Below are 284,433 nucleotides of genomic sequence, written 5' to 3'. Positions count from 1 at the left end.
GAGTGCCACAGGTACTGCAGGATTTTGTTTCAACAAGGCACCACACCTGACCAACAGCTAATCGATCAGTTCAATGATTGCCTAAATTTAACACACCTGGTCTTCCAGGTCGGTTAAATAAAAAACATGAAGTGCCTGCGGCACTCCAGGACCAGGGTTGCCTACTCCTGCTATAGACGTACCCTCTCTTCCTCACTCATGCCCTGCACTGCCCTGCCCTGCCTCGCCCTGCCCTGCCCTGGGTGATACAACGTACCAGATGTTGCTAACCATGATCTCTAACCCTCTAGGGAACAGACCTATAGTGTCTTTTCAATTCTCTAATAAGTTACTGATAAGCAGAGGTCTCCGAAGTGAATGATATTGCCTTTGGGCTCCCCAACCACCTGGTGTCCTTTCTTTAAGCATAATGTCCACAGGAACAAAAGCATGGTGCAACGGGCCAACTATAATAGTCCCATTAAGTAGTACGTAGCTGACGGCTAATCTGTTACAAATCATTATTTCCACGGTGTGGCTGGCCTGAAAGACATGCATAGCTGTCACTGTTAATGTTCTTCATGGTTAGAGCATTGTGCAAGTCTAGTTGTTTTGAATGAATAAGGAGTGTTAGTGTTGCACTGTTTGTCTCTCAGGGGGAGATGAAAAGATTGACAAAACATGCACCTCTTCTGCTCATCTTATGTTTTCATAAAAAATGCAATAATAACTATGTGGACAGGGACTAGAATCACAATGGACAAAAGAGAATACAGCCACTTGGCCACTATTCAATACAGCATGTCAGAAAAATACTGATCTTTAGCTTCATTCAGGATGAGGATACATTCTACATGTTTATACTGTTTGGCATGGTTCCCTTACAATGCTCAAATAATAGATCATAATTATTTAGATTTATACCTGTTAAAGTACAGAACAAATGCCAGATGCCACATATAAACAATCTTTGACATTGTTATTTTCCCTCCCCCCTGCCTATCTGTCTGTCTGGTGGATGTATCTCAACAAATTCTCTCACAATCCCTCTCAAATTCTAGAATTCACCACCAGAATTCATCACAAGACTAGAAAATATTCACATTGACTTACTGCCAAGGAAAACCATCCATCTAGCAGACTAACGCGCAGCAATCGGTCCAGTCCTGGAAATACCACGTAGCTGTGTGTGTGTGTGTGTGTCTGAATGAACCAGTCATGCAGTGAACACATCACCACTATCACCAGCCAAGAGGGTATCATTCTGAGGGGGTGGGTCTTCCTTTACTCTATTCAGAGGCTTTGCATAACTGACATGTAAATTCAGCTAGGAGGGAGCTGGGACCTTGGAAGCCCCCCAGGGGATGGGGTGTACAACATGTACTCCTTTTACACCGGCACACGCCACTCAAGTGATTAACTCCTTTCCTCACAATGGATTCTTTACACCTCCAAACTCCCTCTGCCCCTTTTCTCCATCAACTGACTGTGTAACTGACGAGTGGCGCAGCGGTCTAAGGCACTGCATCTTAGTGCTTGAGGCGTCACTACAGACCCCCTGTTTCGATTCCGGCTGTATCACAACCGGCCGTGATTGGGAGTCCCATAGGGCAGCGCACAATTGGCCCAGCGCCGTCTGGGTTTGGCCAGTGTAGGCTGTCATTGTAAATAAGAATTTGTTCTTAACTGACTTGCCTAGTTAAATAAAGGTTAAATAAATAAAATAAATAAAAAGAACCTCCCCTCCCCTCTCTGTTCCTCCCCTCTCTGTTCCTCCCACACTGCCCTGCACCCACTCTGAACAAACACCTCTCTGGCTGAAGAGAAAGAACCCCTCTTTCTCTTTGTCTCCTGAAGTGTGCCAGTCTTTGTGTGGACTCTTGTCTGGTAGTTGATGTATGCCTCTTAAACAGCAAACACCATATTTGAGTGTTAAACAAATGGCTACTCTTTAGAATAAGGGGTAAATGGTGCAGTGGTAGTCAGTGGTGGAAAAAGTACCCAATAGTCATACTTGAGTAAAATTAAAGATACCTTAATAGAAAATGACAAAAATGAAAGTCACCCAGTAAAATACTACTTGAGTAAAAGTATAAAAGTATTTGTTTTGAAATATAATTAAGTATCAAAAGTAAATATTATTGCTCAAATATATTTACGTTTTAAAAGTAAAAGTATAAATCATTTCAAATTCCTTATATTAAGCAGACCAGACAGCACCGTTTTCTTGTTTTTTAAATTGAATGACAGCCAGGGGCTATCTCCAACACTCTGACATGATTTATAAATGAAGCATGTGTGTTTAGTGAGTCCACCAGATCAGAGACAGTAGGGATGACCAGGGATGGTCTATTGATAAGTGCGTGAATTGGAGCATTTTTCTGTCCTGCTAAGTACTTTTGGGTGTCAGGGAAAATGTGAAGTAAAAGTTGTCAAAAATATAAATAGTAAAGTACAGATACCCCCAAAAACGAATTAAGTAGTACTTGAATGTATTTTTACTTAAGTACTTTACACCACTGGTAGTAGTGATTTACTGCTGAGGGCTTTGAGCAGCTTTGAGTTACACTCAGTGCTGCTATCTCAGTTTCAGCTCGGCCACGTTCTCAGCCTCGGTAGAAGTAAGCCCTTGTTGCAGCCTAAATGTTTCCACCTTTTAACATAAAAACCTTAATTGATAAACTTTTCCATGATAGGATGTTGATCAAAGGAATATTTTTCACAATGTTCACAGATGGACCATTATGGATTTTAAGGATATCCATTCCAAGTGCTCTGCAAATAAATCAATTTGTTGAGAGTCAACTCCTGAGGAACAAAAAGCCACAACTGCATTAGCAGTAAATCAAATCAAATGTATTTTTCACATACACATGGTTAGCAGATGTTATTGCGAGTGTAGCGAAATGCTTGTGCTTCTAGTTCCGACAGTGAAGTAATATCTAGCAAGTAATATCTGACAGCTCCACAACAAAAACCTAATACACACAAATCTAAGTAAAGGAATGGAATAAGAATATATGGATGAGAAATGTCATTATCAGAGTGGCATCAGCTGAGATGCAATAGATTGTATAGAATACAGTATATACATATGAGATGGATAATGCAAGATATGTAAACATTATTAAAGTGGCATTATTAAAGTGACTAGTGTTCCATTTATTAAAGTGGCCAGTGATTTTCAAGTCTGTATGTAGGCAGCAGCCTCTCTGTGCTAGTGATGGCTGTTTAACAGTCTGATGGCCTTGAGATAGAAGCTGTTTTTCAGTCTCTCGGTCCCAGCTTTGATGCACCTGTACTGACCTCGCCTTCTGGATGATAGCGGGGTGAACAGGTAGTGGCTCGGGTGGTAGTTGTCCTTGATTATCTTTTGGCCTTCCTGTGCATTCGGGTGCTGTAGGTGTCCTGAAGGGCAGGTAGTTTGCCCCCGGTGATGCGTTGTGCAGACCGCACCACCCTCTGGATAGCCCTGCGGTTGTGGGCAGTGCAGTTGCCGTACCAGGCGGTGATACAGCCCGACAGGATACTCTCAATTGTGCATCTGTAAAAGTTTGTGAGGGTTTTAGGGGACAAGCCAAATTTCTTCAGCCTCCTGAGGTTGAAGAGACGCTGTTGCGCCTTCTTCACCACACTGTCTGTGTGGGTGGACCATTTCAGTTTGTCAGTGATATGTACGCCGAGGAACTTAAAACGTTCCACCTTCTCCACTGCTGTCTCATTGAAGTGGATAGGGGGGTACTGTCACGTTCGCTGAAGGAGGAGGACCAAGGCGCAGCGTGGAAGGTGAACATACGTATTTATTAAATGATTACACGAACAAAACAACAAATCGATACGTGACATCCAAAGGTACAAACCTACACAGGAACCAGATCCCACAAACACTGTGGGAAAACAGCCTGTCTAAATATGGTTCCCAATCAGAGACAACCAGCAACAGCTGACACTCGTTGCCTCTGATTGAGAACCACTCTGGCCAACATAGATATACATGAACTAGAATAAACAAAGAACACTCACACCCTGGCTCAACATACAAGCGTCCCCAGAGCCAGGGCGTGACAGGTACTCCCTCTGCTGTTTCCTGAAGTCCACGATCAGTAGGGCAATATTTCCTGAAATCTGTGGATTATTGCACTCATTTTACATTGACTATCATAGATATTTAAGATAATGTATGTGAACTGTCTCCACTAAACCCATCAAAGGCTCTTCTTGTATTTAGGAAAATTTAGTAATTTCATCAAGGCCTACATCATTGAAATTTATATATATTATACAATTTTACATATTAGTCATTTAGCAGACGCTCTTATCCAGAGCGACTTACAGTTAGTGAGTGCAGACATTATTATTTTTTCATACTATAAGAATCCATCTGACCCGCAGGCCTTCTAGGATCACCATGATTTAAGGTTTTCAGTCACTGGAGATGGATTGGGGTGGGTGGGGGTTTTGTGGCGACACGGAGAGTGGGGTTTGAAGGGAGTGATCTCTTTGCGTGAGTGTGTGTAGTGGGGGAGGAGTGTTGCTGCACGTGCCCCCAAGCCCCAGCTGACCTGCTTGACACAATGGCCTGCCACACAGCGGACCAGCTGACACTCAGACACCCACAGTGACACACATAGCCAATCCATTACCTCATAGAGGCTAGAGCAGGGCCATAAAGGACAGGATTTATACCTGTCTCACAATGAACACGCTGCTCTGCTCTACTGTACCTCAATAGTCACAGGGCCAGATGGCACCTCTTAGATGTACTGTCTCGATATGGTCATTATTCACAGAGTTACGTGTGTTTTCTATTGGGGCCACAATGTGCATATGCATATGTTAAGGCCTATCTGGTTAAAGAGATGTGAGATGTCTAGATACAACATCAAGATGTTTTAGAATGAATTTATATTTTGGTTATTAATAATGAATAGAATGCATTGAAAACACCAGTCTGACTTGCTGTCCTCTCATGGTACATACACTGTGAATACGGAGAGGAGACAAGATGATAAAGCATTATTAGCCTTAGGTCCTCCCAGTCATGACACAGCCATTATGCCAAGCTCGCATAAAGGGTGTGTGTGTGTTTGTGTGTTTGTGTCTGTGTCTGTGTGTGTGTGTGTGAGTAAGTGTGAGCCATCGAAAAGGGCAGTACATGGCAGCAAACGCATTTCCAGTGTGTGATGAGGTGAATAATTGAACATGAAGGACCTGTCTCTCTCATTGTGTAGCCTGTCAAGGATCCCCTGACATCGCTTGACATCGTATCTTATTCATTGTGTACAAAGTATGAGTAATCTTCTTTCAAATTAGACTGTACTGAGAATGATGTGGGAGGTAGAGATAAGCATCTATCTGTCACTGTCCCTCATATTCCCCTGCTATCCATCCATCAAGGCTCTGCATGCACTAGTGTGATGTCTCCTCCTTAGAGCATACAATGGGAGATAATTGGATGATCCACTTAGTACATTACTGAGGAGGCTGTGAGTAAATGACCCCTTAGCGCTGAAGAGTGAATCGCACACACGTATTACTACTGCCACTGAGGGAAGAGTGTGTGTGTGTGTCTCTTTGTGATTTTGTGAGTGAGTGAGAGAGTACGTGAATTAATGTGTGAGTGTGAGTGTGTGTGTCTGTGTGTGATATCAATCAAAATGTCAACTTTATGTTTGAATATGAGGTTGCATGATTTAGCTGCTGGTGGGTATTTTGTAGGCTACCCTGAGTGTCTTTCAATCAATCATTTTATGTGGTAGAGGAAAGTGTGGATGGGGGGCAAGGTTAAATGAGTGGTTGTGGTGAAGTGACCACGCACTATACTCATTAATACAACACTATTGCTTTTCATTGAGATAAGAACAGCCATGCCCGTTTTAATGGAGACTTATCTCTGAAATGAGAATGCTTGCCTGAAGCGATTCGACCCTTTAAAATTAGACATTAGGCTGACAAACAATCAACTTTTAGAGAGGAGGATGTCCATTCTGATCCTTGTATTTCTGGGCTGCCTGCTATTTACATTGTGAAAGGCATTTGCATAAGCCTAGCAGCTGTGCTCCGAGCAAGGAGAAACGTGTCTTTAATTGAGTCCAAATGGTACCCTTTACCCTTTAATGACCATGCTGCAAAAAGATAAGTGCTAAAGGCTAAATTATTTTTTATATATATTTCCTTATTGAGCCACGTTATCCACATTCTACATCGATGATTGTTCTCTGATGGCAGAACACTTAATGTTACTGAGCATTGAAGTGCCTGGAATCTATCCAAAAACAGTTTTAAAGAGTTGTGTAAGTCTTCCATTAGATGCTACAGATCAGTAGCCCCTCCGTAATCATGAAATATTTACTTCTTAAGCTTTTATCTCTGAGTCAGACTAAAAATGAAATGACAGTGAAAATGTATGGCAGCAAATAGTATTATTTTTAGGATTGGCATCATGCCCATGGTCCATGGCCAATTTGATCTTCAATCTTGTTTTTGATTTGTTTTTCCGACTAACCTGTATTTAACACGGAAACTGCAGAGACCCATACCACTTGCAACAGAAAACAAAAAAGGTAGTATGATTTTATAGTAAGTAAAAGTATCTCTAGGCCTATCCTCTTTCAATAATGTAGGACCACAGACTGAAAGCTTGTGGACCCCAAAAAAGCTGAGGCCCTTTTTAAGGCAAGAAGTGACAGGAGTGTCTCCTGAGATGCATTAGAGGAGGAGTACATTTTGCTCCAAACTTTGAAGAGCATTGGCCACGCTAGGTAGAAAGTGAAATATTGTTGCGGATGGTATTACACTGGCTTCAACTCAAAGCCTTGAATCAGGGGGCTGAATACCCTGTGACAGAGCTGTTAGGTTTGAAGTAGAGCCAGGCCTCTTATCTGGACCAGCCACACCTTGCGTTAACAGGTGGTTGTCCTCATCCGATTAAGATGATCCGATCATTATCTGATCGGGATTTGTTGCATCTACACATTACCTAAAATGTGTCTCTTATCAGTCCACTGCGTCCGCATTGTGACCAAATTCCCTGGTCCCTCCCTGTATGCAAATTATTCCAACCTGCCTTGGACCTCTCGGTATGACACAAGCTGTATAAATCAACAGAAAACAGCACACTTTTATAGTCAATAGTTTTATACCCTTATCATTACAGCCTACTTTTGTTATCCAACTATTTAAGACTGGGCGTATACTGTCCCGATAACCTCGACCTGTCCACAGCCACACAAATAAATATTCAGAGAATCTCTCCCATCCCTAGAAAAAGTAACCACAAAAATGATCTGAGTATCTGGATGTGTTAACAAAATACAATTATTAGACAGTATAAATAAAAATATGCCCTAATGCACACAGTAAAAACAGAAACAGGTTAAGTTACAGAGTAGGCTACAAAGTGCATCTTCAAATGGCGCAATGCATTATCCAAACAGGTCTGGACAGGGTTGTTCTTTATGCATGAATGTTTACATACATTATCTTTATATTATTGTAATCTTGTATTATAAATAAGCTTTAGTATACTGTAGGCCTAAACGGAACCTCAATATGATAACCACTGGCGTAGCATGCAGCCCCCGCAAGGCGGGGGCCCCCAAACCTCCCCCCAGAGGTTGCCCCCCCCCAGATAGCATATGAAGATGTCATAAGCCATGATTTTATAATTTTTTATTACAGGAAATTATCTTAAAAACTGCAAACTTTTCTCTCAGCCTCAAGGCAAAATGTGTAGAACAGCCGAAAATGTGCTCAGGGATTTTTGAAAGTCGGGACATTCCTTGTCCGGAAGGGACTCTTCATATTTATAGTTGAAAAAATGAATTTTGTAGCATTATTTTAGCTTAAAATTAGCATTTAGGGAAATGCCCTTGTCCGGAAAACAAAGGATCCCAGAAGAGTGTAAAAAAAAAAGATCAACTGGCAATAATGGATATTAACTGAAAAAGGATGTTATGTAGTTTCTTGCAATAGCCCTCTGTGACTTTAAATAATATTTCTCTCAAAACTGTGATTCCTAAAGATGTGTCTGGAGATTTGGTCAACTCCGTCAGATTTGTCTAAAATCCTAAATTAATCAGGGACCCCTTGATAATCTATAGCAAGACGTGTGGTCAAATTACAGTGAGGGAAAAAAGTATTTGATCCCCTGCTGATTTTGTATGTTTGCCCACTGACAAAGACATGATCAGTCTATACTTTTAATGGTAGGTTTATTTGAACAGTGAGAGACAGAATAACAACAACAAAATCCAGAAAAACGCATGTCAAAAATGATATAAATTGATTTGCATTTTAATGAGGGAAATAAGTATTTGACCCCTCTGCAAAACATGACTAATACTTGGTGGCAAAACCCTTGTTGGCAATCACAGAGGTCAGACGTTTCTTGTAGTTGGCCACCAGGTTTGCACACATCTCAGGAGGGATTTTGTCCCACTCCTCTTTGCTGATCTTCTCCAAGTGAGCCATCGAAAAGGGCAGTACATGGCAGCAAACGCATTTCCAGTGTGTGATGAGGTGAATAATTGAACATGAAGGACCCGTCTCTCTCATTGTGTAGCCTGTCAAGGATCCATAGAGCTCCGAGACAGGATTGTGTCAAGGCACAGATCTGGGGAAGGGTACCAAAACAATTCTGCAGCATTGAAGGTCTCCAAGAACACAGTGGCCTCCATTCTTAAATGGAAGAAGTTTGGAACCACCAAGACTCTTCCTAGAGCTGGCCGCCCGGACAAACTGAGCAATCGGGGGAGAAGGGCCTTGGTCAGGGAGGTGACCAAGAACCCAATGGTAACTCTGACAGACCTCCAGAGTTCCTCTGTGGAGATGGGAGAACCTTCCAGAAGGACAACCATCTCTGCAGCACTCCACCAATCAGGCCTTTATGGTAGAGTGGCCAGACGGAAGCCACTCCTCAGTAAAAGGCACATGACAGCCCGCTTGGAGTTTGCCAAAAGGCACCTAAAGACTCTCAGACCATAAGAAACAAGATTTTCTGGTCTGATGAAACCAAGATTGAACTCTTTGGCCTGAATGCCAAGTGTCAGGTCTGGAGGAAACCTGGCACCATCGCTACAGTGATGCATGGTGGTGGCAGCATCATGCTGTGGGGATGTTTTTCAGTAGCTGGGACTGGGAGACTAGTCAGGATCGAGGGAAAGATGAACGGAGCAAAGTACAGAGAGATCCTTGATGAAAACCTGCTCCAGAGCACTCAGAACCTCAGACTGGGGCGAAGGTTCATCTTCCAACAAGCACACAGCCAAGACAACGCAGGAGTGGCTTCGGGACAAGTCTCTGAATGTTCTTGATTGGCCAAGCCAGAGCCCGGACTTGAACCTGATTGAACATCTCTGGAGAGACCTGAAAATAACTGTGCAGCGACGCTCCCCATCCAACCTGACAGAGCTTGAAAGGATCTGCAGAGTAGAATGGGAGAAACTCCCCAAATACAGGTGTGCCAAGCTTGTCAAAGGTGCTTCAACAAAGTACCGAGTAAAGGGTCTGTATACTTATGTAAATGTGATATTTCAGTTTTTATTTTTAATACATTTGCAAAAATTGCTAAAACCTGTTTTTGCTTTGTCATTATGGGGTATTGTGTGTAGATTGATGAGGGGAAAAAAAACAATTTAATCGATTTTAGAATAAGGCTGTAACGTAGCAAAATGTGGAAAAAGTCAATAGGTCAGAATACTCCAAAATGCTCTGTATGGCAAGCAAATTGTTTTATAACGGAATAATGTGTAAATCTTAAAGTAGCCTAAAGAGTCCTTCGTATTGAAGCCTACATTATATTGGACAGTGGCCTCGCTCATGCTTACAGAAAGCTGTGCACCTTTACGCATCAGTTTTGACATCTTCTGCACTTTATTGATAGCTGGGTATTGCTAAATGATTCACAGAATATAATAAAATGAAAAAGGATTGCATTATAATACCAATGTATTATTTTCATATCTGATATACTTTAGCAACTGAAATAGACTATTCACCATCTGCCCACTGTTCATTCTGGCTTTAAAGGACAAGTACATTTTTTTAACCTTATTTTGGATGTAAAAGACATGTTATAGAAGTGTCCAGACACTTTTTTTGCGATTTCACTTGGTTTTGAGAAACTTACCCCACCAGCAATAGACTTCCTCATGCTCGTTCTGCAGTTGCAGGGGCAAAGGTTCCAAAAACACCGAAATATGTCCTTTTAGAAACAGCAATGGGTCTTTAGATGTTGTACACATGAAATTGTGTAATTCCGAACTTTATCCACAACGCTATAGTAAAAATGTTTTGACTCGAGCGATACTTCTCCGTGTAGCCTGTGCATGCACACACGGAAAAGTATTGCTCAATTCCAACAAAATGGAATATAAAATTGCAGATAAAGTTTGGAATGACACAATTTCATCTATACAAAATCTAAAGACTTTCTAAAAAAGTGTCTGGACACTTCTATAACATTCCATTTACATCCACAATACATATTTGCTTAAAAAAGTGAACTTATCCTTTAAAGGTCCAATGCAGCCATTTTTATCTCAATATCAAATCATTTCTGGGTAACAATTAAGTACCTTACTGTGATTGTTTTAAATTAAAATGGCTTCTTTCAACAAATATAGCTTCTTAGCAAATAGCAATTTCTCAAGCAAGAATTTTGTTAGGACTGTGGGGAGGGGGAAACAAAAAAAAAAATGGAAACTGAAAACTAGGTGTTATTGGCAGAGTGGTTTGAAACTCCCTTTCTTATTGGCCAAAACTCCATCCCACCAAAACAGGCTGAAATGTAAGGTGGTCTTTTCAGACAGCTCTTACACTAAAAGGGAATTATCATTATTTTCACAATTTCACAGTATGGAAACATATATAAAATACAGGACAATCACGTTTTTGACTGCACTGGGCCTTTAAGACTCATTCTGAAGCTAATAACTAGTGTGTAAGGTTAACATTAGCCATTGATTGTGCAGACGATATTTGAGGACTTAATGTACTTTGTTCTGATTTTTAAAGGAGATCAATTTATGCATATTTGGGTGTGGGGAATCAATTTTGTGTTTTCATTCACTGTGCTAAAACTATAGCAATAGCATCCCTACATTAGCATCGCTGAACCAAGCCTCATATACAGATGCTGTATTTGGGTATCTGGGCCAGTTATTTTGAGAGCTTCTTTAGCAAGTCATGACAGTTTTAATGGTTAGTCTGAAGAGACTGCAGATGGAATATAAGAAAAGCCAGTTATGTGCTGCTCTCCAAAGCCTGTCATCTCCAGTTTCTCTACACCCACATGTCTTCCTGTATCCATTTTTATTCCCATGATAAAGCTGCACTACAATGCATGGCTGATCATGTCTGTGCAGGTGCCCTGTTTATCCATTATCTCATCTTGTCACCAGACCCTGTATTTAAACCTAGCTGCAGGTTTCAACACATAATGTTCACAGATGTCACAATGTTTTGACATTATGGCAGCGTACACTAATCTCCTTGTTTAATGTACACTGGGGAGGTAGGTTGTCTGTTAGAGAGTAAGGATCTGTTTCTGTCATGAATTATGTCTAATGAATACATTATTAGATTTATTCTTATTATATTGTCTTGCATCTTTCATATAGAAATACAGTTGATAAATATAGTACAGCAACACAGATGGCCCCCTGCTGTAAACTCTGTAATTTGCTTTTTCTCCTATTCACTATCAAAAGCTGTAGTGTGCAACATTTTATTGCTACATATTATATTGATAGTTGTAGTTTCAACAACAGAACTTGCTAGTAGAAAGCTGACACCTCAGTCGGGACCAAGGTGCATTTACTCCAGAGAGTTGTTCTTTAGAAAACAAGCTAAACACCTGCACAAAAGGATAAACTTTTCCACTCTTCAATTGTTAAAATACAAATTATTCTTCAACCATAGACTGCAAAACATCTCCTCTGCTTACAGTAAAGAATCACCGAATCAGAACACATCCACATGCTCGACTTCTTTCCATTGCCTTTCCATTACTTCCTAGCATGTTTGCCCTGGGCTAGTCCATATGAACTACTTGTAGCCCATCACATCCACTTTAGCAGCCATAACATTTTGAGCCTGAGCCCTGAGGGGACCTACCTCCATTACTGACTGCTGTGCTGCTTTCCTGGGTCAGACTCTGCCATGTGGAGGATGGCTAGTGCTGGTGTAGTGGGACACGCAGGCGCAATGTCTCCTTTGATGTTTATGTTTCTTTGTCCTCTGAGCCCGCTTTCGTCTCTCCGTACTGTGTGTTCACTTCATCCAATTGACCAGGAAGTGAACATCTTCCTACAGAAACACAGTCTTTTACGCTCTCCCTCTTTTTTCGCTCTCCTTTACCTTGCTTTCTCCCTCTTTAACTCCCTCCCACTCTCTCTCTACCACTCACTCCCCCTTCTTTCTTGCTCCCTCCTCCTTTCTTTTCCTCTCTCTCTCCCTTCATCCTATCTCTGGAGCGGTATTTCTCCCACTCTGCTTTCTTTACCCCTCCCTTTTCTTCCTCTCTCTCTCTCTCTCTCTCTCTCTCTCTCTCTCTCTCTCTCTCTCTCTCTCTCTCTCTCGCGCTCTCTCTCGCGCTCTCTCTCTCTCGCTCTCTCTCTCTCTCGCTCTCTCTCTCTCTCTCTCTCTCTCTCTCTCTCATTGGCACTTAGAACGACTCAGCCTTAGGTTCTGTTATTCTATACCCACATACCATCAGCCCACTGTTCTTATTGGATGAGCCCACTGTTCTTATTGGATGATCCCACTGTTCTTATTGGATGCCTCCACACTCTTCTAAAGCTATTCTTAGGCACAGTGTGCATGTAATTCTACCCATAGTGCCTTCAGAATGTCCAATCTCTGTTGTATTACTTTACATTTATAATACACAGGAGCAGGCGAATCAATCATGAATCAATAACAACTTAGTATGTAACAGCCTACACAATGTCTCTATTCATTTTACAGTTTGTGAGTACTAGGCAGACTTGTGTGATGAAAACGGGGTTGGTTTTATATGAAAGATACATTTTGACAATGCTCTGGAGCTGATGCTATGACTCATCCTCTGTGTCTCCCTGGTTTTAGTGCTCAGTGTTCAGCTCCTGGGAATTAAACCTGCTTCACTGTGTCTCCCTGGTTTTAGTGCTCAGTGTTCAGCTCCTGGGGATTAAACCTGCTTCACTGTGTCTCCCTGGTTTTAGTGCTCAGTGTTCAGCTCCTGGGGATTAAACCTGCTTCACTGTGTCTCCCTGGTTTTAGTGCTCAGTGTTCAACTCCTGGGGATTAAACCTTCCTCACTGTGTCTCCCTGGTTTTAGTGCTCAGTGTTCAGCTCCTGGGGATTAAACCTGCTTCACTGGTTTCTCCAGCCCTCTTCAATAATTCACACAGAGATATTGTGAGAGAGCTGGCAGATGCTCTAACACTTAAAGGGCTTTGAAAACAGACTGAGAAGTTAACTGTGTAAAACAAGTAAAACGGTACAAAACTGATGGCTAAAACTGTGGCTCACCTTACACACACAAGGATCTCTCAAATTATGACACACCTGCTGTTCCTTCAATTATTAGGTCAACTAACCAAACGGGATACAGAACCAATTATAGACAGGCTACAGGGAGAGGTGAGGGCTCTGGGAGTGTGGTGCCAGGAAAATAACCTCTCACTCAATGTCAACAAAACAAAGGAGATGATCGTGGACTTCAGGAAATAGCAGAGGGTGCACCCCCCTATCCACATCGGCAGGACCGCAGTGGAGAAGATGGAAAGCTTCAAGTTCCTTGGCGTACACATCACCGACAAACTGAAATGGTCCACTCATACAGACAGTGTGGTGAAGAAGGCCTCAGGAGGCTGAAGAAATGTGTCTTGGCACCTAAAACCCTCACAAACCTTTACAGATGCACAATTGAGAGCATCCTGTCGGGCTGTATAACCGCCTGGTACGGCAACTGCACCGCCCATAACTGCAGGGCTCTCCAGAGGGTGGTGTGGTCTGCCCAACGCATTACCGGGGGCAAGCTACCCGCCCTCCAGGACACCTACAGCACCCAATGTCACAGGAAGGCCAAAAAGATCATCAAGGACATCAACCACCCGAGCCACTGCCTGTTCACCCCGCTATCATCCAGAAGGCGAGGTCAGTCCAGGTGCATCAAAGCTGGGACCAGGAGACTGAAAAACAGCTTCTATCTCAAGGCCATTAGACTGTTAAATAGCCATCACTAGCACAAAAGAGGCTGCTGCCTATAGACATAGACTAGAAATCACTGGCCACTTTAATAAATGGAACACTAGTCACTTTAATCATGTTTACATATCTTGCATTACTCATCTCATATGTATATACTGTATTCTATACTATTAAACTGTATCTTAGTCAATGCCGCTCTTTCATTGCTCGTCCATATATGTATATATTCTCAATTCCATTCCTTACTTAGATTTGTGTGTATTGGGTATATGTTGTGAAATTGTTAGATATTACTTGTTAGATATTACTGCACTGTCGAGCTAGAAGCACAAGCATTTTGCTACACCCGCAATAACATCTGCTAAACATGTGTATGTGACGTTCTTTGTTGTTGATTTGATTTGATTTGATTAACAGGGAAGAGGTGCAATTGACATTGTAGCTATCGTATTGCATGGAATGAAGAATGGTTCAAATGAAAGGGAGTCTGAATATAACTTGTTTAATCCAATAAATAAGCAATAAACACATTCCTTAAAACAATGTCCTTCACAGATATACTCAGTTTATTAGGTACACCCATCTAGTACCGGGTTGGACCCCCCTTTGCCTCCAGAACATCCTGAATTCTTCGAGACATTCTACGAGGTGTCGGAAATGTTCCACAGGGATGTTGGTCCATGCTGATGCGTGGGCATCACGCAGTTGCTGCAGATTGGACGGCGGTATATTCATGCTGCGAACAGCCTGTTCCATCTCATCCCAAAGATGCTCTATTGGGTTGAGGTCTGGGGACTGCGCAGGCCACTCAAGTAAACTGAACTTACTGTCATGTTCCAGGTGAGGTTTTCCCACTCCTCAATTGTCCAGTGTTGGTGATCGCGTGCCCACTGGTGCCGCTTCTTCTTGTTGTTGTTTTTATCAACGAGTTGTGCGTTCCGAGACACAGTTCTGCACACCACTGTTGTACTGAGCCGTTATTTGTCTGTTTGTGGCCTGTTACGGCCAAGATCCTTTTAACATGTAAATTCGGATAGTCACGCTTGCTTCGCCCTGGTCAATAGCAACGTGTTGTCGGAGAGTATTTGTATAAAGTTCCGTTTTACCCAACTTTGGTCCTGTCCTGTTCACGTCCCTCGCCCATGCTCTCATCGGCCAACGATCCCCCGCCCACTTTGCTTCCTTCATTGAAAATGAATGGACTTCCCTTTTTTCATCGCCCCCAATGTGCTATGTGGATCTATTATGTTATCTTGCATGATTCTTGCCATTCTCCTTTGACCTCTCTCATCAATGAGCTTTTTCGCCCACAGGACTGCCGCTGACTGGATGTTTTTTGTTTGTCGCACCATTCTCGGTAAACCCTAGACAATGTCGTGCGTGAAAAGACCAGGTGGGTGGCTGTTTCTGAGCTACTGGATCTGGCGCACCAATGATCATACCACGCTCAAAGTCGCTTAGGTCACTTGTTTTGCCCATTCTAACATTCAATCGAACAGTAACTGAATGCCTCGATGCTTGTCTGCCTGCTTTATATAGCAAGCCAAGGCCACGTGACTCACTGTCTGTAAGAGCGATCAATTTTTGTACCTAATAAACTGTCTGGTGAGTGTATATTCTTGTTCATAACAGTTATGTAAAAGTTGAGTTAATGATCCGCGGGATGCAGGTTAGAACTCCCACTGTGGTGTTGGTTGGTTGGTGGAAGACACATTCCAAACCTCTTATAATAGCGCTAACAAGATGTGCTGCAATAAAAGTGACTACTCTGTAACAATTGATGTTCGAGTATAGTTTGCAAGTGCTTTCTCAGTTAAAAAAACATTTTGTCTGTCTGGGCACGTTTGAAAATGACTGTTCCAGACTCCAATACCCCTAGTGTGCCAATTTGTCTTCAATGAATGATATTCTGCCTTTTCTTCTTTCTCATAATTATCTGTAATTAAAATCCAGGAAAAAAGCCAATAACACTATCTCATGCTCAGTGGTGTAAAAGTAAATCTGTCTCCTGTCCACACCAGATGTAGGGCAGCTCTCCATTCTTTCTGCCGAGACCAATGTGAGGTGATGATGTCATTATGTGGTTCGCTGTGGAGGGTGAGTGATAATGATTGGGGGAATAGCTTCTTGTTTACTCAATGTCATTGTAGTTAGTAATGTAGTAATAACCCACAATCCTGGCATTGAAAGAACCATTCTCTACCAATTGAGCCATACAAGACCATGAGAGCTGAGAGCTGTGAATTCAAATTCATCACACTGTTTTAGAAATCTTCTGACAAAGCAATGGTGTTAAGAAATAATTAACAGATGTTAGTTTTTCCTCAATATGCCAGATTGTTAAATTTGACATTTTTTTATTAGCATGATTTTGATCATTGTCCTGCAATAGCACACTGCTGATGAGTGTTATGTTGTCCTGTCAGTATTGAAAGGAGGCATACTAGGCAGCATAGAATGGGTAAAAGTCACTGACATACTAGCAAATCAGTTGTAGCCTTGTGTCTATTGTGGCCTTATGGTTCAATAGTATTTCCCCCAGAAGTTTATGACCACATTAAACACACACACACACACACACACACACACACACACACACACACACACACACACACACACACACACACACACACACACACACACACACACACACACACACACACACACACACACACACACACACACACACACACACACACACACACACACATACACACACACCAATAATCTTTGTGATGTGCAGAGAAAAACCTGGCATAATGTGCTTTACCCTGCTGGCAGAAGAGCCCTCTGGTGGGGTTTTTGTGGGGGTTGTAGTCTAGGCCTGGCCAGTCACAGATTTTATATCTGGATGCCTGTAAAGCCCCGCAATCCAAAATCTAAAGTCATATATAGGGCTGTTATCTGTTTGAACATATGCCTTTTGGCAGACTGGAGGCAAGGAGCAGCAGAAGCTTCCATCTGCAAACCCAAGACAAAGCAGTAACAGACAGCGACATCACATCAGTTCCCTCCATCAATATAGAATGATGTGTTTGCTCATAACAATTCCCCTAATGAAATAGAGATTATAAACTGGGTGGTTCGAGCCCAGAATGCTGATTGGCTGAAAGCCGTGGTATATCAGACCATGTACTTCGGGTACGACAAAACATTTATTTGAACTGCTCTAATTATGTTGGTAACTAGTTTATAATAGCAATAAGGCACCTCTGGGATTTGTGATGTATGGCCAACATACCACGGTTAAGGGCTGTGTCCAGGCACTCTGCGTTGCGTCGCGCTTAAGAACAACCCTTAGCCGTGGTACATTGGCTTGCGAAAGTATTCCCCCCCCTTGGCATTTTTCCTATTTTGTTGCCTTACAACTTTTGGGAGGTTTGTATCATTTGATTTACACAACATGCCTACCACTTTGAAGATGCAAAATATATTTTATTGTGAAACAAACAAGAAATAATACAAAAAAAGAGAACTTGAGCGTGCATAACTATTCACCTAGTCAATACTTTGTAGAGCCACATTTTGCAGCAATTACAGCTGAAAGTCTCTTGGGGTATGTCTCTATAAGCTTGGCACATCTAGGATTTTTGCCCATTCTTCAAGGCAAAACTGCTCCAGTTCCATCAAGTTGGATGGGTTCCGCTGGTGTACAGCAATCTTAAAGTCATACCACAGATTCTCAATTGAATTGAGGTCTGGGCCATTCCAAGACATTTCAATGTTTCCCCTTAAACCACTCAAGTGTTGCTTTAGCAGTATGCTTAGGGTCATTGTCCTGCTGCAAGGTGAACCTCCGTCCCAGTCTCAAATCTCTGGAAGACTGAAACAGGTTTCCCTCAAGAATTTCCCTGTATTTAGCGCCATCCATCATTCCTTCAATTCTGACCAGTTTCCCAGTCCCTGTCGATGAAAAACATCCCCACAGCATGATGCTGCCACCACCATGCTTCACTGTGGGGATGGTGTTCTCGGGGTGATGAGAGGTGTTGGGTTTGCGCCAGACAGCATTTTCCTTGATGGCCAAAAAGCTCAATTTTAGTTTCACCTGACCAGAGTACCTTCTTCCATATGTTTGGGGAGTCTCCCACATGCCTTTTGGCGAACACCAAACGTGTTTGCTTATTTTTTTCTATAAGCAATGGCTTTTTTCTGGCCACTCTTCCGTAAAGCCCAGCTCTGTGGAGTGTACGGCTTAAAGTGGTCCTATGGACAGATACTCCAATCTCCGCTGTGGAGCTTTGAAGCTCCTTCAGGGTTATCTTTGGTCTCTTTGTTGCCGCTCTGATTAATGCCCTCCTTGCCTGGTCCGTGAGTTTTGGTGGGCGGCCCTCTCTTGGCAGGTTTGTTGTGGTGCCATATTCTTTCAATTTTTAAATAATCGATTGAATGACGCTCCATGGGATGTTCAAAGTTTCTGATTTTTTTAAATAACCCAACCCTGATCTGTACTTCTCCACAACTTTGTCACTGACCTGTTTGGAGAGCTCCTTGGTCTTCATGGTGCCGCTTGTTTGGTGGAGCCCCTTGCTTAGTGGTGTTGCAGACTCTGGGGCCTTTCAGAACAGGTGTATATATACTGAGATCATGTGACAGATCATGTGACACTTAGATTGCACACACTTTATTTAACAAATTATGTGACTTCTGAAGGTAATTGGATGCACCAGATCTTATTCAGGGGCTTCATAGCAAAGGGGGTGAATACATATGCACGCACCACTTTTCCGTTATTTATTTTTTAGCATTTTTTGAAACAAGTGATTTTTTTCATTTCACTTCACCAATTTGGAATATTTTGTGTATGTCCATTACATGAAATCCAAATAAAAATCAATTTAAATTACAGGTTGTAATGCAACAAAATAGGAAAAACGCCAAGGGGGATTAATATTTTTGCAAGGCACTGTATATTGGCCATATACCACACCCCCTTGGGCCTTATTGCTTAATTGAACAAGTGTTTCCATAACATAATCACGTTATGGGATAACTTCATATTGATATGTTCTTGATTTAATGTGCAATTACATTATTGTAATGAATGCAGGAGTACTCTGTGCTTCACAGGAAATGGCTTCCGTGTTGGGCGGTAGACAGCTACGATGACAATGAAAACCTGGTTTAATTACAGTGAACTGCTCCCTGGCGTTCCCTCTATCTTTACCAGAGTCATTTACATGGAGACTAAAGGGGTTTGTGTGTAGTACCCAAAGGCTCTATATCAGCGCCGGAAGAAGATGGCTGCCGTTTTACAGCCCTCTAACCAATTGTACTATTATGTGTGTTTTTCCGCGTTATTTGTAATTTATTTTGTACATAATGTTTCTGCCATTGTCTCTTATAACCAAAGAGAGCTTCTGGATATCAGGACAGCGATTACTCACCTCGCGTTGGACGAACACTTTTCTTCAACGAGGCGTTCGCGAAGGATATTCTACAGACTCCCGACAAGGCCCAGATCCCCGTCATTTGCGTGAGGAAGAGACGGAGATATCGTGGACGTAGGTCGGGGTGCCTTGTAAGGATCCGACGGCGAACGAGTAAACTGCCTCTCCCATCAATCCTATTAGCCAACGTTCAAGCTTTGGAGAATAAAATGGACGATTTAAGATTACGGTTATCCTACCAACGGGACATTAAAAACTGTAATATCTTATGTTTCACGGAGTCGTGGCTGAAACGACGACAATGATAACATTCAGCTAGCAGGCTATACGCTACATCGGCAGGACAGAACGGCAGACTCGGGTAAGACGAGGGGTGGCGGTCTCTGTATATTTGTAAACAACAGCTGGTGCACCAAATCAAATACTAAGGAAGTCTCAAGGTTTTGCTCGCCTGAGGTAGAGTATCTTATGATAAGCTGCAGACCACACTATTTACCAAGAGAGTTTTCATCTATATTTTTCATAGCTGTCTATTTACCACCACAAACCAATGCTGGCATTAAGATTGCACTGAATGAGTTGTACAAGGCCATTAATCAACAGGAAAACGCTCATCCAGATGCAGCGCTCCTAGTAGCAGGGGACTTTAATGCAGGGAAACTTAAATCCGTTCTACCTAATTTCTACCAGCATGTTAAATGTGCAACCAGAGGGGAAAAAACTCTAGACCACCTTTACTCCACACACAGAGACGCATACAAAGCTCTCCCTCGCCCTCCATTTGGCAAATCTGACCATAACTCTATCCTCCTGATTCCTGCTTATAAGCAAAAACTGAAGCAGGAAGCACCAGTGATTCGAGCTAATAAAAAAGTGGTCAGATGACGCAGATGCTAAGCTACAGGACTGTTTTGCTAGCACAGACTGGAACATGTTCCGGGATTCTTCAGACAGCATTGAGGAGTACACCACATCAGTCACTGGCTTCATCAATAAGTGCATCGATGATGTCGTCCCCACAGTGACCGTACGTACATACCCCAACCAGAAGCCATGGATTACAGGAAACATCCGCACTGAGCTAAAGGGTAGAGCTGCCGCTTTCAAGGAACGGGACTCTAACCCGACGCTTATAAGAAATCCCGCTATGACCTCCGACGAACCATCAAACAGGCAAAGAGTCAATACAGGTCTAAGATTGAATCATACTACACTGGCTCTGACGCTCGTCGGATGTGGCAGGGCTTGAAAACTATTACAGACTACAAAGGGAAGCACAGCCGCGAGCTGCCCAGTGACACAAGCCTACCAGACGAGCTAAACCACTTCTATGCTCGCTTCGAGGCAAGCAACACTGAAGCATGCATGAGAGCACCAGCTGTTCCGGACGACTATGTGATCACGCTCTCCGTAGCCGATGTGAGTAAGACTTTTAAGCAGGTCAACATTCACAAGGCCGCAGGGCCAGACGGATTACCAGGACGTGTACTCCGAGCATGTGCTGACCAACTGGCAAGTGTCTTCACTGACATTTTCAACATGTCCCTGACTGAGTCTGTAATACCAACATGTTTCAAGCAGACCACCATAGTCCCCGTGCCCAAGAACTCTAAGATAACCTGCCTAAATGACTACCGACCCGTGGCACTGACGTCTGTAGCCATGAAGTGCTTTGAAAGACTGGTCATGGCTCACATCAACAGCATAATCCCAGAAACCCTAGACCCACTCCAATTTGCATACCGCCCCAACAGATCCACAGATGATGCAATCTCTATCGCACTCCACACTGCCCTTTCCCACCTGGACAAGAGGAACACCTACGTGAGAATGCTATTCATTGACTACAGCTCAGCATTCAACACCATAGTGCCCTCAAAGCTCATCACTAAGCTAAGGATCCTGGGACTAAACACCTCCCTCTGCAACTGGATCCTGGACTTCCTGACGGGCCGCCCCCAGGTGGTAAGGGTAGGTAACAACACATCTGCCACACTGATCCTCAACACGGGGGCCCCCTCAGGGGTGCGTGCTCAGTCCCCTCCTGTACTCTCTGTTCACCCATGACTGCATGGCCAGGCACGACTCCAACACCATCATTAAGTTTGCCGACGACACAACAGTGGTAGGCCTGATCACCGACAACGATGAGACAGCCTATAGGGAGGAGGTCAGAGATCTGGCCGTGTGGTGCCAGGACAACAACCTCTCCCTCAACGTGACCAAGACAAAGGAGATGATTGTGGACTACAGGAAAAAAAGAGGACTGAGCACGCCCCCATTCTCATCGACGGGGCTGTAGTGGAACAGGTTGAGAGCTTCAAGTTCCTTGGTGTCCACATCACCAACGAACTATCATGGTCCAAACACACCAAGACAGTCGTGAAGAGGGCACGACAAAGCCTATTCCCCCTCAGGAGACTAAAAAGATTTGGCATGGGTCCTCAGATCCTCAAAAAATTCTACAGCTGCACCATCGAGAGCATCCTGACTGGTTGCATCACCGCCTGGTATGGCAACTGCTTGGCCTCTGACCGCAAGGCACTACAGAGGGTAGTGCGTACGGCCCAGTACATCACAGGGGCAAAGCTCCCTGCCATCCAGGACCTCTATACCAGGCGGTGTCAGAGGAAGGCCCTCAAAATTGTCAAAGACTCCAGTCACCCTAGTCATAGACTGTTCTCTCTGCTACCGCACGGCAAGCGGTACCGGAGTGCCAAGTCTAGGTCCAAAAGACTTCTCAACAGCTTCTACCCCCAAGCCATAAGACTCCTGAACAGCTAATCATGGCTACCCGGACTATTTGCACTGCCCCCCCCACCCCATACTTTTTACGCTGCTGCTACTCTGTTAAGTATTTATGCATAGTCACTTTAACTCTACCCACATGTACATATTACCTCAACTACCTCAACTAGCCGGTGCCCCCGCACATTGACTATGCAACGGTACCCCCTGTATATATAGCCTCCCTACTGTCACTTTATTCTATTGTATATATAGCCTCCCTACTGTCACTTTATTTTTACTTCTGCTCTTTTTTTCTCAACACTTTTTTGTTGTTGTTTTATTCCTACTTTTTTTGTTTAAAATAAATGCACTGTTGGTTAAGGGCTGTAAGTAAGCATTTCACTGTAATGTCTGCACCTGTTGTATTCGGCGCATGTGACCAATAAAATTTGATTTGATTTGATTTGATGTAAACGGTCTCTTTGGAAAGAATCCTCTCATACAGTGCTAGGCTAGAATATCCAGACAGACATCTGATGTAGATTCTATGATGTGCGGCTGCACTAACAAGCTAAAGGACCTCCAATAGCCAGGGTCTTAATGAACTATTCTCTTTTCTGCAACTGAATCCTCCTCTGTGTGTAACAGCTTGTACACCTGGGGCAGCAGGAAGGGTTAGAAGAGATAATATTGACAGAAGTTGTCTTTAGACATACAGTTGAAGTCGGAAGTTTACATACACCTTAGCCAAATACATTTAACCTCAGTTTTTCACAATTCCTGACATTTAATCCTAGGAAAAATTCCTTGTCTTAGGTCAGTTAGGATTACCACTTTATTTTAAGAATGTGAAATGTCAGAATAATAGTAGAGAGAATGATTTATTTAAGCTTTTATTTCTTTCATCACATTCCCAGTGGGTCAGAAGTTTACATACACCCATTTAGTATTTTGTAGCATTGCCTTTAAATTGTTTAACTTGGGTCAAACGTTTTGTGTAGCCTTCCACAAGCTTCCCACAATAAGTTGGGGGCATTTTGGCCCATTCCTCCTGACAGAGCTGGTGTAACTGAGTCAGGTTTGTAGGCCTCCTTGCTCGCACACGCTTTTTCAGTTCTGCCCACAAATGTTCTATAGGATTGAGGTCAGGGCTTTGTGATGGCCACTCCAATACCTTTACTTTGTTGTCCTTAAGCCATTTTGCCACAACTTTGGAAGTATGCTTGGGGTCATTGTCCATTTGGAGGACCCATTTGCGACCAAGCTTTAACTTCCTGACTGATGTCTTGAGATGTTGCTTCAATATATCCACATCATTTTCCTTCCTCATGATGCCATCTATTTTGTGAAGTGCACCAGTCCCTCCTGCAGCAAAGCACCCCCACAGCATGATGCTGCCACCCCCGTGCCTCACGGTTGGGATGGTGTTCTTCGGCTTGCAAGCTTTCCCCTTTTTCCTCCAAACAGAGTGATGGTCATTATGGCCAAACAATTCTATTTTTGTTTCATCAGACCAGAGGACATTTCTCCAAAAAGTATGATCTTTGTCCCCATGTGCAGTTGCAAACCGTAGTCTGGCTTTTCTATGGCGGTTTTGGAGCAGTGGCTTCTTCCTTGCTGAGTGGCCTTTCAGGTTATGTCGATGTAGGACTCGTTTTACTGTGGATATAGATACTTTTGTACCTGTATCCTCCAGCATCTTCACAAGGTCCTTTGCTGTTCTGGGATTGATTTGCACTTTTCGCACCAAAGTACGTTCATCTCTAGGAGACAGAACGCGTCTCCTTCCTGAGCGGTATGATGGCTGCGTGGTCCCATGGTGTTTATACTTGCATACTATTGTTTGTACAGATGAACGTGGTACCTTCAGGCGTTTGGAAATTGCTCCCAAGGATGAACCAGACTTGTGGAGGTCTACAATTTTATTTCTGAGGTCTTGGCTGATTTATTTTGATTTTCCCATGATGTCAAGCAAAGAGGAACTGAGTTTGAAGGTAGGCCTTGAAATACATCCACAGGTACACCTCCAATTGACTCAAATTATGTCAATTAGCCTATCAGAAGCTTCAAAGCCATGACATCATTTTCTGGAATTTTCCAAGCTGTTTAAAGGCACCGTCAACTTAGTGTATGTAAACTTCTGACCCACTGGAATTGTGATACAGTGAAATAATCAGTCTGTAAACACTTGTTGGAAAAATTACTTGTGTCATGCACAAAGTAAATGTCCTAACCGACTTGCCAAAACTATAGTTTGTTAACAAGAAATTTGTGGAGTGGTTGAAAAACTTCAACTGTAGATAAATGATACCGCTGGAGAAAGAGATCACTGGAAGAACAAGAAGGAAGAAAGAACTCTGAGGTTAGCAGTGTTTGTAGAAGTAGGACTTGGGCCCAGGCTTTATTGATTCAAATGGCTTTGTCTCTCTGGGCCCAGGCTTTATTGATTCAAATGGCTTTGTCTCTCTGGGCACAGAGGACACAGCTGTAGGATGATGTATGGATGCTCTATTTTTTCAACCGCTACAGGAAAGGGAAAAAAGTCGAGTTCAGAGACCCCTACACCCTACTACACCATGACCCTGGAGGGGAGAACAGAGACATGCCAGGATCACCCCCTACTACACCATGACCCTAGAGAAGAGAGCAGGGACATGCCGGGATCACCCCCCTACTACACCATGACCCTAGAGAAGAGAGCAGGGACATGCCAGGATCACCCCCTACTACACCCTGACCCTAGAGAAGAGAGCAGGGACATGCCAGGATCACCCCCCTACTACACCATGACCCTAGAGAAGAGAGCAGGGAAATGCCAGGATCACCCCCCTACTACACCATGACCCTAGTGAAGAGAGCAGGGACATGCCAGGATCACCCCCCTACTACACCATGACCCTAGAGAAGAGAGCAGGGACATGCCAGGATCACCCCCTACTACACCATGACCCTGGAGGGGAGAGCAGGGACATGCCAGGATCACCCCCATACTACACCATGACCCTAGAGAAGAGAGCAGGGACATGCCAGGATCACCCCCCTTCTACACCATGACCCTATTGAAGAGAGCAGGGACATGCCAGGATCACCCCCCTACTACACCATGACCCTAGTGAAGAGAGCAGGGACATGCCAGGATCACCCCCATACTACACCATGACCCTAGAGAAGAGAGCAGGGACATGCCAGGATCACCCCCCTACTACACCATGACCCTAGTGAAGAGAGCAGGGACATGCCAGGATCACCCCCCTACTACACCATGACCCTAGTGAAGAGAGCAGGGATATGCCAGGATCACCCCCCTACTACACCATGACCCTAGTGAAGAGAGCAGGGACATGCCAGGATCACCCCCATTCTACACCATGACCCTAGAGAAGAGAGCAGGGACATTCCAGGATCACCCCCATACTACACCATGACCCTAGAGAAGAGAGCAGGGACATGCCAGGATCACCCCCCTACTACACCATGACCCTAGAGAAGAGAACAGAGACATGCCAGGATTACCCCCCTACTACACCATGACCCTGGAGGGGGGGGGGAGATGGGACATGCCAGGATCACCCCCATACTACACCATGACCCCAGAGAAGAGAGCAGGGACATGCCAGGATCACCCCCCTACTACACCATGACCCTAGTGAAGAGAGCAGGGACATGCAAGGATCACCCCCCTTCTACACCATGACCCTATTGAAGAGAGCAGGGACATGCCAGGATCACCCCCCTACTACACCATGACCCTAGAGAAGAGAGCAGGGACATGCCAGGATCACCCCCCTACTACACCATGACCCTGGAGGGGAGAGCAGGGACATGCCAGGATCACCCCCATACTACACCATGACCCTAGAGAAGAGAACAGAGACATGCCAGGATCACCCCCCTACTACACCATGACCCTAGAGAAGAGAGCAGGGACATGCCAGGATCACCCCCCTACTACACCATGACCCTAGAGAAGAGAGCAGGGACATGCCAGGATCACCCCCTACTACACCCTGACCCTAGAGAAGAGAGCAGGGACATGCCAGGATCACCCCCCTACTACACCATGACCCTAGAGAAGAGAGCAGGGACATGCCAGGATCACCCCCCTACTACACCATGACCCTAGAGAAGAGAGCAGGGACATGCCAGGATCACCCCCCTACTACACCCTGACCCTAGAGAAGAGAGCAGGGACATGCCAGGATCACCCCCCTACTACACCATGACCCTAGAGAAGAGAGCAGGGACATGCCAGGATCACCCCCTACTACACCATGACCCTAGTGAAGAGAGCAGGGACATGCCAGGATCACCCCCTACTACACCCTGACCCTAGAGAAGAGAGCAGGGACATGCCAGGATCACCCCCTACTACACCATGACCCTAGTGAAGAGAGCAGGGACATGCCAGGATCACCCCCTACTACACCATGACCCTAGTGAAGAGAGCAGGGATATGCCAGGATCACCCCCTACTACACCATGACCCTAGTGAAGAGAGCAGGGACATGCCAGGATCACCCCCATTCTACACCATGACCCTAGTGAAGAGAGAGCAGGGACATTCCAGGATCACCCCCATACTACACCATGACCCTAGAGAAGAGAGCAGGGACATGCCAGGATCACCCCCCTACTACACCATGACCCTAGAGAAGAGAACAGAGACATGCCAGGATTACCCCCCTACTACACCCTGACCCTAGAGAAGAGAGCAGGGACATGCCAGGATCACCCCCCTACTACACCATGACCCTGGAGGGGAGAGCAGGGACATGCCAGGATCACCCCCATACTACACCATGACCCTAGAGAAGAGAACAGAGACATGCCAGGATCACCCACCTACTACACCATGACCCTAGAGAAGAGAACAGAGACATGCCAGGATCACCCACCTACTACACCATGACCCTAGAGAAGAGAGCAGGGACATGCCAGGATCACCCACCTACTACACCATGACCCTAGAGAAGAGAGCAGGGACATGCCAGGATCACCCCCCTACTACACCATGACCCTAGAGAAGAGAACAGAGACATGCCAGGATCACCCCCCTACTACACCATGACCCTAGAGAAGAGAGCAGGGACATGCCAGGATCACCCCCTACTACACCATGACCCTAGAGAAGAGAGCAGGGACATGCCAGGATCACCCCCCTACTACACCATGACCCTAGAGAAGAGAGCAGGGACATTCCAGGATCACCCCCATACTACACCATGACCCTAGAGAAGAGAGCAGGGACATGCCAGGATCACCCCCTACTACACCATGACCCTAGAGAAGAGAGCAGGGACATGCCAGGATCACCCCCTACTACACCATGACCCTGGAAGGGAGAGCAGGGACATGCCAGGATCACCCCCATACTACACCATGACCCTAGAGACGAGAGCAGGGACATGCCAGGATCACCTCCTACTACACCATGACCCTAGTGAAGAGAGCAGGGACATGCCAGGATCACCCCCTACTACACCATGACCCCAGAGAAGAGAGCAGAGGCATGCCAGGACCACCCCCCTATTACACCATGACCCCGGAGAAGAGAACATGCCAGGATTTGTTTTCATGTTATAAAATTAGATCTAAAAAAGGGCAAAGATGACACAGACAGCTACACTCTGTGGTGACAAATTGACAAATCCCCTTACTTCCAGACAAGGACAACAGAAGAAAATAGAGTCTGCCGCCTGGATTTAGTCATGTTGTGCTAGATGCCAAGAGTGAGTGTATATACTGACGCATCAAAGCAGTGTGACTGCCGGCCTCTCTCTGTGTAAAGAGGCAATTTGCTCTCCCCTAGAACTCCTTCCTCTAGCAGCATATAAATAAGGCTAGCACCAACAATCCCGTGCAGAAAGGAACTGCCTGGGTTGGTTGAGGACAATTGAGTTGTTTCCTTTCTTCTACACAACTGAGATGGAGTGATGGGGAGACGGTCACAGTCAACCCTCTGAACTGCACCGTGGGAGGTAGCACCATGTGCTCTGTCAATCTCAATGTCTGATCTCTGCATAGGGCCAGGAGTTTGCCTGGTGACGTCACAGGGTAGTCAGGGAAACAACTCCTTGCCCTATACATCACTCAAGCCAATGTTAGTCTTATCTTAGTCGACCGCCCCCAGCCTCTGGAATGCCCTCCCGGACCACCTGAAAGCACCGCAGACTCTGGGCTCCTTTAAAACAGCCTAAAGACCTTTCTCTTTAGGAAGGCTTTGTGTTGATAGCTGTGCTCCTTGGTGTCCCTTGTAGCATCAGCTGGGTTCTTTGTGTCAGTTGCCCTGTCTAGCTGTGTCTATTATTTTTATTCTTAATATTTATTTATTTTCTATTTGGTTTATAAAAAAGTTATGCACTTTGAGATTATTCTGTATAATGAAAAGCGTTTCACAAATGTAACAAATTATTATTATTATTATTATTATTATTATTATTATTATTATTATTATTATTATTATTATTATTATTATTTCCTCTCTGGCACCAGAAATGTCTGTGAGAGAGGTTGATGATTGATAGGGTATAATAACTGGCCTGGGCTCAGAGGCCTCATCTCCTCTGTCTATGTTGCACAGCCCATCGACCAAGATGCTTTAGTCTGATGATGATTCATTCATGGGGTGAACCATAGTAAAATCATAGTAGACACACCCCACTCAACCCCAATAAGATCTCTTTATTCGTTTGGCACACCTTTAATGGAGGAACTCCTCTCAAGTATGGATGCTCTCTCTGTCATTGTGCCATTGTCAGAGGAGGGCACTACTATACTTGAACACAAGCATGAGCATTTATGCAGTTATAGAGACTATGGGCTGGTTTCCCGGACACAGAAGAATCCTAGTCCTGGACTAAAAAGCATGTTAAATGGAGAATCTTGGATAAATGGAGAAAGTGCTTTTTAGTTCAGGTCTCAGCTTAATGAGGGTCTGGGAAATTGGCCCAAAGAGTCTCTATAACTATAAATGCTCATGCTTGTGCTGGAGTGCATAACCCTCCTCAGACAATGTATGGCTCTGGGTATTTGTCTGACACTGTGGGTGATGACTGGTTCTGTTTCTTTGTTTTGAACCCTGCTGTTCCATACCAACATGGGAGCTCTGAGAAATACAGCTCTTGAGAGAGGTACTTTGGCTCCTGTGACTTTCACAACTAAAGCAATTTCTCATTTCTCACTGTTAATACTTAAATAGCAAATGACAGTTAATTATGTGAAGGAGACTTAAGCAGTTGTTAATGACTAGTAGATATAGTTATAGAGTGAAATGGAGCTAAAAAGGCAAGGCCTGAATGTTAATTTTGCGTGAAAGGAATACAGCCATGGCAAAGGTAGGCAGCATTAGAACTGGCTTCAGGATTTAGCTGTTAACTAGATGAGGAGCCGCTTTAGTCCACAGGGGGGCACTGTTGTCCTTTGCTCCTCACGCAGAAATCTTTTGCTACATTTTCATTATTTTCCCCCAGATAATATTGGACACAAAATGACAATATGTTTATTCCTATTCCTTGGTTGAATTTAGCACCATGGTATGGGGGATAGTTTATTGTCTCTGTGTGTGTTTTAGCGCATAAGGATCTCTGTTAATTTCATAGCTTCGTGGTAAGGAATTAATTATCTGAGAATGGGCATCTACAATGGATAATTATCCAGGGAAGGATTTCAAACAGAGGAGAAAATACTGCTATTGGCAGGGGCAAAATGCACCAAAACACAAAACAGCAGTTAGACTGCTATTACATGTTCTGTCATCTTTCCAAAACAGCAGTGGTGATTTGGTTCCCCCCAAAAAACAGTTCAAATTCAACTTGATTGTTTTTTGGGGTTTGCCATACTGGTTTAAAATGAAATTGCTGAACAGAGCAATAAAATAGAAAATCCTTCATGAGGCTCATACTGGGCTGAATGGAATGAGAATGTCTGACTGCAGTCAGAGTGAGATGGCTGGTACTCACAATTCATTATTGTTCGTAATTACTACTTTGGTTTCAAAGCAGCTTATGGCAAAGTAGTCTGTAGTGAAGATATAGTCATCTGCAACATCAAAGGAAGAAAGTAAGGGAATTTCAGTGCAGGAAATGTGACATTTTGACTAATGATGAGGAATATACAGTGCATTCGGAAAGACCCCTTCCCCTTTTTCACATTTTGTAACGTCACAGCCTTATTCTAAAATGGATTAAATAAATACAAATCCTCATCAGTCTACACCCAATACCCCATAATGACAAAGCGAAAACAGGTTTTTAGAAATGTTTAAAAACAGAAATACCTATTTACATAAGTATTCAGACCCTTTCCTGTGAGACTCAAAATTGAGATCAGGTGCATCCTGTTTCCATTGATCATCCTTGAGATGTTTATACAACTTGATTGGAGTCCATCTGCGGTAAATTCAATTGATTGGACATGATTTGGAAAGGCACACACCTGTGTATATAAGGTCCCACAGTTGACAGTGCATGTCAGAGCAAAAACCAAGTCATGAGGTCGAAATAATTGTCCGTAGAGCTCCGAGAAAGGATTGTGTCATGGCACAGATCTGGGGAAGGGTACCAAAAAATGTCTGCAGCATTGAAGGTCCCCAAGAACACAGTTGCCTCCATCATTCTTAAATGGAAGAAGTTTGGAACCACCAAGACTCTTCCTAGAGCTGGCCGCCAGGCCAAACTGAGCAATCGGGAGGGAAGGGCCTTGGTCAGAGAGGTGACCAAGAACCCGATGGTCACTCTGACAGAGCTCCAGAGTTCCTCAGGGGAGATGGGAGAACCTTCCAGAAGGACAACCATCTCTGCAGCACTCCACCAATCAGGCCTTTATGGTAGAGTGGCCAGACGGAAGCCACTCCTCAGTAAAAGGCACATGACAGCCTGCTTGGAGTTTGCCAAAAGGCACCTAAAGGACTCTCAGACCATGAGAAACAAGATTCACTTGTCTGATGAAACCAAGATTGAACTATTTGGCCTGAATGCCAAGCGTCACGTCTGCAGAGAAGAATGGGAGAAACTCCCCAAGTACAGGTGTGCCAAGCTTGTAGCGTCATACCCAAGAAGACTTGAGGCTGTAATCGCTGCCAAAGGTGTTTCAACAAAGTACTGAGTAAAGGGTCTGACTACTTATGTAAATGTCATATTTCAGTTTTTTATTTTGATTACATTTGCAAAAATGTCAAAAAAACTGTTTTTTCTTTGTCATTATGGGGTATTGTGTGTAGATTGATGAGGGGGAAAAAACTATTTAATCAATTTTAGAATAATAAAATGTGGAAAAAGTCAAGGGGTCTGAATACTTTCCGAATGCACTGTAAGGTTATTAAGATTGTCTTCCGCTGCCAATCTTTGACTCATAGTACCACAGAGAGACTCACTGTGACTTAAATGTGTCAACCTCTCTCTGTGAGGCTTAGAAGGCTCATATCCCTCTGCCCTTCCATCAAAAGTGGCCCTCTACTCCAGCATGACCCAGGTCTAAGGCAGCGACCTGACTGCATGGTGCTGCAGAGAGCTAGACCATTGGAGTATGAACTGGTGGCAATGTGGCGCTGGTGTAACCATATAATTGGCTATACGGTCTGGAAATGTAGATGATTTAAAGATAAGTAGATTTGCCTGGTGCCTGGTCCATGCTAATGCCTATGAACTCATGTCAGCAATTGGCCTCCCCTTTGCCTGAACTCATTAGACCTGAGTGGAGAGGAGTGCAGCAGTACCACACGTCACAGTCTCTCAAAGCTGCTCCTCAGGAACTGCTTATAATGCTAAACGCAATCCTCCTGTAGTGAAGCCTCTCAACTATCCAAGACTATCCAGTCCCCTCCGAAAACCTCCCCCTCCATCCCCCCCTCCCCAAAACCCCACCCCCCATCTCCACCCCCTCCGAGCCCAACCAATCAACTACCCACCCGATGTGCCAACAACCAATAAAAAAGAAAAAACTGCGAAAAAGAGACAAGAACAAAGGAAAACAACAACAAACAAAACAACAATGTAAAACAAAAGACATCAAGGATAATAAGAAACAGCATCTTGGGTTACCAATGCGAAATCATTCAGTTGAAAATGGCATGACATTTGCAATTTGATTTACTGACTGCATAGTATGTGAACAGCACTTTTCATAAAATGGGACATAGAATGGTTCAACTTTATCTCGATACAATCAGCAATCAGCAAACCCCTGGCCGAGTTTGAAAAGGGGGCGGTTGGTTTGACTTTGACGTGACATTTTGTTTGTCGGACATGTCCACATCTGTGCTGGAGACCTCTGGGGTTGAAGTTGTTGGTAGTGGAGCTGTGCTCTCCTGCCAGTACTCTGTCTTTGAATACAAACCTGCCCCCCACTCGGCCACTATATGCCTGAGTGCATACATGGGCTGAGGGGAGAGCGAGTGCCCAGGGCAAGACCTAAAATACAAGCTACTCACTCACAACAACATCACACAGAGATTCTCTTCCTACATGTGATGCCACTTCCTACATGTGCAGCTAGTGCCGTCTGATACTCGCCTCATGAGGCTGGCCTTTTTCTGCACATAAGCTTATTTTTTGTGTGTGTATTCCAGTATCGGCATAAAGTAATTGTTTATAAAAATCAAGACAGTTATATAGCTTAACTCACTTTGAGTTATTAAAACAGTATATCACCTGCTGATATCATTAAATTGTCACGGTTTCGGCCGAGACTGCTCCTCCTCCTGGTTCGGGCAGGCTTCGGCGTTCGCCGTCCCCGGAGTACTAGCTGCCACCGTTGTATGTTTCGTGGTGTGATTGCTTTAGTCTGTCTTGTACACCTGTGTCTGTTTGTGTTCTGATTACGTGTCCTATAAGTTCCCTGTTTTGTATTAGTTAGATTGTGTGTTGTTGTTTGCCTGTCGTGCGGAGCTGCGTGTTTGCGCTCTGTTAGTTTTGTTTATTGTTTTACGCATGTTGCGTAATTTCCCTCGCCTCCGTTTGTTTTCGAGGTCGTGTATTGTTTTGTTGCACTTTGGACTAGTAAAGTATTTTTGGATGAATCCTCTGTGTCCTGCACCTGACTCCTCCACCACATCCACATCGGTTCTTTTGACATAAATATAATTTTCATTTTGATAATGCATTATCAATATGTCTGTCATCTCTCAGAACAGCATAGCTCACCTACTCTTCTGAGTCAGTAGTCAATGTCTGTCAGTCAGTCAATGTCAGTCAGTCAGTCAGTCAGTAATCAATGTCAGTCAGTCAGTCAGTCAGTAGTCAATGTCAGTCAGTCAGTCAGTCAGTAGTCAATGTCAGTCAGTCAGTCAGTCAGTAATCAATGTCAGTCAGTCAGTCAGTCAGTAATCAATGTCAGTCAGTCAGTCAGTCAGTCAATGTCAGTCAATGTCAGTCAGTCAGTCAGTAGTCAATGTCAGTCAGTCAGTCAGTCCTTTAGTCAATGTCAGTCAATGTCAGTTAGTAGTCAATGTCAGTCAGTCAGTAGTCAATGTCAGTCAATATCTGTCAATCTGTCAGTCAGCCAGTCAGTCAGTCAATGTCAGTCAATGTCAGTCAGTCAGTCAGTCATTCAGTCAATGTCAGTCAGTCAGTCAGTCATTCAGTCAGTGTCAGTCAGTCAGTCATTCAGTCAGTATCAGTCAATGTCAGTCAGTCATTCAGTCAATGTCAGTCAGTCAGTCAGTATCAGTCAATGTCAGTCAGTCAGTCAGTTAGTGGTCATGTCAATTCTGGATGACATATGTTTTTCCTGTTTTTTGGTTTTGCAGACCACTTTAATATTATATTTTCTCATAATTCATTAATATTATTTGCAGCCATGGTTATGATCTGACTGTTAACAGCAGGACATAAATAATGACCCCCGCCAGTGCAGGTTTGCTGGAGCAGCAAAATACTCAATTTTACAGTAATTGATGAAGCACCATTGTACAGTATTTCATATCCTGGGTAATTTTCTAATTGGTCGAGAGGTCGGCTATTCAAGTTACGGCCTGAAGCATGTTCAGAAGGAAACTCTTACTCATTAGTGCGTTGGTCTTAGTTTGATTTAAAAACATATGTAGTTGTGTGAATCCAAAGGCTACTTACTGTTTTTCATGGAAAGGTTTTTCATTGCTTTTTAAAAGATTTGATGAACTACTTGTTTGCATGAGGCTTTGAATTAGTGATGCAGTTTATTGAGGTTGGCCTTCAAAGGCTTCTCAGTCATTACCCCAATGCTGCAGTCCTTAGATATTTCTGAAGCGTCTCTGACGCAGGAGGTTTTGTACAGTATGTATATATCCACAGAGAGAATGCAGAGACCACTCTGTTACTTTATAACCCCCCCAGTAAAACCCATAGGCCTGTTCATCCAAAACAAATGCTTGCAGCGTTGCTAAAGGATGTGAATTTAAGAAATCTTAGCCCATACTCATACTTTCTTATTGGGACCTTTTTTTCAGATTCCAAAGCATAACCGTACTGTAGCATGGATGTGATAAGCAAGATTGGCAAGATATTATCACAGGCAAATAGGTGATAGTAATTATGATGGTAACATTATCATGAATAAATAAACAAACGTCAACATAAAAATATATATTTGAGTTTCACTATGAAGAGGGCTTGAATGTTCATGCGGTAATATCTTTTTTTACAATCCCTATAACCCAAATCCCACTGTAGATATCATCAATGGCAGTTGGCATAATTAATGTTTAACTATGTTTACACCATGAGCAGTCCAAGTGCTGGGCAAGGAGCTTAATAATGAGTGTCCACACATTCTGTCACCATCTGAACGATTAGAGTGGATCTTTGCCTGGTCTCTCAAAGTAAGTTAGGAGGATTATAGCATGCGGTCCTCAATTGATCAATAAATAGCAAATGTGTCATTCTTGCAAACGCGTGGCAAGCATTTGCATTCAAGATAACTAGACCTGTCATGTGGATTTTCTCCACTGTGTCCTTGTGTGCACCCGCTTCCCTCTTTCTCTCTCCAATAGAGATTAAAGCTATTCTCATGGCTATGGCACATATAATTCCTATCTGTATTGTGTTCAGAATTCCAATTTCTTGAATGGAATTTTCTTTACATGTATTTAACATTTTACACCTACTTATTAAAATAAACTTTGAGTGAGCTGGTTTAGATTCTCTATCCCCTTTAGTCATTACTAAATACTAAATAAACTGTCCTCTTGATGTATTCTATCTCTATGCTTCATTGCTCCAAGGGCGGACTGGCCATCTGGCATTTCGGGCAAATGCCAGATGGGCTGGTCCTTTTTTAGCCCAGTGGGCCTGTCTCACTTGTTTTTGCGCAAAATGATCATTATTTGGCTATTAATGTTGAAAAGAATAGTGTAGAAAAGATGGTGCCGACGGAGAAGAAAGTTCATACTATTATCACATACGACCGCCAAGCACTTCTGGACATCAGTTCGACAGTTACTAATCTCGATTTCAACTTAAAATCCGACTTCAACTCTGACTCAGCTATTCCTTTGTTCATACCGAACCCCATTCCTTTGTTTCATGGGGTACCAAAACGCTGCAGACGAGCCAGCATCCTGGTGAGACTGAGACGAAGAGAAAATCGACCAGCTCTCCCCTCCGTTCTATTAGCAAATGTCCAGTCACTTGGGAATAAGATGGATGAGCTTCATTCGAGAGTCTCCTATCAGAGAGACTTGAAAAGCTGCAATATTATATGTCTTGCAGAGATGTGGCTGGATGACTCTATGTACATAGAACTCAGTGGTTTCTCTATGCAGCAGCACAATCAGACGAAGGCGGCCTCGGGCAAGTCCAAAGGGGGAGGGGTGTGCCTCTTCATAAACAACAACTTGTGCACAAGGCAACACCACTTTGGCACTCAACGAACTGTATGGGGCCATAAACAAACAAGAAACAGTTCACCCCGAGGCAGCGTTTCTGGTGGGAGGAGACTTTAAAGCTGGGAGACTTAAAACCGTTCTACCTTAATTTTACCAACACGTCTCCTGTGCCACTAGGGGCACTAAAACTCTAGACTACTTTTATTCTACCCACAGAAACGGGTACAAGGCCTTCCCTCGTCCTCCCTTCGGCAAATCTAAACCACGACTATATTCTCCTGCTTCCTGTTTACAAACAAAAGCTCAAACAGGAAGTACCAGTTATGCGCTCAATGTGGAAGTGCTCCAATGAAGCAGACGCAAGGCTACAAGACTGTTTGCTTGTACAGGCTGGAATATGTTTCGCTTACATAGAACGGGACACGGACATAGTGTAAGTAAGCCCATTATGACCTCTGACGAGACATGCAAAAGAACAATATAGGAGGAAGGTGGAATCCTATTACACCGGCTCCGATGCTCATCGTATGTGGCATGGCTTGCAGACGATAATGGATTACAAAGGGAAACCCAGCCTTGAGATGCCCAGTGACACAGAACTCCCAAAAGAGCTAAATGCCTTTTATGCTTGCGTCGAGGAATACAAAACTGAGTCTTGCGTGAAAGCCCCTGTTGTTCCGGATGACTGTGTGATCTTGCTCTCTGTGGCCGATGTGAGTAAAACTTTTAAACAGGTTAAAACAAGCAAGGCTGCCAAGCCGAATCAAATACCTGCAGCTGGCAAGTGTCTTCACTGACATTTTTAATCTCTCCTTGTCCCAGTATGTAATCGCAACATGTTTCAAGCTGACCACCATTGTCCCTGTTCCCAAGAACTCCAAGGTAACCTGCCTAAATGACTATCACCCTGTAGCACTCTCATCTGTAATTATGAATTGCTTTGAAAAGCTGGTCATGGCACACATCAACACCATCATCCCAAACAACCTGGACCCACACCAATTCACATACCGCCCCAAAAGATCCACTTAATTGCACTTCACACTGCCCTCTCCCTCCTGGACAAGAGGGGAAATAACTATGTGAGAATGCTGTTCATAGACTACAGCTCAGCATTCAACACCATAGTCCCCTCCAAGCTCATCATCAAGCTGGGGACCCTGGGACTGAAAGACCTCCCTCAGCAACTGGATCCTGGACTTCCTGACGGGCCAGCCCCAGGTGGTAAGGGTAGGCAACAACACCTACGCCACGCTGATCCTCAACCGACGGCGATGAGACAGCCTACAGGGGGAGGTCAGAGACTTAGCAGTGTGGTGCCAGGACAACAACCTCTCCCTCAACATCAATAAGACCAAGGAGCTGATCGTGGACTACAGGAGAAAGAGGTTAGACCACATCCCCATCTATATTGAAGGGGCTGTAGTGGAGCAGGTCGAGAGCTTCAAGTTGCATGGCGCCCACATCACTAAGGACTTAACATGGTCCACACACACCCGCACAGTCCTGAAGAGGGCACGGCAGCTCCTCTTCCCCCTCAGGAGGCTGAAAATATTTGGCATGGACCCTCGTATGCTCAAAACGTTCTACAGCTGCACCATCAAGAGCATCTTGACTGGGTGCATCACCGCTTGGTATGGCAAATGCACCGCCCTCGACAGCGAAGCGCTACAGAGGGTGATGCAGACAGCCCAGTACATCATTGGGGCAGAGCTCCCTGCCATCCAGGACCTCTATATCAGGCGGTGTCAGAGGAAGGCCCGAAAAATTGCCAAAGACTCCAGCCACCCAAGCCATAGACTGTTGACTCTGCTACAGTCCAACAAACAGTACCGGAACATCGGCTCTCGGACCAACAGGCTCCGAGATAACGTCTACCCCCAAGCCATAACAATGCTAATTAGCCATAAGACTGCTACAGTAAATAATTAATTAATTGGTTACCCCTTACCCGGACTATCTGCACTTACCCTATCTTGCACTGACTCTATGCACACAAGAATATATGTATATATATACATACTATATACACACTCACTAACTCACTCACTCATTCCCTCACTCACTCCCTCACTCACTCACTCACTCACTCACCACTCACTCACTCACTCACTCACCACTCACTCACTCACTCATTCACTCACTCACTCACTCACTCACTCACTCACTCACTCACTCACTCACTCACTCACTCACTCACTCACTCACTCACACAAACTACACTGACACTGACACTCTCACAGAAAACCCCCACACATTCACATGCACACACACAAATAACACACACACAAATTTCGACACAACACAAATACACTCCCCGAGCCGACTAGGTGAAAAATCTGTCGATGTTCCCTTGAGCAAGGCACTTAAGTCGCTCTGGATAAGAGCGAGCGTCTGCTAAATTACAAAAATAAAATAAAATAAAAAACATACACACATACATACATAATATGCTGCTGCTTCTTAATTGTATTCTTATTATTATCTATCCTGATGCCTAGTCACTTTACCCTGCTTTCATGTACATATCTACCTCAAATACCTTGTACCCCTGCACATTGATCTGGTACTGGTACTCCCTGTACATAGCTAAATATTTGTGTATTTTATTACAAAATTTTAATTTTAATTATAATGTCTTTACTCTGCATCGTTGGGAAGGGCTCGTAAGCAAGCATTTCACTGTAAATTCTACACCCGTTGTATTCGGCGCATGTGACAAATAACATTTTATTTGATTTAGATTTTGTTAACTCAATGTGTTAGAAATGCCAGGGACTATTTTTGGTCCAAGTCCGCCCCTGCAGAGTTGCCATTAGCCTCACCCACAGAGTAGAAGTCAGGCTACCTGTATTTTTTGGAGCTAGTCCTAGCCTAACTAACAGCTACCCTTCCATATGCCCAGTCCTTGTCTCTGTCGCCCTGACTTGATCTTTGGGAAGTTTATAACCAGGTTGTTCTTCAATACAGGTCCTCTGGTCCTCTGGTCCTCTGGTCCTCTGTAGCTCAGCTGGTAGAGCACGGCGCTTGTAACGCCAGGGTAGTGGGTTCGATCCCCGGGACCACCCATACACAAAAATGTATGCACGCATGACTGTAAGTCGCTTTGGATAAAAGCGTCTGCTAAATGGCATATTATTATTATTATTATATTATTAATACTTTGTGTCAATTGAGTTTGTAAAGAGCACCGTACAAATACAATTTGGTTTGATTTGATTCAATTGGAAATGTTCTCTGGAAAAACCGTATCAAATATTAGGAAACACTGTGTGTACAAATGAGACGTCATAAGATTTCCTAGCAGCCAGCACTTTAGTGGAAGCCTTCCACTGGTTACAGAGATAAAACCACAACAGCTGTGCGAGACCAAGATCCCATCACCAAAAGAGTAGAATTTAGTTACAGATGTTCAGCTTTGGAGATGATGGCTCCGTCAATAATCATCCCAGATGTGAAAGACAGGGAGTGGCGATGACGCAGTCAAACTCACACAGTGTCACGAGTTACAAAGCCAGAACCCAGAAGCAGACCAGGACAAGGTAAGTTGAAACGAAGGTGAGTGTTTATTTACAAATTCAAGAGTGATGCTGAATAATCCAGGGAACAGAGCGGGCGGCGTTGATTAGTTGTTGGGGGTGCAGTGGTTGATCCAATCATGGCTCGGCAGCCGCCGACCACCAGGCAGAGGTTGGATGAAGGTTCCGGACGAGTGACTGCAGATGGAACAAAACGGAGGTAAGTAAACAACAAACCAACAAGGTGCAAAACAACAAAACTAACGCTAGACGCTCTAAGACTGATACTCTGATAAACCTACTGTTCATGGCTAACGATCCGGCAGGGAATGGATGTTAGGCCAGAGCCTAAGAAGGGTGATGATCAGGACCAGGTGTGCAGATTGCTGATGGGATGCAGGTGCGGAAATCAAGAGAGCTCCCCGGAGCGTTCCAGAACCCCTCGGGAAACTGGAGATCCCGAGCAGAAAAACTAGTCCACAGACAGGACCCGACTCAGACTGCCGGGATCGTTACAGTACCCCCTCCGACGAACGCCACCGGGCGGACTCCCGGAGCGCCAGGATGGAGGCGGTAGAAGTCACGGATGAGGTCAGCATCTAGGATCTGTCGCCGCGGAATCCAACTCCTCTCTTCAGGACCATACCCCTCCCAGTCCACGAGATACTGGAAACCCCGGCCCCGCCGTCTGGAATCCATGATGCGTCGCACCGTGTAGGCAGGACCACCTCCGATCATCCGAGGAGGAGGAGGAGGAGGCGGAGGAGGCAACAGAGGACTGAGGAGAACAGGCTTGAGGCAGGAGACATGAAAGGTGGGATGGACTCTGAGCGTCCTCGGGAGTTTGAGTCGAACTGCCACCGGATTGATCACCTTCTCCACCACAAACGGACCAATGAACTTCGGTAACAACTTCCTAGACTCAGTCCGTAAGGAAGATCCCGTGTGGCCAACCAGACCCTATCTCCGATGGTGTAGGTGGGAGCGGGGATCCGGCGACGATTCGCCTGGAGCTGATACCGGTCCGAAACTCTAAGGGAGTGCCTTTCTGGCCCGATGCCAGGTCCGGTGGCAACGACGAATATGGGCCTGAACAGAAGGCACTGAGAGCTCCTTCTCCTGAGAAGGGAACAAGGGAGGTTGGTAGCCATACAGGCACTGGAAGGGAGACATCCCAGTGGCAGATGTAGGGAGAGTATTGTGGGCATACTCAACCCAAGGCAACTGAGAGACCCAGGAGGTGGGGTTGGAAGAGGCCAGGCAGCGTAGCGTGGATTCCATCTTCTGGTTGGCTCTCTCCGCCTGACCATTAGATTGGGGGTGAAAACCAGATGTGAGACTGACTGTAGCTCCAATGGCCAAACAGAAGGACTTCCAGACAGCAGAGGTAAACTGAGGGCCACGGTCGGAAACGATATCACTGGGCAACCCGTGGACCCTGAAAACCTCCCCTAACCAGGATCTCGGACGTCTCCGAGGCAGAGGGAAGCTTGGCAATAGGCACAAAGTGGGCGAACTTGCTGAATCTGTCCACGATAGTCAGAACGCCCGTGTTCCCCTCAGAAGCGGGCAACCCAGTGACAAAGTCCAGGGCCAGATGCGACCATGGTCGCCGGGGAATAGGAAGGGGTGAAGTAGTCCAGAGCTGGGCCGATTGGTACTCTTATTCTGCGCACACACTGGACAGGCAGCAACATAACCCCGAGTATCCTCGGCCATGGCAGGCCACCAAAAACGTCTGCGAAGAAACGCCATCGTCCGAGCCACGCCAGGGTGACAAGCCATCTTGCTGGCGTGGGACCATTTGAGGACCGCAGGACGAACCGACTCAGGCACAAACAACCGACCGGGTGGACCGTTACCGGGACCGGGCTGCGTCCGAAGAGCCGCCATCACCTCCTCCTCAATCTTCCACCTAACAGCTCCCACGACGCAGTTCCGGGGGAGAATTGTCTCGGTCTTGGACCCACTCTCCTCCGTCTTGGAGAACATCCGAGACAAGGCGTCCGCCTTGCCGTTCTTAGATCCAGGTCGGAACGTCAGGGAAAAAATTGAATCGTCCAAAAACAACGACCACCTGGCCTGACGGGGAGTTGAGACGCTCTAGCCGATTGCACGTAAGCAAGATTCTTGTGGTCAGTCCAGACAATAAACGGCTGCTCCGCTCTCCAACCAGTGGCGCCACTCCTCCAAGGCAAGTTTCACCGCGAGAAGCTCCCGGTTACCCACATCGTAATTCCTCTCCGCAGGCGAAAGGCGACGAGAGTAGTAGGCGCAGGGATGGAGTTTACTGTCCGTGGAGCATCGCTGCGACAGGATGGCGCCAACTCCCACATCAGACGCGGCCCACTTCAACGACGAACTGACGGGCCGTGTCCGGTTGAGAGAGAATCGGTGCGTTGGTGAATCGCCTCTTCAAATCCAGAAACGCTCGATCCGCCTCCGGATTCCACTTGAAGCTCCTGATACTGGAAGTCAAGGCCGTTAACGGAGCGGCCACACGGCTGTAATCCCGGATGAATCTGCGGTAGAAATTGCAAACCCCAAAAATCTCTGGAGCTGCAATCTCGTACCGGGCTGGGCCCATTCCAGAACCGCTCTAACCTTCTCCTGGTCCATCCTAATCTCTCCCCTGGAGATGATGTACCCGAGAAAGGATGTCGTGTGGGCGTGAAACTCGCACTTCTCGGCCTTCACGAACAGGCGATTCTCCAACAACCGCTGCAGAACCTGCCGGACATGCTGGACGTGGTCGGAAGGTTCCTTCGAGACGATCAGAATGTCATCCAGGTAAACAAACACAAAGAGACCGATCATATCTCTCAGGACGTCGTTTCACCATACTCTGGAATACCGCTGGAGCATTGGTCAGTCCAAACGGCATCACCTGATACTCAAGTGACCCATCGGGTGTATTGAAACCCGTCAACCACTCGTCTCCCTCTCTGATCCGGACCATGTGATACGCATTGCGTAGGTCTAGCTTGGTGAACACCGTAGCACCCTGTAAGGAGTCGAAGGCAGAACTCATCAAGGGCAGGGGATACTTGTTCTTGACCGTGATGTCATTCAACCCCCGATAATCAATACACGGTCGAAGAGAGCCATCCTTCTTACCCACAAAGAAGAATCCTGCCCCCAGGGGTGATGACGAGGACGAACGAGACCAGCAGCTAGGGACTCCTTGATGTAGGTCTCCAAAGCCTCACGTTCAGGGCGGGAGATACTGTATAACCTTCCCTTGGGGTAGACAGCTCCAGGGAACAGGTTGATGGCACAATCATATGGTCGGTGGGGAGGGAGTGACAGAGCCTTCTGCTTACTGAACACTTCCCCCAAATCGTGATATGTCTCGGGAACCAGGGACAAATCTGGGGGTTTAGCCTCAATCACCTGGCTGGGAACCGAATGGGGACAGGCAGTCCTGAGACAGTTAGCATGACAATCAAGGCTCCAACTCGTTACCTTGCCCGTCACCCAATCGAACGTGGGATTGTGTTCCTTCAGCCAGGGGTATCCAAGGACCAGAGGAACATGGGAAGACGGCAGAATGAAGAATGAAATCATCTCCGAATGATTCCCCGACAACAGCATCTTAACCGGTTCAGTCCTCATCGTGATACGTGCCAGACTACTGCCGTTCAGAGTGGTCGCCTAATGGCTTCCGGCAATTGCTCCTTGGAAAGCCCCAGCTGTTCCACCAACTCGGCATCAAGAAAGCTTCCATCGGCACCTGAATCGATAAAAGCGTTAATCGCTAAGCTCTGATTCCTGTTCACAAGGGTAGCCGGGAAACGGGGTCTGACAGAGGTACTGAGAGGTTGAAACTGGCTCGCTAAAAGTCCTCCCAACTTTAGCGAGCCGGGCAGTTTGACGACCGCCGGGAACAAGTGGAGATGTAATGTCCCGAGCTACCACAGTAGAGGCAGCAGTTGGTCTTACGTCTATGTTGACGCTCCTCCTTGGTTAACCCGTGCCGCCCCACTTGCATGGGTTCAGAATCGGGAGAGAGGACCTCTCCACTAATCCTTTGTGGTGGAGAATGATCGACGTGTTCTGGTCCACCACCCGACCCGACTGGGAACTGAGAAGCTGATCGATTGGACGGACCCCATTGCTTCTCCCTCCTTCGCTCTCGGACTCGATTATCCACCCGAATAGACAAGGCTACCAAGCTGTCCAGGTCACTAGGCTCCGGATAGGAGATCAACTCATCCTTGAGCTGCTCCGACAGACCCTGGTAAAAGGCTGCTTGCAGAGACTCCTCATTCCACCCACTCTCCACAGCCAACGTCTTGAACTCGATCACGAAGTCGGCCACGCTGCGAGTTCCTTGGTGAAGCGAAAACAGGCGCCTAGCTGCGTCCCTTCCTCGGACGGAATGGTCGAAGAGCTTCCTCATCTCGGCCGTGAACCCCTGGTATGAAGCCATGCAGGGGTCTTGTCGTTCCCAAACGGCTGAAGCCCACTCCAGCGCTCGACCACGCAGCAACTCAATCACAAAGGCTATCCTAGCCTTGTCTGTGGCATAAGAGTAGGGCTGTAGATCAAACACTAACCCACACTGCATAAGGAAAGAACGGCATCTTCCCAGCTCCCCCTCATATTTATCCGGCGTCGGAACCTTGGGCTCACGGAAGGACACAGCTTCAGACGCGGCAGGCGAGATGGGTGAAACCGGTAGTGGATCCTCCACCGGAAACTTGCGCTGGTTTTGGACCTCCGTCAGACCGGTAGAAAGGTTCCGAACTGACAACGCTATCTCCTGTAGTGCCGTGCTATGTTGTCCCAACATCTTCTCCTGATGGGAAATGGCATGGCGAACAGAGTCCAGGTCCGCTGGGTTCATTACTGGCCGGATCGTTCTGTCACGAGTTACAAAGCCAGAACCCAGAAGCAGACCAGGACAAGGTAAGTTGAAACGAAGGTGAGTGTTTATTTACAAATTCAAGAGTGATGCTGAATAATCCAGGGAACAGAGCGGGCGGCGTTGATTAGTTGTTGGGGGTGCAGTGGTTGATCCAATCATGGCTCGGCAGCCGCCACCACCAGGCAGAGGTTGGATGAAGGTTCCGGACGAGTGACTGCAGATGGAACAAAACGGAGGTAAGTAAACAACAAACCAACAAGGTGCAAAACAACAAAACTAACGCTAGACGCTCTAAGACTGATACTCTGATAAACCTACTGTTCATGGCTAACGATCCGGCAGGGAATGGATGTTAGGCCAGAGCCTAAGAAGGGTGATGATCAGGACCAGGTGTGCAGATTGCTGATGGGATGCAGGTGCGGAAATCAAGAGAGCTCCCCGGAGCGTTCCAGAACCCTCGGGAAACTGGAGATCCCGAGCAGAAAAACTAGTCCACAGACAGGACCCGACTCAGACTGCCGGGATCGTTACACACAGCATAGCAGAATCTATATGATTGCTTTAGAGCTTCTCCTCTTTCCAATAGTAATATCCAGACTTTCTTCAACGGAGCAGGGAATTACATCTCAAGTAGGGTGGTTCAATAGCTCTGTCCACTCCCTTGACAACACAGTTGCTTGCTTAAAGGGATAGTTCATGCAAAATCTATATTTGGGTCAAACTACCTTTACTTTGAGTTGTGTCTAAAGGCCCAGCTGTTTCCATTAATGAAATCTGACAATGCAGGCTGTAGCCAGGAGTAAATAATGCATTATTGTGGATTCTGTCACCGTGGGCCTTCAGACACAACTCAAGGTAAAGGTAATTTGACAAAAACATAGATTTTGCATGAACTATCCCTTTAAGAAAAGGCTCAGAGGGTTTTTGATTTTAAAATATAATTTTTTCTTACCCAACTATGCTCAATTTACAAATGTAACCCTTTGCAAAAAAGCCAGACTGTTCTTGACTTATGAAGCAACCAGTTAAAAATGAAATTAAAGAAAGATCAAGGGTAAAATTACAAAAATTAATGCGCATGCAGCCTAAGTGCTCAATATGTGTGGAATATAGAGTATCAACAGTACCTTTGGAAAAACGTGCTTCATTTCCTCCTTTCCAATAACCTGCCTTGCATTTCCACAACAGCTCTCCAAGAGCCATATACTGTATATAGAGTTGGGCCAATGCAGTTTTTCAGCATTATGATGCATTTACATGATACTTCAACATTCTATGGCAGCCATGTTAGCTCTTCATTAGCATTACATGGGGAATATTTATGTTGGCCTAACTCTCTCTATATATGGCTCTGGCCTCTCCTATTCTTGCAAGGAAACTGTAGACTCCCCATACAGTACACTCTTAGAAAAAAGGGTTCCAAAGGGGTTATTCGGCTGTCCCCATAGGAGAACCCTTTTTGGTTCCAGGTAGAACCCTTTTTGGTTTCAAGTAGAACCCTTCTGGCTTCCATGTAGAACCCTCTGTGGAAAGGGTTCTACATGGAACCCAAAAGGGTTTTACCTGGAACCCAAAAGGGCTCTTCAAAGGGTTATCCTATGGGGACAGCCAAATAACCCTTTTAGGTTCTAGATAGCACCTTTTTTTCTAAGAGTGTATGTAACCAAATTGTGAGCCCAGCAATAGAATGTGCCTATTACACAGGCTGTCGTTCTACTCTGTATTTAAGTAACACGGACTGAGATTCCAGCCAGTGTAAACATAAATAAACGCTCCAGTTACTCCAGCTTATCAAGTGTATCATAAACTGAAACCCCCAACTGTACGCTAGGCTACACTATAATTCGCTAACTGAACCATGAAGTACAGATGTAGGATCTTCATTTGATCACCCTGTTGCAGGAGAACATTTCTGCAATGCAGGACATGTAATACGTGTAGTGTATTTCAGGTTTAAAAAGGCTTCTGAAGTTTGTAATTTCCACTTTAAAATTTCAGACTTGATTTTCCCTTATGGAAAATATATCAACCCCTACAAAAATGTCCATTAATTATAATACTGATAATAATTAACATTTATTTTTTCTGCAGGATTATTTTCCTCCTGTAGCAAACTGGCTCAAATTAAGATCCTATGTCTGTATGATGTTCAGTGTTTCACAGTGGTTGGTGTAAAACAAATCACACCAAAGAGAAAAGAGTCACACAGGCAGGTGTCACTGAAACAAGTGGAATTATGGGAAGGAAGTGGAGCTGTCTCTGATTGGAGGATCCATAGTCTGGTAAACCTTACTGCTCTCACCAACATGTGCAGAGTGTTGATAAGAAACATCATCCCACTGGCTCATTAATCAAGTGTGAACGCACAGAAACCTGCTGCTTTCTTATTCTCATGCCCCCAAATCCCACCACACAAACCCCCTGGACTCCAGCAGCATCTTTATAAAACTGCACCTCTAGCACATTCCTGCTTTGAGATCTCTCACACACAAACATGCACACAAACACACATGCACACACACACGCACACACAAGCACAATTTTCCCTCTCACATAATTTTCCTTCTCACTCTTTCAATCACTTACACACTCATACACACAGGTAACCATGACATCCCATCTTTGAGTACTCTCTGCCTCTCGCCTTATATAAGCTGCCACACGTGATGTATTTATTGTCAGGAACTACTTTGTGGGCAGTCTTTGTTTTCAGTGTTTTCAGTCTTGACTTCCATTGAGTGGTCACGTTTGCAGTAATAATTTTCAAAATTGTTCAGTTTTGTATTAATCAATCAGCATAAATGTAACTTAACTGTGTGAGAAATGCTGAAACCCCAAATACCCTTATGCCTGGACCTATACTGTGTGAGGGGTGAATTGTGATCAGTTTATTTATTTACATTACTACATGTCAAAACTCTTAATTTACCTCTTGCATTTGATTGGCTTTATAGGAGGCCAGAGCCAATATTGTAATCAATTATAGACCGTACGTCATGATGTCATTTGCAAGACTCAGCTACAAACTGACCAATCAAAAAAAAAGATTAATTGGGAAAAAACTCAACACAGCAGAATGTGCGGCAGCTATAAACTGTGAGTATTTATAGACACCTCTGTTGGAACAGTCCAATGGAAACAGAAGGGTTCAATCCCAGGCATTTATGTAGTCAAATATTGATCTGATGGCTTGTGTTGTTTCGACACAAATCCATTTGAATGATTCATTTGGTAAAGCGTTACTATGTGTTGCAATGTCCCATGAGCTGGAGAATGTGGTACGAGCAATAGGTAAGGCCACGTGTATTTGCACTGTACAAAGCACACTATAATACACACAGGTAATGACTTTCCAAGCAAATGGAGCTAATTTAATTTCATCCCTCTATACATTCTTATTTGACTATGATCTGAACCTGTATAGACAAAATTGAATACAAATTATGAAGGCATACAACCAGTATCATTGGCAACTTTTTTCTTCATAAACAGTGCCAACTTTGCCCTCAGAATTTGTTCTCTGTACTCAACAATACAGTTCCGTCATATCGCCTTGACCATAAGGTAATACCAATAGGTAATATTGGTTAATTGTAAGAAAATTGTTTTTTATATATTGGTTCATTGAAAGAAAACAGTTTATTTTTATACTGGCTCATTTAAAGAAAACAGTTTGTTTTATATTGGTTGATTGAAAGAAAACAGTTTGTTATATACACAGACGGTGGATATTTACTCTAACTCATTATCAACAATAACATCTCAAATAAGAATCAGTTAACATTGTATTTCATTTTTTTGTCTGTTGAAAAAATATAGCACTGAAATAAAAGGGCTGTACTAAAGATAATGTTCACCGTTACTATACCAACACGGATACACTGAGTTGAGTTTCGATTTAGGGCCGATTCAATCAGATCCGCTTTAGCCGACATCCGCATGGCTGATGTTTTGACAGTGTCAGAGGTGGAGCTGCGTTAGAGCGGACATTGCCATTGGCTGCACAGAGTCGCATTAATATAAATCCCATGCAGCCTTGTTTATACATTTCAACACTGGAATGTGAGATGTAATCTACACCTGGATTAGACTGATAGAAACCCTCATTATTTCATTTCATGATTTTTCAATTTGAGAGTAGTTCTTTCTATATAGCCTACACTTTCTCATTATGAACTTGAGTGGGACGGGTGTGACTTCGTGACAATGATCACAAGAGCAGCTGCTCAGTGCTCACCGTTTTGACAGCTCCAACGCAGTTCCACCTCTGACACGGCCAAAACCACAGCTATGCTATCGCTGGTTAATGCTTCATCTGATTGAATCTAGGCCTTACACTTTTGAAAAGACACAAATGTCATAATTCTTCTGGAAACAAAGTTTGAGGTTTGTCCCTTTAAAGAAGTCGAGCACTGTTTCAAGACGAAATCAAGTGACAGACAGCAGAGCGCTCTCTCCTCTCTCTCTCCATTTCCATCTCTCACACTCTCTCTCTCCTCTCTCGCTCTCCATTTCCATCTCCTACACTCTCTCTCTCCTCTCTCTCTCTCCATTTCCATCTCTCACATTCTCTCTCCACTCTCTCTCTCCATTTCCATCTCTCACACTCTCTCTCTCCTCTCTCTCTCTCCATTTCCATCTATCACACTCTCTCTCTCCAGTTCCATCTTTCACACTCTCTCTCTTTCACTCTCTCACTCTGTCTTTCTTGCTCTCCTCTTTGACATTATACTTTGGGTCTTTGTCAGTGTTACTGATGGGAAGACAGCCAACGGCCACTGAGACTTCACCATGATAAGGGTCCATAAGCCATTTTCTTGATCATAGTGGTCCTCAAAACCCAAAATGTTACATCAAATAAAGAATATTTCAGTTTATCTCAGATTGTGTTCTCTCTGCCTCTCCTTTTTGAAATAGCATGACAATGCCTTAAAAAAAAAAACATCCTCGAACAAGCCTCTGCGTTGGGGATCAGCTTGTTGGTCGACAACAACCCACAGGGAGGTTTATAGGGCATGGTTGGCCACGGCGGAGGTCAGGCTGAGCAGCAGCGCCCAGACACTGGCACAGACACAGGGTGACCCGTCTTCAGGAGGGCCCTCCGGTCTGGTCAGGTCATCGTAACCACTGCTGGGCTCCAGTAGAGGCTGGGTGGAAAGGTTAGGAATGACTCAGTGAGTCCAAGTGTTGTGTTTTACATAGAAAGGGTCAAATACTGATCCACAGCCACTCCATGTGAATAAAAACATGAACACATTTGAGGCACATATGAAATATGTTGAAAGCGACTGCTGTTGAAGTCTTTTGGGTGTACTCTCTGCTTTTACATGTATTGGCATAGTGCAGAGCTCAGGCTTCATTCTCAATCCCCTTTAGGTAATGCCAGCTTAAACGTTTTAAGTATTACTTCCAAGGAAAGCACAAGCTATAGTACAGGCATAGCACATATTAATCTATTAATCTGCTTCCTAGCTATTTGGATAGGTTTTATTTCTGTACAATATCAGTCACTTCTCCACATGAAGACATAGAAAATTCAGTCATTTCACCATGGACAACATCAGGCAATGTGAAAGGCAACTACAGTATGTTGTACAGTACATTAGAAGAAAGTATAGAATGGACATGCTCTTCTAGATATTGTACACCCAAGAGAGTTACTCAGTAATACCCATTCTACTATGGCCTTATTATGTGTATTTCCATAACATTGTAGGCATTTTGAATGTGTTTTCAATTTGCCTTCAAGTACAGTGCCATCAGAAAGTATTAATACCCCTTGAATTATTTCACATTTAGTTGTGTTACAGCCTGAATTCAAAATGGATTCAGTATTTTTTTTCACCCATCTACACACAATACCCCATAATGACAAAGTGAAAACATGTTTTTAGAAATTTAGGCAAATTTATAGAAAGTCAAATACAGAAATACAGTATCTAATTTACACTTAAGTATTCAATATTTTGTAGAAGCACCTTTGGCAGCAATTACAGATGTGAGTCTATCTGGGTAAATCTCTAAGAGATTTACACACCTGGATTGTGCTAAATTTGGCCATTTATTATTTACAAAATTCTTCAAGCTCTGTCAAATTGGTTGTTGATCATTACTAGACAACCATTTTCAGGTCTTGCCATAGATTTTCAAGTAGATTTAAGTGAAAACTGTAACTTTGCCACTTTAGTGCAACTTTAGTGCCTTGTTGCAAACAGGATGCATGTTTTGGAATATTTTTATTCTGTACAGGCTTCCTTGTTTTCACTCTGTCAATTATTTTATTTTGTATTTATTTTGTATTTAACCAGGTAGGCCAGTTGAGAACAAGTTCTCATTTACAACTGCGACCTGGCCAAGATAAAGCAAAGCAGTGCGATAAAAACAACAACAACACAGAGTTACACATGGGATAAACAAAACATATAGTCAATAACACAATAGAAAATCTATATACAGCGTGTGCAATTGTAGTAAGTTATGGAGGTAAGGCAATACATAGGCCATAGTGCAAAATAATTACAAATTAGTATTATAATAATATAATAATAATATGCCATTTAGCAGACGCTTTTATCCAAAGCGACTTACAGTCGTGCGTGCATACATTTTTGTGTATGGGTGGTCCCGGGGATCGAACCCACTACCTTGGCGTTACAAGCGCCGTACTCTACCAGCTGAGCTACAGAGGACCACAGAGTATTAACACTGCAGTGATAGATGTGCAGAAGATGATGTGCAAATAGAGATACTGGGGTGCAAATTAGCAAAATAAATAACAATATGGGGGTGAGGTAGTTGGGTGGGCTAATTACAGATGGGCGGTGTACAGGTGCAGTGATTGGTAAGCTGCTCTGACAACTGATGCTTAAAGTTAGTGAGGGAGATAAGAGTCTCCAGCTTCAGAGATTTTTGCAGTTCGTTCCAGTCATTAGCAGCAGAGGACTGGAAGGAATGGCGGCCAAAGGAGGTGTTGGCTTTGGGGATTAGGTTAGTATTGTGAAGTAACTACAATGTTGTTGATCCATCCTCAGTTTTCTCCTATCACAGCTATTAAACTCTGTAACTGTTTTAAAGTCACCATTGGCCTCATGGTGAAATCCCTGAGCGGTTTCCTTCCTCTCCGGTAACTGAGTTAGGAATGACGCCTATATCTTTGTAGTGATTGGTGTATTGATACACCATCCAAAGTGTAATTAATAACTTCACCATGCTCAAAGGCATATTCAATGTCTGCTTTTTTATTTTCTTTTTTTTATTTACCTCCCTGGTCTTTTTGGTTGAATCTGTGTTTGAAATTCATTGCTCGACTGAGGGACCCTACAGATAATTGTATGTATGGTGTACAGAGATGAGGTAGTCTTTCAAAAACCATGTTAAACACTATTATTGCACACAGAGTAAATCAATGCAACTTATTATCTGACTTGTTAAGCATATTTTTACTCCTGAAGTTATTTAGGCTTGCCATAACAAAGGGGTTGAATACTTATTGACTAGAGACATTTCAGCTTTTCATTTCTAATTCATTTGTAAACATTTTTAAAAACATAATTCCACTTTGACATTATGGGGTATTGTGTGTAGACCAGTGACAAAAAAACTCTATTTAATCCATTACAATTCAGGCTGTAACACAGCAACATGTGGAATAAGTCAAGGGGTGTGAATATTTTCTGAAGGCACTGTAACTGCAGCTTTCTCGATTTATGGAGGCACCATTTCCCCCTGCAAAGCTATAGCACATCAACAGAAACATGTACTATTCCCTCCTCCCTTCCTTACCTCATCTCCACCAATGTAGCCTTTTGAGAGATTCCACTTTGGTTCATTTCCCTGTACACAGAGAAAAACATAGTCAGATATTATCTTCCGGTTTCTCATGTTCTAATAGCAGTGTCTCCAACACAAGCCAACTCAACATGGCCAAACTGTTTTAGAAAAATACAATCATGAAAAAAATTGTAAATGGTAAAGTCATATAAGCACTGAGAGATGTTTTTTTAATGGGTTTTAGGTGAAAGGAAAGGCTGTATTTATTATGGAAGAGCTTGGTTTCAAATGTGTGACTGTACAGAGAAATGGTTAAATGACAGTTGCCAAAAAAGCAATCGTTGCTTGACAATGCAGCAAACACATCCGCAACTAAAAGCCAATTAATTAGCAGGTGCAGTGATGTGTAGCAGCAGCCTGTTGACATCGGTCCAGATCTTTGTCTGTAGCCAATATTTTTACACACACAGAGACACACATAGACATGCACACACACACACACAGATACTCACGCACCCACACACAACATGTTGTTGGGGATAACAAGATATTATTAATTTAGTTTTGTGAAGGTAGTACGTTTTAGAATTGATCAGAGCTTCGTCGAACAGTAATGTTCAGCTGCGTTTTCCAGGGCTGGTTATTGAGTAACCCAGGGTTGGTCCACAATCAATTATATTCAATTGAGCTGAAAATCAACACAATGTACTGTACAGTCAGGGGCACAAAAGCAAAAAATTGACTCTGAAGCGAGGGCTAATTCTCACTTATACAATGGTCCACTTACATAATGCATGACTCTCCAAAAATACTAGAAAAAGGCATTATTTTCCTGATAAAAAATTTTGTTAAGATGTGCCATTTAAATTCCAATCAGGTTTCTGAAGGAACGTACACACAGAAAAACAGTATGTGGAACTCCCATACAGTGAGTGATACAAAGACATCCTAGTGAGTTTGTCATTTTCTGAGTCACTTGTAGATAAGCAGACAATTACAATGGGACATTTAAAACACTTCTTGATCCCCATTTACAAACAGCTGAAATGACAGTGACATTATGGGCTCTATTCTACACACAGCACAGCCAGGCAGTGAGCAATGACTAGGCCAACGACAGAGTTGGTATTTTCAGGTCATGTTAAAGTGCTTGCACATATCTATGCAAAGGCTGCACCAACGTAACGTCTACAACTATTGCACCACACATTTATCCCAATGGTTATGGCACAATGGATTCTTAAGTGGATCTGAACGCACCGAAACACTTACAAAACTCTTGTGGAGAACATTAATAGAATCAATATAATAATATAATAATTCATTTAATATACAATGGGAAATGTTTTGCTTGCTTATCCTACTTCCTCTGTAGGCTAAATTGCATTATTTTAATAAACTAAATTAAGTTTCATTCAGTGAAATGCTTCTTCCAGAACCTCTCCGTTAATAAATGTTAGCATCACTATTAAGGCCTGTCCACTGAATTAATTGAAATCCTGATTGGTAAGGAAAATGACATCTTATCCACATTATTCATATCCCTATACATTCAACAGCCCTCAACAGTTTCACTTCCTAAACTTGTGAACAGCGATAAGACAAAGTGAAATGTCACCTAGATATTTCCTCTCTTTCGATCTCTTGAGAACACATCTTGAGAACATAGTTACTGACTGAATAAGGTAGAATTTCCTGGACATAAGGCCATAGCTAACAGTATTAAAGGAAGAATAAAGCTTTACAAGTAAACAAACTCACATAGCACAATTGACCTGTTGGTGATACCGAATACAGGGAAATTGACTTGAGAGGGAATTAAGCTTGAGCAGCACAGCCCAATCGGGTGTAATTCTCCACGGGCCTCATTTATCAAACAAAACTTCAGATTACTTATCGAGTGTCTGGGGGAGCCTGTCCAGCCATCAAACACACAGCAGACTATGTCATTTCCTTTAGCGTAACAATTCCACTAACTGGACACCAGCATGCATGTGGTCCTGAGCACTCATGAGATTTATGAGGCTAGACAGCCAGTCTTTTGCCAAGAGAAGTCATATCAGTATTCCCCCAATTAATCTACGATGGAAGTTTGACAAGTTTTAATTGCCAAGCATAGTTGCTGCAGAATGAAGGGCCACCCAAAATGTCCCCACCGGCTCCCTCTCTAATTATAAACTTCCTGCTTGAGTAATCACACGTCTTATTGTTTCCTAATTACCATTTTTACAATAAATTAAGCATTGCACTGCAGCGAGAGAGGCACAGAGTGGTGCATCAACACTGACATACATACAGAACCTTTGGAGAAAGCAATTCCACCGCTCCCCTCTACCTCCTACTGTTAATGTTATCAGTGTGGCTTATTCATTAGTTCTCTCCCTCACACCATTTTTAAGATATTAATTTGCTGTCTTTATCACAATGTGGGTTGTGTACAGAACAGTATAAGAGATGACCATTTAATGGATGTGAAAGCCTGAAATTGCTCAGCATTCAACATCTTTATAGGAGTCTTTCCAAACATAATAATGATGCCAAAACGGTGTTGTTTCTCAGCCATGCATGAAACATGGAATTATAAATATCCCTATATTACTCATGTAATAAAAACAATGACTTTTTTTGTTTAATGCCGTACCAAGGTCCCAATTCAGTATTCGGTCAAACACAGTAACTGGGTCTGTGGGATAGGTCAAAAACATCTTCATACGCACATTTGGATTTATATACTCAACAGAAAATAGGACTGACATGATTCTGTTTCATGTAGAATAGCAATTATTGCCAGCTCTATGCATTATATGCAACGTTCTAAATGTTTCACCCCAGTGAATATACCCATGTTTACCAGTTTTCATTTAATCTAGCGCCAGGTGATAAATGGGTCATGTTCATTAGGCACCTAAAGGAAAAATATGGACTGAAACAGGGAGAGACTTCCTGGTATTGTCCAATTCGTTTTCAGCTACAAAACACTTTAAAACGTTTTCCATTGCGTGCCCTAATAATGAACACGACCCTGGTAATTGGAATGTGGCAGCAGGTGCTATAGTAGCTGGTGATTTCCCTGCCTACCTTCCCGTTGGCCTCATCCTCAGGCTGGACATCATTGGGGTTATCTAGAGGCTCTGAGGTGCTGACCGAGGTCTCTAATCCAGGCTTCATGGAGGGGGTCGATGGGACAGACTCAGCTTTGTGGAAGAGACTGTCTGTTCCATAACCAAATGCTTGAATGGCATTTCCTGTGGGGACAAAGAGATAAAGTAATTTGTCTTGACTGTCTTCCCAGTGTTGCGGCAGCTAACAGTCAGCTCTAAGTCAACTTTTTGGTCCTCTGCCCAATTTTGGGTGTGGGCATTTTCACTCTGCTTGTCCATTTTAACAGAACACGTGTTTATTTTAAATATATATATATATATATTTTTTTTTCTCCCTTTCAGAGAGAACAAATGAGAGAGCAATGACACACATGCAAAGAAAGTATGCACACACTGCAAGCACACACACCCCAATACATACACCTCCACACGCACCCTCACACACATGCATATATACTGTAAACACAGCATGTTGTAAAGACATATTGACTTCAGAAGTCATTCCATGGGGTGCTCGGATATCTCGGCCTTGGGTTGGTTACAATACAAATCTAGGAGGAATGGCAAAGCTATGAAGAACATAATGCTTGTGATTTCTGAAAGCCTTGTAAAGTATCTTAAGGTTTGCAATAAGATGCTGGTCAAGTCAAGACAAGAGTGTTGTTTTCATGCATCTGTTTGCTGGGGTGGTAAGATCACCCAGAGGGGTGCTAGGGGAATAAAAAAATAAATCACCAAAGTTGGCTAGAGGGCTCCTTCAGCGGATGCTTTACTGCACCCAAATGTTCCACCGAGTGATTAAGTTCACTGCCGACAGCAATTCCATATTTTTATGACTTCAGATACGTTGTTTTAACCCTATTGCTATTACCTGCAGGGAGGAGGCTGAATACGATTAGCCTATTATCTAATTGTACATAATACGTACCGTCTCTGTGGACTGTTATGTCCCCCCACTTAATGTATAAGAGCAAAGCTTAATCTATTTCACTTTATCTTCTCCAGTTCCTTTACACTGCAAAGAGGAGATGCTGCATGTTGTATTCTTTTTCAAGACGCCTCCTCGGCTACAAGCCTCATCCCTCATCTTGCAGATTCAGCTAAAAGTGTGCCATGGCAATCTATTAAAAAAAGTCTGAAAGCATTACGCACACAATGGAACATGTTAAAAGCAATGGTATCTTGTAATTCTGATGACATTGCAAGGTACATCACAATGGTGAGGCGGTACCCCTGACATTTGACTACTAAATTGTGACGTTAAGATGCTTTTCCTAACCTTAGATTATATTTTTCTCCTAGACTGATAAACACTGTAATATCTAAGGTAAAATGTGGAAATGACATGCAAATAATTGCTTTATCCCATAATCTGTAGAACAAGTATTTTCCAAATGTTAGGGTATTGAGGTGTAATGAGTTGATAAGAAACGGCTCTAAATGTATCTTGTTATTTCAAACCAAACACAATAAGTGGCCAAAGAGGTTTGGTTGGTTTGTTATCAGACTTAGAGGTTGATTCCAACAATGAGCTGTGGAAAGAAAGGAACATTGATCTAATGTGAATTAAATAACTGCTACAATACCAGCCAGTCAATATTACCCATACACCACACACCTCACAGAGTGCCGCGAGACATCGCCTTAAAAACAAAAAAACACAGACCCAAAATCTAACTCAGAACAACTAAAATACATCAGATGTGCCGGTTCACTTTCAGTTTCGAGGGAAACACACTACAGATTTGAATGGTGGTTATTTTCAAATCATATCAGTGGTGGTCTTGTATGTTACAAAACAGATTTGAAATGCAAGCGTGACTCACTCAAGCACATGTTCTCTGTGAAGTCCCTGAGAAAGCTCTCGCACTCCTCTTCCTGGTTCCCACTTCCTTTACAGGTGCACCATGGGGAGACAGTCCAGTTGGTGTAACTGCTGTCCATGTAATTGGGAGTCATATCTGTCCCTATAGAGGTGAGAATAACGCTACAGTTACAGATCATTCACAGGCCACTAATGGATAATAATGGACTACATTTACTATAAAGAGTAACGCTACCTACACAGGCTTACAGTATGTTACTAATGGCGACGGGGACTATTGTACCACGGAGGCAGAGGGAAAGGAAGCCACCTAACAGTAGTATGCTGATTGATTCTTGTTTTAGATGTGGAGTGTCCATCCGGAGAGAGCTAGTCATATTAGTTTAGAAAGATGTAACCAAAAACAGCAATTCTGTTTGATAATGCTTTCAGGAGAGGAGATCTTTATTTGTGGAAAAACATCTCATACTGTGTAGTCCAGAAGCACTAGCAAGGGTAATAGAATGTCAGTTTACTCTAGAGATACAGTATGTTTGACACATTTATAGCAACTATCAACAATTAAATTACAGACAGGTGGTAGTGGGAACGTTATTACTATGCCATCTCCAAAGGGTATTGTAGGTTCACTCAAAGTAGTCAAAACATAACTCCTTTTGTCTACCTCCTTGATCGTACTGAATAGTGCCAACTCATTACGAAGGTGCTCTCAAATGTCTACTGGTATGGAAGAATGTCTTTGCTGCGCCAATTTTCCTTGTTCTATTTGAAGAACATTTACTATATGAGTCATTAAATGTTTTAATGAAGTAAACGCTCTCTTACATTGCCACCTCCACTCAGCCACTGATGTGCAATGTGTTTGGGGGGAGAATAAGAGGAGGTGTATGGGTATCACTTTACCTAAAGTATGCAGGTATAGTGCATTATAATGTGGTTATAATTAATTATTAGTCATAAGCATGTTTTAACACCCTAAAATGTCTTATTATCATCTCCAATGATCCTGACAAAATAACAGCCATATTGCGTCAGTTATAAAAAACGTCCTACACAGCGAAGTATGACATTCTATAAGCTTTAAAATAATCCATTATACAAGCTCATACATGCTTATAACAACTAATAAAGCATTATGCCTCCAGGCTTGTCAAGTTTTACCGGGATACGTATAGCCAAAAAGTCCCATGCACTTACCAATGAGGCCGGCGTAGGAGGCCAGACAGGCCTGGTAGTTGTCCTCATTTGGGCAGCTGCTGACCGTATGCTGAGTCACCATACAGTTCATGTGGAAATCAGCCAGTCTAGACCTGCACACAAACAAACACAGATGGCTACACCAGCAACACACACCCTGGAAGTGTGATATTTCCTATCAACCGATTCACTCATGGTTCAACAGCAGCCCACTATGTGTAAGTTTGAGCATATACGCTGAATAAATGTCTAATTAGCTAAATAAACGTCGAATAAATGTTGTCACGTTTTCACTCACCGCCGCACGAGGGTGCATCATTCACATTGTTGGCACACAACATCAGACCTGGGTTCAAATACTATTTGGGGTATTTCAATTACTTTCAAAGACATTTGGAAGTAAGTATTTTGATATTTCGTATTTGAAAACACAAGTAGTTGAATATTGGAATGTATTTGGAAATACACTTGGAAAGAGTTGGCAAGTATTTGGAAATACTTAAACACACTCTATTTTTAAATACAAATAAATACTCCAATACATTTGAACCCAGGTCTGTTTGATATTTAAAATAATTTATTTGGAATTAAGTATTAGAAAATATTTTCATAGGAATTTATTTGAAAATACTTTTAAATACTTCCAATAGAAGTAGCTGATTCGGGCCACATTATTTGCAAATACTCAAATACACAGAAAATACAGTGCCTTCAGAAAGTATTCACACCCCTTTACTTTTTCCACATTTTATTTATGTTAAAGTCTGCATTTAAAATTGATTACATTTAGATGTTGTGTCACTGATCTACACACAATGCCCTACAATGTCCAAGTGGAATTTTGTTTTAAGAATGTATTTCAAATTCAATAAAAATGAAAATCTGAAATGTCTTCAGTCATTCAACCCCTTTGTTATGGCAAGCCTAAACAAGTTCAGGAGTAAAAATGTGCTTAACAAATCACATAATAAGTTGCATGGACTCATTCTGTGTTCAATAATAGTGGTTAAAATAAAAAATGTATGACTACCTCACCTCTGTACCCCACACATACAATTATCCATAAGGTCCCTCAATCAAGTAGTGAATTTCAAGCACAGATTTAACCACAAAAACCAGGGAGGTTTTTCAATGCCTCACAAAGAAGGGCACTGATTGGTAGATGTGTATTTTTTATAATTTTGTTATGAGAAAGAAAAAAAAGACACAGAATATCCCTTTGAGCGTGGTGAAGTTATTCATTAGAGACAGCAGGGGGTCAAACTGTAGAACCCAGTTCCTAGATTTGAATATACAATTTGATTTTATCAAACAAAACTATGCTACATTTTATCTCTGGGACCCTCAGGATGACAAATCAGAGCAAGATTACTGAACGTAAGTACATTATTTACCTTCAGAGGTGAATGTATCAAACCAGTTGCTGTGACAAAAGTGTTTTGTTTTTGTGCACTGTCCTCAAACAATAACATGGTATTTTTTTAGCTGTAATAGCTACTGTAAATTGGACACTGCAGTAAGATTAACAAGAATTTAAGCTTTCTGCCCATATAAGACATGTCTATGTCCCGGAAAGTTGGCTGATATTTACAACGCCATTCTAGTCACATATCACATATTGAGCAGCAACCGTCCCGGTATAGGGACGCCGATCCTGTAGATGTTTTAAATCGGTTTACAAAGTGCTTAGAGACTTACCCAAAAAGACTGACAGCTGTAATTGCTGCCAAATGTGTTTCTAACATGTATTGACTCAGGGGGGTGAATACTTATCTAATTACATTAATTTGTAATAAATGTTAGCATTTTTCTAACACTGCCATTAGAGAGTATTTTGTGTCGATCGTTGATGAAAAATGACAATTAAATCCATTTTAATCCCACTTTGTAACACAACAAAATGTGGAATAAGTCAAGGGGTGTGAATACTTTCTGAAGGCACTGTAAGTATATAAATAACAAATAGTCAAATACTCATGTATTTTAACCTGTGATTCAATCTGATTGCATATTGTCGACAATGCAGCTTTTAAAGGTAATTTCCAATTGAGACGATATATGCAGTGCTTACCATGAATACAATCTCCGCAAACGTGGAGAATATTGGTGAGATTTTGGGGAGTAGGTGTCATGCATCATAATAACAATTGAAATAGATATTGGCTGTGCTGTCAAGATATGTTACTTTTCTGCCAGCTACGTGCTTATAATGGCCATCTCAAGTGTTACCCAACTTGATTCTTAAATGATAAAAATAGTGTGATTTTGTTTATGTGTGTTTATGATAAAAGCTTAAATGTATTCATGCCTGGAAGGTGGCATCACTAATCCAGTTAAGTAGGTTTATTGGAGTAGCATGTGCACTGTTGTCCTGTGTTTCCAAATTACTGATGCCCACTAAGATGGAGTAATGCCCTCATGCCCTCCCTATCCAAACTGGACTTATTCATGTTAACCTGCCCCAATCCTTCTCTGCTTGAAGGCCAAAGGTAATGCTTCTGACTATGTAGCCCTAAGTGAGCATGCCTTGCTCCTCACAAGATAAGGATAATAATTTCAGAATACTGTTTACTGTCGACTGGTAGATGTGGAATCTTAAGCAGAAGTTGAGATTTTGGGGGGAATTGAGATGGTTGAGGTGTGTTGGAATCCATCTCATATCCCTGTTAATGAATAACCAAAGAATACAGGACAACAACAGTCCTATGTTTATTATCCTCTGTCCTCCACATCTCAATGAGAAGTGCAGAGGCTGAGGATTTGTCTGGAGAAAATGATGAGGTAACACTCTCTGCAGCCTGGATGCACAGAATAGGCCGCGAGCAAACCCACTCTTCCTCACTTCATTACTCTGGCTCCATCTCCTTCCGCTCCCTATCAAATCACCCAGAGTGGCTCTCAATGTGACATGTTGCGAACATCACATCTCAGCCTTGTTTCAGGGACAAGGGCTTCATGCACCTCTCTCCCCCTCTCCTCTATAGAAACCCTCTCATCTTCTTCCTCTCTGACTGGAACAAATTGCTTATTCCATAAAACATCCCATCACAGGATTTGATAGAGAGAAACCGAAGTGTGTGGAGACTGAGAGACTTCCCAGTCTAGCCATAACGCATCCTCTCTGTTCTACATCTGTAAAAACGAACAGTCATCACTAACACCTTCCATGTGGGTGTTTCCATGGACAACCTGTTCATTGCTCACAAACACTTTGGACAATAATATGTGTCTGCACTAGGTGTAGAGTCTGTGGAAAGGTACTGCATGTTTTTACTTTAAATGCAGTAATTTAAAGTTTAGAAAGGTGTCCGGAGTGTTTGGACAATAGTGTTCCAACATCGAGATGCAGCACATTTCATGGCTGCCACAGCTTTTCCATTATACCTTGGCGGACTGCTCACTACTGAAATTACAGGCTGTCTGCCTCTCAGAGTTTTATGGCCATTTCAGACACTCAGCCCTGGGAAGTGGCAAAGGGAGCCCCCGTAGAGATAGACTCCTTTGAAAAACATTTGACGCTTTAAACACAGTAATTCAGTCAGTGTCGAGTGCCTATCCATCTTGCTCAACCGTAATAGAAAACTAATGGCTTTTAACATGGAATCGTATTCCTTATCGTCACCAATGACAAACATTGAGTCAAATCAGATGAATGTCTAAAAACCATTTCCTCATGAAGGAAGGGAAAATGTATCACAATTATCAATTGCTAAGACATGGTGGCTATGATAGCCTCTCAACAGCGAATATCTTGGGGAAATTATATATTTGGGAAACATCCTCTCTACATTTACTGACATTATTAGTCATAGAAACAGGGTGATAAACTTGCTCTGTGCCTCTGTGCAAACTCACAGTTAGGAAATTTGGTCATTGGTCTTTTGTCACATCAGTGTTAAATGCTGATTGAAACAATAATAGCTGCCATTAGATGGGTTGTCTCCATTCCATTTAGTCTTTATCTGATGTAGTGCATATGGACTACTCAACCTACAAAAGGATGAAGCATGTACATCCACAATGATGGAAAAGTTAAAAATAAAGCAATTAAACCATATCATAATCGTCCATTTTCTTCTCAGTAAAATAAGCATCTTCACAAATGTATGTAATTCTCTCAAAAGTCCTGTGTTACAGGCCATTCTAGCATTGCCTTTTAGCTGGTTGCTGTTGTCCTTGGCCTCTATTTAATCAGTGTCAGAAGACAGTTTCACAGCAGCTTCGGGCAATTGTCCTTTGATGGAACATCAAGAGGGCCCATGTATTTGGAAACATGAGGCTATTTGACTATACATTCATTTGGACACGTTCTCAAGACTAAAAGGGCATTTAGGCATGTGGCTTTCAGTCAAAGACACTGCTGTGCTGCTGCAGTTCACTTAAGTTGCCTGTGCACTTTAAGTACTGCGCACAGAGAAATCAAAGTAATGAGGCTAACCATTTGATTCGACTGTATTTAATTAATCCTTTTTAACTTCTTCACGTCTGATTAAACATTTATTTGTTTGGTGACCAGGAAATCACAGGCAATTCAACCTTTGTTTTCCTTCTCCCTCTATTTGTTACTGACATCATGCAACCCTTATTTATTGTGATGTCATGAATGAATGCTAAATGAACTGTCACACAACGCAGCAACGGCTATTTGGTGAGGGTAAGGTTATTGGCACTCCCTAATACTCTCCAAACAAGGTAAACAAAACACTTAAACTTGGATAAACAAATCTATAAATATATGAACTGTCCCTGAAATACAAAAGGGAGCTACACAGAATAATGATTATGACTAAATAAATAACTATCCGTCACTTTAACAACATTCCTCAGTTAGGGCCCGATTCCGACCCGAGTTAAGCACGAGAAAATGGAACGTAATTCCCTTTTATGCACTTCTCTCTATGCGTATTCTGACCTTGAACTTAAGCATGAGAATATCATGCTATTCACCTGCTATTCGTTTTGGGTGGAGATCGAATAAATGAAGGTGTGGCGGATGTGTGTTTACAGATACCCCGTATTCTGACCTTTACTTAATTCCCTAATAATTCCACCACCTTTACGCGCGAGGAAACCATGAATAAGGTCTAGCGAACCTACAGGTTCCAAGTGGAAAATGCATCTACTTTCTTTTTTTCTGATAGAAATAACACTATTCTCCATGTACTGTAATTTACAACTTGATAACAGCTATCGATAAGAGCTAGGTAAATGAGTAATCCGTTTGGATAAAGGAAACTGTAAATGACAATTTTTAAAGATATATTTTGCCTTATAATTGCTGGAGACAAATGTGAAACCAGTCATATAGCAGCAAACTGAAGCATATCAACATGTCAACTTTCCCACAGTAAAGTTTATGAAAAGCTGTGCCATTATGCAGAATTTAAATTGTTTGGCCTTTTAATTTGCAGGGATGGGTACTCTCAAATGTCTTAATTATAGGCTGCCCTGACTTTCTCTGTTTCCTATTTCTATCATGTTAAATATTAGCCACTATCAGTATCGACCGTCAGTAGGCCTAAAAACAACACATTCAACTGTCAATTCACTGTTAGTTCCCTTCAGTTGGTATAGACTACATTATCATTCCATTTAATTACGTTGTTTTGTTTACCTTCATTTGCTTCCTTTGTTTCAAAAATTAGCAGCCGAAATTGTCGCAACCCCTATTACTAGCCTGTTCAACCTCTCTTTCGTAACGTCTGAGATCCCCAGAGATTGGAAAGCTGCCGCGGTCATCCCCCTCTTCAAAGGGGGTGACACTCTAAATCCAAACTGTTACAGACCTATATCCATCCTGCCCTGCCTTTCGAAAATGTTTGAAAGTTAACAAACAGATCACCGACCATTTCGAATCCCACCGTACCTTCTCCGCTATGCAATCCGGTTTCCGAGCTGGTCATGGGTGCACCTCAGCCACGCTCAAGGTCCTAAACGATATTATAACCGCGATTGATAATAGACAGTACTGTGCAGCCGTCTTCATCGACCTGGCCAAGGCTTTCAACTCATTCAACCACCGCATTCATATTGGCAGACTAAATAGCCTTGGTTTCTCAAATGATTGCCTCGCCTGGTTCACGAACTACTTCTCAGATAGAGTTCAATGTGTCAAATCGGAGGGCCTGTTGTCTGGACCTATGGTAGTCTCTATGGGGGTGCCACAGGGTTAAATTCTCGGGCCGACTCTTTTCTGTGTATATCAATGATGTCGCTCTTGCTGCTGGTGACTCTCAGATCCACCTCTACGCAGACGACACCATTTTGTATACATCTGGCCCTTCATTGGACACTGTGTTAACATACCTCCAAACGAGCTTCAATGCCATACAACACTCCTTCCGTAGCCTCCAACTGCCCTTAAACACTAGTAAAACTAAATGCATGCTCTTCAATCGAACACTGCTGGCACCCGCCCACCCGACTAGAATCACTACTCTCGGCGGGTCTGACCTAGAGCATGTGGACAACTACAAATACCTACGTGTCTGGTTAGACTGTAAACTATCCTTCCAGACTCACATTAAGCATCTCCAATCCAAAGTAAAATCTAGAATCGGCTTCCTATTTCGCAACAAAGCCTCCTTCACTCATGCTGCCAAACATGCCCTCGTTAAACTGACTATCCTACCGATCCTTGACTTCGGCGATGTCATTTACAAAATAGCCTCCAACGCTCTACTCAGCAAATTGGATGTAGACTATCACAGTGCCATCCGTTTTGTCACCAAAGCCCCATATACTACCCACCACTGTGACCTGTACGCTCTTTTTGGCTGGTCCTCACTACATATTCGTCGCCAAACCCACTGGCTCCAGGTCATCTATAAATCACTGCTAGGCAAATCCCTGCCTTATCTTAGCTCATTGGTCACCATAGCAATACCCACCCGTAGTATGCGCTCCAGCAGGTATATCTCACTGGTCATCCCCAAAGCCAACACCTCCTTTGGCCGCCATTCCTTCCAGTTCTCTGCTGCCAATGACTGGAACGAACTGAAAAAATCTCTGAAGCTGGAGACTCTTATCTCCCTCACTAACTTTAAGCATCAGTTGTCAGAGCACCTTACCGATCACTGCACCTGTACACAGCCCATCTGAAATTAGCCCACCCAACTACCTCATCCCCATATTGTTATTTATTTTGCTCATTTGCACCCCAGTATCTCTATTTGCACATCATCTCTTGCACATCTATCATTCCAGTGTTATTTACCAAATTGTAATTATTTTGTACTATGGCCTATTTATTGCCTTACCTCCATAACTTGCTACATTTGCACACACTGTATATATATTTTCTGTTGTATTTTTGTCTTTATGTTTTGTTTACCCCATATGTAACTCTGTGTTGTTGTTTTTTATCACACTGCTTTGCTTTATCTTGGCCAGGTCGCAGTTGTTAATGAGAACTTGTTCTCAACTGGCTTACCTGGTTAAATAAGGTGAAATAAATAAATAAATAAAATAAACGCCATCACTGCCGTGTGGTTGTTGCTGAGGATCATTAGTAACAGTTGATAATATAGAAAAAAAGACATGTAGCGTAATTACATCGTTCTGTTCCATGGTAGTGCAGGCAACAGACAAGGGTATAGCCTACTATTGTACACTATTCTTCCTAATCTTCCAACATTACCATGGGTTAAAAAACTGAATGTAGCAATTTTCAGAATTAATCAAACCACCGTTTTCTTTCTTTCATGCGTAAAGGTTTTAAACCCCATAATCTACAAGATCAGAATATTTATTAACCTACCAATTGGTGCTAAAACGGAGACAAATATGCATATATTTCGATGGATTTCTTTAATTGATCTCTAATATTCTAAACCCGTTCTCTCCATATATTCTAGTGAGTCTGTCGACAAACTTTAAACTAAAAGGTTCACCGTATTTAAAGGGATGGTTTAAGATAAATATACTGAAAACACTATTGAATGAAAACGGCATGAGAAAATCTGTCAGCAAGTGGGAGGGTTTTCAGCGGTTTAATTACATTTATTCAGCGCACGCAAGGGAACCAAGCCTGCAAAGCCCGTTACACACCTGCATAAGGTACGTCATAATACCAACTATTGAGAAGTGCGTAGGAAAGTCATTTGTAAGAAAGGTATAATTTCGGAATTCGGAATTGGGCCCTTATAGAATAATGGAAGGTACTATGATATGCCTTCCATTTGAGATTCCTGAGGTACTTTGAGTCGGGCTTAAACACCTTTTTCACCACGTGTACTATTCATATGATACGTTTTGGAAGCATTAATTCTATATAACATTTCTACCATGACGATGAGACTGTGGGGGTGGCTAGGCTTGGCCTGTAATGATTGTAGCTTCCTCTATCCGTTCCCTCAGAGATTACAGTACGCTAACTGGGAATACGGTAATCCATGTACTGAAATGATCTGCACAGCTCTCTCCTGCCCTCTCTCTAATTCCTGCTCTTATGTGCAGCCAACAAGCAGAGCACGTCCTACCTTTTGCAGAGATCTGATTAAAGCGGTGTGCTGCTTTATATGAGTCATTCGTTTGGCGTGCTTGTGCAAGCCAACATTTACAGTATTACAAGTAGGTGTACTTTGATTGCTTTCATCGCTTGTCTCGTTTTAGGTAAAACAGAGATAGAGATGTGTCCAAGCAATACCCAAAGAAACAGGCTTTTAAGGCTAGTGGAGAACTGAGAAAAATGCTGCCTGTGTCTTGAACAGTCTTCTGAAATGCCATTTGGGCCAATCACCTTCCTGGTTTTGATTCCCCCTCAGTGGAAACTTCATTTGTCCTATAAAGCAGAGCTGGCCTTTTTAGTTGGATGTTGAGGTGGGGTGGGGTCCTGCTATATTGTAAGCAAAGTCCCGAGATGTACAGTATCTGGGTCAGGCTACCTGTTCAGTGATTGATAGTCTCTCAGCTCTCTGCTTTGAAACTTAGTGGCCAAATGACTCAATCAAAGAGCACACAGTAAAGCAAGAGGAACAGAGGAAATAAATCAAAGATAGAAGTGTTGCATTGATTCTTCGGCCAATCAATAGTGTACATGCGAGACTTATTGAGCTGTGCAGGGCCTACTGTTCTGGACCTAATGTACACAGTGCACGTCCAAATATAACTCTGTCGTCACTCAGCAGTCCCTACAGAGTAAACACTGTATCCATCAGCAAGGCCGAGGCAACACAGGAGGAATGCTCTGTTTGTGCAGGCTGATGAAAAAACATCCGCAACGGAACTTAAGCCAGGTGTGAGAGCAGGAAACAGCCAATGCCTAGTGCTTGTTCACAGCTCTTCAGCTCTACGTAGCTCCCCCTCTGATCCGACTCTGCTGGTAATGGATGTCTGTTCACCTTTGAAGACAGGTTATAAAATTATCGCATCTGAGCTCCTAAAGCGTGCGGCTCTCCTAAACAGGTGTGCGTTTCTTTCGCCTCCACTTCAGATTGGCCTCTGAAGATATGCCTGGAGATCTATACAACTGTGGCCAAACCACTGGCGTCTCCTGCAGTAGCTACAGTGGGATTGATTCTCTATCCCCACCCGTCAACTTTCAGATGAAATGGAGCTGCTCGTGTATCGTGCTGTTTGGAGTCAGGCAGCACTCTTGGAAGCCTGTAGTTCAATGATACACTCCTTCCGTCCAGTATCCACCCATCCTTTGTAAGAGGAGGTGAAGAGGGCCTGAGATATTCAATTATGGAAAGAGGCTAGGACGAGTGGGAAGGCAGGGCTGCTTTACAATTGTCTTTACTTGCAGATTAACGCATATTATCTAGTATTTCGTATTTTATTAGGATCCCCATTAGCTACTGCTAAATTACCAGCTACTCTTCCTGGGGTCCACACAAAACATAAAACATGACATAATACAGAACATTAATAGACCATAACATCTCAAAGGACAGAACTACATACATTTAAAATAAGAATACACACTTTCATACATTTATACCTTAACGTTCCATGCATCATAGACTCATAATCATCAACAATGTTAACGGCAATACTACAGCCATTCATTTCCCCCATGCTTTATCTACTGCTACAACTGCTTTCTCTAAGCTGGCCCTGATCTCACAGCTCCTGGATTCTGTAAACACCAGAGAGAATCTCACAACATCACACAATAAAATAACAGCAACAATCCTTGTCCTTGGTCCTTGTACCTTCAGCAGTCTGACGCCAATACTAGCAACAGATATGAAAGCTGATTCGAACATTTGAGTCTAAGATCCTAAACTTAGCACAAACAGGTAATGTGCAAATGAGATGGATCCAAACACTGGCATAGTATAGATGTGGGTAGAGATATTGAGGTGGCAGGTGACAGATCTGCCACTACCACAATGCCTTACTGTATGGCTAATTAGTCTGGACACCTCAGGTTGAAATAAGCAATGCAAATATTCAGTAAGACTGACTAATTGAATTAGCATCTTAGTGACATGCTCTTGCATACCAGACATGTTTTTCTTAGTAGGGGCATTGCACCCTTCTCTTGTTTCCACACATTGCACTATTGACCTCCACAGGGCGTTCAACAAGGGAAGATAATAACCTCTAACTGACTACGTCTCAATAAGGAAGTGCACAGCAGACACATTGGGGGTGAAAAGGTCACCCAGAGCAACTTCACCTGACCATAGATTACACAAAGCTGACGAAAAGCAATTATGAAGACAATCATAAATCGGAGGAGAGACGATAGACTTTCCACACACTAATAACACACTGCATGGATTTACTGTAAGAAAAGGGATTGGGAGTTTTTATTCTATTACGACTGAGCCTGGGAGGCCAGGAACCTCTATTCAAGTAGAATTAATGTAAAGTGCCATTCCAAAATTGGACACTACAGGAATAGTTTGAAACAGTAGTCTCAAGCTAAACACAGAGGCATCATGCGAACGAACACTAAGGAGTAAAACAGCATGCCAAACTATGTATCTAACGCACAGTTCAGACGCCAAATTTAATGGCGAGTCGAACTGAATCGAAATGAAGAGAGCAGGCTGGCACGGTTAAGAGCTTTGCTTGACATACTGTACCAATTGATTTCATACATCCGCTCTCAATAGCAGACATCCTCGTTGGTTTTGGATAGAATTCAGGCATAACAGCGACATTTCACAGAAGTCCTTCACTTGCGAATCTGAGGCCATGATTGTGCTTCTGTTGTGCGTGTGGTAGAGAAGCAACCTATATTTCCATGCAATTAACATACACTACCGGTCAAAAGTTTTAGAACACCTACACATTCAATGGTTTTTCTTTATTTTTACTATTTTCTACAGTGTAGAATAATAGTGAAGACATCAAAACTATGAAATAACAAATATGGAATCATGTAGTAACCCAAAACGTGTTAAACCAATCAAAATATATTTTATATTTGAGATTCTTCAAATAGCCACCCTTTGGCGCACTGCATTAAAACAGAGGCGTGCTTCACCCGCACCGCGCCGAAAGAGCGGCAGAGGCTGCCGAATTATCGTCAAAAGTCAGAGGCGCACTCTATTGTTTAAGAGCCACTCCACGCTCTTCCAAAAAGAAAGTTATCTATTTTTGAGTTCGGTGCGGCGATAGAGCGCGGTTTGAACTAGGGCTAAGTCTCAATCAAGTCCTTTGTTTATTTAAAGAGGCTATATAGAACTTTTGCCTCTGGTGCACTTGAGCAAAAAGGGGTCCCAAATATTGTCAATGATTACCCAAATTGGACATAAAGGAGCACGTCTTCCCACACCAATAAGCAAAAACATATATTGTCAAGGATTGTGTGGTTTCATGTATTAAGTCCCGGGAAAAGGTATTTGCCCCCTTTCTAATGTTCTCTATCTTTGCATATTTTTTATACTGAATGTTATCAGATCTTCAACCAAAACCTAATATTAGATAAAGGGAACCTGAGTGAACCAATAACACAACAATTACATACTTTAATTTATTTCATAAACAAAGTTATGCAACACCCAATGCTCCTGTGTGAAAAAGTAATTGCCACCTTTAGCTGCAATGACTCAAACCAAACGCTTCCTGTAGTTGTTGATCAGTCTCTCACGTCGCCGTGGAGGAATTTTGGTCCACTCTTCCATGCAGAACTGCTGTAACTCAGCAACATTTGTGGGTTTTCAAGCATGAACTGATCGTTTCAAGTCCTGCCACAACATCTCAATTGGGATTAGGTCTGGAGATCCAAAACTTCAAATGTGTTGCTTTTTAGCCATTTTCATGTAGACTTGATTGTGTGTTTTGGATCATTGTCTTGCTGCATGACCCAGCTGCGCTTCAGCTTCAGCTCACAGACGGATGGCCTGACATTCTCCTGTAGAATTCTCTGATACAGAGCAGAATTCATGGTTCCTTCTATTAAGGCAAGTCGTCCAGGTCCTGAGGCAGCAAAGCATCCCCAAACCATCACACTACCACCACCATGCTTGACCGATGCGCAATTAAACTCTCAAAAATAAATGTTTTTGTTTTCTTCCAGACCCCCCAAAAAAAGGTATTCTGATGTGATTTAACCATTGACATGGACTCAGAACATCCAATTTCATTGTTTATCTTTGAACAATTGTAATTTTGAGAGTGAAAACCTAAAAAAAAACTACAACCAGGAAAAATAAAACTGAGAACATAATTTGGGAAAATATAAAACAGAAACCATGGTGCACTCTTGTACACTAAGGACCCAGGGAAGAGTTGGAGGGGAGTTGGAGGGGAGAGGAGCTCTGTCAAGTTGGTTGTTGATCATTGCTAGAAAGCCATGTTCATGTCTTGCCATTGATTTTCTAGCCGATTTAAGTCAAAACTGTAACTCTGCCGCTCAGGAACATTCAATGTCGTCTTGGTAAGCAACTCCAGTGTATATTTGGCCCTGTGTTTTAGGTTATTGTCCTGCTGAAAGGTTAACTTGTATCCCAGTGTCTGTTGGAAAGCAGACTGAACCAGGTTTTCCTCTAGGATTTTGCCTGTGCTTAGCTTTATTTATTCAGTTTATTTTTATCCTAAAAAACTCCCTACTCCTTTCCAATGACAAGCATATGCATAACATGGTGCAGCCACCACCATGCTTGAAAATATGAAGAGTGTTGGATTTGTCTCAAACATAAAACTTTGTATCCAGGACAATGTTTTTGCAGTTTTACTTTAGTGCCTTATGCAAACAGGATGCATGTTTTGGATTATTCTTATTATGTACAGGCTTTCTTCTTTTCACTCTGTCAATTAGGTTAGTATTGTGGAGTAACTACAATGTTGTTGATCCATCCTCAGTTTTCTCCTATCACAGCCATTAAACTCTGTAACTGTTTTAAAGTTACCATTGGCCTCATGGTGAAATCCCTGAGTCTTTGTGGTTGAATCTGTGTTTGAAATTCACTGCTCAACTGAGGGACCTTACAGATAATTGTATGTGTCGGGTACAGAGATGAGGTAGTCATTCAAAAATCATGTTAAACACTATTATTGCACACAGAGTGAGTCCATGCAACTTATTATGGGACTTCTTAAGCACATTTGTACTCCTAAACACATTTTGGTTTGCCATAACAAAGGGGTTGAATACATTTCAGCTTTTCATTTTTTATTAATTTATCAAAATGTCTAAAAACATAATTCCACTTTGACATTGTGGGGTATTCTGTGTAGGCCAATGACACAACATCTCAAATTAATCAATTTTAAATTGAGTCTGTAACACAACAAAATGTGAAAAAAGTCAAGGGGTGTGAATACTTTCCAAAGGCACTATACATTCTAGTCTTTGGTCTAACTCCATTGAGCTTATTGTTCTGGACTTAAATTGAATTCAATCCATCATTTTTTATGTTGTTGGTGTACAGAATGTATATTTCCATTTATTTTGGACAACCTTTTGATTCACAAAATGGTCTCTTACTCCTTGGCTCTATGGCAAGGAAGCCAGTCATGGCTGGGCAGGTGAGAATTGAATATTGAATCCAATAAAAACACAGTCAAAGTGATCCACTAATGTTTTGTTCAGCCGAATTTAACGCTGTCCCTTCAATTTAGCCTGATGTCTTCATCCTGCCTCTAATAGCAAGGCTTCCCTGAATGGCCATAATTACTTTCCTGGCAAAGTTACAACACTGAAATCTAAACTTTAGGATGTCACAGGAGAAGGAAATTGCAGTCCAACATTCTCTATCTGATCTTATTTTCCTATTTACCATATACAGTGGGGAGAACAAGTATTTGATACACTGCCGATTTTGCAGGTTTTCCTACTTACAAAGCATGTCGAGGTCTGTAATTTTTATCATAGGTACACTTCAACTGTGAGAGACAGAATGTAAAACAAAAATCCAGAAAATCACATTGTATGATTTTTAAGTAATTAATTTGCATTTTATTGCATGACATAAGTATTTGATCACCTACCAACCAGTAAGAATTCCGGGTCTCACAGACCTGTTAGTTTTTCTTTAAGAAGCCCTCCTGTTCTCCACTCATTACCTGTATTAACTGCACCTGTTTGAACTTGTTACCTGTATAAAAGACACCTGTCCACACACTCAATCAAACAGACTCCAACCTCTCCACAATGGCCAAGACCAGAGAGCTGTGTAAGGACATCAGGGATAAAATTGTAGACCTGCACAAGGCTGGGATGGGCTACAGGACAATAGGCAAGCAGCTTGGTGAGAAGGCAACAACTGTTGGCGCAATTATTAGAAAATGGAAGAAGTTCAAGATGACGGTCAATCACCCTCGGTCTGGGGCTCCATGCAAGATCTCACCTTGTGGGGCATCAATGATCATGAGGAAGGTGAGGGATCAGCCCAGAACTACACGGCAGGACCTGGTCAATGACCTGAAGAGAGCTGGGACCACAGTCTCAAAGAAAACCATTAGTAACACACTACGCCGTCATGGATTAAAATCCTGCAGTGCACGCAAGGTCCCCCTGCTCAAGCCAGCGCATGTCCAGGCCCGTCTGAAGTTTGCCAATGACCATCTGGATGATCCAGAGGAGGAATGGGAGAAGGTCATGTGGTCTGATGAGAAATAGAGCTTTTTGGTCTAAACTCCACTTGCCGTGTTTGGAGGAAGAAGAAGGATGAGTACAACCCCAAGAACACCATCCCAACCGTGAAGCATGGAGGTGGAAACATCATTCTTTGGAGATGCTTTTCTGCAAAGGGGACAGGACGACTGCACCGTATTGAGGGGAGGATGGATGGGGCCATGTATCGCGAGATCTTGGCCAACAACCTCCTTCCCTCAGTAAGAGCATTGAAGATGGGTCGTGGCTGGGTCTTCCAGCATGACAACGACCCGAAACACACAGCCAGGGCAACTAAGGAGTGGCTCCGTAAGTAGCATCTCAAGGTCCTGGAGTGGCCTAGCCAGTCTCCAGACCTGAACCCAATAGAAAATCTTTGGATGGAGCTGAAAGTCCGTATTGCCCAGTGACAGCCCCGAAACTTGAAGGATCTGGAGAAGGTCTGTATGGAGGAGTGGGACAAAATCCCTGCTGCAGTGTGTGCAAACCTGGTCAAGACCTACAGGAAACGTATGATCTCTGTAATTGCAAACAAAGGTTTCTGTACCAAATATTAAGTTCTGCTTTTCTGATGTATCAAATACTTATGTCATGCAATAAAATGCAAATTAATTACTTAAAAATCATACAATGTGATTTTCTGGATTTTTGTTTTAAATTCCGTCTTTCACAGTTGAAATGTACCTATGATAAAAATTACAGACCTCTACATGCTTTGTAAGTAGGAAAACCTGCAAAATCGGCAGTGTATCAAATACTTGTTCTCCCCACTGTATAAGGGTATATAAGCGAATGATCATTCATTTCAGCAATACCTGCAGTTGGTCTACAACTCCCTGATGCACTCATCCACGTACGCACATATGCACACAGGGCGGCAGGTAGCCTAGCGGTTAAAGCGTTGGGCTTGTAACCGAAAGGTCACTAATTCGAATACCTAAGTCGACAAAGTGAAAAGCCTGTCGATGTGTCCGTAAGGAAGGCACTTAACCCTCATTTGCTCCAGGGGTGCCGTACTACTATGGCTATCAACACATTTCACTGCACCTATCTGGAATTTCGCTAAACATATGTATGTGACAGACTTGATTTTTTGGTGTATGTGACAATAAAAACATATTTTTTTGACAAGTGGATTTTGCACCCCGCAAACACATTAAATAGATGGCTGAAAAAGACAGATCCTCAGGTGGGTGGGGCATGTGCGTTGCTAGTTTATACTATTGTAGAGCGGGCCAGAAACCAGAGGGTTGCCCGTTCAAGTACCTAAGCTGACGGCTGCACTCTTGAGCAAGTCACTTAACCCCTAACCTGCTCCAGGGGTGCTGCTCTTCAGCTGCCCCTGTGCTTCTTTCAGCCTTGTGTGTGTGTGTGTGTGTCATGTCGTGTCATGTCGTGTCATGTCGTGTCTGGACAGTTGGGAATTAAATAAACATTTCTGTTTTTATGGACAATACATTTGTACCAGTATGTTAAAATATGTTGATGTTAAACGTTAAGATACAGTGCCTTGCAAAAGTATTCATCCCCCTTGGCATTTTTCCTATTTTGTTGCATTACAACCTGTAATTTAAATGGATTTGTATTTGTATTTCATGTAATGGACGTACTCAAAATAGTCCAAATTGGTGAAGTGAAATGAAAAAAATAACTTGTTTCAAAAAATTCTAAAAAATAAATAACGGAAAAGTGGTGTGTGCATATGTATTCACCCACTTTGCTATGAGGCCCCTAAATAAGATCTGGTGCAACCAATTACCTTCAGAAGTCACATAACTAGTTAAATAAAGTCCACTTGTGTGCAATCTAAGTGTCACATGATCTGTCACATGATCTCAATATATATACACCTGTTCTGAAACGCCCCAGAGTCTGCCACACTACTAAGCAAGGGGCTCCACCAAGCAAGCGGCACCATGAAGACCAAGGAGCTCTCCAAACAGGTCAGGGACAAAGTTGTGGAGAAGTACAGATCAGGGTTGGGTTATAAAAAAATATTCGAAACTTTGAACACCCCATGAGCACCATTATATCTGTTATTAAAAAATGGAAAGAATATGGCACCATAACAAGAGAGGGCTGCCCACCAAAACTCATGGACCAGGCAAGGAGGGCATTAATCAGAGAGGCAACAAAGATAACCCTGAAGGAGCTGCAAAGCGCCACAGCGGAGATTGGAGTATCTGTCCATAGGACCACTTTAAGCCATACACTCCACAGAGCTGGGCTTTACGGAAGAGTGGCCAGAAAAAAGCCATTGCTTAAAGAAAGAAATAAGCAAACACGTTTGGTGTTCGCCAAAAGGCATGTGGGAGACTCCCCAAACATATGGAAGAATGTACTCTGGTCAGATGAGACTAAAACTGAGCTTTTTGGCCATCAAGGAAAACGCTATGTCTGGCGCAAACCCAACACCTCTCATCACCCCGAGAACACCAGCCCCACAGTGAAGCATGGTGGTGGCAGCATCATGCTGTGGGGATGTTTTTCATTGGCAGGGACTGGGAAACTGGTCAGAATTGAAGGAATGATGGATGGCGCTAAATACAGGGAAATTCTTGAGGGAAACCTGTTTCAGTCTTCCAGAGATTTGAGACTGGGACGGATGTTCACCTTCCAGCAGGACAATGACCCTAAGCATACTGCAAAAGCAACACTCAAATGGTTTAAGGGGAAACATTTAAATGTCTTGGAATGGCCTAGTCAAAGCACAGACCTCAATCCAATTGAGAATCTGTGGTATGACATTAAGATTGCTGTACACCAGCGGAACCCATCCAACTTGAGGGAGCTGGAGCAGTTTTGCCTTGAAGAATGGGCAAAAATCCCAGTAGCTAGATGTGCCATTCTTATAGAGACATATCCCAAGAGAGTTGCAGCTGTAATTGCTGCAAAAAGTTATGCAAGCTCAAGTTTTCAGTTTGTTTCACAATAAAAAATATTTTGCATCTTTAAATTGGTAGGCATATTGTGTAAATCAAATTATACAAACCCCCTAAAAATCCATTTTAATTCCAGGTTGTAAGGCAACAAAACAGGAAAAATGCCAAAGGGGGTGAATACTTTCGCAAGCTACTGTATTCACACCCCTTTTTTGTCAACGATCTACACAAAATACTCTGTAATGTTAAAGTGGAAGAAAAATTCTAACATTTGTAAAATAAATATATATATGAAAAATAAAACACTAATATACAGTCCCAGTCAAAAGTTTGGACACATCTACTCATTCCAGGGTTTTTCTTTATTTTTATTATATTCTACATTGTAGAATAATAGTGAAGACATCAAAATTATGAAATAACACATATGGAATCATGTAGTAACCAAAAAAGTGTTAAACAAATCTAAATATATTTTATATTTTATATTCTTCAAAGTAGCCACCCTTTGCCTTGATGACAGCTTTGCACACTCTTGTCGTTCTCTCAACTAGCTTCATGAGGTAGTCACCTGGAATGCATTTCAATTGACAGGTGTGCCTTGTTAAAAGTTAATTTGTGGAATTTATTTCCTTCTTAATGTGTTTGAGCCAATCAGTTGTGTTGTGACAAGGTAGGGGTGGTATACAGAAGACAGCCACATTTGGTAAAAGACCAAGTCCATATTATGGCAAGAAAAGCTCAAATAAGCAATGAGAAACGACAGTCAGTCACTACTTTAAGACATGAAGGTCAGTCAATACGGATTATTTCAAGAACTTTGAATGTTTCTTCAAGGGCAGCCACAAAAACCATCAAGCACTCTAATGAAACTGGCTCTCATGAGGACCCCACAGGAAAGGAAGACCCAAAGTTACCTCTGCTGCAGAGGATAACTTCATTAGAGTTAACTGCACCTCAGAAATTGCAGCCCAAATAAATGCTTCACAGAGTTCAAGTAACAGACACATCTCAACATCAACTGTTCAGAGGAGACTGCGTGAATCAGGCCTTCATGGTCGAATTGCTGCAAAGAAACCACTACTAAAGGACGCCAATAAGAAGAAGAGCAATGGACATTAGACCGGTGGAAATCTGTCCTTTGGTCTGATGAGCCCAAATTTGAGATTTTTGGTTCCAACTGCCGTGTCTTTGTGAGACGCAGAGTAGGTGAACGGATGATCTCCGCATGTGTGGTTCCCACCGTGAAGCATGGAGGAGGAGGTGTTAATGGGTTGAGGTGCTTTGCTGGTGACTCTGTCTGTGATTTATTTAGAATTCAAGGCACACTTAACCATCATGGCTACCACAGCATTCTGCAGTGATACGCCATCCCATCTGGTTTGCGCTTAGTGGGACTATCATTTCTTTTTCAACAGGACAATGACCCAAAACACACCTCCAGGCTGTGTAAGGGCTATTTGACCAAGAAGGAGAGTGATGGAGTGCTGCATCAGATGACCTGGCCTCCACAATCCCCCGACCTCAATCCAATTGAGATGGTTTGGGATGAGTCGGACCGCAGAGTGAAGGAAAAGCAGCCAACAAGTGCTCAGTATATGTAGGAACTCCTTCAAGACTGTTGGAAAAGCATTCCAGGTGAAGCTGGTTGAGAGAATGCCAAAAGTGTGCAAAGCTGTCATCAAGGCAAAGGATGTCTCCTTTGAAGAATCGAAAATCGAAAATATATTTTGATTTGTTTAACACTTTTTTGGTTACTACATGATTCCATATGTGTTATTTCATAGTTTTGATGTCGTCACTATTATTCTACCATGTAGAAAATAGTAAAAAATACTGAACAAATTAGTAGGTATGTCCAAACTTTTGACTGGTACTGTATCTTGATTACATAAGTATTCAACCCTCTGAGTCAATACTTTTTTTTATGGAAGTATGGACACACACACACACACACACACACACACAGACAATTCCCCACTCGTAAATCTCTTACCTGCAGAGGGGGTCTTGGCGGCAGTTCTTCCTTAGCTCCAGGCAGTAGGGTTTGACTTTGTCCTCGAAGGAGCAGAAGGGCACGATGGTCTGCCTCCTCCGTTCAGCACAGCCCCGGTCCTGGCAGGGGCAGAACAGCAGCTGGTGGCTGTAGTCGGTGGGCACGCGGTCCAGGAACTGCCTAAGGGCCTTGTGGCAGCGCTTACGGTTACACGGTTCCCCTTTATTGCAAGTGACAATGTAGGTGGAGCGCTGTTTCTTACAGGTGTTGTCTAGGTTGCAGGCCTTGGCTGCATCCAGGCACTGGTTACAAGTCTTGCCGGGGTCAGAGCAGGTGTTGGCTTTAGGGGCGACAGTGTGCATCCCTGCAGAGAAGGGGAAAGGGAGCATTGAAAAAGAATATGCACTTAACTGTCTATTGCAAAGCTGTGTTGTTATTATGGGTCTGACCTATCGCATTTGTTAACTGGCTCATGACAAAATGCTTTGACACCATCATGATGACACATAGTACAAGTTAAGTTGATGTGCTCCGACTACTACATGGTTGCAAGTGTTGAAAGTGGGCTTCATGATGATGGTGAGTCTTAGTGCTCTCCCTATGCTGGGGTTATTCAATATCATATATTTTTTCCAAGCCAACACCAAGCCACCTGAGACTTGGATAGCTCACCCATATCCATTCTTACTGAATAATTGATTTGGAGAGGCCTTGAGTGAAATGTGAATGAATAAAGTTGATTCTGCTCCTCTGATTGCTTCATGTCTCCCTGGATTCTTTCCACCACTAAGAAAGAACATGATGTACCACTGTAACTAAATACCATGACACAGACCTTGATACCGTTTACAACATGTGAATTAGATGTATTTTTGCTTATTGACGTGTGCAATTGGTTCGTGAGAATGGATATTAAACCCTGGAGCTCAAGGTAATGGGAAAGGCTCACTGTGCTGCATTATTGGACAGTTTAAGGGGCAGATGAACCATTTCCTTTTCCTATTCTTACTGTGATCACACACTGTCACCTAGATACTGTAGAAAACAGATGAAGTCAATAAATGTGCATAATCTGAGAGCAGTTTGGATTGGTTGTGGTGGTACATGCCCACCTGCTTTTGAGATATCACTAATAAAACAGAATCACACTCACTCACATTCCACTTCCCTTGTATTCAGGCTGTATTAGAGAAGTTAACCTCCCTCCCCTGTAGATGATGGTATTTCAGAGGGTGCGTTGGCTCGGTGACATCCAGGGAGATTCATCTCTTATTCAACAGAACCAATCTCACTCTGTGTCTATCATGTAGCATTGAGGAAAAGCCTTTCCGATGGACTGCATGAGCAGCTGTATTGTCTGTAAGTGGTGCATCACAGATGATCAATCCTAGAAATGCCATACACAGAATGGACATCACACACGCATGGAGCATTTCCATCCAGGATTTAGCCCAGTGTTTTACCCAAAAGGATTTTCTGTTTCCTTCTACGCAGGCCGGCACCCGTGTCTCACTGGACCTGCTCTCACATGGGGCCAACGCAAGGCCACTGGTACTTTTCAGCTGGAATTTACATAACAATGGCTAACTGTGACCTTTAACACCTTCTCACAAAGCAATTGTTTTGATTATGCAGAGGTTGTTGTCAACCCTAGCTATGGAAACACAATTTCCCTAGTATAACATCAGGGTGTATATGCACTAGTGTAACAGGTGTTACAGTCGAATAGCAGCAACAGAGCCCAAAAAAGCTAATGATTTCTCTTTTTCAACCACTTGGACACATAGAGGCAACTTCCTGTCGATAGGGGGAAAATGAAAAGGTGGATTCTATTTTGTAAAAATTGGAAAACATTTTTGCTTTGTTAACTTTGTCTTTATCCCTCCATCACCAAGGCTACCCCGAGGAGGAGAACACGCCAGGTCAGGGGCTGTGGGATGATCTGTGATGTTCTTTATGTACGCCGATGAATCAACATTATACACGTCAGCTACCACAGAAAGTGAAATCACTGCAACCCTTAACAAAGAGCTACTGTCAGTTTTAGAATGGCTTACTAGTCATAAGTGAGTCCTACATATATAAAATACTAAAAGCATTGTATTCGGGAAAAATCATTAGTTAAACCCTAAACCTCATCTAAATCTAGTAAAGAATAATGTTCAGAATGAGCAAGTTGAGGAGACTAATCTGCTTGGTGTAACTCTCGATTGTAAGCTGACATGGTCAAAACATATTGATTCAACGGTTGCTCAAATATGGAGAGGTCTGTCCATGATAATGCACTGCTCTGCTTTCTTGACATCACAATCAAGCAAACAAGTCCTACAGGCCCTAGTTTTAATCACACCTGGACTACTGCCCACTTATATTGTCAAGTGCTACAAAGAAGGACATAGGCAAATTACAGTTGGACCAGAACAGAGCACAGAGGGCTAATTTCAACAACATGCATATCAATCTCTCCTGGCTCAAACTAGAGGAGAGATTGACTGCATCACTGCTGGTCTTTGGGAGAGGTATTGATGTACCGAACTGCCTGTTCAATCGGTTAAGACGCAGCTCAGACACTCATACATACCCCACAAGACTTGCCACCAGAGGTCTCTTCACAGTCCCCAAGTCCAGAACAGAGGCTAGGAAGCACACTGTAATATAGAGCCATGACTATATGTAACTCTCTTCCACCTCAGGTGACTCAAGCTAGCAGTAAAATCAGATTTAAAAAACCAGATAAAACAACACCTCACGGCACAACGTGGACTGTGAAGAGACACACACTCTAACACACACTCTCTAAAACACCCACTCTACACACACCCACACATTATTCTTAGTAATGTAACATAGTTTTGTAATGTAATAATGGAGCAATGTACATTTGTAAATTATAATGCACAATGTCCCCTGTAGCTCAGTTGGTAGAGCATGGCGCTTGCAATGCCAGGGTTGTGGGTTCGTTTCCCACGGGGGGCCAGTATGAAAATGTATGCACTCACTAACTGTAAGTTGCTCTGGATAAGAGCATCTGCTAAATTACTAAAATGTAAATGTTTTGTATGATGTTTTATCTCTATTTGGACCCCAGGAAGAGTAGCTGCTGCCTTGGCAACAGCTAATAGGATCCTAATAAAATACTAATACTAAATACTAGATTGGACTCCAAAGGAAAGCTGATATTAGCAGCAGGGAATGAGGCCAAACTGGGCCAAACCTGGCCAAAGCAGTCCAGAACCAGGCCAGTCCAGCTGGAGGGGTGGTTTGCGGCGCTGTCCGAAGGCACTACACATAACAGTGATGGATTGCAGCTCCTAAATCTCCTCTGGCCATTTGCAGCCTGTAATGTGGGGCACAGGGGGTCCAGGATGAAAACTAAATAAGAGAAGGAAGAGGTAGAAAGATGTATTTATTTATCTGACCAAGCAGTGCAGTGGTGTGAGGTTTTACTATTTCTGATTGGGGAGAAGAGATTGAATTCGGTACTCAAAGCAGAGAGATATCCTGACACAAAGGCCCTCTTGGTGTACATATAATCAGGACGAGAGTAGCTGGATGGAAAATATATTGTGTTACAGGAAAATAATAGATTTTTTAAAGTGCATTATGAAAGGTTTTGCCTATAAACATTTCAGTAATGCAAGAAGGGTGAGGCAACTCTCAAAAATGGAAGGCTTGTTGATTCCAGCAGGTCATCACTGACAAAGGGAACAATGTGCCGTCTCCTGCCAAGAGATCGGACCACCACTTATGTATACCTGCTCAAGTGTTTACAATAAACCCGGCCAATCATCATCACGATCAGCCCTTCACATGGGCTCTAATGAACACACAATCCTGATTTCTCTTTCGGTGCAGTCCCATTGCTGCCACACCAGATACAGCCAGTCTTGGGAAACCTCTTGGAATGGCATCACTGTCACAATACCCTGAGCCTTCTGCTATATTAAGACATCCTGGAAATAGAGGGCTGTGTCCTGATTATTCCAGTTTATCTAAGATGTTCACTGTGGGACAACAACTGTATAACTGCATGTTGCTGCATAGAAAATACACATTTGTTATCGGTGAATGTTACAATGTGGCTCTGTTGATGCATCTTTGCATGCAAGTCAGAGTCATGTTTCTCATGTGCACACTATGTAGCAACGTGTGATTTTAATTGGGTTTTGGCACGCACAAAAATACACTGAATTTATTTTATGATAACCCTGCTGTTTGACTGAACTATAAACAGGGTTTTAATAGGGGGTTCGTCCACAGCGCTCATAAATTAAAACTATGTGATGGCCATCTCCTGAAAAGCACAGTGCAGTCAAGGGATCTGGATCTAGGCATTTTCCAGAGTAAGGGATCTTCCTTCCACAGTAATTGCTCTCTCTCTTCCTTATTTGAAACTTGCATTTCATATATCATCCTGGACTCCAGGGAGCAGGAGTTCAGTCCAGGTTAGAGTGGGGCTCTTGGCTTCGGGTATGCTCACTGTAATTAGGATGGGTGCCAAAGTTTGGATTTAATATGACCCTTGGTGAGTGTGCAGGAGCTTGCTAGAAGGTCTTTAGTCCATACCCCTGGGAGCATGTCAAGCATTTCCATGTCAAAGGATTAATCAGTCATTAGCTCAGGCTTCTGTCACAGCAGGGTTTCCAGTGGCCAGGGAATGCCATGGCTACACGCTACCACATTTCCCTACAGAAAGCCTGACTGCGCATGTTTGGGATCTGTTATGGTATCAGTAGGAAAGGTGTTTTATAAGCTGTATTATGTGCTCTAATAAGATAATGGCTGCTTTACCAGTTCAGAAATGTTTTCCAAATATGAGATTGCTAAACTAGCACTTCAGTTCTATGATCTAATATACAGTGTGAACGTGAGGGCAGCCAATGATTTGAGGGGGGTATTGTTAAAACATGTCACATCTACAGTATGTAAACATATTTCTAAATCCTTGAGTTGTTTGTGAACAGCAGCTGCCACTGGGTTTCAAAACACTTCCTGCTATGATGCAGTATCTCTATACATTTAGTATTCAGATTGCAATTGATAATTTCAGTATAATTCTTTCAACAGTCAATCATGTTTGACAATCATGCATATCAAACCTGAGACAAATATCATTGCAGCAGAAATGTGCAAGTGAGTCGATTCAAATGTCACGGTCGTCGACTGAATTCACGGACCAAGGCGCAGCGTGATAAGCGTACATTCTTTATTTAGTGTACACACACGAACCAAAACAATAAACCAAACGATACGTGAAGTCCTAGGTTATACACAAAACCTTACGGAACAAGATCCCACAAATAAACTGGTGCCAACAGGCTACCTAAGTATGGTCCCCAATCAGAGACAACGAGCTACAGCTGTCTCTGATTGGGAACCACCCTGGCCAACATAGATCAACACGATCTAGAAACAAAAACATAGAAAACAAAACATTGAAAATCCACACCCTGGCTCAACATATAAGAGTCCCCAGAGCCAGGGCGTGACATCAAATCTCTATCAAGATGCTGGTACTGCTTCACGTATTCCCCAAACATTAGTATAGAATGTCTAATTGTACCAACAAAACCAACTAATGAGTGTTGCCAGTCCCATGTTTGGAGGATTATTCAGTATTCTATTTAATACCACCTTGTTAGAATAACGCTGACTGCACAAACAACTAATACGTTACTCTTAGACCCCCAACACTCATTAAGTGTCCATGGAGAAAACGAAGAGGCAACTGCAAGCTAATTGTAAATGTAAACGGATTATAAGTACATATAGTACAGCAGCTGAACAACGACAGTACACTAGCACACAGCAGGGCAACATTGTCTTTGACAATGAAACAGTAATTGTTGTGAGGGTAAGGTGAGGATGTCTAGCATTGGGCTGCATGCTGAGCACAACTGTTGCCCTGGTCCTTTTTCCCCAGCCGTAGAAATAGGTTTCGCCATTTAATTAGATGGTGGGCATGTGGAACAGAGAGGTGAGAGGATTATTAGCCAGTGTAAGAAGGTCTAACTACGGGGTGTCAAACTCAACTCCTGGAGGGCCCGTGTGGGCTGCTTTTTTTAAATCCTGGCCTCTGAATAGCTAATAAGTGAATTAACTCAACATTGGGCCACAAGGACAGAATAATTTGTGTAAAATAAAATAGAAATTACAGTCAAGTATATCTTTGTATGCTATGGGATATTTCGTAATATGACAATCATTTTCATCTGGGCTTTGATGAGGGGCCAACCAGCTGAGGTGGAATAATGATACGAGTGCTATCCAATATCCCTATGGTCTTGTACACATTGAAGTAAGAAAATGACTTGGTTGACTTGGCAAAGCAGCCTGTCATTCTCCTCTCTGTCAGTTGCTTTGTTACCCCGGCCCTGTGTTCATTTGGAGATACAGTGGAGTAGTTTTTTCCCCCATCAATGTTTTATTCCCCTTATCTCTCTCACTATAAACTCTTGAAGTTATGGAGATTATTTTTAAATTTTCCAACCTTCCTCCTAGAGAGTGTATTTCACCATCCTCATCAACACAGCAAGATATCACATTCCCTGAGCTTCGGTACAGTTTACCGTTTTAAAAGTGATTAAGCACACTTTTGTGCAGTTGAAATCAAAGGGAAAAGTATTTCAGAGAACAACTGTGTAATTACGTATCTGTTTGCCTGTGGGCTTTTCTCACCACCACAATCAATGATTATGTCCTCTGAAATGATCAATAATGAGTAACCTAAGGCTAAATAGATTTAGGAGAGCAAATCAGATTTTCACTTTTGAAAGAGTGTAGGAAACAGTTTTAATACAAATTTACATATTAATGAGTCCCAGATGCATTTTAACATGTTTCAAATGAGCTGAAAAATTACCAAGACATAAGCTACCTGAGCTCCAACAATTTTATGACTATAGAGTAAAGAAAAGCAGATGGCCTTCTTCACAATCCAAAACGCCAAGGTATTCAAAGCCACTTCCAATATATATTTTGTCTGGTGCTCTCCTTTTTGATATTTCAAACCATTATATTTTCAAACAACCATGTCATTTGCTGACTTCAAGCTAAAGGGATTATGCAAAAAGCATGTCTTTCTTGTACCTCCAAGATATGAAACAAAGCATGAGACATCGGCCAGGAAAAGCAAATGTGGCATCTCTGCTGTATACTGCTTTTGGCAAATGAGGCTGGATCATCCTCCAGCAATTTCTGTAGGAACTGGATGAAAGAAAGTTATTGGATTTTCAAGTGACTATAGCCTATATCTCCTATAGCTGTGGCAATGGCCCTGCGATCATCCAATCTCACCTTCTTCGTTTGTTTTTAGCTGTGTCTTATAATAAGATCTGCATTGATTAGTAATGCCCTCTCAGTAATAACCAGTTCATTAAATGTGAGCAATAGTTCCCTTGCTGAATAATTGCTTTTTAATTAGTAAACCAAATAGGAAATCAAACTGAAAGGAAAATCAATAGATGGGAATATGGAGGCAAATATATTTGGTTTATGTAAGCAAGACCCCCCTTGGAGAACCAAGGAATATAAAGAGGAATCCATAATATTTACTTAATAAGAACGTTAAAGAGGCTGTATGGAACTTTTGGCTTTGGGGCTGTTGAGCCAAAAGGCGTGCCCCAAATGGACAGAAATATTGTCCATAAATTACCTCATTGGCGAGAAACGGGCAAACCGCTACCCTCAGCCATGAGCAAATATTGTTTGTAAAAACAATGCTTTTTTTTCATGAAATAAGAAATAATTTTTCTTCCATTGTGTATCTTTAAGAGTATTAGAGTATTCGTGTTGTAATTATACATATTACATGTCATTATATTTTTATATTTTTATAGTCTTTTCATATGGCATAGTAATGTTTTTTAAACATAAAATGGTCGCTCTTACCTGAGATAATGGAAGCGAGACGGAGTGCATCAGGGTGGCGAACAGGCATCACAGGTTCATAAGGGGATGTTTCATAAAACTCTCGACCTGGGAAAACAGTCAAGTTTAAGTTTTATTTATCACATGCACAAGTACAGTGAAATGCTTAACTTGCAAGCCCTACCCAACAGTGGAGTATTCAATATAAAATATTATAACTAATAAAAATAAAATACGAAAACAGGAGTAATAAGAGAGGAAGCCAAGCGTCACGTCTGGAGGAAACCAGCCACCGCTCATCACCTGGCTTATACCATGCCTACGGTGGCAGCATCATGCTGTGGGGATGTTTTTCAGTGGCAGGGACTGGGAGACTAGTCAGGATCAAGGGAAAGATGAACGGAGTGCATTCGGAAAGTATTCACATCCCTTCACCTTTTCTACATTTTGTTAAGTTACAGCCTTATTCTAAAATGGATTTTTTTTTAAATCCTCATCAATCTACACACAATACCCCATATTGATAAAGAAAAAACAGGTTTGTAGAAATTTTTGCAAATGTATTAAAAATAAAAACAGAAATACCTTATTTACATAAGTATTCAGACCCTTTGCTATGAGACTCGAAATTGAGCTCAGGTGCATCCTGTTTCCATTGATCATCCTTGAGATGTTTCTACAACTTGATTGGAGTCCACCTGTGGTAAATTTTATTGATTGGACGTGATTTGGAAAGGCACACACCTGTCAATATAAGGTCCCAAAGTTGACAGTGCATGTCAAAGCAAAAACCAAGCAATGAGGCCGAAGGAATTGTCCGTAGAGCTCCGAGACAGGATTGTGTCGAGGCACAGATCTGGGGAAGGATACCAAAACATTTCTGCAGCATTGATGGTCCCCAGGAATACAGTGGCCTCCATCATTCTTAAATAGAAGAAGTTTGGAACCAACAAGACTCTTCCTAGAGCTGGCCGAACATCTCTGGAGAAACCTGAAAATAGCTGTGCAGCGACGCTCGCCATCCAACCTTACAGAGCTTGAGAGGATCTGCGGAGAAGAATGGGAGAAACGCCCCAAATACAGGTGTGCCAAGCTTGTAGCGTCATACCCAAGAAGACTTGAGGCTGTAATCACTGCCAAATGTGCTTCAACAAAGTACTGAGTAAAGGGTCTGAATACTTATGTAAATATGATATATCTTATTTTTAATTTGCAAAAATGTCTAAAAACCAGTTTTTGTTTTGTCATCATGGGGTATTGTGTGTAGATTGATGAGGGAAAAAAAGCAATTTAATCAATTTTAGAATAAGACTGTAACGTAACAAAATGTGGAAAAAGTCAAGGGGTCTGAATACTTTCCGAATACACTGTATAGGGTCAGTGCCAGTACCAAATGTACAATGTACAGGGATATTGGAGTATCTGAGGTATATACAGTGCTTTGCAAAAGTATTCATCCCCCTTGGCATTTTTCCTATTTTGTTGCATTACAACCTGTAATTTAAATGAATTTTTATTTGGATTTCATGTAACTGACATACACAAAATAGTCCAAATTGGTGAAGTGAAATGAAAAAAATAACTTGTTTAAAAAAATTCAAATAAAATAAATAACGGAAAAGTGGTAAGTGCATATGTATTCACCCCCTTTGCTATGAAGCCCCTAAATAAGATCTGGTGCAACCAATTACCTTCAGAAGTCACATAATTAGTTAAATAAAGGCCACCTGTGTGCAATCTAAGTGCCACATGATCTCAGTATATATACACCTGTTCTGCAACACCACTAGCAAGGGGCACCACCAAGCAAGCAGTACCATGAAGACCAAGGAGCTCTCCAAACAGGTCAGGGACAAAGTTGTGGAGAAGTACAGATCAGGGTTGGGTTATAAAAAAATATCTGAAACTTTGAACATCCCACGGAGCACCTTTAAATCCATTATTGAAAAATGGAAAGTATATGGCACCACAACAAACCTGCCAAGATAGGGCCGCCCACCAAAACCCACAGATCAGGCAAGGAGGGCATTAATCAAAGAGGCAACAAAGAGACCAAAGATAACCCTGGAGCTGCAAAGCTCCACAGCGGAGATTGGAGTATCTGTCCATAGGACCACTTTAAGCCGTACACTCCACAGAGCTGGGCTTTACGGAAGAGTGGCCAGAAAAAAGTCATTGCTTCAAGAAAAAAATAAGCAAACACGTTTGGTGTTCGCCAAAAGGCATGTGGGAGACTCCCCAAACATATGGAAAAAAGTACTCTGGACAGATGAGACTAAAATTGAGCTTTTTGGCCATCAAGGAAAATGTCTGGCGCAAACCCAACACCTCTCATCAACCCGAGAACTCCATCCCCACAGTGAAGCATGGTGGTGGCAACATCATGCTGTGGGGATGTTTTTCATCGGCAGGCACTGGGAAACTGGTCAGAATTGAAGGAATTATGGATTGCGCTAAATACAGGGAAATTCTTGAGGGAAACCTGTTTCAGTCTCCCAGAGATTTGAGACTGGGACGGAGGTTCACCTTCCAGCAGGACAATGAACCTAAGCAACACTCGAGTGGTTTAAGGGGAAACATTTAAATGTCTTGGAATGGCCTAGTCAAAGCCCAGACCTCAATCCAATTGAGAATCTGTGGTATGACTTTAAGATTGCTGTACACCAGTGGAACCCATCCTTCTTGAAGGAGCTGGAGCAGTTTTGCCATGAAGAATGGGCAAAAATCCCAGTGGCTAGATCTGCCAAGTTTATAGAGACATACCCCAAGAGACTTGCAGCTGTAATTGCTGCAAAAGGTGGCTCTACAAAGTATTTGAGTTTGGGGGGGAATAGTTATGCACGCACAAGGCACAGTAGGCAGTCCAGTTTTCTGTTTTTTTGTCTTATTTCTTGTTTGTTTCACAAGAAAATATATTTTGCATCTTCAAAGAGGTAGGCATGTTGTGTAAATCAAATGATACAAACCCCCCCAAAAATCAATTTTAATTCCAGGTTGTAAGGCAACAAAATAGGAAAAATGCCAAGGGGGTGAATACTTTCGCAAACCACTGTATGTACATGTTGGCAGGGATTAGGAGAAAGTGACTGAAAGCAGGATAAAAAATAAATAATAATAATAATAATTTAATAACTATAAAATAATAGTTTTTGATAACACTGAAAATTATAGTGTGCTCACACCCACATACTGTAGTGGCACATGAATTACAGGGTATGTGTAGCGGTACATTAAATAAAGGAATACACACATGCAGATACAGTATGACCTTCATGTTTCTAAGGAAAGGAGTCATGGTTTTAGAATCATTGCACAGGATAATGCCGTTTTTTTTTTTTGTGCTATAGCAATGAGCAATTATCTACTATATAGTTTACCTAAAATGTTGATAACAGAAACTAGTGAAGGTTGAATTCTACAGAAGTTGTCAACTTGAGTTTTTGGCTCTTAATTGGTCTGTCTGACCAAAACACATTGTACACCCTGAAGATTTCAATAGTGTGAACAGTTGGCTAATTTTGTGATATGCAAAGCAGATCGTTCACCACGGTCAAATAATTTCCTTTTGGAAAGAACATTTGGCCCTGGTGTTCTTTGGTTTGGGTGAGGCAGCCTCCAACGCTGAATTGCCAGTGCTATGTTTGTAAAAAATGTCAAATTAGCACTCAACTGACTGCACTACTCCCCTGTGACTCTCTCTCAGAAGCCCCTAATCCTGCGTTTAAAATTCACAGCCATTCGGTGTGATTCAGACAAACCCTCCAGTGTGTAATAGCTTTTGCATTTTGATCTTAACAGAAACACAGCAAGGCTGTTGTGGGACAGACAGGGAGCCCACCGCAGCAAATGAGAAAATCCAAAACCTGTGGGGAGACGTGAAGCTCAGTGGATAACCCCCCAATCAATAGGAATCACCATTTTGTTTATCACACCACTCCATGCTTTTGAAAATATGATGTTACTTCAATGGAAGGTAGTGTGTGCTTCACTTATGTATGCACTCACTACTGTAAGTCACTCTGGATAAGAGCGTCTGCGAAATGACAGAAATGTAAATGTATAATGTGTTGATCATGTTGTACACTACAGTGAATATTTCATTATCAGGCTGCGGATCAGGTGGAATAAAAAGCACACCCTTGAAGATTTCACTTTAATAACACAGTGTTATGTGGGTTCACAGTACATTTGTTGAAAACAAAACAGAGGCAACATTGTATTACAATACGTTATCTTAGTATCTTAAAGAACAGGGGGGAAAACTACAGTAAAACAGCTATGGAAATACACAAGTCAAACTGAAGATGATTTACAATAATGCCAAAAGGCTAAAAGACAGGAGTTGAAGTCACGTCTCCCAACATTATAAACTACAGAGTGATGACACTGAACTCTTCCATTACCAACTACACTGAACTCTTTCTTTACCAACTCCTGAGCGAAGCTCCAAGGAGGGCCACACGAAGACTGCTATTACATCTTGTTCCCTTCCCTGAATGAAACTACATTGAGTGTACAAAACATTAGGAACACCTGCTCTTTCCATGACATAGACTGACCAGGTGAATCTAGGCGAAAGCTATAAGCCCTTATTGATGTCTCTTGTTAAATCCACTTCAATCAGTGTAGATGATGGGGAGGAGACAGTTTAAAGAAGGATTTTTAAGCCTTGACACAATTGAGACATGGATTGTGTATGTATGCCATTCAGAGGGTGAATGGGCAAAACAAAAGATTGCCTTTGAACGGGGTATGGGGTGTCAGGCACACCGATTTGAGTGTGTCAACAACTGCAACGCTGCTGGGTTTTTCACACTCAACAATTTCCCCGTGTGTATAAAGGGTTTTGACCTGACCATGGAACCTCACCAGGACTTCAGACAGACTCCCTAGACATAATACACTATATATACAAAAGTATGTGGAGACACGTTCAAATTAGTAGATTTGGCTATTTTAGCCATAGCCGTTGCTGACAGGTGTATAAAATCGAGCATCGTCATACTGTAGGATGCCACCTTTCCAACAAGTCATTTCGTCAAATTTCTGCCCTGCTAGAGCTGCCCCGGTCAACTGTAAGTGCTGTTATTGTGAAGTGGAAACGTCTAGGAGCAACAGCGGCTCACAGAATGGAACCGCCGAGTGCTGAAGCAGGTAGCGCTTAAAAATCGTCTGTCCTCGGTTGCAACACTCACTACCGAGGTCCAAACTACCTCTGGAAGCAACGTCAGGACAAGAACTGTTCGTCGGGAGCTTCATGAAATGGGTTTCCATGGCCGTGCAGCCGAACACAAGCCTAAGATCACAATGCGCAATGCCAATCATCGGCTGGAGTGGTGTAAAAAAATAATAATGTATGCACTCACTAACTGTAACTCGCTCTGGATTAGAGCGTCTGCTAAATGACTAAAATGTAAAAAATGTAAATGTGTAAAGCTCGCCGCCATTGGACTCTGGAGCAGTGGAAACGCGTTCTCGAGTGATTAATCATGCTTCACCATCTGGCAGTCCGACGGACGAATCTGAGTTTGGCGGATGCCAGGAGAACGCTACCTGCCCGAATGCATAGTGCCAACTGTAAAGTTTGGTGGAGGAGGAATAATGGTCTGGGGCTGTTTTTCATAGTTCGGGCTAGGCCCCTTAGTTCCAGTGAAGGGAAATCTTAACACTACAGCATACAATGACATTCTAGACGATTCTGTGCTTCCAACTTTGTGGCAACAGTTTGGGGAAGGCCCTTTCCTGTTTCAGCATGACAATGCCCATGTGCACAAAGCGAGGTCCATACAGAAATGGTTTGTCGAGATCGGTGTGAAAGAACTTGACTGGCTTGCACAGAGCCCTGACCTCAACCCCATCGAACACCTTTTGGATGAATTGGAATGCCGACTGCGAGCCAGACCTAATCGCCCAACATCAGTGCCCGACCTCACAAATGCTCTTGTGGGTGAATCGAAGCAAGTCCCCGCAGCAATGTTCCAACATCTAGTGGAAAGCCTTCCCATAAGAGTGGAGGCTGTTATAGTAGCAAAGGGGGAGCAACTCCATATTACTGCCCATGATTTTGGAATGAGATGTTCGACAAACATGTGTCCACATACCTTTGGTCATGTAGTATACATCGCTATGGGAAAGTAGTCAACATGTTGTAAGATGTTGCAGAGGGGTGCCAGCAGCCATACCACCTTGCATCCCATTGCTTGCTTCCCCTTGAAACTAAGCAGGACTGGGCCTGGTCAATACTTGGATGGGAGACTAGAATATGCTGGAAGAGATGGAGACCCGTACCCAGTGTGTGGGTCTCAATCTCTTCCAGTATTCTCATTGTGATCCTTGCGTACCTGGAACAACACTATTTGGTACAAACGACCGTTAAAGAGCGCAGACAGCCTCCTATCCTTTCTAAGAATAGACTATGCTAAATGTGGTGTTGGAGGGCCATAATACAGCACTCTTCCCTCTGGTAAGGGAGTTCTTGATTAAACTACACAGCATAAGCTGCCCTCCTTCAGATGAGACATTAAAGGGATATCCCGAATCTCTGTGGTCATTAAAATAGCCATGGCAAAAGTAGGTTATCCCCAGTGTCTGGGCAAGTAGAAGGTTAACCGCAGTGTCTGGGCTAGTAGAAGGTTAACCCCAGTGTCTGGGCTAGTAGAAGGTTAACCCCAGTGTCAGGGCTAGTAGAAGGTTAAGCCCAGTGTCCGGGCTAGTAGAAGGTTAACCCCAGTGTCTGGGCTAGTAAAAGGTTAACCCCAGTGTCTGGGCTAGTAGAAGGTTAACCCCAGTGTCTGGGCTTCCAGAGGGACATCAGATTCTGCAACATACTCGGTTTTTCTGAGATTTGGCTTTCCTCCAACATCTAAACAGATTATATATAACCAGCGGGCTTTACAGTTCATCGAGCGGATAGGAAGCGGGCTCTCTCTGGCAAGAACCAAGGCGGTGGTGTCTGCTTCATGACCAATACCAAGTGGTACGATGGGGGAAACATACAGGAATTTGAGAGCTTCTCCTCTCCCGACTTGGAATAATTTGTCATCAAATGTCGCCTTTTTTACATTCCGAGAGAGTTCTCAGGGATTATCGCCACAGCTGTGTACAGCCGACACCAAAAATGCTCTCAAAGATCTTCATTGGACCCTGAATAAACTGGAGACCGCATACCCGGAGGCAGCGTTAATTGTCGCAGGGGACTTGTAACAAAAGGTCTGTGCTCCCGAATTACTATAAACACACTGACTGTCCAACTCACGGAAATTCCACTCTTGACCACTGCTACACGCCTTTTCGACAAGGGTATAAGGCCCTCTCTTGTGCTCCTTTCAGCAAATCTGACCACGACTCCATTTTGCTCCGCCTCGCCTATAAACACAGACTCAAGAGGGAAATTCCGGGGGTCATGTCTGTACAATGCTGGTCTGACCAATCAGAATTAATGCTCCAAGACTGTTTTGACAACGTGGACTGGAATATGTTCCGGGGCGCCTCTGGGGATAACATCAATGAATACGCCAACTCAGTCACCGGATTCATAAAATAATGCATAGGGGATGTGATACCAATGGTCTCTTTCAAAACTTACCCGAATCAAAAACCGTGGATTGATGGCAGCCTTGTCGGGAAACTGAAGGAGAGAGATGCTGCTTATAAACATGGCAAGGAGACCAGGGACAATTGTATGGTTAAACAGTACAAATACAGCCTAAGCAGATCGATCAAAATTGCGAGACACAAATATAGGGACAAAGTGGAGGAGCAATTCAGCTGGTTGGACACGATGCGTATGTGGCAGGGGCTTCTAACGATCACGGATTAAAAAAATAAAGCCAGTCACGTCGCGGACACCAACGCCGCCCTACCGGACGAGCTAAACAACTTTTTCTCACGGTTTGAGCATAATGACTCTGTCACGTTCGTTCAATGACGGGTCGGACCAAGGTGCAGCGTGATATGCATACATGTTTATTATAACGAATAAACACAACGACAAAACAACAAACTAAACGAAACGTGAAGTCCAAGGTAGACACAAACAACATACCTTACATGGAACAAGATCCCACAACTAACGAGTGCCAATAGGCTGCCTAAGTATGATCCCCAATCAGAAACAACGAGTGACAGCTGCCTCTGATTGGGAACCACACCGGCCAACATAGATCTACATATACTAGAATATAAACATAGATATACACCACATAGAAAATCACACCCTGACTCAACAAATAAGAGTCCCCTGAGTCAGGGCGTGACAGTACCCCCCCCAAAGGTGCGGACTCCGACCGCACAACCTTTACTTAACAGGGTAGGGGCCGGGTGGGCATTCCGCCTCGGAGGCGGATCCGGCTCCTGGCGTGACGACCACCTATTCTCCGCCTCCCTGTTGCGCCACTGGTCTGGTCTGGACCTCGGCGCGCTGCTTCCCCTCTCCTTCCTCCCACTAAACTCCAAGCCCTATCTGGACCCTGTTGTGGGAGACCCCGTACCTGGAGAGGGGCTGACATCTGGGTCTGGACTGGAGCCGCTGACCAGAGCTGGACCTGGCACCGGTGGAGCAGACTGCTCTGGCTCCGGACTGGAGCAGCTGACTGGAGCTGGATCAGGCACCGGTGGAGCGGACTGCTCTGGCTCCGGACTGGAGCTGCTGACCGGTGCCGGACCAGGCACCGGTGGAACGGGCACGGGCCGTGCCGGACTGGACACACGCACTACTGGCTTGGTGCGAGGAGCAGGCACGGGCCGGGCCGGACTGGCGACACGCACCACTGGCTTGGTGCGAGGAGCAGGAACAGGCCGGGCCGGACTGGCGACGCGCACCACTAGGTTGGTGCGAGGAGCAGGAACAGGCCGGGCCGGACTGGCGACGCGCACCACTGGCTTGGTGCGCGGAGCAGGATTAGGCCGGGCCGGACTGGCGACGCGCACCACTGGCTTGGTGCGAGGAGCAGGAACAGGCCGGGCCGGGCTGGCGACGCGCACCACTGGCTTGGTGCGAGGAGCAGGAACAGGCCGGGCCGGGCTGGGAACACGCACCACTGGTTTGGTGCGAGGAGCAGGAACAGGCCGGGCCGGGCTGGGAACACACACCACTGGTTTGGTGCGGGGAGCAGGCACGGGCCGTACCGGACTGTGGAGGCGGACTGGAGGTCTGAAGCGGAGAGCTGGCCCAACCCGTCCTGGCTGGATGCCTTCTGTGAGGCATTAGCACAGGACGCACAGGGCTGTGCATGCGCACTGGCGATACAGTACGTAGAACCGCCGCAGGATATGCGGGACCGAGGAGTCGTACTGGAGACCAGGAGTGTTGAGCCGGCACACCCCGTCCTGGCTGGATGCCCATCTTCGCACGGCACGTGCGTGGTGCTAGCACAGGACGTACAGGACTGTGCCGGCACACTGGCGACACAGTACGTAGATCCGCATAACACGGAGCCTGCCCAGTCACACGCTTCCTCGCGTGAGTACGGGAAGTTGGCTCTGCTCTAACACTAGGCTCCGCCAACCACCCTTTTAGCCCCCCCCAAAAAAAATATTGGGGCTGTCTCTCTGGCTTCATCCTCGGCCGGCGCCTTCTGCGTTGCCGCTGCTCCTCTCTATACCGGGCCTCCACTGTCTCCTCCCAAGGACGGCGATCCATCCCAGCCTGAATCTCCTCCCATGTCCAGGATCCCTTTCCTTCCAGGATCTCCTCCCATGTCCAGGCTTGGTCCATATTTGGTGGGATCTTCTGTTACGTTCGTTCAATGACGGGTCGGACCAAGGCGCAGCGTGTTATGCATACATGTTTATTATAACGAATAAACACAACGACAAAACAACAAACTAAACGAAATGTGAAGTCCAAGGTAGACACACAAACAGACTTTGTGTTATCCCCACCTGCTTCAAGATGTCCACTATCATCCCTGTGCCCAAAAATGAGAAAGTAACTGAACTGAATGACTACTGACCCGTAGCATTCACTTCCATCATCATGAAGTGCTTCGAGAGACTAGTCAAAGACCACATCACCTCTCCCTCTCCAATTTGCCTACCGCCCGATAGATCTACTGACGACACCATCACCATTGCACTTCACACTGCCCTCACCCACCTGGACAAAAGGAATGCATATGTAAAAATGTAAAAAATAATCCCCTCTTCCACACCAACTTTGCGAAACTCAAAACTACATTGCTTGCCTTTCATTATTTGGTCCGATATGCATGAATATGAAGGCTCAGCGTTTGTTGTTTGCATGTCATGCCAAAGTTAGCTAATCTAAAGTTATTAAAGTGGTTGGCAATATCAAAGGGTTTTGTTATGAACAAGCCATCTGCCTCAATGGATAGTAGAAGGTTAACCCCAGTGTCCGGGCTAAATTCTAGCTTCTCATACTACCATGTGGCCACCTTATCATCCCTAGCTTCCAACTGACTCATTCAACCCCTCTCGAATATAATGGATATATTGGAACTAGAGGATATAAGGAGGCTTAAATATCCTGACCTAGTGAGATATACATGGCGGAGGCTCAATCAAGCTAGTTGTCTTGACTACTTTCTTATGTTATTCTCGCTGGCACCAAAAGTTACAAAGGTTTTGATAGAGGACAGAATGTGGTCAGACCATCAAATAATTGGCATATAGATTACTCTTATAGAATTTCCACGTGGGCGAGGATATTGGAAATGTAATCAAATCCTATTGGATGATAACTTGTTTTTAACTAGGACACAATCATTAACATGGGTACAGCAGATCCCCTTATTGTATGGGACACTTTAAAATGTGCCTTTAGAGGCCATGCAATTCAGTACTCATCTCTAAAACAAAAGCAATTTAGGTCAAAAGAGTCCATATTAACAAAGGAAATGGAAGGACTAACAGTACAGATAGATAGCAATAAAAACTGTACCATAGAGGCACAGCATAAGTTAGACGAAAAACAAAAAGAAATGAAGGAACTTATTCAAGAAAGATCAAGTGTAATATACGCTGCTCAAAAAAATTAAGGGAACACTAAAATAACACATCCTAGATCTGAATGAATGAAATAATCTTATTAAATACTTTTTTCTTTACATAGTTGAATGTGCTGACAACAAAATCACACAAAAATTATCAATGGAAATCAAATTTATCAACCCATGGAGGTCTGGATTTGGAGTCACCTTCAAAATTAAAGTGGAAAACCACACTACAGGCTGATCCAACTTTGATGTAATGTCCTTAAAACAAGTCAAAATGAGGCTCAGTAGTGTGTGTGGCCTCCACGTGCCTGTATGACCTCCCTACAATGTCTGGGCATGCTCCTGATGAGGTGGCGGATGGTCTCCTGAGGGATCTCCTCCCAGACCTGGACTAAAGCATCCACCAACTCCTGGTCTGTGGTGCAACGTGGCGTTGGTGGATGGAGCGAGACATGATGTCCCAGATGTGCTCAATTGGATTCAGGTCTGGGGAACGGGCGGGCCAGTCCATAGCATCAATGCCTTCCTCTTGCAGGAACTGCTGACACACTCCAGCCACATGAGGTCTAGCATTGTCTTGCATTAGGAGGAACCCAGGGCCAACCGCACCAGCATATGGTCTCACAAGGGGTCTGAGCATGACCGCCAAACCGGTCATGCTGGAGGATGTTGCAGGCAGCAGAACGTTCTCCACAGCGTCTGCAGACTCTGTCACGTCTTTCACATGTGCTCAGTGTGAACCTGCTTTCATCTGTGAAGAGCACAGGGCGCCAGTGGCGAATTTGCCAATCTTGGTGTTCTCTGGCAAATGCCAGACGTCCTGCACGGTGTTGGTCTGTAAGCACAACCCCCACCTGTGGACGTCGGGCCCTCATACCACCCTCATGGAGTCTGTTTCTGACTGTTTGAGCAGACACATGCACATTTGTGGCCTGCTGGAGGTCATTTTGCAGGGCTCTGGCAGTGCTCCTCCTTGCACAAAGGCGGAGGTAGCAGTCCTGCTGCTGGGTTGTTGCCCTGCTACGGCCTCCTCCACGTCTCCTGATGTACTGGCCTGTCTCCTGGTAGCGCCTCCATGCTCTGGACACTACGCTGACAGACACAGCAAACCGTCTTGCCACAGCTTGCATTGATGTGCCATCCTGGATGAGCTGCACTACCTGAGCCACTTGTGTGGGTTGTAGACTCCGTCTCATGCTACCACTAGAGTGAAAGCATCGCCAGCATTCAAAAGTGACCAAAACATCAGCCAGGAAGCATAGGAACTGAGAAGTGGTCTGTGGTCACCACCTGCAAAACCAGTCCTTTATTGGGGGTGTCTTGCTAATTGCCTATAATTTCCACCTGTTGTCTATTCCATTTGCACAACAGCATGTGAAATGTATTGTCAATCAGTGTTGCTTCCTAAATGGACAGTTTGATTTCACAGAAGTGTGATTGACTTGGAGTTACATTGTGTTGTTTAAGTGTTCCCTTTATTTTTTTGAGCAGTGTATTATAAAAATAAAGCAAACTGGATGGAATATGGGGGGAAATTATTATTATTATTATTTATCTTCAACATAGAAATGCTACCAAAAATAATTTACTGAAACTTGTTACAAATGACAGAGTCACCCATAATTCACCAAATAATATTTTGAAAGAGGAAGTACTTTAAGCATATGTTTTCGTTTCAGTCTCCTCTATCTCCACTAACAGAAGTTAACTGTATGGATTTTGTTTCTATTAATAATGTAAATTAACAAGTATACAGAAAGAATCATGTGAAGGCCAAATTACAGAGGAGGAACCTCTTGATACAATTAAAGCCGTTAAGTCTGGGAAAACTCCAGGGCTGGATGGCATACCAGTGGAGGTATACCAAACCTTTTTTGATATACTCAGAGGACCGTTACTAGCATGTTTTAACCACTAGATTATCAGATACTTAACAAGAAGGTCTGATTTCATTATTACTGAAACATGATCCAAGTGGTAAATATAAAGATCCAGTCCATAAAAAAATTGAAGGCCCTTCACACTTCAGTGTTGTGATGGAATAATTCAAGCAAAATGTATAGCGCATAGAATTAAAATGGTATTGTCAGATATTATTCATCCTAATCAGACAGGTTTTTTACATGGATGATACATTGGAGATACAGTGGGGGAAAAAAGTATTTAGTCAGCCACCAATTGTGCAAGTTCTCCCACTTAAAAAGATGAGAGAGGCCTGTCATTTTCATCATAGGTACACTGTCAACTATGACAGACAAAATGAGATTTTTTTCTTCCAGAAAATCACATTGTAGGATTTTTAATGAATTTATTTGCAAATTATGGTGGAAAATAAGTATTTGGTCAATAACAAAAGTTTCTCAATACTTTGTTATATACTGTACCCTTTGTTGGCAAAGACACAGGTCAAACGTTTTCTGTAAGTCTTCACAAGGTTTTCACACACTGTTGCTGGTATTTTGGCCCATTCCTCCATGCAGATCTCCTCTAGAGCAGTGATGTTTTGGGGCTGTCGCTGGGCAACACGGACTTTCAACTCCCTCCAAAGATTTTCTATGGGGTTGAGATCTGGAGACTGGCTAGGCCACTCCAGGACCTTGAAATGCTTCTTACGAAGCCACTCCTTCGTTGCCCGACAGTGTGTTTGGGATCATTGTCATGCTGAAAGACCCAGCCACGTTTCATCTTCAATGCCCTTGCTGATGGAAGGAGGTTTTCACTCAAAATCTCACGATACATGGCCCCATTCATTCTTTCCTTTACACGGATCAGTCGTCCTGGTCCCTTTGCAGAAAAACAGCCCCAAAGCATGATGTTTCCACCCCAAAGCTTCACAGTAGGTATGGTGTTCTTTGGATGCAACTCAGCATTCTTTGTCCTCCAAACACGACGAGTTGAGTTTTTACCAAAAAGTTATATTTTGGTTTCATCTGACCATATGACATTCTCCCAATCCTCTTCTGGATCATCCAAATGCACTCTAGCAAACTTCCGACGGGCCTGGACATGTACTGGCTTAAGCAGGGGGACACGTCTGGCACTGCAGGATTTGAGTCCCTGGCGGCGTAGTGTGTTACTGATGGTAGGCTTTGTTACTTTGGTCCCAGCTCTCTGCAGGTCATTCACTAGGTCCCCCGTGTGGTTCTGGGATTTTTGCTCACCGTTCTTGTGATCATTTTGACCCCACGGGGTGAGATCTTGCGTGGAGTCCCAGATCGAGGGAGATTATCAGTGGTCTTGTATGTCTTCCATTTCCTAATAATTGCTCCCACAGTTGATTTCTTCAAACCAAGCTGCTTACCTATTGCAGATTCAGTCTTCCCCAGCCTGGTGCAGGTCTACAATTTTGTTTCTGGTGTCCTTTGACAGCTCTTTGGTCTTGGCCATAGTGGAGTTTGGAATGTGACTGTTTGAGGTTGTGGACAGGTGTCTTTTATACTGATAACAAGTTCAAACAGGTGCCATTAATACAGGTAACGAGTGGAGGACAGAGGAGCCTCTTAAAGAAAAAGTTACAGGTCTGTGAGAGCCAGAAATCTTGCTTGTTTGTAGGTGACCAAATACTTATTTTCCACCATAATTTGTAAATAAATTCATTAAAAATCCTACAATGTGTTTTATGGAGAAAAAAATTCTCAATTTGTCTGTCATAGTTGACGTGTACCTATGATGAAAATTACAGGCCTCTCTCATCTTTTTAAGTGGGAGAACTTGCACAATTGGTGGCTGACTAAATACTTTTTTTCCCCACTGTAGCTCAGCAAGGAAGAAGCCACTGCTCCAAAACCGCCATAAAAAAGCCAGACTATGGTTTGCAACTGCACATGGGGACAAATATTGTTTTTTTTGGAGAAATGTCCTCTGGTCTGATGAAACAAAAATACAACTGTTTGGCCATAATGACCATCGTTATGTTTGGAGGAAAAAGGGGGTTGCTTGCAAGCCGAAGAACACTATACCAAACGTGAAGCAATGGGGTGGCAGCATCATGCTGTGGGGGTGCTTTGCTGCAGGAGGGACTGGTGCACTTCACAAAATAGATGGCATCATGAGGAAGGAAAATTATGTGGATATATTGAAGCAACATCTCAAGACATCAGTCAGGAAGTTAAAGCTTGGTCGCAAATGGGTCTTCCAAATGGACGACACCAAGCATACTTCCAAAGTTGTGGCAAAATGGCTTAACGACAACAAAGTCAAGGTATTGGAGTGGCCATCACAAAGCCCTGACCTCAATCCTATAGAAAATGTGTGGGCAGAACTGAAAAAGTGTGTGCGAGCAAGGAGGCCTACAAACCTGACTCAGTTACACCAGCTCTGTCAGGAGGAATGGGCCAAAATTCACCCAACTTATTTGGGAAGCTTGTGGAAGGCTACCCGAAAACGTTTGACTCAAGTTAAACAATTTAAAGGCAACGCTACCAAATACTAGTTGAGTGTATGTAATCTTCTGACCCACTGGGAATGTGATGAAATCAATAAAAGCAGAAATAAATAAATCTCTGTACTATTATTCTGACATTTCACATTCTTAAAATAAAGTGGTGATCCTAACTGACCTAAAACAGGGATTTTTTACTAGGATTAAATGTCAGGAATTGTGAAAAACTGAGTTTAAATGTATTTGGCTAAGGTGTATGTAAACTTCCGATTTCAACTGTAAATGCCTGGAATATTTCAATTTTGGAGAATCTCTTATAAATTGGTTACAGTTATTTATAGTAACCCTAAGTGTAAACTAGTAAAGAAAATGGCTACATCACAGAAAGTATTAAACAAGTAAAACAAGGTTATACACTATCGGCATAGAGTGCATTCGGAAAGTATTCAGACCCCTTCACTTTTTCCACATTTTGTTACGTTACAGCATTATTCTAAAACTGATTAAATTGTTTTTTTCCCTCTCAATCCACACACGATACCCCATAATGACAAAGCAAAAACAAGTTGTTAGATATTTTTGCAAATGTATAAAATAAAATAAAACAGAAATATTACATTTACATAAGTATTCAGACCCTTTACTCAGTACTTTGTTAAAGCACCTTTGGCAGCGATTACAGCCTCGAGTCTACTTGGGTATGACGCTACAAGCTTGGCACACCTGTATTTGGGGAGTTTCTTCTATGCAGATCCTCTCAAGCTATGTCAGGTTGGATAGGGAGCATTGCTGCACAGCTATTTTCAGGTCTCTCCAGAGATGTTCGAAGAGGTTCAAGTCCAGGCTCTGGCTGAACCACTCAAGGACATTCAGAGACTTGTCCCGAAGCCACTCCTGCGTTGTCTTGGCTGTATGCTTAGGGTCTTTGTCCTGTTGGAAGGTTAACCTTAGCCCCAGTCTGAGGTCCTGAGCGCTCTGGAGCAGGTTTTCATCAAGGATCTCTCTGTACTTTGCTCCGTTAATCTTTCCCTCGATCCTGACTAGTCTCTCAGTCCATGCCACTGAAAAACATCCCCACAGCATGATGCTGCCACCACCATGCTTCACCATAGGGATGGTGCAAGGTTTCCTCCAGACCCGACGCTTGGCATTCAGGCCAAAGAGGTAAATCTTGGTTTCATCAGACCAGAGAATCTTGTTTCTCATGGTCTGAGTCCTTAAGGTGACTTCAGTGTGGCAACTACCATAAAGGCCTGATTGGTGGAGTGCTGCAGAGATTGCTGTCGCTCTGGTAGGTTCTCCCATCTCCACAGAGGAACTCTGGAGCTCTATCAGAGTGACCATCGGGTTCTTGGTCACCTCCCTGACCAAAGCCCTTCTCCCCCGATTGCTCAGTTTGGCTGGGAGGCCAGCTCTAGGAAGAGTCTTGGTGGTTCCAAACTTCTTCCATTTAAGAATGATGGAGGCCACTGTGTTCTTGAGGACCTTCAATGCTGCAGAAATATGTTGGTACCCTTCCCCAGATCTGTGCCTCGACACAATCCTGTCTCGGAGCTCTACAAACAATTCCTTCGACCACATGGCTTGGTTTCTGCTCTGACATGCACTGTCAACTGTGGGACCTAATATAGACAGGTGTGTGCCTTTCCAAATCATGTCCAATCAATTGAATTTACCACAGGTGGACTCCAATCAAGTTGTAGAAACTTCTCAAGGATGATCAATGGAAACAGGATGCACCTGATCTCAATTTCGAGTCTCATAGCAAAGGGTCTGAATACTTACGTAAATAAGGTATTTCTGTTTTTAGTTTTTAATACATTTGTAAAAATGTCAAAAAACCTGTTTTCGCTTTGTCATTATGGGGTATTGTGTGTAGATTGATAAGGAAAAAAAGTATTTAATCAATTTTAGAATAGGGCTGTAAGTTAAGAAAATGTGGAAAAAGTCAAGGGGTCTGAATACTTTCCGAGTGCACTGTATCTATTTATTAAGGCCATCGGAATGTTAGCTATTAAAATCAGATCCAACAATAATATCAAGGGGTTAGAAATCCAGGGCTTAAAAACAATGGTGTCATTGTACGCTGATGATTCATGTTTTCTTTTAAATCCACAATTTGGATCCCTCCACATCCTCATAGAGGATCTAGATACTTTTTCTAACCTCTCTGGATTACAACCAAATTATGTTAAGTGTACTATATTACATACTGGATCACTAAAAAATAAAACTTTTACATTACCGTGTAGTTTACCAATGAAATGGTCTGATGGTGATGTGGACATACTCGGTATACATATCCAGAAAGAAAAAAAAAATCTCACTACAATACATTTTCATAGAAAGTTAACAAAAATAGATAAGATATTGCTACCATGGAAAGGAAAATACCTGTCTATTTGTGGAAAAATCACCCTTATTAAATCTTTAGTCATATCCCAGTTTACGTATTTGCCTATGGACTTGCCTACACCTAGCGACCTGTTTTTCTTTAACTATATGAGCAAAAAAGATTCAATTTTATTTGGAGCGGCAAGCAAGACAAAATTAAACGGGCCTATTTATATAATGAATATGAATTCAGAGGGCAGAAATGATTCAATATTAAAGCATTAGACCTCTCACTAAATGCGTCAGTCATACAAAAGTTATACTTAAATCCGACCTGGTTCTCTAGCAGATTAGTAAGAATGGCTCACCCCATGTTCAAGAATGGCCTTTTTCCCTTTATTCAGATTACAACCTTTCACTTTCAGTTATTTGAAAATGAAATAATCTCCAAAATATAGCTATTTTTTAAAAAAAGCCATAGAAACTTGGTGGCAATTTCAGTTTAATCCACCAGAAAAGACAGAACAAATAATACAACAAATATTGTGGTAAAACTCTAATATAGTAATTGATAACAAAAACATAATTTTTCACCCCCCCCCAAAAAAAAAGTATAATCTTTGTAAATTATATCATAAATAGGAGTTATGTCACACATGCAGCTAACAAAAATATATGGAAATATCTGCTCTACCCAAAATTACAACCAACTAATTGCAGCATTGCCGCAAAAATGGAAGAGGCAAGTGGAAGGGGGAAAAAGCAAGGAACTTGTCTGTCAGCCTTGCATTAAAGTCCAAAATTGGTTATAGAAAATTGTGATAAATAAAAAAGTATACCAGTTTCATTTAAGTACCAAAAAATGGACAGCTGTGCCATGTACAGTAGATTGCTAAATAATTGGGAAGAGATTTTCGATGTATCAATTCCATGGCACATGGTTTATGAAATGATATGCAAAGCGACGCCAGATTCAAAACTTAGAATTTTCAATTTTAATTATTAAATTCTTGCAACCAATAGAATGTTATATACAGTGGGGAAAAAAAGTATTTAGTCAGCCACCAATTGTGCAAGTTCTCCCACTTAAAAAGATGAGAGAGGCCTGTAATTTTCATCATAGGTACAGTTCAACTATGACAGACAAATTGAGGAAAAAAAATCCAGAAAATCACATTGTAGGATTTTTAATGAATTTATTTGCAAATTGTGGTGGAAAATAAGTATTTGGTCACCTACAAACAAGCAAGATTTCTGGCTCTCACAGACCTGTAACTTCTTCTTTAAGAGGCTCCTCTGTCCTCCACTCGTTACCTGTATTAATGGCACCTGTTTGAACTTGTTATCAGTATAAAAGACACCTGTTCACAACCTCAAACAGTCACACTCCAAACTTCACTATGGCCAAGACCAAAGAGCTGTCAAAGGACACCAGAAACAAAATTGTAGACCTGCACCAGGCTGGGAAGACTGTATCTGCAATAGGTAAGCAGCTTGGTTTGAATAAATCAACTGTGGGAGCAATTATTAGGAAATGGAAGACATACAAGACCACTGATAATCTCCCCTCGATCTGGGGCTCCACGCAAGATCTCACCCCGTGGGGTCAAAATGATCACAAGAACGGTGAGCAAAAATCCCAGAACCACACGGGGGGACCTAGTGAATGACCTGCAGAGAGCTGGGACCAAAGTAACAAAGCCTACCATCAGTAACACACTACGCCGCCAGGGACTCAAATCCTGCAGTGCAAGACGTGTCCCCCTGCTTAAGCCAGTACATGTCCAGGCCCGTCTGAAGTTTGCTAGAGTGCATTTGGATGATCCAGAAGAGGATTGGGAGAATGTCATATGGTCAGATGAAACCAAAATATAACTTTTTGGTAAAAACTCAACTCGTTGTGTTTGGAGGACAAAGAATGCTGAGTTGCATCCAAAGAACACCATACCTACTGTGAAGCATGGGGGTGGAAACATCATACTTTGGGGCTGTTTTTCTGCAAAGGGACCAGGACAACTGATCCGTGTAAAGGAAAGAATGAATGGGGCCATGTATCATGAGATTTTGAGTGAAAACCTCCTTCCATCAGCAAGGGCATTGAAGATGAAACGTGGCTGGGTCTTTCAGCATGACAATGATCCCAAACACACCGCCCGAGCAACGAAGGAGTGGCTTCGTAAGAAGCAATTCAAGGTCCTGGAGTGGCCTAGCCAGTCTCCAGATCTCAACCCCATAGAAAATCTTTGGAGGGAGTTGAAAGTCTTTGTTGCCCAGCGACAGCCCCAAAACATCACTGCTCTAGAGGAGATCTGCATGGAGGAATGGGCCAAAATACCAGCAACAGTGTGTGAAAACCTTGTGAAGACTTTCACAAAACGTTTGACCTGTGTCATTGCCAACAAAGGGTATATAACAAAGTATTGAGAAACTTTTGTTATTGACCAAATACTTATTTTCCACCATCATTTGCAAATAAATTCATAAAAAATCCTACAATGTGATTTTCTGGATTTTTTTTTCTCATTTTGTCTGTCATAGTTGACGTGTACCTATGATGAAAATTACAGGCCTCTCTCATATTTTTAAGTGGGAGAACTTGCACAATTGGTGGCTGACTAAATACTTTTTTTCCCCACTGTATATGGGGGATACAACCATCCCAGCTCTGCAGATTTAGCTGCGAAGAGACAGTTTGTTTTGGTGCTGTCCATATGTAGCTTGTTTTTGGTCGCAGGTCCAGGAATGGCTGAAGAATTGCAACATTTACCAGGAGCTAACTCTGCGGATAGCACTACTGGGTGATTTGAAAAGTCATAGTCAATCGATCGATAATATAATAATAATTTTAGCAACAAACAAAAAACTTTTGTGAAACAGCACAGTTAAAAATATATGGCAAATAGAAATCCAAACTGGATGGTTTTTAGAAATAGATGGGAGGGGTTGAGAGTAGCGGAAGGATAGGAGTAAAAACAAACTAAATATAACTATTGTAAATTAGATTGTGTCCGTAAAATGTATATAGTATGTACAGTGGGGAGAACAAGTATTTGATACACTGCCGATTTTGCAGGTTTTCCTACTTACAAAGCATGTAGAGGTCTGTAATTTTTTATCATAGGTACACTTCAACGGTGAGAGACGGAATCTAAAACAAAAATCCAGAAATTCACATTGTATGATTTTTAAGTAATTAATTTGCATTTTATTGAATGACATAAGTATTTGATACATCAGAAAAGCAGAACTTAATATTTGGTACAGAAACCTTTGTATGCAATTACAGAGATCATACGATTCCTGTAGGTCTTGACCAGGTTTGCACACACTACAGCAGGGATTTTGGCCCACTCCTCCATACAGACCTTCTCCAGATCCTTCAGGTTTCGGGGCTGTTGCTGGGCAATACGGACTTTCAGCTCCCTCCAAAGATTTTCTATTGGGTTCAGGTCTGGAGACTGGCTAGGCCACTCCAGGACCTTGAGATGCTTCTTACGGAGTCACTCCTCAGTTGCCCTGGCTGTGTGTTTCGGGTCGTTGTCATGCTGGAAGACCCATCCACGACCCATCTTCAATGCTCTTACTGAGGGAAGGAGGTTGTTGGCCAAGATCTCGCGATACATGGCCCCATCCATCCTCCCCTCAATACGGTGCAGTCGTCCTGTCCCCTTTGCAGAAAAGCATCCCCAAAGAATGATGTTTCCACCTCCATGCTTCACGGTTGGGATGTTGTTCTTGGGGTTGTACTCATCCTTCTTCTTCCTCCAAACACGGCGAGTGGAGTTTAGACCAAAAAGCTCTATTTTTGTCTCATCAGACCACATGACCTTCCCCCATTCCTCCTCTGGATCATCCAGATGGTAATTGGCAAACTTCAGACGAGCCTGGACATGCGCTGGCTTGAGCAGGGGGACCTTGCGTGCGCTGCAGGATTTTAAGCCATGACTGCGTAGTGTGTTACTAATGGTTTTCTTTGAGACTGTGGTCCCAGCTCTCTTCAGGTCATTGACCAGGTCCTGCCGTGTAGTTCTGGGCTGATCCCTCACCTTCCTCATGATCATTGATGCCCCACGAGGTGAGATCTTGCATGGAGCCCCAGACCGAGGGTGATTGACCGTCATCTTGAACTTCTTCCATTTTCTAATAATTGCGCCAACAGTTGTTGCCTTCTCACCAAGCTGCTTGCCTATTGTCCTGTAGCCCATCCCAGCCTTGTGCAGGTCTACAATTGTATCCCTTGTGTCCTTACACAGCTCTCTGGTCTTGGCCATTGTGGAGAGGTTGGAGTCTGTTTGATTGAGTGTGTGGACAGGTGTCTTTTATACAGGTAACGAGTTCAAACAGGTGCAGTTAATACAGGTAATGATTGGAGAACAGGAGGGCTTCTTAAAGAAAAACTAACAGGTCTGTGAGAGACGGAATTCTTACTGGTTGGTAGGTGATCAAATACTTATGTCATGCAATAAAATGCAAATTCATTACTTAAAAATTATACAATGTGATTTTCTGGATTTTATTTTAGTTTCCGTCTCTCACAGTTGAAGTGTACCTATGATAAAAATTACAGACCTCTACATGCTTTGTAAGTAGGAAAACCTGCAAAATCGGCAGTGTATCAAATACTTGTTCTCCCCACTGTATCTGTACAGTTGAAGTTGGAAGTTTACATACACCTTAGCAAATTACATTTAAACTCAGTTTTTCACAATTCCTGACATTTAATCTTAGTAAAAATTCCCTGTTTTAGGTCAGCTAGGATCCCCACTTTATTTTAAGAATGTGAAATGTTAGAATAATCGTAGAGAGAATGATATATTTCAGCTTTTATTTCTTTCATCACATTCCCAGTGGGTCAGAAGTTTACATACACTCAATTAGCATTTGGTAGCATTGCCTTTAAATTGTTTAACTTGGGTCAGACGTTTCGCATAGCCTTCCACAAACTTCCCACAATAAGTTGGGTGAATTTTGGCCCATTCCTCCTGACAGAGCTGGTGTAACTGAGTCAGGTATGTAGGCCTCCTTGCTCACACATGCTTTTTCAGTTCTTCCCACAAATGTTCTATAGGATTGAGGTCAGGAGTTTGTTATGGCCACTCCAATACCTTGACTTTGTTGTCCTTAAGCCATTTTGCCACAACATTATAAGTATGCTTGGGGTTATTGTCCATTTGGCAGACCCATTTGCAGCCAAGCTTTAACTTCCTGACTGATGTCTTGAGACGTTGCTTCAATATATCCTCCAAACATAACGATGGTCATTATGGCCAAACAGTCAATTTTTGTTTCATCAGACCAGAGGACATTTCTCCAAAAAGTACGATATTTGTCCCCATGTGCAGTTGCAAACCATAGTCTGGTTTTTTTAGGGCGGTTTTGGAGCAGTGGCTTCTTCCTTGCTGAGCGGCCTTTCAGGTTATGTCGATATAGGACTCGTTTTACTGTGGATATAGATACTTTTGTACCTGTTTCCTCCAGCATCTTCACAAGGTCCTTTGCTGTTGTTCTGGGATTGATTTGCACTTTTCGCACCAAAGTACGTTCATCTCTAGGAGACGGAATGTGTCTCCTTCCTGAGCGGTATTACAGCTGCATGGTCCCATTGTGTTTATACTTGCGTACTATTGTTTGTACAGATGAACATGGTACCTTCAGGCATTTGGAAATTGCTCCCAAGGATGAACCAGAGTTGTGGAGGTCTACCATTTTTTTTCTGAGGTCTTGGCAGATTTCTTTTGATTTTCCCATGATGTCAAGCAAAGAGGCACTGAGTTTGAAGGTAGGCCTTGAAATACATCCACAGGTACACCTCCAATTGACTCAAATTATGTCAATTAGCCTATCAGAAGCTTCTAATACCATGACATCATTTTCTGGAATTTTCCAAGCTGTTTAAAGGCACAGTCAGCTTAGTGTATGTAAACTTCTGACCCACTGGAATTGTGATACAGTGAATTATAAGTGAAATAATTTGTATGTAAACAATTCTTGGAAAAATTACTTGTGTCATGCACAAAGTAGATATCCTAACCGACTTGCCAAAACTATAGTTTGTTAACAAGACATTTGTGGAGTGGTTGAAAAACGAGTTTTAATGACTCCAACCTAAGTGTATGTAAACTTCCGACTTCAACTGTATGTACACTACCGTTAAAAAGTTTGGGGTCACTTAGAAATTTCCTTGTTTTCGCAATTTTTTTGTCCATTAAAATAACATCAAATTGATTAGATATACAGTGTAGACATTGTTAATGTTGTAAATGGCTATTGTAGCTAGAAACAGCTGATTTTTTAAGGAATATCTACATAGGCGTACAGAGGACCATTATCAGCAACCATCAGTCTTGCATGGAGTTCCAATGCCACGTTGTGTTTGCTAATCCAAGTTTATCATTTTAAAAGGCTAATTGATCAATAGAAAACCCTTTTGCAATTATGTTGTGCTGATTAAAGAAGCAATAAAACTGGCCTTCTTGAGACTAGTTGAGTATCTGGAGCATCAGCAATTGTGGGTTCGATTACAGGCTCAAAATGTCCAGAAACAAATAACTTTCTTCTCAAACTCATCAGTCTATTCTTGTTCTGAGAAATTAAGGCTATTCCATGCGAGAAATTGCCAAGAAACTGAAGATCTCTTACAACACTGTGTACTACTCCCTTCACAGAACAGCGCAAACTGGCTCTAACCAGAATTGAAAGAGGAGTGGGAGGCCCCGGTGCACAACTGAGCAAGAGGACAAATACATTAGAGTGTCTAGTTTAAAGAAACAGACGCCTCACAGGTCCTCAACTGGCAGCTCCATTAAATAGTACCCGCAAAACACAAGTATCAACGTCAACAGTGAAGAGGCGACTCCGGGATGCTGACCTTCTAGGCAGAGTTGCAAAGAAAAAGCCATATCTCAGACTGGCCAATAAAAATAAAAGATTAAGATGGGCAGTCTGAGATATGGCTTTTATGGTAGAGTGGCCAGACTGAAGCCACTCCTCAGTAAAAGACACATGACAGCCCGCTTGGAGTTTGCCAAAAGGCACCTAAAGGACACAGACCATGAGAAACAAGATTATCTGGTCTGATGAAACCAAGATTGAACTCTTTGGCCTGAATGCCAAGCGTCAGGTCTGGAGGAAACATGGCAACATCTCTACGGTGAAGCATGGTGGTGGCGGTATCATGCTGTGGGGATGTTTTTCAGCAGTATGGACTGGGAGACTAGTCAGGATCAAAAGAAAGATGAACGGAGCAAAGTACAGAGAGATCCTTGATGAAAACCTGCTCCAGAGCGCTCAGGACCTCAGACTGGGATGAAGGTTGACCTTCCAACAGGACAAAGACCCTAAGCACACAGACAAGACAATGCAGGAGTGGCTTCGGGACAGGTCTCTGAATGTCCTTGAGTGGCCCAGCCAGATCCCGGACTTGAACCCGATCGAACATCTCTGGAGAGACCTGAAAATAGCTGTGCAGCGACGCACACCATCCAACCTGACAGAGCTTGAGAGGATATGCAGAGAAGAATGGGAGAAACTCCCCAAATACAGGTGTTCCAAGCTTGTAGCGTCATACCCAATAAGACTCGAGGCTATAATAGCTGCCAAAGGTGCTTCAACAAAGTACTGAGTTAAGGGTCTGAATACTTATGTAAATGTAATATTTCCATTTTCTTTTTTATACTTTTGCAAAAATTTATAAAAACCTGTTTTGCTTTGTCATTATGGTGTACTGTAAAACCTGTTTTGCTTTGTCATTATGGGGTACTGTTGATGAGGAAAAACAACAATTTTATCAATTTTAAAATAAGTCTGTAACGGAACAAAATGTGGAAAAAGTCAAGGGGTCTTAATACTTTCCGAATGCACTGTATATATGTGTATGTATATATATATACACACACACTACCGGTCAAAAGTTTTAGAACACCTACCCATTCAAGGGGTTTTCTTTATTTTTACTATTTTCAACATTGTAGAATAATAGTGAAGACATCAAAACTATGAAATAACACATATGGAATCATGTAGTAACCAAAGAAGTGTTAAACAAATCTAAACATATTTTATATTTGAGATTCTTCAAATAGCCACCCTTTGCCTTGATGAGAGCTTTGCACACTCTTGACATTCTCTCAACCAGCTTCATGAGGTAGTCACCTGGAATGCATTTCAATTAACAGGTGTGGCTTCTTACAAGTGAATTTGTGGAATTTCTGTTCTTGCCATAATATGGACTTGGTATTTTACCAAATAGGGCTATCTTCTGTATACCCCCCCTACCTTGTCACAACACAACTGATTGTCTCAAACGCATTAAGAAGGAAAGAAATTCCACAAATTAACTTTTAAGAAGGCACACCTGTTAATTGAAATGCATTCCAGGTGACTACCTCATGAAGCTGGTTGAGAGAATGCCAAGAGTGTGCAAACTGTCATCAAGGCAAAGAGTGGCTATTTGAAGAATCTCAAATATAAAATATATTTTGATTTGTTTAACATTTTTGGGTTACTACATGATTCCATATGTGTTATTTCATAGTTTTTATGCCTTCACTATTATTCTACAATGTAGAAAGTAGCAAAAAATAAAGACAAACTCTTGAATGAGTAGGTGTTCTAAAACTTTTGACCGGTAGTGTATACATTTACCAAATAATATATGGGGGATTGTAAATGATGCAGACAATTACAGTGCTATGAAAAAGTATTTGCCCCTTTTCTAATTTTCTCTACTTTTGCATATTTGTGATACTGAATGTTATCAGATCTTCAACCAAAACCTAATATTAGATAAAGGGAACATAAGTGAACAATTAACACAACAATTACATATTTATTTCATAAACAAAGTTATGCAACAACCAATTCCCCTGTGTGAAAAAGTAATTGTCCCCTTACACTCAATAACTGGTTGTGCCACCTTTAGCTGCAATGACTTCAACCAAATGCTTCCTGTAGTTGTTGATCAGTCTCTCACGTCACTGTGGAGGAATTTTGGCCCACTCTTCCATGCAGAACTGCTTTAACTCAGTGACGTGTGGGTTTTCAAGCATGAACTGCTCGTTTTAAGTCCTGCCACAACATCTCAATTGGGATTAGGTCTGGACTTTGACTAGGCCATTCCAAAACGTCCTATTTGTTGCTTTTTAGCAATTTTCATGTAGACTTGAGTGTGTGTTTTGGATCATTGTCTTGCTGCATGACCCAGCTGCGCTTCAGCTTCAGCTCACAGACGGATGGTCTGACATTCTCCTGTAGAATTCTCTGATACAGAGCAGAATTCATGGTTCCTTCTATTAAGGCAAGTCGTCCAGGTCATGAGGCAGCAAAGCATCCCCAAACCATCACACCACCACCACCATGCTTGAGTTTTGGTATGATGTTCTTACTGTGGAATGCAGTGTTTGGTTTTCGCCAGGCAAAATAAAATTAGAAAGGGGGCAAATACTTTTTCATAGCACTGTACATTGATGGAAGCTACAATCTATCTGCAATATTAACGCTGATCTACACCCCTAAAAATATATATTTAAAAAAATAATAATACAAAATACTAATAATAGTTTAAAAAATAAACTGTATACAGATCGTTCAACCCTGCTACTATTCTCCAGGTAGAAGAGATTGTACAGGTAAAATAAAAGATGGTGTGTATGGTCTATTGCTTTTTCATACTGCTGGTTCATAATCAAAACGATGGAGGAATTAATTCAAGAATTGCCTTGATTTGGTTTATTATGAAGCGGTCTAGATCAGTTGCTTATTAAGTTGTGGAAACATCAGACACAATGCTGAAACCTTAGTGTTGTGCACCCTATGGACAAAGAAATCCATATGTCTACCACTGCTCTAGCTTCTCATCACTACTTCAGTCAGAATTTACAATCATCACAACGTGTAGCATCTCCACAGGCAGTTCTCTGAGGGTAGCTATTGCAGGAACCCTGGGGGTGGGTTGTGGGAGGGGGGGGGCTATTATCACTATTTCTCCCAGTCCACATTTTGTTCATATCATTCTACATACAGTGGGGAGAACAAGTTTTTGATACACTGCCAATTTTGCAGGTTTTCCTACTTACAAAGCATGTAGAGGTCTATAATTGTTGTCATAGGTACACTTCAACTGTGAGAGACGGAATCTAAAACAAAAATCCAGAAAATCACATTGTATGATTTTTAAGTAAATAATTTGCATTTTATTGCGTGACATAAGTATTTGATCACCTACCAACCAGTAAGAATTCTGGCTCTCACAGACCTGTTAGATTTCTTTAAGAAGCCCTCCTGTTCTCCACTCATTACCTGTATTAACTGCACCTGTTTGAACACGTTACCTGTATAAAAGACACCTGTCCACACACTCAATCAAACAGACTCCAACCTCTCCAAAATGGCCAAGACCAGAGAGCTGTGTAAGGACATCAGGGATAAAATTGTAGACCTGCACAAGGCTGGGATGGGCTACAGGACAATAGGCAAGCAGCTTGGTGAGAAGGCAACAACTGTTGGCGCAATTATTAGAAAATGGAAGAAGTTCAAGATGACGGTCAATCACCCTCGGTCTGGGGCTCCATGCAAGATCTCACCTCGTGGGGCATCAATGATCATGAGGAAGGTGAGGGATCAGCCCAGAACTACACAGCAGGACCTGGTCAATGACCTGAAGAGAGCTGGGACCACAGTCTCAAAGAAAACCATTAGTAACACACTACGCCGTCATGGATTAAAATCCTGCAGCGCACGCAAGGTCCCCCTGCTCAAGCCAGCGCATGTCCAGGCTCATCTGAAGTTTGCCAATGACCATCTGGATGATCCAGAGGAGGAATGGGAGAAGGTCATATGGTCTGATGAGACAAAAATAGAGCTTTTTGGTCTAAACTCCACTCGCTGTGTTTGGAGGAAGAAGAAGGATGAGTACAACCCCAAGAACACCATCCCAACCGTGAAGCATGGAGGTGGAAACATCATTCTTTGGAGATGCTTTTCTGCAAAGGGGACAGGACGACTGCACCGTATTGAGGGGAGGATGGATGGGGCCATGTATCGCGAGATCTTGGCCAACAACCTCCTTCCCTCAGTAAGAGCATTGAAGATGGGTTGTGGCTGGGTCTTCCAGCATGACAACCCGAAACACACAGCCAGGGCAACTAAGGAGTGGCTCCGTAAGAAGCATCTCAAGGTCCTGGAGTGGCCTAGCCAGTCTCCAGACCTGAACCCAATAGAAAATCTTTGGAGGGAGCTGAAAGTCCGTATTGCCCAGCAACAGCCCCGAAACCTGAAGGATCTGGAGAAGGTCTGTATGGAGGAGTGGGCCAAAATCCCTGCTGCAGTGTGTGCAAACCTGGTCAAGACCTACAGGAAACGTATGATCTCTGTAATTGCAAACAAAGGTTTCTGTACCAAATATTAAGTTATGCTTTTCTGATAGGGTGAATGCACCAATTTGTAAGTCGCTCTGGATAAGAGCGTCTGCTAAATGACGTAAATGTAAATGTAAATGTTATGTCATGCAATAAAATGCAAATTAATTACTTAAAAATCATACAATGTGATTTTCTGGATTTTTGTTTTAGATTCCGTCTCTCACAGTTGAAGTGTACCTATGATCAAAATTACAGACCTCTACATGTTTCTAAGTAGGAAAACCTGCAAAATCGGCAGTGTATCAAATACTTGTTCTCCCCACTGTATGTATGTAGTGAGAAAGCAAAGACAGCCAGACAAACATACTATATTCCGTCCCTCAGCATGCCTATGTACAATGATTCTCCATTTTTACCAGTGCTTGGAAATCTTAGGGGACCTACAGATACTACTGAGAAAAGTCCTTTTCCCCAGAGACTTCCCATGAAGTCTGTTTACCCATCCTAACTGGACATTGTAAAATAGTGAAATCTTCAAACAAAGCCAAATGTTCTAGCATTGAAAGTGCTGTGGCCAGTCTCCGGGACAGCTTATAGAGGATCATGGATGATGGCGCTCTATTCTGTGTCTGTGGGGACTGTGGGGAAGTTTAGGGATCCAAACCGTTTCAGTTTAACCCAAGTGGCCAAGAAAAAACTTACCTGCATCTCATACAAGTATAAAATAATTTAGCCTCATCCACATATAATATCAGTGCATCTTAATGTAAGTCAAAGAGGAATTAAGTAATACTTAATACCGATACCGTGAACAAAGGTAGTGAATTCATTTTGAAAGTGTTTTACAATGTTATCACATGCCATACAGAATTAAAACTGCACAAATACAGCATAATTGTACTCTTGCTTGGGGGTTAAAAGATTCACATTCGCAACAGGCGGCCATGCTGCTCTGTTCTTCAATAACTATGCTATTTGACAGTCACCCAACCAATTATGCATTAATCAAGTAATAAAAATGATTCCCAGCTGTTTAGTGTACGATGGTTTGCTGGAGGGCAACAATTTATTGTGGTAATTAAGACTGTTTGACTTCATTTGCTCTGACAGTGTTGTGCATGGCCAGAGTGGCACAGACAATCAGGCCTCCCTTGTAGGGGATTCTGCTCTTAAGTGGATTCAGGGATGAGTGCCTGTTTTAAACTGTACAGAATCTCAAATCCATAACATATTAATTATCAATAGGAGTAAATTCCTGAGGTGATGGAAGCGTCCTATGGATTTTCCGGTCTTGGTAAACAGCTTATGGCTTGAAGCAAAGTCAATTTTAATAGCTGTCTTTCATCTTATTTGTTTAAAGGTGCCCTAGTCTATTTGCATAAATGTAGAATATTGATTCCATATTTCTTGTTAGTTGAGGACTATCTGTGGAGAAGAAAATTGCACAGGCTATGATAGCTAGTCCACTCACATGATTTCAATGATGCACATTCAATCATCCTAAAGCCTTTACGGCAGGACAAATCCAAATCCCCACATGCCCGTATTAAGAAGGCAAAACAGGCTGTCTCTTCCTGCCAGGGTAAGAGTGGAGAATTTCCCAACAATAGCTGGCAATCTGGGTGTCATTTCAGTCATATTGAAATCTGTTCGGTGGATCTTCAGTTACAGTAAAGTAAATCATTAGAGGGATTTGAAAGGACATAGAGCACCATCACTGTCATCATATTTCACTGATCCTTTTCACAAGTTTTGGGGGGCCTGAAAACCTCTTGATCTGTTCCAGAAAAATATTGACAGGTCTCTTCCTCGGATGATGAAGCACCCACCGAGTGAGCGTGGCCAGATGAGGAAAAACAGGGGACACATTCAGCATGCAGAGGCAAACTTCCATTGCCTCACAGGACAGTGGATGGCTAAGGTAATGGCCAGTGACTGCTACCATAGGTCATGGCAATGATGGGTTCACTGAGGAATACTGTGTACCTCTGTAACCCCATGTATTTTCTCCCTTAACTCTGCTTGGGTCCCCGGAATAACATACTCAAGCTGGCATAGGGTTCCTATTTCCCCCTCTCTAAATTAGCTGCCTAGCGATATTAGCATGGAATACTGACAGATTCTGCCCCTGACCTTTAAGAATGCTGGCATTCATGAAAATGGAGGGGAATAAATCCTTTTTTTTTAAATAGCTTCTTTGGTTATTTAATGTAAGATCTCCCAATGGCCTGAGACAGACTCACGTATTCTCCCTGCTGTAGAAGTCTGTTCTACTAATTAAATTGCAAGGAAACTGCCCACATAAAGGCTTTCAATTTTCTTTGCTATCTGCTCAATTCACTTTCAATTTAAAGAACAAACCAGTGATATGTGAGGAATGGGACTTATGGTTAACTGACTGGTTGGAACTGCCTCAAACCCTGGTGCTCTCCCCATGAGGTTTAAGGCCCAATCGAAAGAGAAATGCAGCTACCTTCATGTTTTTAAAGAGTATGCTTCCCACACATTATGCCTTTTACAGATTCAGACACTTAACCCCAGTTGTCCGACAGTGAGAAGGACCTATTCAAAAGGCGAGCCATTATCCGCCAAAGACAGATACATTGACACATTGAATTCAGCTGACATTTATTTTAAAACCTCAATTAACTGGTCACATTTACGACTGCCAAAGACGGAGCGTGAGTAGCCCAACAAAAGCGGGTCCTTTTCACAGTGGCACCGCCCTTGAGTGTTCTGCCCAAACTACCACATGCACAGTGAAACACAGTCGAAGCACTCACCAAATGACCTTGGAATACAGCAAATTGGCCTTCTTATTGCAAAGTGCACATCACAAAAATAAGAGCAAATTCATTAGCAATGTGAAGGCTGCTACTGGGTGGGATGTGCGATTATCCTTACACTAGGAGTGTAAGCCCTTACCCCTACATTACGCTCAGAACATTTCATTATAATAAATATTGAAAATTCAAGTATCAAAATAATAGAAGATGAAGATCATGAAAGGTCATGTAGGCTACTTGCAGACGACGTGACATTGTACATTTTTATCTTTGCTTATGTTTTGTCATATTTAAATTCTACACTTGCATGACGTTTATACCTGTTGCTCCCGTCTCACTATACTCCGCCCATATTTTGTGCTCAACTCTTAACCCTGCATACAATACATTATGCAAAATGCCTAGAATGGCAATTGTTGCTGCAATTTAGCAAACACAAACCTTTAAAGGCCCATGCAGTCAAAATTCAGTTTTTCCAGTATTTTGACCAATAACAAAGAGAGTTCCAAACCGCTCTGCCAATGACAGCTAGTTTTCAGGTTACATATCCCTCCCATTACATTAGGCCTCTCCAATTATGCACCTCACTCAGAGCACTCCCAGACAGTCCTAGCAAAATTATTGTTTGAGAATAGTTTTTTGCTAAAAACCAATTAAAAAATATATCTACAGTGCATTCGGACCCCTTGAATTTTTCCACATTTTGTTACATTACAGCCTTATTCTAAAATGTATCAAATAGTTTTTGTTCATAATGACAAAGCAAAAAAAAAATTGTAGACAAAATATCACATTTACATAAGTATTCAGACCCTTTACTCAGTACTTTGTTGAAGCACATTTGTCAGTGATTACAGCCTCGAGTCTTATTGGGTATGACGCTACAAGCTTGGCACATCTGTATTCTCCCATTCTTCTCTGCAGATCCTCTCAAGCTCTGTGCGGTTGGATAGGGAGCGTCGCTGCACAGCTATTTTCAGGTCTCTCCAGAGATGTTAGATCGGGTTCAAGTCTGGGCTCTGGCTGGGACACTCAAGGACATTCAGAGACTTGTCCCGAAGCCACTCTTGTGTTGTCTTGGCTGTGTGCTTAGGATCGTTGTCCTATTGGAAGGTGAACCTTCGCCCCAGTCTGAGGTCCTGAGCGCTCTGGAACAGGTTTTCATCAAGGATCTCTCTGTACTTTGCTCCGTTCATCTTTCCCTCGATCCTGACTGGTCTCCTAGTCCCTGCCGCTGAAAAACATCCCCACAGCATGATGCTGCCACCACCACGCATCACCATAGTGTCACGATCGTCTGAAGAAGCGGACCAATACGCAGCGCGTGGAGTGAACATGATGACTTTATTTAATAAAGCAACCACAAAAAACAACAAATGACGATAGTGAAGTCCTCTGTAACACTGACAGAAACATGGAACAAAAACCCACAAACACACAGTGAAACCACAACAGTTTAAATATGGCTCCCAATCAGAGATAACGAGCCGACAGCTGTCACTCGTTACCTCCGATTGGGAGTCACATGAATAATAACCACCACAACATAGAAATGAACACCTAGAAACCAACATAGAAATACACCCAAAAGAAAATGAACAACCCTGGCTCAATAATCAAAGTCCATGGAGCCAGAGTGTCACAGTACCCCCCCCTAAAGGTGCGAACTCCGGGCGCACCAACATACAGTCTAGGGGAGGGTCTGGGTGGCGTCTGTCCATGGTGGCGGCTCTGGCACTGGTCGTGGTCCCCACCCCACCATAGTCACTACCCGCTTACGTAGCCTCCTCCAAATGACCACCCCCCAACTAAACCCCACAGGATTAAGGGACAGCACTGGACTAAGAGGCATCACCGGACTCAGGGGCAGCACCGGACTAAGGGCAGCACCCGGGCTAAGGGGCAGCACCGGGCTAAGGGGCAGCACCGGACTAAGGGGCAGCACCGGACTGAATGGCGGATCCTGGCTGGCTGGCTCTGGCGGATCCTGGCTGGACGGCTCTGGCGGATCCTTGCTGGACGGCTCTGGCGGATCCTGGCTGGACGGCTCTGGCGGATCCTGGCTGGACGGCTCATGGCTGGCTGACGGATCTGGCTGCTCATGGCTGGCTGACGGATCTGGCTGCTCGTGGCTGGCTGACGGACCTGGCTGCTCGTGGCTGGCTGACGGATCTGGCTGCTCATGGCTGGCTGACGGATCTGGCTGATCCTGTCTGGCGGAAGGCTCTGGCTGATCCTGTCTGGCGGAAGGCTCTGGCTGATCCTGTCTGGCGGAAGGCTCTGGCTGATCCTGTCTGGCGGAAGGCTCTGGCTGATCCTGTCTGGCGGAAGGCTCTGGCTGATCCTGTCTGGCGGAAGGCTCTAGCGGCTCCTGTCTGGCGGAAGGCTCTAGCGGCTCCGGTCTGGCGGACGGCTCTGAAGGCTCATGGCAGACGGGCGGCTTTGCAGGTTCAGTACAGACGGGCGGCTTTAGCGCCGTTGGGCAGACGGGCAGTTCAAGCGCCGTTGGGCAGACGGGCAGTTCAGGCGCCGTTGGGCAGACGGGCAGTCCAGGTGCCGTTGGGCAGACGGGCAGTTCAGGCGCCGTTGGGCAGACGGGCAGTTCAGGCGCCGTTGGGCAGACGGGCAGTTCAGGCGCCGTTGGGCAGACGGGCAGTTCAGGCGCCCGTTGGGCAGACGGCAGACTCTGGCCGTCTGAGGCGCACCTTAGGCCTGGCGCGTAGTGCCGGAACTGGAGGTACCGGGCTGAGGACACGCATCTCAGGGCTAGTGCGGGGAGAAGGAACAGGCCGGACCGGGCTGGCGACGCGCACCGTAGACTTGGTGCGGGTGGCAGGAACAGGCCGGACCGGGCTGGCGACGCGCACCGTCAGTTTGGTGCGAGTGGCAGGAACAGGCCAGGTCGGGCTGGCGACGCGCACCGTAGACTTGGTGCGGGTGGCAGAACAGGCCGGGTCGGGCTGGCGACGCGCACCGTAGACTTGGTGCGGGTGGCAGGAACAGGCCGGACCGGGCTGGCGACGCGCACCGTATCCCTGGTGCGAGTGGCCGGAACAGGCCGGGTCGGGCTGGCGACGCGCACCGTATCCCTGGTGCGAGTGGCCGAACAGGCCGGGCCGGGCTGTCGACGCACACCGTATCCTTGGTGCGTGGAGCAGGAACAGGCCGGGCAGGGCTGTCGACGCACACCGTATCCTTGGTGCGTGGAGCAGGAACAGGCCGGGCAGGGCTGTCGACGCACACCGTATCCTCTGTGCGTGGAGCAGGAACAGGCCGGGCTGGGCTGGCGACGCACACCGTAGGTTCTGTGCGTGGAGCAGGAACAGGCCGGGCTGGGCTGGCGACGCACACCGTAGGTTCTGTGCGTGGAGCAGGAACAGGCCGGGCTGGGCTGGCGACGCACACCGTGGGCTTGGTGCGTGGAGCAGGAACAGGCCGGGCAGGGCTGTCGACGCACACCGTATCCTTGGTGCGTGGAGCAGGAACAGGCCGGGCTGGGCTGGCGACGCACACCGTGGGCTTGATGCGTGGAGTAGGAACAGGCCGGTCCGTACTGGGAACACACACCACTGGCTTTAACTGGGGGATCAGGAACGGGCCGGACCGGACTGGTAACACACATCAGTCTCTCACGCCGTGCCGCAACAACTTCCCTTCCTCTACTCGCCAATGGCTCCCGTAATCCGATAGCCTTCTCTCCACGTCTCCCTGTAGCAGCCTCCTGCTGCCCAGCCGCCCAAGCCATGTGCCCCCCCCAAAAAACTTTTTGGGGTTGCCTCTCGTCCTTCAAAACGATGATGGCCCTGCTGACGCCGTTGCTCCTCTCTCGCCAGGGCCTTGATCTTCCCCCAAGGTCCCTTGCCCCCGAGCATGTCCTCCCAGGACCACGATTTGCCCACCTGGGCCATGGCCAGCCTCTCGATCTCCTTACCAGGCGCCTCCTCCCATGTCCAGTCTCTTTGCTCCTGGACACGCTGCTTGGTCCTTTTGGGGTGGGTTTTTCTGTCACGATCGTCTGAAGAAGCGGACCAATACGCAGCGCGTGGAGTGAACATGATGACTTTATTTAATAAAGCAACCACAAAAAACAACAAATGACGATAGTGAAGTCCTCTGTAACACTGACAGAAACATGGAACAAAAACCCACAAACACACAGTGAAACCACAACAGTTTAAATATGGCTCCCAATCAGAGATAACGAGCCGACAGCTGTCACTCGTTACCTCCGATTGGGAGTCACATGAATAATAACCACCACAACATAGAAATGAACACCTAGAAACCAACATAGAAATACACCCAAAAGAAAATGAACAACCCTGGCTCAATAATCAAAGTCCATGGAGCCAGAGTGTCACACATAGGGATGATGCCAGGTTTCCTCCAGAAGTGACACTTGGCATTCAGGCCAAAGAGTTCAATCATGGTTTCATCAGACCAGAGAATCTTGTTGCTCATGGTCTGAGAGTTTTTAGGTGCCTTTTGGCAAACTCCAAGCAGGCTGTCATGTGCCTTTTACTGAGGAGTGGCTTCAGTCTGACCACTCTACCATAAAGGCCTGATTGGTGGAGTGCTGTAGAGATGGTTGTCCTTCTGGAAGGTTCTCCCATCTCCACAGAGGAACTCTCGAGCTCTGTCAGTGTGACCTTCGGGTTCTTGGTCACCTCCCTGACCAAGGCCCTTCTCCCCCGATTGCTCAGTTTGGCTTGGCGGCCAGCTCTAGGAAGAGTCTTGGTGGTTCCAAACTTCTTCCATTTAAGAATGATGGAGGCCACTGTGTTCTTGGGGACCTTCAATGCTGCAAAAATGGTTTGGTACCCTTCCCCAGATCTGTGCCTAAACACAATCCTGTCTCGGAGCTCTACGGCCAATTCTTATATAGACAGGTGTGTGCCTTTCCAAATCATGTCCAATCAATTGAATTTACCACAGGTGGACTCCAATCAAGTTGTAGAAACATCTCAAGGATGATCAATGGAAACTGTCACACCCTGATCTGTTTCACATGTCTTTGTGATTGTCTCCACCCCCCTCCAGGTGTCGCCCATCTTCCCCATTATCCCCAGTGTATTTATAACTGTGTTCTCTGTTTGTCTGTTGCCAGTTCGTTTTGTTTCGTCAAGCCTACCAGCGGTTTTCCCATTGCTCCTTTCTTTCTGAAGTTCCTGTTTTCTATTTTTCCCGGTTTTGACCATTCTGCCTGCCCTGACCCTGAGCCTGCCTGCCGTTCTGTACCTTGTCACACCACCCTGGATTATTGACCTCTGCCTGCCCTGACCCTGAGACTGCCTGCCGATCTGTACCTTTCGGACTCTGATCTGGATTACTGACCTCTGCCTGCCCTTGACCTGTCGTTTGCCTGCCCCCTGTTTTTGTAATAAACTTTTGTTACTTCCACACTGTCTGCATCTGGGTCTTCTCCTGAAACGTTATAGTACGAACTGGCCATGATTGACCCAGCAGACTCGAACCAGCTCCGCAATGCCATCTCCTCCCAAGGAGCCACCATTGGAAGGCACGAGGAGTTGCTTCGTTGTCTCATGGAAGGGTTCCAGACCTTGGCCAAACGCCATCACAGAGCGTTTAACACATTGCTGGAGCAATTCCGCTGGTTGTCTGTTAGGCAGCCTACCACGACGGTAACCTCCCAGTCCCTCAATAACCTGGCTGTTAGCAGCACGGCCTCCCCGGCCACCCCGGTTTCCCGAGAACCCCGCTAACCTCCCCTGGAGAGTCGGGAACCTGTCGGGCATTTCTCGCTCAGTGTTCGCTCATCATCGAGCTTCAGCCCTCCTCCTTCCCCTCGGATCGCTCTAAAATAGCGTACCTCTTCGCGCTGATGTCCGGGAGGGCTCACGCCTGGGCTACGGCAGTGTGGGAACAACATTCGGCCGTAAGCTTCAGTCTGGAGGAGTTTGTGCAGGAGGTAAAGAAGGTTTTCGATGCTCCATTGTCCGGGAGAGAGGCTGCCCGGAAGTTACTCCAGCTTCGGCAAGAATCCCGCAGTGTGGCAGACTATGCATTGGATTTCCGCACGTTGACAGCTGAGTGTGCCTGCAACCCGGAAGAGCTGTTCGACACGTTCCTGCACGGAGTATCGGAGGAAGTAAAGGACAAGCTTGAAGCTATGGGAATGAAGGAAGGAGAGGAAGTCCGGTTTCACCTCGTCTCCGAGGCATCCCGGAAGTCCCCGACGGCTCTGTTGCCGAGAGAACCCGAGGCTACCCGAGTTCCCCAGAGAGTCTCCGAAGTCTGCCGATTCACCTCTTCCCGGGCCGATGCAACTAGGCAGAGCTAGGCTGTCTCCAGCCGAACGGCAATACAGGCTTCACACAAAGAGTTGCCTGTATTGCGGGACTACTGGTCATTTTGTGTCCACCTGTCCACTAAAAAAACAGGCTCACTGGTAGGAGTGCATACTCTGGTGGGCCAGAGTATAACTTTTTCTTCTCCCCTTACTCGCACCCCCTTTCATGCCATCTTGCTGTGGGGAACCAGTCAATCTATCTGGGTACTCATCGACTCTGGGGCCGATGAGAGCTTTATGGACACTACCCTGGCGTCCGAGCTTGGCATCCCCACTCAGCCCCTCTCCATTCCCATGGACGTTAGAGCGCTGGACGGGCTCACTATAGGCCGGGTCACTTACAATACCACTCCCATCAACCTACAAGTGTCAGGGTCAGTGAGGCAATCCAATTTATGCTGATTAAGTCTCCTCAGGTTCCCGTGGTATTGGGATTCTCTTGGCTCCAGCGACACAATCCCATCATAGACTGGACTGCAGGTGCCATTATGGGCTGGAGCCCGTTCTGCCATGCCCATTGCCTGAAGTCAGCGCAGCCTGCCCCGGGATGTCTTCCTGTGGGCTCTGAAGTTGCCCCAGACTTCTCCGCCATTCCCGCTGAGTACCAGGACCTCCGGGAGGTGTTCAGTAAGGCCCGGGCCACTTCGCTTCCACTGCACCAACCCTACGACTGCGGAATCAACCTTTTCCCAGGCGCCACTCTGCCCCGGGGGGACGCTGTCGGGTCCGGAGACCAAGGCTACGGAGACCTACATTGAGGACTCCCTAGCTGCCGGGTTCATCCATCCTTCTGCCTCCCCTGCCGGCGCAGGGTTCTTCTTTGTGGAGAAGAAGGACAAAACCCTGCGCCCGTGGCCTCAAAGACATCACGGTGAAGAACTGTTACCCGCTACCACTCATCTCCTCTGCCTTCGAGCTGCTCCAGGGGGCCAATGTGTTCTCCAAGCTGAACCTACGGAATGCCTACCACCTGGGGCAGATACGGGAGGGGGACGAGTGGAAGACTGCCTTCAACATGGCCAGCGGTCACTACGAGTATCTGGTCATGCCATTTGGCCTTACCAATGCTCCTGCTGTGTTCCAGGCCCTGGTTAATGATGTTCTCTGTGACACATTGATCCGGTTCATCTTCGTCTACCTCGACGACATCCTCGCCTTTTCCCGCTCCGCCCAAGACCACGTGCCCTATGTCCAACAGGTCCTTCAACACCTCTTGGAGTACCAGCTTTTTGTCAAAGCGGAGAAATGCGAATTCCATTGCTCCACCATCCCCTTCCTGGGCTACATCATCACTGAAGGGAGTGTACAGATGGATCCCGGGAAGGTGAGAGCGGTGGTGGATTGGCCCCAGCCTATGTCCAGAGTGCAGCTGCAACGTTTACTGGGATTCGCCAAATTTTATCGCCGCTTTATCCGGGGTTACAGCACCCTGGCTTCCCCCCTGTCTGCACACACCTCTCTAAGGTTCCGTTCACATGGTCCCCAGCTGCTGACCGGGCGTTCCGGGACATCAAACACCATTTCACCACTGCTCCCATCTTGGTTCATCCTGACCCGTCCCACCAGTTCATGGTGGAGGCCGATGCTTCGGATGTCGGAGTGGGGGCGGTCCTTTCCCAGTGTTCGGCCCTGGACCTCAAGTTACATCCCTGCGCCTTCTTCTCCCATCGCCTCAACACCACGGAGAGGACGCTGCACGTCTTCCAGATTAATGGACTCCCAGTGGACATGGTCTCCGAACGGGGTCCTCAGTTCTAATCCCGGTTCTGGAAGGCTTTCTGCACACTCATTGGGTAGTCGGCCAGCCTGTCCTCCGGTTTCCACCCTCAGTCCAATGGCCAGTCGGAGCGGGCCAACCAAGACCTGGAGATGACTCTGTGCTGCCTGGTCTCCGCCAACCCCACCACCTGGAGCCAGCAACTAGTGTGGGTCAAATACTCCTGCAATACCCTTCCCTGCTCTGTCACGGGTCTTTCGCCCTTTTGAGTGTTCCCTGGGTTATCAGCCCCTGCTCTTCCCGGAGCAAGAGGAAGAGGTTGGCATACCCTCGGCCCAGATGTTTGTCCACCGCTGTCATCATACCTGGAGGAGAGCCTGGTCGGCTCTTCTCAAGACCACCTCCAGGTATCGGCGACAAGCCGATCGCCACCGGACCCCGGCTCCCCGGTATCGTCTCGGGCAGAGGGTATGGTTTATCGTCCCATTCCCCATCTCCAAGATCATTAGCCCCTCTGCTGTTCGTCTTCTGTTGCCCCGTACCCTCTGTATACATCCCACTTTTCATGTGTCTAGGATCAAACCTATGTCTCACAGCCCTTTGTCTCCTGTTTCCCCTTGCTCCTGTCTTTCTGAAGTTCCTGTTTTCTAGTTTTCCCGGTTTTGACCATTCTGCCTGCCCTGACCCTGAGCCTGCCTGCCGTTCTGTACCTTGTCACACCACCCTGGATTATTGACCTCTGCCTGCCCTGACCCTGAGACTGCCTGCCGTTCTGTACCTTTCGGGCTCTGATCTGGATTACTGACCTCTGCCTGCCCTTGACCTGTCGTTTACCTGCTCCCTGTTTTTGTAATAAACTTTTGTTACTTCAACACTGTCTGTATCTGGGTCTTCTCCTGAAACGTGATAGGAACAGGATGCACCTGAGCTCATAGCAAAGGGTCTGAATACTTATGTAAATAAGCTATTTCTGTTTTTAATTAGTAATACATTTGCACAAAAAAATTACCTGTTTTCACTTTGTCATTATGGGGTATTGTGTGTAGATTGATGAGGAAAATGTTTGATTTAATCAATTTCAGAATAAGGCTGTAACGTAACAAAATGTGGAAAAAGAGAAGGGGTCTAAATACTTTCCGACTGCACTGTATACCATTTTAATGGGAAATTATTATAGTAAGGTACTTAATTGTTCCCCAGAAATGATTTGGTATTAAAATAAAAACAGGTTGCATTGGGCCTTTAATAAATCTGCCCCAAAGTCCCTTAATGACTTGCCACTTTAGTCAACAGCAACACAGGCGGGCTCTTAGGATTTATCTACATAGCCCATAGACATCCCCCTACCAGCTTTGAAAGAAAACCTTTCAAAGCTGGTGCGCTTCCTACAATATCCCAACTTTTTCCGGTTTTTGTCCACAACAATTTTTTAAGTGGCTTGCAGCGTTTTTGAGGGTCCGTGGGGAATCAGCCCTTGTGTTTGTTTCCAAAGAACAATGTTATACACAGATTTCTTCCAGTTAACAAAAGCCTGGTTGACTGCACAATGGATCGTGATTAGATTAAAGCTGCACTGTAAGAGCTCTGGCCTCCATTAAAGCCCGTTTTATCTCCCTGGACAGTGCCAAAATGGGACAGTTGCATTCTTCGGTTAAGTATCCTCAGTGAAGGACACAGGGGAGGTCTGTATTTGTCCAAACAACTTACTGCAGCCTATTGTATCATAAAATGTTAACTCTGTTCAAAGAGGTCTGCTTCAGTGTCCTAACATTTCACTTAAACCGTCTATCGTAGAGCATAGGCTTAGAGACTGATGTACTCTAACCGCGGTTGAATAGCATATGTGTCAAAGCTTTTGACTACAATAGATCTTATGATCTGATTTGACATCAGCTGCAGTGATGTCTTAAGATATTCATCATACCATGCTTATGACAATGTAAAGTAGGCTTTTGAAGGGCTAAGGTTTAAGTGAAACATTACCTCCTGCACTGTGTAAGTGGCCGGCTCCAGGTCATTGAACGGTGGGTTTATAACCTAATAATATGATAATATGGAACTCTTTAGGTGAAAACCAATAGTGCTCCCATAACAGGTCTCGCTGCTATAATTTAATTATTGCTCCATTATTTCACAGAGAATGGAAAGCATATATTTTTCATCAGGGGTTTCAGGGTGTCACTATATCCTGTAGCAGGTGCAACATAGAATCCATGAGACTTTCCTTTCCTTGTGCTCTGCATTTTGTACAGAGACCTGCATGATCACTATCTGATGACATGTTTGTTCACTAACAAAACGTCTGTTTTTTATCAATGTCATATAGGTACAATTCATAATAGCAGACATCTTTGCACATAACAGCAGTTCTCAATTTGTAAGTATCTCTCTAGCTTTGTATGTTGCACCAGACACAAACATGAATTGATTTATTTTAGTCTCACCTTCGGTCAGGCCCATGTGGATGCTCCAGTAGCTCTGCAGACACTGCAGCTCTTTCTTCATGCCCCTTTTACAGCGACAGTCATACAGCGGGCTGACCAGCAGCACCTCCAGGGCAGCCTGGCACTCCCTGTTGGCCAGCATGGTGTCCCTCTCTCTGCCCACCAGGCACTGGCGCATCACCCTGTAGCGGGAGCTGCACTGGGGGTTCTGGTTGCACATGTCACTGGCCCTCACGCAATCCACCAAGCCATGGGCACTCGTCCCAGCCAGGGCCGAATAGGAACCGCCCCAGGAGCACACAACCCCGTCTGAGGGAGAGAAAGGAGGTTCTCTCATTAGTCTTACACATGCATGGGCATATTTGATGGATTTACTGTAGATACCACTGGTGCTGTATGAACATTTCATATGGTGTAAGGTAGTGTTTCCGAAACCTCTCCTTGAGTACCCCCAGCTGTTCCATGTATTTGATATATTACAGAATTAGCACACCTGATTCAACAGATGAAGGGCTTGGTGATAAGTTGACAAATTGAGTGCTAGCACTGGAATACATAAAATAAGTAGAATGGCTGTGGGGTACTCAAGGAGAGGTTTAGAAAACACTGGTGTAAGGGCTGTTTCTGATCACAGAACATTTTTGTTTATGAATATCAAACATGCAGAGAAAACATACACATCTAAGGAAATTGCAATTAATTAACCGTGTAATCACCCAACGTGCAAAACTGGTTTCTGTGACGCCACGGTCGGGTTGAAATTCATTTTTTATATGATTTTCTGACCACTTATGACAATTTACTTAATGTCTCAATGTTGTCATGAAAGAGACATCTTTACCTGGTTATAATCTAGTTATTTGATGTAGCCACAACCAATTTACAACCAGAACATTTTCATTATGACATCCCATGTAAAATGTTGTCCACTGGGCACCATATATTGGTCCTAAACCCTCTTAAAGATGTGCTATTGCTCTTCTCTCAAGAACAGATCTGAAAGGCCTATTTTAAATGCAGGCTATTGTGCAATGGAAACTCAAACGCCTTACAATTTTGCAATCTCAGCAGACAGAATTTTGCATAGGACGTCATAACGACGTAATTTTCTGGTAGAAACGTCAGATTACCAGAGGAAATACATAATATGTTGGTTGTTATTTTGTCAGATAACCAGATTAGAACCAGTTAAAGGTATTTTGTCTGGTCTAAAGAGATGTACTGTATATAAAAAAAACATTTTACAATCTGTATACAACCTGATCATGACGTCATTGAAACCGGTTTTGCCAACTGGTATGAAACAGGTGCATGATTTTCTTTGACAACTAGACCCAGGAACCACAGGAGGTTGGTGGCACCTTAATTGGGGAGGACGGGCTTGTGGTAATGGCTGGAGTGGGAATAAGTGGAATGATATCCATTCGCTCCGTTCCAGCCATTTGTATGAGCCATCCTCCCCTCAGCAGCCTCCACTGCCAGGAACAGATCCAAATATATTAGACTTGTTTGACAAGTCAATATAGGTAATGTTCATAGCACACAAGTATTTGACGTTCACCTAGTTATGAGATATTCTTCAGTCTATTATCTGTTATGCTTCATGGTCATTGATCTCAATGCACTTATCTTGGGGATATTACAGTTTTCCATATTGTTATTGTATATGACAGTCAAATCAATAACAGAAATATTGAAAGTAAAATAAAGGCTTATCTCTTCAATGACATAGACAAGGAAAGATACACACACCCACTCCAATATAGATGGAAAGAGTGATATGAGAGATACCTTCAGGTTGTTCTAAACCTGCAAACTGCTGAGGGGGGATATTGCTAGACTTTTCAATTGGTTTAAAGTAGAGGGAGTATGCAGTAAAACTAAATTATGCAAATAACCATTATCCTAACTGATAAATTGAACATCTTCTACCACCAAGACAGATAATCCTCATCATCATCATCATCCTCATCATCATGTTTACGCTATGCATTCATTTAATGTGGGTTATTTCACTATCTCAACCTTAATCAAATAAGCAGATGAGAATGAGATGCCAAGAGACAATACATATCTGCTCTAAAAAGAATTTGGAGTAGGTAAAATGTTGCACCTAATAAACTCTAACATGCACTCTATGGGTAATTACGGAAATAATGTCAATGTAATTGATTTAATGATACGATACTAAAACTTAAAGATTGATTTCATAATGAGTAGGCTATAGACGAAACAGCATCAAACGAAAAAACCTACGGAATGTATTATGTTCACTACAATTACTAAACGATCCCCATGAATGTCATGTTATGGAATTAATGCTTTTATCTCATTTCAAACTTAAGAAACATCAAAATATAAATATCTCACCTAATAGAAACAGAACGAGGTACAAATAAACCCACATCATGACGAATTAATAGCCTAATTAGATTCAGAGTCAAGAATCTGTGAAAGCAGGGATCCGATTAAATTTTCTTCCTCTTGTAAACGTGTTGTAAATTCCTTTCCAAATCGTTAATTCCTGCGTAACTAACTGTAAGAATTTGAATATCCTCTGAAAAAACTCCAGTTATTACGGAACTCGGCTTTACAATTCCCCCGTCTCAATAATCCACCAATTTCAAAACACAAAAAATAAAATGTCAAAATCCTCTTGGTAAAGGAATTCAATCCCTTTAAGAAATTATTTCTGGTGTAAAGTGTACATATCGAATGAACTGTGGCATCTCTCCACATCAAGAGCTCTGATGATCCAGTTCGGAGCTCCCTGACTTGAAACGATACGCAAAGATAATTATTTGGCAACAATATTGATGTCAAATAACTTTTCACAATGACATTTCTCTGGAGGTTTATGCTGAGTGCAGACTTGACCAGACTTGACTCTCCAAAAGCCGCGCGTCCGCCTCTGACTTTCGTGCGAGTCTCTGCGCTTCTTTTTGAGTGTTCTGGAATCACAGGAGTTCATTTAATGAGCTTCGGGAAACCAGAAGAGGGCGATGATGATTCACTCGTTTACTGAAAAACGATTAACACCGCTATCTTAGCAAGAATATTGCTTCTCTGAAATTATTATGAGAGGAGTCCATCTTACGGTTGACACAGCTCGATTAGGTCTACTCTGTTATAGCCTACGCATGGAAATTATGTTCAGTGGATTGTGACATTTCGGGAATCGGCTGTCTTTTATGTCATGCTTCCACAATCAGCTAGCTCATTCACTATAAAACTAATTTCATCTTTTAAAGTCAAGCCAGGACATGTGCCTGTTCCTGCACATCACTAAATGCGTAATAAATGTTATTTATTTGTCAGGTACTTTCATGAGATCACATTTACCCTACTTTTTCTATGTCAATTCCAGCTCATAACGTGTAGGGCTACACACGAAACTAACAATAATAATAATAATAATATGCCATTTAGCAGACGCTTTTATCCAAAGCGACTTACAGTCATGCGTGCATACATTTATTTGTGTATGGGTGGTCCCGGGGATCGAACCCACAACCTTGGCGTTACAAGCGCCGTGCTCTACCAGCTGAGCTACAGAGGACCACTAACGTAGGCCTCCCAGTCAAACAGTTATGAAATGCAGTCTTCTCATATAGCAGAAATGATAACAACATGGTCATTCATTTCAGCTATATCCCATAATTTCATTTAATGTTGCATTAGAACCTTGGTCTCAAACATAGGGTTAAGGGACACAATGTATTGTATTGTATCAATGCCAAGGATGCCATGAAGTAAACGTTGAGGCTCCATTTTTCTAAATGTTCGAATTCTCAAGTCTTTCACAGATATGACTTGGTTCTGCTTCATTGCTTAAATAAATATTTAACAAATCTTGAAATCAAAGTCTCTATTTAGAGACAGGCACATTGACAAACTGCATAGCCAGTGCCTAATAATGATGGTAAACTGTCAAGCGGGCTTCTATCCCAAGAATAATAGGCATGTGTGTAATCTGAGAATCAGGCTCATTTTGACCTGGTGGCAAGGCTGATCTCCCCCCAGACCTTTATTCCACTTCCATATGAATAATTGGATGATTCCAGTGGTGTGATGTGGATTAGCCCCACAATGCAAATCAGTGACTTAGCCCCAAAATTGTGAATGATCTTTTCACCAATAAATGCTCAATTTCTAATGCTGCACACACAAATCCTTTTAATGCAGTGCTCTGTCAGGCTATCAGACTCCTTGTTGACATGGTACACCATGGCTATCTCCATGGGTATATCATTGCACCATCGCAAAACATCTGCAGTGATTAGCAAGTAAAATTAGAGAGAACAGAGTCATACTGGATGTTGCCTAGTTTGCCAGACTTATAGGCTAGCTTTCCCATCATACGACCAGGAACATCACTACACAGGCCATAAATCAGGCCATTAATTGAGTCAAACTCAATTGCTGAAGGGCCAATGGCCTGTGGGTTTTCACTCCTTCCTTGTACATTATTGATCAATTAAGGTCACTAATTAGTTACGAACTCTCCTTACCTGGTTGTCTAAGTCTAATGCTGTGTTCATAACCAAGTGGGAAGGTGGTAATTTCCAGTTGTGAAGTAGTAAATACGAGTTGGATGCATTCATATGCTTGGAACTCATTGAGAAACGCTGATTGGCTAATGGCAAACAAGCTGCATCAACAATAAACTAAACGTACAGCTATCATGCTCGCAAACAAATTATAGTGTTCAAAAACCATATTAATAGATTTATTTTCATAAATAATGTTTTGCTGTTGCATTTAACTACCAAAAATGCTGTTATCAAGGTCATTTCCTTAGAAGGTGATGTCAGAGGTCAGTATGTGGGAGAAGTTGGCGCTCAGGGATGATAGGCGAGTTTCCCACTAGTAATTACCAGTTCGAGGGGTGTTCAAGTGGATTTTTCTCAGTCCTATGTGGTAAATACCACCTTCCCACTTGGTTATAAACACAGGGTAAATTGGACACGAATTGAAAGGTAATAACGAAAACCAGTAGACACTTGGCCTTCCAGAAATGTTGTTTGACACCCCTGCAATAAATGTATCTGAGTACGAGAATGAGTCATTTTTCTCAAATATTTCTCCACCACGAACTGTGAGTGATATAAAATGAACATGGGTTCGTAAGTATTATTCACAAAATCTAACCATTTGACAATATGCAAATTAGTGCCACATTTATTCAAATGTCGATACAGGCGGTCCCTGGCGGCCTCCCCTCATACCGATGTTCGTGCCCTTTGGATAGACCACTAATTAATTTGAATATTGGAGTACAAAGAGTAGTTAAGCATAACTGATTAGATTAGGAATTATGGGGTAATTAATAAGTAACCTAGGGAGACCTGGCTTGAATGGAAAATATGATTAAATAGGCAGCCGTTTGCTACTTTCACTGCTCTTCCAGTCTTCCTGCTCTCACTAATATGTGTGCAATCCTGTGGACTAAATTCCCTTCAGTGACCAGCTAGCAGCTAAATTATGACTGACAATGAGAGTTATAAAGTATTGAGAAGAGAATATAGATTTGCAATGCATTCTCCAATTGTATTGTAACAATTGAATCTGTTTCAATCTATGAGAAGAATGTGTTTGTAAGTCACCCTTACAGTGGGCCATGATAAGGAGATGAACTGCAATCTGAGTTTTCAATGTGACCTTCCTTTGGCTCTCAGTGGTGGCTATTGAATGCTGAAAGCCATTTGTTTTACCGGCATTTTGGACAATGTCCATTTTATATCACATTACTTAAACTGAAATTACATTTCCTGGAGGCATTTTCATGTATTGTAAGTGCCCTGCACGGCTATGGGAGTATAGTATTTCAAACGCGTACATGTTATGAAACACTTTGAAGATCGGAAATTAAACAAGTAAAACTAATTTCACTTCAGAGCCTCAGTTGACTTCTTGTAATTTGCTGTAGAGAAAATTAGTTGCCGCAGAAATATTTGATCAAATATTGACACTGATTGTGAATACCAAAGTAGTGAAAAACCGGCCCAAGTTTTTGTCCAAGGTCCACAGTTAATGTCCATGAAAACACACCAGATCAGTCACCAACATAATTTAATTTACAGAGCACGGTACCTTTTGATGATGATATGACATAGATAGATTTGTCTACATTTTAACAGGATCTAAGGAACTGGTGCTGCTCAGTTCTGTGAAATCAATAAATCAATTTGATATATTTATAAAGCCCTTTTTACATTAGCAGTTGGTAAAAAAAACGTAATAGCGCTATAAAAATCCTATGTATTACTTTATTATTATTATTATTATTATTATTATTATTATTATTATTATTATTATTATTATTATTATTATACCCCAGCCTAGACTCCAAATAGCAAGCAGCAGAAGTACAGTGGCAAGGGAAAACTCCCTAGAAGGAACAAACCTCGAGAGTCTTAGCCTCAAGAGGAACCAGACTCAGAGGAGATGGCCTTCCTCCTCTGGCTATACCGAAAAGGGTCCAAGAGCACTGCAGTAGTGAGAGATGTTATCTTAACAGCATCAGAAAAGACATCAATGGATGGAGTAATTTCATAAGCAGAATGCTGAAGGGGTTGTGACGTTGGCATTTTCAGCGCATCTCATTGAACACTCCATGAGTTCCATATGGAATGTTGACTGGAACCTCTGCCCGGCCCAGCTCCGTGAAGGTCTTGGCATCCAGAACCAGCAGGAACGTGCTTTTCTCCTGGAAACAGAAATATAGAGATGGTTGTACAATGTAATGTCAAAGGTAATTTATCTATGGTGAATATACATTTTTGTTGTTGTTTTTGTTGTTGTTGTTGATTATGTTGTTGTTGTTTACAGTTCTGGGTGTGATGATGATAGACATGACCACACCATCGTCCTCCTCTGTTGCATTGGGTGCAGGAACAAACACAGGCTCAGATGGGAACAGACCAGGGTGACGCCACGCCTACACAGAGAAAATGTCAATATGTCCTTAAAATTGGACACAGCAGTAGGTCACTAAAAGCAGGGTTAGCAGTCTAGCTGATTCACCATTGACTCTGAAGGTGCTATTGAGCTGTGGATAATTGGTATTTTTCAGAGGGAGAAAGTTAGAAAAATAAAAACCTTAAGTTTCTTGGTCTCCAGATCCATCTTCAGCAGAGAGTCGCTGAACACGTGTCCGAAGCCGCATGCATAGTAGTAGCGATATGGACGCGCGTTGTAATGGGCATAGTTGATCTGTGGGAACTCCAGGCCACCGTACTGGAACAACTCTTCATCATAGAGCTCCTCATGTGTACAGAGCACCTGCAGTACACGCCAAAGAGAGAAAGACATGTCAGGTAGCCATGACAACAAAAACACATTTTATTTTCATCAGCCAGAACACATGCATCACAATGCCAGGGGTTAGCATTAGCAGGCTAGTTTGCCTTTTACAGAATTATGAGTAAAGGGTTGCTGGTTCAATTGTGCTTGAGTGCTGTGCTTCCCCTCTAAGAGCAACAATACTGAGTTTGTGTTTCAGCCTAAACAGCAAGCCCATCACTTAGGCCTCTATTCAATCTGTATCGCGGAAGTTCAACGCTAAAGCCCAATACACATTTTAAGGCAATGTTCCCACGTTGGCGGAGACTGCATTCACGGTAAACACTGCATACAGTGCCTTCGGAAAGTATTCAGACCCCTTGACTTTTTCCACATTTTGTTACGTTACAGCCTTATTCTAAAATTGATTATTATTATTGTTTTTCAGCAATCTACACACAATACCCCATAATGACGAAGTGGAAACAGGTCTTTAGAAATTTGAGCAAATATATTACAAATAAAAAACTGAAATACCTTATTTACATAAGTATTCAGACCCTTTGCTATGAGACTCGAAATTGAGCTCAGATGCATCCTGTTTCCATTGATCATCCTTGAGATGTTTCTAGAACTTGATTGGAGTCCACCTGTGGTAAATTCATTTGTTTGGACATTATTTGGAAAGGCACATATAAGGTCCCACAGTTGACAGTGTATGTCAGAGAAAAAACTAAGCCATGAGGTCGAAATAATTGTTCGTAGAGCTCCGAGACAGGATTGTGTCGAGGCACAGATCTGGGGAAGGGTACCAAAAAATATCTGCAGCATTGAAGGTCCCCAAGAACACAGTGGCCTCCATAATTCTTAAATGGAAGAAGTTTGGAACCACCAGGACTCTTCCTAGAGCTGGCCGCCCGGCCAAACTGAGTAATTGGGGGAGAAGGATCTTGGTCAGGGAGGTGATCAAGAACCCGATGGACACTCTGACAGAGCTTTATATCTCCTCTGTGGAGATGGGAGAACTTTCCAGAAGGACAACCATCTCTGCAGCACTCTACCAATCAGGCCTTTATGGTAGAGTGGCCAGACAGAAGCCACTCCTCAGTAAAAGGCACATGACAGCCCGCTTGAAGTTTGCCAAAAGGCGCCTAAAGACTCTCAGACCATGAGAAACAAGATTCTTAGGTCTGATGAAACCAAGATTGAACTCTTGGGCCTGAATGCCAAGCGTCAGGTCTGGAGGAAACCTTCACCATCCCTACGGTGAAGCATGGTGGTGGCAGCATCATGCTGTGGGGATGTTTTTCAGCGGCAGGGATTGGGAGACTAGTCAGGAACGAGGCAAAGATGAACGTAGCAAAGTACAGAGAGATCCTTGATGAAAACCTGCTCCAGAGCACTCAGGACCTCAGACTGGGGGCGAAGGCTTACCTTCCAACAGGACAGCGACCCTAAGCACACAGCCAAGACAACGCAGGAGTGGCTTCGGGACAGGCCTCTGAATGTCCTTGAGAGGCCCAGCCAGAGCCCGGACTTGAACCCAATCAAACATATCTGGAGAGACCTGAAAATAGCTGTGCAGCAACGCTCCTCATCCAACCAGACAGAGCTTGAGAGGATCTGCAAAGAAGAATGGGAGAAACTCCCCAAATACAGGTGTGCCAAGCTTGTAGCGTCATACCCAAGAAGACTCGATGCTGTAATCGCTGCCATAGCTGCTTCAATAAAGTAAAGGGTCTGAATACTTATGTAAATGTGATATTTCTGTTTTTTTCTAAAAACCTGTTTTGCTTTGTCATTATGGGGTATTGTGTGTAGATTGATGAGAGAAAAAAACAACTTAATCAATTTTAGAATAAGGCTGTAACGTAACAAAATTTGGAAAAAGTCAAGGGGTCTGAATACTTCTCGAAGGCACTGTATGTCGGCTTAATCGGAAATTACCCTTACATTTCAGTCGTGCAATCAGTAACGCTTCAGCAATTCAGAAAATATAAAAAGACTGGTATAAATAGACTGGTATGAAAATGTCAATTAAACATAAACAATGCAGTCATTATAAGATAAGACAGTTGTACTAACCTCATGAATGTATGTTATATTCGTCAAGAATCAATGGTTGTATCATTCATTGAAATTACAATTTATTGAACAGCAGGAAATATCCCACATTTATTCATGCATAAACACACACACACATGTATACACACCTCTCCACACCCAGTCTTGACCGCAGTTGCTTGACAGAAAGGCAGAGTGACAAGGTTTTGGTCGCTGGGTGTGTCATCAGTCACCGTCAGGGGTAGGACGTATCTTCGTGGAAGGTTTCTGCACATGGAGTTATAAAACTAACATAGCAGAAAACAGAAACAGACATTTTCACAAACAGACATTTTACAAAACAAAACCAATTGCCTATGAAAAATTTTTCTTCACATATCTGTCAGCAGCTGTAGTAAGACAAATTAACTTAAGGTAACACCGAACCACAGTATGTGTGAACAGCATGTTAGCTAATCTGTTGCATATGTTCGCAGTGGGCAGGATATCATTGAGAATTGTTCTTGTAGTTTTATAACTACTCAGTGGTTGAGATCTAACCAGTCTGGTGCAAATAAAATAAAATGAACTTTTATTTGTCACATGCTTCGTAAACAACAGGTGTCGACTAACAGTGAAATGCTTACTTACGGGCCCTTCCCAACAATGCAGAGAGAAAGAAAATAGAGAAATTATAGTAAAACAGTAAAATAATGAAAGTAATAATAAATACACAATGAGTAATGATAACTTGGCTATATACAGGGAGTACCAGTATAATATTGTATATTTGTGTGTGTTTGTGTGTATATATGTGTTAGTGTGTGTGTGTGTGTGTGTGTGTGTTCGTTGTACCAACAAACCTTGTCCATCTCCTCCCCTGGAGCCCTGCGAAGATTCTCTAGTGTGAAATCTCCAATGACGTCCCCATCGTCCCCGCAGCACATGTCCATGACAAGGAACCCTTTGTCCTCGTAGGCGTTGATCTGGTGAAGGGTGAACATGGGCGGGGCGCGGTACTTTACCTTGCTTTTCTATTGGATGAAACAGACCAAAAATACTTCAGACATATTGGTGACAAACAAGCCAATCAGAGATTAAATGGACTGGTTCTATAAGTGCAAATGTTACAGGAAATGTGTAAAATCTGGAAAAACTATTGATTTCCTGGAAAATTCTATACCTTCCCCGTCGCACTGGTTAATGCACAGATATACCACGGAATTTCTACATTTACCAGTGCTTTGGGGATTGAGTCGATTTCCTGGGAAATATAGATTTCCTTATTTTACACAATGACTGTAACTATGTAGATTGTTTGGGTCATTAACACTCACCTCGCCTGTGTGTCTGTCCACCACGTGGAAGATGGTGTCGCACTGTGGCTCCCAGGTCATGACCTTGTGAAAGCTCTTGCCCTGGATCCTGAACAGCATAAACTTGAACAGGTCCAGCTTGATGGGCTGCTCTATGAACACCACATAGTTCTCTGACATGGCTGCAGTCACACAACACACACAGGGATAGAGGTAGAGCTGAGGGTATTATGGCTGCAGTCACACAACACACACAGGGATAGAGGTAGAGCTGAGGGTATTATGGCTGCAGTCACACAACACACACAGGGATAGAGGTAGAGCTGAGGGTATTATGGCTGCAGTCACACAACACACACAGGGATAGAGGTAGAGCTGAGGGTATTATGGCTGCAGTCACACAACACACACAGGGATAGAGGTAGAGCTGAGGGTATTATGGCTGCAGTCACACAACACACACAGGGATAGAGGTAGAGCTGAGGGTATTATGGCTGCAGTCACACAACACACACAGGGATAGAGGTAGAGCTGAGGGTATTATGGCTGCAGTCACACAACACACACAGGGATAGAGGTAGAGCTGAGGGTATTATGGCTGCAGTCGCACAACACACACAGGGATAGAGGTAGAGCTGAGGGTATTATGGCTGCAGTCACACAACACACACAGGGATAGAGGTAGAGCTGAGGGTATTATGGCTGCAGTCACACAACACACACAGGGATAGAGGTAGAGCTGAGGGTATTATGGCTGCAGTCACACAACACACACAGGGATAGAGGTAGAGCTGAGGGTATTATGGCTGCAGTCACACAACACACACAGGGATAGAGGTAGAGCTGAGGGTATTATGGCTGCAGTCACACAACACACACAGGGATAGAGGTAGAGCTGAGGGAATATGTGTAGCAATAAATACTGGCCTCCGACCAGCAACATACATTATATGCTGGGCAGGTAACATACAGTGCCTTCAGAAAGTATTCACACCACTTGACTTTTTCCACATTTTGTTGTGTTACAGCCGGCTTGAAAATCTATGGCAAGACTTGAAAATGGCTGTCTAGCAATGATCAACAACCAACTTGATAGAGCTTGAAGAATTTTTAAAATAATAATGTCCAAATATTGTACATTCCAGGTGTGCAAAGCTCTTAGAGACTTACCTAGAAAGATCCACAGCTGTAATCGCTGCCAAAGGTGATTCTAACATGTATTAACTCAGGGGTGTGAATACTTATCAGTGGAGGCTCCTCAGAGGAGGAAGGGGAGGACCATCCTCCTCAGTGAATTTCATAAAACTAAAAATGTTAAAACATTAAATTAGTTATCCTTTTTAGATGCAGGCAAGAGTGTCTTTGTCTCTCAACCTGTGTGCATGTCACGCCCTGACTCAGGGTACGGTTATTTGTTGAGTCAGGGTGTGTATATTTCGTGTTGTGTTTATTTCTATGTTTAGTTTCTAGATCGTTTAGATCTATGTTGGCCAGGGTGGTTCCCAATCAGAGGCAGCTGTAGCTCGTTGTCTCTGATTGGGGACCATACTTAGGCAGCCTTTTGGCACCAGTCAGTTGTGGGATCTTGTTCCGTGTGAGGTATGTTCTTTTGTCTACCTTGGACTTCACGTTTCGTTTGTTGTTTTGTCGTGTGTTCAGTACGTAAATAAATATGAATACATATCACGCTGCGCCTTGGTCCTTCTCGTTAATGAACGATCGTGACAGAAGATCCCACCAATCCTCGATCAAGCAGCGTGATGAGGAGAGAGGATGGACTTGGGAGGAGATGAGCGAGAGTCTGGCAAGAGGGATGGAGGCCATGATCACGGGGGAGAGACAAGCCCAAAAAAAATTAGGGGGGGGCTCACGCCGTGGACGACGAGGCAGCAGGAGGCCACGATAGAGCGGTTCAGCCGTTTAGCAGAGGAGGCCGCCAGGTTAAGGGGGTCATTGGTGCAGAGGGAGCAGAAGGAAAGTGTAGCGGCACGGTGAGAGGAGCTGGTTAGGCAGCAGAAGGAGCGGGGGTTAATGAAGGGACCCAGTCCTGCTCCTCGCACCAATCGAGTGGTGCGTGTCGCCAGTCGGGTCCGGCCCGTTCCTGATTCCCGCACTAAGCCAGTGGTGGGTGTTCCCAGTATGGTTCGGCCCGTTCCTGCTCCTCGCATCAAGCCAGTGGTGCGCATCGCCAGCCCGGTCCGGCCTGTTCCTGTCCCTCGCACCCAGCCAGTGGTGCGCGTCGCCAGCCCGGCCCGGCCTGTTCCTGCTCCCCGCACCAGGCCAGTGGTGCGCGTCGCCAGTCCGGTACGGCCCATTCCTGCTCCCCGCACCAAGCCAGTGGTGCGCGTCGTCAGCCCAGTCCGGCCCGTTCCTGCACCCCGCACCAGGCCAGTGGTGCGCGTCGTCAGCCCAGTCCGGCCCGTTCCTGCTCCCCGCACCAAGCCAGGGGTGCGCATCGTCAGCCCAGTCTGGCCTGCTCCCCGCACCAAGCCAGTGGTGCGTGTGTCCAGTCCGGCACGGCCCGTGCCTGTTCCACCGGTGCCTGGTCCGGCACCAGTCAGCTGCTCCACTCCGGAGCCAGAGCAATCCGCTCCACCGGGGTCCAGTCCAGCTCCGGTCAGCGGCTCCACTCCGGAGCCAGAGCAGTCCGCTCCACCGGTGCCTGATCCAGTTCCGGTCAGCGGCTCCACCCCGGAGCCAGAGCAGTTCGATCCACCGTCGTCGGGTCCAGCTCCAGTCAGCGGTTCCAGTCCAGACCCAGACGTCAGCCCCTCTCCAGGTTCGGGGTCTCCCACACCAGGGTCCAGACAGGGCGTGGTACTTCGTGGGAGGAAGGAGAGAGGAAGCAGCGCGCCAAGGTCCAGACCAGACCAGGGGCGCAACGGGGAGGTGGAGAGTAAGTGGTGGTTACACCCGGAGCCGGATCCGCCTCAGAGGCGGAATGCCCACCCGGCCCCTACACTGTTAGGTTTATGTGGCGCGGTCGGAGTCCGCACCTTTGTGGGGGGGGGGGGGGTACTGTCACGCCCTGACTCAGGGGACGGTTATTTGTTGAGTCAGGGTGTGTATATTTCGTGTTGTGTTTATTTCTATGTTTCATTTCTAGATCGTTTAGATCTATGTTGGCCAGGGTGGTTCCCAATCAGAGGCAGCTGTAGCTCGTTGTCTCTGATTGGGGACCATACTTAGGCAGCCTTTTGGCACCAGTCAGTTGTGGGATCTTGTTCCGTGTGAGGTATGTTATTTTGTCTACCTTGGACTTCACGTTTCGTTTGTTGTTTTGTCGTGTGTTCAGTACGTAAATAAATATGAATACATATCACGCTGCGCCTTGGTCCTTCTCGTTAATGAACGATCGTGACAGTGCACCTACGTTGTAAACTTTCATTCATAGGCTAGGTTGTAGCAACCTCATGATGGGTATAGGGAACATTTTTGTATCATGTAGTAGCCTAAACCCTTTCGCTGTAACATTGAACTGGGTGAATGGAATATGAATGACAGTCATCCAATATGCTGTAATAGAAATGAGGCCATGCTCATGGAGAAAAAAAATCGTCCTCCCTCATCTTAAACGGCACTGACCGCCACTGATACTTATGTAAATGAGATATTTATTTATTTAATCTTCAATACATTTGCAAAAATGTCTAAACATTTGTTTTTACTTTGTCATTATGGGGTATTGTGTGTAGATGGGTGAGAAAAATATATATTTAATCCATTTTGAATTCAGACTGTAACACAACAATGGTTTATGTGGAATAAGTCAAGGTTTATGAATACTTTCTGAAGACACTGTATTTTATTAAATCCCCAAAACTAGGTTTAATTTGAAAAGTTATATTAGGGCTGGTAAAAAGCATCAAAAGTACTGAAGCTACAGTGGGGAAAAAAGTATTTAGTCAGCCACCAATTGTGCAAGTTCTCCCACTTAAAAAGATGAGAGAGGCCTGTAATTTTCATCATAGGTACACGTCAACTATGACAGACAAATTGAGGAAAAAAAATCCAGAAAATCACCTTGTAGGATTTTTTATGAATTTATTTGCAAATTATGGTGGAAAATAAGTATTTGGTCACCTACAAACAAGCAAGATTTCTGGCTCTCACAGACCTGTAACTTCTTCTTTAAGAGGCTCCTCTGTCCTCCACTCGTTACCTGTATTAATGGCACCTGTTTGAACTTGTTATTAGTATAAAAGACACCTGTCCACAACCTCAAACAGTCACACTCCAAACTCCACTATGGCCAAGACCAAAGAGCTGTCAAAGGACACCAGAAACAAAATTGTAGACCTGCACCAGGCTGGGAAGACTGAATCTGCAATAGGTAAGCAGCTTGGTTTGAAGAAATCAACTGTGGGAGCAATTATTAGGAAATGGAAGACATACAAGACCACTGATAATCTCCCTCGATCTGGGGCTCCACGCAAGATCTCACCCCGTGGGGTCAAAATTATCACAAGAACGGTGAGCAAAAATCCCAGAACCACACGGTGGGACCTAGTGAATGACCTGCAGAGAGCTGGGACCAAAGTAACAAAGCCTACCATCAGTAACACACTACGCCGCCAGGGACTCAAATCCTGCAGTGCGAGACGTGTCCCCCTGCTTAAGCCAGTACATGTCCAGGCCCATCTGAAGTTTGCTAGAGTGCATTTGGATGATCCAGAAGAGGATTGGGAGAATGTCATATGGTCAGATGAAACCAAAATACAACTTTTTGGTAAAAACTCAACTCGTCGTGTTTGGAGGACAAAGAATGCTGAGTTGCATCCAAAGAACACCATACCTACTGTGAAGCATGGGGGTGGAAACATCATGCTTTGGGGCTGTTTTTCTGCAAAGGGACCAGGACGACTGATCCGTGTAAAGGAAATAATGAATGGGGCCATGTATCGTGAGATTTTGAGTGAAAACCTCCTTCCATCAGTAAGGGCATTGAAGATGAAACGTGGCTGGGTCTTTCAGCATGACAATGATCCCAAACACACCGCCCGGGCAACGAAGGAGTGGCTTCGTAAGAAGCATTTCAAGGTCCTGGAGTGGCCTAGCCAGTCTCCAGATCTCAACCCCATAGAAAATCTTTGGAGGGGAGTTGAAAGTCCGTGTTGCCCAGCGACAGCCCCAAAACATCACTGCTCTAGAGGAGATCTGCATGGAGGAATGGGCCAAAATACCAGCAACAGTGTGTGAAAACCTTGTGAAGACTTACAGAAAACGTTTGACCTGTGTCATTGCCAACAAAGGGTATATAACAAAGTATTGAGAAACTTTTGTTATTGACCAAATACTTATTTTCCACCATAATTTGCAAATAAATTCATAAAAAATCCTACAATGTGATTTTCTGGATTTTTTTTCTCATTTTGTCTGTCATAGTTGACGTGTACCTATGATGAAAATTACAGGCCTCTCTCATCTTTTTAAGTGGGAGAACTTGCACAATTGGTGGCTGACTAAATACTTTTTTTCCCCACTGTATATTGGTCTATTGCACTACAAGCAACATGTATTCACCACTGTTTCAAACAACCTACTTCATATTGTGAGTATAGGTTTTACCTCCAATAACATGATTTATGAACCAGACAGACACACACACACACACACACACACATACACACACATGCGTACACACACCCACACACACAGGCACACACACACACACACACAACCACTGAAACACACACACACACACACATGGATAGAGCACACAAACACTTAAACCAATCTCAACCAGTTCTCAATTGGAGAAACAGTCAGAGAGAGGAAAATGCAGTTGGAGATAATAAAGTTGTCATGGACATGCTTTAGCTGAGGTAGTAAAGAAAGAGGAAGTTAGGAGAGTGAGAACCAGTCATTGAAATTCAGCACCGCTGTTGTAGAGGGAGAAAGATAAAGGGGGAGGCGGAGGGAGGAGATAGTTGGATACTGACCGAAGCTGTGGTAGTAGGATGGTTTCTTGTAGTCAGAGGCTGGGATGGAGCAGAGGACCTGAGCTCCACTGAAATCAGCCTTGTCCTCCCCCTCTACCTTCTCAGGCGGAGGCACACGGATGATGTTGTAAAAAAAGCCTGGGATGAGACACAGCGACGGGCCAATAGAGGGTGAATTTACATTACCAATCACCATGTCAGAGGTTGCATCATATCATACATGATAATAGTGATTATCATATTTTTTTGTTTTTTTGTTTTTTGTCACCTTTATTTAACCAGGTAAGCCAGCTGAGAATAAGTTCTCATTTACAACTGCGACCTGGCCAAGATAAAGCAAAGCAGTGCGATAAAAACAACAACACAGAGTTACATATGGGGTAAACAAAACATAAAGTCAAAAATAGCACACACTGAAAATATATATACAGTGTGTGCAAATGTAGCAAGTTATGGAGGTAAGGCAATAAATAGGCCATAGTGCAAAATAATTACAATTAGTATTAACACTGGAATGATAGATGTGCAAGAGATTATGTGCAAATAGAGATACTGGGGTGCAAATGAGCAAAATAAATAACAATATGGGGATGAGGTAGTTGAGTGGGCTAATTTCAGAAGGGCTGTGTACAGGTGCAGTGATCGGTAAGGTGCTCTGACAACTGATGCTTAAAGTTAGTGAGGGAGATAAGAGTCTCCAGCTTCAGAGATTTTTGCAGTTCGTTCCAGTCATTGGCAGCAGAGAACTGGAAGGAATGGCGGCCAAAGGAGGTGTTGGCTTTGGGGATGACCAGTGAGATATACCTGCTGGAGCGCATACTACGGGTGGGTGTTGCTATGGTGACCAATGAGCTAAGATAAGGCGGAGATTTGCCTAGCAGTGATTTATAGATGGCCTGGAGCCAGTGGGTTTGGCGACGAATATGTAGTGAGGACCAGCCAACAAGAGCGTACAGGTCACAATGGTGGGTAGTATATGGGGCTTTGGTGACAAAATGGATGGCACTGTGATAGACTACATCCAATTTGCTGAGTAGAGTGTTGGAGGCTATTTTGTAAATGACATCGCCGAAGTCAAGGATCGGTAGGATAGTCAGTTTTACGAGGGCATGTTTGGCAGCATGAGTGAAGGAGGCTTTGTTTGCGAAATAGGAAGCCGATTCTAGATTTCACTTTGGATTGGAGATGCTTAATGTGAGTCTGGAAGGAGAGTTTACAGTCTAACCAGACACCTAGGTATTTGTAGTTATCCACATAATCTAGGTCAGACCCGTCGAGAGTAGTGATTCTAGTCGGGTGGGCGGGTGCCAGCAGCATTCGATTGAAGAGCATGCATTTAGTTTTACTAGTGTTTAAGAGCAGTTGGAGGCTACGGAAGGAGTGTTGTATGGCATTGAAGCTCATTTGGAGGTTTGTTAACACAGTGTCCAATGAAGGGCCAGATGTATACAAAATGATGGTCATCTGCGTAGAGGTGGATATGAGGGTCACCAGCAGCAAGAGCGACATCATTGATATACACAGAGAAAAGAGTCGGCCCAAGAATTGAAGCCTGTGGCACCCCCATAGAGACTGCCATAGGTCCAGACAACAGGCCCTCCGATTTGACACATTGAACTCTATATGAGAAGTAGTTGGTGAACCAGGCGAGGCAGTCATTTGAGAAACCAAGGCTATTTAGTCTGCCAATAAGAATGTGGTGGTTGACAGAGTCGAAAGCCTTGGCCAGGTCGATGAAGACGGCTGCACAGTACTGTCTATTATCGATCGCGGTTATAATATCGTTTAGGACCTTGAGCGTGGCTGAGGTGCACCCATGACCAGCTCGGAAACTGGATTATATAGCGGAGAAGGTACGGTGGGATTCGAAATGGTCGGTGATCTGTTTGTTAACTTGGCCTTCAAATACTTTCGAAAGGCAGGGCAGGATGGATATAGGTCTGTAACAGTTTGGATCTAGAGTGTCACCCCCTTTGAAGAGGGGGATGACCGCGGCAGCTTTCAAATCTCTGGGGATCTCAGACGTTACGAAAGAGAGGTTGAACAGGCTAGTAATAGGGGTTGCGACAATTTCGGCGGCTATTTTTAGAAAGAAAGGGTCCAGATTGTCTAGTCCAGATGATTTGTAGGGGTCCAGATTTTGCAGCTCTTTCAGAACATCAGCTGTCTGAATTTGTGTGAAAGAGAAGCAGGGAGGGCATGGGCAAGTTGCAGCGGAGGGTGCAGAGCTGGTGGCCGGGGTAGTGGTAGCCAGGTGGAAAGCATGGCCAGCCGTAGCAAAATGCTTGTTGAAATTCTCGATTATTGTAAATTTATCGGTGGTGATAGTGTTTCCTAGCCTCAGTGCAGTGGGCAGCTGGGAGGAGGTGTTCTTATTTTCCATGGACTTTACAGTGTCCCAAAACTTTTTGGAGTTAGTGCTACAGAATGTAAATTTCTGTTTGAAAAAGCTAGCCTTTGCTTTCCTAACTGCTTCTGTATATTGGTTCCTAACTTCCCTGAAAAGTTGCATATTGCGGGAGCTATTCGATGCTAATGCAGTACGCCACAGGATAGTTTTTGTGCTGGTCAAGGGCAGTCAAGTCTGAGGAGAACCAGGGGCTATATCTGTTCTTAGTTCTGAATTTTTTGAATGGGGCATGCATATTTAAGATTGAGAAGAAAGCACTTTTAAAGAACAACCAGGCATCATCTACTGACGGAATGAGATCGATATCCATCCAGGATACCTGGGCCAGGTCAATTAGGAAGGCCTGCTCGCTAAAGTGTTTTAGGGAGCGTTTGACAGTGATGAAGGGTGGTCGTTTGACCGCGGACCCGTTACGGACGCAGGCAATAAGGCAGTGATCGCTGAGATCCTGGTTGAAGACAGCGGAGGTGTATTTAGAGGGTAAGTTAGTCAGGATGATATCTATGAGGGTGCCCATGTTTAAAGATTTAGGGTTGTACCTGGTAGGTTTCTTGATAATTTGTGTGAGATTGAGGGCATCTAGTTTGGATTGTAGGATGGCCGGGGTGTTAAGCATATCCCAGTTTAGGTCACCAAGCAGTACAAACTCTGAGGATAGATGGGGGGCAATCAATTCACATATGGTGTCCAGGGCACAGCTGGGGGCTGAGGGGGGTCTGTAGCAAGCAGAAACAGTGAGAAAGGTGGATTTTTAGAAGTAGGAGCTCAAACTGTTTGGGCACAGACCTGGATAGTATGATAGAGCTCTGCAGGCTATCTCTACAGTAGATTGCAACTCCACCCCCTTTGGCAGTTCTATCTAGACGGAAAATGTTGTAGTTGGGGATGGACATTTCTGAATTTTTGGTGGCCTTCCTAAGCCAGGATTCAGACACTGCTAGAACATCAGGGTTGGCGGAGTGTGCTAATGCAGTGAATAACTCAAACCAAGGCTTTTACAGTTACAGATGTCAACAAACGATAACTCCTGGAGAGTAGGAGTGATACTGGGGGCTGCAGGGCCTGGGTTAGCCTCTACATCACCAGAGGAACAGAGGAGGACTAGAATAAGGATACAGCTAAAGGCTTTAAGAACTGGTCTTCTAGTGCATTGGGTACAGAGAATAAAGGGGGCAGATTTCCAGGCGTTGTAGAATAGATTCTGGGCATTATGTACAAACAAGGATATGGAAGGATATGAGTACAGTGGAGGTAAACCTAAGCGTTGGGTAACAATGAAAGAGATAGCATCACTGGAGGCACCGAATGCGCTGGTCTCGGCATGTATTGGGGGTGGAACAAATGAGCTATTTGAGGCAGTTTGAGAATGACTTCTATATTGAAATTGTATAATAAGAACTAACTGGAACAGCAATAGGCAAGGCATATTGACATGGGAGAGAGGCATAAAGCAATCACAGGTGTTATTAGAGAGAGCTAAGACAACAACTGGTAATGGCGATGAAAGTTTGGGCTGAGGCTAAACAGATAAACAGGACAGGGTACCGTGTAAAGGAACAGTCCAGCAGGCATCAGCTGTGCATCTGAGTGATCATAAGGTCCAGTGAACAGCAATATGTGAGTCCGAGAGCAGTTCGAATTGGTGCTAAAGCACAGTGAGCAGGAAGCACGGCTGTTGTTTGTGTGTGCTAGCGGGCCGGGGCTAGCAGATGGATCTTCGTGGTCGTCGCAACGGGAAGCCTGTTGAAACCATAGACGATTACGTCGGCAGACCAGTCGTGATGGATCGGCGGGGCTCCGTGTCGACTCTAGGAGGTCCCGTCCGGTTGACAGAGAGGTAGATAGCCGGGAGATGTGCCTAACTCGAGGCTAGCTCAAGGCTGATTAGCCAACAACAACATCCATTTGGTTGCAGCTTGCTAGTTACGATGATCAGGTGTTAAAGGTCCAGTGATTTAGTGATTCCGGCAGAAAATCTGTTATGTTCTGGTTCGATAACGCGCTGTGCAGACAGTGCAGACTGGCCGATAATAGTCCAGGCTAGAGCTGGCTGGTAGGTAGTGCAGGCCACGGACAATGGTGAAAAACTGCTAACGGTGGCTAATAGCAAGTAGCTAGTTAGCGGGCTACTCCCGTCCGATAGACAAAGAGGTAGATAGCCAGGATATGGGCCTGGCTCAAGGCTAACTGGTGCTTGCTTCGGGGGCAGTGGTGATTAGCTAGTTGCGATCCAGTGTTAGGGACCAGTGATTCAGTTATTCCGGCAGAAAATCCGATGTTCTGGGTGAAAACCGCTAACGGTGGCTAATAGCAAGTAGCTAGTTAGCTGGCTAGCTAGTTTCAACTGGAGATTCTAGATAAAGGTGAGTAAATAATAGAATCCGTTCCACATTGAGTGAGGCGGGTTGCAGGAAAGTATATTTAGTAGAAGGATGAAAAGTGTGATAAGGAAATATGTATGAAAAATACAAAATAATACAAAAAACTGGCTATTTACACGGACACACAACAAAGAACACGACCGCACTGCTACGCCATCTTGGATTCCAAGATCCGTTACAGCCTTATTCTAAAATGGATTAAATAAATACAAATCCTCAGCAATCTACACACAATACCCCATAATGACAAAGCTAAAACAGGTTTTTAGAATTTGAGCAAATGTATTACAAATTAAAAACAGAAATACCATATTTACATAAGTATTCAGAAACCTTTGATTTGGAAAGGCACACACCTGTTTATTTAAGGACCCACAGTTGACAGTGCATGTCAGAGCAAAAACCAAGCCATGTGGTCGAAGGAATTGTTTGTAGAGCTCCGAGACAGGATTGTGTCAAGGCACAGATCTGGAGAAGGGTACCAAAAAATATCTGCAGCATTGAAGGTCCCCAAGAACACAGTGGCGTCCATCATTCTTAAATGGAAGAAGTTTGGAACCACCAAGACTCTTCTTAGAGCTGGCTGCCCAGCTCTAAGAAATCAGGGGAGAAGGGCCTTGGTCAGGGAGGTGACCAAAAAACTGATGGTCACTCTGACAGAGCTCTAGAGTTCCTCTGTGGAGATGGGTGAACCTTCCAGAAGGACAACCATCTCTACAGCACTCCACCAATCAGGCCTTTATGGTAGAGTGGCCAGATGGAAGCCACTCCTCAGTAAAAGGCACATGACAGCCCGCTTGGAGTTTGCCAAATGGCACCTAAAGACTCTCAGACCATGAGAAATAAGATTGTCTGGTCTGATGAAACCAAGATTGAAATCATTGGCCTGAATGCCAAGCGTCATGTCTGAAGTAAACCTGGCATCATCCCTACGGTGAAGCATGGTGGTGGCAGCATCATGCTGTGGGGATGTTTTTCAGCGGCAGGGACTGGGAGACGTCAGGATCGAGGCACAGAGAGATCCTTGATGAAAACCTGCTCTGAATGTCCTTGAGTGGACCAGCCAGAGCCCGGAATTGAACCCGGTTGAACATCTCTGGAGAGACCTGAAAATAGCTGTGCAGCAACGCTCCCCATCCAACCTGACAGAGCTTGAGAGGATTTGCAGAAAAGAATGGGAGAAACTCCCCAAATACAGGTGTGCCAAGCTTGTAGCGTCAAACGACTCGAGAAGAAGACTCGAGGCTGTAATCACTGCCAAAGGTGCTTCAACAAAGTACTGAGTAAAGGGTCTGAATACTTACAGTGAGGGAAAAAAGTATTTGATCCCCTGCTGATTTTGTAAGTTTGCCCACTGACAAAGAAATTATCAGTCTATCATTTTAATGGCAGGTTTATTTGAACAGTGAGAGACAGAATAACAACAAAACAATTCAGAAAAAAACACATGTCAAAAATGTTATAAATTGATTTGCATTTTAATGAGGGAAATAAGTATTTGACCCCCTCTCAATCAGAAAGATTTCTGGCTCAGATTAGGACTGGCCTAGCCAGTCTCCAGACCTTAATCCCATAGAAAATCTGTGGAGGGAGCTGAAGGTTCATGTTGCCAAATGTCAGCCTCGAAACCTTAATGACTTGGAGAAGATCTGCAAAGAGGAGTGGGACAAAATCCCTCCTGAGATGTGTGCAAACCTGGTGGCCAACTACAAAAAACGTCTGACCTCTGTGATTGCCAACAAGGGTTTTGCCACCAAGTACTAAATCATGTTTTGCAGAGGGGTCAAATACTTATTTCCCTCATTAAAATGCAAATCAATTTATAAACATTTTCACATGCGTTTTTTTCTGGATTTTTTTGTTGTTATTCTGTCTCTCACTGTTAAAAAAAACCTACCATTAAAATTATAGACTGATCATGTCTTTGTCAGTGGGCAAACGTACAAAATCAGCAGGGGATCAAATACTTTATTCCCTCACTGTAGGTAGGGGTAGATAGGTAGGTAGGGAGGTAGGTAGCTAACATACCGCCCTTGCCATAGGAGTTGCCCATGTTGTACGAAGCCCCTTCACGGTCATAATGAGGATGGGCTGTGGCTGAGTTTACTGCAATGTATTGAGTCCAGTCCACCTATGAACATAAGGACACTTCATCATTATAGTCATCATCATCACTGCAAACATCATCATCATCATAACTGTAAGATCCCCCTGAATTCTGTAAAATATGTTCAACTCCATCCTTGGTGTGATAGTTGTAACAGACAATAGCTGTACCTTCTCCTTGGTCTCCAGGCTCTGTGGATCCACCCGCCGCATGTAGTTGGTCTCTGTGCTTACATAATAGTCTCCCTTGTACTTCACAAAGTTCACACTGGCATTGTCTGTGGCCTCTGTTAACAAATCCAGATATCAGGACTGGAGCATTTACAGTTGAAGTCGGAGGTTTACATACACTTAGGTTGGAGTCATTAAAACTTGTTTTTCGACCACTCCACACATTTCTTGTTAACAAACTATAGTTTTGGCAAGTCGGTTAGGACACTCTACTTTGTGCGTGACACAAGTCATTTTTCCAACAATTGTTTACAGACAGATTATTTCACTTATAATTCACTGTATCACAATTCCAGTGGGTCAGAAGTTTCCATACACTAAGTTGACTGTGCCTTTAAACAGCTTGGAAAATTCCAGAAAATGATGTCATGGCTTTAGAAGCTTCTGATAGGCTAATTGACATAATTTGAGTCAATTGGAGGTGTACCTGTGGATGTATTTCAAGGCCTACTTTCAAACTCAGTGCCTCTTTGCTTGACATCATGGGAAAATCAAAAGAAATCAGCCAAGACCTCGGAAAAAATATTGTAGACCTCCACAAGTCTGGTTCATCCTTGGGAGAAATGTCAAAATGCCTGAAGGTACCACGTTCATCTGTACAAACAATAGTATGCAAGTATAAACACCATGGGACCACGCAGCCATCATACCACTCAGGAAGGAGACGCGTTCTGTCTCCTAGAGATGAACGTACTTTGGTGCAAAAAGTGCAAATCAATCCCAGAACAACAGCAAAGGACCTTGTGAAGATGCTGGAGGAAACAGGTACAAAGGTATCTATATCCACAGTAAAACGAGTCCTATATCAACATAACCTGAAAGGCTGCTCAGCAAGGAAGAAGCCACTGCTCCAAAACCGCCATAAAAAAGCCAGACTACGGTTTGCAACTGCACATGGGGACAAAGATCATACTTTTTGGAGAAATATCCTCTGGTCTGATGGAACAAAAATAGAACTGTTTGGCCATAATGACCATCACTATGTTTGGAGGAAAAAGGGGGTTGCTTGCAAGCTGAAGAACACCATCCCAACCGTGAAGCACGGGGGTGGCAGCTTCATGCTGTGGGGGTGCTTTGCTGCATGAGGGACTGGTGCACTTCACAAAATAGATGGCATCATGAGGAAGGAAAATGATGTGGATATATTGAAGCAACATCTCAAGACATCAGTCAGGAAGTTAAAGCTTGGTTGCAAATGGGTCTTCCAAATGGACAATGAACCCAAGCATACTTCCAAAGTTGTGGCAAAATGGCTTAACGACAACAAAGTCAAGGTATTGGAGTGGCCATCACAAAGCTCTGACCTCAATCCTATAGAACATTTGTGGGCAGAACTGAAAAAGCGTGTGCGAGCAAGGAGGCCTACAAACCTGACTCAGTTACACCAGCTCTGTCAGGAGGAATTTGCCAAAAATCACCCAAATTATTGTGGGAAGCTTGTGGAAGGCTACCCGAAACGTTTGACCCAAGTTAAACAATTTAAAGGCAATGCTACCAAATACTAGTTGAGTGTATGTAAACTTCTGACCCACTGGGAATGTGATGAAAGAAATAAAAGCTTAAATAAATCATTCTCTCTACTATTATTCTGACATTTCACATTCTTAAAATAAAGTGGTGATCCTAACTGACCTAAGACATTGAATTTTTACTAGGATTAAATGTCAGGAATTGTGAAAAACTGAGATTAAATGTATTTGGCTAAGGTATATGTAAACTTCCGACTTCAACTGTACCTACAGAACATTTTTGCCAATCAGCAGAGTTTTATCTTTCTCAGTGATATGCACTTATGATCTACACTTTCACAAGCATATGTGTAGAAAATTCTGAACTCTACACCATCCTACAGCAGCAACACCCTCCAATACTTTCAATATGTTCATTTTTTTTGTAAGTACAGGACACAATGTTCACGTGTCTATTTCCTTTTAGGTCAGGCTAAGCTAGAAATCACACTAATCTAAACAGGAAGGAGTGGACACAGACGTTGTGTGACTATTAAAGTCACTTGTTGTGGCACAAGTATCTGTGGACTTGCCCCAGTATCTGTGCGTTTGAGATGTCTCTAATGCCCAGGAAGCGCCGATTCAAACTCCCATTAGACAGCTCTGCAAGCGTTTTAATGTCAAAATCGGAATGTTCCCCACCAAATATGGGGTTTCGCTGTGCAACTAAACTCAAAGACAGACCATATAAACAATATACAGCAGTACTATAATGACAAAATGAACATTCAACTCTTCTAGACTTTTTTTGGAAGTACATACCGGCTGTAACGGGAGTAAATGAAGAAACACTATATTTGGTGACTAACGAACGTATTTTGACATTAAAACGCTTGCAGAGCTGTCTAATGGGAGTTTGAATCAGAGCTGGGCATTAGAGAGGAGACCTGTAATACTCATCGTCAACATCTCTAACTCACAGATACTGGGTCAATGCTAGTGGAGGCTGCTGAGGGGAGAATGGCTCATAATAATGGCTGGAACAGAGCGAATGGAATGGCATCAAACACATGGAAACCATGTTTTATGTATTTGATTCCATTCCACCAATACCGCTCCAGCCAATACCATGAGCCCATTCTCCCCAATTAAGGTGCCACCAACCTCCTGTGTGGGGCACTGTGGACTTTACTTTCTATTGGGCCATGAATAATCCTTGTGTCTTCAAAAATGTGGTGTGTTACAATTCTGCTATTTTTTCTATTGACCCTAATCTAGCTGTGCTGGTTTACAATCGGTTATGCTTTGATGCAGCAAAATACTTCTGTAGATCAATGTTTAATGCTCTTCTGTTTAATTACAGAAATGGTTAAATACAGAGCTTTTAAAAGTCAGAAGTTTCTCTGTCTATCTCTCTTTCTCTCTCTAACTGCTCAGGTAGCCCACACAAAAATATGCTCTCCTGATCTCTAAGCATTCCTACACTCACAGAAACATGCACTAGCTTTCGACCATCATATTTGTAATCTCAACACAATACATACATTGTGAGCAACACAATACATAGAGTCAACAGCCCTGGCCAATGCCGCAAGCCGCAATCAGAACAATGGGGGAATGTACTGCACACAGAGGGACACAACTCTGAAGACACTTACTGGGAATCTTGAAGCGGGATAAGAATCGAGCAAAGAAGTTCTTGCAGGGGTCAGGCATGGCCATGGTTCCAAACTCACACACCACAATGCGATCTTTCTCAGAATTACGCACGTAGGAGTCGCTGCGCAGGAAGCGGCTGCTGTAGGTCACCTCACCGTCATGGATGTAGAAGCGGTGCATCAAGGCCATTCCATCAAACCAGTGGTTGAAGCTGAGGACAGAGACAAAGAACAATGGGTGTAAGGGTGAGTCTATGGGTGTAAGGGTGAGTCTATGGGTGTAAGGGTGAGTCTATGGGTGTAAGGGTGAGTGTCTGTGTGTATGTGTGTGTATGTGTTGAGTATACGTGGTGTCTGTGTATAATTTTATTTTGTACTTGTCTTTGCCGAACTCAAACTTTCCGGGCCCATTCCGCAGGAAGCTTCCATTGATCCAGGATGGGATGTTCCCCTTGATCACCGTGGTGATGGGCTCAGGGATCTCTTCAACAGTGCGCACAAGGGGGGCAATGCCCTCCAGCCCCGTGGCCAAGGGGCACCTCTTCTTGGATGCTGCCATGGAGAGAGAAGACAAATGTTCAAGCTTTCTGATATCACACATCATAAATAGCATTTTTACTTGTTTGGAGGAAGAGATAGGTGATCCACCCAGTCTGTTGACACACACAGGGCTCGATCTTGCGTTCACATCAACATTTCGTCCTGAAGTCGACACTTCAGGTCTCAGAGAATGTGACATCATTGCACGTGCTACACTCAAGCACAAGGGGTGCGTTCCTCTGCTCAGACGTTGCTGACGCATACCAGATCTTACAAAGTCTGGATAGGTACAGTGGGGAAAAAAAGTATTTAGTCAGCCACCAATTGTGCAAGTTCTCCCACTTAAAAAGATGAGAGAGGCCTGTAATTTTCATCATATGTACACGTCAACTATGACAGACAAAATGAGAAAAGAAAATCCAGAAAATCACATTGTAGGATTTTTTATGAATTTATTAGCAAATTATGGTGGAAAATAAGTATTTGGTCACCTACAAACAAGCAAGATTTCTGGCTCTCACAGACCTGTAACTTCTTCTTTAAGAGGCTCCTCTGTCCTCCACTCGTTACCTGTATTAATGGCACCTGTTTGAACTTGTTATCAGTATAAAAGACACCTGTCCACAACCTCAAACAGTCACACTCCAAACTCCACTATGGTCAAGACCAAAGAGCTGTCAAAGGACACCAGAAACAAAATTGTAGACCTGCACCAGGCTGGGAAGACTGAATCTGCAATAGGTAAGCAGCTTGGTTTGAAGAAATCAACTGTGGGAGCAATTATTAGGAAATGGAAGACATACAAGACCACTGATAATCTCCCTCGATCTGGGGCTCCACGCAAGATCTCACCCCGTGGGGTCAAAATGATCACAAGAACGGTGAGCAAAAATCCCAGAACCACACGGGGGAACCTAGTGAATGACCTGCAGAGAGCTGGGACCAAAGTAACAAAGCCTACCATCAGTAAAACACTACGCCGCCAGAGACTCAAATCCTGCAGTGCTAGACGTGTCCCCCTGCTTAAGCCAGTACATGTCCAGGCCCGTCTGAAGTTTGCTAGAGTGCATTTGGATGATCCAGAAGAGGATTGGGAGAATGTCATATGGTCAGATGAAACCAAAATAGAACTTTTTGGTAAAAACTCAACTCGTCGTGTTTGGAGGACAAAGAATGCTGAGTTGCATCCAAAGAACACCATACCTACTGTGAAGCATGGGGGTGGAAACATCATGCTTTGGGGCTGTTTTTCTGCAATGGGACCAGGACGACTGATCCGTGTAAAGGAAAGAATGAATGGGGCCAAGTATCGTGAGATTTTGAGTGAAAACCTCCTTCCATCAGCAAGGGCATTGAAGATGAAACGTGGCTGGGTCTTTCAGCATGACAATGATCCCAAACACACCGCCCGGGCAACGAAGGAGTGGCTTCGTAAGAAGCATTTCAAGGTCCTGGAGTGGCCTAGCCAGTCTCCAGATCTCAACCCCATAGAAAATCTTTGGAGGGAGTTGAAAGTCTGTGTTGCCCAGCGACAGCCCCAAAACAGCACTGCTCTAGAGGAGATCTGCATGGAGGAATGGGCCAAAATACCAGCAACAGTGTGTGAAAACCTTGTGAAGACTTACAGAAAACGTTTGACATGTGTCATTGCCAACGAAGGGTATATAACAAAGTATTGAGAAACTTTTGTTATTGACCAAATACTTATTTTCCACCATAATTTGCAAATAAATTCATTAAAAATCCTACAATGTGATTTTCTGGATTTCTTTTCCTCATTTTGTCTGTCATAGTTGACATGTACCTATGATGAAAATTACAGGCCTCTCTCATCTTTTTAAGTGGGAAAACTTGCACAATTGGTAGCTGACTAAATACTTTTTTTCCCTACTGTATTTACGTATCAGCTAAACACATCATATGTTATAGCAATCTAGTGCCCGATTGTACAGTCGATGATGTGGCACACAGCCATTGGTTGGTGCATGCAATGTCTGAGCAGGGGAACGTGACCACATAAACACATGTAACCCATGACCTCACCATTGTCTCCGCTCCTGTTGTTGAGTTGTTTGGTGCTGCTCATGGCTGGGCTGCAGGGTTGAGCCTGGGGTGCAGTGTTGTAGAGGAAGACACAGACCAACCAGATTTTAGACAGTTGTACTCACATATAGGACACACACAGAGGATGTTGAATCATCTGGTGTTTTCTGGCTATATGGGACTTTGGACGAGTATGAATCCGTTGAGGTGAGAAATAGGTCAGGGCACATCATTATCTAAGGTTGTCATCGGTAATGGCTGTACAGCACATCATGACTGTAAACTCATATCAGACATGTTAATCCAACAGGCTAACATAACAGTCACACAGGTTATCACTTGCTTAACAATTGAATTATGACAGTTCAAAAAGCATGTGAAACATGATCACCCCCTCTCACACAGGCACACACCCATCAGTTGTCTAGAGGAATGCTCTGCTGGGGTCATATTACACATTTACTTTTAGGGTTGCACTAAAAATAATGGGCCAGCCTAACGTTAATATTATCAGCAGTTAGTATTTTCAGTTAATATTTCCAGCATGAATTCCAATGTCAAACAAAACAACTATAGCGTAGGCTATGTTTACGCAGCATATTTCTTCAATCCGATTTTTGTCTGACTGTCCACACTCAGTTTGAAACGTGACCCATGTCAGAGTTGCGTGTTCACACTGATGTTGCCTCTGAAATAACACGCAGATGCAATGATCATTTACTGTCAGTGTTCCTTTAAATATCAGGTCACACTCCAGTGGATTATGTGGTGGCCACGTGTATCTGTATGTAATGGTGAAACACACTTTATTTACAAGGCAGTTACTTGTCCATATTTTGTGTTTTGGGAACCTATATCTTGTAATGTCCCCACATTGTTCCAATAACCTAATGAAATGTTTTGGGAACCTTTAAAGAACAGGAAAAAACGGTTCTGTTTTTTTTTTTACACCTTTCCCAGAACATTCAAAGAACCAATTTTGGTTTGCTGGGTAGGCACTTGTTTCTTTAAATTGAGATTTTCTGTTTTATTCCTAACCATTACCCCAACCTTAACCATACCGAATGAATGCCCTCAAGGTCCTTGCGTCCTAGAAGTAATAATTTTGAAGAGTTAATAAATAAAGAGTACTTAGGTTTGCAGCAGATTGTGACAGTTTGAATGACATTGGCGGCTGCTTCCTAAGCAGTTGTAATGGCTTTGCTTAGAATGCGACGTGCAGTTGTAATTCTGGAGTTTGCATAAAATGTCTGGGGTGGTTGTCGTGGTAACAGCAGGTCGTGTGTGTGGGGGTGAGTTTGCCTGGCTGGTGAGAGAGAGACTCTAGCGAAGAAGAAAAGTTGGTGAGGAGTTAAACAATCTGATCTGCATGTCCAGACTCGCATGCAGAGCACCGGAATTGTATCGGATTTTAGAACCAAATACAAATGATACAAATCGTAACTCAAAAGATCAGATTCCATTTAGTTTTTGTTGTTGTTTACACGTTTGGAAAAAGATCAGATCTGTATCTGATATGCCAAATAATCGGAATTGAGCTGGCTGTGTAAACGGGCAAAAGGTAGTAGAGCTACTTCTACAAGAGATTGTAGAACCAAGAGAATGTGACAAAAGTCTTTACACAAGAGTACTTATTACATAACTGTCTGCAAGTATCGTGAGGTGATCCACTGAGGATGATACTGGTGGTGGATATAAACTACTGTATCTGTGTTGTCTTTTCAAACACATATTGGAGTCAGATTATTAACAGGTAGAGAGGCGATAATCTATCGATAATGAGGACAGTAGTAGAGAGTGAATATTAGGTACCAAACAGAAGAAAATGGTATACAGTACACAACACATAAAGTATACAACCATATCAACACAAAGACACTGCCTCTCACAGGCAATATGTGTATAGTCCTACAGTCCAGTGTGTGTGTGTGTGTGTGTGTGTGTGTGTGTGTGTGTGTGTGTGTGTGTGTGTGTGTGTGTGTGTGTGTGTGTGTGTGTGTGTGTGTGTGTGTGTGTGTGTGTGTGTGTGTGTGTGTGTGTGTGTGTGTGTGTGTGTGTGTGTGTGTGTGTGTGTGTGCTTACCACTCTGTGTTATGGTGAAGGGTTGGACACCACCACGCCAGTTGTCCTGTCTATTGTCTCACTGACTGACTGGGATTTAAACAGTCTGAGAAGGAGGGGAGTCACTGATGACCTTTGAACCGTTGAACTGTGCTGAGCCCAGCCTCTGACACTGTTGCTGTAAGCACCTCTGACATGCCCAGGCTCTCATACAAACACACACACAGATGTTTTGTTTGCCTAGTTTTTAACTTTACTACATAGACATGCCAATTCAATACAGGCTTTCTAACTGCAACTCTCTGATAAGAGTGCCATGGTCATTTTGATTTATAGGGGATAGTTCGATGAATTCATGGATACCATTTTTATGTCTCTGCAAGCAGTTTGGAGGTAGTCGAAGGTCGTTTCTGGAGCAATTGCTAACTAGCGTTAGCGCAATGCAGAAACTACCTTCAACTTCCTTCAAACTGCACGCAGAGACATAAAAATGGTATCTATGAGTTTATCGGACTCCAGGTAAGTAGAAAAGTTCTCAAACAATCCCTTTAAGTTTAGCCTCCATAAACAACCACACACAAGTTTACACTGGAACCACCCCAGTAGAGCTGCTGGTGAACTGTGACTGAACCTTTCACCCACTTTTATGGCAGGTTTATGTCATAGTAACAAAGTATAATGTCGGTGAAACAATTATACCACATACACCAGCCACTGGATGTACGTGTATGACACTGCAGTTATAGTCCATTTTATACCGAATACAAACCTATTTCCATTACAAACAATGCATGATAGTTTAAACCGTGATTCTTAAAACATGTACAATATACTGTGCAACAACAGGACATAGAGAACTGCAAATTGTGATATTACGTAAACATTCTGAGCAAACGATTGTGAAACGATTGTCCTTAGAACACCTGAACAAATGTTGTCTCCTATCCCAGATATAATGCTAAAGCTTCAGCTTAACAAGCAAATATGACTTGGGTTCAATAACACCAGGTTGGTTATGGATTCTCTTTTTCATGACAATTTTGACAATTGTGTTATAAGTATATGAACAATCACAGATTTTTTGGTGTGGATATCAGATGCTTTGCCAGTATATCACTTCTGTGTCTATGGATAGAGTGCGTCATCTAGTGGTTGACAAGGATATTGCATTTATTTTTCTATCAGAGAAGTTCAACTGCCACAGGTGTTGACCAGAGACTACAGCATCACCTAGTGGTGATTCTTCCTAACAGCATGCAAAACAGCACGCTGGCTGTCTACATGCACACACAACCTTTACCATTCATCTAAAACATGAATCAGATGTATGTGCCCCCTACTCTGCCTCCACCAGAATATCTGATAATAAGACTAATTAATAAAATGGATGTGTCAACAATAGTCTTTGAAGAGAAATCCCTCTTCCCCAACGTATTAAAACACTGACTGAATACATTCATGTGTTAGTTAAAGAACCTTTATTTTTCTAATGTTGCACCCCCTCTGTTCTTTTCCATACCTCTTCGAAATCACCAGGGGACTTTTTATGTCTGACATGCAATATAAGCATGATAATTACAATAGTATTGTTAACGGGCATACTTGCCGTTTATTCTGTAAACCACAGAACTCTGAGTTTCTCACACCAACATTGGCACAGGTGCTGAATTCCAATGGATCCTACATAACTGACTGAGAGGACGTTACCCTCTGGCCTTGTTCACTCCCCTTCTCAGATCTGAATAGGACTGTTCAGGTGAAAGCAACACGCTAGAAACTAGGTGGAGTTTTATTGCTTACACCTGCTGTACCTAGTTGCCTCAGATCAATGAAGGGGAGTGAACGAGGGCAGAGGGAATACAACATCCTCTTGAAGTGAAATGCTGCCAGGGTGTTATCAGAGCATAGGGAGGTTGTTCCAGTTTATATCCAGAATCCAGTGTATCTGAGAAATGCAGAAATACACATAGATTGGTGAAAGGTGTGTGGAAAGTAAGGTGAAGGCCATATGAATTGTTCCAGGAAACACACCTGTCGCGGCGGTCTGCCGGCAATTAGGCTCCTACCATTGATTGGCAGTTTTTAATTTATTCTCCTTCATCCACAGCGGTCATGAAGGAGAAGGACCAATGAGAAAGTGTGTCATCAAGAGCAGCGAGGCGTCCCTGAAGACTAGGGTTTAAAGTTGGATGTGTCACACTGTTGCCCAGTAGACAACCTATTAATCAACATGATCCCCATTGTTCTGGCCTCAGTGATCATCGCTAGCGCTAAGGGTCAGCCTCTATGTGCATGTGTGTGGACGTTAGACAGAGAATCCAACTGCAATCCTGGAGAGCTGAAGGGTGTGCAAGTTTTTGCTCCAGCCCAACACTGATATGCCTAATTCAACCTGATTCAACTATTAGTCCAGACTGGCAACTATGATTAGTTAATCAGTTGAATCAGGTATGTTTGTGCTGGGCTTTAACAAGAACCTGCACTGTAGCCCTCTAGGACCGGAGTTGGAGACACCTGTGTTAGAGAGAAAGACCTGACCCTGAACTGTCTCTCTGTCTACCCCCCTAGCACCCGTGTGGTCAACGGAGTGGATGCCAAGCCCCACAGCTGGCCCTGGCTGGTACTCTTAGAACCCTATCTCCCTCTCTCTAAATACAATGATTATAATACTGGGTTTCATTTACATAGGGCACTTTTCCCCATAGGTCGTACTTCACACATCATATGTTTTTGTATGGAGTAGCTCGCTCAATCCACCCTCAGTCTTTCACACACTCACTTTCCTTTTGTCAAATTTATTTTTCTTTCTTTCTTTCTCTCCAGATCTCTCTGCAGTTTGAGAGGGACGGTGAGTGGAGACACCTGCAGAGGACTTCTGATTGCCATCAACTGGGTCATGACCACTGCTCACTGTATCAAGTAAGAGAGGATACACATTCACACATACACACAGTGCATCCAAAGAACACCTTTGCACACAAACACACACACGCACGCACAGGCAGACACACACACACTCAGACACAAACATAGCTTTCGGCTCATATATAACCACTGACCATTTGACCTTCTCCATCCCTCCCATGCATGGCTGTGAGCATGCATGTATCATGTATCTCTCTCTCTCTCTCTCTCTCTCTCTCTCTCTCTCTCTCTCTCTCTCTCTCTCTCTCTCTCTCTCTCTCTCTCTCTCTCTCTCTCTCTCTCTCTCTCTCTCTCTCTCTGTCCATCCTCTATTACATCACCGGTTGGGGCAGGCTCTCCAGTAAGCCACTATGTGTGTACGTAGGTGTGTGTGTGATGATAACTTTCATGTGTGTGCCTGTTGGGTAATTAACTACAGTGTGACATCAGGGTCTGATGCCCGGGATGGACCACGCCACCTGCTCCAAGCCCGACTGGTGGGGCCTCACTCTCAGGGCCACCATTAGTGTGTGCAGGAGGAGATGGCATTGTTGCTGGCTGCAACTTGAGTATCCATTGGGGATGGAAGAGGGAGAGAGAGACAGGGAGAGAGAGACAGGTAGAGAGACAGGGAGAGAGAGAGACAGGGAGAGAGAGAGACAGGGAGAGAGACAGGGAGAGAGACAGCGAGAGAGACAGGGAGGGAGATACATGGAGAGAGACAGGGAGCGAGACAGGGAGAGAGAGGCAGGGAGAGCTACAGAGAGAGAGACAGGGAGAGAGAGACAGGGAGAGAGACAGGGAGAGAGAGACAGGGAGAGAGACAGGGAGAGAGAGACAGGGAGAGAGACAGGGAGCGAGACAGGGAGAGAGAGGCAGGGAGATCTACAGAGAGAGAGAGACAGGGAGAGAGAGACAGGGAGAGAGACAGGGAGAGAGAGACAGGGAGAGAGATACATGGAGAGAGACAGAGAGAGAGACAGGGAGAGAGAGACATGGAGAGAGACAGGGAGAGAGATACAGGGAGAGAGAAACAGGGAGGGAGAGAAATGGAGAGAGACAGGGAGAGAGACAGGGAGAGAGCGATAGGGAGAGAGAGACAGGGAGAGAGAGAAATGGAGAGAGAGACAGGGAGAGAGAGACAGGGAGAGAGAGACAGCGAGAGAGACAGGGAGAGAGAGACAGGGAGAGAGACAGGGAGAGAGACAGGGAGAGAGAGACAGGGAGAGAGATACAGGGAGAGAGACAGGGAAAGAATGACAGGGAGAGAGAGACAGGGAGAGAGAGAAAGGGAGAGAGACAGGGAGAGAGAGACAATGACAGAGACAGGGAGAGAGCGACAGGGAGAGAGAGAAATGGAGAGAGAGACAGGGAGAGAGAGACAGGGAGAGAGAGACAGGGAGAGAGAGAGACAGGGAGAGAGACAGGGAGAGAGAGAGACAGGGAGAGAGATACAGGGAGAGAGACACAGGGAGAGAGAGACAGGGAGAGAGAGACAGGGAGAGAGAGACAGGGAGAGAGAGAAAATGTAGTGTGTATGTGAACCATGTGTTTGTGTGTAAGCATACGTGTTGTTGTTTATTGTTTGTGTTTGTGTGTGTGTTAATGTGTGTGCACTTGTGCGTCTGTGTGTGCATGCATGTGAGTGTTTATGTGTGTGTGTTTGTGTTGTGTGCATCTGACAGAATATCGTGGTGTATAAGACAGTACATTTTGTGTTTGAACATTGTCTTTGGTTAAGTATTAAATGCCCTTCTCTCCTCTGATCCTATAGGGTGACTCTGATGGCCTTCTGAACCGCAAGAACCCAGAAGGAGTATGGGAGGTCCACGGTATTGCCAGCTTTGTGTCTGGTCTGCAACTACGAGAATAAGCCTACCGTATTCACCCGCATCTCCAACTTCAATGACTGGATCGACCAGGTAAAAGAGAGATAAACCATGTTCACACACATAGGTCATTGCAGTCTTAATTAACCCCTAGACTCTAGGCCTAGAGTCTAAGCCTCTAGGAGGTGTTATCTACCAACCTAACATAAGGAATTGTTTTAAGATAGAATCAGGCCTTACTGATCAGCATGACGCTGGCATCCTGGAAAATAAAATGTTTATTTTCAGATGGATGTGTTCAGAAGGCTTTGAATGACTTTTATTAGTTATTCTATAGTCATGAAACTTTCACAGAACATGGAGGGGAAGGACTACTTTCAAGTTATTATTATAAAAAAAATTAAAAAAGTGAGATACAAGGTTTTTGCTGGATGGTACTTGTCCTGTTCTATCTGTCTATTTTTTTCAGGCTATGATCAGCAACTAAAGCGGAGCAGAATGGTGAATTGACTCCAATAAAAAAGGATTTAGCAAGATGGCTCTGTGATGTCTTTGTGTTTACTCTGTTATTTCAGGAATCATTTAATCTACTCCAGTTCACAAAACGTTCTAACAGTCACCACAAGTGGTCCTCAGTCACTCATGATAAAAATAAAGGATTTCTATAAGATGTTTGCTTTGTGGGAGATATTCCTATACATTTATCTTCATACACACTTAAAGGCCCAGTGCAGTTAAAAATGTGATTTTTTAAATACATTTCTACACCATAAGGTTGGAATAATACTGTGAAATTGTGAAAATGATGATAATGCCCTTTTAGTGTAACTGTTTGAAAAGAGCAACTGGAATCTCAGCCTGTTTTGGGGGGATGGAGATTTGGCCTGCCATGTGACAAATCAATTCTTGCTTGAGAAATTGCTCTTTGCTAAGAAGCAATTTTTTTGTCTTCTTTTTTTTTTAACAATTATTATTGAAAACAATCACACTAAGGTAGTTAATTGTTACCCAGAAATGATTTGATATCAAAATCAAAATGGCTTTGTTGGAACTTTAATAATTTGGCAATTAAAAATAAGTTGTTTTGTTCATGCTGTTTACTTAATATTTGCTAATAGTAGAGTTTTGAAACATTCCTCTGGAGGATTTGTGAAGATTATATTATTCTCGCGCAATTTGGGCCTGTTTTAAGAACAGTAAAATGGAGCCCTGGATGTTCACCCCACTACAGAAAGATAGACATCTAGTTCTACACTTTATTCTGTCATGCATATTCTGGGAATAAAGGGGTTTCATTAAAACCCTAATATGCGTCTAGGTGAGCCAGGCTGAGGTATTCTGCTCTCCCAACAGTCTTCTTTCATCGTCAGCTTTTGATGTGATTACACTACACAGACTTGGCAGACAGGCTGGGGATGAGAAAGCCACAGAACAAAGGCAAAGGAAAATTAAGTTTAAATTTGAATTTAGTCTCTCTCTCTCTTTCTATCTCTCACTCACATACACACTCGCTTGCTCGTATGTACACACCCAAACACACACACACACACACACACACACAGACTTGCTGTGTTTTGACAGGGAAATTCTTGTATGAGGGTAGACTCATTGACAGGCAGACAGTAGACATGTCATGTCCGATTAGAGCAGGTCACTGTCACACTGACTGTGTTAGTGTGTGTATGTGTGTGTGTGCATGTGCGTGCATGTGATGTGTGTGTGTGAGTGTGTGCACCATTGGACAGATCCCAGACCCCAGATCACACCTTTAAAATAGTTGATTGAATCTGTTGTTGCTCTAGGGTCTATCCCTCTTTCCCCGGGCAGATTTTGTCTGGTCTGAAAAGAGCTTTGTTTTTTGTCCCCCCACGCTCTGAAAGGAGCACAGGGGGACAGCTTGCCGCCTTGCATACTAAATGTGCAAAGCCCGGCTTACCAATTCGTGCAATGACATGGCTGTTTTAATTTCAAGTGGCAGCATTTTAAAGTTAGGAAGTTCACTATGACGATTTTATAGGGCGTTATATATAACGGGATAGTGTATTTTACAGTAGCCTATAGTGTGATCAAGGCAGCACAGCGTGTGAGACAGAAAGCCGTTGATGGGATGTTCTTGGAGTTAGCCAATAGGCTACTTAAAATAGCTGAAGCTCCTCTGTGCCTGAGCAGGGAGAGGGAGGGGAGGGAGAGAGGGAGTGTGCGACATCACAGTGATCCACATTGACAGTGACGTCACTACTCAACTAACGGGTCGGACTTCGCAGTCTCTCTCATTCCAGCAGTGCGCCGTGGATATTGAACCACTACATTTAACATTTAACATTTAAGTAATTTAGCAGACGCTCTTATCCAGAGTGACTTACAAATTGGTGCAGGCACAGGGGAAACTACCAAACTGTCAGGAAAATTTGCCTGGCACTTGGCGGCAACTGCCTTGTCAAACAATAATAATGCACTTTTGTGCCTTAACTTTATTCCTGAGAATGCAACGGAATCCGTTGCAGAGTCTGGTCAACGCTGGAGATGTTTGGAGAGGATCAGTGCAAATGTTGATTCCAGAGGGTGCGATCTGCTGAATGAAGAGGATACAAGTGAGTGAGTGAGAGACGGTTTGTGGGGGCATTTTTTAAGTGCCTATTGGTCTAAGTTATTGATGAAGACTAGGATAGCTATCATTAGAATATAACAAGTTGAACAACAGTAGCACAAAACTGTTTTCCCACACCGTGACGGAAAACTGTAATTTATACAGTGATTTTAGGTATTATCAACAGTAAAAAAAACTCTGAAAGGTTTTACTGCAGCAGACTGTCAATTATGGTGCATTGTAGGAAATTTCTGTATTTCAAATGATGCTGTAATTCCACCCCACAGAATACAGTACCATACCGTTTCTTTAGAGTGCCAAAAATCTTTTGACCACTAATGGGTACATGGTATTGTTGTTTATGGCTCATTAACCCTTTACACTCATGAGAATTGGCCTATATTGATATTTTGATTTTATTATTAGCCGAAGCCAATGGTGACAGCTAGTCTTGCTGGGTTCCGATACATAACGAAAAATACATTACAGACAAAATACTTTACAATTTGCATACACTACCAGTCAAAGGTTTGGACACACCTACTTATTCAAGGGTTTCTCTTTATTTTGACTATTTTTTACATTGTAGAGTAATAGTGAAGACATCAAAACTATGAAATAACACATATGGAATCATGTAGTAACCAAAAAAGTGTTAAAAAAATTATTCAAATAGCCACCCTTTGCCTTGATGACATCTTTGCAAACTCTTGGCATTCTCTCAACCAGTGTAATGAGTGTGATGGAAGGAGTCAGGCGCAGGAGGGTAATCACCGAATACAGAGTTTATTCCGTCTTTACACACAAATGCGCTGGAATAGCGACAAACAAAATAGGCACAGGGGAAAATATCATCCCTGGCAATACACTGTAACGGTAGATCCAACAATACATAGGCACAGGGGAAATATCTACCCTGGCAACAAAATGGTACGAGTAGCTCCACCGAGCTACACTACTCTCACAATTAAACAATCACCCACAAGGACAAGGGGGCAGAAGGAATACTTATACATGGACTAACGAGGGGATAAGAACCAGGTGTGTGTAATGACAAGACAAGACAAATGGAATGATGAATATAGGAGTGGCAGTGGTTAGTAAGCCGGTGACGACGAGCGCCGAAGCCTGCCCGAACAAGGAGGGGAGGCAGCCTCGGCGGAAGTCGTGACAACCAGCTTCATGAGGTAGTCACCTGGAATGCATTTCAATTAACAGGTGTGCCTTCTTAAAAGTTAATTTGTTTCATTTATTTCCTTCTTAATGCGTTTGAGGGGGGTATACAAAGATAGCACTATTTGGTAAAAGCCCAAAGAAATGCTTCACAGAGTTACATTTACATTTTTACATTTTAGTCATTTAGCAGACGCTCTTATCCAGAGCGACTTACAGGAGCAATTAGGGTTAAGTGCCTTGCTCAAGGGCACATTTACGTCATTTAGCAGACGCTCTAGTCCAGAGCGACTCACAAATTGATGCATTCACCCTATAGCCAGTGGGATAACCACTTTACAATTTTTTTTGGGGGGTAGAAGGATTACTTTATCCTATCCCAGGTATTCCTTAAAGAGGTGGGGTTTCAAATGTCTCCGGAAGGTGGTGAGTGACTCCGCTGTGGGGGGGGTAGAAGGATTACTTTATCCTATCACAGGTATTCCTTAAAGAGGTGGGGTTTCAAATGTCTCCGGAAGGTGGTGAGCGACTCCGCTGTGTGTGTGGGGGGTAGAAGGATTGCTTTATCCTATCCCAGGTATTCCTTAAAGAGGTGGGGTTTCAAATGTCTCCGGAAGGTGGTGAGCGACTCCGCTGTGTGTGTGGGGGGGTAGAAGGATTACTTTATCCTATCCCAGGTATTCCTTAAAGAGGTGGGGTTTCAAATGTCTCCGGAAGGTGGTGAGCGACTCCGCTGTGTGTGTGGGGGGGGGGGGGTAGAAGGATTACTTTATCCTATCCCAGGTATTCCTTAAAGAGGTGGGGTTTCAAATGTCTCCGGAAGGTGGTGAGTGACTCCGCTGTGGGGGGTAGAAGGATTGCTTTATCCTATCCCAGGTATTCCTTAAAGAGGTGGGGTTTCAAATGTCTCCGGAAGGTGGTGAGTGACTCCGCTGTCCTGGCGTCGTGAGGGAGCTTGTTCCACCATTGGGGTGCCAGAGCAGCGAACAGTTTTGACTGGGCTGAGCGGGAACTATGCTTCTGCAGAGGAAGGGGAGCCAGCAGGCCAGAGGTGGATGAACGCAATGCCCTCGTTTGGGTGTAGGGACTGATCAGAGCCCGAAGGTACAGAGGTGCCGTTCCCCTCGCTGCTCCAAAGGCAAGCACCATGGTCTTGTAACGGATGCGAGCTTCAACTGGAAGCCAGTGGAGTGTGCGGAGGAGGGGGGTGACGTGAGAGAACTTGGGAAGGTACAACAATTAACAGACACATCTCCACATCAACTCTTCAGAGGAGACTGTGTGAATCAGGCCGTCATGGTCGAATTGCTGCAAAGAAACCACAACTAAAGGATACCAATAATAAGAAGAGACTTGCTTAGGCCAAGAAACACGAGCAATGGACATTAGACTGGTGGAAATCTGTCCTTTGGTCTGGAGTCTAAATTTGAGATTTTTGGTTCCAACCTGCCTTGGCTTTGTGAGACGCAGTGTGGGTGAACGGATGATCTCTGCATGTGTATTTCCCACCGTAAAGCATGGAGGAGGAGGTGTTATGGTGTGCGGATGCTTTGTTGGTGACACTGTCTGTGATTTATTTAGAATTCAAAGCACACTTAACCAGCATGGCTACCACAGCATTCTGCAGCGATACTCCATCCCATCTGGTTAGTGGGACTATAATTTGTTTTTCAACAGGACAATGACCCAACACACCTCCAGGCTGTGTAAGGGCTATTTTACCAAGAAGGAGAGTGATGGGGTGTTGCATCAGATGACCTGGCCTCCACAATCCCCCGACCTCAACCCAATTGAGATGGTTTGGGATGAGTCGGACCGTGTGAAGGAAAAGCAGCCAACAAGTGCTCAGCATATGTGGGAACTCCTTCAAGACTGTTGGAAAAGCATTCCAGGTGAAGCTGGTTGAGAGAATGCCAAGAGTGTGCAAAGATGTCATCAAGGCAAAGGGTGGCTATTCAAATATAAAATATATTTTGATTTGTTTAACACTTTTTTGGTTACTACATGATTCCATATGTGTTATTTAATAGTTTTGATGTCTTCACTATTATCACACAATGTAGAAAATAGTAAAAAATAAAGAAAAACCCTGGAATGAGTAGGCGTGTCCAAACTTTTGACTGGTACTGTACATTTAAAAACATTAACATGTAGTGTGCGTGTGTGTGTGTGTATCTATCAGTTACACATTCATGTCAATACATACACACATAAAGTAGGTCACATGGGGGAGAGGAGTTGTGCCGTGAGGTGTTGCTTTATTTGTTTTTGAAACCAGGTTTGCTGTTCACTTGCACTATTTGAGATGGAAGGGTGTTCCATGCAATCATGACTCTGTATAATACTGTACGTTTCCTTGAATTTGTTCTGGACCTGGAGACTGTGAAAAGATCCCTGGTGGCATGTCTGGTGGGGTAAGTGTGTGTGTCAGTGCTGTGTGTAAGTTGACTATGTAAGCAATTTGGAATTTCCAACACATTGTTTCTTATAAAAACATGAAGCAATGCAGTGAGTCTTTCCACAAATCTTAGCCAAGAGAGACTGGCATGCATAGTATTGATATTAGCCCTCTGATTATAATGAAGAGCAAAACATGCCGGTCTGTTCTGGGCCAGCTGCAGCTTAACTAGGTCCTTCTTTGCAGGACTTGACCATATGAATGGACAATAATCAAGATAAAACGTAAGCCTGCACGACTTGCTTTGTGGAGTGTGGTGTGAAAAAACCAGAGCATCTCTTTATGTCACGAATGTCGGTGAGATGCGGTAAAAGAAGTCAGGCGCAGGACACAGAACTCTCGGACACGTACTTTAATCCGATAAGGATCCAAAAGAACACAGAAATAACTCCACGCAGGGAGGAAATAACCCGCTCACAAAAATGACAACCGTGAAGGGAAAAACAATCACACACAATGTCCTGATGAGAGACAGGGGTAATATAAGGGAAACAATTAAACATAATGACGAACAGGTGTAAACAATACAGACAAAACTAAACAAACACCGATAACATCGAACGGCAGTAGCTAGTACTCCGGGGACGACGAACGCCGAAGCCTGCCCGAGCAAGGAGGAGGAGCAGCCTCGGCAGAATCCGTGACACTTTATCACAGACAGACTTCTTCCCATCTTTACAACGATTGAATAAATATGTTTTGACCATGACAGTTTACAATCTAAGGTAACAACAATAAATGTAGTCTCCTCATCTTGCTCAACAGCCACACCATTCAATACCAGATTCAGCTGAGGTCTAGAACTTGGGGAATGATTTGTACCAAATACAACGCTCTTAGTTTTAGAGATGTTCAGGACCAGTTTATTACTGAACATCCATTCTAAAACTGACTGCAACTCTTTCTTTAGGGTTGTAGTGATTTCACTAGCTGTGGTTGCTGACGCAGATAAGGTTGAATCATCAGCATACATAGACACACAGGCTTTGTTTAATGCCAGTGGCAGGTCATTGGTAAAAATAGAGTAGAGGGCCAAAAGAGCTGCCCTGCGGTAAAACACATTTTACATGTTTAACATTAAAGAAGCTTCAATTAAAGAAAACCCTCTGTGTTATATTATACTGATATAGTTCCTTCAGAAAGTATTCATACCCCTTGACTTCTTCCACATTTTGTCGTGTTACAGCCTGAATTCAAAATGGATAACACATTTAAAAAAATCACCCATCTACACACAATATCCCATAATGACAAAGGGAAAACATGTTTTTAGATTTTTTTGCAAATGTATTGAAAATGAAATACAGAAATATCTCATTTACATACGTATTCACACCCCTGAGTCAATACTTTGTAGAAGCACCTTTGGCAGTGATTACAGCTTTGAGTCTTTCTGGGTAAGTCTCTAAGAGCTTTCCACACCTGGATTGTGCAACATTTGCCCATTATTATTTTAAAAATTATTCAAGCTCTGTCAAATTGGTTGTTGATCATTGCTAAATAACAATTTTCAGGTTTTGCCATAGATTCAATTAGATTTAAGTCAAAACTGTAACTCTGCCACTCAGGAACATTCACTGTCTTCTTGGTAAGCAACTCCAGTGTAGATTTGACATTGTGTTTTAGGTTACTGTATTGCTGAAAGGTGAATTCATCTTGCAGTGTCTACAGTCTCTGGTGGAAAGCAGACTGAACCAGGTTTTCCTCTAGGATTTTGCCTTTGCTTAGCTCCATTCCATTTCTTTTTTATCCTGAAAACCCCCCCAGTCCTTAACAATTACAAGCACACCCATAAAATTATGCAGACACCACTATGCTTGAAAATATGGAGAGTGGTACTCAGTCATGTGTTGTATTGGATTTGCCCCAAACATAACGCTTTGTATTCAAGACAAAAAGTTAATTGCTTTGCCACATTTGCAGTATTAATTTAGTGCCTTGTTGCAAACAAGATGCATGTTTTGGAATATTGTTTATTCTGTACAGGTTTTCTTATTTTCACTCTTTCGATAAGGTTAGTATTGTGGAGTAACTACAATGCTGTTGATCCACCCTCAGTTTTCTCCTATCACAGCCATTAAACTCTGTAACTGTTTTAAAGTCACCATTGGCCTTATTGTGAAATCCCAAATGGTTTCCTTTCTCTCCGGCAACTGAGTTAGGAAGGACGCCTGTATCTTTATAGTGACTGGGTATATTGATACACCATCCAAAGTGTAATTAATAACTTCACCATGCTCAAAGGGACATTCAACGCCTGCTTTTTTTTATACCAATCTACCAATAGGCGCCCTGCTTTGCAAGGCATTGGAAAACCTCCCTGGTCTTTGTGGTTGAATCTGTGTTTGAAATGCACTGCTCAACTGAGGGACCCTACAGATAATTAATTGTACAGTGGGGAAAAAAAGTATTTAGTCAGCCACCAATTGTGCAAGTTCTCCCACTTAAAAAGATGAGAGAGGCCTGTAATTTTCATCATAGGTACACGTCAACTATGACAGACAAAATGAGAAAAAAAATCCAGAAAATCAAATTGTAGGATTTTTAATGAATTTATTTGCAAATTATGGTGGAAAATAAGTATTTGGTCAATAACAAAAGTTTCTCAATACTTTGTTACAGTGGGGCAAAAAAGTATTTAGTCAGCCACCAATTGTGCAAGTTCTCCCACTTAAAAAAGATGAGAGAGGGCCTGTAATTTTCATTATAGGTACACGTCAACTATGACAGACAAAATGAGAGAAAAATTTCCAGAAAATCACATTGTAGGATTTTTAATGAATTTATTTGCAAATTATGGTGGAAAATAAGTATTTGGTCACCTACAAACAAGCAAGATTTCTGGCTCTCACAGACCTGTAACTTCTTCTTTAAGAGTCTCCTCTGTCCTCCACTCGTTACCTGTATTAATGGCACCTGTTTGAACTTGTTATCAGTATAAAAGACACCTGTCCACAACCTCAAACAGTCACACTCCAAACTCCACTATGGCCAAGACCAAAGAGCTGTCAAAGGACACCAGAAACAAAATTGTAGACCTGCACCAGGCTGGGAAGACTGAATCTGCAATAGGTAAGCAGCTTGGTTTGAAGAAATCAACTGTGGGAGCAATTATTAGGAAATGGAAGACATACAAGAACACTGATAATCTCCTCGATCTGGGGCTCCACGCAAGATCTCACTCCGTGGGGTCAAAATGATCACAAGAACGGTGAGCAAAAATCCCAGAACCACACGGGGGACCTAGTGAATGACCTGCAGAGAGCTGGGACCAAAGTAACAAAGCCTACCATCAGTAACACACTCGCCACCAGGGACTCAAATACTGCAGTGCAAGACGTGTCTCCCTGCTTAAGCCAGTACATGTCCAGGCCCGTCTGAAGTTTGCTAGAGTGCATTTGGATAATCCAGAAGAGGATTGGGAGAATGTGATATGGTCAGATGAAACCAAAATATAACTTTTTGGCAAAAACTCAACTCGTCGTGTTTGGAGGACAAAGAATGCTGAGTTGCATCCAAAGAACACCATACCTACTGTGAAGCATGGGGGTAGAAACATCATGCTTTGGGGCTGTTTTTCTGCAAAGGGACCAGGCGACTGATCCATGTAAAGGAAAGAATGAATGGGGCCATGTATCGTGAGATTTTGAGTGAAAACCTCCTTCCATCAGCAAGGGCATTGAAGATGAAACGTGGCTGGGTCTTTTAGCATGACAATGATCCCAAACACACCACCCGGGCAACGAAGGAGTGGCTTCGGAAGAAGCATTTCAGGGTCCTGGAGTGGCCTAGCCAGTCTCCAGATCTCAACCCCATAGAAAATCTTTGGAGGGAGTTGAAAGTCCGTGTTGCCCAGCGACAGCCCCAAAACATCACTGCTCTAGAGGAGATCTGCATGGAGGAATGGGCCAAAATACCAGCAACAGTGTGTGAAAACCTTGTGAAGACTTACAGAAAACGTTTGACCTGTGTCATTGCCAACAAAGGGAATATAACAAAGTATTGAGAAACTTTTGTTATTGACCAAATACTTATTTTCCACCATAATTTTCAAATAAATTCATTAAAAAATCCTACAATGTGATTTTCTGCATTTTTTTCTCATTTTGTCTGTCATAGTTGACGTGTACCTATGATGAAAATTACAGGCCTCTCTCATCTTTTTTAAGTGGGAGAACTTGCACAATTGGTGGCTGACTAAATACTTTTTTCCCCCACTGTATATACCCCTTTGTTGGCAATGACACAGGTCAAACGTTTTCTGTAAGTCTTCACAAGGTTTGCACACACTGTTGCTGGTATTTTGGCCCATTCCTCCATGCAGATCTCCTCTAGAGCAGTGATGTTTTGGGGCTGTCGCTGGGCAACACGGACTTTCAACTCCCTCCAAAGATTTTCTATGGGGGTTGAGATCTGGAGACTGGCTAGGCCACTCCAGGACCTTGAAATGCTTCTTACGAAGCCACTCCTTCGTTGCCCGGGCGGTGTGTTTGGGATCATTGTCATGCTGAAAGACCCAGCCACGTTTCATCTTCAATGCCCTTGCTGATGGAAGGAGGTTTTCACTCAAAATCTCACGATACATGGCCCCATTCATTATTTCCTTTACACGGATCAGTCGTCCTGGTCCCTTTGCAGAAAAACAGCCCCAAAGCATGATGTTTCCACCCCCCATGCTTCACAGTAGGTATGGTGTTCTTTGGATGCAACTCAGCATTCTTTGTCCTCCAAACACGACGAGTTGAGTTTTTACCAAAAAGTTATATTTTGGTTTCATCTGACCATATGACATTCTCCCAATCCTCTTCTGGATCATCCAAATGCACTCTAGCAAACTTCAGACGGGCCTGGACATGTACTGGCTTAAGCAGGGGGACACATCTGCACTGCAGGATTTGAGTCCCTGGCGGCGTAGTGTGTTACTGATGGTAGGCTTTGTTACTTTGGTCCCAGCTCTCTGCAGGTCATTCACTAGGTCCCCCGTGTGGTTCAGGATTTTGCTCACCGTTCTTGTGATCATTTTGACCCCACGGGGTGAGATCTTGCGTGGAGCCCCAGATCGAGGGAGATTATCAGTGGTCTTGTATGTCTTCCATTTCCTAATAATTGCTCCCACAGTTGATTTCTTCAAACCAAGCTGCTTACCTATTGCAGATTCAGTCTTCCCAGCCTGGTGCAGGTCTACAATTTTGTTTCTGGTGTCCTTTGACAGCTCTTTGGTCTTGGCCATAGTGGAGTTTGGAGTGTGACTGTTTGAGGTTGTGGACAGGTGTCTTTTATACTGATAACAAGTTCAAACAGCTGCCATTAATACAGGTAACAAGTGGAGGACAGAGGAGCCTCTTAAAGAAGAAGTTACAGGTCTGTGAGAGCCAGAAATCTTGCTTGTTTGTAGGTGACCAAATACTTATTTTCCACCATAATTTGCAAATAAATTCATTAAAAATCCTACAATGTGATTTTCTGGATTTTTTTTTCTCAATTTGTCTGTCATAGTTGACGTGTACCTATGATGAAAATTACAGGCCTCTCTCATCTTTTTAAGTGGGAGAACTTGCACAATTGGTGGCTGACTAAATACTTTTTTTCCCCCACTGTATGTGTGGGGTACAGAGATGAGGTAGTCATTCAAAAATCATGTTAAACACTATTGTTGCCCACAGAGTGAGTCCATGCAATTTATTATGTGACTTGTTAAGCACATTTTTATTCCTAAACTTATTTAGACTTGTCATAACAAAGGGGTTGAATACTTATTTACTCAATATATATTAGCTTTCATTTTTAATTAATTTGCAAAATGTTGTAAAAACATAATTCCACTTCGACATTATGGGATATTGTCACGATCGTCGAACATAGTGGACCAATGCGCAGCGTGAGAAGTGAACATACCTCTTTATTTGAGTCACCACACGAACAAAACAACAAAACGATAACGTGACGTCCTTGGTTACAATACAAAACCATACGGAACAAGATCCCACAAACACTGTGGCAAAACAGGCTACCTAAGTATGGTTCCCAATCAGAGACAACAAGCAACAGCTGATTCACGTTGCCTCTGATTGAGATCCACACCGGCCAACATAGAACCAAATAAACTAGATAAACACCCTAGCACACAAAACACATAGAAACCACACACCCTGGCTCAACATAACAGAGTCCCAGAGCCAGGGCGTGACAGTACCCCCCCCCCAAAGGCGCGGACTGCGACCGCGCCAAACATAAACCGAACAGGGAGGGCCGGGTGGGCATTCCTCCTCGGAGGCGGTTCCGGCTCCGGGCTTGACCCCCACCCTCCAACAAACCCCCCAAAGCGCCCCTGGTCCGGTCTGGCCCTGCTGGCCGGAGCTGGACTGAACACTGGTGGAGCGGGATTGCTCTAGCTCCGGAGTGGAGCAGCTGACCGGTGCCGGACCAGGCACCGGTGGAACAGGCACGGGCTGTGCCGGACTGACGACGCGCACCACAGGCTTGGTGCGGGGAGCAGGGACGGGCCGGACCGGGCTGACGACGCGCACCATTGGCTTGGTGCGGGGAGCAGGGACGGGCCGGACCGGGCTGACGACGCGCACCATTGGCTTGGTGCGGGGAGCAGGGACGGGCCGGACCGGGCTGACGACGCGCACCATTGGCTTGGTGCGGGGAGCAGGGACGGGCCGGACCGGGCTGACGACGCGCACCACAGGCTTGGTGCGGGGGGCAGGAACATGCCGGACCGGGCTGGCGACGCGCACCACAGGCTCGGTGCGAGGGACAGGAACAAGCCGGACCGTACTGGGGACACACACCACTGGCCCTACGCGGGGATCAGGAACGGGCCGGACCGGACTGGCAACACACCCCAGTACCTCTCGCCGTGCCTCTACATCCTCCTTCCCCCTGGCGGCCTCCTGCTGCCCCGTCGTCCACGGCGTGAGCCCCCCCCCTAAAAAATGTCTGGGCGTCTCTCCTCCCCGTGGGCCAGGCCTCCATAGCTCTCGCCAGACTCTCGCTCCTCTGCTCCCAAGTCCAACCCCTATCATCCTCCCGCGGCTTGACCCAGTCGAGGTTGATGTCCATTAGCGACCTCTCTGGCGTTGGCTCCTGGACACGCTGCTTGACCCAGTCGAGGTTGATGTCCATTAGCGACCTCTCTGGCGTTGGCTCCTGGACACGCTGCTTGGTCCAGTCATGGTGGGATCTTCTGTCACGATCGTCGAACATAGTGGACCAATGCACATTTACATTTACATTTTAGTCATTTAGCAGACGCTCTTATCCAGAGCGACTTACAGGAGCAATTAGGGTTAAGTGCCTTGCTCAAGGGCACATTAACGTCATTTAGCAGACGCTCTTAGCCAGAGCGACTCACAAATTGGTGCGTTCACCCTATAGCCAGTGGGATAACCACTTTACAATTTGGGGAGTTAGAAGGAACACTTTATCCTATCCCAGGTATTCCTTAAAGAGGTGGGGTTTCAAATGTCTCCGGAAGGTGGTGAGTGACTCCGCTGTCCTGGCGTCGTGAGGGAGCTTGTTCCCACCATTGGGGTGCCAGAGCAGCGAACAGTTTTGACTGGGCTGAGCGGGAGCTATGCTTCCGCAGAGGAAGGAGCCAGCAGGCCAGAGGTGGATGAACGCAATGCCCTCGTTTGGGTGTAGGGACTGATCAGAGCCTGAAGGTACAGAGGTGCCGTTCCCCTCACTGCTCCATAGGCAAGCACCATGGTCTTGTAGCGGATGCGAGCTTCAACTGGAAGCCAGTGGAGTGTGCGGAGGAGGGGGTGACGTGAGAGAACTTGGGAAGGTTGAACACCAGACGGGCTGCGGCATTCTGGATGAGTTGTAGGGGTTTAATGGCACAGGCAGGGAGGCCAGCCAACAGCGAGTTGCAGTAGTCCAGACGGGAGATGACAAGTGCCTGGATTAGGACCTGTGCCGCTTCCTGTGTAAGGCAGGGTCGTACTCTCCGAATGTTGTAGAGCATGAACCTGCAGGAGCGGGTCACTGCCTTGATGTTGGCGGAGAACGACAGGGTGTTGTCCAGGGTCACGCCTAGGCTCTTCGCACTCTGGGAGGAGGACACAGCGGAGTTGTCAACCGTGATGGCGAGATCATGGAACGGGCAGTCCTTCCCCGGGAGGAAGAGCAGCTCCGTCTTGCCAGGGTTCAGCTTGAGCTGCACAGCGTGAGAAGTGAACATACCTCTTTATTTGAGTCACCACACGAACAAAACGATAACGTGACGTCCTTGGTTACAATACAAAACCATACGGAACAAGATCCCACAAACACTGTGGCAAAACAGGCTACCTAAGTATGGTTCCCAATCAGAGACAACAAGCAACAGCTGATTCACGTTGCCTCTGATTGAGAACCACACCGGCCAACATAGAACCAAATAAACTAGATAAACACCCTAGCACACAAAACACATAGAAACCACACACCCTGGCTCAACATAACAGAGTCCCAGAGCCAGGGCGTGACAGATATTGCGTGTAGGCCAGTGACAAAACAATGTAAATGTAATGCATTTTAAATTCAGGCTGTAACACAACAAAATGTGGAAAAAGTAAAAGGGTGTGAATACTTTCTGAAGGCACTGTAGCTCTGAATCCACAATATGAAAAGCCATAACACATACATTTTTTCAACAACAGGTTATGGTCAATAATATCAAATGCTGCACTGAAATCTAACAGTACAGCTCCCACAATCTTCTTATTATCAATTTCTTTCAACCAATCATCAGTCATCAGTCATCAGTCGGCTGTTAGAACCAGTAAAGGCCACTTTACCATTCTTGGGTAGTGGAATGACTTTGGCTTCCCTCCAGGCCTGAGGACAAACACTTTCCTCTAGGCTCAGATTAAATGTATGACAGATAGGAGTGGCCATAGAGTCAGCTACCATCCTCAGTAGCTTTCCATCTAAGTATTCAATGCCAGGAGGTTTGTCATTATTGATCGATAACAATCGTTTTTCCACCTTTCCCACACTAACTTTACAAAATTCTAACTTAGAATGCTTTTCTTTCATTATTTGTTATTTTATGCATGAATACGATGGTTCACTGTTCGTTGTTGGCATTTCCTGCATAGGTTTGCCCACTTGCCAATTAAGTAATCATTAATTAAGGCCTCTAGAAGTGTGAGTGATATAAAACACCAGATATTCATTAATATACTGTAATGTGTAAACACTTTATCTAGCAGCCAACCTGCTTGCACCAATCCCTTGTAATTACAGTAAAATACTGTGAAATACAAACCCCTCCTCTCAATGAATTTCATTCATCCATTCAATAATTTGTTTGTTCATTCATTCATTCCGATTACGGTAGCACTTACTTTGTTTACAGTAGGCCTATAATACAGTCAATTTTACGTTATTGTACTGTGTGGCATTACACAGTACTTTCTTTGATACCGTATTTATATTGCAGTAGTTGTACTGTTTTATTAAATACAGAATTTTACTACACCGAGCTGCCTGTAAATTACTGTCAAATTCATGGTAACCCCCTTTACAGTGCAGCAAACTCTTGCATGTGCAGTTGTAATCTGCTATTTGGAAAAGTAGGCCTATATGGTGTGTGTGTGTGTGAGAGAGAGAGAGAGAGAGAGAGAGAGAGAGAGAGAGAGAGAGAGAGAGAGAGAGAGAGAGAGAGAGAGAGAGAGACATGATACATGCATGCTCACAACCATGCACGCACGCGCACACACACACACACACACACACACACAGAGAGAGAGAGAGAGACTCTTATTGTTTGGTTGTGTCCAGAGAACACAATCTAAGCCCGTCATCCACATCCAGCCTCACCCCGTTCTAAACAAACTCTTGTTGTCCATAGCCATCGCGTATCAGTCAGCAGTGGGTTTATCACTGTATTGACCATATGGTATTGACCATGTCTGGGGGTGAGGGGACCGGCCTATATCATGCACTTTGGACTCACTCGTGACTGAAATCAAATTTACATTCCCTCAGTCAGTCTGTCTGTCCCTAGTTACACCTGGGGCCTGTTCAGGACGGTAGCTAATAGATAGAACATCTTTATGTAGAACAGATATGAATGTCTGTCATGTAGAATAGGGAATCATGTCAGCTCTATTCATTGCATTTCTATCTGCAACATTTTGAACATTTCACCTTACTGAATATACCCCTGGTCTTTCAGCCAACATGCAATTCCTCCACATCAACACCAGCGGCACCACTGACAGTCTAACAGGACTATTGTCATCCTCATTAGAGCCAATACGCACCAGTCCACCAAGTAGGATCCCAAAAAGAATGAATCATGACTAATGTGTGAAACATGATGTGAGATGATCATTATGCGCTACTACTTTGCATTCTCCAACACTACCACAGTTCAGATCTGAAGTCAACAGAAATAATTAAGATATATTGATGCAAACCATTTCGCTTTCAATACTGTATGTTCCACATGAAATGACTCCTTTAAATGATGACCTCCAATGCCAATGCAAATGGTCATTTCAACTTGATGCTCTCTTCTTTTCTGTCTGTCTCCGGTCAGATGTTCATCTAATCTACTTCGTCTCCTGTACTCTCTGTGATACCATGTGGTCTCATTTCCCTTCTCATCTGTAATAGTTTTTCAGAACATTCTGGCAGAGAGCTGACAGGGGAATTGCGCCGAAAATTAGATTTCCTGTGGCCTGATGCCACAGCCAAGAAACCCCACCCATTCCCATTGGTATAATATAAACTCTCAGTCAATCAAGTGCATCATTGCCACGACCCTTATTCGAAACTATACCCATCTTGATTAGGATTGGCTAAGAGTGGCAGGGAGAGAAGTTTGAAATGAGTTTGCCTCACTCAGTCGTTGCATGGAGAAATGTGTGGCCTAATTGGAATGCATTGGAGAGGGATATATAGAGAGATGAGTGAGTTGGTTCTCTATATTGAAGTGTGATTGGAATATCATTCACTGACACAGAAACCATCACACACCCACTCAGACACACACATACAGGCCCAGGTTGATATCAACACATCCACAAACCTGCATCTAAACACGCACTCATAGGGTTCACTACACAAACAAATTTGAATTTGCAATTAGATTACATATTTAAAATATCTGTAGATTACATTGACATTTTTGAAGTATTGTGCACTCCTAAGAAGAGTGCTTTCAGTGTTTGATTCCAGTTCAGTGATGTCTATTGCCTTAAGACACCTTACATAGTGTATCAGCTGTTAGTGATTTTGGTAATCTGTCCCCAGTTAAAACCTCTAGCGTGCTAGTCTGGCTTGGAGAGCAGGTCCCCTTAGGAAAGAGCATGATCACCTTGAGTACATTGTCCCCGCACAGGGAGGTCCTGATCAGGGGGAAAACTGCCCATTATCTGGGTGTACTCTATGTGTGTGTGTAAGATATGTGCATGTACATGTTTAAAATGTGTGTGTACATGTTCATGCATGTTTTCCTCTTTGCTCAGGTGCCACTTGTTGGGGCTAACACAAGGGACAGCACAGTATGAAGCCCACAGCAGACCGTGGACTAGGATGTGCCAGTAAACCACTGAGTCGGGCTTGAGTGGAACTTGGAGGATTTGTATTCACAGAACTTGGAATTTAGTGTGAACCAGGAAGTTGACCATGGAGACAGAGCTGAAGACTGGTCTCTCTGCATGGACCATCATGGCCATTGTGTGTAACTCTGTAGTGGGCGTCCTCACCCTCATCCTCTTCGTCATCCTCTACAAGGCCTGCAAGGTGCCCTCCTGCCAAGAGAGGTCAGCAGTACTGACAGTAGCCCAGGAGCAGCAGAGGGGCGAGCAGAAATACTTACTGACTACAGCCTGATGATGGACGTAAAGAGGACAAACCCCCCCCCCCCCCCCCCCACCTCTCTCTCTTTCTGCCTCTCTTTGACTATCTGTCTTTGTCTTTCTGTTCCTTTCTGTCTCTCTTTGTCTCTCCCTGCCACATTACGTAAACGAAAACACCAGCATAAATCCTATTATCTCCTTGGCTCTGCTCTGGGACTGTCCATCTGTCAGTCTGTTTACACTCAGCAGTCTGGCCTCCCCCTGCTCATCTGCACTGAAGCACAGTCTGGGGAATGAGGAAAAGGGTAAATGTGAAAGCAAATGAGGAGAGAGAGAGAGGGAGGGAGAGAGGGAAAGAGAACAGACCTCATCTCATCAGAGACAGCTTGATGTTTACTAACTGGAGAAATAATGATGCCAGAGATAGTGAAATAGACCACAAGAGAGACAAAGTAGAGAGGGAGATAGAGAGATAGATGTGTAACAAAGGACGGAGGTGAAAGGGGACGAGAGAAAGGGATGTTTTGATGAGGTGTTGTTTACTGAAAGAACGCTCAAGGCCCTCTGTGACTTTGAAGTCTCCAGCTCCCACAGATCAACTCTCAAGGGTTTATGAAAAACAACGACTGAGGGAAATGAAAGCGACACTTCAACTAAAAGTTGTGCTGAAACACTTAAATATGTCTGTCTGCCACTTAATGGGCTCCTATAAAACCCAAAATGATTGTTATTTATAGACAACCTTCTAAAGGAGTGACACCCAAAGAGATAATGAGACTCGATGTGACTATATTAGAAAGTCTCCCGTAGCTAATGATGGTGTGACGTGGAGAATCAAAATGACTACCTGAAACGGATGGATCTACCATGTACTGTGCCATTCAGCATTCCATACGTGTAATTATGATGGTGATGTTGTTCTATGAATCATGGACATAATGTTTTACTTGTATTAAATTTTTATTAACTCAATAAAATGTTTTACTTTTGTGTACCTTTGGGGATGTCTATTACTAACCTACATAAATCATGTCACCACACCCAGAACAAAATAACAGCAAATTGGACAACTACAAATACCTAGCAATACATAACAACTATATCATTGTCCTCACAGTGCATGATTATCCATAAAATATGGGGAGCAAAGTGCAGCTATTACAGTGCATTCGGAGAGTATTCAGACCGCTTGACTTTTTGCACATTGTTACGTTACAGCCTTATTCTAAAATGGATTACATTGTTTTTTCCCTCATCAATCTACACACAATACCCCATAATGACAATGCAAAAATAGGATTTTAGAAATTTTTGCTAAGTTATTACAAATAAAGAAAGGGAAATATTACATTTACATAAGTATTCAGACCCTTTAATCAGTACCTTGTTGAAGCACCTTTGGCAGCGATTACAGCCTAGAGTCTTCTTGGGTATGACGCTACAACTGTGGCACATCTGTATTTGGGGAGTTTCTTCCATTCTTCTCTGCAGATCCTCTCAAGCTCAGTCAGGTTGGCTGGGAGCGTCGCTGCACAGCTATTTCCAGGTCTCTCCAGAGATTTTCGATCGGGTTCAAGTCCTGGTTCTGGCTGGGCCACTCAAGGACATTCATAGCCTTGTCCCGAAGCCACTCCTGCATTGTCTTGGCTGTGTGCTTAGGGTCATTGTCCTGTTGGAAGGTAAACCTTTGCCCCAGTGTGAGGTCCTGAGCGCTCTGGAGCAGGTTTTCATCAAGGATCTCTTTGCACTTTGCTCCGTTCATCTTTCCCTCGATCCTGACTAGTCTCCCAGTCCCTGCCACTGAAAAACATCCCCACAGCATGATGCTGCCACCACCATGCTTCACCATAGGGATGGTGCCAGGTTTCCTCCAGACGTGAAGCTTGGCATTCAGGCCAAACAGTTCAACCTTGGTTTCATCAGACCAGATATGTATTTTAAAAAATAAAAAATAAAAATATTTAACCTTTATTTAACCAGGTAAGCCAGTTGAGAACAAGTTCTCATTTACAACTGCGACCTGTCCAAGATCAAGCAAAGCAGTGCGATAAAAACAACATAGAGTTACATATGGAGTAAACAAAACATAAAGTCAAAAATACAACAGAAAATATATGTGTGTGTGCGAATGTAGCAAGTTATGGAGGTAAGGCAATAAATAGGCCATAGTGCAAAATAGTTACAATTTCGTATTAACACTGGAATGATAGATGTGCAAAAGAGGATGTGCAAATAGAGATACTGGGGTGCAAATTAGCAAAATAAATAACAATATGGGGATGAGGTAGTTGGGTGGGCTAATTTCAGAATGGCTGTGTACAGGTGCAGTTTCTCGGTAAGCTGCTCTGACAACTGACGGTTAAAGTTAGTGAGGGAGATAAGAGTCTCCAGCTTCAGAGATTTCTGCAGTTCGTTCCAGTCATTGGCAGCAGAGAACTGGAAGGAATGGCGGCCAAAGGAGGTGTTGGCTTTGGGGATGACCAGTGAGATATACCTGCTGGAGCGCAGACTATGGGTGGGTGTTGCTATGGTGACCAGTGAGCTAAGATAAGACGGGGATTTGCCTAGCAGTGATGACCTGGAGCCAGTGGGTTTGGCGACGAATATGTAGTGAGGGCCAGCCAACAAGAGCGTACAGGTCACAATGGTGGGTAGTATATTGTAACGATCCCGGCAGTCTGAGTCGGGTCCTGTCTGTGTACTAGTCTTTCTGCTCGTGATCTCCAGTTTCCCCGAGGGTTCTGGGAACGCTCCTGCCTGGTTGCCGGGCAACGCTAGGGCGGAGCTCTCTTGATTTCCGCACCTGCATCCCATCAGCAATCTGCACACCTGGTCCTGATCATCACCCTTCTTAGGCTCTGGCCTAACATCCATTCCCTGCCGGATCGTTAGCCATGAACAGTATGTTTATCAGCGGATCTAGTCTTAGAGCTTAGAGCATTAGTTTTGTTGTTTTGCACCTTGTTTGCTTGTTGTATGCTTACCTCCGTTTTGTTCTCCCTGCAGTCACTCGTCCGGAACCTTCACCCAACCTCTGCCTGATGGTCGGCGGCTGCCGAGCCATCATTGGACCAACTACTGCACCCTCAACAACTCATCCACGCCGCCCGCTCTGTTCCCTGGATTATTCAGCTGCACTCGTGGATCAGTTAAATAAACACTCACCTTGACACTACTTACCTTGTCCTGGTCTGCTTCTGGGTTCTGGCTTAGTAAACCGTGACAGAACGATCCGGCCAGTAATGAACCCAGCGGACCTGGACTCTGTTCGCCATGCCATTACCCATCAGGAGAAGATGTTGGGCCATCATAGCACGGTACTACAGGAGATCGCGTTGTCAGTTCGAACCTTTCTACCGGTCTGACGGAGGTCCAGAACCAGCGCAAGTTTCCGGTGGAGGATCCACTACCGGTTTCACCCATCTCGCCTGCCGCGTCTGAGCTGTGCCCTTCCGTGAGCCAAGGTTCCGACGCGGATAAATATGAGGGGGAGCTGGGAAGATGCCGTTCCTTCCTTATGCAGTGTGGATTAGTGTTCGATCTACAGCCCTACTCTTATGCCACAGACAAAGCTAGGATAGCCTTTGTGATTGAGTTGCTGCGTGGTCGAGCGCTGGAGTGGGCTTCAGCCGTTTGGGAACGACAGGATCCCTGCATGGCTTCATACCAGGGGTTCACGGCCGAGATGAGGAAGCTCTTCGACCATTCCGTCCGAGGGAGGGACGCAGCTAGGCGCCTGTTTCGCTTTCGCCAAGGAACTCGCAGCGTGGCCGACTTCGGGTGATCGAGTTCAAGACGTTGGCTGTGGAGAGTGGGTGGAATGAGAGTCTCTGCAAGCGGCCTTTTACCAGGGTCTGTCGGAGCAGCTCAAGGATGAGTTGATCTCCTATCCGGAGCCTAGTGACCTGGACAGCTTGGTAGCCTTGTCTATTCGGGTGGATAATCGAGTCCGAGAGCGAAGGAGGGAGAAGCAATGGGTCCCGTCCCAACCGATCAGCTTCTCAGGTGCCAGTCGGGTCGGGATTGGACCAGAATACGTCGATCATCGTCCACCACACAGGATTAGTGGAGAGGTCCTGTCTCCCGATTCTGAACCCATGCAAGTGGGGCGGCACGTTAACTAAGGAGGAGCGCCAACACAGACGTAGGGACTAACTGTTGCCTCTACTGTGGTGGTTCGGGACATTACCTCGGCCACTGGTTCCCGGCGGTCGTCAAACTGCGCGGCTCGCTAAAGTTGGGAGGACTTTTAGCGAGCCAGTTTCGACCTCTCAATACCTCTGTCAGACCCCGTTTCCCCGGCTACCCTTATGAACAGGAATCAGAGCTTAGCGATTAACGCTTTTATCGATTCAGGTGCCGATGGAAGCTTTCTTGATGCCGAGTTGGTGGAACAGCTGGGGCTTTCCAAGGAGCAATTGCCGGAAGCCATTGAAGCTACCACTCTGGACGGCAGTAGTCTGGCACGTATCACGATGAGGACTGAACCGGTTAAGATGCTGTTGTCGGGGAATCATTCTGAGATGATTTCATTCTTCATTCTGCCGTCTTCCCATGTTCCTCTGGTCCTTGGATACCCCTGGCTGAAGGAACACAATCCCACTGTTCGATTGGGTGACGGGCAAGGTAACGAGTTGGAGCCTTGATTGTCATGCTAACTGTCTCAAGACTGCCTGTCCCCATTCGGTTCCCAGTCAGGTGATTGAGGCTAAACCCCCAGATTTGTCCCTGGTTCCCGAGACATATCACGATTTGGGGGAAGTGTTCAGTAAGCAGAAGGCTCTGTCACTCCCTCCCCACCGACCATATGATTGTGCCATCAACCTGTTCCCTGGAGCTGTCTACCCTAAGGGAAGGTTATACAGTATCTCCCGACCTGAACGTGAGAGGCTTTGGAGACCTACATCAAGGAGTCCCTAGCTGCTGGTCTCGTCGTCCCTCGTATCACCCCCTGGGGGCTGGATTCTTCTTTGTGGGTAAGAAGGATGGCTCTCTTCGACCGTGTATTGATTATCGGGGGTTGAATGACATCACGGTCAAGAACAAGTATCCCTGCCCTTGATGAGTTCTGCCTTCGACTCCTTACAGGGTGCTACGGTGTTCACCAAGCTAGACCTACGCAATGCGTATCACATGGTCCGGATCAGAGAGGGGGACGAGTGGTTGACGGGTTTCAATACACCGATGGGTCACTCGAGTATCAGGTGATGCCGTTTGGACTGACCAATGCTCCAGCGGTATTCCAGAGTATGGTGAACGACGTCCCTGAGAGATATGATCGGGTCTCTTTGTGTTTGTTTACCTGGATGACATTCTGATCTTCTCGAAGGAACCTTCCGACCACGTCCAGCATGTCCGGCAGGTTCTGCAGCGATTGTTGGAGAATCGCCTGTTCGTGAAGGCCGAGAAGTGCGAGTTTCACGCCCACACGACATCCTTTCTCGGGTACATCATCTCCAGGGAGAGATTAGGATGGACCAGGAGAAGGTTAGAGCGGTTCTGGAATGGGCCCAGCCCGGTACGAGATTGCAGCTCCAGAGATTTTTGGGGTTTGCGAATTTCTACCGCAGATTCATCCGGGGATTACAGCCGTGTGGCCGCCTCCGTTAACTGCCTTGACTTCCAGTATCAGGACCTTCAAGTGGAACCGGAGGCGGATCGATCGTTTCTGGATTTGAAGAGGCGATTCACCAACGCACCGATTCTCTCTCAACCGACACGCCGTCCAGTTTGTCGTTGAAGTGGAGCGCGTCTGATGTGGGAGTTGGCGCCATCCTGTCGCAGCGATGCTCCACGGACAGTAAACTCCATCCCTGCGCCTACTACTCGTCGCCTTTCGCCTGCGGAGAGGAATTACGATGTGGGTAACCGGGAGCTTCTCGCGGTGAAACTTGCCTTGGAGGAGTGGCGCCACTGGTTGGAGGGGGGCGGAGCAACCGTTATTGTCTGGACTGACCACAAGAATCTTGCTTACGTGCAATCGGCTAGACGTCTCAACTCCCGTCCAGGCCAGGTGGGCGTTGTTTTGGACGATTCAAGTTTTCCCTGACGTTCCGACCTGGATCTAAGAACGCAAGGTGGACGCCTTGTCCCGGATGTTCTCCAAGACGGAAGAGAGATGGGTCCAAGACCGAGACAATTCTCCCCCGGAACTGCGTCGTGGAGCAGTTATGTGGAAGATTGAGGAGGAGGTGATGGCGGCCCTTCGGACGCAGCCCGGTCCCGGTAACGGTCCACCCGGTCGGTTGTTTGTGCCTGAGTCGGTTCGTCCCTGCTGTCCTCTGGTCCCACGCCAGCAAGATGGCTTGTCACCCTGGCGTGGCTCGGACGATGGCGTTCTTCGCAGACGTTTTGGTGGCCTCCGCCATGGCCGAGGATACTCGGGGTTTTGTTGCTGCCTGTCCAGTGTGTGCGCAGAATAAGAGTACCAATCGCCCAGCTCTGGACTACTTCACCCCCTTCCTATTCCCCGGCGACCATGGTCGATCTGGCCCTGGACTTTGTCACTGGGTTGCCCGCTTCTGAGGGGAACACGGTCGTTCTGACTATCGTGGACAGATTCAGCAAGTTCGCCCACTTTGTGCCTGTTGCCAAGCTTCCCTCTGCCTCGGAGAACGTCCGAGATCCTGGTTAGGAGGTTTTCAGGGTCCACGGTTTGCCCAGTGATATCGTTTCCGACCGTGGCCTCAGTTTACCTCTGCTGTCTGGAAGTCCTTCTGTTTGGCCATTGGAGCTACAGTCAGTCTCACATCTGGTTTTCACCCCCAATCTAATGGTCAGGCGGAGAGAGCCAACCAGAAGATGGAATCCACGCTACGCTGCCTGGTCTCTTCCAACCCCACCTTCTGGGTCTCTCAGTTGCCTTGGGTTGAGTATGCCCACAATACTCTCCCCTACATCTGCCACTGGGATGTCTCCCTTCCAGTGCCTGTATGGCTACCAACTCCCTTGTTCCCTTCTCAGGAGAAGGAGCTCTCAGTGCCTTCTGTTCAGGCCCATATTCGTCGTTGCCACCGGACCTGGCATCGGGCCAGAAAGGCACTCCTTAGAGCCCCGGACCGGTCATCAGCTCCAGGCGATCGCGATCCCCGCTCCCACCTATACCATCGGAGATAGGGTCTAGTTGGCCACACGGGATCTTCCTCTACGGACTGAGTCTAGGAAGTTGTTACCGAAGTTCATTGGTCCGTTTGTGGTGGAGAAGGTGATCAATCCGGTGGCAGTTCGACTCAAACTACGAGGACGCTCAGAGTCCATCCCACCTTTCATGTCTCCTGCCTCAAGCCTGTTTTCCTCAGTCCTCTGTTGCCTCCTCCGCTTCCTCCTCCTCCTCCTCGGATGATCGGAGGTGGTCCTGCCTACACGGTGCGACGCATCATGGATCTCCAGACGGCCGGGGCCGGGGTTTCCAGTATCTCGTGGACTGGGAGGGGTATGGTCCTGGAAGAGAGGAGTTGGATTCCTCTGGCGACAGATCCTAGATGCTGACCTCATTCGTGACTTCTACCGCCTCCATCCTGGCGCTCCGGGAGTCCGCCCGGTGGCGTTCGTCGGAGGGGGGGTACTGTAACGATCCCGGCGTCTGAGTCGGGTCCCGTCTGTGTACTAGTCTTTCTGCTCGTGATCTCCAGTTTCCCCGAGGGTTCTGGGAACGCTCCCTGCCTGGTTGCCGGGCAACGTTGCTAGGCGGGAGTCTTGATTCCGCACCTGCATCCCATCAGCAATCTGCACACCTGGTCCTGATCATCACCCTTCTAGGCTCTGGCCTAACATCCATTCCCTGCCGGATCGTTAGCCATGAACAGTATGTTTATCAGCGGATCTAGTCTTAGAGCTTAGAGCATTAGTTTTGTTGTTTTGCACCTTGTTTGCTTGTTGTATGCTTACCTCCCGTTTTGTTCTCCCTGCAGTCACTCGTCCAGAACCTTCACCCAACCTCTGCCTGATGGGTCGGCGGCTGCCGAGCCATCATCGTGACCAACTACTGCACCCTCAACAACTCATCCACGCCGGCCGCTCTGTTCCCGGATTATTCAGCTGCACTCGTGGATCAGTTAAATAAACACTCACCTTTGACACCACTTACCTTGTCCTGGTCTGCTTCTGGGTTCTGGGCTTAGTAAACCGTGACATATATGGGGCTTTGGTGACAAAACGGATGGCACTGTGATAGACTACATCCAATTTGCTGAGTAGAGTGTTGGAGGCTATTTTGTAAATGACATCGCTGAAGTCAAGGATCGGTAGGATAGTCAGTTTTACGACGGCATGTTTGGCAGCATGAGTGAAGGAGGCTTTGTTGCGAAATAAGAAGCCAATTCTAGATCTAACTTTTGATTAGAGTTTACAGTCTAACCAGACACCTAGGTATTTGTAGTTGTCCACATACTATAGGTCAAACCCGCCGAAAGTAGTGATTCTAGTCGGGTGGGCGGGTGCAAGCAGCGTTCGGTTGAAGAGCATGCATTTAGTTTTGGAGGCTACGGAAGGAGTGTTGTATGGCGTTGAAGCTCGTTTGGAGGTTTGTTAACATAGTGTCCAATGAAGGGCCAGATGTATACAAAATGGTGTCGTCCGCATAGAGGTGGATCCGAGCGTCACCAGCAGCAAGAACGACATCATTGATATACACAGAGAATAGAGTCGGCCCGAGAATTGAACCCTGTGGCACCCCCATAGAGACTGCCAGAGGTCCAGAGAACAGGCCCTCCGATTTGACACATTGAACTCTATCTGAGAAGTAGTTGGTGAACCAGGCGAGGCAGTCATTTGAGAAACCAAGGCTATTTAGTCTGCCAATAAGAATGCGGTGGTTATAATAATCATAATAATAATCATGTACAATCAATTGAATTTACCACAGGTGGACTCCAATCAAGTTGTAGAAACATCTCAAGGATGATCAATGGAAACAGGATGCACCTGAGCTAAATTTCGAGTCTCATAGCAAAGGCTCATAGCAAAGTTATGAGTTTATTATTATTTTTTGCAAAGATTTCTAGAAACCTGTTTTCCCTGTGTCAATATGGAGTATTGTGTGTAGATTGATGAGGGGAAAAAATAATTTAATACATTTTAGAATAAGGCTGTAAAGTAACAAAATGTGGAAAAGGTCAAGGGGTCTGAATACTTTCCGAATGCACTGTGCACAATAGTAAACACAGGGGCTAGCAGGTCTTGAAACACGTTTTCCATAGTGCGTGCATCTCATTAGTGTGCGTCACTGCTGTAGGTGCTGTAAGTTGCTGAATTAGCCTGGTCCCAGATCTGTTTTGGCTGTTGTCACGCAGACCTGGGATAGTATATCTCCAATCTGCTTAGAAGTAATGTATGTAGACTAGTCAATGATGCATTGTAATGCATTCATATCATCTTTGTAAAACACAACTGTGAAAAAAGAATTGTGCGCGCATGTTCACACCGTGCATTAATATTTCAGGACCTCTGAGCTCTGCAGGTCTTTCAGTGTCTCGCGTTCACATGTGCTCCAGCAACTCCCGATTTACAAAATAAGCACTGCTACTGGAGGATACACAGTCAAGCCATAGCAATGAGTTAATATGCCTTGTAGCCTATACACACATATATACAGGTTAACAGCTTCCACAGCTTTAAGGCTTTATGACAGCTAACCTGTTTTGAGATACCCTACCAAATCTCCTAATCTATATTACTAGAACACTTCTGGAGAGTGCAGTGGAGTTCCTCCCGTGCAGTGCACATCTCATCCAGTGCCTCCTCGGTTCCATCGCTATCCTCTATCTCTCTACACAACTGTCTTCTCTTTGATCCCAACCTGTTCTTTTGACATTCCTGACCCGTTGACCGTTAGCTTGCCAGCTTGGTGGAGTCTGATTAGTGTCTCTAACTCCTCTACACTCCATAGCTTTGAGCCCTTACTTCTGTGTGTGAACGGAACAGTCCACAGAGTACCTCGGACAGAATGTCAGAGGCCTTTGGTGGCTTGTTGTTCTGCTGCTTGGCAGTGTTTCACTCACCTGAGGCTGGTGGCACCTTAATTGGGGATAACGGGCTCATAGTAATGGCTGAAACAGAATACATGGAATGGTATCAAACTCATGGTTTCAAACACATGGTGGTTTGATACCATTCCATTCACTCCATTCCAGCCATTGTTATCATCCGTCCTCCCCTCAGCAGCCTCCTGTGGTTTCACTAGATGAGCATGTTCTTCAGAGAGGAGTCTCTCCACAGCTGTCCCGTCAACCACCTCTACTACAGTTTGCTCTTTAGCTGCCTGCAGCCTGCCTCTCTCTCTTTCTGTCTCTCTCTGTCAAACTATTTCAGGTGACTTCACCAACTGTGTCTCTAAAGGTTTGAAGATGGAAAGAAATAGAGGGTGCTCAACCAACGTGAGTAGAGGTGCAACCTAAAAATGTGTAAACATCATTGGACAGGAAAAGGTGCCACGCTTGCTCACCATTAAAAAGTATTAGTTTTGCCTCCCGAGTGGCGCAGCTGTCTAAGGCACTGCATTGCAGCGCCATCCAGGTTAGGAGGGGATTTGGCCTGGGGGTGCTTTACTTTGCTCATCGTGCTCTAGTGACTCCTTGTGGCGGGCCAGGCACCTGCAGGCTGACCTCAGTCGTCAGGTGAACGGTGTTTCCTCCGACACATTGGTGCGGCTGGCTTCCGGGTTAAGTGGGTGGGTGTTAAGAAGCGCTGTTTGGCGGGTCATGTTTCGGAGGACGCATGACTCGACCTTTGCCTCCCGAGCCCGTTGGGGAGTTGCAGCAATGTGACAAGATCGTAATTGCGGAGAAAAAAGGGTTAAAATACAAAATACATAAATATATATATATATTTAAAACAAATGTTTTATTAGGCAAGTTTAAAAGATTGATATTTCGGCTTTTAGTGGCCCTCTTCAGAATAATCACAAAAGGAATGGTCAAGTTCATACAGGGCATGGGGAAGATAATTTGGGACAAAACCATACAGGTTGGTACTCAGGGTGTGGGGTAATATGGTCAATGTCTCCACCTAGTGTTGAAATACAGAACTGGAACCAGTACTACAGTAGGTGTAATTGTTATATAACCATTACTATATAATACATGTTGAATATGTTGGGTATTGGAAAATATAGGTAAAGGTTTGAAGGACATATTCATTGTTTAGGCTAGAGGAGGAAACGTAAAATAAAATCCAATGTAGGATTGAGCTTCTACAATTGTATGATCTTAATTTGAGCCAGTTTGCTAAAAAATAAAGGTATCCTGCATCAGGGTGATCAAATTATGATCCTACATCTGTACTGCCAAAATAGCGACTCGAGTTAATGTGATATGTCCCACCATGTTTTAAGCACAAAAAAGGGTGACATTTCCCTCTCGCAAAGAAACACTGAGGTCTTATGGAGGAAGTGCACTTTACTGTCACAAATTTGAAATGACGTGTTCTGACTTCACAGATTGACCCCTGAAGATCTGAGAGACCTTCTCTTTTGGGTTTAGAAGGAACTGCCAATTCTCTACCACTCACCCATATCAACATAGTAAGCTTGGATCCATGGCATCCCTCCTGAATTGGGAAAGGAGTGCATTAGCCAGTAGCATTGGTGGTGTTTACTCATTCAGTCCTCCAATTGACCCATGCTGGTGGAGATTTAAGAGCTGGACTCAGCATGGCATTATATAACACTATGAGAATATATTGCAAAAGCAGGTTACAAATAAACAGAGGACCGCACAATAATCTGCCTCTCCATCTGCACCGCTGGAGGGGTTGCATAACCTATAGCCAGTTAGAGAAGCTGGGATGAAGTCACTGAAGGTAGAGGTCAGTGTGTGTGTGCGCGTGCGTGTGCGTGTGGGTGCGTGCGTGTGCGTGTGCGTGTGTGTGTATTATTGAAAGATAATGAGGCATGGGGAACAGAGTATTGGAAGTGAATAATGAATGAGTCACGAGGCAGCATTAAGGTTCTAATCACATCACATCTTCATAATGGATGGCATTGAGATTTCCAGAGATAGATAACCATTCCGAAATCGGGTTTATCAAGCCAATTCACAAACGCAATCACTATGATTCAACATAATTTTGTCAGAGAACGATATAGAGTAGATTCTGAGTCTAATTCTGGAAAGAGCAGGAAGTATTGTGCCAACAGATTACAAAAGAAAACAAGTATGCAAAATGGTGTGCGTGCATGCGATGTGTGTGTGTGTGTGTGTTATTATTAACTAATTGCTATGGCTTGACTGTGTATCCTCCAGTAGCAGTAATTAATTTGTAAATCAGGAGTTGCTGGAGCACATGAACATGAGACACTGAATGATCTGCTGAGCTCAGAGGTCCTGGAAAATGCATGCACAGATGTTTTTTCATAGGCCTACAAAGATGCCATGAATGCACATTAAAACACATCATAGACTTCCCTATATAAATTATTTCTGAACAGATTGGAGATTTACTATTTAATTTGATTTATTTCACCTTTATTTAACCAGGTAAACCAGTTGAGAACAAGTTCTCATTTACAACTGCGACCTGGCCAAGATAAAGCAAAGCAGTGCGATAAAAACAACAACACAGAGTTACATATGGGGTAAAACAAAACAAAGTCAAAAATACAACAGAAATACATATAATATACAGTGTGTGCAAATTTAGCAAGTTATGGAGGTAAGGCAATAAAATAGGCTATAGTGCAAAATAATTACAATTAGTATTAACACTGGAATGATAGATGTGCAAGAGATGATGTGCAAATAGAGATACTGGGGTACAAATGAGCAAAATAAATAACAATATAGGGATGAGGTAGTTGGGCGGGCTAATTTCAGATGGGCTGTGTACAGGTGCAGTGATCGGTAAGGTGCTCTGACAACTGATGCTTAAAGTTAGTGAGGGAGATAAGTGTCTCCAGCTTCAGAGATTTTTGCAATTTGTTCCAGTCATTGGCAGCAGAGAACTGGAAGGAATTGCGGCCAAAGGAGGTGTTGGCTTTGGGGATGACCAGTGAGATATACCCGCTGGAGCGCAGACTACGGGTGGGTGTTGCTATGGTGACCAATGAGCTAAGATAAGGCGGGATTTGCCTAGCAGTGATTTATAGATGGCCTGGAGCCAGTGGGTTTGGCGATGAATATGTAGTGAGGACCAGCCAACAAGAGCGTACAGGTCACAGTGGTGGGTATTATATGGGGCTTTGGAGACAAAACGGATGGCACTGTGATAGACTACATCCAATTTGCTGAGTAGAGTGTTGGAGGCTATTTTGTAAATGACATCGCTGAAATCAAGGATCGGTAGGATAGTCAGTTTTACGAGGGCATGTTTGGCAGCATGAGTGAAGGAGGCTTTGTTGCGAAATAGGAAACCGATTCTAGATTTAACTTTGGATTGGAGATTCTTAATGTGAGTCTGGAAGGAGAGTTTACAGTCTAACCAGACACCTAGATATTTGTAGTTGTCCACATACTCTAGGTCAGACCCGTCGAGAGTAGTGATTCTAGTCGGGTGGGCGGGTGCAAGCAGCGTTCGGTTGAAGAGCATGCATTTAGTTTTACTAGTGTTTAAGAGCAGTTGGAGGCTACTGAAGGAGTGTTGTATGGAATTGAAGCTCGTTTGGAGGTTTGTTAACACAGTGTCCAATGAAGGGCCAGATGTATACAAAATGGTGTCGTCTGCGTAGAGGTGGATCTGAGAGTCACCAGCAGCAAGAGCGACGTCATTGATATACACAGAGAAAAGAGTCGGCCCAAGAATTGAACCCTGTGGCACCCCCATAGAGACTGCCATAGGTCCAGACAACAGGCCCTCCGATTTGACACATTGAACTCTATCTGAGAAGTAGTTGGTGAACCAGGCGAGGCAGTCATTTGAGAAACCAAGGCTATTTAGTCTGCCAATAAGAATGTGGTGGTTGACAGAGTCGAAAGCCTTGGCCAGGTCAATGAAAACGGCTGCACAGTACTGTCTATTATCGATCGCGGTTATAATATCGTTTAGGACCTTGAGCGTGGCTGAAGTGCACCCATGACCAGCTCGGAAACCGGATTGCATAGCGGAGAAGGTACGGTGGGATTCGAAATGGTCGGTGATCTGTTTGTTGACTTGGCTTTCAAAAACTTTTGAAAGGCAGGGCAGGATGGATATGGGTCTGTAACAGTTTGGATCTAGAGTGTCACCCCTTTGAAGAGGGGGATGACCGCGGCAGCTTTCCAATCTCTGGGGATCTCAGACGTTACGAAAGAGAGGTTGAACAGGCTAGTAATAGGGGGTTGCGACAATTTCGGCGGCTAGTTTTAGAAAGAAAGGGTCCAGATTGTCTAGCCCAGATGATTTGTAGGGGTCCAGATTTTGCAGCTCTTTTAGAACATCAGCTGTCTGGATTTGTGTGAAGGAGAAGCGGGGGGCATGGGCAAGTTGCAGCGGAGGGTGCAGAGCTGGTGGCTGGGGTAGTGGTAGCCAGGTGGAAAGCATGGCCAGCCGTAGCAAAATGCTTGTTGAAATTCTCGATTATTGTAGATTTATCGGTGGTGATAGTGTTTCCTAGCCTCAGTGCAGTGGGCAGCTGGGAGGAAGTGCTCTTATTTTCCATGGACTTTACTGTGTCCCAAAACTTTTTGGAGTTAGTGCTACAGGATGCAAATTTCTATTTGAAAAAGTTAGCCTTTGCTTTCCTAACTGCTTGTGTATATTGGTTCCTAACTTCCCCTGAAAAGTTGCATATCGTGCGGGGCTATTTGATGCTAATGCAGTACGCCACAGGATGTTTTTTGTGCTGGTCAAGGGCAGTCAAGTCTGAGGAGAACCAGGGGCTATATCTGTTCTTAGTTCTGTATTTTTTGAATGGGGCATGTCTATTTAAGATTGAGAGGAAATTACTTTTAAAGAACAACCAGGCATCCTCTACTGACGGAATGAGATCTATATCCATCCAGGATACCTGGGCCAGGTCAATTAGGAAGGCCTGCTCGCTGAAGTGTTTTTGGGAGCGTTTGACAGTGATGAGGGGTGGTCGTTTGACCGCGGACCCGTTACGGACGCAGGCAATAAGGCAGTGATCGCTGAGATCCTGGTTGAAGACAGCGGAGGTGTATTTAGAGGGTAAGTTAGTCAGGATGATATCTATGAGGGTACCCATGTTTACGGATTTAGGGTTGTACCTGGTAGGTTCGTTGATTATTTGTGTGAGATTGAGGGCATCTAGTTTAGATTGTAGGATGGCCGGGGTGTTAAGCATATCCCAATTTAGGTCACCAAGCAGTATGGAACTCTGAGGATAGATGGGGGGCAATCAATTCACATATGGTGTCCAGGGCACAGCTGGGGGCTGAGGGGGGTCTGTAGCAAGCGGCAACAGTGAGAGATTTATTTCTGGAAAGGTGGATTTTTAGAAGTAGAAGCTCAAACTGTTTGGGCACAGACCTGGATAGTATGATGGAGCTCTGCAGGCTATCTCTACAGTAGATTGCAACTCCACCCCCTTTGGCAGTTCTATCTAGACGGAAAATGTTATAGTTGGGGATGTAAATTTCAGAATTTTTGGTGGCCTTCCTAAGCCAGGATTCAGACACTGCTAGAACATCAGGGTTGGCGGAGTGTGCTAACGCAGTGAATAACTCAAACTTAGGAAGGAGGCTTCTGATATTTATGTGCAGAAAACCAAGACTTTTACGGTTACAGAAGTCAACAAATGATAGCTCCTGGGGAGTAGGAGTGATACTGGGGGCTGCAGGGCCTGGGTTAGCCTCTACATCACCAGAGGAACAGAGGAGGACTAGAATAAGGATACGACTAAAGGCTTTAAGAACTGGTCTTCTAGTGCGTTGGGTACATAGAATAAAGGGGGCAGTTCTCCGGGCGTTGTAGAAAAGATTCAGGGCATTATGTACAGAAAAGGATATGGAAGGATATGAGTACAGTTCAGGTAACCCTAAGCGTTGGGTAACAATGAAAGAGATAGCGTCATTGGAGGCACCGATTGAGCCGGTCTCGGTGTGTATGGGGGGTGGAACAAAGGAACTATATGAGGCAGTTTGAGAGGGACTAGGGGTTCTACAGTGAAATTGTATAATAAGAACTAACCCAAACAGCAATAGGCAAGGCATAATTGACATGGGAGAGAGGCATAAAGCAGTCACAGGTGTTATTAGAGAGAGCTAAGACACAACTGGAAATAGCGATAACGTTTGGGCTAAGACTAAACAGAATACACAGGACAGGGTACCGTGTAAAGGAACAGGTATCCTATAGGTATCCAAGGCCTGAGTGACAATGGCCAAAACAGATCTGCGACCAGTCTAATTCAGCAATTTAAAGCACCTACAGCAGTGACGCACACTAATGAGACGCACACTCTATGGTAACTATACAGTATATGGAAGAAGTCCCAACATGACATAATGTTGGCCTGTGTACCGCGCACGTGTAACTATCAATTCTTGACAATGGACAGTTACCACGTGTCACGGCAGAAAAAAACACAGAAGCGCCTGGCCGCAATTTCAGCAACCGGCTGGCTAGTGGACAGAGACGCACCTGTAGTGACTGCCATGTTTCCTTATGCTGTTGTTCCCATTCCCCTTTCCCCACGAATTTTGAATTGAAAACTGATATGGAATACATTTGAAGATTTTAAAAACTTCTGCTCCAGATTTCATTGGTAGGCCTACTCACGCATGCACGCATGCGCACACACACACTCGTACACACACACACACACACACAATACGTCCTGTGTCAATATGAGGGACCATAAGCCTACCACAGCCTCTGGGGCATTTACTTGGTCTCATTGCGCCCAGTTGACTATTATCCAATAGCCTATGTTTGGAGCGCCATCTGCTGGTTCATACTGGCCAAGACAACTGGCCGTTGAAATTATAATTTTCAAAAATACTATACGCTTCTTTGATATTGATTAGTCTGCCGTTAGTACATTATATTGGTGCTCTCTGCTGTAATGGTAACGACATGTTATTTTAATTGGGGAGAGCATGCACAAGGCAGTCTATAATAGTTGTGATCCGACAAAGAATTAGGCCTAAACCTATTTATAAAAAACATTTCTTAAATTTTTTGTATTGATATATATTTTTACTTGTAGGCTATGTCATATGACAGAAGAGGTCTGGCCACCCCTCTGAGCCTGGTTCATCTTTAGGTTTCTTCCTAAGGAGTTTATCCTGGCCACTGTGCTCCTGCTTATGTATTGCTTTCTCTTTGGGGTTTAGGCCAAATATATGTTAATTGCTTTGTGACAACTGCTGACGTAAAAAGAGATTTATAAAATAAATGTGATTGATATGATGTTGCCTGTATTGTGTTTTTTCATTTTATTTAGCCAAGTGCACGTATTTATTTATATAGCCTAGCCTATATATAGTAGTATCTTTATTGGCGTTATGCCATAAAGAATCACTGGTCCAGATTGTCAGGCCATTGTGGAACGGGTTTACGCTCATTCTCGGGCGGCAGGAAGGCGGGCGAGACTATTATGTGCGAGACCATTATGTGCGAGACCGATTAACGGATCCGTACCCGGAAGTGGGTGGTTGAGTCACCGACTGGTCACCACAGATACTGCCTGCTGGGATGAGGCAAAAAACCGGAGAATCGCAGAGATTGATAGAAATCTGAGAAATCGAAAATCTCAGCCACAACTGATCACACTAAAACACACCGCGCTGCCGTATTATTAATTACCTTGTCATAAACGGTAGAACTAACAACACCTCGCCAAAATGATGGAAGAGATACCGGTAGATAGATTTCAGGTGCCTAGCGCTGTTCAGGCGGAGATGCAGCCGCTTGTAAGTGGGATGTTTTTGTCTAGGCTACAACTTGTGATGATAAATTAATGCATAGGCTAATACAGTCTGTTCCTATGTTGTTAGACTAGACTACTACCTTTTTGACGCTATCAATTTTGCCTATAATGGATTGTTGAATTTAGATATTGGCCTGGTGTTATTTTGTTGCATTTTATTTTAGGTGTCTGATAAATGTAGAAAATGTCGCAATATTGTTAGGCAACCATAAGGTCAAGAGAGTATGCCTGGCTTTATGGCGATGAATAGCGAATTTAAAGACAACCTTGATCAATATCCGTTTTTCAAGTGATCGAGCTGCGTAGTGAGCATCGGTGATGCTTGGCGAAAACAACCATCCCAGCCTCCCAGAGCCATCCGCTCTAGGAACAAACAAATGTCATTGCAAAAATCGTTTTGTAGTGGATAGGCATGTATGTAACAGATCATGTTATTAATGAATTGTTTGATATTTCTGAACACTACAAAGCAATTGGGTAGCCTATCGTAGCGTGTAAGGCCTAGCCCCCCTTCGATTACTTCATCATGCGGAGACTGCGTGGAGCGGTACCCTCCACGGCAGCATATGGCGTTTCACTCTGAATCAAACCCGCTTGTTAGCATCTGATGCTGTAGGCATATAGTTAGTGCTGTGTCTCAGTAGACCATGTTAGTTTGCTGTATCGAGTTCATTTCTCAGGGCCATGTGGTAGCCTATAGTCCAAGGGTGGGCAATCATTTTGGCTCAAGGGCCACATCAAGATTTTAAAAAATCTGTGGAGGGCCACACATATTTTTTTCGGAGCAATTTCTTAATCAAAAGCAATTTGCGGCCCTGAAAAAGGGAAGTTATTTGAAAACGTATAGGTCCATTATAATTTCTACATACTTTCTATCTAGTTTTAGACATTCAAGAGTGGTCTTCCTTTTTTACTCAAACCTCCTGTGTATGTTGCCCACCCCTGCTATGGTCGAACGTATCTGGAATACCATGATTCAGCTAAAGGGTTTGTCTGTATCTGCAGTGGCGTAGCTTTTGTGAGTTGTGAGTGTAATGTGTATCATGGCAGTCAATTAATGGACTGTGTACAATTAAGATGTGACTACCTGACAACTTTTGATGTGTGTAAAGTGCATATGTGTGTGAGTGAGAGCCGGAGAAGGAAACCAATCTCTCACTACTGTGATGCAATTTAGAACCTCTCTCGCCCCCCCAGGACCCGGCTTCGTCCACGGCTTCTTCTGAGGCAGACTCAGACACAAGGGAGGGCGAGCCAGTCACTATTAACTACAAGCCCTCTCCTCTGCAGATGAAGATAGGTGAGTGTAAGAGGGCTCAGCAGAACCTACTGCCTCTGTTTATTTCAGCACCTTGGACAGGGGTCACATGACCGGAGAGCAATACAAAGATGTAGAAGTGAGGAATACAAGGTACTGTAGAAGGGAGCAATACAATACAAATATGTTGTGGGGAGGAATACAAGGTACTGTAAAAGGGAGCAATGCAAAGATGTGGGGAGCAATACAAGGTACTGTAGAAGGGAGCAATACAAGGTACTGTAGAAGGGAGCAATACAAAGATTTAGTGGAGTCAAGGCTTAAAAGGCATAACTATAAACACATTGACACACCTCATTGTGATGTCCAGAAAATGAAATGGTAAAAGAATGACTCAATTGAACCTGTCTTTGATGAGCAATCCCTCCTCATGATACCCTGTCAACAAATGTCCCCATAACATCTGGGATGAGGGAGGGAGTCACTGTTACTGTTGGATGGCTCTAGTCCCGCATCCCAGATATTTATTTCCCAAGCCCAGAAGGTCTGTTATGTCAAAACCTCAAACTAGCACGCTGCAGTCATTAGCCTCACTTGTGTACCCCATATTCCCCCCACATACAGTGCATTCGGAAAGTATTCAGACCTCTTGACTTTTTCCACATTTTGTTACGTTACAGCCTTATTCTAACATGGATTTTTTTTTAATCCTCATCAATTTAAACACAATACCGACAAAGTGAAAACAGGTTTTTAGAAAATGTTGCACATTTATGAAACATCAAAAATAGAAATACCTTATTTACAAAAGTATTCAGACCCTTTGCTATGAGACTCGAAATTGAGCTCAGGTGCAAAAAAGCACCTTAAGACTCTCAGACCATGGGAAACAAGATTCTCTTGTCTGAAGAAACCAAGATTGAACTCTTTGGCCTGAATGCCAAGCGTCATGTCTGGAGGAACCCTTGCACCATCCCTACGGTGAAGCATGGTGGTGGCAGCATCATGCTGTGGGGATGTTTTTCAGCAGCAGGGACTGGGAGACTAGTCAGGATCGAGGGAAAGATGAATGGAGCAGAGTACAGAGAGATCCTTGATGAAAACCTGCTCCAGAGCGCTCAGGACCTCACACTGGGGCCAAGGTTCACCTTCCAACAGGACAACAACCCTAAGCACACAGCCAAGACAATGCAGGAGTGGCTTCGGGACAAGTCTCTGAATGTCCTTGACTGGCCCAGCCAGAGCCCGGACTTGAACCCGATCTAACATCTCTGGAGAGACCTGAAAATAGCTGTGCAGTGACGCTGCTCATCCAACCTGACAGAGCTTGAGAGGATCTGCAGAGAAGAATGGGAAAAACTCCCTAAATACAGGTGTGCCAAGCTTGTAGCATCATACACAAGAAGACTCGAGGCTGTAATCACTGCCAAAGGTGCTTCAACAAAGTACTTAGTAAAGGGTCTGAATACTTATGTAAATGTCATATTTCCATTTTTTTATTTTCAATACATTTGCAAACATTTCTAAAAACCTATTTTTGCTTTTTAATATGGAGTGTTGTGTGTAGATTAATGAGGGAAAAATCAATTTAATCAATTTTAGAATAAGGCTGTAACATAAAAAAATGTGGAAAAAGTCAAGGGGTCTGAATACTTCCGAATGCACTGTATGCTTGGGTGAGGCAACATGAAGATTTTAGAAAATGTATTTGAGTCTGTTCTGTCTTTTTTATGGAGAAAGTTTTCCCCACAAGTGTGACACATCACCCACAGATTAGGATACTATTATGCCTTTTTTAAATGTGAAGCCTCTGCCCTTTAGTTAGAAGGTAGCTAGCTAGCTAGCGTTTATGTTTTTCTATTTGGAACCACGCTTTGTAGGACTAGTAATGTGATTTGCTAAGATCTAATAATGACAAAATAATTTACTCCGTAAATTCACTCAAAGTTGACTCCGTAAGTTCGTTATGGCCAGAATTGAGTCGTTCTTGCACCAGGCGTGTATGTGCGTCATAGTCTGGGGATGTGGTTATGGCCCTGGCCTGTCATCTTTGACACAGTACTGACTAAAAACCAGATGACCAGTTGAATGGTGTCAGGAAACTGGTTATCTGAGAGCTGCCATGGCAGGATTGTGTCTGTGGCTCTCTATATTTGTCCATCCTCTGACGTCATCCTGTGATGTGCAGAGAAACAGCGAGAGCTGGCCAGGAAGGGATCACTGAAGAATGGCAATGCAGGAAGTCCAGTGAACCAGCAGCCCAAGAAGAACAATGTGATGGCCAGAACACGGTGAGAGCTGACTTCGGTCTTGACTAGGGCCTTCTCCATTTTGGCCCTTCATTCATTTTTTTTCTTCCTCCCTATGTCCCTCTTCACTGGTATCTTTAACCCCTCCTATTTATTTCACTCTCACTCACTCTCTTCCTCCTGGTCTGTTCTACCTCTTCCTTCTTGTGTACTCACTATCCTGCCCACCTCTATCGCTCCCCTCACTCACTCACTCACTCACTCACTCACTCACTCACTCACTCACTCCCTCTCTCCTCTCCACAGGCTGGTGGTGCCCAATAAGGGCTACTCCTCCTTAGACCAGAGCCCTGATGAGAAGCCCCTGGTGGCCCTAGATACAGACAGGTATGTGACAACATCGTACACACATAATGTCACATGTCCACCATCACCCTTTACTCTCAGACCTGCCAACATGGATACAGTATTTAGGTTATGGGCAGGTATGAAGTGAATGTAAATATAAGATCAACAGTGATGACATTAATCTATGCAAATGACCATCCACTTCCCTTTATGTTGCAGTGACGATGACTTCGACATGTCCAGATACTCCTCATCGGGATACTCCTCAGCCGAGGTGAGATGTGTGAGGGACCAGGTACCTATGCACTCTGGGTAACACTACTCAAGCACGGAACAGATACAACAGCCGACATAAGGAGAAACGAGACGAGACAAAACTAACCAGTTTTAGAATTTTGTGTTGTAGAACAGCTGACTGAAGAAGGGGCATTCAGATCAACAAGACGATACGTGTGGTTGCGACCGTTTCCACTGTGATGGTGCCTCTTTACAATGACTGACATACTTTGAAACAAAGCTGCCTCTGGTTGTAACAAGGTGTTGTAGCAAATGAGTATAATGAAATGCATGCACCAGAAACAGGGTGGACTTTCGTGACTTGTCAGAGAAATGTCAGCAAGTTAGACTAGCTAACTGCAGCCAAATTGCTAGCTAGCTGTCTGGTTGGCTAGCCAGCTAACTGCTTGGCTAAACACAGAACGTCTGCACACAGTTAAATGGACCCGTCTCTTCTTTAGCTAAGATTTGACATATTGAATCTTGGAAACTCCAGCAGCCGACATGATACGTTCTAAAACTAGATCAAGCAAACCTCTTTCTAAAACTGCATAAAAACCGTCTTGTCTCGTCTCGGCTGTTGTATCTGTACTGGGCTTTACAGTCATGCCTAGCCATTGCCACTCATCCCCCACCACACTCACAATCTTCATGTTCTCTCCCTTCACAAACCTCATTACAGTAAATGCGGATTACTGTTGGATAAAATCTAATTCTTAAAACCACTTACATTACGTATTTTAGCCTTATGTTTTTATCATTGAACCATTTAGCTACTGTACCAAGAATGTCTCCAAAAGCCTGATATGTTCGCTGAAGTAAGTAGACTTCAATAACTTAAGATAAACCATAGTGATTATGGCTTTCACAGTGTAACAATATGGCTAGCCTTCAGTTACATGGGTACTCCTTGAAGACTCTACTTATCTGAGGAGACTACACATCTGGGAGGAGACACGCTAGTCTAGGCCTCTCTGATGCCTCCTCCTGGTCATTATTGTGTAATACAAGTGAAAATAAAAACAAAGTCAGTTGATTAAAAAATAAGGGGGGTAGGCGATGGTCAGGCATGTTACTAAGGGGTGTAGGAGATGGTCAGGCATGTTACTAAGGGGTGTAGGAGATGGTCAGGCATGTTACTAAGGGGTGTAGGGGATGGTCAGTCATGTTACTAGGGGCTTTCACTGTGTAACAATATGACTAGCCTTTAGTTACATGGGTACTCCTTGAAGACTCTACTTAATAGCCTTCATAAGTCTATGGTAGCATTTCTGCAGCCCCAGTAATGTAAGTGACATTCCCCTACGACCCCTAGTAACATGACTGACCATCCCCTACGACCCCTAGTAACATGACTGACCATCCCCTACGACCCCTAGTAACATGACTGACCATCCCCTACACCCCCTAGTAACATGACTGACCATCCCCTACGACCCCTAGTAACATGACTGACCATCCCCTACGACCCCTAGTAACATGACTGACCATCCCCTACGACCCCTAGTAACATGACTGACCATCCCCTACGACCCCTAGTAACATGACTGACCATCCCCTACACCCCTTAGTAACATGACTGACCATCCCCTACACCCCCTAGTAACATGACTGACCATCCCCAACACCCCTTAGTAACATGACTGACCATGCCCTACGACCCCTAGTAACATGACTGACCATCCCCTACGACCCCTAGTAACATGACTGACCATCCCCTACACCCCTTAGTAACATGACTGACCATCCCCTACACCCCCTAGTAACATGACTGACCATCCCCTACACCCCTTAGTAACATGACTGACCATGCCCTACGACCCCTAGTAACATGACTGACCATCCCCTGCATCCCCTAGTAACATGTCCATATGTCCACCCTCACAGCAAATCAACCAGGACCTGAATATCCAGCTGTTGAAGGATGGTTACCGGCTGGACGAGATCCCTGACGATGAAGACCTGGACCTGATCCTGCCCAAGTCTGTCAACCCCACATGCATGTGCTGCCAAGCCACCTCCTCTACCGCCTGTCAAATCCAGTAGCCCACACATCTGCCGTGAGTTTACTCTGCAATTAGAGCGGTGACAGAGAGCAATGATAGAATATGATAATTATATGAAAACATATAATCAACTTATCGGGTGGAAAGTTAAATGTAAAAATAAAAAATAGAAAAAAATGAAAAATTAAGACAAAAACACAAAAATGTTAAAATACGATTAACAGTTATTACTTCCTCCTATGGTAGGACATGCACTTCTGTTTGTGTTTGAGATCTGGGAGGAGACACACTAGTCTAGGCCTCTCTGATGCCTCCCCCTGGCCAATATTGTGTAATACAAGTGAAAATAAAAACAAGGTCATTTGATTAAAAAAAATATTTTCATGTCCCTAAAGAATAGGAAATATTATCTTAACTGCTGGTGATAAAGCTGCTCTGCTTACTTGACTTCAAGGTCATATTTATTGCGTTTTATTTAGTTAATATTTTTAGTTATATACTTTTTATTTGAAGGATCTGTATGATTGTTTGTACTGGGGTGTGTTGTAAAGATTAATACCTGGTACTGAATATCTGGTACTGTAATTTGGTACTGAAAGCAGGGTTGCGTAGCACCGGCCTGGTCCATGGACTCATTGCTCTGTTTCTTATTGTACTGGTTGGAGGTATTTATGGTTTTGGTTTTTAGGGATGAATGTATTGCAAAGGGATGACATGCATGATGAGCCCCGACTGTAAATGGATTGGGAAATGTATCTGAATTGGCTGTATGTTCCCACATCTTACTACTGCACACTGCTATTTTGTCCAGTCTTCATTTATCACTTTTGTGTCTTATTCTTACACATTTGAATTTATTTGGGTTCTAAGTTAATATGTGTACCCTCCTTAAGGTGATTGCTAATCTGCAATGACCCTTATTCAAGAGGATGATACAGCACTTTGTATCTTCTACAACACAATGCTTTTCTAGTTAGCTTACACAATTCACCCCCATAGAGGCCAAAGGGAACAAGTGGTTTTGTTAAGTAAAAGTATAAGCTGACTTTAGATAGCTTTTTAGATACAGCCTGTTGACATCCTACTGTGACATCCTACCATGCCTCTCCCACAATGTGTCTAACTAACCACTCCCCTATACCATCCTGCTATCTTGATTGGCACAATCATTCTAAATAGTGTCAATAGAGCAGACACACAGCAGGGGTGGTGTGCAGTTTATTTTCCTCGTGATTGGTTGGAAAGTGATCTAGGGATCATAAGTATCATTAACTTTGAGTACTAATCCCTCACCGCGTCCTTCACTCAAACACCTCTCAGAGTTGATTTGTGATTAGAGTATGCCTGAAAGGAAAGAATATTAAAACAAAATGTGTATGTTTATTGCCAGTCTCATGACCTAATGTATTTTAAAGAGATTTGCAGAATGATTGTATGCATTTATTTTTTACATTTAGACACAGGTGATTATTATTTGTTTTACTATTGTGTTCTCATGTAGACACTTCCATTCTAGTATTTAACAATGTTACTGTCCTGTGTAGTGTATGATATCAATAAACACAAAGCCAACTGAACCTTATTGGGGTGTCTACTGCGTACTGGGGCATTGTTCTAAATGCACTTCTGTAGCCAGGTGCATTGATAATGTAGCAAAAACTATCTCGCAGGGTGACGGCAGGTACTAAGTTCATTAGCAGTCAAACAATGAACATGTAATACATTGTTGAAATAAAAACGCCTGCATGCTAACGGACTGTATTTAGCTATATAAAAAATCGATATGGGGGAAACATTTTTGATTTGATCAGCCTCGGCCTACAAAATGATGATACCATCTTGGCTCCCTATTAAATGATGCAACCTCACATAGATCATACCGATGTACAAAGATAATTGTTTTAATGTTAAAAGTATCTGACATAATTAAGTACACAGGTATTTACAGTGAGCAATACTATCATAAATTAGTTATCCACAGGTTGACAGATGGAGCTTCAGACATTCAGAAAATTAGAACAACTTCAAAACATCCAAGAATGCTGAGCATGAATTCAATCTGAAAGGCACAAAGTATTACACAATCCCCTATACAAATACAAAATAATGTACAAAGTTCAAAGAATTTTGCAATACTGCAAATGTTGTAATAGTAATCTAAGCTGCAACACACAACTTTACATTCTATTTGGATAGTTTCACTTGGCAATTTGACACCAATCTCAGTTTGATGAGTACCCCATCTGTGACTTGAACACTAATTTCACTGCACTGCTTTGTGCTATAACATAACCATCATTTAGGCAATTATTTATCAACTACTAGCACACACACACACACATGACTACCAAGGTGATTGATACTATTACATTATGGAGCACATTTCTACATAAGGCCTCTCATTGTCTGGGAGTGTAAAAACAAAACAAATGTCTAAATAAAAAAACATGATATACTTCACATATATTATTACATTGCTTCTAGTATTCCTTGTAGAAAGAGAAAATGAAATATTATGCAAAAAAGGTGAATGGCTCTATGATTTATACCACTATTCACATTCCAGTGATAATATTGCTCACACCACTAGGGGTCACTAGAGACCAGCTATTACCAAACAGAAAACAAACAGGGTCATGTTCAATAGGGCACTGGGCCCACAGTGGCAAATAATTTTCATAACATTTTGCAACAGACAAAAATTAGTGTTTGTTATTGGGTAGATAAAGTAACTAGCCTACTTCCACCTCCCTGTAGTATATGTTGGTTGTGTGTGTGTGTGTCTCACACCTCAGTAGGGCTCTGGTCTCCAGAGTCGGAGGAGGAGAAGGAGGCGGAGGAGCGGCTTCTTCTGACTGCGGTGCCCTGAAGCATGCTGGGATGAAAGCCTGCATGGCGGCGGGCATGTTTGGTCAGATGATCACTCCTCATAAAACACTTGTCACATAGCGGGCAGGTGAAGCGCTTCTCCCCTGTATGTGTGCGGTAGTGGCGCGTCAACTCGTCTGAACGCGAAAACCTCTTAGTGCAGTCTGGCCAGGTACACTGGAATGGCCTTTCACCTGGAGAACCATACCCATCAAGAGGACAAAGAGAAGGAAGAGAGAATAAGTGGAGTCATTCTGAGGAGTTCTCAATGACAGAATGAAGGTCAACATTTTTCATAATAAATAAAATTGGCCAACATTCCATTCTACAGGTGTGCAATTGAGTGAAAATGTGGGTTTTGAGACATCACTTACCATTAAGCACGTAAGAGCTTTTATAATATTGTATTCTTATAACAAGGCTATATAACAATATGTTCTCTAGGTATCAACACGTCTACTCACTCAAAATGGTAGCTATGTCAGGAACATTATAATATTTTTATAAAATGATCTTAAGGGAATTCTACATGCTCATTTGTACTACAAATAGGCCTAATTTATCCAAGTGTTGAATTCCTTCATGACCACGTCTCCTGTCTACAACAGAATATGAGTGAAGTGAAATATGTGACGTAAGAGGAAGGGGCGTCGCAGGGTTACCAAGGACAACACGTGGCTTGAGTGGCTTTATTACAAGAATATATCCAGGCTACACATTAAACATAGGTAACAGGTCCTTACCACTTGGTTGAAATGGTAGGCTATAGACGGGTTGGTTGATTAGCAACAAAACTGACGTGTGCGCAACTATGGGGCAAAACAGACAGGGTTTGCTTATCCAAATGTTTATTGAAAACATAAATACATTTGAACAATGAGCACTTGTTGTCTCTCAAATACATCGTTACAGTTGTTGGTATTATCAATGCATAGTCACTTTACTCCTACATACATGTACATATTACCAACACTAACCCGTACCCCTGCACATTGACTCAGTACCGGTACCCCTTGTATATAGCCTCGTTATTGTTATTGTGTTACAATTTTTCCTTTAGTTTATTTAGCAAATGTTTCTTACTTACTTTTTTAAAACTCTGCATTGTTGTTTAAGGGCTCGTAAGTAAGCATTTCAAGGTAAGGTCTACACTTGTTGTATTCGGCGCATGTGACTACAATTTCTATATATATATATTAATATAAAAATAAATCAAATGTACAAATAAAAAGCTAGCAAATGTTAGCCACATTAGCATAACCATGAAACCAGTCAAAACAACTCAAACCAAGACATGGTATCAATAACAATATACAAAGAGCTGAAACGAGCCACCTACGATTCCGCACGATAGCTTTTTGTCATTGTTGCTAGCTACCTGACCGTTCAGAATCATAACGCACGCACGCCTTCCGGCCACATCGATGAGTGCGCGTCATCTTCGTGACGTTGTCAGCCGCCCGTCTATAATGCCGCGTTCACGTTCTAGTCGGAACTCTTACAATTTCCGACTTGCTAACTGGTTGAACGCGGCACGTGTAGAACTACAACCTATTAGCAAGTCGGAAATCTCTTGAGTTTTATCAGTATATTCGGCTCTTTTTACTGTCATATTCGAAAATACTAAATTAGTATCGAAGTAGACATACAAGACTACAAGTCCTTGCAAGTCCCAAAACCACTAGGTTTTATGGGTATTTTAACACCTCCACTGTGGCCTATCTACATGTCTAGGAAGTCGGTTTCTGTACTACTATGCACACTATGTTCTTATTTCTTGCTCGGCAGTACGTGTCAACCATAGAGAGAGATAGAGGACTCATCTTTGTATCTGTGCCATTATAGCATCTGTGACAGTATGCGCAGCGCCATTGACGCAATCTCCACTTTGAAGTAGTCCATTTCCTTCTTCATGATTGGCTGATCCCTCCTTATGACCCGGTTGGACATGACTCCAACAGGGTCATCGAGAGGGATCAGCCAATGAAGTTGGAAGTCCCACCCTGTTGGTTAAAGAGGTGGAAGCCCTCAATGGCGCTGCCCATGCTAATACTGCATTTTGGCCACTAGAGGCCTCTATGATTCTAGTGTCAACAAGAATCGCGGCGCCCTTTGCGCGCACCCCTCTCTGTCCATGGACACACCTCCGCATTCAAAAAATCCTGTATAATTTGAGTTATGTACAACACGAACACATACTACAGAGCGTACGCACGATGGTTATCTAGATTCTAGAATACCCTAAATCGAATTGTCTTTAGACCAAACTATGAGAGCCATATAATTTTGCAATATTCTGGTCAAAGTTATGTTCTCAAAATAATCTCTGCACTAGTGTGGGCCTACAGAATGACACGGTAGCTAGGCTATATACCAGTATAGACTATCTAGTTTACTTCTGTATGTAGCCTAACCTTTACAACACTTACCAGTGTGCACTCTAAGGTGGGCTTTAAGGTGGGAAGACTTGCCATACATCTTCCCACAGCCGCTGAACGGGCAACAATGTCTCTTCTCTGAGGACACGTGCACAATCACAGCCTTCTTGTTCCGTGACTGCTTTTCTGCCAAGTTCTGTTGCGCCCTTGCAGTGCCCCGACTGTCCCCGCTCACCCTGTGACCACACAGGTGTCCGTTAACCATGCTTTTGGCATCACTTTGGCCCAGACATCTACTACCCCCACCACATGTCTCACTGCGTGTGTTCTGGTTACATTTGTTCAGGTCGAGCAAAATCATCGCCACCATTAACAAAGTCCTGTTTTCTTGGTTCTCTTTCGACATGTCCTCTTTCGGTTTGGCATCGGGACAGCGGTCCTCCGGTGGCCGGCGGTTAGAGATGGAGACTAAACACTCAGCAGCGAGATCAACCTCCGACATTGCCGAAGAACTCTGGAAAAAAATCAGTTGTCCAAACTGATGCTGCTATTTTCGCCTTTGATAAAACGACTCTCCTTGTAATTTATCAGGTTGGCTATCTTCACATCACAGGGATTTCATGAAACGTGTTTTTTAGTTCCACATGTCGTCTTTGTGTGTCTCAAATAATACTATTTTACAGAAACGGATCAAATAACTTTAAAAGTATTGCTGTTTGTTTTACTCCTCTGTAGCCTGTGAAGGATAAATACGGTCCTGGAATAGTGTTGTAGGTTCTACTGGTTTCTTTCTCTCCTCACAAATGCGTCAACTTGTCCTATTTTACTGCATGAAGCTGTTCCCAACTCCAAGAAACAAATTCGCGGAATCCCAGGGAGTCATAATAAAAACAGGGCTGCAATTGGCTACGAGTAGAGGTGACGTATTTTTTGTATACACTACTTGGAATAGCTCCTTCATATTCATTGATGGATGGGATGGTGGGCCAATCACTGGATGAACAATGTGAAAAGGGGGACTGTCTCTGTCATCCCACACATTATTGTTGACCAGACTGCGCGAGTGTTCTTTTTCAAGGGTTAAGGCAAGGCACATTGCAACATAATTCCTCGAGCTAATTTCTGTAACACATTTCTTCAGCACCGAACACGTCTCTTTTAGAAAAACGATTATTTCCCCCACTGAAGTATACGTTTTTTTTCTATCCAGTGTAGCCTATAGCCTAACATGTCAATTGAGTTTAGCACAAAACAAGGTCAAAACTATCTCGGATGTCATGGATCTAGTCAGTTCTTGCATCAAGAGCGCTGGATATTCCCAAATAGATGCCACTTTTTATGAAGCATTTATGGATTACATTCTTCAAGAGTCAATGGGAAAATATCAAGAATTGAAAATACTGTAGCGAATTCGATGGGTAGCCCCAATCAGGACTTGAACCTGGGTCCTGCTACTTTCAAGCCAACACCTTAACTGTTATGCCAAGAGGCCCGAACCTCTTCACGAAGTCACTAGGTGTTGTCTTAAGGTCACTACAATACTATTGAACAGCTTCCCAAATACCAGACTGTAGCCTACTTTTAACTTTTGGGGTTATTTTCTTAGCCCAGGGTTATAGACTGAGTGTACAAAACATTAGGAACACATGCTCTTTCAATGACAGACTGACCAGGTGAAAGCTATGTCCCTTAAAGCAAAAGGGGGTGCAACTCAATATTAGGAGGTGCTCATAATGTTTTGTTCACTCAGCCTAATAATCATTCTATGCTAATTTTATTTACCAACACAAGCTATAGGCTACATGTGAATCTACTAACCCTACATAGCCTATTATTATAGCCACAGCGTGTCTTCATGATGTTTCAGCGGTTTGTCATTTTACACTCAAGGGAACTCACTCATTTGAAACAATGTTGCCCTACTTGAGTTCCTGATAATACATTTATCTGTTATAATTCTGGCATACCCAACTGCAACTGAGGTATGCATGCAAATGCATACATAGCCTGAAGTCCAGGTCCTGAGAGGTAGGAGAAATCAGTCAATGAGGCTGCTTGTAACAAGAGCCTCTCCAAAAGTAAACACCTTTCTCCGAGCTCACCAGGACACAGTTCGAAGAAAAAATAAACCGTGTTGCCACTTGTCAAGAGAGAATAGGTAGCTACAGTCCCCACCATGATATCCACGTGCCTGATTTAATTAGGCTAGTGGTCTATTCTATTCTATTCTATTCTACCCCAACCCAGTTAGACTATGCCTAGGACCTAGCCTAATATCATAATTAAATTAGGCTATAGCCCCACCCCAACACACCCATGTCTGGTGGCCTTACTAGGCTACCAGGAATATAGGCTATACGAGTGTAAGAAGATGTCGTGACCATAGGCTATTGCCTGAATCTACAGTCTGCACTGGAATTCTCCACTGCCCATAAACAAGTCCTTGGATGTCTGTTATTGCCGCTACACCCTTTACCGACAGTATATCACGTTGTTACGCTCTAACATGTTATTCTAACCAACACCGCCTCCCTGTGTGTGTCCACGTGCGACTGTAGAACAGAATGTTCTCTTCCGTGAACTGAGAATGAACTCGTGCGCCATAGCAGTTAAGAGGGCCAAGTTCCTCGAAAATTAGGCTGCAGCTATAGAGCTCCCCAGTTTGTAGTTCTAAAACCCTGAAATAAATTATCTCTGGTTCGTTTTGCCATCCCTACAGGAAAAATGAATGGGGAAAGAATAGGGTTTTGGAATAGGCTAAACACCGAAAATAAGGTCTGAGGTTAACACAGGTTTAGGAGATCTTATACGTTTTCTTATACGATATAATAGCAGTCAGTTAACATGACCTTTATGAATGATGAAGCCTTTGTGTTTTTTATTATTACATAAATTATTCAAAATTCACAAAAAGTGTAGTTAGTTGATAAAGATTGTCTCATAAAAAAAAACGTATAAGATCTCCTAAGCCTCCTGTGTTTACCACATACCATATTTTCGGCCATTTTTAAAAACCCCTACAAAAACGCCATTGATTTTCCTCATAGGCTTTGTTCAACGAACCTTGGCGGAGTTAGTGCCTACAAAAAGACGCCATTACTATTTATCTCTATTGCCATGTCTCTTTGTTTTCATATAGGCCTATCTACAATCTATAGTAGTTGTCACATGTAGCCTACGTTCAAAACAAACATATAGTCACGAGTTTTCACCTCTTATTTTTTACATTTTAGTAATTTAGCAGACACTCTTATCCAGAGTGACTTAAAGTAGTGAGTGCATACATTTCCATACTGTTTTGAGCTATAGTTTGTATCAGAGTTCGGCTATTGTTACATTGTATTTTTAAAATTAGGTTTTTAAGTTGGTTTCACATTGCCAAATGTCAAACGAACTAAAATGCCTAAACAAAAACATGTGTCCATGCAAGTCATTTGTTTATTGGACAAAAAATGCTCACCTTATATCCATTTATGATTATCATAAAGCATCTTCATATTGCTTTCGCTTTGGTCTTCCAACACCATGCTCGAGGAAACAGCGCAATAGCTGCTCTAACTGCGACATTAATAGGCTATATTCGGTAGCCTATATCCCTTGTATAGCCCCATTCTCCCCTAATCTGCATAAAATGCGCTCACAAATGCCCTGCTACTCACAGAATGTTTCAGGGATGTCAAGTTATGATGCTGCGTGCATTACATCAAATGCTCGCAGTCAAACAACCAATAATAATGCGCGACTCGGGTTCTTTTCCTGTGTTTGGTCCAGACTGCGTTGTCAACTGCAGCTGCTGTTCGAATTGAATTGGACCGAGATCACACTTTTTGAGCGAACCATGTGCGTTGTTTAGTGCGCTCCCAAGTGTGGAGAGTATTCACACCAATCCAAAGGAACCGAACTACGGGGGTAAACGCACCAGAGTTCGGAAAAAACCGCACCAAAACAATGTGGTGTGAAAGCCCCCCTTACTTTGAGAACTCGTTGAATTATCGATGTGTGTGAATGTGCTCCTTTCAGTGAACCAGCAGTCAGCATCTGCTTGGACTGGTGTGAACTCTATCCGCACACGGGAGCGCACTAAACAATGCACCATGGTTTAGGGTGATCTCGGTCCGATTCCATTCGTAGGGTAGCATGGTGCGGTTTGCTGCAGGTGAGAACCCAGTCCAGACCAAAACCAGGAAAATAATCAGAGGCTCTCAGTATTATTGCTTGGTTGGTTGACTGCACAGTACCATCATTTGCCAGGATGTAACGTGATATCTCTGAACCATTCAGTGAGTAGCAGTTCATTTACAGTATGAACGCATGATCTGATGCAGATTAGGGGAGACGGGCTATACCGGGGATATAGGCTCAGTGGCGACCTGTCATTCAGTGTTCTGAGCACCACCTGTTTAGCTATATATATATATATATATATATACAGTGGGGAGAACAAGTATTTGATACACTGCCGATTTTGCAGGTTTTCCTACTTACAAAGCATGTAGAGGTCTGTAATATATTATCATAGGTACACTTCAACTGTGAGAGACGGAATCTAAAACAAAAATCCAGAAAATCACATTGTATGATTTTAAAGTAATTAATTTGCATTTTATTGCATGAACATGCAACAACTGTTGTTGCAATTATTAGAAAATGGAAGAAGTTCAAGATGACGGTCAATCACCCTCGGTCTGGGGCTCCATGCAAGTTCTCACCTCGTGGGGCATCAATGATCATGAGGAAGGTGAGGAATCAGCCCAGAACTACACGGCAGGACCTGGTCAATGACCTGAAGAGAGCTGGGACCACAGTCTCAAAGAAAACCATCCCAGCATTGTGCAGGTCTACAATTTTATCCCTAATGTCCTTACACAGCTCTCTGGTCTTGGCCATTGTGGAGAGGTTGGAGTCTGTTTGATTCAGTGTGTGGACAGGTGTCTTTTATACAGGTAACGAGTTCAAACAGGTGCAGTTAATACAGGTAATGAGTGGAGAACAGGAGGGCTTCTTAAAGAAAAACTAACAGGTCTGTGAGAGCCGGAATTCTTACTGGTTGGTAGGTGATCAAATACTTACGTCATGCAATAAAATGCAAATGAATTACTTAGAAATCATACAATGTGATTTTCTGGATTTTTGTTTTAGATTCCGTCTCTCACAGTTGAAGTGTACCTATGATAAAAATTACAGACCTCTACATGCTTTGTAAGTAGGAAAACCTGCAAAATCGGCAGTGTATCAAATACTTGTTTTCCCCACTGTATATATGTACGTGTCACGGTTTCGGCCGAGGCTGCTCCTCCTCCTTGTTCGGGCAGGCTTCGGCGGTCGTCGTCCCCGGAGTACACTGGATTTTGTTTCCTATTTAGTTATCGTGTGTTGGGTCAGGTGTTATGTGTGATTGTTTTTTGTCAAGCTGTTGCTCTCCGTATTTACTCCGTGTTTTGTTGTTTTTTCGAGTCCGCACTGTGTGCGCTATCGTCGTTTTACGCACTGTGTTTATTGTGCGTAATTTGTATTTTGCCTCCCGGTTGGGTTGGCTGTTCGCCTGTTTGGTGCTGCTTTCGTTTACTAAAGTCTGTTCACGAACGCCCGTGTTTCCTGCGCTTGATTTCCACACCGCATCTACACTCAGCTACTGACAGTACGTTTGTTGCCTGTTTTGCATATTATTTTGGCATTAACATGTGTCACATATCAGTTTGCAAACAATGTAAAACATGTTCATTGAGTTAAATCCGCATACAAACATGGTCTCTTTGTTGCTTTCTTGAGTAAGCCAGCTCCAAAATGCAGGTGTTTCAGCATAGCTCAGGGCAGCCAGCAGAAATTATAGAGCGTAGGGGTTGGTAATCTTCTCTAGTTGCGCAGTGGTTGGCTCAGTGTTCTGTCACTCATGGAGACATTACGTCAGCGCAGAATCTACAGGGAGAGCTAGACAGTTCAAGCCCCCTTGGGTGCTGCCATAGATTTACATTAGAAGTGCCCATCGAAGAAGACTCAAGGTCATTGGCCACAGATAAAATCATGTCAAATCACGTTATATCTACTGTAGCTTTGATTGGACTGATCATGTCAACATCCTACTTTCAAAATCTTAGCTAGCAAGCTAGACAAGCAGTCATCATCATGAATCAAGTCGACAATCTACTGGAAAATCCTTTTCAATCCTTGTTATATGAAGATAAATTATATATAAAATGTATCGGTGCTCATCGGGCATTGGACATAAACATTACACAACAAGTTAGAAAAAGCAAATTCAACAATGAGTGGTTTGGAAGGAATCAGTGGCTAACTGCATGTGTTGCAAAGCAATCACTATTTTGCTTCCCCTGCTATTCAGTGGAGAGGGTGTGTGGTCCAAGTCTGGGTTTAAGTGTCTATTTTCCAAGCTTAAAAGGATAAACATTCACACGCAACACCATGGGCCAGAAAAGGTTGACTTCTGCCACGTTCAAAACAACTGGAAACTCGGAACTGGGAAATCTCAGACTTCAGTGAGTTCAAGACAACTGGGAACTCAGAAAAAACAAGCTCAGACTTGGAAAATACGTTTTGAACGGTCATCCAACTCGGAATTCCAAGTCAGGAACTCGGGCCTCTTTGTAGAGCTCCGACCTGAAGATTACTAACGTCATGATTCGACCTTTTTTTCCCCCAGAGTTCCCAGTTGTCTTGAAAGCACCATAAATCCAGTGCATGCCAGACTTTGTTGACAAAGTTTTATGACATTTGCCGACAAGAAGGACCGCTGCGCCACCTTCCTGTTCAAGTGAGCACAGCACAATGGTGAGTCCAAAAAGGTCTTGAATGCTGCTGCATAAATGATGTAATATGCCAGGGAGATACAGTTAATTCGGAAAGTATTTAGACCCCTTGACTTTTTCCACATTTTGTTACGTGACAGCCTTATTCTAAAATGGAATAAATCATTTTTTCCCCTCATCAATCTACACACAATACCCCATAATGACGTACCTTCAGGCTCTGATCAGTCCCTACACCCAAACGAGGGCATTGCGTTCATCCACCACTGGCCTGCTGGCTCCCCTACCTCTGCTGAAGCACAGTTCCCGCTCAGCCCAGTCAAAACTGTTCGCTGCTCTGGCACCCCAATGGTGGAACAAGCTCCCTCACGACGCCAGGACAGCGGAGTCACTCACCACCTTCCGGAGACATTTGAAACCCCACCTCTTTAAGGAACACCTGGGATAGGATAAAGTAATCCTTCTACCATAATAATAATAATAATAAAAAAATGGTGTAAAGTGGTTATCCCACTGGCTATAAGGTAAGAGATAAGAGCGTCTGCTAAATGACGTAAATGTAAATGTAAATGACAAAGCAAAAACAGGTTTTTAGACATTTTTGCAAATGTATTAAAAATTTAAAACAGAAATACCTTATTTACATAAGTATTCAGACCCTTTGCTACGACACTAGATATTGAGCTCAGGTGCATCCTGTTTCCATTGATCATCCTTGAGATGTTTCTACAACTTGATTGGAGTCCACCTGTGGTAAATTCAATTGATTGGACATGATTTGGAAAGGCACACACCTGTCTATATACGGTCCCACAGTTGACAGTGCATGTCAGAGCAAAAATTAAGCCATGAGGTCGAAGACATTGTCCCTAGAGTTCCGAGACAGGATTGTGTTGAGGCACAGATCTGGGTAAGGGTACCAAAATATTTCTGCAGCATTGAAGGTCCCCAAGAACACAGTGGCCATCATTCTTAAATGGAAGAAGTTTGGAACCACCAAGACTCTTCCTAGAGCTGGCTGCCCGACCAAACTGAGCAATCGTGGGAGAAGGGCCTTGGTCAGGGAGGTAACAGACCTCTGTCAGTCTGACAGAGTTCCTATGTGGAGATGGGAGAACATTCCAGAAGGACAACCGTCTCTGCAGCAGTCCACCAATCAGGCTTTTATTGTAGACTGGCCAGACGGAAGCCACTCCTCAGTGAAAGGCACATGACAGCCCGCTTGGAGTTTGCCAAAAGGCACCTAAAGGGCTCTCAGACCATGAGAAACAAGATTCTCTGGTCTGATGAAACCAAGATTGAACTCTTTGGCCTGAATGCCAAGCGTCACATCTGGAGGAAACCTTCACCATCCCTACGGTGAAGCATGGTGGTGGCAGCATCATGCTGTGGGGATGTTTTTCTGCGGCAGGGACTGGGAGACTAGTCAGGATCGAGGGAAAGATGAACAGAGCAAAGTACAGAGAGATCCTTGATGAAAACCTGCTGTAACGTAACAACATGTGGAAAAAGTAAAGGGGTCTGAATACTTCCCAAATGCACTGTATGTATACTGTAGCTAAGAAAGTAATACTAAGTGTATGTTGTGTAGTAAGCTGTTAGTAGCCCATGTGCTGAACAAATAGTTATATTGACTATGTCCGTCTTAGCTCCCTCATTAATGTCTTAATCGAAATTATGGATAGCCTCTTATCCGCTCATCGTTCCTTTATGCCATAGTTTGTACATCTCAATTGTCAGTAGAAACCATATTTGTTTAAGCAAGTCAGCCATTGTCACGCCCTGATCTGTTTCACCTGTCTTGTGTTTGTCTCCACCCCCCACCAGGTGTCTCCCATTTGTCCCCATTATCCCCTGTGTATTTATACCAGTGTTTTCTGTTTGTTTGTTGCCAGTTCATCTTGTTCCGTCAAGTCCTACCAGCGTGTTCCCGTGTTTTATGTACTCTAGTTTTTGTTTTTCCTAGTCTTCCCAGTTCTGACCTTTCTGCCTTGTCCTGACCCTGATCCTGCCTGCTGTCCTGTACCTGCCTGACTCTGATTTGGATTACGACTCTTTGCCTGCCTTGACTTACCTTTTGCCTGCCCCTTGTACTATTATTATCTCTGAGACTCATACTATCCGCCTCCTGTGTCTGCATCTGGGTCTTTGGCTGAGTCCTGATAGTATGAACTGGCCATGACTGACCCAGCAGACTCGGACCAGCTCCCTGACGTCGTCTCCTCTCACGGAACCACCATTGGAAGACACGAGGAGTTACTTCACAACCTTACGGAAGGATTCCAGACCTTGGCGGAACGCCACGACCGTGCTTTCCAAACAGTGCTGGAGTAAGTCTATGGATTGTCTATTAGGCATCCAGCCACTACCGTAATTCCACTGACTCTCAGCAAATTTTCCCCCCGTTTTATCGGCACTTTCCCAATCTCTAAGATTCTTAGCCCCTCTGCTGTTCGTCTCCTGTTGCCCCACACCCTCCATATACATCCCACGTTCTATGTGTCTAGAATTAAACCCCTGTCTCACAGCCCTTGGTCTCCTGTCTTAGCCTGAATCCTGATAGCCATATCAGCTATGTTTTTTCTAAAAGGCAGTAAATTAGGCTGAATGAACTGTTTCGCTGCCAGACAAGGCTCCATTGATGTAGCGTTGGTAAGGATTCACTCCATGGTGCTGAAAAGAAAGCTTTGCTGTTGGGACAGCTTTATGTAAGCCCTAACAGTTTGTGGGCACATTTTGTCACCATTATAGTGCAATGAATGTATTGTTTAGTGTTGTGTTGTGTAGTGGCTTTGCTGGCATGCATAAAACAATTATAATAATGAGTTTGCCCCACCAACATTTTCATGCTAACAAGTATTTGATACACTGCCGATTTTGCAGGTTTTCCTACTTACAAAGCATTTAGAGGTCTGTAATTTTTATCATAGGTACACTTCAACTGTGAGAGACGGAATCTAAAACAAAAATCCAGAAAATCACATTGTATGATTTTTAAGTAATTAATTTGCATTTTATTGCATGAACATGCAACAACTGTTGGCGCAGTTATTAGAAAATGGAAGAAGTTCAAGATGACGGTCAATCACCCTCGGTCTGGGGCTCCATGCAAGATCTCACCTTGTGGGGCATCAATGATCATGAGGAAGGTGAGGAATCAGCCCAGAACTACACGGCAGGACCTGGTCAATGACCTGAAGAGAGCTGGGACCACAGTCTCAAAGAAAACCATTAGTAACACACTACGTCGTCATGGATTAAAATCCTGCAGCGCACGCAAGGTCCTCCTGCTCAAGCCAGCGCATGTCCAGGCCCGTCTGAAGTTTGCCAATGACCATCTGGATGATCCAGAGGAGGAATGGGAGAAGGTCATGTGGTCTGATGAGACAAAAATATAGCTTTTTGGTCTAAACTCCACTCGCCGTGTTTGGAGGAAGAAGAAGGATGAGTACAACCCCAAGAACACCATCCCAACCGTGAAGCATGGAGGTGGAAACATCATTCTTTGGGGATGCTTTTCTGCAAAGAGGACAGGACGACTGCACCGTATTGAGGGGAGGATGGATGGGGCCATGTATCGCGAGATCTTGGCCAACAACCTCCTTCCCTCAGTAAGAGCATTGAAGATGGGTGGTGGCTGGGTCTTCCAGCATGACAACGACCCGAAACACACAGCCAGGGCAACTAAGGAGTGGCTCCGTAAGAAGCATCTCAAGGTCCTGGATGGGTATTCCAGCATTGTCATGACAATGACCCAAAACACACGGCCAAGGCAACAAAGGAGTGGCTCAAGAAGAAGCACATTAAGGTCCCATAGAAAATCTGTGGAGGGAGCTGAAGGTTTGAGTTGCCAAACGTCAGCCTCGAAACCTTAATGACTTGGAGAAGATCTGCAAAGAGGAGTGGGACAAAATCCCTCCTGAGATGTGTGCAAACCTGGTGGCCAACTACAAGAAACGTCTGACCTCTGTGATTGCCAACAAGGGTTTTGCCACCAAGTACTAAGTCATGTTTTGCAGAGGGGTCAAATACTTATTTCCCTCATTAAAATGCAAATCAATTTATAACATTTTTGACATGCGTTTTTCTGGATTTTTTTTGTTGTTATTCTGTCTCTCACTGTTCAAATAAACCTACCATTAAAATTATAGACTGATCATGTCTTTGTCAGTGGGCAAACATACAAAATCAGCAGGGGATCAAATACTTTTTTCCCTCACTGTACATAAAAATCATACAATGTGATTTTCTGGATTTTTGTTTTAGATTCCGTCTCTCACAGTTGAAGTGAACCTATGATAAAAATTACAGACCTCTACATGCTTTGTAAGTAGGAAAACCTGCAAAATCGGCAGTGTATCAAATACTTGTTCTCCCCACTGTATATGCTACTGAATATAGACTATTCACATTGCAGTTAAAGCTGCTATTGTTTCCTTCCCGCATGTTGTTGGAAGACCAAAGCGAAAGTAGCCTAATATGAAGTTTAGGACACAAGTTATGCTCCTTGATAATCATAGATGGATTTAACGTGAGCATTTTTCTCCAATAAACAAATGACTTGCATGAACATGTGGTTTTGTTTAGGCATTTTAGTTAGTTTGACATTTGGCATTGTGAAACCAACCGGACCCTAAAAAACAAATAATCAAATTCTGATGAGAAACTATAGCTTAGAACTACGTGTGAAAACGCCCTAAGACTGGGTTACTGTGAGTTTAGGACCAACGGGTTGAGGATACAGTGAGGGAAAAAAGTATTTGATCCCCTGCTGATTTTGTACGTTTGCCCACTGACAAAGACATGATCAGTCCTTGCACACATCTCAGGAGGGATTTAGTTCCACTCCTCTTTGCAGATCTTCTCCAAGTCATTAAGGTTTCGAGGCTGACGTTTAGCAACTCGATTTTCTATGGAATTAAGGTCTGGAGACTGGCTAGGCCACTCCAGGAACTTAATGTGCTTCTTCTTGAGTCACTCCTTTGTTGCCTTGGCTGTGTGTTTTGGGTCACTGTCATGCTGGAATACCCATTCACGACCCATTTTCAATGCCCTTGCTGAGGGAAGGAGGTTCTCACCCAAGATTTGACGGTACATGGCCCCGTCCATCATCCCTTTGATGCAGTGAAGTTGTCCTGTCCCCTTAGCAGAAAAACACCCCCAAAGCATAATGTTTCCACCTCCATATTTGACGGTGGGGATGGTGTTCTTGGGGTCATAGGTAGCATTCCTCCTCCTCCAAACACGGCGAGTTGAGTTGATGCCAAAGAGCTCGATTTTGGTCTCATCTGACCACAACACTTTCACCCAGTTCTCCTCTGAATCATTCAGACGTTCATTGGCAAACTTCAGATGGCCCTGTATATGTGCTTTCTTGAGCAGGGGGACCTTGCGGGCGCTGTAGGATTTCAGTGCTTCACGGCGTAGTGTGTTACCAATTGTTTTCTTGGTGACTATGGTCCCAGCTGCCTTGAGATCATTGACAAGATCCTCCCGTGTAGTTCTGGGCTGATTCCTCACCGTTCTCATGATCATTGCAACTCCACGAGGTGAGATCTTGCATGGAGCCCCAGGCCGAGGGAGATTGACAGTTATTTTGTGTTTCCTCCATTTGCGAATAATCACACCAACTGTTGTCACCTTCTCACCAAGCTGCTTGGCGATGGTCTTGTAGCCCATTCCAGCCTTGTGTAGGTCTACAATCTTGTCCCTGACATCCTTGGAGAGCTCTTTGGTGTTGGCCATGGTGGAGAGTTTGGAATCTGATTGATTGATTGCTTCTGTGGACAGGTGTATTTTATACAGGTAACAAACTGAGATTAAGAGCACTCCCTTTAAGAGTGTGCTCCTAATCTCAGCTCGTTACCTGTATAAAAGACACCTGGGAGCCAGAAATCTTTCTGATTGAGAGGGGGTCAAATACTTATTTCCCTCATTAAAATGCAAATCAATTTATAACATTTTTGACATGCGTTCTGGGTTTTTGTTGTTGTTATTCTGTCTCTCACTATTCAAATAAACCTACCATTAAAATTATAGACTGATCATTTCTTTATCAGTGGGCAAACGTACAAAATCAGCTCGGGATCAAATACTTTTTTCCCTCACTGTATGTGGCAACCACTGCAGAAAATGTTCCTCCATTTACTGAGCATTGTTTCTCTTAGATGTTAACGAAAGTTAGTTATAACATTATCTATTACCTGTGTTCCTGGTAAACATGATGCATCCCTTTCATAACACATTGAAAAATAGCCGACAACGGGGACACCATAGTTATGCATTCATGCGTTTAATTAATAATGCATGCCAGACATGATCCTATTCATATTGAAGAATACAGATTTGCATTTGCATCCAAATACTCACCACTGTGATGCAATTTATAATCTCTCTATCTCTCACTCTCTCTCTTTCATCAATTTCACAGAATGTATTTCTGTACATCATCAGTGGAAGAATGCATGCATTAAAGGACACTAAATAAAGTGAGACTGCTGGAAAATAAGTGCCCTCAAGTAAAACTACAATATCAGCATTATTGCAGAAAATATGTGCTTGGACTCCTCTTTAGCATACGAGTAGCCTACTCACCAACAGATTGAGGGGAAATAAAAACCTATTTGAATTATAACCATAGTCTATGATTCACAAAGCTGTATACTACAGTATAGGAAAATATTTAAAAAATACTGTACATTAGGTTTTGTTGGATCGCATTGGCACAATTCTCAGTATTAGGCTACTGTAATGTCTGTGTCAGAGTCCTCAGACATACTTAGACCTCCCTTTTATTTTATATATTGATATATTGTACAACAGCCACAGCAACATATACAAAACATTTACAGAGCATTTACACATGAGTTAGAAGTGCTATGGACATGTTTGTCCTTGCATGTCCCTCTCCATAAGGAAAATAAAATTACCTCTTATGTCCCCTGGAGGGCTGAGAGCCCATTCACTGAGGTTAGTTAAAGGACCCAGGACCCAAACCAGTGCCTGGACAAAAAGCAAAAGGGGAACCAAACTATCACCTTATCTCTCCTCTATTGTCACCTAATGTTCCTTCAATGAGCGTGTTCAATGAGGTGTTCATCCATCTTTTAAACAGTTAGTAAACTTTTTTTAAAGCTTGTTTTTCAACTAGACATTTTGAAAAAGTGACCTATCCCATGTATTGTGAGACAAAACCCCACCAACAACTAACAACAGGAGTATCCAACATTGTGCGGGTATTGATTTATTTTTCATGACTATACTTTACGTACCCTGCACCTGAAAGTTGGATGTGCTTACACTAGTTTTCAACAAAACTCCAAGCCCAGCAACCTATTCTTCACACTTTGTGATCGTATTAAAGCTTATAGTTGGTTTTAGTTGGTTTTAACTTTGACTCCTATGTCCACAAAATGGATGGGAGGGTTGGGTTTCATGGAACACAACTGATGTGGGAGTCCCATGAAAATGTGTGTTGAATGCATAAGCACAGTGATTAGTGGAGGCCTGTCTGTTCAAGAGAGATTGAAATATTCCTTATTTTTTGGTTTTCAGCTCATACAACACATTTCCTCCATTTGCTGAGCGTCACTCGCGCATCTACGACCTTACAAGACAAAGAAACAGCTTAAGAAATGTGTGAAAACACTCTGCAATAGTATTGGACATTGATAAGGAAAATTAAACATTAAGATCAATAGTGAAGATACACAGAGAGCAGCTAGCACCCCCCCACCCACCCACACCCCCAAAACCCTCAAAAGGCATAAAGTAGTTATCTTTCCTAGTTCTAGCTCCTAGTTCTCTCTCCTAGTTCTATCTCCTAATTTTTGCACATGTTCTTAGCCATGAAATCAATGCCTTTTTCCAGTGTAAGAAAAAATGCTGTAAACACTTCAGAAATGAAATGCATTATCCCAATAGTTGTGAAATACAGGAAAAGGATACCATGGGTCCATAGTATGTAGATTTGTGAGAAGAATTACTAACAAAAGAAATGTGCAGATATATGTAGATGTTTTAGTTACTGTGAATTTCAAATAGCTACTCCATGCCTGAAAGGCACCCTCAGTTTGGTAATGCTTGCAGCGGAGTATTGCATTGAATTATCCAATCTACATTAAAAAATATATTTGTATTTATTTTTGACAGCTGCTCATGAACATACAATATAGCAAATTATTAAATATCTTAAATATGATTGTGATGTACAATATAGTAATTTATCACATAATATATTAAGTGAATCATATAATACATACGTTTTTAGTGCTTATAGGTGACACCTTTTATTAATGTTAAAAGCTTGTAATGATTCAAAATACTTTAAATTAGACAAAATAGCACTGAGAATATATAAATAGTCAGTTCATATTTGAAACAGCCATTCAATTATTCATTGTAAGCAACAAAATAGTTAAATATAATCAATCAAAACAATTGCAGTGCAATTAAATTGAAGTGATTTAATATTGATCAAATCTAATTTGAGAACCTGTGATGTAAATGTTACTCATCTTGTTCCATTATTAAAAACATGTTGTAACAGGTATTCCACTTCTGTCAGATATTTTTAGTTGTAATAAATTAAGAGATTTAAAAAAACACTGATTCTCTGCCATAAAAAAAGAAAGTATTTTTTACATCAACTTGAAAGGTGCCTCTATGTCTCTTAAAATGCATATGATTCATAGAGCAGACTCTTTTGCCAATGTTTCAAATAACTCCATCTTGTGGAATTCAGTTCTGTAACCATTCTCTTCTAGCCTACTCATGCAATGTACAGTATTCTCTGCCGTTTTCAGATGACCATTCTAAGCGATTACTCTGGTTAGTCTGGAGCTTCGATTTGAATAGAATAAATCATGAATGAATGGCCAAGTAGGCAGTACGGATCCAATGATCGTGTATAGGCCAGTTACTGACTAGCTTCGATATCCAGGCATCTCATCGTGAAGCTCACTATTCATAGTGAACAGGAGTTTACCACGTCTGTCTACCCGAGACTAGCATTTGTCAGACCCAAGCAACAGAATGCTGCTGCCAGTGGAATGAAAGGAATGGGCAGCGCTATTACCAGACATGCTCGATGTTTTCTTGGTGAAAAGGCTATAGAAATGGGTCTGATCTTGATGTGTTCTAATTTCAACATGGGTTTACTGTTTGGGATGAAGGACTCCTTAAATAGGGTCACAGCCCCCTCTTGTGCCCAGTTTTGAGTTTTGCACTGAGCAAATGAGATCCAATGGAAATAATGATGACGCACACTGGTGCTATCAAACAAACTGTTACATTAGAGGAATTGTTTTGGCTTTCCTTCACCCATTCCATACACCTTATGGCATTAGAGTGCATGTATGACTATGTGTGTGTGCATGTTAACACTTTGTTCATACCTCTACACTGTAGGCCACAGTAACACTAAGCCCTGGGGATTGGTCAATGCAAGTAAATAGACATACACTTATGATGAGTCTACATTTAACAAAATGTTCCATCTTCCCTGTTACTCAGGCTGTGTAGGTAATCGATTTTACTACCCTGATTTTGACCTCTGAACTCTATTGGGTCAATGCTACTTGACTGTCAGTGTGCATGGATTTTAAACCAGGGACATGCATTATACATAATAGAGCCCTATTATGTCTAGAAATTCAACCTGCGCAATGCTCATTGTCTCTATCCATTGATAAAGGCATCACCAGCTGACTGGTCTCCATGTGTTCTACTGTAGTCACTACTGCTGTAATCTAGTTCAGCAGACACCCCCCCCCCCCCAATGCTCTGACACAGGGTCGGCTCTAGCCTTTTGGGGGCCCCTCCACCAAGTGGGCAAAATGTTTTAGTGGCCCCCCTCTTGACGGTGGAGATAAAAGAAAATATCAACATTTTCTACACATTTTGCCATGGGGCGTAGAGAAAATGTTGCAGTTTAAAAGCAAGTTTTCTGCATTTCTACACATTTTGATTACTACAAGTTTATATAACTGGCTAGACTAACTTAACAACCTAAAAATTGTTAGCTGACATGGCTAATTGAGTGACTGTCAGTGAATGACAAAACAAGAAATAAACTGCTGATGCACAACCAAATTTCAAACTTGCACCTTGTGTATTCTACTATTCTAACTCTCAACAGTAGGTTGAGACGCCGCCTGAGTTCCCAGACTGAGTTTTGTTGGGGGGTCGGGGCCCCCGAGCGGCCAGGGGCCCTAAGCGCCCGCTTATGTCGCTTATGCCTGCTTGGGTAGTTTGGTGGACCAAAGCTTCAAACGTGGCCTTCATTAACCCAATAGAAAGATCAGGAAAAAGTCCTAATCCATAGCCATTGGCTTTATTTCTAATCAATCACCTCCCTCCGAACACTTCCCACCTCCGTCTTGCTAGCACACCACAAGTTTTCTGATTCGGAGCCACAACTCCCAGTCATGTAATTTGCTAAGATCAAAAATGTTTGTCATTTATTTTTATTTTTACTACCACATAGGCCAGATTTGAGTCATTGGAGTTTCAGGCTTATATGCGATATGGACAATTACCCTGGGGACAAGGTTACTACTGCTGCTACTGATTTAGCATGCAGTGCTATGTCAGTGGTGGAAAGACAGAGTGCAATTTCAGTGGTGGAAAGACCGCTATTTCAGTGATGGAAAGAAAGAGTGCTATTTCAGTGGTGGAAGCACAGAAGCATAGAGTCATATCCATGAGTATGGGCAGTTTAAGGGCAAAGAGGAATTGAGGAGAACCTGAGGAAATTTGGGGTTGAGGTGACAATACTGACCTCCAGTCTTATATTGTCAGGTAGCCAAGTTTATTATTTTCTAAAGACTCTGACTAAACTGTCCTATCAGAGATTTCATTTTTATACTTTCTATTTTGGCTACACTAGTGTTCTGTGACGTGTTGCATTGCAGTAACAGTGTGTTGACTTTACTAAAAAGATGGTAGACAGACACGGCACATAACCTCCATCACCAAACACACAACGAGAGTCAGCTTCAGGAGGAGGTAAGAACTACCCTAGCTTCATAGCACTTTGTTTTACACTGGTAGGAGCCCTCCCCATGACCCTTGCCTTTCCCCCTGGCCGGCCCTATGGTCCTGTATAACAGAGTGTGCCCTGTCCCTGTCCTGTTTCCTTCATCATTGTCACGTGTAGTTGTGTCTGCTGTCGAAGCTGCTGTACGCAGAGTGTGTGGTCAGCTTTCTCATGGAGAGGCTGTCTGTCTTGGCGTCGGGCCGCGCCCCAGACTTGCTCCTCAGGAAGGGGTTCCTGGGTCCCCCCAGCCCCCCACGGTCTGCACCCCTCTCCATCCTCTCACTGACCGACAGGCTTTTTCTGTGTGAAGGAGGGGCCAATGATGGGTGGGAGGAGTCATCTGAGGAACAGCTGTTGGCTCGTTCCAGCCTGAAAAAGGGCGAGCAGAAGGGGGTCCCACTCGCCCCTCTTAAGCCTCTCCCCATGCGATGGGGTTCGGGGGCCGGGGCCAGGTCCTCTGGGTCTTCAGGGTCTGACTCTGTATGGCTGAGCTCGGCCTCGCGCTCTGGGTAGGAGGAGCCCATGTCCGGGGGCTTATTGAAGGGGAATGAGGTGGAGCCTCCGGGGGAGTGGGAGCGCTCTGCGGTGGTGTAAGGGGCGGAGACACACCTGGTGTCTATGCAGTCAGTGATGCTGGTGTACTCAGCCGCTTTGACCTGAACCCCTGCCCCTAGGCCTCCGTAGCAGCCTCGTGGGGTAAACATGAGGCTGTGAGACTTGACCAGCTGAGTCTCTTCTAGGTAGCCCCTGCCGCCAGTGGACAGGTAGCGGCTGCTCTTGGAGCGCTCCAGCGGTCCCGCTGACGGGGGCGGAGAGGGGTCCAGGTCCCAGGGTGGCATGGTGTTTTCTGGGAGAAGTTGGGCGGAGCATAGCGAAAGGTCTGCAGCCGCACTGTCCTCGAACACGGCCCCACCCTCCGAGTGTCTGTCGCCCAAACCGCTGCCTCCACCGTAGTCCCTCCCGCTCGACAGCACCGCCTCCATAATCTCAGAGTGGAGCGAGGAGTCATGCCAGAGGGGAGGGGCCATCCTCAGCGGGTCCGAGAAGACCTCGGCTGGCCCCGCCTCCTCGGACGCCGACACATAGATGTCGATGCAGGAAGAGGGGCGGTGCTGCTGGGAGATGGACAGCGTGGCCAGTGGGAGGGGCTTAGACTCCTTGGGGGCGGTACCCGAGGCCACCGACTGTGAGCTATTGGCCCGGTGCAGGCTGAAGGAGCGCTCCTTGAGGAAACGGTCTGCCCTTTCAGCCCTGTCGGCCCCAGCTCGCTCACGACCTCCGCCCGCGTAGAAGGAGTGACTGCGTGTGCGCGTGGCCAGGCTGGTGGGGGAGGGTGGTGACATGGAGCCCTCTGCACCCTCATTGACCCGGTAGGAGTTCCCCTCTTGGCTGTTGAAGCTGCTCTGGCGCAGGATGTAAGCCGCATCTGGGCACTCACCCTGACGCAGCATGTAGGCCGAGTCTGTGCAGTCGGATGAGGTGCGTGAGCGGGCCTTGTTGACCTCGCCCCGCTCCACCCCCGTGACTCGCTCAAGAGCCACAGCGATCCGACCAATCAGTTCCTCCATCTGGGCCAGCCGTATGTCCACAGTCTGCAGAGATGACTTCATGAAGTGTTCTCTCTCATTCACCTCCTCCAGACGCATGGCCATGTTCTCCACTCTGAAACAGACAGAGAAAAAGGAGATAAAGAGAGAGATAGAGAGAAGAAAAGGGAGAGAGAGAGACAGAGCGAGAGAGACACACAGAGAGAGAGAGAGAGAGAGAGAGAGAGTGAGGAAAGGAGAGAGAGAGAGAGAAGGAGTGAGAGAGAGAGAGAGAGAGAGAGAGAGAGAGAGAGAGAGAGAGAGAGAGAGAGAGAGAGAGAGTGAGGAAAGGAGAGAGAGAGAGAAAAGGAGTGAGAGAGAGAGAGAGAGAGAGAGAGAGAGAGAGAGAGGGAGGGCACTCCACTGCAGGAAAAACAGAACTAGACAATCATTTGTGCCAGGTGTGATATCCCTCCTAAACAGCCCGGGCTAATGTTCCTATCCACCCAGTAAGGCCAGCAGGCTAGTCTCTTTCATTGGTATGTAACTGTTATGAATTTTGTACTGTCAATTTGTTGTGTACTGTATTTAAACATCACTTTAAACATGTACATGATACTGCAACAACATGTAAAGAGAGAGAAGAAAATAAAAGGGAGAGAGAGAAAGGAGAGAGAGAGACAGAGAAAGAGGGAGAGAGAGAGAGAGAACGAGAAAGAGGGAGAGAGAGAGAGAACGAGAAAGAGGGAGTGAGAGAGAGAGATGGAGAAAGAGGGAGAGAGAGAGAGAACGAGAAAGAGGGAGTGAGAGAGAGCGAGACGGAGAAAGAGGGAGAGAGAATGAGAGACAGAACGAGAAAGAGGGAGAGGAGAGAGAGAAGGAGAAAGAGGGAGTGAGAGAGAGAGAAGGAGAAAGAGGGAGTGAGAGAGAGAAGGAGAAAGAGGGAGAGAGAGAATTAGAAAGAGGGGAGAGAGAGAGAAGGAGAAAGAGGGAGAGAGAGAAGGAGAAAGAGGGAGAGAGAGAGAGGAGAGAGAGAGAGAGAGAGAGAGAGAGAGAGAGAGAGAGAGAGAGAGAGGTGAAAGAGGGAGAGAGAGAAGTAGAAAGAGGGAGAGAGAGAGGAGAAAGAGAGAGAGCGAGAGAGAGAGGAGAAAGAGAGAGAGAAGGAGAAAGGAGTGAGAGAGAGTGAGAGAGGGAGAGAGAGAGAGAGAGAGAGAGAGAGAGAGAGAGAGAGAGAGAGAGAGAGAGAGAGAGAGAGGGCACTCCACTGCAGGAAAAACAGAACTAGACAATCATTTGTGCCAGGTGTGATATCCCTCCTAAACAGCCCGGGCTAATGTTCCTATCCACCCAGTAAGGCCAGCAGGCTAGTCTCTTTCATTGGTATGTAACTGTTATGAATTTTGTACTGTCAATTTGTTGTGTACTGTATTTAAACATCACTTTAAACATGTACATGATACTGCAACAACATGTAAAGAGAGAGAATAAAATAAAAGGGAGAGAGAGAAAGGAGAGAGAGAGACGGAGAAAGAGGAAGAGAGAGAGAGAGAACGAGAAAGAGGGAGAGAGAGAGAGAGAACGAGAAAGAGGGAGTGAGAGAGAGAGATGGAGAAAGAGGGAGAGAGAGAGAGAGAACGAGAAAGAGGGAGTGAGAGAGAGAGACGGAGAAAGAGGGAGAGAGAATGAGAGACAGAACGAGAAAGAGGGAGAGGAGAGAGAGAACGAGAAAGAGGGAGTGAGAGAGAGAGAAGGAGAAAGAGGGAGTGAGAGAGAGAGAAGGAGAAAGAGGGAGAGAGAGAAGTAGAAAGAGGGAGAGAGAGAGAGAGAAGGAGAAAGAGGGAGAGAGAGAAGTAGAAAGAGAGATAGATAGAGGAGAAAGAGAGAGAGAGAGAGAGAGAGAGAGAGAGAGAGAGAGAGAGAGAGAGAGAGAGAGAGAGAGAGAGAGAGAGAGAGAGAAGTAGAGAGAGAGAGAGAGAGAGGAGAAAGAGAGAGAGCGAGAGAGAGAGGAGAAAGAGAGAGAGAAGGAGAAAGGAGTGAGAGAGAGTGAGAGAGGGAGAGAGAGAGAGAGAGAGAAGGAGAAAGAGGGAGAGAGACAGAGAGAGAAGAGAGAGAGCGAGAGAGAGAGAGAGAGAGAGAGAGAGAGAGCGAGAGAGAGAGAGAGAGAGAGAAGAAAGGGGACAGGGAGAGAGAGAGAGAAGGGGGAGTGGGAGAGAGGAGGGAGAGAAAGAGAGGAGGGGGTGAAAGCAATTATATTGTCCTTTTCTGGAAATAATGTCAACAAAGTATGAGCCTACATCATATGTTGCACTTAAGTATGACAGGATTATGTATGCCCATGTCGAACCTCTCTGACGTCACTCGGATCCTCTCGTCATTTGAGGAGTTGAAACGGTCATCCTTCTCGCGGAAGTACTCCTCGATGCACTGCTCCTCAAAGTCATGCACTTTCTTCAGCTCATCTTCAGTGATGAAGAGCTCTGTGATGGAAGGATGAAGAAAAGCAACAAAGGGTAAAAGGAAAGAAGGAAGGACACATTTCTAAATGATTTGGCTCTAGGCTGTACTCACTCAGGCCATAATCTCTCTCCTCATCGTCGTGCTTCCGCCAGCGACAGCACAGGTGCTTGAGGACCATGGTCATGTGACTGAAGATGATGAGGGGGGGGGGGAGGATGGGCCGCTCGTAGAAGGTCATGATGAGCTGGTACCTCTGGAACTTCCACACCTGGTTGGAGATGGACTTCACCTCAAAGAAGGTGTTACTATGACAACAGACAGTAACAACCAAAATGTCAAACCAACCCTATGCAGATGGAATATGCACTGAACAAAAATATAAACGCAACATGCAAAGTGTTGGTCCCATGTTTAATGCGCTGAAATAAAAAATCCCAGAAATGTTCCATACGCACAAAAAGCTTATTTCTCTCAAATTTGTGCACAAATTTGTTTACATCCCTGGCCTAAACATATACATTTGCTTAAACCTTTAAAATCGACTCGGATTTCCACAAGTGTCTGGGGGGTAGGAGCTAGGGGTTGTTTCTGGACAAGGCCCTGCTATGTATAACCGAGTGGGCATAAGGAGAGTGTAGGTCTACAGAGCGAGACAGACAGAGAGAGAGAGACAGAGAGAGAGAGAGAGAGAGAGAGAGAGAGAAAACATACTTGAAAACAGCGATGAGCAGGTTGACCAGCAGGATGTTGGCCACCAGAAGGTAGCAGGCCATGATGGCAGGAACGATCCAGGCTCCCGTCTTACAGGGCGGCAGAGCCACAACATGCCCGTCCTCTGTGGTGATATTCTGACCACACGGAGCTAAGCACAATGACACAACCACAGGGTCAGGATGACACACAAGGTATCACAGATTGTGTCACAAGACAAAACAAATGGGTAGCCAGCCTAAAGAGAGTTTCTCCGACAAACATAACAAATAAAGGCAAACATACTGTAAAAGCCAATTGTGTGTCAAAACAAATTAATATACAGACAACAACTAGACAAGCAAGCCAACATAAGACGAACACAAAATCAAATTAAAGGAAGATGTCAACATACAATAAAAACATACATACAAGCAAACCCAGGCAATCACACCGAACAGACAATCACTATGCTGACATCTAAAATAAACAAACCAACAAATAAACAGAACAACAAATTCTTCAAGTTTAGCAAACAAACAAGAGGCATAATATACTGTATATATGCATATTGTTTGGAGGGGATAGGAAGGAGTGAGCACTAGAATGGAAAGGTGTTATGTGCTGAAATGTGTCTCTCACAATATATTCAAAAATATATTGTCAATAACTTACATTCCCAATATGTTTAAACATGGCATGATGTTTAAATTATATTGTCACATGCGTGCCATAGCCTAGCTGAATAATGACTATACTACAGATCAATTGAAATGTATTTAAGATACATCATACGTTTTTTCCATCAGTGATGGTTCAGTTGCTGTGGCTTATAATGGGAACACTCAGCACTTTCACTTTGGATGCTCATTTGTTTGTTTGCTATGAATCATTATATTCATACTCATCTCTGGATTTCAATTGATCACACAAGGCAGCCCAAAGGTAGAGAACTGAAGTAATTTGCTATCTCTCTATCTCACAATTTTACACTCAAAGAAATTGGGTAAAAAACTCTGACAACTGAACCACGTGAAAAAACAGATTGCAGATGATGACAGGGTATGATATGTTCATGTTTGTTTGTGTGTGATTGTGTGTGTGTGTAAATTCAGAATAATATTCTGTATCTATGTGCATTTGAGTTTAGGGGTGCTTTGAAATGTGTAGGTGCGCTTTTGATTTGTGTGTGTGTGTGTGTGTATATATATATACGAATCTGCGTGTGTGTGTGTGTGTTTGTGTATGTTTGGTTGTATTTTCAAGTGTGTATGAGTATTTGCGCATCTATGAGAGTATGGTTGAGAGTACATTATTGTGAGTTTGCGTGTCTAGATGACATTGTAGGGATGTTACAATCTCTAGTGATAGCAGAGCTGACATTGGGGGATGGCAATAATGACTGGGTTTACCTGGCAGCCTTACTTTTCCAAAATAAAACAAAATATGTGATAATGTCAAAGGAGCATGTCTGTAACAATGATAGTTTCCTTTGAGATTTAGTAATGTCATCAAAATAAACAAATAAATAAACCAAATGAAACCAAACAAGAGTGCTACTGCCATGAAACACAGTTATTGACCTGTCAGTATGTCGTGCTGCATGCTTAACCATAGAGATGGTAAAGAGGACACACCTCCTATCTTTGCCATTGATAGCTTCTGTGACAGCATGGGCATCGCCACTGAGGGCTATCTCATAGAGATAGATAGAGGACATCCTTATATCTGTGCCATTATAGCATCTGTGACAGCATGGGCATCTCCATTGAGGGCTATCTCATAGAGATAGATAGAGGACTCATCTTTATATCTGTGCCATTATAGCGTCTGTGACAGCATGGGCATTGCCACTGAGGGCTATCTCCATCTTTTCTACTTTTATGAGTTCATTGGCGGGCCATAAAAAAACGGAAAAGGTGCATACTGCCACCTACTGTGCAGGAGTGTGTATAATCTGAACAGGCATAAAGCGAAGGTTGGTGATTTATTGCCACCTGAAGTGCTGGAATGTTTGCTCAGGAGTATAAATCATTGGCTGATCCCTCCTGCTGACCAGGATGGAATTCTTCCCTCCACAACCCATAGAAAGTCCCTCCCAGTTGACTACATTAAAATGGTGAAAACCTTCAATGCTAAAACAGGTTTTATGGAAAGTGCACCCTCTATCCATCTCTATGTGCATATCTGACTCAATAGCAGCCCCTAGATGAGGGTGCAGTGATGGTATGGCAGTGAGGCTGGAATGGTGTAGGGAGGGGACGGGATGGGGGTGGGTCTAATTATCGATTAACTGGCATTCTGATTGAACATAGCAATGTTGGTATGGACCATTATTACGCCAGGTTCCATGAGCTCGAAACTGATTTTCGATCATCCAGAGTTTTGAATTCAGCCTGTGCTTTAGCTTCCTACTATGCACATCTGAAACAAAGAATGACAGCATTATTTCAGATCTCCAGCTTTGGGCTAGTCCTTCCATTCTATACACTCTCACACACGCACACACGCACTCCCTCAAAACAGATGGTGCATTCAGAGAGCAATCATGTACCTTATTTGAGTCGATGACTAAATTACTAAGCAATGTTACCTGCTGTTAGACATCACCTGACCTCATCACTGAGATAATGTGAGTTGTTAGTGATCTGTCCTCTGCTGTTGTCAGAAAATATAATATGGGTATTTTTTTGTGCAATATTACATTTGCATGACCAGCGTGAATAAGAACCAATCCGGCCACCAATGTCTTTCGTTGCACTAATATAGTTCCCCCTGGGGGGAACTGAGAGGTTCCAAGTGCGTGGCATTTCAGCACCTGGATGACTTCAGCTATTCTGCTGAGTGTGTGTGTATGTGTTGGAGGAGCGGGCAGCCTTACACGCCGAGCTCGACTCTCCACCACTCCACCACCCTTTCCCCCTCCCTCCCTCCCCCCACATCCACCACCCCTTGTGGGCTTACGGTCGATCTGATCAGCGAACACTTCTCCATAGATCATCCAGTAAGGCATGAAGAAGATGTTCCGAGCCAGCATCCAGGACGGGTCCTCATTGGGATTCAGGATGGCCTGCCTGGCCACTCCGAAACTCATCAACACTACCAGCATGATGATCACAAAGTACATCATGTCAATCATCTGAGACAGAGAAGGAGTGGGAGGGAGGAGAAAGAGGATGACAAAAAGGGAGACAGGGAGAATGTTTTAAACTAATATATAACTCATTCATCTTTATAGCATTCTCATTAAGTGAGCAATTAAGTAGAACATTAGACACCAACCAACAGACAGGCAGACATACAGACAGAGAGAAAGACAGACGGACAGACAGGCAAACCAAAAGATAGGCTGCATCCAGATTCTCTGCCCTTCTCCTGAATGTTGCATTTGCACACTCCACATCATGGTATTCAAAGCATTGGACTGGTGTAAGCATTGGCTGGAGGGATTTTCCACCGTTGTTAAATCCATGACTGGGAGTGTGCAAGTGCACACAGCCAGTGACAGACTCCGCCCCCTCACCATCTTGCCGATCATCATGACATAGGGGCCCAGGTACTTGTTGACGCCAAAGATGTCGAGCAGCCGGATGTACCAATAGATGATGTTGACGCAGTAGATGACCCGGCCGTAACTCATGAGGGGCGGCTCCTGGAGGCGGAGCACCATGCCCACGGAGAAGATGAGGATGGCCATGAGGTCCGTGATGTTCCAGTACTCCTGGAGCCACACCTTCACCTTCTGCAACAGCTTCCCCGGCTCCGACATCAGAATCTGGGGGAGGTAGACAAGGAGGGAGGGATGGAGGGAGAGAGAGCGGGAGAAAGAGGGAAAGAGAGAGAGAGAGAGACGCACTTCAGAGTGCTGGCCATGTGAGAGTGCAGGCCTATAAAAGGTCACTGAAGAATCTGTTCTACATAAATGGGTACAGGTTTGGAAATGATGACGAATGCGAATATCTGTTGTTTTAGGATGCTGACAGAGAGTGCAGGGCTCTTAGTAGGATAGTTTCATTTGGCCACTGGAATTTTTCTCCTGTATTTAATTTGATCTTGCATTGGAAAATCTGTGGTTGATTGACTAGAATGACACACTTCATAATGTGCAAATCCCCCCACCTCTCTAGCATGTGTCTGTGTTATAGACTGTATTGTGTCTGTGTATGTTTGACTGTATTGAAAAAGCCATGAGAAATCCTGGAGTTGAACCATCTCTCTGTATATGTGTGTCCTGCCCTACCTCTCTCATCTTCTCGATGCCATTGGTGAAGATGTAAGCGATGACGATCCACTCTTGCGGTGAGGGCCACAAGTCCATCTTCACCAGAACAATATAGTTAAACAGCATCAGGTACGCCACATAGGCCATCTGGGGACAAACACACAGTTTTAGGGTCTCCCGGAGCATGTGGGGAGTCTTCAGTGCATGCAGACGGTCTTACAGACGACATAAGGTGTGGGTCATAAGTGGGTCTTAAGTAGTCTTAGAGGGCATTCAAATTGTTTTAGCACAGAAAAGTTAGGTTGCACCGCGGTATAGGCAGAACAAGTGATAGTTTGCCAAAAATGAACTTATTTAGTACCCATAACTGTACCCATAAAAAATGCACTACTGAACTGCAGTGAGGTAAAAAATACAATGCAGTGTGACAAGACTGTGTTCATATTCATTTTCATGGCTGCTTTGTAGATAAGACAACTACTGCAGGAGAGGAAACATCACAGAGGTTGGTTTTGAATGCAAAGCAGATCATGATGATTCCCTGACCGAGTTACAGTGCATCTGTTCCTAAAATGAATCCATTAATTTGATATGGGTTTTTCTGACCCTACGGTTACAGGGAGGGAGAGAACGGCTTTCCTTTGAGTGTTTTTTTTATCTCCATGAATAAGAGATGACGCTCCCTGTTGGGGAGGGCTTATGGTGGTGTCATTGGACTGGTGGACTGAAAGAGCCACCATGGGAAATGGAAGATGAAGATTAAAATGTTGTGCTTGTACAGACAATGCACACAGACACAGACAGAGACCTAGAAAGAGACACACTGTGTCACACACTGCATCTATCTACTGGGTTCTCTGTGAAAACGATCTAATCCCCCCAAAAACACTTTATGGTTCTAGGTAGCAACAAGCCCTAAAAGCAGACTCACTGTGTGAAACCAGAACTTGACGATGGGGGCATTGTAGAACTCGTAGATCTTCCGGCCCATGGGGATGAGCCGGTGTCTATTCTGTACCTCCCCCACGCCCTTCTTACGAGCCGCATCCGTCCTTACCTTACCCAGCATGGCCTGGGGCATCACACCCAGATAGACAGAGAGAGAGAGAGAGAGAGAGAGAGAGAGAGAGAGAGAGAGAGAGAGAGAGAGAGAGAGAGAGAGAGAGAGAGAGAGAGAGAGAGAGAGAGAGAGAGAGAGAGAGAGAGAGAGAGAGAGAGAGAGAGAGAGAGAGAGAGAGAGAGAGAGAGGGAGAGAGGGAGAGAGGGAGAGATACAAAAATACAGGAGAGCGGGAGGAAATCATGAAAGAGCATTAGAGCTGTTCCTATACCGTAGTTGCATGAGCAGCAGCAAGCAGAGGCAAACTCATTCTGAATGTGGCATGTTAGTGGCATTGAGTGCTGATGACACACATGACGCAGACACTTATGGATCGAGTCTCGGATGACAGTGACGGACAGTAGAGAGAGAGAGAGAGACCGAGAGAGAGATAGAAAATAAGAGAGAGGACAGCTAGGAGAAAGAAAGACGTCTGACGTCCATTTCTAAGACTCTAACACAGTTTGCCATCCATAATGGGGGAGTCAATCCCAGAGGTTATAATCATGGATGCCCAAACTACACCACACCTTTGGGGAGTCAGCAAACGGTATTGTATTGTATTGTATTGCATGTCTGGGGAAAAGGGAGAGACACCCCGCGGTGTGAAAATCACACTGCCATGCCGACCTACATGCATATTTTAACTGCATATGGACTGGGAGAGTTGGGGATTAAAGTGTGTTTTTGGAGGCATCTGAGGTTGACTTGCAATACAATCCCCCGGGTGTATTGTAGCCTAGTATCTATTTGTATGAATCTGTCTGATTCATATAGTTTGTGTTCTGGGCTGCATTTGAACAATCAGAAACCAGCAGCTCACAATGGCAAGCGGAAGAGCTCATGACAGATGTAATCCTTTGACAGAGTGTTTTGGGGAGTCTCAAGGACTCTCATCAGCATTCTCATAAACTCCTGTTGCCAGTGAGTATTTGTGCCGGCTGGCTGACTGAATGCAGATGACAATATGTAACGCAATGTCTATGTAGATGGACCGAGTCACCAATCGCCTGTTCTACATTGAGAGAGGGTGTTCAGACAGTCAGGCGGTGTTTGAAATGGAACCCTACACCCTATATAGTGCACTATTTTTGACTAAAGCTCCATGGGCCCTGATCAAAAGTAGTGCACTATACAGGGGATAGGGGGCCATTTCGGATGCACCCACAGACTGTGCATCTGCATAGACCAGGCAGATAGGCAGGCAGGCACAGTTATGTAACCTGAGCAGCTGAAGCTGCTGCCATAGATCAGATGAGAGACACCCTCTCTTAGCAGCATGCGGAGTGATGCGCTGTTGCCAGCGCCACAGGGGAGAGTGAGGGGCAGCAGTCGCATACGATACCATACCTCTAGTAAGACCTTAGCTAGGAGAGAAATGGAACAGAGGGAGAGGGAGAGAGAGAGAGAGAGAGAGAGAGAGAGAGAGAGAGAGAGAGAGAGAGAGAGAGAGAGAGGGGGAGAGAGAGAGAGCGAGAGAGAGAGGGGGGGAGATAGAGAGAGAGAGAGAGGGGTAAAGACAGAGAGAGTGAAAGAAAGAGGGAGAGACAGGGAAAGAGAGAAGAGAGGAAGGGAAAGAGCAAAAGAGGAGGGAAAGCGAGAGAGGTGGAAAGGAAGAGGGACAGAGAGAGAGAGAGAGAGAGAGAGAGACATCCACAAGGAGCCGAGCGCGGCAAACAGACTGAGACGTTACAACTCCACAACCACGTCTTCGCCGAGACGACAGGAAACGAGAAGCAGGATGACAGGTAGGTTTGGGGGCGGGGCAGGGCTGTTCTTACTGCCCCTCCGGTTGGTCAGAATAGGGACAAGGCTTGGATGGGTGTGTAGGGACAATACTAATGGTGTGTGTTTGTTAACTGTGGGTCTATTTGCTGGCTAAGGGTGCGTCCGAAATGGCCCCCTATTTCCTATATAGTAGGGAATACTAATTGGCTGCCATTTGAGACGCAGCCTGCGTGTGTATAGTCTGAAGGCGGGGCTGAGGTGGGTGTTCTCACCACGGAGTTGTACTGCGTCTCACAGTAGGATCTTACTGTGAACTCCATGTCCTCTTCCTCCTTCTCATTGGCGGGCTTCTCAGGCTCCTCCTCCTCCTTCTCCTGCAGGTAGGTGTCCTGGTCCTGGGGCATGTACGACATCTCATCCTTGTTCTTGAACTCCAGACTCAGGATGGACGGAGGCAGCAGCAGGCCCAATATCACCTGTACAGGGGTGTGGAGTTAAACATATGCACACAGGCAATACACACAAACGCATACAGAGACGCTTCTTCAACAGTTGTCACGTGGCACGACAACAAGTCCATATTTCTGAGCTCGACACCTTGAAATCGCATAATTATATGTCTGACGTGCAGATAGTTTGCATATTTAATGCAGTGGAGAGGAGCGAGCTCATCTGAGGTTTAATTAGAAAGGCATTAGTCCAGACAGCTAGAGAGGGGTAGTAGAAAAGGCAGACAAAAGGCAGAAAAGAGTCTGGGGGAGGGGAATGGAGGGGGAGATATCGTTAAAAAAGTTATAAATGGCTCCCTCTTCTTTCCACCATTTTGTTTAAAATCAAATGTTATTTGTCACATGCACCGAATACAACTGGTGTAGACTTTACCGTAAAATGCTTGCTTACGAGCCCTTCCCAACAATGCAGAGTTTAGTAATACAAGAATGGAGCTATATAGAGGGAGTACCAGTACCAGAGGTAGATACAGTTGAAGTTGGAAGTTTACATACACCTTAGCAAAATACATTTAAACTCAGTTCTTCACAATTCCTGACATTTAATCCTAGTAAAAAGTCCCCGTTTTAGGTCAGTTAGCATCACCACTTTATTTTAAGAATGTGAAATGTCAGAATAATAGTAGAGAGAATGATTTATTTCAGCTTTTATTTATTTCATCACATTCCCAGTGGGTCAGAAGTTTACATACACTCAATTTGTATTTGGTAGCATTGCCTTTAAATTGTTTAACTTGGGTCAAACATTTCGAGTAGCCTTCCACAAGCTTCCCACAATAAGTTGGGTGAATTTTGGCCCATTCCTCCTGACAGAGCTGGTGTAACTGAGTCAGGTTTGTAGGCCTCCTTGCTCGCACACGCTTTTTCAGTTCTGCCCACAAATGTTCTATACGATTGAGGTCAGGGCTTTGTGATGGCTACGCCAGTACCTTGACTTTGTTGTCTTTAAACCATTCTGCCACAACTTAGGAAGTATGCTTGGGTTCATTGTCCATTTGGAAGAACCATTTGCGACCAAGCTTTAACTTCCTGACTGATGTCTTGAGATGTTGCTTCAATATATCCACATAATTTTCCTTCCTCATGATGCCATCTATTTTGTGAAGTGCACCAGTCCCTCCTGCAGCAAAGCACCCCCACAGCATGATGCTGCCACCCCCATGCCTCACGGTTGGGATGGTGTTCTTTGGCTTGCAAGCAACCCCGTATTTCCTCCAAACATAACGATGGTCATAATGGCCAAACAGTTATATTTTTGTTTCATCAGACCAGAGGACATTTCTCCAAAAAGTACGATCTTTGTCCCCATGTGCAGTTGCAAACCATAGTCTGGCGTTTTATGGCAGTTTTGGAGCAGTGGCTTCTTCCTTGCTGAGCGGCCTTTCAGGTTATGTCTAAATAGGACTCGTTTTACTGTGGATATAGATACTTCTGTACCTGTTTCCTCCAGCATCTTCACAAGGTCCTTTGCTGTTGTTCTGGGATTGATTTTCACTTTTCGCACCAAAGTACGTTCATCTCTAGGAGACAGAAAGCGTCTCCTTCCTGAGCGGTATGACAGCTGCGTGGTTCCATGGTGTTTATACTTGCATACTATTGTTTGTACAGATGAACGTGGTACCTTCAGGCGTTTGGAAATTGCTCCCAAGGATGAACCAGACTTGTGGAGGTCTACAATTCTTTTTCTGAGGTCTTGGCTGATTTCTTTTGATTTTCCCATGATGTCAAGCAAAGAGGCACTGAGTTTGAAGGTAGGCCTTCAAATACATCCACAGGTACACCTCCAATTGCCTAAAATTATGTCAATTAGCCTATCAGAAGCTTCTAAAGCCATGACATCATTTTCTGGAATTTTCCAAGCTGTTTAAAGGCACAGTCAACTTAGTGTATGGAAACTTCTGACCCACTGGAATTGTGATACAGTGAATTATAAGTGAAATAATCTGTCTGTAAACAATTGTTGGAAAAATTACTTGTGTCATGCACAAAGTAGCCTTATTGGCTGCGTCCGTAACGGGTCTGCGGTCAAATGACCACCCCTCATCACTGTCAAACGCTACCTTTAACACTTTACATTTACATTTACATTTACGTCATTTAGCAGACGCTCTTATCCAGAGCGACTTACAAATTGGTGCATTCACCTTATAGCCAGTGGGATAACAGCTTTACAATATGTTTTATTTTATTTTATTAAATTTTTGGGGGGTGGGGTGGGTAAGGGGGGGGGGGGGTAGAAGGATTACTTTATCCTATCCCAGGTATTCCTTAAAGAGGTGGGGTTTCAAGTGTCTCCGGAAGGTGGTGAGTGACTCCGCTGTCCTGGCATCGTGAGGGAGCTTGTTCCACCATTGGGGTGCCAGAGCAGCGAACAGTTTTGACTGGGCTGAGCGGGAACTGTGCTTCCACAGAGGTAGGGGGGCCAGCAGGCCAGAGGTACTTTAGCGAGCAGGCCTTCCTAATTGACATGGCCCACGTATCCTGGATGGATATCGATCTCATTCCGTCAGTACAGGATGCCTGGTTATTCTTTAAAAGTGCTTTCCTCTCAATCTTAAATAAGCATGCCCCATTCAAAAAATTCAGAACTAAGAACAGATATAGCCCCTGGTTCTCCTCAGACTTGACTGCCCTTGACCAGCACAAAAACATCCTGTGGCGTACTGCATTAGCATCGAATAGCCCCCGCGATATGCAACTTTTCAGGGAAGTTAGGAACCAATATACACAAGCAGTTAGGAAAGCAAAGGATAGCGTTTTCAAACAGAAATTTGCATCCTGTAGCACTAACTCCAAAAAGTTTTGGGACACTGTAAAGTCCATGGAGAATAAGAGCACCTCCTCCCAGCTGCCCACTGCACTGAGGCTAGGAAACACTATCACCACCGATAAATCTATAATAATCGAGAATTTCAACAAGCATTTTGCTACGGTTGGCCATGCTTTCCACCTGGCTACCACTACCCCGGCCACCAGCTCTGCACCCTCCGCTGCAACTTGCCCATGCCCCCCCCTGCTTCTCCTTCACACAAATTCAGACAGCTGATGTTCTGAAAGAGCTGCAAAATCTGGACCCCTACAAATCATCTGGGCTAGACAATCTGGACCCTTTCTTTGTAAAACTAGCCGCCGAAATTGTCGCAACCCCTACTACTAGCCTGTTCAACCTCTCTTCCGTAACATCTGAGATCCCCAGAGATTGGAAAGCTGCCGCGGTCATCCCCCTCTTCAAAGGGGGTGACACTCTAGATCCAAACTGTTACAGACGTATATCCATCCTGCCCTGCCTTTCGAAGGTTTTTGAAAGCCAAGTTAACAAACAGATCACCGACCATTTCGAATCCCACCGTACCTTCTCCGCTATGCAATCCGGTTTCCGAGCTGGTCATGGGTGCACCTCAGCCACGCTCAAGGTCCTAAATGATATTATAACCGCGATCGATAATAGACAGTACTGTGCAGCCGTCTTCATCGACCTGGCCAAGGCTTTCGACTCTGTCAACCACCGCATTCTTATTGGCAGACTAAATAGCCTTGGTTTCTCAAATGACTGCCTCGCCTGGTTCACCAACTACTTCTCAGATAGAGTTCAATGTGTCAAATCAGAGGGCCTGTTGTCTGGACCTATGGCAGTCTCGATGGGGGTGCCACAGGGTTCAATTCTTGGGCCGACTCTTTTCTCTGTGTATATCAATGATGTCGCTATTGCTGCTGGTGACTCTCAGATCCACCTCTACGCAGATGACACCATTTTGTATACATCTGGCCCTTCATTGGACACTGTGTTAACAAACCTCCAAACGAGCTTCAATGCCATACAACACTCCTTCAGTAGCCTCCAACTGCTCTAAAACACTAGTAAAACTAAATGCATGCTCTTCAATCGAACGCTGCTGGCACCCGCCCACCCGACTAGAATCACTACTCTTGACGGTTCTGACCTAGAGTATGTAGACAACTACAAATACCTAGGTGTCTGGTTAGACTGTAAACTCTCCTTCCAGACTCACATTAAGCATCTCCAATCCAAAGTTAAATCTAGAATCGGCTTCCTATTTCGCAACAAAGCCTCCTTCACTCAAGCTGCCAAACATGCCCTCGTAAAACTGACTGTCCTACCGATCCTTGACTTCGGCGATGTCATTTACAAAATAGCCTCCAACACTCTACTCAGCAAATTGGATGTAGTCTATCACAGTGCCATCCGTTTTGTCACCAAAGCCCCGTATACTACCCACCACTGTGACCTGTACGCTCTTGTTGGCTGGTCCTCACTACATATTCGTCGCCAAACCCACTGGCTCCAGGCCATCTATAAATCACTGCTAGGCAAATCCCCGCCTTATCTTAGCTCATTGGTCACCATAGCAACACCCACCCGTAGTATGCGCTCCAGCAGGTATATCTCACTGGTCATCCCCAAAGCCAACACCTCTTTTGGCCGCCATTCCTTCCAGTTCTCTGCTGCCAATGACCGGAACGAACTGCAAAAATCTCTGAAGCTGGAGACTCTTATCTCCCTCACTAACTTTAAGCATCAGTTGTCAGAGCACCTTACCGATCACTGCACCTGTACACAGCCCATCTGAAATTAGCCCACCCAACTACCTCATCCCCATATTGTTATTCATTTTGCTCATTTGCACCCCAGTATCTCTATTTGCACATCATCTCTTGCACATCTATCATTCCAGTGTTAATACTAATTGTAATTATTTTGCACTATGGCCTATTTATTGCCTTACCTCCATAACTTGCTACATTTGCACACACTGTATATATATCTTCTGTTGTATTTTTTGACTTAATGTTTTGTTTTACCCCATATGTAACTCTGTGTTGTTGTTTTTATCGCACTGCTTTGCTTTATCTTGGCCAGGTCGCAGTTGTAAATGAGAACTTGTTCTCAACTAGCTTACCTGGTTAAATAAAGGTTAAATAAATAATAAAATAAAATAAAGATGTCCTAACCGACTTGCCAAAACTATAGTTTGTTAACAAGACATTTGTGGAGTGGTTGAAAAACGAGTTTTAATGACTCCAACCTAAGTGTATGTAACTTTCCGACTTCAACTGTATGTACAAGAAGGCAGGGTAAAGTGACTAGGCAACAGGATAGATAATAATAAGAGTAAAATAAAGAACAGAGTAGCATCAGCAAATGATGAGTGTAAAAGTGTGTGTGTGTGTGAGCTTGTGTGTGTGTGTAATGTACATGTATGTATGTTTATGTTATGTCGTCTGCATGTGTGTGTTGTGTGTGTGTGCGTATGTAGTGTATGTGAATGTGTGTGGGTTTTGTGTGGGAGTGTCAATGTAGTGTGTGTGAGTGAGTGTTTATATGGTGTGTATATACAGTCTAGTGAGTGTGCGTAGGATCAGTGCAGATAGTTTGGGTACCATTAATTGGCTATTTAGCAGTCTGGCTATTTAGCAGTCTTATGGCTTGGGGGTAAGCTGTCTCGGAGCCTGTTGGTCCGAGAGCCGATACTCCGGTACCGTTTGCCGGACGGTAGCAGAGTGAACAGTCTATGACTAGGGTGGCTGGAGTCTTTGGCAATTTTTCGGGCCTTCCTCTGGCACCGCCTGGTATAGAGGTCCTAGATGGCAGGGAGCTCGGCCCCAGTGATGTACTGGGCTGTCCGCATCACCCTCTATAGTGCTTTGCGGTCAAGGGCGGTGGATTTGCCATACCAAGCAGTGATGCAGCCAGTCAAGATGCTCTCGATGTTGCAGCTGTATAACTTTTTGAGGATCTGAGGGCCCATGCCAAATCTTTTCAGCCTCCTGAGGGGGAAGAGGCGGTGCCATGCCCTCTTTACAACTGTGCAGGTGTGTGTGGACCATGTTAGGTCCTTAGTGATGTAGACGCTAAGGAACTTGAAGCTCTGGACCCGCTCCACAACAGCCCCGTCAATGACTTAGACCTGGGTGAGCACCTTGATTCCCAAAACATTTCTTACTATGACTGTGATATGCGGATGTCTCTCTTAACTACCTTAAGATGAATGCACTAACTCTAAGTCGCTCTGCATAAGAGCGCGGATAAATGACTAAAATGTAAAACTTTAAAATGTTTCAGATGAGTGAAGGAAAGGACACGTAGTGTCAAGGAAGCTGTATAAGGAAGTTGCTTAAGTGGATAAGGACCCAATCCATCTTCTCACCACTCACTAACTGACTTTCTTCTTCAGGCCTGTGGCAGCAGGCCAGTCTTATTCATTAATGCACACCGTAGAAAAACGTTTTGCAACTAAAGTACGAAAACAAGTGTTTCTCATTGGACAAGTTTTAGTAGTGCCTTCCTGTTTCAGTCCGTTTTCCTCCATTTGGTGCCTGGTGAATACAACCCAGACAGGAAGGCATGTGTGTGGTGGGGCTTTATGGGTCATGATGAGTGTGTAGTGCTATTTGCTGTGTGATCTACTCCTCAGTGTATATCAGCCTGTTTGTTATACCTTTGGTTTCTGCTCCATTGAATCTGTTTCCCAACCAGTTCTATACTGCACCTGGATTCATCCTCCTTACACTACACAACCACCCAGTGGTCCCCAAGCACAGCTACTCATAATAATAAATGAATGTGTCCTTTCATGATCTAAGCAGCTGTATGCTATCAAACCATAACCAACTCACTGGCTAACCTACTTGGCTGGGCTGAATAATAGCACAAGCCTTTACAGTGTATTTAAAGGTGCGTTGTCGTAAATCAACATTAAAAGTGTTAGGAATGGTCAAGCGACAGCTCAAATATGGGATATCATTAGCCATTATTCCCAGCAGGCCAAGCGGGGTAATTGCAACAGCTATTTCAGTATACACTTTCACCTCTCTATCTGTCTCCATCTGTCTGTCTTTCTGTCTCTTTGTCGCTCTCTCTCTCCGTCTGTCTATCTCTGTCTGTCTCTCTCCGTCCATCTGTCCGTCTGTCCGTCTGTCCGTCTGTCCGTCTGTCTGTCTGTCTGTCTGTCTGTCTGTCTGTCTGTCTGTCTGTCTGTCTGTCTGTCTGTCTGTCTGTCTGTCTGTCTGTCTCTCTCTCTCTCTCTCTCTCTCTCTCTCTCTCTCTCTCTGTCTGTCTGTCTGTCTGTCTGTCTGTCTGTCTGTCTGTCTGTCTGTCAGCTGGTCTACCTCTGAAACCCAATGGACTGTGTGACCCCTGACCCTCTGACCTTTAGCCCAGAGTTCTTGCGCATGCGCAGGCGTCCCATCCACATGTCGGTGAGCAGCATCTGGCTGCAGGTGTGGGCGATGAAGTCGCGGTGCTTGGCGGCCACAGCCAGCTGCAGGCAGGTGGCGTTACTCCAGTTCTTCAGCTCATAGGTTAGCAGCTTCATGGCCATCTGCTCGTCCTGCTTGTAAGACTGGTCCAGCAGCTCCACAGCTAGCTGGCCAAACTCACTGAAACACACATATAGGATGTCACACAGTGAATGCTTGAGATGGACTAGGCTACATTGCAGTCGGACATATCAGCATAACGTACAGATAAATGCACTGCTACGCACGCACACACAAACACACACACACAAACACACACACACACACATGATGTACACAAACACTAGTCAAAGGATTAGGATAAGACTTCAACAGCAAGCTGGTCAAACTCTCTGAGGAACAAACACACCAATATGGTCTGCACTTGACAGAAAGAGAAGAGTCAGAGCTTTGAAGAGAATGGCAGTGTGTGTGTGTGTGTGTGTGTGTGTGTGTGTGTGTGTGTGTGTGTGTGTGGCACCCGAGAGTTCTTCCCTCTGATCAACATCCAACATTTTCATAACAGTCTTTTTAAATGAGCAAGAACACACAAATAACAAACACGAAGGTTCATCCCACACACATACCATTAATTAAACTACATGTACGTCATTTGCTAGAGTACCCTATGTGTGTTATCATTAGCTCTATATATGTATGGCGGTCCTATGAGATGTGTGTGTTATCTAAAGCAGGTCAGGCTGAGAGGAGGAGTATGGATGCCGCTCCAGTCCAGACTCCCAGCTCAACTCCACATTAATCATTCAGAAGAAAACTTTCCATGAAATAAGTGGTGCTCAGACCAGAAAAAATACTCTGACCGCTTGGTTAGCTGAGAAGGTGTGTGCGCGCGTTCAGTTGTGGGTATGTACATGTGTGGCAAACTCTACAAATGCTTACGTGTTTGTGATTGCTTGTCTGACTCTGTGTGTGTCTCTGTGTTTGTTTTCAACTCTATGTGGTCTATAGTACCTGGAGTTATGGTTGAGCTCCTGTGAGATGTCGTCTACCATGTCGTTCTCGGAGGCCTCGTGGGCCATGGCCTTACACAGCTTACAGGCCACCAGGGCTTTAGCCATGGCCTCCTCCCCATGCTGCCAGAAGAACAGCGCCATCTTCTGTCTCTTCATCAGCACAGCCCACACCATCAACTCATGGAAGGGGAAGTGGAAGTGGTTGATCTCAGGGTCATCCAGGTCAATGTCCACCTCCTCCTCCCGCTTGCGTGTAGTCTTCTGACGACCCCTCCGGATCGGCATGTCATCCTTACGCAGGGCACACAGGACAAGAGCAGAGAAATTGATGAATTGGTTTTTGAATGTGATGCTCAGCCTTGGCCCATTGAGGGAGACAGACAGACATTAAGAGAGACTGTGATCAAGTAATATCATTCACATTGGCTATGGTCTTGGCGATATGGATGCAGTACCATGGCCATGTATTGATAAAGGCCTATTGGTTTACACTCATGTCAGAGTGAAAGTGGAAAGTACTGAGAATTGAGAACTGAGGAAAGGCCTTGATGTTTTATGTCTGTCTGCTTAGGATATTATGACATTTATTCCAATATTTATTCAGATATTTCCCTACTACTTTCATATCTCATCAAACAAATATCTAAACAGTGAGACTTAAGCTGAGTTAAGATTAATTAATATTCAATTTATGGATAAAGGAGTGATTTTAACTGATCTCAGCTAAAGTGTGTGAAAATGAGGAAGATTAGATTAGACTGAATAATATCTTCAAGTTTGATTTGTTCACAGACTGCCTTAAGTATCCCCATTGACTAGAGACTTCAGCTTAGATATCTCCATGGTAATGGTATCACCATGGTAATGACTGCTTCACTGACAGACACACAAACATGCAGGGTATCAGAATGCTGTATAAGATATAATAACATAAGTCACACAAAGTATTTACATTGCCATAAACCCTGTACACAGACACAATGTCATATTGGGGCATTCTGTTATTGTAACCAGGGGAAAACACCAAACTGAACAACCTAGATGTAACTTGTCAGGTCACCCGTGATACAAGTCAGTATTCAACGTTCATCCATATCTGAGGACGTTGGGAGATGACATGGAAACCATTCACTAGGGGCAACAGTGAGCGCTGTTCCCTTCAAGTAGGTTTTAGTTTTGCTAGGGCGCTGTGGACGGGGATGGCGGATGGTTGCAAGTTCCAATCCAGCGATAGAAAGGTGTTTTTGATATTAAGCCTATCCCAAACCTTAACCCTTACCTTAACCATTTGGGGTTAATGTCGAACCTTAAGAATTTGGAGTTAATGCCTGAACTTAACCCTAACCTTAAAAATTCTGAGTTAATGCCTAAACTTAATGTTAAACACTTTGAAATATAACGTTTGGAACAACTTTGAAATGTGACTTTTGAGAAACATGGATGAACGTCTAATTCTGACATGAGACTGTGAGAGCTGGTTGGACGTAACATAGTAAACGTAAATCTGTCTCCGACCATTGAGTATGATATGTTACGTTTTGTATGGTATGTATTAATTTGTGGATGTCCATCATCCATTTCATATGATATGTTACGAATTACTATTCATATGATGTTATGAATTGCAATTAGTACAATATGTTACAAATTTGCAATACCTATGATATGTTACGTATTCCAATTTGTTGTGCCTAACATTAGCTAGGTGGCTAGGTGGCTAATGCTAACGTTAGGTAGGTGGCTAACATTAGCTAGGCTAGTGGTTAGGGTTAGGGGTTAAGGTTTAGGTTAAAGGGATAAGCTTAGGGTTAAGTAGTTAGTACAGTAGTTGCTAAAATTGTCTGTGATGAGATTCAAACTCGCAACCTTTTGGTTGCTAGACATTCACATTATACACCTACCCATCCATCCACCCTTGTTTAATTTTATGTAACCACACCAAGCGTAACATATTATACTAATTTGAGTGTCCTGGATTTACTTTTACTATGTCAGACGTCTATGAGACCAGGCTGAATTGTAACCGAATAATAACCACACTGTGACCGGGACTCACCTCCATCCCCAGCAGTTTCAGGGCTTTGGGCTGGAAAGGTAACAAAAACATGGTTATAGAGAAATCAACACCCTCAAGGGGAATGTTTCACATTTAAAATATGCACACACATAAAGGGACACAGGCAGACAAATGTACACACACTCACTAAGCCAGACGTTCAAAAACAGAAATAAATGCATTAACTAAGGAACATAGCTGTCCTGTTCCAGACAGTAACCTGTTCTCGATCGACAGTAACCTATTTTAGACATTCTAGTCATATAGCAGACGCTCTTATCCAGAGTGACTTACAGTAAGTGAGTGTATACATTTTTCATACTGGCCCCCCGTGGGAATCGAACCCACAACCCTGCCGTTGCAAGCACCATGCTCTACCAACTGAGCTACAGGAGGCCCAACAGTAACCTGTTCTAGACCAACAGTAAACGGTCTAAAATCAACAGTAACCTGTTCTAGACCAGACAGTAACCTGTTCTAGACCAGACAGTAACCTGTTCTAGACCAGACAGTAACCTGTTCTAGACCAGACAGTAACCTGTTCTAGACCAGACAGTAACCTGTTCTAGACCAACAGTAACCTGTTCTAGACCAGACAGTAACCTGTTCTAGACCAGACATGAACCTGTTCTAAACCAGACAGTAACCTGTTCTAGACCAACAGTAACCTGTTCTAGACCAGACAGTAACCTGTTCTAGACCAGACAGTAACCTGTTCCAGACCAACAGTAACCTGTTCTAGACCAACAGTAACCTGTTCTAGACCAGACAGTAACCTGTTCTAGACCAGCAGTAACCTGTTCTAGACAAACAGTAACCTGTTCTAGACCAGACAGTAACCTGTTCTAGACCAGACAGTAACCTGTTCTAGACCAACAGTAACCTGTTCTAGACCAGACAGTAACCTGTTCTAGACCAGACAGTAACCTGTTCTAGACCAGACAGTAACCTGTTCTAGACCAGACAGTAACCTGTTTTAGACCAGACAGTAACCTGTTCTAGACCAGACAGTAACCTGTTCTAGACCAGCAGTAACCTGTTCTAGACCAACAGTAACCTGTTCTAGACCAACAGTAACCTGTTCTAGACCAACAGTAACCTGTTCTAGACCAGACAGTAACCTGTTCTAGATCAACAGTAACCTGTTCTAGACCAACAGTAACCTGTTCTAGACCAACAGTAACCTGTTCTAGACCAGACAGTAACCTGTTCTAGACCAGCAGTAACCTGTTCTAGACAAACAGTAACCTGTTCTAGACCAGACAGTAACCTGTTCTAGACCAGACAGTAACCTGTTCTAGACCAGACAGTAACCTGTTCTAGACCAACAGTAACCTGTTCTAGACCAGACAGTAACCTGTTGTAGACCAACAGTAACCTGTTCTAGACCAGACAGTAACCTGTTCTAGACCAACAGTAACCTGTTCTAGATCAACAGTAACCTGTTCTAGACCAACAGTAACCTGTTCTAGACCAACAGTAACCTGTTCTAGACCAGACAGTAACCTGTTCTAGACCAGCAGTAACCTGTTCTAGACAAACAGTAACCTGTTCTAGACCAGACAGTAACCTGTTCTAGACCAGACAGTAACCTGTTCTAGACCAACAGTAACCTGTTCTAGACCAGACAGTAACCTGTTGTAGACCAACAGTAACCTGTTCTAGACCAGACAGTAACCTGTTCTAGACCAACAGTAACCTGTTCTAGATAACAGTAACCTGTTCTAGACCAGACAGTAACCTGTTCTAGACCAACAGTAACCTGTTCCAGATCAACAGTAACCTGTTCTAGACCAACAGTAACCTGTTCTAGACCAACAGTAACCTGTTCTAGACCAGACAGTAACCTGTTCTAGACCAGACAGTAACCTGTTGTAGACCAACAGTAACCTGTTCTAGACCAGACAGTAACTTGTTCTAGACCAGACAGTAACATGTTCTAGACCAACAGTTACCTGTTCTAGACCAGACAGTAACCTGTTCTAGACCAACAGTAACCTGTTCTAGACCAGACAGTAACCTTTTCTAGACCAACAGTAACCTGTTCTAGACCAGCAGTAACCTGTTCTAGATCAACAGTAACCTGTTCTAGACCAGCAGTAATCTGTTCTAGACCAACAGTAACCTGTTCTAGACCAGACAGTAACCTGTTCTAGACCAGACAGTAACCTGTTCTAGACCAGCAGTAACCTGTTGTAGACCAACAGTAACCTGTTCTAGACCAGACAGTAACTTGTTATAGACCAGACAGTAACATGTTCTAGACCAACAGTTACCTGTTCTAGACCAACAGTAACCTGTTCTAGACCAACAGTAACCTGTTCTAGACCAGACAGTAACCTTTTCTAGACCAACAGTAACCTGTTCTAGACCAGCAGTAACCTGTTCTAGATCAACAGTAACCTGTTCTAGACCAGCAGTAATCTGTTCTAGACCAACAGTAACCTGTTCTAGACCAGACAGTAACCTGTTCTAGACCAGACAGTAACCTGTTCTAGACCAACAGTAACCTGTTCTAGACCAACAGTAACCTGTTCTAGACCAGACAGTAACCTGTTCTAGACCAGACAGTAACCTGTTCTAGACCAGACACTAACCTGTTCTTGATAAACATTAACCTGTTCTAGATCAACAGTTGTCTTTAGATATACCTAACAAAAATATAAACGCAACATGCAGCAATTTCAAAGATTTTACTGAGTTATAGTTCATATAATGAAATCAGTCAATTGGAATAAATTCAATAGGCCCTAATCTATGGATTTCACATGAATGGGCAGGGGTGGCAGGTAGCCTAGCGGTTAAGAGCATTGGCCCAATAACCGAAAGGTCGCTGGAACGAATCATCGAGCCGACTAGGTGAAATATCTGTCGATGTGCCCTTGAGCAAGGCACTTAACCCTAACGTCTACTAAAATGTAAAAATGGGTGCAGCCATGGGTGAGCCTTGGATGGCATAGGCCCACCCACTTGGCAGCCAGGCCCACCCACTGGGGAGCCAGGCTATGCAAATCAGAAGGAGTTTTTCCACGCAAAAGGGCTTTATTACAGACAGAAATACTCCACAGCAGCACACCCCACCCCACCTTCAGACGATCCCGCAGGTGAAGAAGCTGGATGTGGAGGTACTGAGCTGGCGTAGTTACACGTGGTCTGTGGTTGTGAGGCTGGTTGGACGTACTGCGTAATTCTATAAAACAACGTTGGAAGCAGCTTATGGTAGAGAAATTAACATTAAATTCTCTGGCAACAGCTCTGGTGGACATTCTTGCAGTCAGCATGCCAATTGCACTCTCCCTCAAAACATGAGACATCTGTAGAATGGTGTTGTATGACTAAACTGCACATTTTAAAGTGGCCTTTTATTGTCCCCAGCACAAGGTGCACCTGTCAAATCATATCAAATTGTATTTGTCACATGCGCTGAATACAACACATGTAGACCTTACAGTGAAATGCTTGACTAAATAAACTAAAGTAAAAACAATAAATAACAATAACGAGGCTATATACAGGGGGTACCGGTACCGAGTCAATGTGCGGGGGTACATGTTAGTCAAGGTAATTGAGGTAATATGTAAATATAGGTAGGGGTAAAGTGACTATGCAATAGATAATAAACAGCGAGTAGCAGCAGCGTAAAAAGAAAAATGCAAATAGTCTGGGTAGCCATTTGATTAGCTGTTCAGCAGTCTTATGGCTTGGGGGTAGAAGCTGTTAAGAAGCCTTTTGGACCTAGACTTGGCGCTCCGGTACCGCTTGCCGTACGGTAGCAGAGAGAACAGTCTATGACTAGGGTGGCTGGAGTCTTTGGCAATTTTTAGGGCCTTCCTCTGACACTGCCTGGTATAGAGGTCCTGGATGGCAGGAAGCTTGGACCCAGTGATGTACTGGGCCGTACGCACTATCCTCTGTAGCTCCTTGTGTTGGAGGCCGAGCAGTTGCCATACCAGACGGTGATGCAACCAGTCAGGATGCTTTCGATGGTGCACCTGTATAACTTTTTGAGGATCTGAGGACCGATGCAAATCTTTTCAGTCTCCTGAGGGGGAATAGGCGTTGTCGTGCCCTCTTCACAACTGTCTTGGTGTGTTTGGACCATGATAGTTTTTTGGTGATGTGGACACCAAGGAACTTGAAGCTCTCAACCTGCTCCACTACAGCCCCGTCGATGAGAATGGGGGCGTGCTCGGCCGTCCTTTTCCTGTAGTCCACGATCAGCTCCTTTGTCTTGATCACGTTGAGGGAGAGGTTGTTGTCCTGGCACCACACTGCCAGGTCTCTGACCTCCTCCCTATAGGCTGTCTCTCGTTGTCGGTGATCAGGCCTACCGCCGTTGTATCATCGGCAAACTTAATGATGGTGTAATGATCGTGCTGTTTAATCAGCTTCTTGATATGCCACACCTGTCAGGTGGATGGATGATCTTGGCAAAGGAGAAATGCTCACTAACAGGGATGTAAACAAAGAGAAATAAGCTTTTTGTGCGTACATTTTTTAGATTTTTAATTTCAGCTCATGAAACATGGGACGAACACTTTACATGTTGTATTTATATTTTTGTTCAGTGTAGTAACCTGTTACTGTAACCTGCTCTCTTTCATCTGTGTGTGTTTGTGTGTGTGAGGGCGAGGCTGGCTAAGTGGAGTTCTATGCAGCGGCTGGCACTCTAAGGCATATTAAAGCAGGCTGTGTATGAATTATGCATTCATGAGCCATCATGTGATCTACTTCTCCAACTGCTGGTAAAATAACTCAGGCCTCCTGTGGGGATGTTGATATCTGCATCTATTTCAGGGCTGTGTTCCTACCACTATGTTTGTATACGTGCCAGTTTTCACACTGCTGTTTCATCTAACATGAGACTGTCAGTGTGCCCAAATCATTTTAAAACAGATCCAAGATAAGTTAATGTCTACCTCTTCTTCTTGCATTCTCTGTCTCTCTTTTCCTATCCTTCACTTTTGCCATCTCTTTTTACTCTATCGCACACACACACACTCACACTCACACTCACACACACACACACACACACACACACACGCTATGCTGGAATAGACATTGCTCTACACCAGGTCTATCCAACCCTGTTCCTGGAGAGCTACCCTCCTGTACGTTTTCACTCTAACCCCAGTTTTAACTGACCTGATTCAGCTTATCAACCAGCTAATTATGTGAATCAGGTGCGCTAGATTAGGGTTGGAGCGAAAACCTATAGGACGGTAGCTCTCCAGGAACAGGGTTGGAGAGCCCTGCTCTACACAATAGACCTTCTATAGTGCACTGTTTCACTGTTCTTTAAGGAGCCTTGTCTTGAAGGAGGCCTTGAAACCGCACAATCAACAATTAAATCTCTCCATTCTATCTCACAGCCGTTGTTCCTAACAGTATAATGCAGTGCAGTTTAGCACTGCTTTCTATTACTAGTGTGTGAGAGAAAATTAGGCCGTATCCCTATCGCAGATTTGAGTTAGAGTGACATGCATGTACATCCTGCATTCAGAGGGACTGCATTTTTATTCATATTAATTTACAGAACCCTTGATCACACAAAAAAAAGGTTACGTAAGTACCACATTTACATCACTCCAAAAGTGAGGATTGGGTTGGCTTTCATTTGGCTAGTCAGTTTGTGTTACTGTTCCTACAGAGCATCTGTCAGCACAGCAGCATCTTCTTTTACTGTTTAGTCTGAACAGATGACAAACCATCTCATCACCTCTGAATTAACTGACAAAAAGCGCCACACAACCCACTACCATCAGTCAAAACCTAATCCCACATGTTGTGTCTCATACCCTCACAGCTCACACACACAAACATTCAGTTCAGCCTCATATCCATCATACATACACAAAGATACAGACACATGGGCTGGAATTCTATTAAACCTGCCATAGCAATATCAACGCAGTGTATTTCTTTACAAACGTCATCCCACATGGACACATGCTTCTCTTCTTATTCTGAACACTGAAAGCATACCTGAGGTGTGTCTACCAGGTTAGTAGTTGTAGGTTTGTATATAGCACCTAAGACCAGTCAGTTAGTTTATTTGAACATGGGAAAAAGAGCTACAGCATAAATACCGCAATGCAGGTTTGATTTAATTGAGCCACAGGGACAAGTAGACATGTTGACATCGGGGACAACAACTACCCCCACTCATTGAAGCCACGGAAGTTCAAGGCCGACCGCGATACTGCAGACATTGTTAGCAGAAAATAGGATCCCTCATTATAGTGAATGGAAAAATTGAAATCTTCGTGGTCAAACTTAGTGTAAATAAATGTTTTTAAGACAATCATGATGCCAATAATTGCTTCTAATACACCAGATGTATGTCCTTTAACCGGTTATTTTACAATCGCATACAGAAGACGTGATAAGGATAATTTAGTTGCTAATGGCACCTTGAGTTAATCAATGAGAGGGGGCACTGAGCTAGCCTGCAACGTCACTTCCTGGAGTAGCTCAAATGCTATCTTAACCGACTTAATTTGTCTCAATGCGCTATTGAGGCTTCACATAGGAATGAATGGTGTCACGTGATCGATGGCTTTGTCCATTCATATATACAGTCATTGAGACACATGCACATACAGTGCCTTCAGAAAGTATTTACACCCATTTACTTTTTCCACATTTTGTTACATTTCAAAGTGGATTAAAATGGATTTAATTGTCATTTTTTGTCAATGATCTACACAAAATACTCTGTAATGTCAAAGTGGAAGAACAATTCTAACATTTGTAAAAAATATAATAATATGAAAAATAAAACACTAATATATTTTGATTAGATATGTATTGACCCCCTGAGTCAATACATGTTAGAATCACCTTTGGCAGCAATATGAGTCTTTCTGGGTAAGTCTCTAAGAGCTTTGCACACCTGGTTTGTACAATATTTGCACATTATTATTTTTTCAATTCTTCAAGCTCTGTCAAGTTGGTTGTCTATCATTGCTAGACAGCCATTTTCATGTATTGCCATAGATTTTCAAGCCGATTTAAGTCAAAACTGTAACTAGGCCATTCAGGAGTATTCAGTGTCATCTTGGTAAGCAACTCCAGTGTATATTTGGCATTGTGTTTTTGGTTATTGTCCTGCTGAAAGGTGAATTTGTCTCCCAGTGTCTGTTGGAAAGCAGACTGAACCAGGTTTTCCTTTAGGAAAGCACACACACACACACACACACACACTCGCCACATAAGCTGCTGCTACTGTCTATTATCTGTCGTGTTGCCTAGTTACTTTACCCCTACCTATACTGTATGTACAGTACATAGCTACCTCAATTACCTCGTACCCCTGCACACAGACTTGGTACTGGTACTCCCTGTATATAGCCATGTTATTTTTACTTGTTATTCTTATTCGTCATACAGTGTTTATTTATTCCTCGTGTTACTATTTCTATTTTAATTTTTTTTATCTTATCTTTAACTGCATTGTTGGAAATTGACTTGTAAGTAAGCATTTCACTGTTAGTCTACACCTGATGTCTACGAAGCATGTGACAAATACAATTTGATTATATTTTTTGCAGTTTTACTTTAATGCCTTTTTGCAAACAGGATGCATGTTTTGGAATATTTTTATTCTGTACAGGCTTCCTTCTTTTCACTATGTCAATTATGTGGGGTAACTACAATGTTATTGATCCATCCTCAGTTTTCTCCTATCACAGTTATTAAACTCTGTAACTGTTTTAAAGTCACCATTGGCCTCATGGTGAAATCGCTGAGCGGTTTCCTTCCTCTTCGGCAACTGAGTTAGGAAAGATGCCTGTATCTTTGTAATGACTGGGTGTATTAATACACCATCCATAATGTAATTAATAACTTCACCATGCTCAAAGGGATATTCAATGTCTGCTTTTTATTTTATTTTTTACCCATCTACCAATAGGTACCCTTCTTTGTGAGGCATTTGAAAACCTCCCTGGGGTACAGAAATTAGGTAGTCATTCAAAAATCATGTTAAAAACTATTATTGTGCATGCAATTTATTATGTGACTTGGTAAACAACATTTTTCTCCTGAACTTATTTAGGCTTGCCATAACAAAGGGGCTGAATACTTATTGACTCAAGACATTTTAGCTTTTCATTTTTTATTATTTTAATTAATTCCACTTTAACATTACGGGGTATTGTGTCTAGGCCAGTGACAAAACAATCTCAATTTAATCCATTTTAAACTCAACAACATGTGGAAAAAGTATAGGGGTGTGAATACTTTCTGAAGGCACTGTATCATTAGCAGAACAGGAAAGTGTAAAGCTGGTCCGCCACTCACTCGTTTGGGTCCAAAGAGGTTATGATACAGCGTTCTAAACCTCTTCCTGGTGTAGTTGCATCGGTAAGCGCCGCCCATCAAGTACTCGATGACCAATCCGATGTCAATGAGACTAATGCGGTAATCTGGTGGGAGGTTACCCTGGGGACCGAGAAATTGGTCAGACAACACCTCACACTCCCACGACAGTTGAGCATAAGAAGGTGAAAGGAAGAGAAAACACCCCACACAAATCATACACACTTCACGTCACACATCCACACACATTTGTTTTGTGCTAAAAAGAATACATGATTAGTTGATTCACCTTGAAGTAGATCCAACTGAACCCTGGATATTCTTGCTTGGAAAGAGCACACAAGGTCAGTGAGTATACAGCACAAGGCCAAAGAGAGATGGGAGACACAGACCCCCAGATAAGATCAGAGTTTATAACCTAACCTAATTTAAATTAACTTAGTTTAGCTTAACTTAGCAGTGTAGCTTAGCTTAATTTATCTTAACTTAGCTTAGTTTAACTTAGCTTAGTTCAACAGCACTGAGATAGACATCAGTATACTGTACTCTGAGAGGAGAGTCAAGGAGGGAGGAGGAAGAAAGGAAGGAAGAGGGAGACCATGAAAATAGGGAAAAGGTTAAGGAGAAGATGGAAAAAGACAAATCTTGAGGAAATTGAAAAATATGAAAATCAGATCAATGCTTACTTAATTTGTCTGATCACTCTGTGCTAATTTGCATTTGTAATATATGACCAGATCTTATCAGGGGTTCAGTGCTGGAAGAGAGAGACAACCAGAAGTCTGAAGATGAGGATAAAAGAAGAACAAATGAGAGATGTTTCTCGATAGAAATGGGCCTTCATGATCCACTTCAGATAGAAAACAGAGCTCTATGAGCCGACTGAAATTACTAGGAGGCCATTGGGTCCAAACCAGTGGAGGCTGGTGGAGGGAGAGATAGGGGAGGATGGGCTCCTGCAGCTCCTTAAAGCTGGGCCAATTATCATACATCTACGGATTTTGTTTCTGTTATCCCAGTAAAGCCTCAGTTATCCAGCCAAAGCTCAGAGGCAACACTTTGAAGTGGGAGAACTCCAAAGCAGGATGTGCTTGTGTTTTTCACACAAGCTCAGATGAAACACAGTACTATACCGTTCCCCTTCCCCTACATAGAACGGCCTGAACCTTGCTGTGTGAACAAACTGAATCCCAAGTTGGCTACGTTATGAGATCTATTACCATGTCAAAGTACTGCCCTGCCGTTACCTTCAAACAAACTATCCCTACCATGAGGGAGCTGACCTCTCCATCACTCTGAGGTTCTGGAGGTGCACTTACACAGTCTTATGATGCCGAGACCTGAATACAAATAGTATTTATTTCCTGACAAATATTTTGAGAGTTAAATCAAGCATATCTGACTAGCTATTTTATTGGTTCCATTGCATGAAACAAGCTCAGTCAAACACACCTAAAGCAGTTGAACGAAAACAAATTATATTTGTTTACTGTGTCTGCTTACACGCTCATACGGTTGTACACAGTAGTGACAATCATATTGATTAAGTATAGGCCCCCAAGTCAATCAATTGCAGATAAAGGAAAAGCACACAACAGGTTCACTCAGAATGTTTAACTCTGCAATTTGTAGGCAGGTGTGGTTTTGTCACAAAATGTCACCCTGGGTGTGTCAGTTTTAACAAGGTTAACACCTCCGATACAGCATAATTATTCTGATCGAACTTGCAGTGCCCTTCTCCTTTATCTTCAATTGTTTGCATTGGGGACATTGTACAGTTGGTCCGAAATGATTGACACCATTGATAAAGATGAGCAGAAATTACTTTATAAAATAAATAATTAAAAGACTGAACTATATTGTATGCAAAAAAAAAAGGGAAATCATATTATTTTATACTAATACAGTTGCTCAGAGAAAGAGATTTTGTTAAACAAGTAATACGTAATTTTTTGGGGGGAACCCCACTATATATGTCAACTAACTGATTAACTTTTACTGTAAAAAGCGGCAATAATTAATGTAACACCTCAACTTGCTTTTATGATGCTAGGTACGAAAGCCTGTACACAACTGCAGCCATGCAGTAAGCCAAGAGATGTCAGCTAGTTCCATCACTCCAAGTAATGTCAGGTTGACTTATTCCAGCACCAGAGGCTCCAGGGGTTAGAGTTCAGGGGCCAAAGTTACACACTAAAGCCAATAGCAGTTGCACACTCCCTCTCATGGACTTAACAATGGTGTCCCTTCATCCGATGCTTACACCAATTCAATGATTTTAAATCCATGATGGGTGGAGAATCGCGACATAGCCAATGACAGTCTAAGCTTTCCTCCAGAGAGAGAATAGGGGAAGAGGACAGAATGTTTGGGCCATCCTGGTGAAAGCAATGCATCCTACTATACTGCACACCAATTCCACACAGTCAATACCACACCTTCACACAGCAGGACAAGAGGAAGAGAAGAAAAACACAGATGTTGGGCAAAAGCCTAAACCACCATGCACTATGGTTAAATATGTGTGTATGGGCTTTACTTTAAGTTGTAATTTGATAAAATATAAATAGTTTATATATATATATATATATATATATATATATATATATATATATATATATATATTTTGTACCAGTCAAAAATTTGGACACACCTACTCATTCAAATTTTCTTAATTTTTACTATTTTCTATACTATAGATTAATAGTGAAGACATCACAACTATGAAATAACACATATGGAATCATGTAGTAACCAAAAAAGTGTTAAACAAATCAAAATATATTTTAGATTTTAGATTCTTCAAAGTAGCCACCCTTTGCCTTGATGACAGCTTTGCACACTCTTGGTATTCTCTCAACCAGCTTCATGATGAATGCTTTTCCAACAGTCTTGAAGGAGTTCCCACATATGCTAAGCACTTGATGGCTGCTTTTCCTTCACTCCAACTCATCCCAAACCATCTCAATTGGGTTGAGGTCGGGTGATTGTGGAGTTGATGTTGAGATGTGTCAGTTACTTGAACTCTGTGAAGCCTTTATTTGGGCTGCAATCTGAGGTACAGATCACGCTAATGAATTTATCCTTTGCAGCAAAGGTAACTCTGGGTCTTCCTTTCCTGTGGCGGTCCTCATGAGAGCCAGTTTCATCATAGCGCTTGATGGTTTTTGCAACTGCACTTGAAGAAACTTTCAAAGTTCTTGAAATTTTCCGGGTTGACTGACCTTCACATCTTAAAGTAATGATGGAGTGTCGTTTCTCTTTACTTATTTGAGCTGTTCTTGCCATAATATGGACTTGGTCTTTTACCAAATAGGGATATCTTCTGTATACCACCCCTACCTTGTCACTACACAACTGATTGGCTCAAACGCATTAAGAAGAAAATAAATTCCACAAATTAACCTTTAATAACAAGGCACACCTGCTAATTGAAATACATTCCAGGTGACTACCTCATGAAGCTGGTTGAGAGAATGCCAAGAGTGTGCAAAGCTGTCATCAAGGCAAAGGGTGGCTATTTGAAGAACCTCACATATAAAATATATTTTGATTTGTTTAAAACTTTTTGGGTTACTACATGATTCCATATGTGTTATTTCATAGTTTTGATGTCTTCACTATTATTCTACAATGTAAAAAATAATAAAAATAAAGAAAAACCCTTGAATGAGCAGGTGTGTCCAAACTTTTGACTGGTACTGTATACATATTCCAATATCCATTTATTGGTGTGTGTGTGTGTGTGTGTGTGTGTGTGTGTGTGTGTGTGTGTGTGTGTGTGTGTGTGTGTGTGTGTGTGTGTGTGTGTTGCATGGTTACAGTTGAAGTCGGATGTTTACATACACTTAGGTTGGAGTCATTAAAACTCGTTTTTCAATCACTCCACAAATTTCTTGTTAACAAACTATAGTTTTAGCAAGTCGGTTAGGACATCTACTTTGTGCATGATACAAGTATTAATACTTTTTCCAACAATTGTTTACAGACAGATTATTTCACTTATAATTCACTGTATCACAATTCCAGTAGGTCAGAAGTGTATATACACTAAGTTGACTGTGCCTTTAAACAGCTTGGAAAATTCCAGAAAATGATGTTATGGCTTTAGAAGCTTCTGATAGCCTAATTGACATCATTTGAGTCAATTGGAGGTGTACCTGTGGATGCATTTCAAGGCCTACCTTTAAACCCAGTGCCTCTTTGCCTGACATCATGGGAAAATCAAAAGAAATCAGCCAAGACCTCAGAAAAAGAATTGTAGACCTCCACAAGTCTGGTTCATCCTTGGGAGCAATTTCCAAATGCCTGAAGGTACCATGTTCTAAGGTCTAAGGTCTAAGGCACTGCATCGCAGTGCTAACTGTGCCACTAGAGATCCTGGTTCGAATCCAGGCTCTGTTGCAGCCGGCCGCGACCGGGAGACTCATGGGCGGCGCACAATTGGCCCAGCGTCGTCCAGGGTAGGGGAGGGAATGGCCGGCAGGGATGTAGCTCAGTTGATAGAGCATGGCGTTTGCAACGCCAGGGTTGTGGGTTCGATTCCCACGGGGGGCCAGTATAAAAAAATATGTATTCACTAACTGTAAGTCACTCTGGATAAGAGCGTCTGCTAAATGACTAAAATGTAAAATGTAAATGTAAATGTTCATCTGTACAAACAATAGTACGTAAATATAAACACTATGGGACCACGCAGCCGTCATACCGCTCAGGAAGGAGACGCGTTCTGTCTCCTAGAGATGAACGTACTTTGGTCGAAAAGTGCAAATCAATCCCAGAACAACAGCAAAGGACCTTGTGAAGATGCTGGAGGAAACAGGTACAAAAGTTTTTATATCCACAGTAAAACGAGTCCTATATCGACATAACTTGAAAGGCCACTCAGCAAGGAAGAAGCCACTGCTCCAAAACCGCCATAAAAAAGCCAGACTACGGTTTGCAACTGCACATGGGGACAAAGATCGTACTTTTTGGAGAAATGTTCGGCCATAATGACCATTGTTATGTTTGGAGGAAAAAGGGGGCTGTTGCAAGCCGAAGAACACCATCCCAACCGTGAAGCACGGGGGTGGCAGCATCATGCTGTGGGGGTGCTTTGCTGCAGGAGGGACTGGTGCACTTCACAAAATAGATGGCATCATGAGGAAAGAAAATTATGTGGATATATTGAAGCAGCATCTCAAGACATCAGTCAGGAAGTTAAAGCTTGGTTGCAAATAGATCTTCCAAATGGACAGTGACCCCAAGCATACTTCCAAAGTTGTGGCAAAATGGCTTAAGGACAACAAAGTCAAGGTATTGGAGTGGCCATCACAAAGCCCTGACCTCAACCTGACTCAGTTACACCAGCTCTGTCAGGAGGAATGGGCCAAAATTCACCCAACTTATTGTGGGAAGCTTGTGGAAGGCTACCCGAAACGTTTGACCCAAGTTAAACAATTTAAAGGCAATGCTACCAAACACTAATTGAGTGTATGTAAACTTCTGACCCTCTGGGAATGTGATGAAAGAAATAAAAGCTTAAATAAATAACTCTCTCTCTCTGACATTTCACATTCCTAAAATAAAGTGGTGATCCTAACTGACCTAAGACAGGGAATTTTTGCTAGGATTAAATGTCAGGAATTGTGGAAAACTGAGTTTAAATGTATTTGGCTAAGGTGTATGTAAACTTCCGACTTCAACTGTATGTGTATTGAGCGTGTGTGTGCACAAGACTCATTAGTCCAATCCTCTGAAGTGCCTGTACACTCCTCTCCCTGCCTACAGAGCTAAGGGGGTTATGGGAACTTTTAAATGAGGGATGATTACACCATGACTTTCAATAACCTCTACAGCTCTCCCATAGGAGCACATGTTACTGTAATCAAATATGATTCTATTAATCAGAACTAAATACTGATGCTGCTGACCTATGACCTTCTTTGAGCTTTCACTAGAGGAAAATCAAGAGTGTAATGGGTCATCATCTCAAGTTAAGGAAGGATATTTTTGTATAATTGCTTTATTACATGGTACTCTAGTTCTGTCATAGAATTATCTAAAGGCTTTTGGGTAACATTGTCATAATTTTTATGACAAAGAATTAATAAACTGTTTATAAACTATTAATAGCAGTTCACTATTTGTAAACATTATACACATTTATATGCATTTATAAGCCATTAGTATTATTATCCTTACAAATCATAAGCATGTATAACATTTAGAATGCAAGCAATTACAAGCATAAAGGCTTGTTCATGAAAGTTATTATAAAATAGCGGCTTTTGTATATTATAGAATAGAATGAGGTATCAGTATTAGAGAGCTAAGGCACAAGCAAGACAGACACCGAGACAGAGAGTAGTGGAAAAACGAATGCCTCATATACAGTGAACAGTCTAATCTCAGACTGACTCTCCATAATGATGGCATGTTGTACACGCTCACTCCTCAAAGAGACACCCAATTTGGTGTAAAATGCACAGCGATAGCAATACATAATGGTAGCTCTTTTTGAATAATTTTGTCAAGGCTAAGTGAACTGTGATAGCTACAATTAGAAGTGGGCCTGTATACAGTGCACATTTGTTTTCAGGAGTGCTTTTCTCTGGTTTAATGTCAGAGATGCAGGACTACTATACGTTTGACCAATGCAGGGTTAGTGTGCATATGGATACATAATACACAATGGACTCAAACTGAGTAATAATGGATTGGATTTGTATGGGAGTGAGTGTGTACAGAGCAAAATAATGAGTGATAGGAGGGGTAGAGACCAGTGGAGGCTGGTGGGAGGAGCTATAGGAGGACGGGCTCATTGTAATATGGAATCAATGGAACGGTATCAAACACATCAAACATATGGAAACCACATGTTTGACTCCATTCCATTAATTCCATTCCAGCCATTACAATGAGCCCGTCCTCCTATAAGCTCCTCCCACCAGCCTTCACTGGTAGAGACAGAAGCAAGACAGATACATCTCTACGCAGCCACTGCTGTAACCCCAGCTGAAAAGGAGAAAAGCCATCCCCTAGATGCGCCGTTAGCAACAATAACAATCTACAGAGCTACACACACTCTACTAACAAAAGCAAGACAAGTCTAGACAAATAAGAAATTTGCTGCACTTGCATTCGCACTCAAGCAAACATTCCCACAAACGCCTACGCAGTCACACACACTTACTGTACACGATAACCGTACCTTTTTGACATCTCTGACCAGGTGGTATAGAGTGTTGGATGGTCCATGCCTCTGACAAAGCAAACAGAAGCAGAGTTTAGTCCACAAGCCACGGCCTCCAGCTGTAGAGCTATGACAGATGGCTCATTTGAATAAAGTACCATACTGTAGGTATAGTATTATGTCATTGTTGATAATAACTGCCTATGATGGCTGTTACAATGTCTTATGTAGCTGTTATAAAGGCTTTAAGAATGAATACATAGGAGGGATACAGTACAGAGTTACCATTTCATTATTATTACAGAGTAACACCAGGAGAGAGTATAAGCGTTTCATAGTGTTATAACAACTTGTGTTCTACATATTCCAGGGGTTGGAGCAGTTGTTACAAAAATACTGTATTTAAATACGGAGAGTTCAGCGGTGTCTGCCATGCAGTGTAGTACCGTGTTGTAGAGCTCCTCCAGTCTGGAGAGTGTGAGGAAGCGATGCATGCTCACTCCGTTCTCGATCAGCAGCTTGACGAAGTCCACTCTGTCCAGCACCAGGGCATCCAGCATAGACTGCTCCAGAGAACCCACCTACCATACACACAGGGAAGGCACAGTGAGTCAGTCAACTCAGGGTTAACCATCGAGAAACGCAACCTAAATCCTGATGGATAAAGCATACGTTCACATTTTCACTTGGAGAGTGCTGTCTCTAGTCTATACTGTAAACAAGGAAGTGATAAGTTATAGGCTGGATCTTTCAGGCCACTGCTGTGGGAAATATTTACATTTTTACATTTTTTTTCTTCATTTTAGTCATTTAGCAGACGCTCTTATCCAGAGCAACTTACAGTAGTGAGTGCATTCATTTTCATACTTTTTTTAAATACTGTAATATAGAACTAAACGCTCTAAAGTCTAAGTACTATAACTACATGATCCGTTGGACAGTACTGTAGTCTATACTGTAAAGTAGGAAGTGAAGCTGAGTCTTACAGGCCACTGCTGTCCGTAGATGAAGATCTGACTGCGGGCGATGTCCACTCGGTTCCAGGCCAGGGCCAGGCTGAGTTGGTCAGGAGCCGATGCGTTGGCTCCTAGGAGGAGGAACAAAGAGCATCACTTTTTTTCAGTTGATCTACATAATAACAAGTTGTTTTTTAGGATGTAAGGTGATATGTAGGCCAGTCTGCAGTCGTCGACTGCAATCTCAAACTCGCATATTTACTTCTCCTGCTGGAGGTGGATGGAGGTATTTACTTATTTTTTATTGGAAGGGCAGAACATCTTTGTTTAGCAAGCAACAAAGGAGATTGCTGTATTTGTGCGGTTCTTCTTAAAGGACAGCCGAAGGTAGTTGTTCTTGGCCTCCGACACCTACCACTTGCTTTCTTTTTGAGAAAGGATATTTGTCATGCTTTAACAGAGCTTGGTAATGATATGCAGAGTAGTGTAACATGAGTTTAATAGAGAAGTCTTACTAAAAGGGACTGCTCGCGTTTATCACTGGTTTTAAATAACCCTTAGCTCTCTGCAGCGCTGTAGTCGCTGGAGTTTATGGACTCCTTCCGACATAGTTCATCAATTACTCTCTCTTTCCCTCTCTCTCCCTCTCTGTTTCCCTGTATCACTATCTCTCACACAATTTTTCTCTCATTCTCGCTCTAAAAAGACACAGTATGCATAATGAAGTCTGTACTTTTTACTGGTCATGCTTGTGACAGTCCATGTCAGATAGAGAGATCACTCACACAGAGAGAGAGGGGGATGGACAGAGAGATATGAATAGGAGATGCAAAAAAGAAAGAGTATTGCAAAAAATGCATTATTTTTTGGCAGCATGTAGGAGACAGGCTTTTGTTTCATTACCTTCTGATGCCAACTGTCTGACTTAAGGAGCCTCTCGTTATATAGTGTGCACGTATGGAAAATCACTGTAGAAAACTCACAAGGGACGGTTTCCTAAAATTGCTGTATTATTGAAATGGTTCTAGTTTTCAAACTGGATTTGGGCAATGGCAAATGTGCATAAAGATGGCAAAATTTAGATATGACGTCATTGTTTTAGCACTTAAAATACGGCGCGCGATATGGTTCAATGTGCCAATAAATCAGCACAATCTACCTGTCCGTTACTATAAAACATATAGTAACGGACAGCAATGTACAATATGGTGAACAAAACAAGGAATTTGTAGTAAGTGCGTGGTGGCCGCCATTTTTATGCACCTCCTCTATTGAAAGATAGTGCTGAGCTATAAACAAGAAACTGTGTTTGTGTATCCTACACTCTTAGAAAAAAAGGTGCTACCTAGAACCTAAAAGGGCTCTTTGGCTGTCCCAATAGGAGAACCCTTTAAATAACAGTTTTTGGTTCCAGGCATAACCCTTTCGGTTCCACGTAGAACCCTTTTGTGTTCCATGTAGAACCCTTTCCACGAAAAATAGTTCTACATGGAACCTAAAAGAGTTCTTCCTAGAACCAAAAAGGGTTCTACCTGGAACCAAAAAGGGTTCTCCTATGGGGACAGCCAAAGAACCCCTTTGGAACCCCTTTTTCTTCGATTGTAGTGTGTGTTTTCTGTGTTGGTGTTTGTGTATCATACTGTGTGTTACCTGTGTTTGTGTATTCTAGTGTATGTTATCTCCTCCTCGTGCCTTGAAAAAGGACCTTGTAAAGGACCAAGGAGATATGCTTTGGTAGATAAAACTGTAATTGGGGCCTCAGCAGGAGGAAAGCTTTCTGAAATTATATCATATCCTCCTTTTAACTTCCCAGGATACACACATAAACAGAGAGAATTTCCTCAGGGTACCACTGAAAGGGAACTCATGGATTCCGAACACGTTGACAAGCATGCACGCACTCACATGCGCACACAGACAATTACCTTTAAGCAGAGCAGTGAGAATGGCCAGGTCAATGTCCTGGTGTCCCTCAGACCCCATCCGAAAAACTGTTATCTGAAACATACATAGAGAGAAAATAAAGAAAGAAAGAAAGAAAGAAAGAGGAAGAGAGAGAGAGAGAGAGAGAGAGAGAGAGAGAGAGAGAGAGAGAGAGAGAGAGAGAGAGTGAGAGAGAGTGAGAGAGTGAGAGGGAGAAATGAATATAATCTGTATGTAATCTGTACATCATTATTCATCAGGATTCTGTTTCTTTCTTGCTTGCTGAATGAATAAGTGTTTTTACCCATAGAGATAATTAGCGCTGTGAGTAAACCAGTCACGTCATAGCGCAGTGCTTTTGATACATGGGATTAGAAAGCATCTGTAAATGGCTAAGATGCTGCCTGAAGTTCTGAGCAGAGGAAAGTGCAATATGCTCCCTAGCTGACTCACTTTGTGGAACGGAACAAACACAGTAAAGTAGCTTGTATGCAATGTGGTCCCAGTAGAAAAGAAGGGAAGAGATCAAATGGAATGGCTAGAGAGAGTTTGAGAGAGAGAGAGAGAGAGAGAGGAGAGAGAGAGAGAGAGAGAGAGAGAGAGAGAGAGAGAGAGAGAGAGAGAGAGAGAGATCTATAGTGACTGGAGACCCTTTTGTGGAGTACAGTACAGAACAGTCAGTATGGTACAGTATAGTACAGAATGGTACAGAATGGTACAGTACAGTATAGTATAGTATAGTATAGTACAGTACAGTACAGTACAGTACAGTACAGTATGGTAAAGTATAGTATAGTATAGTATAGTATAGTATAGTATAGTATAGTATAGTATAGTACAGTACATTATAGTACAGTACATTATAGTACAGTACAGTACAGTACAGTATAGTATAGTATAGTATAGTATAGTATAGTATAGTATAGTGCAGTATAGTATAGTATAGTACAGTACAGTACAGTACAGTACAGTATATTATAGTACAATATAGTATAGTACAGTATAGTAAAGTACAGTATAGTATATAGTACAGTACAGTACAGTACAGTACTGTATAGTATAGTGTAGTATAGTATAGTATAGTATAGTATAGTACAGTACAGTATAGCACAGTACCGTATAGTATAGTATAATACAGTATAGTATAGTACAGTATAGTACAGTAGAGTACAGTAGAGTACAGTAGAGTACAGTACAGTATAATACAGTACAGTATAGTATAGTACAGTACAGTACAGTATATTAAAGTATAATACAGTATAGTACAGTATAGTACATTATAGTACAGTATAGTATAGTATAATACAGTATAGAACTGTACAGTATAATATATTACAGTATAGTACAGTATAATACAGTATAGTACAGTATAGTACAGTATAGTACAGTATAGTACAGTATAGTACAGTATAGTACAGTATTGTATAGTATAGTATAGTATAGTATAGTATATTACAGTATAGCACAGTACAGTATAGTATATTATAGTAAAGTACAGTATAGTACATTATAGTACAGTATAGTGCAGTATAGTAAAGTATAGTACAGTATAGTACAGTATAGTGCAGTATAGTATAGTACAGTACAGTACAGTACAGTACAGTATAGTATAGTACAGTGTAGTACAGTATAGTACAGTACAGTACAGTACTCCCGAGTGGCGCAGTGGTCTAAGGCTGTGCCACTAGAGATCCTGGTTCGAATCCAGGCTCTGTCGTAGCCGGCCGCAACCGGGAGACCAATGGGGCGGCGCACAATTGGCCCAGCGTCGTCTAGGGTAGGGGAGGGAATGGCCGGCAGGGAGGTAGCTCAGTTGTTAGAGCATGGTGTTTGCAACGCCAGGGTTGTGGGTTCGATTCCCACGGGGGGCCAGTATAAAAAAATATATATAAAAAAATAAAAAAATAAAAAATGTATGCACTAACTGTAAGTCGCTCTGGATAAGAGCGTCTGCTAAATAATGTAAATGTAAATGTATAGTATAGTGCTGTATAGTATAGTATAGTGTGGTATAGTATAGTACAGTATAGTACAGTATAGTACAGTATAGTACAGTATAGTACAGTATAGTACAGTATAGTGCAGTATATTACAGTATAGTAGGCAAGAGAATAAAGAGAAAGAAGAAGGGCACAAATTAAGAGACTGGGAAGGAGGGAGGGAAAACAGAGGGAGGGTAAAAGAGAGAGGGAATGCGGCAGTTCCTCCAGATTGTGTCACATGATGGCATGTGTGTGAAGGGCACCTTGCAGCTCCATGTATGAGCTGCGTGTTCGGAATGCCAGAGCGCACTATGGACCCCAGCCACAGGGTCATAAATCTATTCCTCTAATCCCTCCATCCTCCTCTCCTTCTCTCCCTCTCTTTCGTTCTCTTTTTCCCTTCAGACACCAAAGATGCGAGAGAAATGGCAAATAATTCAACTCAAACATTATGATTTATTTAGACGCTGGCTCGTTCATTATTTGTCCGCCACTGAGATCACACATTGTCCCCTTGGAATGGGCTCTGTGATCTCCTGGAGCGAGAGAACTGGGCATACTGTATGTGTGTGTTAGGGTTACCTCCAGTCCTGTGTTGCTCTACCATAGACTTAGTTAGACAAAACTATTTTGTATCTGTCCTATTATGGTGTCTGTGAGCAGCACCATTGAGGCCATCTCCAGGTTATTTTCTAAACAGTGATCTCTATCTATCTCTATGGTCTCTACATGAGCGTGTGTATGAGTATTCATTACTGTGTTTATGGTGTGAATAATGTAAGTATCCGCATACAATGTCATCTGCATGATATACATGGATGAATCTGTCAATCTGTGAGAGAGTGCGTGGTGTGAGTTTTGTGTGTGTGAGAGTATTTGAAAGGCCTTTCTCCAGGTGAAATTGGAGAGTAAATTAGATGTGACGGTATCGATCCAAGTCTTCATTGCCTGTATGAGAACAGATAGAGTAATTATTGCAGTGTGTGTGTTAATGTGTGTGTATGTTGTCTGTGTGGTTGTCTGTGTGTGTGTGTGTGTGTGTGCATGTGTGTGTGTACATGTGTGTGTGTGTGTGTGTGTGCGTGTGCGTGTACGTGTACGTGTACGTGTACGTGTGCGTGTGTGTGTGTGTGTGTGTGTGTATGTGTGTGTGTGTGTGTGTGTGTGTGTGTGTGGGAGGGAGGGAGTGGGAGTGAGGGAGGGAGTGAGGGAATGAGTGAAGGCCAGTGTGTGGTCAGGGAAAGATTATTCCAGTGAAGGTTATTGATGACCTGGTGTGTGTGCCTGTGGTGTCTTGAGAACAGGCCAGGACTGGACCATCACATCTCTCACTGTCCAAGTGATTATGGCCATTTCACTATGGGAGACACTAACAAGCAATCCTGCAAGCCATCTGCTCAACCAAAACTCAACATCATAATCAAGGATGTGTGTGTGTGTGCTGAGCATTCACTGTATCACTGAATGTCTGTGTTTGTGACCGTAATGCCACACAATCAGTGTCCATCACTAGGGGCTTAGGTTTTTTCCCCTAATGCAGGGGAAAGAAATACACTCCTCCCCTTCTCCATTTGTATCCTACAGGGAAATGTTTGCTTGAGTGCTCACTATTGGTATTCTATGTCTATATTTAGTAGTGATGCGTGCATTGGTTTCGCACAGGCCGCCATATACATTTTTCAGATATGCTATAGCCTCTAATGCTGATTGGTCAACAGTCTTTGTGAAGCAAATATTTACAGTGGGGGGAAAAAGTATTTAGTCAGCCACCAATTGTGCAAGTTCTCCCACTTAAAAAGATGAGAGAGGCCTGTAATTTTCATCATAGGTACACGTCAACTATGACAGACAAATTGAGAAAAGAAAATCCAGAAAATCACATTGTAGGATTTTTAATGAATTTATTTGCAAATTATGGTGGAAAATAAGTATTTGGTCACCTACAAACAAGCAAGATTTCTGGCTCTCACAGACCTGTAACTTCTTCTTTAAGAGGCTCCTCTGTCCTCCACTCCTTACCTGTATTAATGGCACCTGTTTGAACTTGTTATCAGTATAAAAAGACACCTGTCCACAACCTCAAACAGTCACACTCCAAACTCCACTATGGCCAAGACCAAAGAGCTGTCAAAGGACACCAGAAACAAAATTGTAGACCTGCACCAGGCTGGGAAGACTGAATCTGCAATAGGTAAGCAGCTTGGTTTGAAGAAATCAACTGTGGGAGCAATTATTAGGAAATGGAAGACATACAAGACCACTGATAATCTCCCTCGATCTGGGGCTCCACGCAAGATCTCACCCCGTGGGGTCAAAATGATCACAAGAACGGTGAGCAAAAATCCCAGAACCACACGGGGGGACCTAGTGAATGACCTGCAGAGAGCTGGGACCAAAGTAACAAAGCCTACCATCAGTAACACACTACGCCGCCAGGGACTCAAATCCTGCAGTGCAAGACGTGTCCCCCTGCTTAAGCCAGTACATGTCCAGGCCCGTCTGAAGTTTGCTAGAGTGCATTTGGATGATCCAGAAGAGGATTGGGGAGAATGTCATATGGTCAGATGAAACCAAAATATAACTTTTTGGTAAAAACTCAACTCGTCGTGTTTGGAGGACAAAGAATGCTGAGTTGCATCCAAAGAACACCATACCTACTGTGAAGCATGGGGTGGAAACATCATGCTTTGGGGCTGTTTTTCTGCAAAGGGACCAGGACGACTGATCCGTGTAAAGGAAAGAATGAATGGGGCCATGTATCGTGAGATTTTGAGTGAAAACCTCCTTCCATCAGCAAGGGCATTGAAGATGAAACGTGGCTGGGTCTTTCAGCATGACAATGATCCCAAACACACTGCCTGGGCAACGAAGGAGTAGCTTCGTAAGAAGCATTTCAAGGTCCTGGAGTGGCCTAGCCAGTCTCCAGATCTCAACCCCATAGAAAATCTTTGGAGGGAGTTGAAAGTCCGTGTTGCCCAGCGAAAGCCCCAAAACATCACTGCTCTAGAGGAGATCTGCATGGAGGAATGGGCCAAAATACCAGCAACAGTGTGTGAAAACCTTGTGAAGATTTACAGAAAACGTTTGACCTGTGTCATTGCCAACAAAGGGTATATAACAAAGTATTGAGAAACTTTTGTTATTGACCAAATACTTATTTTCCACCTTAATTTGCAAATAAATTCATTAAAAATCCTACAATGTGATTTTCTGGATTTTTTTTTCTTATTTTGTCTGTCATAGTTGACGTGTACCTATGATGAAAATTACAGGCCTCTCTCATCTTTTTAAGTGGGAGAACTTGCACAATTGGTGGCTGACTAAATACTTTTTTCCCCCACTGTATATCTCATTCAATAGATGATTGGCATAGCTTGACACTTCAAGAGCTTGGGACTATAAGGTTCTATCTGCAAAAAGATGATACTGAGATAATTGGCTTTAATGTTCTGAACACTCATTGTTTTGAATGGTGTCAGCAATTTTTGTCTTGTATTCTTTTGAGCTTAACAACATGAATTGGAGTATTTAGACTACTGTATAGGTAGAGAACAAGGCTATGTCAATAACTCAATTTCGATAAAAATGCAGATAGAACCTTATAGTCTCGACTTTCATGCCTATTGATTGACATATGTCACTTGGCTAGGACTGATGAAGAGGACAGGCCATCAACAGCCGTCCATCACACTAACAAATGTTGAGGAGAGGGCAGAGGAAGAAGAGATAAACTAGTAAGAAGCCCCCCTTTTAAGTGAGAATGGATGCTGTTTGATCGTGGTGCTAGTGCATATTTAAACACTCAACATGCTTAGGTATCAAGAGAATGCTCTTCATGGCCAAATGGCTCAGGCTGATAGGAAGACATTCATCTTAATTTAGCATGGAAATATTTTCCCTCACACCAGCCCACCGCCAAACCTCCCCTCACATCAGCCCACCGCCAAACCTCCCCTCACACCAGCCCCCCACCAACCCTGCCTGTAGGTGGCCTCCTCTCCCCTCCCCTCCACTCCACCAGTCTCAACACAAGCCCTGTGACCCACTTCACTGCTCCTACTGCTTAACGTAATTATGTTGCCTCCATCTATCTCTCTGTCTCTCTATCTATCTCTCTGTCTCTCTGTCTATCTCTCTGTCTCTCTGTCTATCTGTCTTTCTTTCTATTAATGCTGGAAATTGCCAGGGACCTCAAGATACGATGTTATCACGATACTTAGGTGCCGATATGATATGTATTCTGATTCTCCCGATTCTATATGTATTGCTATTCGATACTGCAATTTTATTGTGATTCAATGTTACAAACATATTGCTCCATCCCAGCAAACCAAAATTGGTTCAGTGAAAGTTCTCAGAACATTTGTTAGGTCGCGGCAAATGTCCTCATAACACAAAAGCTGTCCAGTCGTGCTGATGATTATAGAGGGTTAATGATCTGGTTGCAGACCCGAAGATTGCAGCTTTAACCATGTTTCTATGAAAATAAAAATAAAAAGTGAAATTGAGGCTCAAATACACTCTTCTAAAAGAGAGGACATATTTATTTCGTCAAGATTTATAAATCCAGTCAGAAATGCAGAATTTAGACTAACTGTAAAAAAATAAAACATGGTGTAAAAATTTCATTTAAAATAAACAAACCCAATATAATTCATACTTTGAGATGCTTGACATGGTCCCCCGTTTTATTTTTCATGATCTGAAAAGCAAAGGTGATCCTAGATCAGCACTCATGGATACCTTGTAAATATGTGCAGCATATAAAGAGGATGGGTGAAGTGATGGTGAATAACCCAGTTATCAGTATTTCCCTGGGTTAGTTACAGTGGGGAAAAAAGTATTTAGTCAGCCACCAATTGTGCAAGTTCTCCCACTTAAAAAGATGAGAGAGGCCTGTAATTTTCATCATAGGTACACGTCAACTATGACAGACAAATTGAGAAAAAAAAATCCAGAAAATCACATTGTAGGATTTTTTATGAATTTATTTGCAAATTATGGTGGAAAATAAGTATTTGGTCACCTACAAACAAGCAAGATTTCTGGCTCTCACAGACCTGTAACTTCTTCTTTAAGAGGCTTCTCTGTCCTCCACCCGTTACCTGTATTAATGGCACCTGTTTGAACTTGTTATCAGTATAAAAGACACCTGTCCACAACCTCAAACAGTCACACTCCATACTCCACTATGGCCAAGACCAAAGAGCTGTCAAAGGACACCAGAAACAAAATTTTAGACCTGCACCAGGCTGGGAAGACTGAATCTGCAATAGGTAAGCAGCTTGGTTTGAAGAAATCAACTGTGGGAGCAATTATTAGGAAATGGAAGACATACAAGACCACTGATAATCTCCCTCGATCTGGGGCTCCACGCAAGATCTCACCCCGTGGGGTCAAAATGATCACAAGAACGGTGAGCAAAAATCCCAGAACCACGCGGGAGGACCTAGTGAATGACCTGCAGAGAGCTGGGACCAAAGTAACAAAGCCTACCATCAGTAACACACTACGCCGCCAGGGACGCAAATCCTGCAGTGCCAGACGTGTCCCCCTGCTTAAGCCAGTACATGTCCAGGCCCATCTGAAGTTTGCTAGAGTGCATTTGGATGATCCAGAAGAGGATTGGGAGAATGTCATATGGTCAGATGAAACCAAAATATAACTTTTTGGTAAAAATTCAACTCGTCCTGTTTGGAGGACAAAGAGTGCTGAGTTGCATCCAAAGAACACCATACCTACTGTAAAGCAAGGGGGTGGAAACATCATGCTTTGGGGCTGTTTTTCTGCAAAGGGACCAGGACGACTGATCCGTGTAAAGGAAAGAATGAATGGGGCCATGTATCGTGAGATTTTGAGTGAAAACCTCCTTCCATCAGCAAGGGCATTGAAGATGAAACGTGGCTGGGTCTTTCAGCATGACAATGATCCCAAACACACCGCCCGGGCAATGAAGGAGTGGCTTCGTAAGAAGCATTTCAAGGTCCTGGAGTGGCCTAGCCAGTCTCCAGATCTCAACCCCATAGAAAATCTTTGGAGGGAGTTGAAAGTCCGTGTTGCCCAGCGACAGCCCCAAAACATCACTGCTCTAGAGGAGATCTGCATGGAGGAATGGGCCAAAATACCAGCAACAGTGTGTGAAAACCTTGTGAAGACTTACAGAAAACGTTTGACCTGTGTCATTGCCAACAAAGGGTATATAACAAAGTATTGACAAACATTTGTTATTGGCCAAATACTTATTTTCCACCATAATTTGCAAATTCATAAAAAATTAATTCTCCTCAGACTTGACTGCCCTTGTCCAGCACAAAAACATCCTGTGGCGTACTGCATTAGCATCAAATAGCCCCCGCGATTTGCAACTTTTCAGGGAAGTTAGGAACCAATATACACAAGCAGTCAGGAAAGCAAAGGCTAACTTTTTCAAACAGAAATTTGCATCCTGTAGCACTAACTCCAAAAAGTTTTGGGACACTGTAAAGTCCATGGAGAATAAGAGCACTTCCTCCCAGTTGCCCACTGCACTGAGGCTAGGAAACACTATCACCACCGATAAATCTACAATAATCGAGAATTTCAACAAGCATTTTGCTACAGCTGGCCATGCTTTCCATCTGGCTACCACTACCCCGGCCACCAACTCTGCACCCTCCGCTGCAACTTGCCCATGCCCCCCCGCTTCTCCTTCACACAAATTCAGACAGCTGATGTTTTGAAAGCGCTGCAAAATCTGGACCCCTACAAATCAGCTGGGCTAGACAATCTGGACCCTTTCTTTCTAAAACTAGCCGCGAAATTGTCGCAACCCCTATTACTAGTCTGTTCAACCTCTCTTTCATAACGTCTGAGATCCCCAGAGATTGGAAAGCTGCCGCGGTCATCCCCCTCTTCAAAGGGGGTGACACTCCTAGATCCAAACTGCTACAGACCTATATCCATCCTGCCCTGCCTTTCGAAAGTATTTGAAAGCCAAGTTAACAAACAGATCACCGACCATTTCGAATACCACCGTACCTTCTCCGCTATGCAATCCGGTTTCCGAGCTGGTCATGGGTGCACTTCAGTCACGCTCAAGGTCCTAAACGATATTATAACCGCGATTGATAATAGACAGTACTGTGCAGCCGTCTTCATCGACCTGGCCAAGGCTTTCGACTCTGTCAACCACCGCATTCTTATTGGCAGACTAAATAGCCTTGGTTTCTCAAATGACTGCCTCGCCTGGTTCACCAACTACTTCTCAGATAGAGTTCAGTGTGTCAAATCGGAGGGCCTGTTGTCTGGACATTTACATTTTAGTCATTTAGCAGACGCTCTTATCCAGAGCGACTTACAGTTAGTAAATACGTTTTTTATATATTTTTTATATATTTTTTTTATACTGGTCCCCCATGGGAATCGAACCCACAACCCTGGCGTTGCAAACGCCATGCTCTATCAACTGAGCTACATCACTGCCGGCCATTCCCTCCCCTACCCTGGACAACGCTAGGCCAATTGTGCGCTGCCCATGAGTCTCCCGGTCGCGGCCGGCTGCGACAGAGCCTGGATTCGAACCAGGATCTCTAGTGGCACAGCTAGCACTGCGATGCAGTGCCTTAGACCACTGCACCTATGGCAGTCTCTATGGGGGTGCCACAGGGTTCAATTCTTGGGCCGACACTTTTCTCCGTGTATATCAATGATGTCGCTCTTGCTGCTGGTGACTCTCAGATCCACCTCTACGCAGACGACACCATTTTGTATACATCTGGCCCTTCATTGGACACTGTGTTAACAAACCTCCAAACGAGCTTCAATGCCATACAACACTCCTTCAGTAGCCTCCAACTGCTCTTAAACACTAGTAAAACTAAATGCATGCTTTTCAATCGAACGCTGCTGGCACCCGCCCACCCGACTAGAATCACCACTCTCGACGGGTCTGACCTAGAGTATGTGGACAACTACAAATACCTAGGTGTCTGGTTAGACTGTAAACTCTCCTTCCAGACTCACATAAAGAATCTCCAATCCAAAGTTAAATATAGAATCGGCTTCCTATTTCGCAACAAAGCCTCCTTCACTCATGCTGCCAAACATGCCCTCGTAAAACTGACTATCCTACCGATCCTTGACTTCGGCGATGTCATTTACAAAATAGCCTCCAACACTCTACTCAGCAAATTGGATGTAGTCTATCACAGTGCCATCCGTTTTGTCTCCAAAGCCCCATACACTACCCACCACTGTGACCTGTACGCTCTTGTTGGCTGGTCCTCACTACATGTTCGTCGTCAAACCCACTGGCTCCAGGCCATCTATAAATCACTGCTAGGCAAATCCCCGCCTTATCTTAGCTCATTGGTCACCATAGCAGTACCCACCCGTAGTCTGCGCTCCAGCAGGTATATCTCACTGGTCATTCCCAAAGCCAACACCTCCTTTGGCCGCCATTCCTTCCAGTTCTCTGCTGCCAATGACTGGAACGAATTGCAAAAATCTCTGAAGCTGGAGACTCTTATCTCCCTCACTAACTTTAAGCATCAGTTGTCAGAGCACCTTACCGATCACTGCACCTGTACACAGCCCATCTGAAATTAGCCCACCCAACTACCTCATCCCTATATTGTTATTTATTTTGCTCTTTTGCACCCCAGTATCTCTATTTGCACATAATCTCTTGCACATCTAGCATTCCAGTGTTAATACTATTGTAATTATTTTGCACTATAGCCTATTTATTGCCTTACCTCCATAACTTGCTACATTTGCACACACTGTATATATATTTTCTATTGTATTTTTGACTTTATGTTTTTTTTACCCCATATGTAACTCTGTGTTGTTTTTATTGCACTGCTTTGCTTTATCTTGGCCAGGTCGCAGTTGTAAATGAGAACCTGTTCTCAACTGGCTTACCTGGTTAAATAAAGGTTAAATAAAAAATAAAAAATAAAAAATCCTACAATGTGATTTTCTGGATTTTTTTTTCTCATTATGTCTGTCATAGTTGACGTGTACATATGATGAAAATGACAGGCCTCTCTCATCTTTTTAAGTGGGAGAACATGCACAATTAGTGGCTGACTAAATACTTGTTTCCCCCACTGTATGTCTAAGAAGGCTAAAAAGGAAGCATGGAATTCCTGATTGACCATACTGCCATGTGCTATATACTGAAAAAATAAGATTTAAGCGTGCTTCCTTGGTGGCGCAGAGGATAAAATACAGGTTCAAACCCCCCATTTGCAGAACGTCAACATATACAGTGTAAAAAATATGTTCAAATGTCCTATGAATGAAATTAAAATGCTTTGTGTCTATTTCACCTAGTAGTGGTCCTACTTTACATTTTAGTCATTTAGCAGACGCTCTTATCCAGAGCGACTTACAGTTAGTGAATGCATACATGTTTTGTTTTTTGTTTTTTCATACTGGCCCCCCGTGGGAAATGAACCCACATCCCTGCCGGCCAAACCCTCCCCTACTTAATACAGTCCTCAAATGCAAATTGCCATTCAATCTGTTGAGAAACATAATGGAAATGTATTCCAATCTCCATTCTCATGCTTTAAGGAGCTACACATTTGCATACTGAGAATTTTGTGGTAATATTAGGTCAAACTTAAATATATCATTTTCTAAATGTTCTGAGGACCTCCAAAACAAGGTAGACATGTATATTGCATGAACATCTATATAATATTTTGTTAAACCTAAAACAAATAAGCTCTGAACGTCATAAAAACAGATTTATTTGGAAATTGTGGAACATTATGCAACATTGTGGGAATGTTCTGTGAAACCTTCCTGAATATTACAAGAACATTCTTTATGCAACATTAAGGGAATTTCCTGTGCAACCTAACTTAAACATTGTATGAATGTCATCACAACTGAGCATATTTTGTGTTTTGGGAATCTATCTCTTGTAATATATCCAGACTGTTCCCACAACCTAATTAAATGTTCTGGGAACCTTTAAAGAACGAAGAAAATATGTTTTGTCAACATTCTTGCAACATCAAAATAATGTTTTTTGCACCCTGATCCAAACATTCTGGACAGTTTTAGTGTTTTGGGAACCTATCGTTTGTCATATCCCTATAATGTTCCCACAATCGAAATAAACATTCTGGGAAATACTGTTGTTTTGGTGCAGGTACAGCTGACTAGCGCAAAAATTATATTGTGATATTGTAAAAAAAAAAAAATGTATCCCGATATTTAACTGTATCGATTTTTCCCATGATCACTTCAATCCGTCAGTCAGTCTGTCTGTCTGTCTATCTGTCTGTATCAGGGCTGAGAATTGTGTTTGGTTTAAAACACGCACCCCTCGCTCAATATGACAAACAAAGCAACAGAGAGATGGAAACAACTGTCTTGGGGCTGAAACTGTCTTCATGAAATCTTAATGTGATAAACCAGCCTTAGCATAATCAAGTAAAAGCCAGATGAATCCTCTCATTGCCAGAGATGGGGAGGAACATTGAGGGCTGGTGGTTCATACTCAGTCATTAATGGGATTTAAACATACAATGCCTATCCTGCATTTAATTATTAATCTGAGAGAGATGCCGGGGACACTTATCGCACACACAGACTGATCAGAAAAGAGGAGAAACATCTTAGAAAATGATTCTGCCATAGGCAAGCCCATAATGAAGACCGTATTGTGGGGGTATGACATATAATAACCCCTTTGATTTACATATAAGAGAGGAGTAATCTACAGAGATATAAAGGACATGCCATTCTTACAAAGGCATCATAGTGGTGTTATCGTCATTGAGACTTATTTTATGTCTAACGAAACAAATACTCTTTCTTACACACTGTGGATGATTTGAATTCAAATAGTTTTCCAACAGTGGTTCTTTCGGCAGTGTCACTGTGGCAGATCACTGACATGGATATGAAAGAGATGGCTGCTAAATTAAGATATGGGAGCGGTTTAGAGCCTGTGAGGGCATTAGCATGTGCAACAGGGGAGGAAGATATCTCTGTCAAGCAGAGAGCCAGAGACCTGACGCAGACCAGGTCTGACACCTCCAGCGGAGAGAGATAGCCTGGTGATTTCCCTACTGCACGGGGAACAGCAAAAGGTTGACGGGATTCAATGTACAGCAGACGCCCACTGGTCAGCTCGCTGATGAGTACATGAGTTTTGGCCGACACCCTCACCACCATGAGTCCTTGTAAGGAAACGGAACAAGGTATTCCTGGAACAACCATGCGTTTACAAATGGGATTCGGGAACGAACCCTCCGACGCCTGTCAGTTTGATTAATAGGAAAGGCGTCGCTCATGCTGGAAAACACAGAGAGAGAGATTAAAACCTCTCGGTTTACCAGAAGAATAATTCAGGGATAGCACTATAGGGCAGCGCTGGCAGTGGACCAGCAAGCAGTAATTACCCTGTTCTCAACATGACCCGCTATGGATGCCTACATGGTAGATGGCTACTAATATGTCGAAACACTGACTACAGGAAAGAGCACCGAACCTGCTGTGTGAAACAGTGTAGATTAGAATGTAATGATGACACAGTAGGCAACAAATCCAAGGGATTCCCAATTAGATTATATAATTATTATATTATATTCCTTTATGCAAACTTATTAGTCTCACGTTATCAGAAATCTTACAGGATTGCCTTGCTTTATACAGCCAACACCACACTGCCATGCTTGGCATTACCCTGCATCAGCCTCAGCCAAGCTAGACCAAGGTGGCAGCACATACCAACCAATTCTCCTCAGTATGATCCATCTCATAGAGGACGTACTGTACTGTACTGTAGCAAAGTAGTAGTAGAGTAGCTAGTGGTGGCAGTAGATGAGGAAGAGGTTGACTCTTTTGTCTATTAGGTTTTCTTGGCTCTATGTTCTCCAGCGACTCCATTCAACTGGGTGTTCTGGAGATGCATCTGAGTGAGCAT

The 284,433-nt window shown here is 43.7% G+C and overlaps 5 protein-coding genes and 1 pseudogene across 8 annotated transcripts in view; 2 read left to right on the top strand and 4 right to left on the bottom strand.

The window, feature by feature from the left end:
• Positions 1–12,387, bottom strand: part of LOC121584641 (leucine zipper putative tumor suppressor 1-like) — an 18,074-nt gene extending 5,687 nt beyond the window's left edge. Inside the window, exon 1 of one of the 2 annotated variants that reach the window (XM_041900644.2) lies at positions 12,097–12,387. The gene's annotated coding sequence lies outside the window, so the exon portion shown is untranslated. Of the gene's footprint in view, positions 1–1,092; positions 1,182–12,096 lie in introns of those variants that run through there. The other variant, XM_045225644.1, reaches the window with a different exon arrangement.
• Positions 12,388–49,127: 36,740 nt separating this feature from the next.
• Positions 49,128–131,346, bottom strand: LOC121584102 (GDNF family receptor alpha-2-like). The gene is made up of 9 exons (XM_041899933.1): positions 130,792–131,346; positions 128,422–128,730; positions 86,159–86,245; positions 78,269–78,632; positions 58,375–58,487; positions 57,179–57,319; positions 55,330–55,496; positions 52,264–52,314; positions 49,128–49,628 (listed from the first exon to the last, which is right to left on the bottom strand). The coding sequence occupies exons 1-9, from the start codon at positions 130,829–130,831 to the stop codon at positions 49,488–49,490; spliced, it is 1,413 nt and encodes a 470-aa protein (XP_041755867.1). The 5' UTR covers positions 130,832–131,346; the 3' UTR covers positions 49,128–49,487.
• A 3,130-nt stretch (positions 131,347–134,476) lies between these two features.
• On the bottom strand, positions 134,477–160,000 carry LOC121584640 (beta,beta-carotene 9',10'-oxygenase). Its single transcript, XM_041900643.2, has 13 exons — positions 159,906–160,000; positions 157,824–157,887; positions 155,618–155,792; positions 155,241–155,452; positions 152,075–152,190; positions 151,826–151,928; positions 145,007–145,144; positions 139,086–139,246; positions 138,612–138,782; positions 137,919–138,056; positions 135,523–135,705; positions 135,251–135,361; positions 134,477–135,130 (listed from the first exon to the last, which is right to left on the bottom strand). Exons 2-13 carry the CDS (start codon positions 157,864–157,866, stop codon positions 135,014–135,016), a joined length of 1,668 nt encoding a protein of 555 aa, XP_041756577.2. The 5' UTR covers positions 157,867–157,887; positions 159,906–160,000; the 3' UTR covers positions 134,477–135,013.
• Positions 160,001–160,374: 374 nt separating this feature from the next.
• Positions 160,375–165,104, top strand: LOC121584307 (annotated as a pseudogene).
• A 35,014-nt stretch (positions 165,105–200,118) lies between these two features.
• LOC121584639 (protein FAM219A) lies at positions 200,119–208,156 on the top strand. Of its 2 annotated transcripts, none has more exons than XM_041900640.2 (6): positions 200,119–200,425; positions 201,640–201,742; positions 203,889–203,991; positions 204,256–204,336; positions 204,517–204,592; positions 206,461–208,156. In XM_041900640.2, exons 1-6 carry the CDS (start codon positions 200,357–200,359, stop codon positions 206,617–206,619), a joined length of 591 nt encoding a protein of 196 aa, XP_041756574.1. In that variant the 5' UTR covers positions 200,119–200,356; the 3' UTR covers positions 206,620–208,156. The 2 variants fall into 2 exon arrangements, with proteins under 2 accessions (XP_041756574.1, XP_041756576.1); XM_041900642.2 differs by having other exon boundaries at positions 200,122–200,425; positions 204,517–204,571.
• Positions 208,157–208,458: 302 nt separating this feature from the next.
• Positions 208,459–284,433, bottom strand: part of LOC121584638 (transient receptor potential cation channel subfamily M member 3) — a 174,244-nt gene continuing 98,269 nt past the window's right edge. Inside the window, exons 9-27 of one of the 2 annotated variants that reach the window (XM_041900639.2) lie at positions 270,525–270,597; positions 268,630–268,730; positions 268,090–268,224; positions 267,662–267,712; positions 260,449–260,589; positions 252,145–252,174; positions 250,087–250,379; positions 249,027–249,255; positions 241,621–241,824; positions 239,454–239,594; positions 238,541–238,669; positions 237,824–238,075; positions 237,265–237,439; positions 236,632–236,724; positions 234,322–234,472; positions 233,722–233,915; positions 233,498–233,630; positions 231,066–231,289; positions 208,459–209,641 (exon numbers count right to left, since the gene is read on the bottom strand). In XM_041900639.2, coding sequence (XP_041756573.1) covers positions 209,364–209,641; positions 231,066–231,289; positions 233,498–233,630; positions 233,722–233,915; positions 234,322–234,472; positions 236,632–236,724; positions 237,265–237,439; positions 237,824–238,075; positions 238,541–238,669; positions 239,454–239,594; positions 241,621–241,824; positions 249,027–249,255; positions 250,087–250,379; positions 252,145–252,174; positions 260,449–260,589; positions 267,662–267,712; positions 268,090–268,224; positions 268,630–268,730; positions 270,525–270,597 — 3,027 coding nt within the window. In that variant the 3' untranslated portion in view covers positions 208,459–209,363. Of the gene's footprint in view, positions 209,642–228,661; positions 231,290–233,497; positions 233,631–233,721; positions 233,916–234,321; positions 234,473–236,631; positions 236,725–237,264; positions 237,440–237,823; positions 238,076–238,540; positions 238,670–239,453; positions 239,595–241,620; positions 241,825–249,026; positions 249,256–250,086; positions 250,380–252,144; positions 252,175–260,448; positions 260,590–267,661; positions 267,713–268,089; positions 268,225–268,629; positions 268,731–270,524; positions 270,598–284,433 lie in introns of those variants that run through there. The other variant, XM_041900638.2, reaches the window with a different exon arrangement.

The sequence above is a fragment of the Coregonus clupeaformis genome, chromosome 16 (genome assembly GCF_020615455.1).
Source record: "Coregonus clupeaformis isolate EN_2021a chromosome 16, ASM2061545v1, whole genome shotgun sequence".
In the NCBI taxonomy this organism is placed as follows: Eukaryota; Metazoa; Chordata; class Actinopteri; order Salmoniformes; family Salmonidae; genus Coregonus; species Coregonus clupeaformis.
The sequence above is the reverse complement of the archived record's forward strand: the minus strand, read 5'-3'. Positions and strand labels throughout refer to the sequence as shown.

Coding starts and splice junctions, on each gene's coding strand:
- LOC121584640 (XM_041900643.2), bottom strand. CDS start 157,866: ATGAGCAGCACCAAACAACTCAACAACAGGAGCGGAGACAATG. Junction 155,793..157,823: donor CAACAGGAGCGGAGACAATG/GTGAGGTCATGG, acceptor TCTCCATGGCAG/CATCCAAGAAGAGGTGCCCC. Junction 138,783..139,085: donor TGGACAGACACACAGGCGAG/GTGAGTGTTAAT, acceptor TTCATCCAATAG/AAAAGCAAGGTAAAGTACCG.
- LOC121584102 (XM_041899933.1), bottom strand. CDS start 130,831: ATGATGTGGGTTTATTTGTACCTCGTTCTGTTTCTATTAG. Junction 55,497..57,178: donor CACAGAGAACATGTGCTTGA/GTGAGTCACGCT, acceptor TTGTCCCCACAG/GAAATGCCATTCAAGCATTT. Junction 49,629..52,263: donor GCTACATTGGTGGAGATGAG/GTAAGGAAGGGA, acceptor CTTTCCACCCAG/CCTCTACTGGAGCCCAGCAG.
- LOC121584639 (XM_041900640.2), top strand. CDS start 200,357: ATGATGGAAGAGATACCGGTAGATAGATTTCAGGTGCCTAGCGCTGTT. Junction 200,426..201,639: donor AGGCGGAGATGCAGCCGCTT/GTAAGTGGGATG, acceptor TCGCCCCCCCAG/GACCCGGCTTCGTCCACGGC. Junction 204,593..206,460: donor TGAGATGTGTGAGGGACCAG/GTACCTATGCAC, acceptor CCACCCTCACAG/CAAATCAACCAGGACCTGAA.